The 271,586-nt window shown below is 43.9% G+C and overlaps 30 protein-coding genes and 3 long non-coding RNA genes across 67 annotated transcripts in view; 19 read left to right on the top strand and 14 right to left on the bottom strand.

Moving 5' to 3' along the window:
• Positions 1-784, bottom strand: part of LOC125988533 (Krueppel-like factor 7) — a 23,494-nt gene extending 22,710 nt beyond the window's left edge. The window contains exon 1 of the mRNA XM_049753840.1: positions 438-784. Coding sequence (XP_049609797.1) covers positions 438-539 — 102 coding nt within the window. The 5' untranslated portion in view covers positions 540-784. The remainder of the gene's footprint in view (positions 1-437) is intronic.
• Positions 785-12,269: 11,485 nt separating this feature from the next.
• On the bottom strand, positions 12,270-24,144 carry LOC125988861 (uncharacterized). Its single transcript, XR_007488516.2, has 4 exons — positions 23,847-24,144; positions 15,283-15,400; positions 12,934-13,143; positions 12,270-12,395 (listed from the first exon to the last, which is right to left on the bottom strand). It is a non-coding gene; the product is annotated as an uncharacterized lncRNA (long non-coding RNA).
• A 13,607-nt stretch (positions 24,145-37,751) lies between these two features.
• Positions 37,752-41,932, top strand: LOC125989280 (cyclic AMP-responsive element-binding protein 1). Its single transcript, XM_049755468.2, has 8 exons — positions 37,752-37,918; positions 39,038-39,126; positions 39,206-39,352; positions 39,429-39,529; positions 39,707-39,846; positions 39,922-40,104; positions 40,179-40,332; positions 40,414-41,932. Exons 2-8 carry the CDS (start codon positions 39,046-39,048, stop codon positions 40,556-40,558), a joined length of 951 nt encoding a protein of 316 aa, XP_049611425.1. The 5' UTR covers positions 37,752-37,918; positions 39,038-39,045; the 3' UTR covers positions 40,559-41,932.
• A 2-nt stretch (positions 41,933-41,934) lies between these two features.
• Positions 41,935-43,127, bottom strand: mettl21a (methyltransferase 21A, HSPA lysine). Its single transcript, XM_049755472.2, has 3 exons — positions 42,626-43,127; positions 42,433-42,544; positions 41,935-42,372 (listed from the first exon to the last, which is right to left on the bottom strand). The coding sequence occupies exons 1-3, from the start codon at positions 42,770-42,772 to the stop codon at positions 41,975-41,977; spliced, it is 657 nt and encodes a 218-aa protein (XP_049611429.1). The 5' UTR covers positions 42,773-43,127; the 3' UTR covers positions 41,935-41,974.
• Positions 43,128-43,206: 79 nt separating this feature from the next.
• Positions 43,207-46,887, top strand: LOC125989279 (cyclin-Y-like protein 1). 2 transcript variants are annotated; one of them, XM_049755466.2, is made up of 10 exons: positions 43,208-44,013; positions 44,080-44,154; positions 44,230-44,264; positions 44,332-44,432; positions 44,650-44,685; positions 44,899-44,950; positions 45,010-45,129; positions 45,994-46,160; positions 46,224-46,386; positions 46,456-46,887. In XM_049755466.2, exons 1-10 carry the CDS (start codon positions 43,857-43,859, stop codon positions 46,570-46,572), a joined length of 1,023 nt encoding a protein of 340 aa, XP_049611423.1. In that variant the 5' UTR covers positions 43,208-43,856; the 3' UTR covers positions 46,573-46,887. The 2 variants fall into 2 exon arrangements, with proteins under 2 accessions (XP_068506074.1, XP_049611423.1); XM_068649973.1 differs by having other exon boundaries at positions 43,207-44,154.
• A 323-nt stretch (positions 46,888-47,210) lies between these two features.
• Positions 47,211-91,247, top strand: tns1a (tensin 1a). Of its 6 annotated transcripts, XM_049755452.1 has the most exons (38): positions 47,211-47,373; positions 47,505-47,630; positions 52,938-53,042; positions 54,606-54,764; positions 62,333-62,447; positions 63,723-63,760; positions 68,968-69,006; positions 70,001-70,042; positions 71,357-71,406; positions 71,476-71,647; positions 71,719-71,769; positions 71,834-71,956; positions 72,016-72,080; positions 72,317-72,400; positions 73,966-74,078; positions 74,162-74,222; positions 74,307-74,382; positions 74,463-74,592; positions 75,167-75,232; positions 75,304-75,429; positions 80,137-81,798; positions 82,371-82,451; positions 82,597-82,751; positions 82,864-82,948; positions 84,427-84,483; positions 84,671-84,697; positions 85,875-85,956; positions 86,236-86,762; positions 86,832-86,918; positions 86,996-87,124; positions 87,377-87,472; positions 87,539-87,616; positions 87,687-87,758; positions 87,857-87,883; positions 87,975-88,143; positions 88,208-88,276; positions 88,778-88,807; positions 88,885-91,247. In XM_049755452.1, exons 4-38 carry the CDS (start codon positions 54,669-54,671, stop codon positions 89,012-89,014), a joined length of 5,010 nt encoding a protein of 1,669 aa, XP_049611409.1. In that variant the 5' UTR covers positions 47,211-47,373; positions 47,505-47,630; positions 52,938-53,042; positions 54,606-54,668; the 3' UTR covers positions 89,015-91,247. The 6 variants fall into 6 exon arrangements, with proteins under 6 accessions (XP_049611409.1, XP_049611412.1, XP_049611410.1 ...); XM_049755455.1 differs by lacking the exon at positions 82,371-82,451; XM_049755453.2 differs by lacking the exons at positions 47,211-47,373; positions 47,505-47,630; positions 52,938-53,042 and adding an exon at positions 54,083-54,198.
• Positions 68,025-70,112, bottom strand: LOC137840093 (uncharacterized). The gene is made up of 2 exons (XR_011086536.1): positions 69,973-70,112; positions 68,025-68,247 (listed from the first exon to the last, which is right to left on the bottom strand). It is a non-coding gene; the product is annotated as an uncharacterized lncRNA (long non-coding RNA).
• LOC125989281 (lymphocyte antigen 75-like) lies at positions 83,307-84,248 on the bottom strand. The gene has a single exon (XM_049755469.1). The coding sequence runs from the start codon at positions 84,245-84,247 to the stop codon at positions 83,435-83,437; it is 813 nt and encodes a 270-aa protein (XP_049611426.1). The 5' UTR covers position 84,248; the 3' UTR covers positions 83,307-83,434.
• A 675-nt stretch (positions 91,248-91,922) lies between the features above and the next one.
• LOC125989276 (homeodomain-interacting protein kinase 2-like) lies at positions 91,923-95,889 on the bottom strand. 2 transcript variants are annotated; one of them, XM_049755463.2, is made up of 11 exons: positions 95,458-95,886; positions 95,070-95,336; positions 94,826-95,011; positions 94,013-94,194; positions 93,824-93,947; positions 93,649-93,756; positions 93,512-93,580; positions 93,254-93,447; positions 92,970-93,185; positions 92,800-92,909; positions 91,923-92,726 (listed from the first exon to the last, which is right to left on the bottom strand). In XM_049755463.2, exons 2-11 carry the CDS (start codon positions 95,259-95,261, stop codon positions 92,623-92,625), a joined length of 1,485 nt encoding a protein of 494 aa, XP_049611420.1. In that variant the 5' UTR covers positions 95,262-95,336; positions 95,458-95,886; the 3' UTR covers positions 91,923-92,622. The 2 variants fall into 2 exon arrangements, with proteins under 2 accessions (XP_049611420.1, XP_049611419.1); XM_049755462.2 differs by having other exon boundaries at positions 95,070-95,889.
• A 6,376-nt stretch (positions 95,890-102,265) lies between these two features.
• LOC125989282 (insulin-like growth factor-binding protein 5) lies at positions 102,266-107,537 on the top strand. The gene is made up of 4 exons (XM_049755470.2): positions 102,266-103,148; positions 105,460-105,632; positions 105,952-106,071; positions 106,160-107,537. Exons 1-4 carry the CDS (start codon positions 102,821-102,823, stop codon positions 106,295-106,297), a joined length of 759 nt encoding a protein of 252 aa, XP_049611427.1. The 5' UTR covers positions 102,266-102,820; the 3' UTR covers positions 106,298-107,537.
• Positions 107,538-107,866: 329 nt separating this feature from the next.
• igfbp2a (insulin-like growth factor binding protein 2a) lies at positions 107,867-112,227 on the bottom strand. The gene is made up of 4 exons (XM_049755465.2): positions 111,780-112,227; positions 108,885-109,045; positions 108,604-108,744; positions 107,867-108,355 (listed from the first exon to the last, which is right to left on the bottom strand). Exons 1-4 carry the CDS (start codon positions 112,159-112,161, stop codon positions 108,194-108,196), a joined length of 846 nt encoding a protein of 281 aa, XP_049611422.1. The 5' UTR covers positions 112,162-112,227; the 3' UTR covers positions 107,867-108,193.
• Positions 112,228-113,122: 895 nt separating this feature from the next.
• Positions 113,123-121,986, top strand: stk11ip (serine/threonine kinase 11 interacting protein). 3 transcript variants are annotated; one of them, XM_049755461.2, is made up of 25 exons: positions 113,123-113,558; positions 113,978-114,180; positions 114,257-114,331; positions 114,453-114,548; positions 114,626-114,733; positions 114,814-114,885; positions 114,950-115,079; positions 115,143-115,246; positions 115,328-115,417; positions 115,490-115,531; positions 115,605-115,766; positions 115,856-115,925; positions 116,441-116,863; positions 116,934-117,145; positions 117,216-117,326; positions 117,402-117,609; positions 118,024-118,145; positions 118,218-118,455; positions 118,578-118,678; positions 118,746-118,843; positions 118,933-119,123; positions 120,325-120,409; positions 120,816-120,898; positions 121,286-121,515; positions 121,578-121,986. In XM_049755461.2, exons 1-25 carry the CDS (start codon positions 113,486-113,488, stop codon positions 121,716-121,718), a joined length of 3,468 nt encoding a protein of 1,155 aa, XP_049611418.1. In that variant the 5' UTR covers positions 113,123-113,485; the 3' UTR covers positions 121,719-121,986. The 3 variants fall into 3 exon arrangements, with proteins under 3 accessions (XP_049611418.1, XP_049611416.1, XP_049611417.1); XM_049755459.2 differs by having other exon boundaries at positions 118,527-118,678; XM_049755460.2 differs by having other exon boundaries at positions 118,218-118,458; positions 118,572-118,678.
• Positions 121,987-123,273: 1,287 nt separating this feature from the next.
• Positions 123,274-128,861, top strand: LOC125989277 (gap junction gamma-1 protein). The gene is made up of 5 exons (XM_049755464.1): positions 123,274-123,617; positions 125,288-125,557; positions 125,627-125,846; positions 126,735-127,391; positions 127,864-128,861. The coding sequence occupies exons 2-5, from the start codon at positions 125,318-125,320 to the stop codon at positions 127,875-127,877; spliced, it is 1,131 nt and encodes a 376-aa protein (XP_049611421.1). The 5' UTR covers positions 123,274-123,617; positions 125,288-125,317; the 3' UTR covers positions 127,878-128,861.
• Positions 128,862-130,219: 1,358 nt separating this feature from the next.
• Positions 130,220-131,726, bottom strand: LOC125989283 (rhamnose-binding lectin-like). Its single transcript, XM_049755471.2, has 8 exons — positions 131,648-131,726; positions 131,540-131,575; positions 131,426-131,476; positions 131,216-131,354; positions 131,031-131,146; positions 130,825-130,875; positions 130,616-130,739; positions 130,220-130,538 (listed from the first exon to the last, which is right to left on the bottom strand). The coding sequence occupies exons 1-8, from the start codon at positions 131,676-131,678 to the stop codon at positions 130,409-130,411; spliced, it is 678 nt and encodes a 225-aa protein (XP_049611428.1). The 5' UTR covers positions 131,679-131,726; the 3' UTR covers positions 130,220-130,408.
• Positions 131,727-132,848: 1,122 nt separating this feature from the next.
• On the top strand, positions 132,849-138,081 carry abcb6a (ATP binding cassette subfamily B member 6 (LAN blood group) a). The gene is made up of 19 exons (XM_049753953.2): positions 132,849-133,133; positions 133,228-133,742; positions 134,233-134,373; positions 134,441-134,630; positions 134,709-134,801; positions 134,879-135,071; positions 135,147-135,268; positions 135,367-135,542; positions 135,651-135,776; positions 135,865-135,941; positions 136,065-136,128; positions 136,204-136,289; positions 136,372-136,429; positions 136,502-136,606; positions 136,671-136,845; positions 136,923-137,035; positions 137,110-137,204; positions 137,268-137,336; positions 137,416-138,081. Exons 2-19 carry the CDS (start codon positions 133,233-133,235, stop codon positions 137,576-137,578), a joined length of 2,556 nt encoding a protein of 851 aa, XP_049609910.1. The 5' UTR covers positions 132,849-133,133; positions 133,228-133,232; the 3' UTR covers positions 137,579-138,081.
• Positions 138,082-138,225: 144 nt separating this feature from the next.
• Positions 138,226-141,561, top strand: cnppd1 (cyclin Pas1/PHO80 domain containing 1). The gene is made up of 8 exons (XM_049753963.2): positions 138,226-138,411; positions 138,781-138,886; positions 138,994-139,075; positions 139,165-139,285; positions 139,557-139,685; positions 139,762-139,823; positions 139,887-140,004; positions 140,099-141,561. Exons 1-8 carry the CDS (start codon positions 138,349-138,351, stop codon positions 140,678-140,680), a joined length of 1,263 nt encoding a protein of 420 aa, XP_049609920.1. The 5' UTR covers positions 138,226-138,348; the 3' UTR covers positions 140,681-141,561.
• A 142-nt stretch (positions 141,562-141,703) lies between these two features.
• Positions 141,704-145,230, top strand: prkag3a (protein kinase, AMP-activated, gamma 3a non-catalytic subunit). Of its 4 annotated transcripts, XM_049753961.1 has the most exons (13): positions 141,704-142,159; positions 142,221-142,257; positions 142,328-142,428; positions 142,501-142,582; positions 142,650-142,708; positions 142,906-142,951; positions 143,067-143,121; positions 143,195-143,321; positions 143,387-143,552; positions 143,636-143,673; positions 144,147-144,293; positions 144,353-144,511; positions 144,612-145,230. In XM_049753961.1, exons 1-12 carry the CDS (start codon positions 141,869-141,871, stop codon positions 144,467-144,469), a joined length of 1,266 nt encoding a protein of 421 aa, XP_049609918.1. In that variant the 5' UTR covers positions 141,704-141,868; the 3' UTR covers positions 144,470-144,511; positions 144,612-145,230. The 4 variants fall into 4 exon arrangements, 3 of the variants coding, with proteins under 3 accessions (XP_049609918.1, XP_049609919.1, XP_049609917.1); XM_049753962.1 differs by having other exon boundaries at positions 142,912-142,951; positions 144,353-145,230; XM_049753960.1 differs by having other exon boundaries at positions 144,353-145,230.
• A 184-nt stretch (positions 145,231-145,414) lies between these two features.
• retreg2 (reticulophagy regulator family member 2) lies at positions 145,415-150,414 on the top strand. Its single transcript, XM_049753956.1, has 9 exons — positions 145,415-145,736; positions 146,079-146,182; positions 146,765-146,795; positions 146,928-147,057; positions 147,140-147,224; positions 147,312-147,449; positions 147,524-147,612; positions 147,847-147,982; positions 148,493-150,414. Exons 1-9 carry the CDS (start codon positions 145,483-145,485, stop codon positions 149,233-149,235), a joined length of 1,710 nt encoding a protein of 569 aa, XP_049609913.1. The 5' UTR covers positions 145,415-145,482; the 3' UTR covers positions 149,236-150,414.
• On the bottom strand, positions 150,330-153,690 carry mdh1b (malate dehydrogenase 1B, NAD (soluble)). Of its 2 annotated transcripts, XM_049753958.2 has the most exons (10): positions 153,530-153,690; positions 153,033-153,145; positions 152,828-152,962; positions 152,612-152,754; positions 152,360-152,528; positions 151,951-152,290; positions 151,735-151,876; positions 150,772-150,947; positions 150,571-150,706; positions 150,330-150,482 (listed from the first exon to the last, which is right to left on the bottom strand). In XM_049753958.2, exons 1-10 carry the CDS (start codon positions 153,549-153,551, stop codon positions 150,449-150,451), a joined length of 1,410 nt encoding a protein of 469 aa, XP_049609915.1. In that variant the 5' UTR covers positions 153,552-153,690; the 3' UTR covers positions 150,330-150,448. The 2 variants fall into 2 exon arrangements, with proteins under 2 accessions (XP_049609915.1, XP_049609914.1); XM_049753957.2 differs by having other exon boundaries at positions 151,951-152,528.
• Positions 153,691-153,883: 193 nt separating this feature from the next.
• Positions 153,884-157,534, top strand: fastkd2 (FAST kinase domains 2). 3 transcript variants are annotated; one of them, XR_007488412.2, is made up of 12 exons: positions 153,885-154,796; positions 154,867-154,970; positions 155,038-155,146; positions 155,318-155,441; positions 155,513-155,652; positions 155,715-155,887; positions 155,951-156,117; positions 156,182-156,418; positions 156,551-156,611; positions 156,757-156,871; positions 156,962-157,102; positions 157,442-157,534. XR_007488412.2 is itself a non-coding variant. In XM_049753955.2 (11 exons), exons 1-11 carry the CDS (start codon positions 154,176-154,178, stop codon positions 157,046-157,048), a joined length of 1,935 nt encoding a protein of 644 aa, XP_049609912.1. In that variant the 5' UTR covers positions 153,884-154,175; the 3' UTR covers positions 157,049-157,171. The 3 variants fall into 3 exon arrangements, 2 of the variants coding, with proteins under 2 accessions (XP_049609912.1, XP_049609911.1); XM_049753955.2 differs by lacking the exon at positions 157,442-157,534 and having other exon boundaries at positions 153,884-154,796; positions 156,185-156,418; positions 156,962-157,171; XM_049753954.2 differs by lacking the exon at positions 157,442-157,534 and having other exon boundaries at positions 156,962-157,171.
• Positions 157,535-158,425: 891 nt separating this feature from the next.
• Positions 158,426-182,358, top strand: raph1b (Ras association (RalGDS/AF-6) and pleckstrin homology domains 1b). Of its 7 annotated transcripts, XM_049753947.2 has the most exons (19): positions 158,429-158,870; positions 162,301-162,454; positions 166,016-166,100; positions 171,162-171,281; positions 171,468-171,573; positions 171,653-171,835; positions 171,968-172,404; positions 172,730-172,816; positions 173,851-173,925; positions 175,243-175,320; positions 176,037-176,196; positions 176,462-176,583; positions 177,062-177,127; positions 177,202-177,345; positions 177,436-177,546; positions 177,616-177,714; positions 177,801-177,921; positions 178,006-178,133; positions 178,212-182,358. In XM_049753947.2, the coding sequence occupies exons 4-19, from the start codon at positions 171,162-171,164 to the stop codon at positions 180,708-180,710; spliced, it is 4,536 nt and encodes a 1,511-aa protein (XP_049609904.1). In that variant the 5' UTR covers positions 158,429-158,870; positions 162,301-162,454; positions 166,016-166,100; the 3' UTR covers positions 180,711-182,358. The 7 variants fall into 7 exon arrangements, with proteins under 7 accessions (XP_049609906.1, XP_049609905.1, XP_049609904.1 ...); XM_049753946.2 differs by lacking the exon at positions 162,301-162,454 and having other exon boundaries at positions 158,429-158,853; XM_049753945.2 differs by lacking the exon at positions 162,301-162,454.
• A 471-nt stretch (positions 182,359-182,829) lies between these two features.
• alg11 (ALG11 alpha-1,2-mannosyltransferase) lies at positions 182,830-185,479 on the bottom strand. Its single transcript, XM_049753935.2, has 5 exons — positions 185,385-185,479; positions 184,701-184,922; positions 184,259-184,630; positions 183,627-184,192; positions 182,830-183,555 (listed from the first exon to the last, which is right to left on the bottom strand). The coding sequence occupies exons 1-5, from the start codon at positions 185,417-185,419 to the stop codon at positions 183,272-183,274; spliced, it is 1,479 nt and encodes a 492-aa protein (XP_049609892.1). The 5' UTR covers positions 185,420-185,479; the 3' UTR covers positions 182,830-183,271.
• Positions 185,480-185,728: 249 nt separating this feature from the next.
• LOC125988585 (carboxypeptidase B2) lies at positions 185,729-188,692 on the top strand. The gene is made up of 11 exons (XM_049753936.2): positions 185,729-185,898; positions 185,985-186,060; positions 186,140-186,264; positions 186,495-186,603; positions 186,686-186,787; positions 186,869-186,970; positions 187,045-187,155; positions 187,227-187,317; positions 187,878-188,080; positions 188,204-188,288; positions 188,364-188,692. The coding sequence occupies exons 1-11, from the start codon at positions 185,828-185,830 to the stop codon at positions 188,552-188,554; spliced, it is 1,266 nt and encodes a 421-aa protein (XP_049609893.1). The 5' UTR covers positions 185,729-185,827; the 3' UTR covers positions 188,555-188,692.
• A 261-nt stretch (positions 188,693-188,953) lies between these two features.
• zc3h13 (zinc finger CCCH-type containing 13) lies at positions 188,954-198,213 on the top strand. 4 transcript variants are annotated; one of them, XM_049753931.2, is made up of 20 exons: positions 188,954-189,116; positions 189,948-190,121; positions 190,202-190,305; positions 190,398-190,512; positions 190,585-190,693; positions 190,804-190,970; positions 191,149-191,291; positions 191,455-191,655; positions 191,735-191,887; positions 191,955-192,295; positions 192,428-192,877; positions 192,947-193,156; positions 193,434-193,890; positions 194,063-194,175; positions 194,371-195,582; positions 195,650-196,255; positions 196,489-196,632; positions 196,701-196,901; positions 196,976-197,139; positions 197,282-198,213. In XM_049753931.2, exons 2-20 carry the CDS (start codon positions 189,957-189,959, stop codon positions 197,483-197,485), a joined length of 5,259 nt encoding a protein of 1,752 aa, XP_049609888.1. In that variant the 5' UTR covers positions 188,954-189,116; positions 189,948-189,956; the 3' UTR covers positions 197,486-198,213. The 4 variants fall into 4 exon arrangements, with proteins under 4 accessions (XP_049609888.1, XP_049609886.1, XP_049609887.1 ...); XM_049753929.2 differs by having other exon boundaries at positions 194,063-194,259; XM_049753930.2 differs by having other exon boundaries at positions 194,045-194,175.
• A 1,108-nt stretch (positions 198,214-199,321) lies between these two features.
• rpl31 (ribosomal protein L31) lies at positions 199,322-200,807 on the top strand. Its single transcript, XM_049753944.2, has 5 exons — positions 199,322-199,453; positions 199,750-199,853; positions 199,945-200,070; positions 200,543-200,655; positions 200,733-200,807. Exons 2-5 carry the CDS (start codon positions 199,750-199,752, stop codon positions 200,762-200,764), a joined length of 375 nt encoding a protein of 124 aa, XP_049609901.1. The 5' UTR covers positions 199,322-199,453; the 3' UTR covers positions 200,765-200,807.
• Positions 200,808-201,076: 269 nt separating this feature from the next.
• On the bottom strand, positions 201,077-205,883 carry LOC125988587 (carbohydrate sulfotransferase 10). 5 transcript variants are annotated; one of them, XM_049753939.2, is made up of 8 exons: positions 205,758-205,883; positions 205,493-205,549; positions 205,326-205,404; positions 204,675-204,789; positions 204,555-204,592; positions 203,187-203,394; positions 202,522-202,621; positions 201,077-202,109 (listed from the first exon to the last, which is right to left on the bottom strand). In XM_049753939.2, exons 4-8 carry the CDS (start codon positions 204,766-204,768, stop codon positions 201,566-201,568), a joined length of 984 nt encoding a protein of 327 aa, XP_049609896.1. In that variant the 5' UTR covers positions 204,769-204,789; positions 205,326-205,404; positions 205,493-205,549; positions 205,758-205,883; the 3' UTR covers positions 201,077-201,565. The 5 variants fall into 5 exon arrangements, with proteins under 5 accessions (XP_049609896.1, XP_049609898.1, XP_049609895.1 ...); XM_049753941.2 differs by lacking the exons at positions 205,326-205,404; positions 205,493-205,549 and having other exon boundaries at positions 205,758-205,868; XM_049753938.2 differs by lacking the exon at positions 205,758-205,883 and having other exon boundaries at positions 205,326-205,665.
• Positions 205,884-206,473: 590 nt separating this feature from the next.
• chst10 (carbohydrate sulfotransferase 10) lies at positions 206,474-208,710 on the bottom strand. Its single transcript, XM_049753937.2, has 5 exons — positions 208,094-208,710; positions 207,921-208,024; positions 207,609-207,846; positions 207,431-207,536; positions 206,474-207,257 (listed from the first exon to the last, which is right to left on the bottom strand). Exons 1-5 carry the CDS (start codon positions 208,185-208,187, stop codon positions 206,705-206,707), a joined length of 1,095 nt encoding a protein of 364 aa, XP_049609894.1. The 5' UTR covers positions 208,188-208,710; the 3' UTR covers positions 206,474-206,704.
• A 1,479-nt stretch (positions 208,711-210,189) lies between these two features.
• Positions 210,190-223,844, top strand: LOC125988583 (mitogen-activated protein kinase kinase kinase kinase 4). 2 transcript variants are annotated; one of them, XM_049753932.1, is made up of 31 exons: positions 210,190-210,474; positions 210,815-210,880; positions 213,168-213,224; positions 213,906-214,031; positions 214,163-214,273; positions 214,636-214,726; positions 214,812-214,942; positions 215,004-215,058; positions 215,128-215,206; positions 215,345-215,520; positions 215,598-215,670; positions 215,748-215,958; positions 216,042-216,203; positions 216,536-216,622; positions 216,849-217,001; positions 217,279-217,530; positions 217,709-217,800; positions 217,933-218,060; positions 218,162-218,256; positions 218,502-218,680; positions 218,779-218,887; positions 219,109-219,378; positions 220,538-220,655; positions 220,723-220,893; positions 220,967-221,110; positions 221,178-221,312; positions 221,388-221,488; positions 221,564-221,713; positions 221,788-221,947; positions 222,032-222,171; positions 222,244-223,844. In XM_049753932.1, the coding sequence occupies exons 1-31, from the start codon at positions 210,418-210,420 to the stop codon at positions 222,325-222,327; spliced, it is 3,963 nt and encodes a 1,320-aa protein (XP_049609889.1). In that variant the 5' UTR covers positions 210,190-210,417; the 3' UTR covers positions 222,328-223,844. The 2 variants fall into 2 exon arrangements, with proteins under 2 accessions (XP_049609889.1, XP_049609891.1); XM_049753934.2 differs by lacking the exon at positions 219,109-219,378 and having other exon boundaries at positions 210,191-210,474.
• Positions 222,833-224,478, bottom strand: LOC125988589 (uncharacterized). The gene is made up of 2 exons (XR_007488411.2): positions 224,236-224,478; positions 222,833-224,164 (listed from the first exon to the last, which is right to left on the bottom strand). It is a non-coding gene; the product is annotated as an uncharacterized lncRNA (long non-coding RNA).
• Positions 224,479-224,740: 262 nt separating this feature from the next.
• LOC125988580 (probable ribonuclease ZC3H12C) lies at positions 224,741-232,997 on the top strand. Of its 3 annotated transcripts, none has more exons than XM_068649443.1 (8): positions 224,741-224,920; positions 225,167-225,253; positions 227,910-228,002; positions 228,929-229,719; positions 229,804-229,943; positions 230,013-230,247; positions 230,460-230,566; positions 230,636-232,997. In XM_068649443.1, the coding sequence occupies exons 4-8, from the start codon at positions 228,989-228,991 to the stop codon at positions 232,051-232,053; spliced, it is 2,631 nt and encodes an 876-aa protein (XP_068505544.1). In that variant the 5' UTR covers positions 224,741-224,920; positions 225,167-225,253; positions 227,910-228,002; positions 228,929-228,988; the 3' UTR covers positions 232,054-232,997. The 3 variants fall into 3 exon arrangements, with proteins under 3 accessions (XP_068505544.1, XP_049609882.1, XP_049609883.1); XM_049753925.2 differs by having other exon boundaries at positions 224,741-225,086; XM_049753926.2 differs by lacking the exons at positions 224,741-224,920; positions 225,167-225,253 and adding an exon at positions 226,282-226,806.
• Positions 232,998-233,192: 195 nt separating this feature from the next.
• Positions 233,193-236,970, top strand: LOC125988581 (NXPE family member 3). The gene is made up of 5 exons (XM_049753927.1): positions 233,193-233,472; positions 234,416-235,197; positions 235,744-235,814; positions 235,894-236,088; positions 236,184-236,970. Exons 1-5 carry the CDS (start codon positions 233,386-233,388, stop codon positions 236,744-236,746), a joined length of 1,698 nt encoding a protein of 565 aa, XP_049609884.1. The 5' UTR covers positions 233,193-233,385; the 3' UTR covers positions 236,747-236,970.
• Positions 236,971-240,252: 3,282 nt separating this feature from the next.
• Positions 240,253-247,500, bottom strand: LOC125988576 (radixin). The gene is made up of 15 exons (XM_049753917.1): positions 247,300-247,500; positions 246,235-246,325; positions 244,940-245,023; positions 244,766-244,861; positions 244,570-244,692; positions 244,313-244,464; positions 243,782-243,865; positions 243,532-243,678; positions 243,362-243,458; positions 243,114-243,277; positions 242,919-243,049; positions 242,577-242,737; positions 242,103-242,195; positions 241,782-242,018; positions 240,253-241,708 (listed from the first exon to the last, which is right to left on the bottom strand). The coding sequence occupies exons 2-15, from the start codon at positions 246,244-246,246 to the stop codon at positions 241,544-241,546; spliced, it is 1,746 nt and encodes a 581-aa protein (XP_049609874.1). The 5' UTR covers positions 246,247-246,325; positions 247,300-247,500; the 3' UTR covers positions 240,253-241,543.
• A 17,605-nt stretch (positions 247,501-265,105) lies between these two features.
• sox1b (SRY-box transcription factor 1b) lies at positions 265,106-271,010 on the top strand. Of its 4 annotated transcripts, XM_068649979.1 has the most exons (4): positions 265,106-265,469; positions 266,655-266,730; positions 267,595-268,127; positions 268,317-271,010. In XM_068649979.1, the coding sequence occupies exon 4, from the start codon at positions 268,398-268,400 to the stop codon at positions 269,313-269,315; it is 918 nt and encodes a 305-aa protein (XP_068506080.1). In that variant the 5' UTR covers positions 265,106-265,469; positions 266,655-266,730; positions 267,595-268,127; positions 268,317-268,397; the 3' UTR covers positions 269,316-271,010. The 4 variants fall into 4 exon arrangements, with proteins under 4 accessions (XP_068506080.1, XP_049609880.1, XP_068506078.1 ...); XM_049753923.1 differs by lacking the exon at positions 266,655-266,730 and having other exon boundaries at positions 267,999-268,127; XM_068649977.1 differs by having other exon boundaries at positions 267,595-271,010.
• The last annotated feature ends 576 nt before the right edge of the window (positions 271,011-271,586 follow it).

The following is a 271,586-nucleotide window of genomic DNA, read 5'->3' as shown; positions in this document are numbered from 1 at the left end:
AGTGAGATACAAGAAGGAATATGCCTTTCTGGAATATTTATGTCAACATTCTATCTAAAAGATGCAAAGACAGACATGTCAGCGTATCTATTATGGATAAGGGAGGGGGGGGGGGAGAAAATGCGAGGCGGGGGCGGTGCGCGCATCTCTTCGTGTGGGGGCTCCACAACTCGGTAATGCGGATGTATAATTCACGACCAATTCTGTCTCGGTGATGGCCTGCGCATCTTCATCTTCGCAAATCGTACTTGACAGCTTTATTACGCGCCGACGTGCGTCCGCATGAAATCCAGCTCCGGGAAAAAGTGTCAAATCGACTGTACGAGTGAGTCACAAAAAAAAAGACGCTTTATCGGATTCATCCCAAACTACTTAATTGGCTAAAAAGTTGGCGTCCCTTTTTCCCGATCGCACAAGTGCGTCGTTGAATCACTTACCTGCTGCCAGTTCTCTTCCAGCGAAGGCATGGCGGAGAAATAGCCGGTGTCGTGCACCAGCTGAAGTTCCTGAAATATACTGTGGTTCGCCAGGACGTCCATGCTGACACTCGCTCGCGGAAAGGATAGACTGATCCACGTCGGGGGAAATGTGCCTCCTCTTTTTGCCGTGTCACGCCTCTACGCGCGCACGTTTGTCATATTAGTCCACGAGAGGATCGATCGATTGCTCAGAAGGTGACGATCGGGACCTGCGCGCATTACCGGACTCGGTGCGTAAAAGCGAGTGGAGGCTGTGATGGAGGCTCCATGTGTATCCGTATTGCCAAAATAGACACTGATGGGAAGCCAGGGGAAGGGGAGGGGCGAGGCTAAACGAAGAGGCGTGTCTTTATGTGTCAATCAACTCCCCTGTTTATCCATTTAAGGTAAATGGGCGGTTGAGGGGCCATTAAAGCGGCAGTGGAGCGTGGAGGGGCGGGGCTTAGCAGATTGGGCGAGCCCGATTGGCTCCGGGGTATTGTCACTCTTGTCCAATGTGGGTAGGATAGGCGCGCTATTTATGGATGGCTATATTAGATTTGGAAGAAGGACTGAGAAGCTAGTCTGCAAGCAGAAGTCGTGCGGTAAACATGTTCAGGCCGGACTGGTCCTGGCCGGTATTGTTTCACTGAGTAAATATTTAATTAGTGTGAGATGCAGGATGTGAGGCTTTGCATTACACCTGCTTTTATAGCGGATGTAGCACTTAAAAGTACATGCAATTTGTCCAATGAGGTTCCTAACATGGTTGCATAATAACTCTTACCTGAAGCAATTTGATCTTTTGGTTTTCGGTGACTCCAATTTTTATTGTGCTGTGTTGTGAGCCATTTTCAGAAATGCTTTTTTTTTTAGCTTCTGGCTAAAAATGCCTTAAGAGTTATAGCGCCATCTGCGCTTTTGATATGCCGACATCCTGCAAATGCCTTTTTATAAGGGCAAAAGATTTTTTTTTTTTCTAAAAGGCCATAGGTGTGGATGCTGATACTTTCTGAGACCGTAGTGGTGAAAAAAAATAAAAATAAATGGAGGCTTTGTATTGTAAAGTCAAAGCGATATATTATGGTGACCCACCGGCATGTTACTCATGCGCTGTAAGTTGTTCGCCGGATGTGCTCGGAATGACAAAGACGCGTCTGAGTTATAAGTGATTCCGATGATTCGCTCTGTCCGTGGATGAGCGCATCAGAATTCTTGAGGTCTGTGTAATCTCATTACTGTGTATGGGGGGGGGGGGGCATGTGATTTGTGCATGGCATTTTGGGAAGGAGCGTTTGGTTCAGATGGACGACAAAGCTCCGTCTGACATTTATCCATCTGACACAACTCACTTGGTCTCTCCTTCTTCTTGCTCTCGCTGCTCTGGCCGATATGCTGCTTTTATCCCTCCCTGTTGCTCTTTAAATCTGCTTTTATTTCTCATCCGTCTCTTACTGCCACCACCATCCCAAAGCTCATCTAGCAACCACCTTCACCAACAATCCTACATCAACGTATGCGTTCAATAGGACGAGAAGAACGATGGCGTAAAAGTGGACAATTTGTACCTGTGTCGTCTCCTTGTGTGTTTTTGTGCAAGGAAAAATAAATAGCATGGATTTTCATGGCGAGAGATGGATCTCATCAATTGGTGGACAAATCTACACTTACACATGGCCTGACCAACATTGATTGCTGCAGACATCCATCTGCAACAATTGAGATATGCATGTGGAATTTTTTTTTATTTTTGTGTGGTCCAACAGTATTATTGATCGAATTGGCCTTGATGAAAATCATGGCATTGTCATGGTAACGTTTTGCTGCAAATGAGACTTGAGAAGGTGGCAGCTGAGATTTTGGCCCACACTGCTTCTCCAGAGACCTTCGTCAAATTTCGAGTTGTGCTCTTCAGAATTGTTTGACGTTTTGTTCTCAGCCATTCTTCGATAGGCGAGTATACCGATACCAGGTAGTACCGGTCAAGGTATCGTATGCGTGACAGGAGCCGATACCGGTAACGTGTTCCGTCTTGTGACAATTTTACGATCAGGAAATAGAAATTAGAATAATAAAATTTACTCATTAATATAATGTCATTTTAAGGACAATTTAATTAGATTTATTTTAAATTTATTTAATTTATTTAAATGTATTACATTTATTTTATTTCTATATCAAGGTCTTTCTTTAAAATGAGTATTTGCGAGTGACTATTCAAGAATTGAGAACCGGTACTGGTTTTGGTCTGATAAGATAAAAAAAAAAAAGTAGAGCATCAACCATTCCTAGTTTTGACTCATCATCTTGTTGGACGACCTGCACGCTCCAAAACGATGCTATCAAGATTGTAGCTTGAGAAGCAAGCCGGCAACGTAACCGAGTTTCTTACAGTTGACTTGTCTTTCCTTGAACCCAATACAATAAATCACTGTCATTTTCTTTCTTTCCATTTGTCCTTCCCTCGCTTCCGTATTCCAGCCGACAGCGTAGAGAAGGTTGCAAAAAGATAGAAAGAAGAAATAAGTGAGGGCTATTATCCACAGGGCATGCGGCATTATATTGTCAATGCTGACATTGCTCTTACCTGGCAGGCCCTGCTTTTACTATATTAATAATGGAGCAGGCGCCATCCGTCACGAGGCTACCATGCTGCTAATCACGTCAGCCTTGTGCATATTCACCCGGCCGTCTCTCGGGTGGACAGCGAGAAAAAAAAAAAAAAAAGAGCGATAAACAGTGACAGTGCGATGGAGGATGGCGAGCGGCACAGAAACGGGGGAGGACGATATCAATGTGCTGAAACACATGACAGATGCCCTTGGCCTTTTGCTGAATGGCTTCCCTGTTGGCAGGAGTTAACCAGTGTATTTAAACAGGACAAGACGAATGAGACCTCCACTCCCCCCCCCCCCCCCCACTCCCCCCCCTGCTCACTGAACCAGCCCATTTCTATTCCGACTCACAGTCGTTCCCCAAGCGGGAATGCTAATGCTAGCTGACATCGTTGGGCTTCACCGGAGTCACGGCGAACTTTTTCATCTCCGAGATGATTTGTCAAAAGTGGAAAAAGGCCGTCTTATCAAAACGCGTTCCGACTCAGACCTTGCGTCATTCCCGCCCGTTTCAAACTGCCTTTGCCGTGACCTTTTTCGAGAATACACTCCGTCCGCCGTGGGCGCGGGAAAGGACATTCGGTCAAGATGAGGAAGGCCCGGTGAAATAAAGATAAAGTGGAGCAAGTCGTATGTCAGAATGGCTTCTGGCTGGGAGCCTGCTTACAGACTAACTCCTGACATCTTCTTCACGTTCGTGGAAGAGCTGTGGGAGAAGGTGAACGTGGGGGCGGACGACGAGCGAGTTAAGGAGGAGGAGTGAATTCCAGAGCGACGGGCTGACTCTGGAAAGTGATAATGAGCGCTCGGGGCTGTCTGGGGGTGCAAACTCCGAGGAGCGCAAAAAGTGGGGGAGGAAGTGATGGGAGCAGAGGGTGCAAGGCAAGGTGCACCCTCAGCTGGTTTGAGTCGGAGCGTTGCTGTTTTCCTACACGAGGAGCAAGCATCAAGGCGGCCATTAGAGGCGGCCGTTAAGTGCCAATTAGGCTAAGAGTGGGAGACGGAAAACACCCATTTGCACTTTTGCAAGCAAGCGAGCAGGAAGTGAGGCAAAAAGGGGCTTCAACCCTCTCAGGTTTCACAATCACTCTCCCTCCAGCTTGCATCTTCTCATCTCTGTAAATGTTGTCACTTGATGAAAAAGGCTGACATTGAAAAATTCATGCACGCTATTGATAAGGTGGAGATAGAAAATTAAGCATATTCGTCGGAATATCTCAATTTATTTGCGTGATCAAATCTTTTTTTTTTTCTAATGACTGCACCAGGGGAGGTGAATGGGAAGCCAAAAAATAAATAACGGCAGCCACAAGGTCAGGAATGACACGGGTCTTTTGAAGCTATAGCAACCGTTGCCGTACAAAAGCAGCCGACCTTGCGCGTTTATGTCATGCTAATCCTAGCACCTGCGCACAATGAGACGGAGATTTTCTTTCAAATCATGCAAGAATCCAAATTGCCTTGATAAGTTGAAATAGAACGTCGTCAGGGGAGCTAGCGGCGAGCGTTTGACATCCAGGCTCTTTCGCTCGCGGCCTGGCTAATTTCCCGAGGCTGCCGCCCGCCCGCCCGCCGTCTTGTATATTCATGTGTGTACCTTCCTATCTTAATCCTAGCTATTACACGCATGGCCGGCCATGTCAAGGGGAGATTTGCTCACTCACGGTGAATGGGCCAATATTGACAGCACGCCCACCGCATCGGCGATCGGTGTAAGGGCTTAGCGCGAGCGCTGAATGCGATCGAGAGGCGAGACATCCTCGCGGGGAATCCAATGCCAGTGTCAGTCATGATGGAGCAAAGGTGCTGATGCTGAGGAGCACAACGCATGTCGTTTGGGTCCAGGGGAAAAGTCCAATGGGTTTAATGTGAGCCAATTCGGCTCAATGTAGGCCTGTGGCGCCGGAGACTGCAAAGGTGTCGAGCGTGGGTGTCAAACTCAAGGCTCGGGGGCCCGATACGGCCCACCATATCATTTTAATGCGGCCCGCAAAGACAAATTGTTCATCATGTGTCAATACTAAAATTACAAATTGTCTTCACTTTTAAAAAAAATGTAAAAATTGCGAGCAATTTTTATTAGCATTCATCTATTTAAAATATTTGTATAATTATATAAATAATAATTCATTAAATTTGTATAGCGCTTTTCAAAAACCCAAAGAGGTTTATTTATTATTATAATAATTAATAATAATAAATATAATAAAATATATATAAAATATAATATATATTATAAATAAAAAAATAATAAAAAAATATAAATAATTATAATATAAATATAAACATTTATATATTTTACTGGTGTCTGATTTCAAAACTAGTTATTCATCAGTTTGTTGTGTAGCCTAGACTGGCCCTTTAAGGGAAACTATGACTACCATGCGGCCCGCGACAAAAATTCGTTTGACATCCCTGTTGTCGAGTAAATTGCATTCCGTCTATTTTGACCCATAGTGATCTTTGATTTTCCTCACAGACAAAAGAAGAGAAGACAGATCAACGTGTTAGGTAAGGAAGCATTCATTGCAATTAGGCAATTTGTCAAATATTAAATTAGCGCCTCCTCACTTGATGCCACTGGAGACAGCTGCTAGCCATTAACCGCTTTGAGGTCACGTCAACTCTGTCGCGGGTCAAGCGTTTGTTTACCTTATTCCGGAGATTGGTTTCAAATTTGGTTATCCGTTCAGACCAGCTCGCAAGTTCTAGTCCACCAATTTCACAACACAGATTTTTTTTTTTTTAATTTGGGGCTATATTGAGCATTTCCAAGACCAAGCTGTGATTCCATCTTCATTAAAAAGCGTGTTTGGGATCTACCGCCTCCATCAAATGAGATTTTGCGGTGATGCTCCGAGGCAGTAAGACTGACATCATCCCCGGTGACATAAGCAACTCAAGAAGCCAAACAGGGTTTACAGTGTACTTTCCAAACTTCAAGACATCATGCATAATTAAATCCGATTTGCGATGCTGCGAATCAATACGTCATAAAAATACCACGTAGAAAGACGCCGTGACTTGGGTGAAAACCATTCGGCGTGCGCAAATTCACCCCGGGCCGGTCCAGCCGGCGTGTCCGAGTCGGATGATGAAGCTCTTTCAATAGCCGCATTCAAGATGTAATTGGATTTGATGCAGAACAACAACATGAGACGGGGCGAAGCCATGTGCCGCTCATATGACGCTGACCTCCGATTGTGCCATGGCCGACGTTAGATAGTGGATCTTTTGTACGCGGCGGAGGCTGTTTACAGCGCAAGCTAACCGGTTGCGCCCTAAATGTGCAGCGAGTGATGAGGGGGAGCGTGACATGCGGCGTCATGGCGGGCAAACACAAACAAACTCCTTGTTCGCTGTTTGTTTTGCAGAAAAGCACTCGCCGTTAACAAGTAAATTACCCGGTCCGTAACATTAACACGCTCGTCCGTCGCCATTTGTCATTACCGGCCATCGCCAAATCTCCCTTTCCCCCCCCTCCCCTCCCCACACTTCAAACTGCTCCGAAATGAGCTCGCTCTGCCAGGCCGGCATCTCGCCAGGCCAATCATCCATCTGCAATAATAGAAATCGTCTGGCTGATGACAGACTGAGGCAATCACCGGACAGGCTGAGTGGGCTCTTCAGCGCGCCCTCTGCACCCCCGCTGCCGGTTGATAGCGGGGGACGGCCGGGGGAGGCTGGCACGGTTATCTCGTCGGTAGGCCGAGCGGATTTGGCAGCCCTGCGTTGAATACACACGGAGAGGAGGAGTAGCAGGAATAAACACAAATTATATTCGCGGTTTACGCATTTCTCATATTGAGCCTGGACTTTCTCTCGGGCGCAAAAACTTGCCGTGATTTATTCCACCCTTTTCTAAAAAGTCCTTCTGGCCACTTGCATCCATCCCTTGCCCCTCTCCATGGCGTTTCATCTGCATGAAGAGCGGCTCGGCTCCGCCCGGGCTAATTAGCTCTAATAGGAGTCATTCAGCAGGGATTAATCAAGGATGACTTCGCAACATTACGGCCGCTGCGCTGGGTGAAACGGAGGGGGGAGGGGCTGCAAGGGAGAGCTGAAGTGTCAAAACACACGCACGTATTCCTTCTCATCCTGAGGCGGCTTTTAAATTGTTGTTCAAACAACATAAGCCCACGTAAAGCCCTTACAGGACATTTCCAACACCTACAACAACAATTATAGTATCAGACAAGCAGATGTACTGTACATTCATAAAAAAAAAATAATCATAAAATTCTTGGGCAATCGTTAAATCTGTTGCTTTCCCAACGCAATTTATAGAAAAATTTATTTACTTGTATCATCAAAGACACAACAAAAATGCAGATTTATATTTTCCATGTATTAAATGTTCAACAGTGTTTTGGGGAGAATTAATTATTATTTTTTTCCCCCAATGCATTTAAATGGGTGTCACTTATAGCGCCAATTTTTTTTTTTTTTTGTGGGCTATCAATCCTCAATTAGTGGGTGTCAACAATACACTACTAAATTAACCAAATGTTTAAAAACGATCTATCTTCTGACCGGATCAGTGATCAATAGTGGTGTGTTATGTGTGCTACAAATACAGTTAGCATTAGCAAAAAGACACACATTGCGAATAACTGCAATTAGCGAGCAGACGGTTCCTTTTATTAGATGATCTGATTCAGCTAATTTGCGTGAATTGATGACTTCATGTAAGTTTAATTTACAAACTGGAGATCCTTGACATCATTAACCTAATGACCACCACCTTGCACACCTGCTGCTAATTAGCCGCGCCATCCCTCGCGTCATACTAAAGCAGATGCGTTAGGGGCATCACCCTCATATCTCGCGCCTGATTACTTCATTTAAAGCCTCCAATATTTGTCATAAAAGTCGCCGGTGCTTTGCAAGACAAGGCAAGGCAAGGATTTGTAAAGTCTCGAGTGCTTTAAAGTGGCAAAACAAATAATGATGGAAAATAAGAAAAGATGAAACTCAAGATAAAAAGCCATTGCAAATAAAAACACCAAATTAAACAATGAAACAAGGAGTTGGCGTTTTAGTTCAGTGCCCGAATACTAAGGCAATGTCTCTTATTCTAGTGCTAGTATTTAAGTGTATAAATGATGTAATATAATAAGTAAATAAATAAATAAATAAATAAATAAATAAATAAATAGAGATAGATAGATAGATAGATAGATAGATAGATAGATAGATAGATAGATAGATAGATAGATAGATAGATAGATAGATAGATAGATAGATAGATAGATAGATAGATAGATAGATAGATAGAAAAATAAAAATAAATAAATAAATAAATAAATGATAAGAATAGATAGATAGATAGAGATAGATAGATAGATAGATAGATAGATAGATAGATAGATAGATAGATAGATAGATAGATAGATAGATAGATAGATAGATAGATAGATAGATAGATAGATAGATAGATAGACAAATAAAAAATAAATAAATAAATGATAAGAATAGATAGATAGATAGATAGATAGATAGATAGATAGATAGATAGATAGATAGATAGATAGATAGATAGATAGATAGATAGATAGATAGATAGATAGATAAAAAATACATAAATAAATAAATAAATAAATCTAAATAAATCCCCTTGTGATACTGACATGCATCCTTATGCTACTCTTGGTAGCATGTGCACAACACAATATTGTAGACGTCTTTATGGCCTTCTATGGCCTTCTTTTGGAGACCTGCTTCTCCTCCGCACACGCACGCACACACACATATGCTCACACAGAAGCCATTACCAGTAAGGCTTGGACCATTACTCTCTGTCCAGTGTGTGTGTGTGTGTGTTTGTGCGCACATGAAGTCATCTGAGCATGCTCCTACCAACACTATTTGATGTGACTAGTCCATTAGACTTTCAATGGGCTCCTACGATATAATCCTGAATACACTGAGTTTTTTTTTTTTTTCCCGTCTCTCCTCCGCCGGGCTCCTCTTCGGAACAGCGCTACAGATTGCTCCTGTCACCATTGAAGCAGACAAATTTGCCCCTCATATACGCCGCATATGGGACGGTATTGTCTCGTTATGGCCCCGTTACGTCCCCCCCGTGGCAACATTAGCCAGTAGCTGTAAAAAGACCATTAGGATTCAAATCATTGCCAAGGTGGAGCGGCGACGAGCCGATGGTGACGACTGATGGCAAATTGAAGATGTACAAAGCGTTACCAAAGGATTATGTGGAGTGATCATGCACGCAGAGAAGATACTTTGTCTATACGTAGACATCAAAACGTTTATTTACCAGCCCCGAGGGTTAATGTGTTCATTGCGTCGATAGTAGCGCTATACATGAATTCCGATTTTTTTTTTATAGGGGTGACGCATGGAGCAATGACGAACCATGAAATTTTTTTGCGGATCGGGATACAGATGCTGAGCCATGAGTGTTCACGCAGTTGCCCACTTTAACTCGAAAGTCTAAATTGGCCATAGGCAAGAATGTGAACGTGGTTTATTTGTCTATTATGGCCCGCACTTGACCGGTCAGTCGAGTGTGTGATGGACGCTGCCTCTCGGCCGGTGTCAGCTGGGATTGGTTCCAGCTCACCTGCGAACCTAACACCTACTTAAAAAAAATGTATTTCTCACTTTTGTCGTAGTCATAGTTTCCTTCTGAGGGCCATCATGTCTGTCAACGCCTTATATTATATCCAGAATAGGCTACGCAACAAACTGATAACTAGTTTTGAAATGACAGACTAGTAAAAAATTTTCAAATATTTTAAAAAGATGGTCATAAAAATTTCCAGCAATTTCTCTATTTTACAAAATTTAATCATTTTTAATTAGTTTAATTTTAACTAGTTTCGAAATGACAGACGAGTAAAGTTTTTTCAAATATTTTTTAAAAATGGTCATAAAAATTGCTAGCAATATTTTACAAAATTTAATCATTTTTAATTATTTATTTTATATTTTGTAATTTTAGTATTGATACATGAACTTCATGCACAATTTGTCTTGTTGGGCCACATAAAAATGTAACTAGTTTCGAAATGACAGACGAGTAAAAATTTTTCAAATATTTAAAAAAAATGGTCATAAAAATTGCTAGCAATTTCTCTACTTTACAAAATTTAATCATTTTTAATTATTTATTTTACATTTTGTAATTTTAGTATTGATACATGAACTTCATGCAAAATTTGTCTTGTTGGGCCACATAAAATGATGTGACGGGCCGCATCTGGCCCCGGGGCCTTGAGTTTGACACCTATGCTCAAGACGATATAAAATGGAGCCAATTAAACACACAATTATTTTCAGGATTCATCTGACTATATAAATCCCACTTTCTAATTTGGGTTTTGATCATGCAGATGACATTCAGTTATCAGCACGACCAACATTAAAATAAAAGACCTGCAAATAATAATTGTGGTTTTATTAGGTGGAAAATGAGAACTATCCAATTGCACAAACATCCAACTATTTAAAAGCCATGAAGAAGACAGAAACCACCATGAATGGAACAAACAACAAGTTGTTTCAAAAGCTATCATAAAAACTTCCCGCACCACAAAGAAGTTCTTTAAGAGAACCGAGTGGAAGATGTTTTCTTGATAATCTGACAAACAGAACACTGAAGGAACTCATTCAAACTTCTTATTTCATTATATTAGAGAAGGAAAAAGCCACTCTCACTTTTCTAAGAAGAGGAATAAAAAAAAACTTGCTCATTTAATTTATTGACACCGTCCCTCCCTCTTCATCTCTAAGTGTTTCATGAGCTGAAAATTGGAAATGCCCCACAAATGTGTCCGGGAAGCATCCAAAACCAAATTGAGGTGCCATTACCTTGACGGGCAAATCACAGCGGCGGCTTGAAAAATCTGGGCCGTTCTCCCTAGTGCTCAATGATTGTCTCATCAGCGGGAGTAATTTGGGTTCCTGGTTATCGCGTCATTTCTGATGCAGACGAAGGGGAGGAAAATGGGGAGAGAAGTAATTACTTCTGTTGGCAGCCGGAGAACAGATGAGGTATCGTGGAGTAATTAATAACCGGCCACTGAAGTAGATGGTCCCGCCTCGGAGAGACTCCCCGTGTTGGACCGGCAACAGGCGCCTTCCGAGACGCCGCAGAAAGAAATTAGGAAGCCGAGGAGGCGGAGGTGGAAGATGGAGCAGTGATAAAGGAGAGGGAGAAGATAGCAGATGAAGTGGATGGATTGCAAGGGGGGACACATCGGCCTCACTTTTAATACACGTAAGAGGCAGGGGAGAAGAGATTGGAGAGGATGTAGGGGGAAAAGATCCCACGTTAGTCGAGAAACCGAGGCATTAACCCCCCCCCCCCAAAAAAAAGGCACGATAAGAGGCGATCAAATCGGGTACTTCTCTGGATGAAATATTGCAAAAGCTCATCTTTTACTTTTCATTTCCTCAGATGTGTTTACAGAGTAGCGTTCGGATTGCCCGGCGATTGCTCGTATCTGCTCTGTCCAATCTGTTTTGTCGAATCTGCTCTGTCGAGTCATCGTAGTCTTGACGCCACCGGATAACATACCTTGGATCGGGATACGTTTGGATTGCCCAGCTATTGTTCGTATCTGCTACGCCGAATCGGCTCCGCCGAATCGACTCTGCTGAATCTGCTCCGCCGAGTCACCGCAGAACAACATAGTACCATATTTACCGCGCTATAAGGCGCACCTAAAAAAAACTCCAAATTTCTCTAAAGCCGACAGTGCGCCTTATAATCAGGTGCGCCTTATATAAGGACCAATATTGAGCCACTACAGCAGGCGTATCCAAAGTCCGGCCCGCGGGCCAAATGTATATATCTTTTGAAATACAAAGTTTTAAAATGGGCCATTAATTGAAGGTGCACCTTATAATCCGGTGCGCCTTATATATGGACAAAGTTTTAAAATGGGCCATTCATTGAAGGTGCGCCTTATAATCCAGTGCGCCTTATAGTGCGGAAAATACAGTACCTTCGTGTGACTTCCACAAAAGCAACCAGCAACTATCGTACAACCAAGCTCAGTCGCGGGATCATTTCAGCTCTCGACACAAAACACTTTGCCACAATATGTTGCGGTCATAAAGTGTGACAAAAAAAAAAGCGACAAACAGCTGTTAGCTTGGCAGAGCGCTTTGGTAGTAAAAGTGTGAGAGTACAGTAGAGCATCAAACCTCATTTCAGAACAATTGGTCCATCTCAGAGACTTTATTAGGAAGAACATGATGTATATTCATGGTCATACACACCAAAAACGATGTGGTTGACGTGATCAGTCCAGGCTGTACCCATCAGATATCACCTTCTCCGTCTTGTGATCTGCACAGGATAAGTGAGATAGAAAATGGTTCTGTCACAGTGAAGAAGGTGCCGAGCCAAAAGGCAAAGCTCTTGATTTAGCTGTCAATCAACAGTCATTCCTTCCCAAAATCCACAGCTCAAGATTCTGAATCCAAGCGGACGAGTCATATGATTCATTGAGGCCTTCATTAAGCTACATTTACACGATTGATTCAATTACGAGTCAGACCATACTGCAACATCGCGTCGAAACAAAACACGACGCAACTCAAAAGTTCCACGAACTGCAAGTTTCGATCTACCATTTGGCATGACGTCAGGATTACTTGCGTTCACCACGACTAAACTTCTCGTCTCCTCTGTGACAGTTCCAAAATCTGATCGTCTCAAAAAGCGACTCCATTTTGTCCGTGCTGGCTTAAACATGGGAACAAAGTGCAAACGTGGCCTTAACCAAAACTTTTAACTTCCCGTTGGTTTCCTCCATCTCATATCCTACTCGCCGCGACCTTGCATATTACAACGCATCATTTATAGTTCTGGTATTAAAACTTACCCTTGTCTCGTCCGTCTATCTTCCCATTCCTATTCCGCACCATCCCTCTCTCGCCGTGCTTAATAAGATCTCCAAGGTGGGCGAGCCGGCGCTGAGCGCTGTCTGCTAGAGGGATGATCGGCGCTGGTCAAAATACAATCTTGAGTCTCGGGTGAAGTCAACAAGATGTTATCTTGACAGCTAAGATGAAGGGAGGTGATGTCTTCCTGTCTGTTTAGGGTGCGACGCACACAAAAACACCCGACGCGGCGTGATCGTTATCTACCGGGAACCGTTCGTCGCTCGCTAGCTCAAATCACACGCGAGAACGTCGGCACGTGCGTATCCATTCATCACTTGACACGAGAAGAGAGATGCTATCTTTCACGCTAGTGCACAAAAACAAGACGATAGCCCAGGCAGGTAGAAGGGCCATCGCACCCATCTTTGTGAGTTATGGTGCAGAATGTCGGACGAGGGCTGCACTCTAATATGCAAAGACAATAAAGGCAGATAAAGGCGCAGACGGAGAGGAACCGAAAAGTAAATGAGTGCACCGAGGAGACGCATATTGTTACAAGCCAGTGCGAATCAATCACGCTCATCTCGCCCAGTTTATTAACAATTCAGGAAGCTGCCAGGGCTGCTTTGAGATTAATTGATTCCCGCTCAATTGGACCAAGACTATGCACCTTGGTAAAGTCATTTTTTTTGCTTCATCTTGTCATCAGGTGAAGGAACAAAATGTGTAAAATAGTCAGCGCTTCACTTCACAAAAGTCCTTTTTTTTTTTTTTTTTTACTGTGGTTATGATATCAGTTCAAGGAGCAAATCACTCCCGGCACGGTTTTCGTAAGACCGCAAATGATCCCGCAGGTCGCAGAGATGATGCCAGCTGGAAGCTCGGCAACCTGAACGGGCAGAGGCGAGCGAGAATTGCTGCTGAGAACAATACAAGGGCTGCTGAATCCATCAGGTAGAACGTGTTTGTCTATCGGCTGCCAACACCTGCGGAGGGCAGCTGGCTTGGCTTGCAGGGTGCTTCACATCCTACATGTGCAGGTGGTGGGGGGGGGGGGCCCGCTGGGGGTTACCGTGATGTTTCACATGGTGACAACATCCACACAACCTACTGATGCAACTGGGACATGGAACGTAACACACACACACAAAGCGGTGTTTTTTTTCCTCATGTCAATTTTAAGCCTGAATGAAAAATTCCAATTTCAAGAACAGGCTACAGGATTGAGTTTGAGTTCAGTGATTGGTTGTTTGCATGAGTTTAGTAAAAGTCGTTACTGAAGCTCGTAAAATATGCAGATATGAAAATTACCGTAATTTCCGGACTATAAGACGCGTCTGAATATAAACCGCACCAGCTAAAATTAAGGGAAAATGTAATATAAAATAATATAATTAATATAAGCTGTGTTTTTTAAATAAAATGTCATCATTTACTAAAACAAATCCTTTTATGATATAAAAATCATGAAAAATCTATAGATAAGTCGCACTGGACTACAAGGCGCAGGGTTCAAAGCTTCTGGAAAAGGTAGCGACTTATAGTCCGGAAATGACGGTAAATTTACTGCAGTCAAGGTTAGACATTTGTATTTTTCATCTGAGTCTAAAAATGAAATCTGAAAACTGTTTTTGATTCAAAACAATTAAACCGTCACCATGGTAACAAATGCTTGCCTTGCCATTGACCAAAGTAGTCCATGAAGTGTTTATAGTCCACTAAACTTTGGACAGACACGCTCGGAAATATTTTTCAACCCTAAACGTAAACGCGCAATACATCATCTTTAAAATAATACCTTATTCTGTGTATCGTAAAAACAATCAATAAGATTTCATTTGACTATTTGATGTGTTAGCGTTATTAAATTGCCATTGATTTCAGGGCGGCTAGCTCTTACCGCTGGCTGAGCGGGTCTCCGAGGCGGGTAAATCAAAGGTTGCAGCTTGTTATCAGCTTTCATATGCAGCTAGAGGATCATGGCTATGTAATGCAATAAAAATGGAGCTCGGAGGGAGAGCCAGGATGGTATTACTATTGGTGCGCTGGGTAAGCCCGGCAGCCTCAGGAACATAACTTATTCACGTACTCGTGTATACATGTCAGAAAATAAGACGTGGAAGGCCAACGGTAAACATATGCGTGTAAATGCCCGGCACGATAACCGTCAAACGTCGCATGTATTTTTAAACTTTTAATCCCGGTGATTTATAAAACTCCAAAAAGTTTTTTTTTTTTTATTCCGTGCAATGCGGTGATGGATGGAATGTAAGCAGCACTAACGTGTTTCATCAAACACTCTCCGCTTGTCATGTCTGGAGAACAAAGACTTCCGCGTGGCATCTCACCTTTGGGACGGTGGCGTCTTCAATAATTCAGTGGCTCCGGTCCTGCCGAGAGTGCTTGGCAGTGACCGATGAGAATGGAGAGTAGGCTCGGGAAGTCACAGCCCAGCCCCCCCCCTCTCTTGTTTGTCCAAAAAGAAAGTAGGAAGGGTAAAGAAAAAAAAAAGACCATTGAAGGGCTTTATATCAAAAAATAGATCAAATATAATAATGAAATAATAAATAAAGATATTCAAAACCTTATACATCCTTTTGATAGTGTCTCAAAATTTTTTAATCTTAACTCTGGTAACGATTGAGGATCCAAAAAGCACATTATCGATTAATCGGTCAATGTCTTTAGCTTTACAATCTTGAAGATGTTCACTCAGATGGTCAACTCCAGACTCAAAGTTGCATCATTTTCAAAAGGTACACATCAAAATTTCTCCTTAGATTTCTCACTTTTGAAATTCCCATTTCACCGATCATCCAACCATACGACGTACGCTGGCCAAATTATGGCACCTGTCACTCCCCAGAAGCTGTGCACCAAATTTCTTGAGGGACGAGTAAAATTGATGAGAAAAAAATGGTGGAGGGATGAGTAGAATTGATGAGACAAAAACAGGACGCCATTTTTCTCTTTCAACAATATAGTGAGAAAATCCAATTTGCCAAACATCTTTTCCCGAGAGATGTTTTTTTTCCCGCACATTGAGTCGGCTCTACGTGAGACATTCAAGTCATGCTGTTGAAACTGTGTAATAACTTTTTGAAAAGTCGCAGTACACCCCGAGCGGTAGCTTTTGTCATTTTCTTTGGGGTTCAATGACAAGTTGAAGCCCAGGTCACGTTAGAAGGAATCAAGAGCGGAAGGTGAATTCCCCCCAGGTGGTGTGTTCTGCCGTGAACTAAAGTTCAACCCTTGACTGCTGCTCGACAAGCGATGGCGGTCGGGACGACAGACGCAGCAGGAAGGGCTTAACCGAGGTTGGCCATTTAATGGCCACTGGTGAGGATCAAATCCACACACAAAATGGCCGCCGGGGCCATCGACCAATCAAAGCACAGCTTGAGACATTTAAAAAAAAAAAAATGGCCGCCGGGGAAATGCACGGTTTGAGTCATTTAAAAAAAAAAAATGTTTTCCTTTGACCACGTGTAAGAGCCTCCAATGAAATGTATTCTATGTATTTATTCAGACTCCCATTTTGTCGCCTACGGCCCAACATAAGTTTCACCTCTGCCACATTTATTCGTTTTAAAAAAGCCGGGAAGTCAGGAAAGTGGCGGCGGTCCTGCGCGACATGTCAACCGCGTCGCTTCAGGCATCGTTAGCCAATTCCGGGCGGAGGAAAGGAGATGGGAAACAACAAAAAAATAGGAGCGCATAAAGGAGGCAAGGGAGGAGGAGGAAGGCAAGAGGAGGACGGCCGTAATTTGCAGGGTAATAACAAAGCGCTGATGGGAGCCGCGGCAAACAGTGTGATTAAAACGACATTATCGCCGCTCGGCTTCAAAATACGGCTTTCGGATTTGAGAAAGGTAAAACTCAATTTGCACTCAAGGTTATTTTGAAAAGTTCCTGGCAGACAAGCATGACCTGTTCAAATTGATCCCTTGAAAGTTTTAAGATCATTTGACGCAAGAGTCGCTCGCTCGCTCGGTCGGTCGGTCGGTGTTCTTGCCCAGAGCTTTCGTTTGCAGCAGAAAATGGAGATTATGACTCATGTCAGCACTTTTGGAGAGACTCCGCCATATTGTGCATATTGTGATGACCCTTTTGGCGACGTGTGTGCCCTTCGTCTCTCGGTCCAGATCTGCATGAGACATAAAACAGATAAAACAAGCAGAGGAGCTATTTTCTCCTGTGCTGTTGTCTCAGCAGAGAGCAAAGGAAGCAGCGTGTTCTAAATAGCTCATTAACTTTTGATGACCGGCTCCTTTGGCTGTAGATCTTGAAAGCAAACAGGAGCCAGAATCCTTATGGCTATTGATTCAGCAAGCACCCCACCCCCGCCCCCACCGCAACTCCCCCCACACCCCCACCCCTCCCTCGCGCATCCCGACAAGGGCTACTTGACAACTTCAAATTATTCATGCGGAGCAAACTAAGCATTGGTGAAAGACCCGATGTGTTCGATTGGGTTTGGGTTTTTCCGAGTTGAACTCGAGGTAGTAAGAATTAGTGAATCACAGCAGAGACGTCGGTGTATGCAAATTGGGATTATCATCATTATTATTATTACTATTGATTGTACTATGTTCATTTTGTTTTCACTTGTCAATTATTTAACTGGTTCTTTTAACACAAACAAGATATTTAGGACCATAACTTCCTCAGAATAGTTGAAGTTGAAGCGTAGCGATGAAGGCGGAAGTACAAGCCGAAACATGTCAGGTAATTCAGCCTAAATATCTTGTTTGTGGTAAAAGAAACAGTTAAATATTATTATTATTATTATTATTATTATCATTATTATTATCTATAATGCGCATTGTTGCCATTATTTTTATTATTTTTATTTATTACCTACAATCATGATCGTGTTTGTTCGTGATTGTGTTAGCGATGCAGATAAGCTAGCTAAATCTGTGACCACCACCGGAGGCTACACACTAGCCTAATTTAGTATTTTACCAAGGCCTCAATGATCACATATCACTATTATCACAAGAACCGCAATAAATAGCAAAATAATTCATCCAGTGTTAGATTTGTTTGTATTTGCGTCTGTTTGTTAGCTAGCCGGCTACTTCCTGGTTCATTAAGGATGATGGAGGATGGTGGAGCCATGATGAAAAAAGATCAAATCTCAAGCTCCATCTTTCGTACTCACGTTCTGCTTTAGCTCCGTTTTGAAAGAATTCATTTATTTTCCATTTTCTTTGGCTGTTAGCAAGGAAGCGCATTGTCTATGACGCCATATGTGCGCCTGAGGGGAAAACACCAATCTCCACTTTTAAAGTCGCACCTTGAACAGCTCAAAGGCCAGCCGGCGTCATGTCTGAGTCTGATAGTGCCGCTCACTGACTCAACCTATATTTGACGCGGCGTTTTTAGCGTAGCGTTCCGCGCGCTGCCAGGAGAGAAAGGCGGCTACGGCAAGGAGAGCGCTGATAAGGTACGGCTGCTTATGTCCGGGCTCGGTGCGGCTGAGATAGGGCGACGGGAAGTCAAGTGTGACCATTTTCTTCCTCCATCTTGGTGCCACAGGCCTTCAGGTCTGTGGTCAGCCTTAGCACACTTGCGTTATCTGCTACAATCCTGCTTGTGTCTTGCTCATGTTCAGATTTACGTATGAATGCCACCTTTGCCGTCAGCGTTCAATAAATGCTACAGTAAAAAAAAGGAAAAGACGTTAAAGCTCTGATTTACTTGTCATCTACAGTGCCTTAAATATAAATGGATTTTTTTTTCCCCATCTCCTAAAGTTCTGTCTTGGCTATCACACTGAGAATCTCCCTCATCTTGCCTTTCTGGCAAGATGTCTCATTGCCGAAAAGTCATTTTGATGCTCAAGAGGAGAATGTGATCTTTTGGGTTCTCTCATCTTTCCAATCCAGCAGAGGAGGAGGCCACTTCCACTACATCTCACTCATCTCCAGTGGCAGCTTTGATTCTCCAACCCCTTCACTGCTGATTTTGCATAATCACGGCGTAATGAAGTTGGCGGCGGCCCCGGCGCGCCGCATGCTAGCTTACGCTAATATGCCCTAAATGGCTGAGAGGAGGTTCCACTAGAGAGGCGGTAGAAGGACTGCGAGTCGGAAAGGTGTTAAGTCGCCGACATGGCAGCCACATTTATTAGAAACACAATTACACAGGTGCACAGGGGCATACCGGACTCCACAATGATTTCTCCATTCTCCAGTCGGTGGAGCGACTAATTTCCTCAGCAGCTTAGTACTTATAGACTGTTCTGTCGGTGGCCTCGTGTGAGCGAGGGCAATGTATCGCATGCTTGTTTCTGTATCATGCAGTGCAGTCAGGAAAAGCATTCAGACTCCCTTTCACTTTTGTTATGCTACAGCCTTGAGCTATAAAGTTTTCTTTCATTTTTTTTTTCCCACCCTGCATCAAGATACATCCAATAGACATTGACAAAGCAAACACACTGAAATGTGCTGAATTCTGCCTAAATTTATCAACAATGTCTGTCGGAGCTCAAATTGATATACCGTAATTTCCGGACTATAAGCCGCACCGGACTATAAGCCGCACCAGCTAAAATTCAGTTTTTTTAGTTTTTTTCTTACATAAGCCGCACCGGACTATAAGCCGCACGTGCACATGAGTTTTTTACAAAGACAGTACACAGAAAGCCGTAAAAATCCATAAATACGCCGCGCCGCCATTTAAGCCTCAGGGTTCAAAGTAACCTTCTGAATAAAATGCATTAAAAGTTCACATTCATTACAACTTGTTTTTGGTGAGCAAAATGTCAGAAGAATTTAATTTAAATGCTGATTGATTGGGTTTTAATATAATGCAGATGGTCCAGACAGCGCCAGTGTTTTGTGTAATCTCTGAGTCACATGGCAGAGTAAGAGAAAGGGTTTAGAGCCGTTTGACGCAGGTCACCTAGCGTGCATTCCTACTAAAGCTCATAATAGTCACAAGCAACACAGCCAGAATAAGCAGCAGCCATAGTAGTGTTTCAAAATAGTATTTTTGTTGTTGTTTTTTTCTTCAAGATACCGCACAACAGTGATCCACAGCCTTTTCACGAGTGTATAAAAGTGATCAAGTCATCACAAAAATCACGAAAAATAATCTTATATAAGCCGCACCTGACTATAAGCCGCACCTGACTATAAACCGCAGGGTTAAAAATTTTGGAAAAAAGTCGTGGCTTATAGTCCGGAAATTACGGTAATTTATGACATCTCACTTAAGATCAAGCGGAGATTTTTTTCATGCTTTAGCTAAACCTGTTTTTCTATTAAGCTATTGAGCTACAAAAAAAAATAAAAATTGGTTTAATTACACCAAAATGACAATTTCCACACAGAGTGAAGACCTGCAAGATCTTACGGCTTTTCATCACGCACACACTTGACACAAGGACAGGATTCGACTCGAGCCAATTGGCTCAACATGACTCCGCCCCCTGCCCTTCGACCGGCTCCTCCCATCAATGGCGATGCACGACGCATACAGATCCGACCAAACCGATTCGTATTGTTGATGCACCTAGCTAGCTTGTACGCTTGCCAAGTGCTTAGCGCGGGGTTGCAAATATCCATCTTCTTCTCGTTTGGCTGTCAACACGTACTCCGTCTCGTCATCGTACGGCCTCGCATCTCTCACATCACACGGGAAGGAAAACGCTCCCCGAAGAGTGTTTTATTTTTTAATCGCTGGGTGATGCCTGCAGTCATCCAACAAACTGTTTGGTCTCCAGCAGCTAGCGGCTCACCATTTTTTTTTTTTTTTGTTCACCTCCCCCCTGCCCATCCTTATCAACCTTTGGGTCTGTGTGCGCCCTTAATGAAAGCATCATGCCCGAAGGTCTGTCTCAGTGCCGTAATGTATGGTTGAGTGTTGAGGCCTATTTGCCGTTATAACACTCAAGTCTAATCAGAGGATGGGCCACTTTGAGAGTGTTTGGAGAAACCACTTGTGCCCACAGGCAATCAACACCTCATCACTCTTATGTGCAGAGAAGAGGGCAGGAGGCGCCGAGCAGTGAAGAGTGCAATTTCACCTCCTCGTCTTCCCCTTTGTTCTTTGGTTGGACCCCCTCCCGGTTCTTTCCTATCACACATTTTCTCCAGCTAATTTTGTTAAGTTCAATAAAGCGACGTTTCCACCCGAGAGCGGAAATCCCGTTGAGTTCGTCGGAGTACAGTTTAGTGCAAAACGCGGGCCAACGTGACCCGATGACGAGAAATAAGAAACAGTAAACTAATAAAAAAAAAGTGGTGACTTGGTTATAAAGTGTCGCCTCTACGAAGAGAAATACAATCAAAAGTTTGGGGTCACCCAGGCAAGATGGTATTTTCCATGAAAAGTAACATAATTGCACAAGGGTTTTCAAGGGTTTTCCAATCATCCAATTAGTCTTATAACGCAATTAGCAAACAAAATGGACTATTAGAACACTTTGTGGATGGTTGCTGGAAATGAGAATTTAACCATCAATGTAGATATTAAAAATTAAAAAACTAGCTAGAATAGTCATTTATTGCATTAAGATTGATTAGTTTAATCCTCATTGAAAAAAATAGCAATTTAATGAAAAAATACGGGCATTTCTAAGTGACCCTAAACTTTTGAACGGTAATGTTTCAGGGAGCTTCAGATCAGGGGATGCTCTGAGAATAATTGTCAATTTGTTTTTTTATATGAGACTGCTTGTGATGTAGGGCTATATAAATAAACTTAACAAAATAAAAAAATAATGTACAACCGTTGCAGTTCTGATTTATCCGAGCTAGCACGATTTACTCACTTACTCGATGTGTAGGAGTCCGACTGACTTCACCTACAAAAGTTTCCACTAACATGAAAAAAAAGCTACGCTAGATTTTTGGAACCGCCATTTTTAAGTGCGACGTCGACACATTTGTTGGACCGAGGCTTCCATTCCGTCTCCAGGACGCCAATCCTCCTGTCAAGACAGGCAGAGCGAAAGAAACCGTGGGAGGGAGTTGAAAAGAGACGCAGGCGGAGATGCACTAACGAGCCTCGGGAGGTAGACGTTTACCTGCCTGCCTCCGCCATGCGCGGACTAGCACGTCACGCTAGCAGACAGCCGCTCCGTCACTGCCAAGTGGCAAATTCAGAGGAAACGATGCCACAAAACTCCAAAATCCCTTTTTTTTGAGGCAAACACTCGGGGAAAGTCTTTCGTTTTGACGACAAGCAGAATCAACAGACTCGTTTCATCCGAGTGAGATGAAGGAAGAACAACAAAGCGCTTTCTCTTCTCCATCTCGTCGCCGCAAAGAGAAACCGGAATGTGGCGGATCAATCAAGGTGGAAAGCGATTTGAGCGTCCTGGTTTCAAGTCAACACGTAACAGATGAAGACGTTTTGTCTGGGCTCGCTCCGCCGAGCAGAACTTTCCACCTACTCGGCCTCACTTTGGTGATTCACGACCCCCTCCACCCCTTCTCTTGACTGGCACATTAATCAAATGCGTGCTCGGCCGTTATGGTCAAGTGCCTCTTTGTGTCAAAAGCATCGATTTTATAGTTTAGTAGTTGTTGGGCAAACAACAAGTCAGACGGCACACGATTACTGCTGAATACGATCGGCAGATTCCATGATTCCTTTCTGTGTCTTCCTGTCGATACGACCTCGTCGTCGCCGTATTTTGTTTTTACTCGACTATTGCATTATTCAAACCGCACCACGTGAAGAATTGTTATTCTTTACAGTTTTATGCGCTGCACAAAAAAGGCTCCGCCCCCTCCTCTAATTAGAAAGCCAGTTCCACTCTTCCGTCATGATCTGCACATATCATTTTTTTTTTTTTTACGATCTCCATTGGGTGCCCTTTCTCGTACACGCGATTGAAAATGTTCTCGCATCCTTTTAGTTGTAATTAGTGGAACGTTGGCCTGAAAGTGTGCCGAGTGCGTGGTGAGGGGGGAAAGCCGTTTTTTGTGTTCTTGGATTGCCTTCATTCCTTTCTGTGTGTTTCGAGAGATTGCTTTTGCTTTTTGATGCTTGGTAGAAGGTGTGGGATGGTGAGAGTTGCATCACCTTTCATCCAGCGGATGCTTTGATAAAGGGATGAGCTTCCATGAACATCATCAACAGATGCATTTTTAACACGGAGCGAGTAAAATCTTAAAAGCTGCCTCTTCATTTTTAAATTGAAGCCAAACTGTGTAATAGAAAAAAACTACACTGGCAAGATTCTGAGACGCCAACAAGTTAGAGGCAGAAGCCTGCTATGCATTTTTTCTTTCAAATGGATGGCCATTATTAATAATTAGCATTTTGCAAATGAGCCAAATATGCAAAAGTGATCTTTAAAGCACTGTGACCTTTGCACGCGTGTAGCATGCATGTGCATGGTAGGGGGTGAGCACGAAGGCGTCATGTTGAACGTGTCCTTGCATGGAGATCTGTCAGACTCAATGTTTGGCCACTGAGATTCAAGGTTGTTCCTCAACTTGCCGAATTCTGAATAATCACTTCATTTTTCGTTAGTTAGTAGTATTATATTTTTAATTTTTTGTATTTTATTTTAATTTTATATGTATTTTATTTTTTTGTATTTTATTTATTTATTTATTTTATTTTTTTTATTTATTCCACCTCCCCCAAATAAGGCAAACTACTAGAATAAATTAAAACACTAAATTAACCCAGTAAAAAAAAATATATATATCAATGGCGGGTCAATGTCACCAAGAAATATAAAGAAACACAAAAACTCCCAACATGGTGTAAACAAAACTAAATAGCAGCAAACTAACAAGATAAGCAGAACAGGCAAGCAGGACATAAAGAAGAAAAGAAAACAAGACATGAAGAAAAAAAAGAAAATATAACAACTACAAACATTGTGTCCATTTTATGAAGCGACTATAAAAAAAAAAAAGAGAGCGAGGAAAACACTTACCTTCATGCAGCTTTTATTTCCCCTGCCTGAAGCCACCAACTGGCTAATTTAACTCATGCTTGGTTAATTTCACACTTGGTGGGTGGCCACACAACTAACAATCGATATAGAAACAATCAAAAATACATTTTGTGTCCCCCAAATTTTTCCTCGTGTCACTTCAGGTGACATTTTCGTCCTCCAATGTGTACAACAGTAGAAAATGGCGATGTCATAAATTCAAGTACGGTGGCCTTGATGTCTCAAAAAGCAGCCGTCTCTCATCATTGCTTACAAAGTTGTCACACACTTCAACACTTTCTCCTGACTTGCTTGGTGACATTGGCGGAGATACAGACTGAATATTACAAGGAGGGAGGGGAAGGGGGGTAATAAAACACTCAAATGTCACTAAACGTCCTTGCCGCCGCATCCTCCAAGACAAGCCTCGCTACTAAATATTGGACTGTTGGGAATTTGTGAATCACAGAAAAACATTTGGAAACAAGATGGAGCGGTGTTCAGGTGCGCCGGGATTGTCCCTTTATAGCTTTTTTTTTTTTTTTTTTCTGCATACGATGATCACAGCAAGCTGTGCGCTCTGACATGAAATTTATGGAACTCTATTAAGTGGGGAAGGAAAACTATAAAAATTAAAGTTATAACAGCAATATCATCTTTTTTTTTTTAAATCTCAGCTCACGATATCCCAGCGCGGCTCGTTTTTATGTTTACAAGGACGTATACGGCAATTGTGACTTACAACCAACAATTGCCTCGCGATTTGTTAGCCGAAAGGCTTTTCGTTCCAGCTCGCGTCGAGATAAATATCGATTGGATCGAGCCTGCGAGGAAACAATCGTGGGGTGACCACGCCCCAAAGTTGCGCACCTGATCTGAGTCGCATGGAGAGGAAAAGAGCTTAAGGGGGTCTATCAGCGTTGTACATGATATTGTCTTCTTTTCAAGACTCTTGTGCGCCTCTGTCAACATGATGGATCATGTTTGAGGCTTGGTTCTCTCGGGAGTCATCTACTGTCTGCGCTGTCAACTGCGGAATGAGCGAGAGACAAGCGGACGGACGTGGGGCGGACGCGTTTCTCATTACAGCCCAATCCTGCAGGGGGGGGAGGAGAGAGGGACACGGGGGGTGCTGAGCGAGAACAATTTGGAGTTCTTGCTTGAAAGACTCATCTGGCACTACTATTCCGGGAAAAGCCACATTCAGTCAAGGCTTCTCTCGCCTCTGGGAACTCATTATCTCCCCAGACGTGCTCGCTCTCGCAACACTGAGTCACTTTTGTGACATTGGCTGCAGAAATGTGTCCCGTGGTCGACATACTTTGGGATTAGAGCAGGCTTGAAGTTATACTTGGGTTAGATATCATCATTGAAATGTTCTACACTTCAGGAAAAAAAAAAGAAACAAGAATATTTGAACGGCAACAGGTGCGGAGATGGAGATGTCACGCGAGGGTTTCCGTAGCTCCATGGGCAAGTGTTACCTGATGTAAAAAAATATGGAGAAGAAAAAGTGATTTGTTCTAATAAAGTGTTCCTAATGCTGTGACCTTCAGTAGAGGTCATAGGTCTGCATCACAAGCTTGAGAAAAGCTTGATAGCAAACTAAATCCAATAGGAATATTGCTTTTCATTGATTTTTTTCCCCCTAGCATTCAGTAATACGTACACACATTTCAGGCGTGTGTGTGTGTGTGTGCGTGTGCGTGTGTGTGTGTATATGTCGATCATAAGTTTCAAAGTCAAGGCCCGGGGGCCAGATACGGCCCACCACATCATTTTTTTTTGTGTCCCGTTGCATCGACTTCATTAAAATGACAAATTGTCTTCACTTTTCAAAAATAAAAATATTGCTAGCAATTTTTACTACCATTCATCTTTTTAAAATTTTTGAACAGTTTTTACTAGTCTCTGATTTCAAAACTAGTTATTCATCAGTTTGTTGTGTCACCTATACTACCGTATTTTCCACACTATAAGGCGTACCTAAAAATCCGGTGCGCCTTATAGTGCGGAAAATACGGTATATAAAATATGAGGCGTTGACAGTTATCATGGAAAACTATGACTACAATGCGGCCCGCGACAAAAACGATGCATGAACACATGATGGATAAAAGAAACAATGATTGGTTGTTGACATTTGCTTTTATTGTGAATCCAAATCAAAGCGTTTCAAGATATGTAGGCGACATAGGACAATAACACACACACACACACACTCGGCACTCCACCAGTCACCACAAAGAGAGGCCAAAACCAGTTATTTGTTAAATGCCACCGCTACTACTTCAGTGTGCCTAATTGGATTTCCGTTCCCGCTAAAAAGCGTCAACCGTTAAAGGGAATGACCTCATAGTGGGTCACATTTACGTGCAATGTTACTTGGTCTCGAGGGCCATCGATTAAATGTGAATGAGCAGGTGGTTGCATTTCAAAATGGATGACATAAAAAAAGTAAATCCCGATTATATGTCAGATTTGATTCCCAGATTACATTTTGATCTGATGCACAATTTATAAGGAAAAACATTTTTAGGTGAGTCAAATTGACATCAATTTGATAAATAGCCTTTTTGTTTTTTTCCATCTTATTTACGACGTGGGTTCACGTGACTTGTTTTTACTTGCTATGTGCTACAAGCCAAGTCATTAACTCAAAGACTCTGCACAATTGGAACGTGTTTCAACAAAAACCTGCTTAGATTCTTGCTGTTATGGCGGCACGCAAAGGCAAGAAAAAAAAAATCACAATCCCCCCCAGTTGGTGTCACCTTATGAGTCGACTCAGGACCTCTGGATTCCGAATCATAATCTGAAACTGTCGAGATAAGAAGGGATTTAATGATTCGTCAGATTTGAACGGCTTGCTTTGATTCAGCATTAACATAATATGATACACTTCAGTGCGCAGGATATTTTTAATTGTAATTGTCATGGACATGAAATGCAAAGGAATTATTTTCATTGTCTGTCATAATTGTTCATTAAAATTCAAATGTGTCTATAAAAATGCAATCTAAAGGTGGATTGGCAGATTTGCTAAGTTATCATTTCAATGCCATTTAAAATGGTGATTTATCAATGAAAGGAAATGTGACACTTAAGTTTTCTTTAACGTAATGGATGTCATATTTAATATTTTCAACTCCTGAGAAGGTTTTTTTGGGACCAGATGACGAGCAGGCTGTCAGGGCTCACCTGGCAACCCGGTCACCTTCCCACCACCTGCAAGTCTTCTTCGAAAGCAACCGAGTCATCATTGCACCTTGATCTCACCGCTATTGAGGATTATGGCCTTCACCCCTCAGGCCTCCGCCGCCACCAACTTCCCGATCAGACAACAGTTTTACGGCTTGTGGTTTTATGAGCCACTCGGTGAGCGGTCACCTTATCGTGCTGGAAGGGGTTTGTGTGACCTGATGATCCTAGGAGCTGAGTTGTTTGGGGCCCGTGGCAAGGTCATAAGGTCATCCATGACAAACAGGTTCTAGGTGGGGGACCAGATAAAGCTCAAGAACCAAAGCTGATGGATGGATGGATGGATGGATGGATGGATGGATGGATGGATGGATGGATGGATGGATGGATGGATGGATGGATGGATGGATGGATGGATGGATGGATGGATGGATGGACGGATGGACGGATGGATGGATGGATTGATTACCTTCAGCCACTTTTTTCTGTCGACAGCCCTCAGCTCATTTCCATCGTACACCCTGCGGCCAATCTCGACTTTTGTCTTCCTCCCACTGCCGCCCGCCCAACTTGCACGAAGCCAAAGCCTTAGTGATTTGTCATCCGGAATCCCCGAGGGGCGTAAGAACCCATCCTTGAAATCTATTCTTTTGAGACGTCCATGCTTTCTTTGTTTGTCATTGTGGTTCTATGATGTCATCACGTGTGCATCCTTATGCTCCCCACCCCCTCGCCATTTCGTGTCCATTGTCATTCAAACGTGACCCCGCCTTTACCCGACCCCTCCCTCCCTCCTCCTCCTTGACTCGCCATCAACATGCGAGCGCTTGAAAAGCCGTCTCTTGTGACCTGCTCTTATCTTCCGCCGTTTCCTGCTTTCTTACCCACCCTGGGTACACAGCCATTACCGCCACGCCGCTCCCCCGTCCGTCCTCCTGCGCTCGGCTCTGCTCCGACGGCTGTCAACAATAGGGACTCGAGAACCACAATGGCAGCCCGGGTCTGGCTCGGCCCCAGGGGGGGACCGTGGCATATCGTCCCGGCCAATCTTAATGCACGTTTTCCGCAACAAATTGGCCGGTTTACTTAAGAAGCGGCTGCGCTCCATGAATATTTGATGGGGTGAAGGCGATACAATGACAGGGGCTTATCTTATTAAGGCAGACAGACAGGGGGGTCGGTACCTGACCCGGTCCAGAACACTCCTCTGAGATCTGGCGTCTGACTTTTTTTCCCCATATAGCAAAGACTTTTAAATTTGGGGTGCAGGATAAAGTCCAGAATCTGTTGGGTCTTTAAACAGCCAGTCATACTTAAAACCAAATCGGAAATCACAATACCGAGCGGAAACGCCAAGAGCGGTCGGTGTCCTGCTCCGCGCACGTTATTTTCTCTTTGTGACAAAATCGAGCGCGTGATCCAATGATGGCAGAAGAGGAAACAACACAGGGATACTTTTCCCAACTATCCCTCCCTTCTCCTTTCTCTCCGTTCTGTCCCTCTGGGCTTGTGTGATTTACAAAAAAAGACCTTCTCATATTGCCTTGGCGGTGCTGGCGAGTAATACAGCAGCCTCCAAATCAATGGAGCCTGTCCTAGATTTCGCCGCGGTCTCAACTCTCTCTATAAAGGGATCTGGAGGGCACTCTATATTTTTATTAGCTGCAGAGAAATGGAGAGGCAGGGACCTGGATCTCATTACACACACACACACACATGCACAATAAGTGGACGTATGAACACAGAAGTTGCCTACACATAAAAAGACGTGAAATCAACGCACTTCACCCGAGTCCTGCTTGGGGGGGCTGCTGTTCATCAGGGACACACACACACGTGGACAGAAACAAATGTCACAGTGGGTTACACTGCATTGCTGACTTTGCACTTGCGAGTCTGTAGCGGCAAAGGATGCATGCGGCATGCAAAAGGACAGAAAGCAGAAATGAGACATGTTCCACTTGACATTTTCACTTCCTCAGCGGAGGAACGTTTGAGGACAATGAAAGCGTTTATCCGTCTTGCTATTTCCAAGAAGCCTTTTTTTTTTTTTTTGTTCAGAGATTCGAACGCAGGAAAGACACAGGACAGATCACGAGTTCATCACAGGACTGACATAACGCTGAGATGTTTTCGGATTGTTGTGTCGGAGGAACGTGGAGCAAAGCGATAGCTGAAATGTAGATTCTTTATTTTAATATCGCCCATTCTGACCATTGTTCTCTGGTGACACATTAGACTTGTCGTCATGGCGATGAGAAATCATTTGTTTATTCAAGGTTTGAATCAGAGTGCATTATTTGCACTACTGATGACATCCGGTGTGACTTTTTCAGTTTATTAGAATCACATCGGAAAATAAAAAAGGTAGGGTTGTCAAACAAAAACATAAAAGACAATCATCAAAACAAACAATCCGCAGAGTTAAATATATATTTAAAAAAACAAGGTTAGAATAAGGTTAAAATAATATTTTGCTGTTGTGATAATGTGTGACTTTGAATTGCAAAGCTGTTGAAATAAAGCTGAGCAAAGCAATAAATGACTCCCAAGGGGCAAAGACGGCCAGCAGAGGGCAGGTGAGAGCGAGGGTGACGTTTCGTCATCGTTACGTCAGAAGCGGCTAAAATCATTCTTACCCATAAATGCCTCACATTTGTCACATAAAACGTTGAAAAAAAAATCGAGACACAAATCTGATAAAATGGAGATTGCGACCCTCTTGTTTGTGTCGGTTGATGTCAGATTTAATTGGCCACTCGGAAGCAGCGCTTGCAAAGTGCTTTCTCCGCCACCCGGTTGACACAAACGGGTCAGAGGCGACGCAGCCTTGCGAACATCCCTCGCACCGGCCATCCGCCCGGCTGCCAGACGGACGGGCTTCGTCAGCAGCTAATTAAATCTGCCGCTATTCATTTGCCCTTAATGTGCTTTTAATTGGATTACAGGCCTGGTGCCAGAGGAAGGGGGGGTTCCACTTTCCGAGAAGGGGCGATGGGGAAGCCAGAGGTGAAGCGACAGGGGACGATCGCAGTCTGAGTGGTGTGACCTTCCATTCGGACCAAAGAGGAGGAGAAAAATCAAGAAGCAAGCTTTCACGTTGATGCATTTCTTTTTTTTTACAGTCAGCAAATTCCAAGAGAAATATCCACCACTATAATTTATATCTTTGAGCTGGGGTGTCGTAAGGTAGAGAAAAGTGACTATTGTAGTGGGCGCATGACTGACAGCGGCCCGAGAAAAAAGTATTTTCAATTTGCGGCATTAAAGTGGTGGAAACTCGAGTGATTTTTCTTCTCTCCTTGTAGAAACAAATCTCTGTCGGCACCACTCTGTGCGCGTGCGCGTGCGTGGAAGAAACTATTTGCAAAAAGCTAGATATTATTTTCATTTAAAACTAAATTAAAAAAAAATCTGAAACCTTTTTGACTTACATGCATGTTTGATATTCAAATGATTACAGTGAGATTAGAAGAGTTGGAGGTCAGTGTTTAATTTTTACACGAATCGACAAATTACGATGTTCTTTTAATGTGTCTCTCTTGAAAAGCGACCAAATCCGACTCCTCTCTCGTTGCCTGATTATGATTGCAAGTTGTTTTCCCCGCACATTCGTAGCAGGACGATCCTGTGTCTCCACGACTTTAATTACATTAAACGAGTGAAATTAACGACGTTCCGTATCTAACCATTTTCACACTCAACGGCATATTTTAATGCAATTCATTTAGTGGCTCGTTCAAAATGGCGGCTCGGGATGCAAATGCAATGAAGTCAACGTCATGTAAATCAATGCTGCCATGATGTATAGATATTTAATTGAGCGTAGATAATTTTTTACTTAGTATTCAAGATCTATTAAGTCACATCCACTGTGCCGTTTGGAGGCATTTTGCCAACTGATTCATTGCTCCTCCACCTCAACGCGCATTGAGTCATCAATACAAAAACTTAAGGATGCCCATTGATTTGCTCACTTCCATTTCCGGTTGAATGGAGTCACTTTCAATCCAAATGAAACGACTGTGACATTAGCGAGTAGCGCGGCCCTGTTTGGCCAAATTAAAAGGGTCATCATCTATCAAGCGATGAATTGCACAAGAGCAGCGAGACGCACGAACTGGGAGCAGCCCGAGCTCAAGTCTTACACATGCTTTAATGTGAATGTCATCAGTTTACATCAGAATTGTCTTCTGCCATTCAGGGGGAGCTTTATTGAGGTCTGCTGCTGCAAAAAAAGAAAAAAAACGATGACAGCATGTTCCGCGGATTACCCACAGTAACAGGAAGGCCCTTGTTGGAATTAGATAACATAGCAAAAGGTTCCAGCTCAAAGCGCTGAGCAGCTGGAAATGAATTCGGTTCAACTCCACTGTGTCAAGGTAATGTCGGTAAATTGTTGTGGTGAAATGAAAACAAGTCACAAAAGGACTGCTATATGGAGACAGGCTTGGCTGACAACAGAAAATACATTTAGAATATAAACATTTGTATTTGGGAACATTTAAAGGAAAAAATGATTATATTAGTGTTATATTTTGTAAACATTTGAATTTGAGAGCTCATGTTACCGTATTTACCGGACTATAAGGCGCACCTAACAACCTAAAATTTTCTCAAAAGCCGACAGTGCGCCTTATAGTCCAGTGCGCCTTATATATGGACTAAATTCCTAAATTTAAACTGGCCCAAAGCATTATGTCATGAAATCAATCATAAGTGGTCCGCTGAAGACTATGAATCATGAATCAAAAAGACTATGGATCATTATATTGTGATTATAAAGTAATTTGTTGCCTCTGAAGTTGAAATAAAAAAGATAAAATGGAGAATGATTTGATTTGGATTAAAAATCTGACATGATGCGCCTTATAGTCCAGTGCGCCTTATATAAGGACAACGTTTAAAATTGGCCATTCATTGAAGGTGCGCCTTATAGTCCGGTGCACCTTATAGTCCGGAAAATACAGTAGTTTGAAAGTTAAGGAAAGCCAAACGGGAGAAAACGAAAGTTATGTTGGAAACTGGCCATGTTGAGCTTCCCTAAAGCAGCTGTTTTAAAAGTAACAAGGGGGAAGTTTGGAATGTATTCAAAGGAGAACTAATGAAATTTAAATAATATTTACGAAGAAAAATGAGCTGTTAAAGTCTTCTGAACTGCTCTACAGGAAGATAGCCGCGAGCTAGCTTGCTAGTTTAGCTAGCCGTTAGCACATCTGGCTCATTGTTCTCGGGCTTCCGCCCACGTTCCAAAATATGAATATTAAAACATCATTAGATTTCATTTACTCGACAGAATAGATCAAAATTAAATCTACGTATTTTATAAACATTTATTTTCCTTTCCATTGGGTATTGGAATAACCCAAAAGTAAAAGACATTAACATTATGGTACTTGGATAACATTACCGAAATTTTTTAACAGGTAAATCGTAATTGCACCGTCGTAAATGTCATTCTGAGAGAAAACCGTGAGTCTCTCGACTTCAAATTGGCTTTAATTTTTAACCGTCTCGTTTTTTGGGGATGGGAAAAACCTGACACGATATTACTTCCTTGACCTCAGTGGCCCTTCGGGTCTGCTTCCACACACAAAGTGACACTTTGGTGGCTCTGGTTTAAGAGGCAGCCGCTAAAGCACATCCCAAGCGAATGATGTCAAAATCAATATGGCAATGTCACCAGGCCCGCCGCGGGAGTAACGACAGGACCCGAGCGTGCTCCCGAGTCACGCGCAGGCACGCACTTAAACACACCCACTTCATCATATCATCAAGCCCATCAGCGGATTTAACGGGGGGAGCGCTTGATACATCGCAGGGGTCGAGGCGAGCCGGGCCCGTGACGCTCCTGCTAATGGCTGCCGTGAGCCCGAGCGCCTTCACCTGTCGCCCGCCGTCTTTTGGCTGCCCGTCGTGCTTATCGCAGCGTGCCTTGTCTAAAGCACCGACCGGGGGGATGATAACAGGCCAGAGGTCAATCCCTCCTGACGTTATGAAGTCATTAAGTGAGCAACTTCTGAAATCCAGATGAGATCTTTTCACAGGATCATGTTCAGCCATCCTTTTCCTCCTGCAGTCTGTTTATCATGCCAGGAAGAGAGTGGCAAAAACAAATTAGTCCACAGGAGAGGAAAATAGCCAGGGATATTGATTTCGCCTTTTCATGCCAGAGTGGAGCACAGAAAATATTGGGCTATAAAAGGGAAACAAGGATATAAAGCCATTACAGTGCACACTTAATTGATCCCTCTTCCCATAACAAATTAATTGAGCGGAAAATGGCAGATGGCTTTGATGAATGTCATAAAAAGGCTTGTCAGCAAGGCAACCCCTCGCCCATGTGCAGAAGAACCAGGAGGGGCTTCTCCTTCGCTTCACGTGTTTCAATCCGAGCCATAGCGATGTTAATCATATTGACTTTTTGACATAATTGCTAATTGTCCGCTCTTTCATTTCGCCTCCTCGGCCTAGCGCTTGCTCAACACGCCGACGCTTGGCTGCCTGCAGTGTGTATGTTTGTTTCAGGTTATGCTTACTGACAGGTCGCTGCCCTCGTAGCAGAACAAATGCTAATTTAATCAATTGGCTATAAATCCTACCGGTCGCTGACTCATGCGTCTTCTGCCCAGGGGACTCTGACAAAAAAAAAAAAAAAAAATCCCTGCCAGTGCAGTTTGTGCAGCACTCTTGCCCATCCACACACACACACATGCTTCATCCTGCTCCTCTTCCATCATGCAACATCAATATCTCCAGAATTATGGCGGAGTAACCAGAGTGAGCGCATATGTTGACATAGTGGGATATTTTTTTTCCCACCCGCACATCCACTAAATTCTCGCATCTGTGCAGACAGCTTGGAAGCTGCGGTGGGTAAACACACTCGGGTAGGCATCCATCTCCCTTCTTAACCACGGAATTATTTATTGAGCGCATATTCCCGCACGCAAGCGTAGCTTCTTAACATCCCAAATATCCAAATTGGCTAATGCTGCTGACGCTGACTTAAGGGGGCTTAGAAGCTGTTTAGGGGGCACGGGGAGGTGATGGAGTGACACAGAGGCAGGAAAAAGTAGAAAGTGTCATGCCACAGAGGAAGAGAAGTGCCAGCGTGAGCAACAGCCTGATAAGGAAACAGTGAAAAAAAAAAAAAAAAAAAGGTGGCAAGGGAGGTGCGGAGGAGCGGCTGTCTGCTGGCTACAATCGGGCTGTGTTCAGAATTCTGCCGGGCCCTCTGCGGCCCCCGTGTTCCCCATCAATCTCCGGCTCCTATGGCAGCCGCCAGCAGCTGCATCTTAATCTGCCGGGGCCGGACGTGAGGACGGACAGGTCGCCAGGGCCGAGCTGTAAATAAGCCATTTCCAGCCATGTCGACATTCCAACACGTATCTCCTGCACACGTTGATAAGATTTTTTTTGTCTTTTTTTCTTGGGATCTACAAGAAGCCCCACCTTACCTTATTTGGTATGTTTTCAATTCCACCCCCTCATCACTATTAATGAAATCAGTGCGCGGTGACATCATTGTGCGGCAAGCCAGCGAAGATTAGCCTCCACGCTCACGATAGCGTGTAGCATCTGGCGAGCGATGCTCACCTAAACACATGGATTAGCGAAAGAAAGTCTTCCAACTCGCTGAAGCGTGTCAGTCTGTTAGTTTGCAAGATATTCGAAGCAATTTACATCATAGCGACTAACAAATAAAAATCTCCATCTTGGATGTCGGAAGGCCGCGTTGCTGTTGTTTTAAAAGTATCCAAGACCTTGACCAGTCAAAGGTCAGCATATTCTCCACACCTGCCAAGCTGCTTTCTCCTATAGCCTCAGGGTTTGTGTTCCGCTGGGATGCTGGTAACCATGGCAACCTTTGAGGAGGCGTGGGATGAGTGAGGGGTGGATGGGAAGGGAACGTTACAATGGCTACGCCGGTCACACTACAAGAAAAAGCGACATTGTACACAACGGGATTGACTGAGTCGGCTTCAGAATCTTTTATGATTCTCAAAAGTTTGGACGACAGCTCTTACACAATGTTTCGGGCCACCGTGGACAAAACGGGGGGGAACATGACAGGTAGCGACTGCCGAGCTAGACTTAAAATGTCAAAAAAAATCCACGCGGGATGTTTCACTTGAACCCGCCAAGCCAAGTCAGATGGTAAGGGTAAAAAAAAAAAAAAAAAATGTTGGATTTTCTCATTGTTATTTTGTGAAGTTGTTGCACAAAATAAATGGATAAATAAATGGATAAATAAATGGATAAATAAATAAATGGATAAATAAATAAATGGATAAATAAATACATTAATTAATTAATAAATATACAATTGAATGAATGGATAAATAAATAAATTTAATAAATTTAATACATTTAATTAATAAATCTCAGATTTTCAGATTTGAGAACCTTTTTTATATATGCTCTGTGCGTGAGCATGTGTGAACGCTTAAGTGTCTGTGGGGCCTTGTAGCCATGGCAACCTCCACCAGGTGTTCTGCAAGCCTGATAATTCAACGTGATAAAAAAAAAAAAAAAAAAAAATGCATAAGGTCAGTGGTATTCAAATGAGTCAAGTAATTCCCCCTTTAGCCACACTCCAGACTTTGCCATGTATCTCAATACCACGATTGAGTGGCAGACATATTTCCCAAGATACGAGATGTTTAAAATGCTGACATCATGTTTCAGTCATGTTATTCAAAATGGTGGCTCCAGCTACAGCCCACAAAGTGAATGGAGCGTCACTACTCCAATTTCAAAACACAAATAAAGAAGCAAAAATGGCTGAAAGTGCAAGCAGGTTGAAAGGATCCAAATTGTCAAGGGGCAGGCTGTCGATGGGCTTTCGTGAGCTTGAGGTTTGACAGCTGGATTTAAGGAGAGGGGAAAGGGCTATAGATTGAAGTCAGGTCGCTTCATGCTTAAGATGAAACTCCCATCCTCCTCCTACGCCATTTTTGGGGGCGTCTTTGACATGATTGGCTGAGCTGTTTGGGCCCTGATTTACAGCCTGGCTGCAGCCTTGAAAATCAGATTTTCTCTTGCAGCATCAGCAAGCGCAAATCTAATTGAATCACACTGACCAGGGCGATACATAGAAAATGTGATGAAGAGGTTAATAATTGATGGCCATTTTGATTTAGTCAAAGTCTTTGCCGATCTTTGTGTTTGCACCGGCAATTTAAGGAAGGCTATAGCTAACCGGGGATGTCGCGGCGAACGTAGCCGCTGGTCTTGATTAAGGGAAATCAATGTCTAATCAAGTCAGCCGCATACGAGATCAGATGCAAAGGCAGCTTTGGGACAAACATTTATCACGCGTGCCTCACTTTGAATGGAAAAGTAGAAAAGTTTACATCCTTGCCGATGCCGCATGCTGCCTTTCACGTTTTATTGCAAAGGACGGCGTTTAGGTCACAAGTGTTTGCACCGCTGGGATATTCAATCACTCGCTAGGTATGTTTCACATCTGCACGTACGGCTTGAAAAGCTGCCGCGTTGACCTCGCACATAGAGATGATGGTCATAAATTGGTGTGAAGTCTCATTTTCCCCGCAGGATTTTGACCAGCTGCCACAGCTTAGAACCCACTTTGCTGCGGCGGCCCCCACACGCCGAATGACAGAGATAATGAGAACATTTTATGGCCTGGCTTGATGACCAGGGAGAGGCGGCAAGTGTATTGCGAATGCAAGAGCTGTAAATAGTACATAATAAGCACCACATGCTTGAAATCTGTTGGCCTTCCATTAAAAAGAAAAGAAGATAGGAGCTAATTTCACCTTTTTCACCCACAGTCTGGCTTGGGTGGGTGAAACATGATGTGCAACGACAAAAGGCAGGCCAACTTGCTGACTAGGATGGAGAATGAAAGTGGAAGAATTCCAATGCCATCATGTGGACGGTAAGACGCATTGCCGCGAGCGAGCGAGCGCTCAAACGTGCATGATTAAACTGGATGAAAATGAGAACTTTGCAAAAACTCGAACAACGGGTTTCTGTTCTGTGTCAATATCATTAAATCGTTAAAATTCCAAAAAGTCTGCCTGTCGCTATTCTCCTATAATCAAGACTTTTAAGGAAATAACTTGAACTTTTATGTGCACAAACGTTGCTACCGCAAAGTAAATATTAACATCAAAATCAAATAAAAACAACAAATCTTTACCACAAAAGTAAAACTAAGTACAAACTTAAATAAAAAAATTTAAAAAATAAAATATGGAAATAAATATGGAAATAAAAAACGTAAATAAATATATGCATGAATACAATATCCCTGTATTTATATTTAAAATTATTTAATTATTTATTGTAGATTTGGTTTTATTTTCACTTGTATTTGTTATTTTGACCGTTTCTGTCGGGTGCTAAAGTACATAATTATTATTATAATTATATTATGCTTAAGCTCATTCTAGTAGTATGCGAAATAATCGCTGTCAACACAGCTCAGCTAAAAATGCTACTGTACAGTCCAAAACAATTCCATGCTATGTATTTATTTTCAAACTTGTGTGGCATTTACATTTTACTTTTGAGAGCGATACATTTTGAGTAAGTACCGTCTCGGAGCCGTTAGGTGGCGCTAACGCAACCACAACCTCGTACGCCAACCTCTTACAAGAAAAGAGGAAGAAACTTTCGGCCATAGTCGTGAGTTCTCGGCTCCTCGGCCTTTTTCGGCTCTTTCCGGACATCCGCCCGTTCCAGGCCGATTCTCGCTGTCGTCGTAGCCTTCGTCCTCCTCTCGGTGTTGTTGTTCTCGGTGACGCGACGGAGGTGTAGCCTGACGCGGTCTCTTACGTGTCGGTCTGAATAAAAGTGGAGCTCCGTAGACCCGGGAGTGACGAAGCGAGTCTGTGTTGGTAAGAGGATACGCATCCGATCTTTGCTAGACAGTGAGATGGCTGCCCGCAACGTTTATTTGCGGCTTGTATCTGCACAACGCCAACAAAGAAATCATGGCGGCGGCGTTGCAGAGGCTCACTAAAATGAGTCAGTCGTTGCAATGTTCGAAAAAAAAAAAAAAGTCAGATTTAGATGGAGACTAGGTTGCATTGAATAAAATTAAAGAAAAGGGAGAGAGAAAATGAATGACACCTTTGGACTAAGTCACAGAAGCAGTTTGTGTGATACATTTGAGTAAATAAATTGTTTGAAATAAACTTGAAGCATATAAACTGTGTGGTACACAGTTATAGAATTTTCCCTCGCAAACCTTCAATGCATGCAACTTTGCACTTTTAAATCACATTAACGCATGTTTAATTTATCAGCGAAAGCGCAATTTATACTGAGCATTGACGACCCACAGCGGGAATGGGAAGGAAACCAAACGGTCTTATTTAAAGCGGAATTAAAATTGAAACCGTATTAGCTTGTTAGCATGCTAGCTAAGCAATGTTGGCCGCGATGGCGAGCGGCAACATGCAGTATTTCTGTACACAACCAAGACCGACAACAATTTACATCGCTTAGACTCCGATTGCCATTCATCGTGATTGTAACTTTTTTGCAATGTTTTTTACTGCGTTTAAATGAAATACGTGCTCGCGTGTGTAGAAAGCCACACCCTCCTTTAGGGATGCAGGAGTTTTCAAACTGAGAGCGACTTTTTGATGACGAATTAATGCGAAGAACTACCAGTTTGATGCGCACTTATAAAATTTACTCAAATTATCTTGAATAATGTTATTTTTATTGGTTACTATTGAAAATTAAGGCAACCCCATAGTAATTAAATAAAATTTAATAGACAACGCTATACCGCTATAAATCGCTGCTAGTGTTTACATTTTCAACAGTTCATATTTACAAAATTCCTAGAAATTTACAATGTCCCGTTACTGGTACGCCATGTTTAGAACAGGCCTGCAGGCTATTCTCGGGGTCCCCCCTGCCTTAGAAGTTGTTGAGGTAAAGCTGATGAACACGATTTAATGGCCATGCCGACATTCATTCGACACGTTTCTGTCATTGTGCAGATTTTTAAATGACAATGGAAGCTTGTGCCGATACACAACCAAGTGGTGAAACGGGTGTGAAACAGGAGTCTGAGAGTGGCCTGGCCCAGGTAACCACATCGCACCAATAGTTGAGGATGTCTCATTTCACTGCAGAGTTTACATCCGGATGGGTTGTCCTGCTTGTAGGCTTCCATTGCATCAAGCCAGGCGACGTCCAGCAGTCCTACCGTAACCTTGGTGCAGCTGCCCAACGGCCAAACCGTCCAAGTGCACGGGGTGATCCAAGCGGCTCAGCCTTCGGTTATTCAGTCCCCTCAGGTCCAAGCAGTTCAGGTGTGCGTCGGTTAACTGATGTCACCAAAAAAAAAAAAAAAAAAAAGCTGATGTGTTTGTTGTCTCCCCTGCAAAGATTTCAACGGTTGCTGAAAGCGAAGACTCTCAGGAGTCTGTAGACAGCGTCACAGATTCTCAGAAGAGGAGAGAGATCCTGTCCAGACGACCTTCGTACAGGTTTGTTGTTTTGTAGTTCTTTTCCCAGAACATTGTTGCAATTTTTTTTTTGAATGTATCACGTTGTAGTGGTAAGGTTGAAAGATTAATTGACTTGTGTTTATCGGATCATTGCTTTTTTTTTTGCAATGTTCAGCCCGACTTGATAATCACGCCCGTCTGCTTTTTCTTCGTCAGGAAAATCCTAAACGACTTATCATCAGACGCTCCGGCCGTTCCGTGCATCGAGGAAGAAAAGTCAGAAGACGACTCGGGTCCGGCCATCACCACCGTCACCATGCCCACGCCCATCTACCAAACCAGCAGCGGCCAGTACAGTATGTTGCTTGCCCACTGCCAGCTTGTCACGTGGCCTTGAAAAAGAAATCTGACGTTTCTCACTTATCTCGCAGTCGCCATCACTCAAGGAGGGGCCATCCAGTTGGCCAATAACGGGACCGACGGCGTTCAGGGTCTGCAAGCTCTCACCATGGCCAATGCTACCACGGGCCAACCCGGAACCACCATCCTGCAATACGCCCAGACCAGTGATGGCCAGCAGATTCTGTTGCCTAGCAACCAGGTGGTTGTACAAGGTAAAGAAAAGATGGCGAGCAGAGTTTCTTTGGATTTGATCTTAGTTACTTACCATCGACCTCCTGTCCTTCAGCCGCCTCCGGAGACGTTCAGGCCTATCAGATCCGCACAGCGCCAACCAGCGCCCTCGCCCCCGGGGTTGTCATGGCGACCTCGCCCGCATTGGGCACGGGGACGGGAACAGAGGAAGTCACGCGTAAACGAGAGGTGCGCCTGATGAAAAACAGGTAGGTTGCTGATCATCCGCCACGATGACAGTCTCGCGATTAAAAGCAGATTTTGAGAATTTTCTTCGTCTTCTCGTCCAGGGAGGCCGCCCGCGAGTGTCGCAGGAAGAAGAAGGAGTACGTCAAGTGTTTGGAGAATCGCGTGGCCGTGCTGGAGAACCAGAACAAAACCCTCATCGAGGAACTCAAAGCCCTCAAAGACTTGTACTGCCACAAATCCGAGTAGGCCGCGGCGTCAAACGCCCGCCGACTGTACAGAGACTCAGTCAAGAGCCATGCGTACGGATGCCACGCTAACTTTTCTAATTGTTTCGCTTTGTAAAAAAAAAAAATTGGACAAAAAAAACTGCAAGACATGTATGTGGCCCAGTAGGCAAAGTTAACTGCCAAGTGCTAAGTTAGCGTTGCGTTCCCTCGACGTCGTAATGAGTGGATTTGTCCTCAAAGGAGCGCCCTGAAATCAAATTGGCCAAAGAAAGGGATGCTGAGGCTTGACGAGGAGGCGGAGCTACAAGATGTCATCGGCGCTAGTGATCCAACAGTTGCCCCCCCTCCCTACCAGGGCTCACTTGAAGACGGAACAAGTGATTTGACGCCGTCGCTGAATTTGCAGCCTGGGTTCCATCTTTGTTTCTGCTCTCCTCCTTGGCTCACTTTGCCTTGCTACGCAAACATTAACGCTTACCGATCAGGTAGATTTTTTTTTTTTTTTTCTTAATTGGCGTTTGGTCTCTAACATAACTGCAGGGTCATTATTTTTTGTTTGTTTTTTACCATTTTTTTTTAAGATAAACTAGAGCTCCACCAATGTGTTTGCAATAAACAAGGGCCTTTTTTTTAGACCTGGAGTGAGGAAGGAAGGAGAAAAGGGGAGAAAGATCAATTGACACAAAGCGTATATGTGATCCTCGTATTATGAACTGCTTTTTGTATTGTGGCTTTTAATCTAACCATTTCTGATGTCATTATTTTCTTAAAATAAAAACCAAAAATAATGAGCCCTGCTTACAACTTATGCAATAGATACTTGGTCACAGATGGCCTGTGATGTATTTGAACTTGTCAAGCTTAAAGGGAAATTGAAGAAGTTTCATTTAGTAAAATGAGGTTGTATACAGTATGCACTTTTCCTTGCTGAAACAATCCAAGATATACAAGTTGTGACAAAAATGATATTGCAAATCCAAACAATTTTTTCCCCAGCTTTGACTTCCCATTTACCTGCTAGTACATAGTTTGGATTTGAAATATAGATTTTTCACACCATGTATTTGACATTCAAACATGAAGCACCAGGACAACTTAAAGCGGTAATTGATCATGAAATGTTTTGTTTTTTTAAGGAAGGGGGTGTAATTTTAATATTCAGATCACACCATAAGGTGTGTTGCACATGGAAATTGACTGTTGTTGGTCAAACATTCTGCTAGTGCACCCAGCCCGAGAAGGCTATTTTCTTTTTAGCTATGATGTATAATGAGACTTTGTTATATTTCATGTGGCTTTTCATTTATTTTCTTAATGTCTGCACCAACTTGTATGATACATTATGTTAGAGCTGTTACATTTCGGCAGCTGTTAATAAAAGTGTTTCTGATAAGCTTGGATTTCAAAATAATACATTTATTTCAATTGAAAGAAATCATAAATCACTCCTGGGTAGATGCTTCTGAGCTTTGTATATATGAATGTCCTTGTCGTTGTCATAGTGAACCTCCTCGACGGTGAACTTCTCCTTCAGCATATTTAAAAACTTGCTATCTCGTTCATAGCGGATCCTGCAAGCCAGCAGCACCACGGTGGAATCCGCACATAAGTGCTCAAGTGTCTCTATCAGCGGCACGAATGTGTCCTCCAGGTAAACAATGTCAGCTCCCAAGACTAGATCGAAGCCCCCAGCTGGGAAGCGGGCCAACCCCTCGCCCCAAGAAAGTTCAGACACCGCCACAGATTCCCGGAGGTCAGGTGGCAGGTTGGATTTGACATTGGTAGAAAGGAAGTCCAGAGCACACTTTCTGTCAGTGACGGTCACTTTAGCACCTGGGAAGTCAACAAAGTCAATTTGTGCAAACTGTAATTGTTAATTGTTAGGTAATTTACCTAACAGGGCTGCAACGATGCCCACTAGTCCGGTGCCTGCCCCTAGCTCAATGGACACTTTTCCCTTGAGATCCACATGGCCCAGCTCCATGTACATACACAACACAACGGCCTGCAAAAAAAAATAAAAAAATGCATGAGCATAAATTTAAGCAACATGATGAATTCAAGCTCTGCTGTTAAGGTCACTGACCGCGTCCCACACAACTGCTGCTACTCCAAGTTTCCTCCAATCCTGGGCTATGTTGATCTCATGGCTGGCGAAATGAAAACGCGATGATGAATTTTGGAGTTTGGAAAGCGCTGGCACCACATTCTCTACATACGGAACCAGAGCCATGACTCTAGTAGAAACATTAAATGTTCAACTGTAATAATAAACAAATCATTTCCGCTCATTTTCCACTTCCGGTGAAGCTAAACAAGGTGTACTCTTGCAATGCTGCCCTCTATTGACGAATATTGTCACTACAATCACAATGCAGTACTGTACGTACAGTTTCCTTTTCACTATCAAGTTTGTAAAAGTATATGATCACTTTTATTTATAAACATCACGCCCATTGTCGACTCTCGTCAATTTGGAAATCGCTACTGTCTGACTTAAAAACATTTTTATCTCAAAATCTCATTCTAAATTACATTATAATATTTGCCATTTTTGATTATGTTAATCTCTTCTGAAACATATTTCTGTCATACAAAGTAAATATGTTTTTATTAATATTTTCACGCAAACCTGGAGGGATTTTCTTATTTTGAAAAGCAATTACCCGGATATGGCGTAACATACGCGCTTACGAACGATAGGTCTGCAAGTATGTGAAGAAATGCGAGCTAACGTGGGACAACGCTTGAAAAAAAATATTTTATTTCTTTATTCAATCTAAATTGAGAGTCGTTGTTTTTCGTTGTTCATTTATTTTTCAATGCATCTTCACTCCACCATGGCTTTTGATTGAGGCGGAGTTTTCCCGATCCAGTGAATTTATAGTGACGTCGTAGATTGGATTGGGATGCGGAAGCTAGCCGGACAGCTACCCATCGGTCAAGAGAAAGCCGTGACTTTGTGTTTTTAATCTCTGCTAAGTAAGATGACCAGACATATTTTATACTATTAAACTTTACCCACCCATACTCCAAGCCATCTAAAAATGCAACCGTGCTTCCATTGCGACGCACACGCCCCGGACATGTCAGCTGTTCAAGACATGTCTGGTTTGTTTGCATATTTGTTAAACACAGTACTACACCCTTCTTCTCTGGCGCCAAGACACCGAAACCTTGCACGCCGACTTTACATCCTTACACCCAGTCTAACTTAAAAAGATACTAATTGTAGATCCCGCTTGAGTTAAGAAACCGACTACACAAGGTGCACCCTGCAGCTCCAAGTTATTGTAAAGTGCATGGGAAGATAAGCTATGGGTGGGTCGGTGTCCTGCTGCATCTCTCCAAGAGAGAGTCCGAAGAACCACAGGATAGAGCTGGAGCTGGAGGAATGTCCTTTCACTGCAGAGGATGTGAGTGAAGATACTGGAACCTACCTGCAACACATCAGTGACAGAGAGCTTCCTGACGGTGAGAAAAATGCACCATCCTCGGAACTATACAGAATTTATTTGGATAAACTTGACTCACTTTCAGAACTGGCCCATGAGGCAAACCCGTCGGACCACCCGAAAGGCACCACCCTGTTCCTGAACAAGTCTCAGACGGATGGTGAGCCTTTCTCTGTCACTATTATTATTCACCTGGAAGTCACCTTAATGTTCTGGTTTTCATTTTTTAATTTAGTGCGAGAGAAAAGGAAAAGCAACTACATGAACAATGTGAGTTTGGAAAAGATCTACTCACAAGTGATCACGAGGTTCCTCACGCTTAACACTAAACCTTCAGGTGTCTCCTGGCCTTGTGATGAGGAAGTACAGCTCCTGCTCCACAATCTTCCTCGATGACAGCACAGTCAGCCAGCCAAACCTCAAGAACACCATCAAATGGTACACATGGCAAATACAAGAGATGTTCGTAGCTCTCAGATTTCGAAAGTTGAGCAGCAGAGCAAATTATTCAACCCTGCTGCCTCGTCACTAACTGTAGACGTGGCTCCAAAAAATCCAAACCAGAAAAAAAATATATAGAATTTAAATACTTTAAAACATCTCCTTCCATCTGTGACGCACATCTCAAACTGATCTTCTTCTCTTTTTGTTCCAGTGTGGCGTTGGCTATTTACTATCACATCAAAAACAGGTCAGAGTGCTTTTCTTATTTACCTAATAAAGTGTCATTTATCTTTTCATTGATATAATTAGTGAGTCAGCAAGACAGCAAATGTTGGTTTTAGCTAATAAGGTAGACTCTAATTAGCACACTGGAAAATTCACTAACTAGTTACTGCTGTTTTTTTTGTGGCTGTGAGAAAAATAAAAAATCACTTTAATTGTTCGTTCTCTCCCACTGCAGGGATTCCAGCCGCACACTGGACATATTTGATGAGCAGAAACACCCGCTGTCGGTGAGAAGATTGGATTTTTTCTGGTTTTGGCTTCTAACTGACTTTCTCTGTCTCCCTAGCGGCAAAAAGTTGCAGACGACTATTTTGCAGTGAACCCCGAGCACAAGCTCATCTACCGCTTCATCCGCACGCTCTTCAGCTCTGCCCAGCTGACCGCCGAATGCGCCATTGTGACACTGGTGAGTTCATGAAATGAAATTCCAAAGGTTAAATAGACATTTTCATCCAAATGTATTTGTAATCAAATACCGTATTGGCCCGAATATAAGACGACCCTGATTATAAGACCACCCCCTCTTTTTCAAGACTCAACTTTGAAAAAAGACTTTATGAACACCAAATTAAATTTTTATACAGAAAATAATTATAGTACATCTGAAACAAATGATTATAACAATATATTCGAGAGAAAAAGCATGTTATTTTGCCTCATTCAAATCATCATCTATCACATCTTAATATCTGAACATTTAAATATGTAAACTAAAGTGCAATCACATTTGTAAATCAATGGCTTCTGTTTTTTCCATTTTCTCTTATCTCTTCTCTTATTTTCTTCTCTTTTCTTTCTTACCGCTATTTTTTATTCTTCTTCTTCGTGCTACCGCTATTTTTATTCTTCGCTTCGGCCTGGGAAGTTAAGTTCAGCATTCGCTTTAAAGATATCTGGCGCCATCTAGCGTTTTAAATGGGTAAAATGTCTAGATCAGGAATGTAAGACCACCCCCACTTTTTCAGTCTTATTTCAATGCAAAAAACACTGTCTTATACTCGGGCCAATACGGTAAATAGTTTTGCTTGTGTGTTTTCTTCCATGCACAAGATACAGTTTTGATCAGCCATTAACAGCATTTAAAAAAAAATAAAAAACAGGAAATGATATTTACAATATTGCCATCCATTGCTGATGTTGCTCATATTCATTTTTATGTTCATATTAAACAGAACATGACTACGTACAGTACCTTGTGGAACACCAGTTCATACATTTTTATTACTTGAGCAAAGACAGATAAGGATGATATCTTCTGATTCTCTCACAGGTGTACTTGGAGCGGCTGCTAACTTACGCAGAACTGGACATCTGTCCGTGCAACTGGAAGCGGATTGTTTTAGGTGCCATCTTGCTGGCCTCGAAGGTCTGGGACGACCAGGCGGTTTGGAATGTGGACTACTGCCAGATCCTCAAAGACATCGCTGTGGAGGACATGTGAGTGTTGTGAGCAAAAATTAAAAATTAGAGTCCATAATCTGGACTCATTTTTTTTTTCAGGAATGAGATGGAGCGTCACTTCCTTGAGTTGCTCCAGTTCAACATCAACGTTCCGGCCAGTGTCTACGCTAAATACTACTTCGACTTGCGCTCGCTCGCCGATGACAACAACTTCGGCTTCCTCTTGGAGCCGCTCAGCAACAAGCGGGCTCAAAAGTTAGAGGTCAGTCACTTTGTCCAGGTCTCTCTATTCCGCCATGTGTTCCTCACAAGCTTGCGACGTTGTCTTCAGGCCATCTCAAGGCTATGTGAGGACCGCTACAAGAACCTGAGCAAAACCTGTTTGCGGAAGTCCGTCAGTGCAGACAACTTGGGTGCTGTGAAGAACACAAAGGCGATATTGTCTTAATTTGGACCATCCGAGACATGTAAAGTGGAACTCTTAAGTTTGAAATGAAAATACTTTGCAGACGGACATTTCAAAGTGTCTCCACAAACTTTTGGATGCGACCCTGTGGTGTCGTTCCTCGCACGGAGACCAAATTAGATTTTGCTTTGCTTACTATGTAGGCTGTTTCTGCTGAAATGTAAGAGACTTTATTCAACTAAAATAAAATCAAGTACTCTAGTCGTTGTTATTTGGTGTGGCTAAATGATACAATTAGACACGGGTGTGTCTAAAATTGTTCACTGGAAAGTCCCCAGAAATAAAATTTCTACCTGAGTCGTTTCATCCAGCAAAGCTTCCTTTTATGTGTCACCTGTTTCAAAATTGCACGACATGTTTACCTCCACAGGGGGGCAGTGTTGCACTGCTGACATTTCAACTCGGCAAATGAAAAAAGGGAGTCTTGCCAACAAGTTTATTTCACAAAAAGTTTTAAAAATATATCTATATAAGCATCATGTATTAATTTGGGGGAAATATCCTCTATTTTTTGGAATGTGTCATTTTTGGTGGTCATTTTTAATGTGCTGTTTTCTGGAATAATCTAAAGTGCAACTCGATTTATTATTAAAACTTCTCGAAGCACTTCCGGTTCTGACGGCGCTTGATGACCAGAAACAAAACACTTGCAGGAACATTCAGAATCTACAATGCTTTTTTGTTCTGAACAAGATGTCTTCAAGAGCTACCAAAGAATCCTATGATACGTATAAATAATAGAAATTAACTTTTGCTTGGAAAAAGAAAAGTTTAGCAGATCAGGTACGAACCAAATGTTCTATATAAATTGTCTTTGACGCAAAATAACAAACATGGCCGTCCGTTCATTTCATTCCCAAACTAAATGCAATGTAAAATCTTAATTTTGTACGTGTGTTGTGTTTTTCTTGTAGGCCTCACAGTTCTAGTGTGGCTCCATTAATCTCTCAGCATCATGAGATTTGACCGAACTCATCAAGCTAGCTCCCCGGGGGAGTCTCACCATTTACCCTCTGCTCAGGTCAATCTTTACAGAGAAGGTGAGAGAATTGTCATTCATCAAAACCATGCAGATTACCTCACAAATAGTTCGCCGGTTCAGATTTAGAATGTGTAGATTCTTTAGATTTTTACGTCATGAAGTCAAAACTGCGAATTTGAAACTATTTTTAAAAAAGCAATTTGAAACTACATCACATCGGATTATTTTACAAAATTTATGTGCTGTATTTTAAAATAAACCTGCTCAGTACCCATTTTTCACGTATCAAATAATCTCGGGGTTCATTGCGCTAACTTTTGAGTTCCATCAGCAAACGTCCTAAGAACTGCAGTGTTCTGATCCACCAGATGGCGCTGTTCTCGCGTTAGTGTGTGCCGCATCCCAGCAGCTTGTTGCTGAGTGACAGTCGCCCACACCACACTTGCATCAGGAAGCAGTCAAATCTGTTTTGGGTCAATCCATTTGCACTTTAAGGCTTCTAAATTCCATAATACTTTTTAAAGATGAGCTTAATGTGTGGAATGTTTGATTGAGTTGTCATGGAGTAGGCTAATTTAGGCTAGCCTGCTAATTAGCGACCGTTACATTTATACGTAATGGTTAGCTTACTTTCGACATTTTGTTTTGTATACTGTTGCAGTCCATACAAAAGTATGACGCATCCGCCTCGGTGTCATCCGCAGGAGTAAAGCGACGATCTTAACGGCGCGTGTCGGATCCACGCTTTCACATTATAGCATCCATCTTGGCTTTGCCGCCCCGCCGCTCTTCCTGCTGAGCTGGCACAAAAATGGCTGCTGACTGCCGCTGGTTCTGTTTGTCTCCTAATGAGCTCAGGATCCAAATTTTGCCACGCAGCTCTGGCAACGCTGCAAAGTATTTCACAGAACCAGATGTTGGGCATACACCAACAACATGCTTAGCGAAAGAGCGCCTGTATGCCCTTTGACCTTAGCAGGGAGGTTGCTTTGGCAATAAAACAGCAGGCATGCGAGTTGGCTTGGCACTCATCATCACAACACCAATTTACATATCTGCGTGTGACTGTTTACAGTAGAGAGCTAAATTGGGTCATGAAATGCTTACCTTTTCCTCTGGTGGCAATTAAAAGCAAAACAATGCGGTGAACCCGATGATGATGATGTCGTTAATGTTGCTATGTGCGCTGCGATTAGCGCTAGCAACACAGCGATGATGAGTCCAACTAAAATGTCTTTCTCTGCATTAAGACCGCGGTTCTTTTGTTTGTCTCGGAAGGGACACAAAATGTCCGTACGGCATCTCATGTTGACCTTCACATCAAACCCTGCACAATAAGTGCCGTCAGCCGAGAGAGTGTAATAAAGCTAATGGAGCACGAGGAGGTTGAGAGAATGGGGGGAGGACACCGCACGGTCGTCCACACGTGTCTCTGCTTTTATCGAACTCGAATCTGTCTCCACTCTGGAAGCGTATCTGCTTCAAAGTAGTAGCAAGCTTATTTGTCGAGAAACGTTGAGGTTGTGCTAGCTTAGCAAGGCTAGCTTAGCATGCCGCAAATTAGATCAACGTGAAACTGTCTGGTTTCACCACAATCAAAGCTTCAAATCACCTTATCGCACACCCCGAGACAATTTCGCCCTCGGTTAAATCGCCAAGAATGGACTTTTTTTTTTTTTTTTGGACTGCCTGCCTGCTCTTCGGCACCCGCGGTGACAGTTAACGGGATTAGGCATGGCTTACATAAGCGTCTCCCATGGCAACGGCGCAATGGCAGCAAAGAAAAGCCAGGGAGACCATGTGTACCTGCAAAGTAAAGTTGTTACTTCTGATGATGTCACCATCACAAACGTTGCCGACACTAGTGGGCGCTATACCGGGGCTGGGGGAGGCTATAGCCCCGTCAAAAATCCATCTAGCCCCTCTTGCCTTTTATTTGATGTTCTCAACTATATTGATGAATTATTTTCTCAGTTCCCCTAGTTATCGGTCTAGCCCCCCCTTTAATCTAAAAATAATCCTAGCGCCGCCCCTGGCTCAGCCGTACTGTAAATTATTCTTCACAAAATGTGTATTTCTCGTTCCCCGCCACAGTTATGCTTATCGACGCCTCAAGTTGTGTCCCGTTGGATACGCACGGCCTTTGGAATGCTTCATTTCCCATCATTCCCTCAAGGGCAGAGACATGCATGCTTTCTGCCTCCAATTTTTTTATTAGCAATATAATAGTCGTTGAATTGGTTTAAGTGAAACATTACAGTTGACATTTCGTCCCGCAACGAACAGTAAACACGACCTTCCATCACCTGAGCATTTTTGATTTCTTCGGCTAATTTCCAAAACATGACATACAGTCAAGAATTCAGTATTCTATGATTTGATGCTTACCGTCAGCTGCGCCCTTCCCTTCTCTTCTCCCTTCCTGATCGTAGATTGGCCCGGTCCCAGAAACCGGTCCTGACTGAGCTTTCGGACCTACGAGACCGACAGACTCATTGTCACTTTTGCCTCGTAGCGCAGCATCAACTTGGCATCCAAGTTCAAAGCTGTGATTGGTGATAAATGCGTATAATTAGAAGGGGTGGGTTCCTTCCGTGGATTCCTTGGCCCATTTAGGGAATGAGGGCTCTGCAGATTTCTGAGTACACCAGACAGAATGAGGTGATTAATTCACAAATAGAGATATAACTCTATCCGAGCCTCTGTTGTTTCTCTCCCTCGATTGTTTGCGACTGCCTGATCCGCTTTAACCTTGAAACGTTTTCCCCCCGGCGCTGGTGTGTTTGTCGACCACGAGGGGGTCTTTAACCTACATAGGTAGCAACATTAGCGGAGCTAAAAGCGTGCCACAAACTCTACTGGAGGACAGCCAAGTCAGCAGCGGGATGCAAGCTAGCAGTCTCGTTCGGACGCAGCGCGGGGAGAAAGGACCTTTGGGCTCGGGTTCTTTCTAGACTCAAACATATTTCCCCTGCCTTGAAGGACTTCCCAAAATATGGTTTGACATTGAAATTGACCTTGACAGTCATTGCTTCACATAGCATTTATTTACTGCTAAGTAGCCATCGCTGCGCCACGGCGAAAGGTGGCACGAGGAAGATTTAAAGGCGCCCGAGTTAAGTTGAGGGTCGATTTTAATTTGGCCGAGCGCCGCGGCTGATAATGACGATAACTGTTGAGGCGCATCACGTTGCTGTTGTCGGTTGAGGCTTATCAGAGGGCATGCGCATCGCTGATTAGCTCGCAGCTTTCGGCGGATGCGCCGAGATCAGCCATCTTTGTCTGGCTCGTTGAAGCGAGACGCCGCAGCGAAGGTGACAAAAGGACATATAAGGGATTATGATCACGGGGGCTTTTGGGAGCATGGCAATCTGGTCACGATATAAATTTATCATTTGGGTGAAAAATATGGTCATCTCAATGATTTTCCACTGCACAGTTTGTTATACCGTATTTTCCGGACTATAAGTCGCTCCGGAGTATAAGTCGCACCAGCCATAAAATGCCCCAAAAAGTGAAAAAAAACATATATAAGTCGCTCCGGAGTATAAGTCGCATTTTGGGGGCAATTTATTCGACAAAATCCCACACCAAAAACAGTCATGAACGAGCAACAACAGGCTAAACGATAGCAACAACAGGCTAAACGATAGGTATGCTAACGTGACAAACACAAACAAAGAGCTGAGAACGGGCCTGACGTAACATATAGAGTGATTAAGGACAACTATTACATGAAGGACAACAAACAATGAATAAATAAGAGTGTTGAATAAATGATAAATAAACAAATAATAATAAATAATAATAATAAATATAAGAGGACCAAAAATGGAGCAAGTGTACATACAGCAGACAGTGGAATTGGATATTGTGCTTTAAAGTGTTAATTGGTTTATTTGATGTTTTCTCTATTTTTTATGTTTTGAATATGTTCAAGATAAAGATATAAAAGCATGTGAAGTGATCAACTATACTAAAAATAACATGGGAAGTGGTCAACTATACTTATAAGTGATGTCTTAATGATCAAGTAAAAATTTGTGAAAAAAAACATATATAAGTCGCTCCTGAGTATAAGTCGCCCCCCCACCCAAACTATGAAAAAAACCGCGACTTATAGTCCGGAAATTACGGTAAATATATTTTGTGTGCTTTAATCTTCTGCGTTTACTCCTGTGAGTTTATTTCTGCTTCGGCAATGTCAAAGTCTGCGTGCGCCTCTCCTGGAGACGTTTCTGTTAGCCGGGTAATGAGACGAATGTGTTCACCCCCACAACGGCGCAAACCTCCCTTCTCCACTATGAAGTCTTGTATTCCACAAGGTTTTTTTTTTTTCTTAGTGTCACATTTAGATTCCATTAACAAATGGGAGAAAAAAAAAAGGGAGGGGGAGGGGGTTACGTGTGGTATATCCCATAATGTTCCACGCTCCCTTGGGTGTCCACTAAACGATAGGATGTCACCGAAGTGGGCGAGTCGGGGAGGCCCGGCTGGATAAGTGAGTTTACCTTGGCAGCCGGCCCTGGATGTGTCACTACTCATGGTCCTCCGCTTTAAGTGCGTCTCCGTCCCTTCACATAATTTGGCCCCGCTAAAGACAACGGCGTCACCTGGAGCTTCAGAGACCAGCCACGGGCCACCCCGGGCGGGCAGGTCCTTCATGCTGACCTTAAATAAAACGCTCGTGGATCACTCGCTTCTAATGATCCCGTTTGATCGAGTTAGCGCATCAAAGCACATTGATCGGGGTCACCTCTGCTGCTTTCACTTGGGTCAGACGTGACGCTTTTGACATAAAAAGGGTGTCATCGTTGCTGCTGCGGAATTTCTCGCCGCCGAGGCGGGGGGAGAAGCAGAGAGAGAAAGAGAAGGGCATCAACAGAAGACAAAAGGTTGGGGATGAAATTTAAAAAGGAGGCAACGAGAGGATGAGCGGGCGGGAGAGAAGTGGAAGACGGATGAGTCAGCACATTAGGGAATGATGAGGTGTGTGATGGGACCTAATCTGGTGTCTGCTCCATACAGTACACACTGTGTGCCTGCATGCCCTGAATGTGAATGGCGGGCTGGTGCAGGAACAGTGCCGTGAGGGCGGGGAGAAAATGCTCTGCCTGTCACTCACAGCTGTGAGATACTTTTTTTTTTATTTATTTTTTTATTTATTTTATTTATTTTTTTATTTATGTATTTTTTTTTTTCTAAATAAATTTCCTGAATTTTTATTTATTTTTTAATTTAACACTGTATTAAGAAAAGTCCAAGACAAACTTAATTCAGTCTTTATTTGAATCATAATCAAGATAAATCTGTACAATTTTGTTTTGGCAGCCCTCACCTTTATATTTTTATTTTTTTTTCGCAGGCTTCCCACGCTCATGGCCGGGCAGCGTGACAGGCCGGTCAATCGAAGTCAGCAGTGATTATGCAAGTTGCTTATGCTTAATGAGGATGATCAGCGCATTGCCAAGTGAGAATACCTTGATGATTTTTTTTTTTTTTTATCGCTGTAAATGTCCAGCAGAAGCCTCAAACACAGACATTTTTTTTTTAATCCAGTTCTGAATGTGAAGATCTTCTTATCTTGGTAAGATGAAGAACGAGTTTATCCATTTTAATGAATTTAATGGAGGTTCTTAAGACTCATAAGTGTGTTGAAAATCGGAATATACATGACTGTCTTTCCCAAAAGCATCTTTTTTATTGCCACATATTGTTTCCATATGGGCCACCATTTTGCCCCAGCCTCCTACGCATTTGGCTACTCCCCGCAGGCTGGACGTGGTCCTCCATGCACTTGCGCTCACCGCTTTGATGTGTTGTGATTGCGTCGGTGTGGTGGCGGCGGCGGCGGCGCCGGCGGTGGTGCACTGGGCTCGGGCTGGGAAAAAGGGGGGGAGAGCAAAGAAGAGAAGCGCGTTCTGCAGTGAAAATCTGCTCGCTCCTACTGAAGCGTAGAGAGACTGCAGCACCAGTGAACGAGCCTGTGCACCACCTGCAGTCCTCGGCGCACACGTGTGTGTGTGTGTGTGTGACTTAAAGTGTCCGAGAGAGCGAACGATTCAATATCTCTCTCTTTCGTTCCATTCAGTTCCGCTCACACACCGAAATCATCTCGGCCGTCTTTTTTTTTCTGTGCACAATTGCGCATACTGGTGCACGTGTACGTTTTCATCGGCGCTCTCCAAGCACTCTCTCCCTTCCTGCATCTTTGTTTTGTCATTCCTCTCCCTTCCTGATGTCTCCCATCCACCCATCTTGACTCCCCCCCCCCCTTCTCACTCTTTCCTTGTCACTATTCGCCTTTGTGCACGTCATCTTGCCATGTCGGCTTACACACACACACACGTGTGTTTACTCCCATCTTCTCTTCTGCTTCCCCCCTTTCTACCAATCCTTCAGTTCCCAATACATACACACTTTTTTTTTTTTGCTCCCATCCGCCCCCTCCCCTTACTGGCTGAGTAAGTGCTGCAGCATCACTGCGTGTGTGTGTGTTTGAGAAAAGAGAGAGAGCAGCAGTAGCAGCGGCGTGTGTGTAAGTGTGAGAGCGCAAAGCACCGGGAATCCTGAGCCTAGAGGGGAGCCGTGCGTGCCATGAGAGGGGGGCTCTTCAGCCTGTGGATGTATGTGCCAGGACAGCCTTTTTTTTTTTCTGTTATATATTTTTTTTGCCTGAGGCGAGTGCTGTGTGTGTGTGTCGGGGGGGTATGTATGTGTGCAACAGTGCCGTTGATTAGCGGCGGACTATTGGCATGATGCAGCCGCCGATGCTCATGACACTTAAACTGATCTAGACCAGCTCGGAAGACAGTTGGATGGCTAAACCATAGAGGTCTAATTTGGGGGGTGGGTGGGGGGGGGATTTCTAGCTTTGCACCCTCTTAGTCACATCATCACAAATTGGAATTTGCAGACAGGTGGTTCCAATTTGCCAAAATGGGAAAGCGCAGAAGATAGTATCGGGTCTTTTTTTTTCGTTGTCCGTTTTGACGTTGTTCTTTTTCGGCTCTGGTGCGGGGGGGCGTTGCAGGATCCTACCCGGGGGCCGAGCAGGAAATAAGGGGCTCGCGGACAAGAGGAAAGAAACGCAGGCATGGCCCGCCTCAACTGGTGCCTAGCTGCCGTCATCAGCTGGGGCAAGTTCCTCTTCGCCTGCTTCTTCCCACTGCGGGGGTCCAAGCGAGACAAGGTAAGACTCCTCCGAGGTTGAAACGGGGATTTGAGGGGACTCCAATTTTGAGGGAGTCGGAAGAGAGAACATTGGGAATGACCCAAGCAAGCATTGCATGCGTAGCAAACCATGTGGATGGTGTGAACGCTTTTGGGACCTGGGTGCTTCTTCTAAGTGCTGATTCAAGGTCAGTGTTACATCTGAACATGGTCTCCAGGCAGCTGCTCCATATATAGCCGGACTCACATTTGGGGTTAACCACTCGGGCTCTGTACTCAGCGCCATCATCTGGACAAGGGGATGTTCTGGATGAACAGGGTCACCTTTCCATCTGCGTTGACAAGGGGAGGGGGGGGGGGGGGACTTTTAGTCCTTTGCCATGTTTTGCCACACAAGTTCTGGCCGTTTTTAGGAAATTACGTCTTGGTTAACCATCTCGCGGGGAAAGCGTCCGTAAAATGGCCGGGAGCTAAAGAAAACTGAAGAATGTCTCCTCTTGTGAGAAGACACCATCTTCAGTCCTTTGACATCATCTTGAAGCTTTCCAACTTCAATGATGTGCAAGAAAATGGAATTTGGAGGGATCCTGTGCTGCAGCCGCCCATCACCCCCCCCCACCACCTCCTACTAGCACCAAAATCCAACCTTCCCCAATCTCCCCCCCCCACCCCCCCTCACCCGCCACACTCAATTGCCGCAGCTCCTTATCTCTACTCCCGCGCTCAATCCCCGCGCGCCTGTGTGTGTGTGTGTGTGTGTGTGTGTTTGTGTGTGTCAACGTTTTGCATGAACACTTCACTGGCTCGCTGAGCGGCTCCTGCGTTGGTTCAAATTGGCATGGAGGTGTTTGATTTCATCAAACCTAAACGCTCCCGTGCATTTTGGGAGTGCAATAATAAAAAATAATAAAAAAACGGGTGCAATGATGTAACACGCTTAGCCCCCTCCCTCTAGTCTGCTTTGATGGCTGCAGTGCCAGAGCTCATCATGTGACTGACTGGGAGGTGAAAGTGGAGAGGTAAAAGGCTTGGCGTCTTCCCCTCCGAGGGCTGCTGTGAGCTGTTCAGTTTCCATGGCAACCAAGCTCACACGGTCCCAGGCCTGGGTTATGGCAGGAGATGGCGTAACACGAGGGGGGGGGGGGGGGTGATGATGTGCAGAGGTTTTTCCGTTGCTATGGCGACGCCATGGCAGCGCATACATGTGGATCCTTTTCTTTCTATTCATTTTCCCCCTCATCTGCTCGTGTTGGTTTCTCCAGACCTTCCGCCTCTCTTCTCTCTCTCATGTTTTTTTTTTTCTGTCACCTTTGAATCATTTCCACCTGCCTTAATTCTGCTTTCGGTTTCATCCTCTGATCTCATTTCATTCTATTAAAGTCCTTCCGAGGCCATCCGTGTATCCCCCCCCCCCCCCTCCATAATACGTCCTCGCCTGTATTCCTAACTTGGTGCCCAGCGCAATGACTAATGTCCCCTTGCGGTATTCTGGGCCGGCCCTCCTTATGATAGATGCGTTGTTATTCTTCCATTAAAGCTTTCATGGAATGGATTCCTCAGCCAGCGATAAGGAAGGGCAACTTTGCTCCTCTTGTTTTATTGTTTCAAATGTTTGCACATGGGATCTTGGGCGTGCCTAATATTTGGCATGCGACTTGTGGTCTGACCTCACCATACAACTGTTTGACTCTCGCATAGTAGTGAGCCACTGGAGCTCAATGCTAAAATCAAATTAGAGGAAAACTGCTGCATTTCAATGTATTAAAATGAAGTTGACCAATCTGTGGTGATCATCTTAACGTTTATTGGGGTCTACTAGAGGTGGCGAGCTTGCCTGAATAGAATCTTTAACTGCTGAAAAATACAGTGGAATCTCTTGAGTCCCAAATCATCTGTCTGTCCATCCATCCATCCATCCATCCATCCATCCATCCATCCATCCATCCATCCATCCATCCATCCATCCATCCATCCATCCATCCATCCATCCATCCATCCATCCATCCATCCATCCATCCATCCATCCATCCATCCTTTCATCTGTCCTCCATCCATCCATCCATCCATCCATCCATCCATCCATTCATCTGTCCTCCATCCATCCATCCATTGATCTGTCATCCATCCATCCGTCCATCCATTCATCTGTCCTCCATCCATCATCCATCCATTCATCTGTCGTCCATCCATCCGGCTTCCATCCATCCAGTCATCCGTCCTCCATCCATCCATCCATCCATCCATCCATCCATCCATCCATCCATTCATCTGTCCTCCATCCATCCATCCATTGATCTGTCATCCATCCATCCATCCATCCGTCCATCCATTCATCTGTCCTCCATCCATCATCCATCCATTCATCTGTCATCCATCCATCCGGCTTCCATCCATCCAGTCATCCATCCATCCATCCATCCATCCATCCATCCATCCATCCATCCATCCATCCATCCATCCATCCATCCATCCATCCATCCAAATCATTAGCTTTGTCAATTTTTTTTTCTAGTTGCCATCTTGTACTCTCGGCAGATCCCATGTCAGGTTAACCTGTGAACCGACGTCGGCGTTCCAGCGCAAGTGATGAAGTGCAGCAGGGATCAATAGCGGGTGTTTTCTGGAAATGAATCGGCTCTTAGCCCTTTATGGATCTAACGGTGATGTAATGCGCCCGCTGATACAATGTTGATTCATGACTTGGATTTTCATTGACGTTCACGAGGAAGAGGCTGGCTCGCTCACGCAAAGTTTGCACACACACGCACACACACACACACACCGCATGGAATGGCACAAGGTTGAAAGATTTGCTCACTTTGCCAACAGTGTCTGGAGAAAATTTGGTTGTACCTCCATCGCAGCTAGGATGGGGGCGGGGTTTCATATGAGCTTGTAAATGAAACATCTGTCTGCCACAGTCATTTGTACCATTTTGGAGGGAACCAGTTGAGGTGATGAGGGGAGTAGAGGAGGAGGAGGAGGCAGTGGAGAAACACACCATCTCCTGGGCCACCTTCCCCCACCCCCGTTTTTCCCCCTTCATAGAATGAAGTCGCACGAGTTGACAGGAACGGCCAGCAGAAGTGGCCGAGACGCGGAGAGCGCCAGAAGAACGGAGCTCCTGTGCGCTTAAGCTAACTGATCCTTCCAGCATCGATGCTCCTCACAATTACCATCGGAGCCTTCATGGGAATATTTGGGAATATTACGGATTTATCTCGTGATCTGGAACGCCCTCTTTTCTCGGGTCGGGATGCCTTCTGTGTCTCTCTCTCTGGCCGGGCGAGCTCGGACATGGGTCTGCCTCTCCTGCATGTTTTGGGTGAGACATTTCTTTCTTCTATTGCTTGATGGAGGAGGAATCTTCTCAAAGCGTGGGGAGTTATGGGATTTGGATTGCAGTTTACAAGGCAACTTGGATATTAGTTGTAATTTTTTGTAACCCTTGTGTTTATTCTCCATCTTACTAATTCGGTCGTTGCCTCTCACCGGTGTGTCCAGGCGGCCGCTGCACCGAAGCTATTTCTGTTCACTCCTGTATAATTTAATCTGCTTGCTTTTCCCCTCCTATGTGGGACTGAGCGAGCATGTCGGCAAGCGGGACACGCGATGAGTGTCCATGTTGGACAAGAACATGCGGAACACCAAGACCCCACCCGCTTTTTGATCCACTTTGTGATCAACTTCTAACATGGATTAGTGACGATGTACGTGTCACCATCCAGCGAGGCTTCTGCCCTACTTTTGAGTCTTGACAAATGGAGCTTCCCATGCAGTGAGACTTTTAAAGGCGACATCATCAGCGGCAGAAGAAGAAAAAACCTCAAAGGCCGCGAGGTGTAACACGCACGGGTGACGTGCGAGAGGCTGGTTCGAAGAAAGCTCCCCAAATACACGCTATTAATCATTTATCAGGCCCGTGCACAGGGAGTGAATATTGGATGTGACGCGCTGACACGGGCAGTGCTCCCACAGTAGCATGAATGTGCTCATTGCTAGCAAGCAAATGATTTTTTTTTTTTTTCTCCACATAGACAAAAAAAAAAAATCATCTTTGCTGCATTTAGTGGAAACATGCATGTATGCCACATCTGTCATGTTGTCTAACAGAGTCCCCTTATTGACTTAAACAAATCCCAGCAGAGCCGTGGAAATCAATCCGCCTTTGATTGGACTTTAACAGCCGTGCCACACCTCCGACGATGTGATTTTTTTTTTTTTTTCCTTCGTGTGCAATTAATGTGCTGCTCATTCAGCCTGTCTATTGGTCCATTTCTGATTTGATAATATATCCCATAGCAAATTCTAAAAATAGAAATGTATACGAGGCAGCGCGTTAACTTGACGAGTGGATGTGCGGATTGAATCGTCCTCCTTAAATTAAATCGTATCGAGCGCGGCAAAGTTAATTCTTTGACGCCCATTAAACGGAGCTCCCGGGAGATATGCTGAGTGTGTGGGATCAATATATTGTGACTCTATGCGTGGAGCTTGGAACGCTCTAGTTTGGACTTTGGAGACTTTTTTTCTTTTTTTCATTTCAGTAATCTAACAAGAAACAATTGCAGTGAGCCCAAAAATAAATTTAGACTGTTTTTTTTTTTTTCTCCCCACTGATGCTGTGCTACTTTGGATGGTCCAGATGGCTGGAGTTTTGAAGGTTTGATGTTAGCGGGAAGGTGGCAGACTTTACAGACTCCGAAAGTATTAAATTAAGGCGATACTGGCAGATCCATAAATATTGGGACACGATTCTCATTTTTTTGGCATTTTTTCATCCCTCCACAAATTCACTGCAGACTTTTAGCTTTAATTCAAGAGCATTTACTTCCTAGTCAGGTGAACAGTGTTGGAAGAGTTTTAAGATGCTTGCTCAGTCAGATTCAGATCTGAGAAAAAAAAAAAATCCCGAAAAACGCTTGTCAACCCTTTTAAGAAACCTCAAAGCATCTTTGAAGTGACATGAAAAACTGTTTTCATTTGACATATTCGCTAATCATGTCTGGCTCCGGGTCACATGACCTAAAATCGCACGGCTCACGAACACACCTGTTGCGCATGCGTGGCGCCGTCACTCCATTAGTGATGGCGGCGCATTGATCCGTACCTGATATCGATCATGTGACACCCTCGTTCCAATTTCTCATGCTAATACGAGCAGCCCAAAGCTGTCACCGCGCAGCCTTTCTTCCTCTGCGCCAATCTGGCCACGTGCCCGGAGAGTTGCTCCACTGGGATCGACTGGATTCGTTGTCATTAATAAAACATCAGCAACTCATATCTACGTTCTCCTACACTGATCCATCGTTGCAGGAAAAAAGGGGAGAAACATATTGGCAAAGTGTGATTGCGCAACAATCAAGCAATTAAACATCTGGCAACGCAGTTTTTTCTTTCTTCTCCGTGCAGGCCTTTTGGTGAATATTTGCTTTCTTTTCATGGAGCATCTTGATTTGTAGGAAGATCATCAAATGTGCTGAGTTGGAATTGGAGGGAATTACAAGTTTTTTTTTGTAACAGTGAACGCATCGCATCTGGTAGGGTTTGCCCTCCTCGTTGGCCCGGCCCGGCCCACAAAGGCACTCTTTGTTCCGGGCAGAATTTCAAGATGGTGGAAATGGAAAGCAGGTGTGACTGCTTTCTTTCTTAATCCTGAGGGGCGTACGGGACTTCTCCTGCTTCGGGCCGTGTTTGTTTCTGTGGAGCTCGCTGCTCCTCACGCTCGCTCGCTTGGTTGGTTGGTTGGTTGGTTGGTTGGTTGGTTGGTTGGTTGGTTGGTTGGTTGGTTGGTTGGTTGGTTGGTTGGTTGGATGGATGGATGGATGGATGGATGGATGGATGGATGGATGGATGGATGGATGGATGGATGGATGGATGGATGGATGGATGGATGGATGGATGGATGGATGGATGGATGGATGGATGGATGGATGGATGGATGGATGGATGGATGGATGGATGGATGGATGGATGGATGGATGGATGGATGGATGGATGGATGGATGGATGGATGGATGGATGGATGGATGGAGTCATGTGCCGGACGAGTTCCATTTCGATTCTCTACCTGGACTCGGTCATCATTCCTGCGGGATTTTACATTTCAATAATTATTTGATCGTTAGCGCCACAGATGCCGTTAGTATTCATTCTGTGTAGATAAAATATTTCATATTTGCTTCATCTACAGATTAGGAAAAAAGAGTTACAAAAATAAAAGAAAAATGCAGCTCTAAGCTGTGTATTTTTTATATTTTATTAAAAAAAATGATTGATTTTTGTTTTCCTAAGGAAATTTCAACTTTTTTTTATTATTAAAGAGTTAATGGACTGCAGGAAAATGACATCAGCATTTTTATTGCAACACAAGACAAAGTCAATCTGGCAATCTTTCATACTATTCATACACGGCAATAATAATTTGCATTCATGGGGTGCCGAAGGACACGTTGGTGTCTTTGGGTGTGTCGCCCCGCCCCGCCTCGCCCCGCCTCTGTCTCGCCTTCCTCGTGGTAGCGCGTCTCCACTCCAAGTGAAGCCGAGGTATTGTTCTGCTGCTTTTCATTAGCTAAGTGCACCTCCGGGAGAGGAGCACCAGTACTTGATTTACTATCCTAGCTGTCCATAATCCTCAGAGGAACACCTCCTCGCCTTGTTGTACGTCTTCGGATCTTGGACCGTCCACTCTTTTTTTTTTTGGCTTTCATCTTCATCCATTTTCTGTCCCTCAAGATAAATCTTAATTCTCTCTCTTGGACTTCTTCAAGTACTATCATTTTGAGGGTTGTTTACAAATTTTGGAAAATATTCAAGTTTGAAGTGTATCTACTGACACGTTGCCGTGGCAGCCAATCGGAAAACGCGTGTAAAAAGTTGCCTTTCTTATTCGGCCTGCACAAATACGCAAAGGAAATGACATTGATGCTATGACTCACGAAAGGTCACCAGGGAGCGAGGATGATGAGAATATGACAGGAGGGTTCTTGCTCGGCTTCTTTCTAATTGGAAAGATGACGGAATTGTTCGAGGGAAACACCCTGAACACACACACGTGGACACACACGCTTTTGTGTTTTGTTTCTCCTTCTATTTTGACTTTTTGGTATGTTTTGCTTCTTGGTGCAGCTGGATGACCTTTGACCTTGGGCATCATATTTCACTGCAGAGAACTTTGACTTTCTTTGACAATTCATTGACACAAATCAGCATTTAGAACTTAACGTAGCTTTCAGAGTAGGTCCATTTTTTGGTATGCTTCGTTTGTGTGTCTGCAAACAGAGCTGTACAGGCCGGATTGTTCATATTTTTAAGTCTTTTGAAATTAATTAAATTAATTAAAGTGTAATTCTTTTAATTTAAAAAATATACGTTAGTTAATTCCACATTTTTGCATATTTTTTTATTTGTATCACTTTTGTCAGTTTCAAGGCTTTTCTTTAAAGGACTGGTACCAACTTTATGACATTATTTTTCTCTGCGAGACTTTTTCTCTTCTTTTAGCCAGCTAGGCAAGATGCTAAGATGACAAACGTCGAGGTGCTCGCTTTGCGCGACGCCAATTTCCTCTTTTCCGCTTCTCCTCAGCCCGACGAACTGGAGGGGGTCCACACGCACACCTTCAAACTGAAGCCATTCAAGAAGGCCAAGAGCTGTGATATATGCAAGCAGGCCATCACAAAGGAGGGTCTCATCTGCAAAGGTGAGCGACCAATCCTGCTTTTATTTTCCCCCACTCTCCCGGATAATCAATTGTAGGTGTTTCTTTCCCTTCGCCGCACTGGGAAAGGCTGCGGCTGCTGACGACCTACTTTGTCCGTTTAGTTCAGCAAATTGCCATCACGCCTGCCAGAAACATTACCACGCCTCAGCGAGCCGAGGCCGATGATGTTCAGGAAATCCTTGTCCTCCGTCGCTGCGTTGTTGACTTGTGATCCAGTTCCCTTCACGTGGCGCTTTTTTTTTTTTTCTCTTCGGTCTCGTTTTTGGTGCAAACATACGTGGTTATTCTTTTGTGGCTGCGGTGCCAATGGCTGCGCTAACTGCAGGCAAAGCCGAGCTGAAAAGCTTCAGCGGCAGTAGGAGATCAAGCCGGTTTGGGGCTTTGGCGAAGGATTTGCTGTTAAAATTAGCACGGCTGCTGCAGCTGCTGCTGAATTAGCCTAGATAAGACGCAAAGTGGGGTGGTAGACAGAGGCAGAATGGGGAAATGGGGAAATGGGGAGGGGAGGGCATGAGATTTGTCTTCAGCTCTCTTTTGTTCCTCTCTGCAAATTTCCAATCACGTCCAAACGACTCCAAACCTCAACATTACAATATCGGCGTTTGCAATTAATATTTCTTAAATAATTGGAATAAAATACATCCAGCAGAGATGATTTCATAAGATCATTTTTTGCCTTTTTTTGTCTTTTTTCTTATTTTTGTCTTTTTAAAACAGCTGTGCCACTCATAGATGCACCTCTAAAACATTTGCCCCTAAAACCCATCTTTTATTTATTTTTTATTTTTTTCCGCCTCTGTGCTTTTATGCCTTTATTCTGTTTTTTTGTGTGTTTTTATTGCTAGTCTTATTTTTGTAGCACTTTGAGATTCTTTTAAGAAAAGCGAAATAAAATGTATTATTATCATTAAAATATTATTTAAAGACTTTAATCATTTAAAAAACGCTTTATTTGTCCCAGAGGCTCAATGTATAATGATATCAGGAAATGCCAACTTAAAAGTTTGGACACCCCTGAAATAAAAGAATTCCCTTGTCATGCGCTATGGTGGCTGTTTGCAGTTTAGCCACTAGGGGGCAGCCCCACACTTAATCATGCAGCAGCAGCAGGCTGACCTTGGTGCAGTTTTCCAACTCAGCGACTGGGCAGTGAGCGTGACAGAAAGCATCACAGTGTGTGCAACTCTGCATGTGTTTTGTTTCGCCGACGTCCACCTTTGCGCAACAAGTAACACGTGTCTTTCTTCTTTGCAGCTTGTCAACTGTCCTGCCATAAGAAATGTGAAGTGAAGGTAAGACATTTTACTTCCCTGGTTGTTCGATGAACTATTTCACTGTGCCATCTGGGAGTCGAGGGTTAGGGTTGTCAAAAATTCTAATATTAATTATATGTTCCCTACATGGCCCATAAAATGTGGGAAATGGCCAAATCAATTATCTGGTATGGCACTGGGACATTCAAGGATTTTTTTTTTTGGAGGGGGGCAGTGCCCTCGCACCCCCCCTCAAACTCCGCCAGTGAAAATAATCAAATATACAACAAACAAAATGTCTGACCTCTGGAGTAACCTCCTAACTTATAAATTCCGCCCCCAGAGTTGTTTTCATGTGACACTTTGTTGTCTGCGTGCAGGATGAAACGAATGATGTGAAGCCATGTGTTCGTTGCCCTTAATTGGCGGCACGTTTCCTCCAGCGGGCCCGCTGGGGTCCGTCCGTCTGTCGCCGTCCGTTCCCCCACTTCGGCCTTTTTAATGTCACCGCATGATCCCGGTGTGCAATGGAATACAGAACCGAGGACACAACGATGATTAGAGCCCAACGAGGCTGTTCTTAGCGGGTTTGTGTTGTTTGAAGCCATGTTGTAAAAGTCATCACCCCCCCAGTCTCAATTAAGACGTTGCTTGCTCAATTGTGTCAACCGGCGTGTTAAAACAATAAAATAAAACACACCTCAAACTGGAAAAATAAAATTATAAATCTTTTGAAGGAGAACAAGATTGAAATCCTCAAATGTATCGAAACTACGATCTTATCTCCAGCCGCTGACCTTGTAACAGTAAACATGTCAGTAGTCTCAATGATTTTATTCTTTATGCTAATTTTAATGTCACATTGTTGACATCATTAAGGGTGCACGCAAATGCTTTTATACACTTTATGGCGCTTTAATGGGGCCTATCATGATTTGAACGGGGGTGTCAAGAAGGTTTGCCAACATGTGGCATGGCATAATGTGCAACGTATCTAAATGAACAATTATCTTTTTATCACTCTTGTCGTACTCCTTGTACTTGTGTTGTTGTTATTTTTCCATCCATCCATCCATCCATCCATCCATCCAGGTTGCTTTTACTCCCCCTTCCCCCCCACGTTGTTGATGCAATGATAGTTATTCTCTTTCAACAGCCGCTTTGAGCAAAGTGCAGACAGAAGGAGTGCGGACAGGGGAATTGGACAGAGTGGGAGGGAGGGCTGCAGTTGTACTGTCTCGCTTCGGGCACCGAGAAGCCCCAAGCTGCTTTCTTGGCCTTATATAGAGCGTTGCAAGATGACTTGGCAGCAAAGGGACGAGTCTGAGCCAGCAGCACCAAAAGTGCATCCTGGTTCAGTCCCCCGGCTGAACATAGTCGACTTCAGTAGCTCTCTTGGCACGCGTCCGGGATTACCGACGGTGTTTTGAGTGAGGGTGGAGGGCTTGTCGGAGGAGGTAGTCAAAAAGTGTCTGTATTTGGTTCTGCTCCTCTCGGGAGGGGGCGAGGCTGGCTTTGTGGAAATGCAACGTTAGAAAGCGAGCAGAGAAGGAGAGAGGAGAGAGCGCTCCAGCGGACAGGTAAGAAGCCTAGAAATATTTTTCCTGGTATGCAGGATTTTTTTTTTTTTTTTTTTTTCTTCGTGTTACGTCATGTGAGAGGCATTTGAGGCTTGGCAAGTTGGCCGCTTCCTTCAAAGTGCAGGAGATGAAGTCAAGCTGAAAAGTTTGCGCACTTTTGCCGACGTTGATGTCGTTCTCCTCTCTGACCTTCAGCGAGACGAGCGGTCAGGAGGTCACGTGTCCTCTAACGCTGAGACAAAACACAGCAATTGACTTTTTTATTGTAGCGCCCTTGGGTACGGCACAGCCTGCCAATGTTCTTAATTTGCTTCTGAACCTCCAGAGAAAACATTCCACCGTTTTTCCCTCACCTTGCCCGTAACAAGAGCGTGTCCCTCGAGCGCGATGAGGTGAAGACCGATGTTAATAGAACAGCTGTTTGTCTCTTCTTATAGAAGCGGGTTCCCCTCGGGGAAGGTGACATGTCGGAGAGGAACCCCGAGGGAAATGTCGTGTACCCACATACTCGGTCCTCCCTAATGTTAAACAAGCGTGAGTCATGAAATCGAGCGGCTGCGTCGGGAGACGGCTCCGCTCTTGCGTGAAATTTGTTTACAGAAGTTTTTTTTTTTTTGTCCAAAGTGAGCTGCCATTGCACATCTGATCTTCATCAGCTGCTCATTAAATGTCGATTTTGTAGCAGTCGTCGTGATTGGCCCCTTGCCGCTCACTGCGGCCTGATGGTGGTCCAAAAGCTACTTTCCCCTCTCATCCAGTCTTCTAAGCATCTTCCACTGAAGTTCCTTTTTGGACCGCAAAGCCGTCACGTAATTGCGGCGGGGTGGGAGGAGAGCTCGTCCTATAGATCATCACGCTGTGGTCTGGGCAGCCGACATTTTATGTCTTGTTGAAAACCACGGTTGTAAAAAAGAACATTTTATATCAACGTTTGGGAGCAGGGGAGGAAATAATGCAATGACATCATTCGAGTGAGCGGATTTCGGGCCAGGAAGTTTTTTTTTCGTTTTTTTTCCACGCTGTTGCCACCTAAAATTTATTACCTGTGTTTTTGGGTGTCAAACTCTGGCCCGCGGGCCGAATTTGGCCCGCAGTGTAATTATATTTGGCCCCTAAAATTGCAAATTGTCTTCACTTTTAAAAAATAGAGGCTAATTTATCTTTTATTATTCATATTTTTTTTAAATTTAAAGTATTTTACTCGTCTCTGATTTCAAAAGTAGTTATTCATCAATTTGTTGCGTAGCCTATACTGTATATATATACCGTATTTTCCGGACTATAAGTCGCTCCGGAGTATAAGTCGCACCAGCCATAAAATGCCCCAAAAAGTGAAAAAGCCATATATAAGTCGCTCCGGAGTATAAGTCGCATTTTGGGGGGCAATTTATAGGACAAAATCCCACACCAAAAACAGTCATGAAATAGCAACAACAGGCTAAACAATAGCAACAACAGGCTAAACGATAGGTATGCTAATGTGACAAATACAAACAAAGAGCTGAGAACGGGCCTGACGTAACATATAGAGTGATTAAGCACAACTATTACATGAATAACATGTTTATAAAACCATCGGTGTCACTCCAATTCATTAAATAGCAACAAAAGGCTAAACAATAGGTATGCTAACGTGACAAACACAAACAAAGAGCTGAGAACGGGCCAAATAATAATAAATAATAATAATAAATATAAGAGGAGCAAAAATAGAGCAAGTGTACATGCAGCAGACAGTGGACTTGGATATGGTGCTTTAAAGTGTTAATTGCTTTATTTGATGTTTTCTCTATTTTTTATGTTTTGAATATGTTCAAGATAAAGATATAAAAGCATGTGAAGTGATCAACTATACTAAAAATAACATGGGAAGTGGTCAACTATACTTGTAAGTAAGTGATGTCTTAATGATCAAGTAAAAATTTGTGAAAAAAAACATATATAAGTCGCTCCTGAGTATAAGTCGCCCCCCCACCCAAACTATGAAAAAAAGCGCGACTTATAGTCCGGAAATTACGGTAATACGAGATTTATTTGGGTTGGCCTTCCGAAGATGACACCCCTGTTTTAGAGGACTTTGAAACCAACCGCCATCTTGTCTTGTGTTTATGCTCACAAATGACCCTCAGGCGCCCCATCCGGGAAAATATTAGTTGCCCCCGTGTTGGTCATTCATTTCAGTCTTTCCTTGATTTGTCACCTTTCTGAATGTACACCATCACCACCTCCTCATGTCAAATCAATGATGAACACACATTATGGCGCTCTGTGGATTTCCACCCTCTCGGAGGAAATCAGAGAGCCAGCATGTTTAAATCCATCCCAAGAGTTTTTTTTTTTTTTTTTTTTGGAGCTTCGGTCCTTATTTGGCCGTAGCTTGGTGAGCATGGAATTCAGTTTCTCAGGCAAGCAGCCATTGTCGAGCTCAGTAGGATTGCGGAGGCAATTGTGAGTTTGGAAGCAATGCACTTCTGTGAAATAGAATCGGGCCTGCCTGATAGGAAAAAAAAAATTGTGATAATTGATTAATTGGCAGATTCATTCCAAAAAAAAAAAAATCTTCCAATGATAGAACACCACCTGGGGGTAAAAGTCGGTACTCTGAACTGCATAAGCACAAAAATTATTTTGGAATTATTTGAATTGTTCTTCATCATTGGCTTTTCTTTGAAGGAGCAAAAAAAGTCTTGAAAGAATTTTTAACCATAACTCAGATGCATGCCTTTTTTTTTTTTTTTTTTAAACTTCGATTTAATTCTGGCACATGGCAAAGCCTTCAAGTTATTCCTGTACTTTTATGTGCGCAAACCACTTGAAGATTGCATTTGCTTCCCACCTCGGCCGCCTTATAAGGATGGAGTAGTTGCACTTGGGAATGTTAACAGTGAAGCTCTGTCGTCAAGCTTCTCTCGAGTCCCATTCCGCTCATCGCCGACGCCTTTTGACCTTTGGATCGAGAAACATGCCGTGAATGCCTGTCTTGTTAATAATTCATATGCATTGTTTTTTTTCGAGGGGGGTCATTCTTGTAACTCATTAACATTTTGCCGTTGTGATATTCACTCATTGGCTCTTTTTCTTCAGTTGCCCGTGGGAAAATCGTCCTGACGTAACCCCAAGTTGTAAATGAAGTGACCGCACTGTAACGATTCAACCGCCGCGCGCCAAGACGGTTACGCTAATGTCGGTCCAGACGGCGGGAAGCCAAGCAAAGTGCAAAACTTTCATCGATGATGTTTGCCAGCGTTGCCACCGCGTGGCATGTCAACAAAAGCGCTCCAGATCCCGTCTCCCGATATGCTCCATGACAGCCTTGCAAATGCCAGCCAGGCTTTTGTTCTCACTGTGCAAACTCATTATGGTGGCTTCCTTCCCGGCGGAGCCTGCCGGCCGCTGATAGCCCCCGCGTCCGTCTCGCTGCCAGCAAACATGCGGCGAGACTGCGAGATGCTCACACAGACTATCAGGAGCCGCTCTCGGAGCACTTGATACTTGGAACACGCGCTGGTGGCCTTCCTACTATTTAAAGACATCAGAAAATGTAACGAAAGCCGATCTCGTCGTGAAGCAATCGGAGGATCGGCGTATCCTCGCTTGTTATTATTTCGTCAGGGCTGAAGTGAAAAGAGAATCGCAGTTCTTCTCATACTGTTTCTCCTCTTGCAGGTCACCGCGACGTGTCAAACGGGAACCAACTATGAGCTGGTGAGTAGCACTCGTCGCGCATGAGAAACCTTTATTGACCCTGCTCAAATCCCCTTTTCAATATATTGATCCTTCCTGGAATTGTGGGCAAAGCTGCGAGATGCTGATCGAGGTCAAAGGTCAGGCTCTAAAGCAGGGATGTCAAACTCGTAGTAATTGGTTGTAGTTAGGGTTTCCATATAGTAATTGTAGTAAGCTATTTTTGATTTCTCCCTTTTAATTATTTTTTTAAAAAAATCATATTTTTTTACTTATTTTTTTTAGTATTTGATTTGTAATTATTTTGTTTTAAATTCTTCTAATTTTTTTACTTTAAATTCTGAAAAGCGCCTAGCCTTATATATTATATATGACATTTTTTTACTTTTTATTTGATTTTTTTTTAATTTTGCTATTTGGAATTATTTTACTTTAAATTGTAAAAAGCCTTATATAAATAAAGTTTCCTTGCCTTGCCAACGGTGTGCCAATGAGATATGCATAAAAGGATTTTAAATTAAAAGTCAAGAAAAGACAGGTTGTTCGACTATGAATTATTTAAATATATTTTGAAAAGGCCTTTGAGGACAAAAAAAAAAAAAAAAAGCTTCAAATTCTCAAAGGCCACATAAAATGACGCGTTGATCCCTATCTGGCTTTCGGGCCTTGCCTTTGACCATTTTACTGCTTTCTAAATTCTTTCTCATATTTGAAGAGCTGAACAAATTAGGAGCATTCCAATCAGTCACTTCTTGACTTTGGTCGGGGCCCTTTAAGATGACCAATGCAGTTTATAAACAGTCTGGAGTTTTGTTTACAGAGCTCAACTAAGCACACCACTCAACTATTTTTCCTGGATGAAGATGATTGGCTTCATGTTTATATTTTGTCTGTACAGTTCCTTTGTCACGTACTTGTAATTCGGATTTTAGCCCCGTCTAAATCATGCTCTTCAAAAGATAAGTATGCAAACATTTTGCGACTCACCACTCGGCTGTCTGGTTTCTCTCCACAGCCTCCAACTCCTCAGCTGCCATTAAAGCACGTAGATACTCCGGTAAGCACACAGTCCGGTCTTGATATCAGCTGACAAATTTTTAAAAACCACTTTCTGACTCTGAAGACAATGACTAACTCGTCGTAAATATCTGGACAACAGGGCTGAGAACATTTTTAGTTTCATTTCAGCCCACAGCTGGAGCAGAATCAACCGAGATAACGCTAGCTAGCTAGCTAGCTAGCCGCGGGGCCGAAACTATTTTGAGCTCAGGAACTTCATTCTGAAGGGTAATTACAGTAAGCGGCGCATTTTTGCAGCGCAAAGGAAGCGCTCATCAACACAGGGAGAAATTGTAGCGGGGGAGTTGAGATCATGAGATGGACGGATGGAGGGAGGAGCAGCTGCAAAGGAGGGGAAAACATCAGTTGGCATCCAGCATCTTTTGGCATCATGGGAACCCGCGCCGAGTGGAATGCAGCCTCGCCGACTTTCTTTTCGCACTTATTTTGATATTCTGGAGAGAAACGAGCCGTCAGCTTGCTCAGCCATGCCTCTCGGCGGCTCTTTGAAGAGATGTTTTCCCTTCTTGAGCTTAACTTGGAGGTGGAGCACAGGTTACCTGGGCTGCAAGGTAGGCCACGCCCACATTTCAATCCTTTTTAAAAAGAAGACTACGTCAAATTGTATTTGAAACCAGATGGTTTTATTTTGTTCAACCACTTTGGTGAAATAAAATTGGGTAAATTCAACAAAAAAAAAAAATTCGGAGGGAAATGGATAAAGTGCGATGGAGCTGACTTTAGCTAACCAGCTAGCCATTAAGATTTGCTAGCTTTCTCAAAACAACAACTCAGCCATGTCTTCACAAGTGCAAATAATGGCGCTTTGGTTTCCAGACAGTCAGTCCCTTTTGAAGTGGCTACTCAGCGTCTGGAAAGTCTTGGGAGCTGAAGGATTTGTGACATCCTTCTTATCCGGAGGTTCCTCACATTAGTTTTTCTCAAGGCAATGAAAAAACACCCCAAATTTTTATCATGTAGCTGTACAGCGTCAACTTTTTTGTCATTTTCAGTTCCAGTAAACAAATTTGATTGGTCGATTCATTTTGAGCCGAGCCGCAATAGCTGGTAAAAACAACATTGGATCTAGCTTGCCTCCTCCTGAAGTTTTAACAGCTTCCCCGCATGTTGCTACAAGACCGCAAACTGTTGTGATGTCACACACGTTTCGCAGTGTCTACATCAGGCCTGTCTCACATCTGGTGCACCAAAAACATCTCCATTTTGACTCTGGGCGCCGCACTTTTTTTTATTCATTTACATCTAGTGATTGATTAACATGCTTCTGATTGATCACTTGACTTCCCTTCAGGGCTCAGCCAGGTCCTGCAAGAGTGCAGAAATAAAGCGCAAGCAGTCACGGTAAGATTCAACCAAAATTGGACCAAAAATTCCAATCTGGTCAAACGGTGACTTACTTGCCCTCACCAGGAGTCAGAGTATGGTCCAAGACATGGAGGAGAGCTACGAAGTAGACCTGGTCTACATCACGGAGAGGATCATCTCCTTCTCTTTCCCCGCCACTGCCGAGGAGCGCAGCTACATCGCACACCTCAAGGAGGTGGCGGACATGTTGCGTTCCAAACACGGCGAAAACTACCTGGTGAGGAACATGCCACGAATGAAGTCACCCGCTGGTGGCTTCTGCTTCATTCCTCTTCTTCTGAATTTCAGGTGCTCAACCTGAGTGAGTTGAGGAACGACCTCGCAACATTAAACCCTAAGGTAAAAAAAAAAAAAAAGATATTTGAGAAGGTTGAGAAGGTTCACGCTCGCTGGTCCGATGCAGGTGCTGGAGTTCGGCTGGCCAGACCACCACGCGCCGCCGCTGGACAAGATCTGCAGCATGTGCAAGGCCATCGACACCTGGCTCAACGGCGACCCGCACAACGTCGTGGTGCTTCACAACAAAGTAAACTCCACCATCTCATGAACGTGGAGAACTTGTGGGTCACCATATGACTTTTGCAGGGAAACCGAGGTCGGACCGGGGTGGTGGTGGCAGCCTACATGCACTACAGCAACATTTCAGCAAGGTAGATACAAACATCTTGGTGTGTGTGTGTGAGTGTGTGTGTGTGCATGATTCATGTAGCAAAACAAGCTGCTTTATAGTTGTGCTTCTCTGAGAACAAGCAGCTCGGGAGAGTCATCGTTCTTTAATGCCGCCAGATGTTGTTCAAACTTTGGAGATACTTTTGAAAAGCCCGCAGGATAAATCTTCCAAAGCTTCCCGTTAATGTCAACAATTGATGTCGGTCTACATTTGCAGCGCTGACCAGGCCCTGGACCGCTTCGCCATGAGGCGTTTTTACGAGGACAAGGCGCTTCCCATGGGCCAGCCCTCGCAGAGAAGGTCAGTCGTTACCTCGCTCCCTGTTTGGAAACGTTCTGCTAGCTTATCGCGCACTACAAACTATGCGCAGCGTGTTTCCAAACCACCCAAATTTCCAACGAGCGGTCCAAATGCGGTTCCTTCCCGTACACAGGAAGAACGTTTTGCAATTTAGCTGGAATTGGGATAATTGTGTGAAAATGTCACGGCGTCCACTCTGCTTGTTTAAGAGATTCCACTCGTGCCAAGAGAGCTCCCGAGAGAGCGTCTGTTTTCCACCAGAGTTGATGATGTCATCAAGCATGTTGTGGAATCGCTGAACTTCAGAGGAGGGAGATAAGATGAAGGTGGCAGAGAATCAACAAAGAAATCGGGGGACTGACTCATCCTCAGCCAAGTTGCTATTTCCCGTTTGATTATCTCCGCCCTCAGCCGTCTGTTATTATGGTGGTGAATGTGAGCCATTCAAACTGGACTGACCTCACTTGTGGATGGAGAAGTGCTTGGACAAGTTGATCAAATCCGAGCAATAATTTGCTTTTTTTTTCTCTCCCAAAAAAAATATGATCCAAAATCCAAAGAAACTTTCAACACGTAAAAATAAGACATGACAAATTTATTTCTCAACTTTGCATCACTTTCATTCCTTCCTTCCTACTTTCCTTCTTTCTTTCTTTCTTTCTTTCTTTCTTTCTTTCCTTCCTTCCTTCCTCGCTTCTTTCTTTCCTTCCTTTCTTCCTTCCTTCCTCCCTTCTTTCCTTCCTTTCTTCTTTCCTTCTTGCCTTCTTACCTTCCTTCCTTTCTTCTTTCCTTCTTTCCTTCTTTCCTTCTTACCTTCCTTCCTTTCTTCTTTCCTTCCTTTCTTCTTTCCTTCTTTCCTTCTTGCCTTCTTACCTTCCTTCCTTTCTTCTTTCCTTCTTTCCTTCTTTCCTTCTTACCTTCCTTCCTTTCTTCTTTCCTTCTTTTCTTCTTACCTTCCTTCCTTCCTTCTTTCCTTCTTTCCTTCTTACCTTCCTTCCTTCCTTCCTTCTTACCTTCCTTCCTTCTTTCCTTCCTTCCTTCCATCCTTCCTTCTTACCTTCCTTCCTTCCTCACTTGCTTGCACCTCATGTGAGATCCCTGCTAACTCAACCATCTGGCCTCCATCAGCAGAGCACGGCATTCGGCCTCGTCATGGTCAAGGTCATGTCAGGTAGCCTCCTCACAATGATGTTTAACAACCAGGCCGCACTAACTCACCAGAAACCCGATTGTCCTCTGAACACAACAACTCACTGTTGCACTTTCCATCGTGGAAATAATCTCAGGAAGCAGGAGCAGCAGGGGAGAAACATGCTCGCATTTGATTATTTTGATTTTATACGATTATTTGTTTTGCTAACTTGGAGGGAAGTAGCATCAGGAAGCAGTGTTAGCACGTTAGCACGTCTGCCTCACGTTTCCATGTTTGCCCCGTACTTGCGTGGGGTTTTCCTGCCACATAAAAAAAAAAATAAGTTAATCGATACCTGTCAGTGGCCCATGAGGAAAAGCGGAATACAAAATGGATAAGTGGGCTCACCTCGGTTGTTCTCTTTGCTCTTCAGGTATGTGCGCTACTTCAACGGCCTGTTGTCGGGCCACATCAAAATCAACAACAAGCCCCTGTTCCTGCACCACGTCATCATGCACGGAATTCCCAACTTTGAGTCCAAAGGAGGTGAGGATGCGCCTTGCCAATATTTGGAACCGTGAGAAGTAATACGAAGCTAAAAGATCCTCTGGCTTTTTTGCCCTGCCCAGGCTGTCGTCCATTTCTGAAGATTTACCAAGCGATGCAGCCCGTCTACACGTCGGGAATATAGTACGCAATTAGTAGTACCTCGTCGGTGCGGCGCATCCTTGAACCCCTTTGTTCTTACGAGATGATGTCGTTGTTGTTCCACAGCAACGTGCAGGGAGACAGCAACACCAGCATCTGCATCACCATCGAACCGGGCCTCCTGCTAAAGGGCGACATCCTGGTGAGCCTTTCCTCCTGGTTTAACCTTGTTCCTGTTTGATCTTTGTGTTGCCTCACTTTCTCCGCTCACCTGCCACACAGCTCAAGTGTTACCACAAGCGCTACCGAAACCCCACCAGGGACGTTATGTTCAGGGTGCAGTTCCACACGTGCGCCATCCACGATCTGGGAGTGGTGTTTGGGAAGAGCGAATTAGATGAGACATTCAAAGGTAACACCGCCTCGGAGTTGTGTCTTGTGTGTCACCATCTGGTGGTCAATAATAGAATTACAGCCAAAATAGATTTGGAAATGTACTCATCTTTATTTATATAACAGCATAAGACTTATTAACTGTATTAAAACTAAAAAGGGTCCAAGAACTTTGGAGTTGTGTGTTGTGTGCCACCATCTGGTGGTCAATAATAGAATTACAGCCAAAATAGATTTGGAAATTTATTCATCTTTACTTATATAACAGCACAAGACTTATTGACTGTATTAAAACAAAAAAAGGGTCCAAGATTTTGGAGCCCATCAGGCACTGAGAAACTCATCTTTTTGTGCTGACCAAAACCATGTCTAATGTAAAACTATTTGGCGCCATCTGGTGGCATCAAGCATCTAAGGTCCACCGAAGGGCATAAGCTTCAATAGTCAATTTAAATAAAAGCGTTTTGCTCCCACCTAGTGGCACCTAGCGGTAATTACAACTATTTGTGAGTTCATGTATGCATGGGGGTATAGTTTTACTTGGGGGGCAAGCTGGATGTTCCGTCTTTTAAAGTACTTTTTTCTTTGTACAGATGATAGATTTCCCGAGTATGGCAAGGTGGAGTTTGTCTTTTCCTACGCTCCACAAAAAATCAAAGGTAGCATGTTTTTTTTTTTCTAACCGCCAATAATTACCGTTCCTAAATATTTGACGACATGCGTTCCTCAGGTCTGGGCCATCTGGAGAATGGGCCTAGCGTCTGCGTGGACTACAACACTCAAGATCCTCTGATCCGTTGGGACTCGTACGAGAACTTCAGTCCTCGTTCTGAGGGAGCCGAGGATGACCAGCACGGTACGCGCACAACACGTCGTGTCCGTCGTCATCTCATCCACCTTACTACGTCGCAACGACCCGTCTTATTTTTATGAACGTCCTCGGAGAGACGTCGTGGTAATTGCAGCGTTTCAAGAAGGTCAGCGGGAATCGCCCGAATTGCAAATTGCATCCCACTCGACAGGAAACCTCTCGTCCTGTAATTTAAGCCTCTCGGCTATCCAGTGAAGTGAAAGACTTTGTTTTTTTACCTGCTCTAAAAATATTTTGACTCCGAGGATACTATCTGAGAACTTTATGATGATGTTGGGATTCCCTGACAATGGCAGAGAATAGATTCAAACATCACTCATCAAGGGGTCGATGAGCGAATCCACGTCGCTTAGGCCTCCTGGCGTCGTGTTTAACACCGACCTTGTCTACGGACTTGAAAGAGCCCGGTACGGAAAAAAAATGGTGTATTTTGGAATCCTTGTCGCGTTCAATTGAAGTCAGCAGCCCCGGGCAACATGTTTCGTATATTGTCAGCGCGCCTCGTTAGCGTTCACCTGCGCGTATCGCACGCGAGTTCATTTACACGTTGAGTGCATTGCAGTTTTTACGCACGCGTGTGTGTCAGTGTGACTTTGCTCCGCTAATAACCCCGCCCCCCCCCTCGGCAGCTGTCGACCTCGCTGCCACGGTGAGTCAGAAGGCCCTGCCGAACGGGCAAAAGAGTTACTTTCAAATTGTCATGTGCTCTTTTTGTAAACAGAAACTCGATGCAAACATCTGATTGTTCAACACGAGAATAAATCGTTGGAAGCAAACGTGAATACGAACGAGCACCTCTTTGGTGACGTTACGATGAAGCAGTGGAATTTGTTCAGAAGGCTTGAAGGCCGACTCCCTTGTTTACAACCCCTCCCCTATTTGGCCGGGCCGAGTCGTGAAACATGTCTAGAATAGCTGGACAGTGACAGAAAGGGACACGGGCGGGGGGGGCGGGGGTGTTGAGGCAGACACCGCCACCGGTTTTATGCGCAGAGCCTCACAAGTCACTTGGACTTTTGCGAGGACTGATTGAAGGAAAAGTTGTGCGTTTGGAATCAGGTGAGAGTTGAGTCTTTGTTGATGTGAACGCTCGCATTTCATTACATGCATTATCTTTGTTGACGTGTAGCTGATAATAACACTGGTCAACAGCAAATTTGAATCAGTACGTAAATGTGACACAGGTTGCAAAAAGTGCAGGTTATTGAGGTGTTTTAATTTTTTATTTTTTTATTTTTTCATTTTTAAGTTTGACTTTATCATTATTATCATTATTATTATTATTTGACTTTATTATTTTTATTATTATTATTTTTTATTATTGTTATTTGACTTTATTATTAATATTATTATTATTATTATTATTATTATTATTATTATTATTATTATTATAACTTGATGTGCAAGAGAAAAATAAATAAAATATAGTGCCATTTTGGAATCAGTGCAAAAAATATCCAGGCGTCCTGATCCGATATTGCGATCGGATATCGGTCCGAAATCAGCCAGGGAAAACCAGTTTCGGTTTATATCGGTCTCCATTCCATACAGCGCAGTCCATTCCAGACTCTTGCTATTCTTTGGAATAGTATCTTCTAACATACGAAACGTAGCCGATATCTACCTGTACTTGAGCGACTAAAGAAACTAAATATACCGAAGTCAACTAAGTCTGCAGAAATGGAGAGCGGTGAACTATTCGAAATGCGCGCTTGGACGTGTCACACGAGAACAAAATGCTTTGAGCCCCCGGACGTGCCGCTGACAGCGCGGTGAGCCGCGGCAGCAGGTTGCCGTCGCAGCGGTCCTGGGAACCCCGCTGTGATGCTCTTCTGCTCTTGAAGCCATCTTTCTCCTCTCAATGGCTATTTTAGAGTCCACCTAACTGTCCCGGCATGGAGAGAAACGGGAAGTGGGATGCCGTGTCTTTCACATGACATCACCCCGACTGTCGTTTCGGTCTACGTGACACCGCCGACGCTCACATCTCGTTACCTCTCAGGAGCGAGTGACGGATGGGACGCCTGGCAGACGTGGCTCATGTAAAAGCAGACGCTGTCAGTCATATGTCACGCCGCAAACGTCTTCAAATCAAAAAAAGATTTGTGACGTATTATGAGTTGAAGATTTTCCCGTCACCTATCTGTCTGTCAAACTCGGCCGGCATGCAGACGGGTTGTCGTCACGGCGATATCAAAGCCCAATGTGACATCCAGTCGTGAGATGACATCATTGCTTGTCCTCACATTCCTGCCTGAGCCGGTCATTGTGCCGTTTAAAATATGTTGAAAAAAAATGGTGACTTTAACCGGGACAGTAGCTACCTTTGTGTTTTTGACGGAAGCTTTTTTTTATAATTTTATTTGTAAGCCCATTGAGATCTTGAGAAGAAGCGAGAAAATTTTTAATGTTGAATAGTGATCATGGCTGCCTGACTTGAATACTAGCAGTGATTTGAAATTTGAATTATAGTTAAATATTTATTACAATTATTATTATTAATTTAAAATTAATGATTACATTTAATTGTTTGTGATAAAAGAACCAGTAAAATAATAAGAGAATTCCGAGTTACTGCGAAAATCAATTCAAGACTTTATGATAGCAAACAATAGCTACTGATATATTTTTCATTTTCCGATTTATGGTGGTGTTGTGTAAAGGCAAAATTCACCAAAAAGTGACTTTCCAAATATTTCCGGACCAAAGTGCACGCATGACTTTCTATGTAGTCCACTTCCCAGCTGGGCTATTGACACAGCAATGGGCGCCCAACTGCTTCTATTTATAACAAACCATTAGCCACATTTGCGAAAAGGGCTTTTTAAAGGCTGCCAAGTCCGTGACGTGCCGATGAGACACCCAAGCTAGCGTTTGGGAAGTGAAGTGTGCTGGCATTAAAACAAACGTCAAGGCCAACCAACGAGCCCGGGTGACTCACCTGATCTAATTTGAGGTCTGCTGCCGCTATTTAATGGCGCCCAGGGAAGGTTTTGTGTGTTCCATTTGGGTTGGAAAATCCCGGTGGCCATAGTTAATACCCGGCTAGAGTGCCGCCGCAGAGATTTGAGGCACTTTGACATTAATGTGAGTGATAACTGCATGTTAGGTGCCTGGCAGCGCCATTCGATCTTTTTGCGGTCACAGTCGGACGCAGGGCATGTGTTCGTGTTTCAAAAGCGCATTGTTTCTGTTTTACTTTAAGCCGCGTGACTGGCATTACTCCGGCATCCATCCATCCATTTTCTACAACCGCGTCTTCTGTTCAGGGTCACGGGGAAGCTGGAGTTGATTCCAGTTGATTTAGGGGAGAGAGGTGGCAGACATCTTGGATATTCACCGCACTTATAAATTGCAAAAGGAATTTTAAATGGAACCACTGAATTTGTTTATAGCTCATATTGATAACATTCAATGACTTGTTGATTGTGAGCCATCGCTTGGATGATTTTTTTATATTTTTTATTTGCAAGCAAAAATCCAAGATAAGAGCCCAAGATAATTCCAGCAAATTTTGACATCTTGTGTATTTAAAACAATCCAAATTTGCGATGGTGTTCAAAGTTAAGATACTATTTGAACACAAACGGTGATGCAGCACATATAGGGTGAAATTGTAACAATATTTTTGGAATAATATTTTTATCATTACATTTTAGCAGGTTTGAATAATTAATTAATTAGCTTAATTCAATGCAATGTTGGGCCTGGAGCAGATTAATGTTATTTCAATTAATTTCAGTGGAGAGAGAGAGAGAGAGAGAGAGTTTTTCCTGTTCCTGGAGTTGTTTGGCGCATTGAGTTTGTTTGTTTTTCTGATTCTACAATGAACTGCACCAACCTAAAGTTGATTAGAAATGAAGACTATGGACATTCAAGGTGGCTTTGAAGGAAGGGCTCCATCCGCCACCATCTGGGAGTTCTATCCAAAGTGTAGCCACTCCCCTGCTGCTGGGAAGAATCAAATGTTGGTGTAGCCCCGCCTCACTGGCGTCAAACACATTTCTAGTGATGGGAGGACACAGAGAGGGGAGCAACAGGAGAAGGTTCTCGCGTCAATTATGTGCAAGTAAAAGATTATTTGGACAGGTTTTTAGGAGAACCAAGGAAAATTACATCTGCAGGTGAGGAGGATTTTTTTTGGTGGTTCCATTTCTTAATTTATGAAGCGAGTTGTATTTCTTGCTTCCTGTTTTGAAAGAACCCCATCCAGCATATCGTGGTCAGCTGTTGTCGGCGTACTTGTCGTGGCTTTGTGGAGACTACTTGGGAATGTGGATGAGGTTTAAGTGTGAGAGTTTGGATTTGAACAGCGCTTTGAGGTCAGCTGTTCTTTCCATGTGTACCACCACCACATTGACTTTGCGGTGCGTCTTTGGCCCATACCAGAAGTTCTACTGACAAACTTCACGGCCAAGCCGAAGGATAGTTGGAGACAGCATTTTGTCGACGTTGTGTTTGTTGGTCAATGTCCACCCTGCTTTCCTCAGTGACGCAATGCTAGCCCCGCCTTTAGCCTTGTAAAGTGTCTATTAATAGCGCGTGGGGCCGGTGTTGCTGGTTGCTGGGCTAAGCTTTTAAAAAAAGCCTTCCCGAGTTTCCCTGTGCTTGTACGGAGGGTTATTGACTCCTTCGCAAGTTGAGCGGTGGTGCACTAGTTTTAGGTTTGATCCCTCTTTTTCTTTCTTTCAGATGTTGTTCACAGTCAAGGTCCACTTGACGGAAGCCTGTATGCGCAGATCCGAAAGAAAAACTCCCTGGAGGGAGGAGTGGTCACCATCAACGGTCTCCCAGTCCACGGAGACCCCTTGAGCGCCCCGGAGAACGCTTCGCAACACCCAAACCATCCCCTTCAACCGTCGGAGCAAACTCTTCCTGTAATAGGCCACGCCTCTCTCCCCGCCGTCGACCACACTCTATCTGTGAGCAGCGACTCGGGAAACTCCACCGCCTCCGTCAAGACAGACCGCACCGAGGAACACAGTCAGTCCCTGCAGGTGGGATCCAGCCAGGGCAACCCGGCGCTCGGCCGCCCGTCCCTCAGCCCCCAGGAGAAACGAGAACTCGATCAGCTTCTGAGCGGACTTGAGGCGCCTGTTCATCAGCGGCAAGCTTATTTGTCCACTTCGACCAGTCCGGGAGGCGGCGTCCGCCACCTGGTCCCTGCGCAGGTGCATGTCAACGGGGGTCACCCCAGACTAATTGCCGCCCCTTCGGCAGAAGAGCGCGAGACCGATATTCTTGATGACGAGCTTCCTAATAGCCAAGAGGGCAACAGCGTGGACAGTTTGGGCACACTCTCGTCCTTAGAGGGTCAAGCCACCCCAGGTGACCTCTACTACCAGTCGCAAGCCCCCGTCAGAAGTCAAACCGACGGCCCCTACCTCGAACGAGCTGATAAGTTGACCGAGATGCCGGTGCACGGAATACAAACGGCCGTTACCATGCAGGAGCGCAGCGCCTCCGCTTCGCCGTCGGGGGGCTATAACAATTTCCAGAACGAAAGCGGAATGTATCGCTCGCAGTCCTTCGGGAACCAGCCGACGAGCAGTCCCGAGTCCAACCCCAAACGAATGCCCAGGGCCCCCGAGAGGAGCACCAGTAGCCGGGACGCTGTTCAAAGGGGACTGAGCGCTTGGCACCAGTACAGCCTCCCCGACGATCCTTTCGGCCCGCCCCTCCAGTCCACACATAGCTTGCCGCATTTTCCCTCCTCGGCGTCTCAACGGGACATCGAGCAATCCATCGAAGCGCTCAACATGCTCATGCTCGACCTGGACCCCATTAACTCGCACATGTCCAAGTCAAACAGCGCCCCCCCTGGGGAACACACCCTCAGTTCATCCCCCGTGCCCTTCTCCCAGACACTCACCAGGCCATCGTACCAAGCCGACTCGGCCATCCACGGCTACAGCTCCTCGGGGTCATTCAACAATACGTTCCATCAGCCGCTACGCGCGACCGGGAGAACTTTTGCTAACCAGAGCCCCCTTTTGGAGTCTCCGGTACACTCCCCTCAAAGGCCCATCCCCGCTTTGCAAAATCAGAACAACACCCCGACACACACGCCCGAGCCCTACGCGCACACACGTCCAGCACAGCACCAGTTCCCCCCGGATCCAAACGTCCACCCGCCGTTCAAACCCGTCAACACGTACATGGCGGGAACGACGGTGTGTCACTCTCCGGACCTACAGGGGTCGTCTCCCTTTCCGGGCTGCAGCGAGTCGTCCTCCCCGCTTCCCGCTCTCACCCCTCAACCTAAGGACACCTCCTCTTCCTCTCTGGCTCGAGAGCAGGATGCCGAGGAGGGGGCGTTGAACCTGGAGGGCCTGGTAGCTCACCGCATTGCCGGTAAGGCCAAACTGTAACGTAATCACGTCACCGATACGAAGCTCTGTGTTTTAAATGTCTCACTGGAGTCAGAGTTTAATCTGTAAAGTTCCACCTCAAGTTCCCCATGTGGGACTACGAGCAGCACGTGGTGGAGCAGATTATAGCAGATCCGGTTACACCGGAGGAATGAGACGTAGACGTATAATTAGCTCCGAAGCTAAAATGAAAATAAAAAAAAATCAAGCCTGCGAGTGTGAGGTAATAATAGCGGAGCGGTTTTGGAGGTCCCAGTTTTCACGAGTTCATGTTAAGGTAATGTGAATGGAAGCTCAACGCTGCCTCCTGGTGGATTCAAGTTGCACATACACCTTTTAAATCTTGTTTCGCTCATTTCTGTTGAACATTTCCTTTTCAGTCAGTTACTTTTTTTATTTTATTCTGTTTCTGTTGAATGGCACGCTGGTCGGACAACCCCTTTCCCACCATTGCTTCTTCCTCTGCACGTCTTCTCACCTTGTTCCTCCTCTACCTTCCTTCCTTCCTTCCTGTCCACTATCCACCACCCCGACTTCCCGCCCCCCCGGCATCAGAGTACAACGCTCGTATCCAAGGCATCAGTGAAAGCATAACACCGCAACAATCTGACCGCCATCGCTCCTATTCCTTCTCTGGTTTGTCCACCGCCACTCACTTTGAGTTGCTTCCATTTTTCTTTTTTCCTCACACCTCATTTGATGAACATTGCTTCCAAATTGTTTTTATAATCAGCGGTTCTGGTTGCGCACGTTATTTAATATTGTGTGCGGGGGGTTTCAGGGGTGCGCTCCAGGGGAATGACCCCGGAAGTGAGCCAAGGTACGGGTCGGCGTCGGACCACCAGCGAGGGTCAGTACCATAGTGGCCATGACAACAGGCCAGCAACAGATTTCAGCAACACTCTGCCCCACAATGCGGGAGAAAGACCCAGAGAGGTACATTGATCAATTTCAAAGCTTAGCAGACAAAAATCATTCATGATTATTCAGTATGCATTTTTTTTTTTTTTTTTCAAATTTTAATTGCTTGACTCTTTTTTTCTGTCAGGGCACCGTGCACAGCTACCGGGAAGCATTTGAGGACAACGATATTGATAGGCTTGTCGGCAACGCTCCTGCTTTGGGAGGCTATGGTGAGAATTACCTTCAGACATTTTCCCTCCTGGGGATCAAAAGAGTATCTATCTATCTATCTATCTATCTATCTATCTATCTATCTATCTATCTATCTATCTATCTATCTATCTATCTATCTATCTATCTATCTATCTATAGCTATCTATAGCTATCTAGCTATCTAGCTACCTAGTTAGCTCTCATTCTTTCTCTCTCTCTCTTTTTCTCTCTCTCTCTCTCTCTCTCTCTCTCTCTATATATATATATATATGTCTGTCGAGCTGTCTGTCTGTCTCTGTCTGTCTAGCTAGCTATCTTTCGTTCTTTTTTCTCTCTTATTGCAAAAAAAAATAATACTGAGAAAAAGACAAGTAGCAAAGACAGCAGCACTTTTATTAAAAGCCAATTTGACATATTTCAAACGTAAACACACAATAACAGTCAAACAGGTCAAACGTACATAACGTATAATTAGCCTCGAGCTACTTACTTAGTCAGCAATTTTAGTAGCAAACAAAATAAAGCTTCTGCTCACAGTCGTGAGCCTCCCACACGGATCCTTCCCCCAAATCACTTTCCCCCAAGCTAACCCCAACTAGCGTGTTATTGGTTCCCAAAATTCCACCTTCGCTTGGCCTCCATCCCGTCACCTTGAAGCTTCCACACTTCTGTCTTGCTGCTGGACATGAAGGTCTGCCGTGCTCATTCCAGGCCTCGTATGTCAAGCGCTCCTTGTCCACCCAGCGCCAGCCCCCTGGGAAGAAACGCAGACCCAGCCAGACATGCTCGGTCGAGAGATTCTTCTCCAGCTGTTTCTGGATCAAAAGCATCTCTGTATGTGATGTCACGCTGGCCAAGTCGCTATGTCGCTCCCGGCAGTGCCCCAAAGCTTCCTCCCAGCACGCTTCCTCCCTTACGACAATGGCATCGAAGCAAAAAAAGGGATTCTGTGCGTCTCGCTTTGCGTCGTGAATCCAATAGTTGATCATCAAGCCGGCGTCTTCTATTTGAAGACCATTCGGCTGCCCGGTTCCCCAGAGAATTTCCCATGCCGCGCCGCCCCCTGACCACATCCATTCATCTCCATCATTCCTCACCAGTCCCGTCCAGAAACTAAACACGTCGCCGCTGATTTCACGCAGTTTCCTGATTTCCTCGCGGTTCACAACCGGAGCCAGATCTGTGTGAAACTCACGGCAGTAACTCTGAGCGTCGTCCCATGTCATGCGCTCGTTCACGTAGACGTATTTGCCCAGAGTGGTGCACCACGCCTGGAGGAGCAAGATGGAGACACGTACTTGCACCGTCGCAGTCATCTTCTCAGTCCTACTTGGAGATGAGCTTTCGAGATGCTGAACAGTTTTGGTTACCTTCACGGGATTTGCATACATTTGGGATTATGTAAAAGGAACACGCAAATGTACAAAGCACCTACTTGAGTAAAAGTGTTTTGACAGAAGATACCTGTAACTTTGCTCTTTGTGTCTCTCTGCAGCTCGTTCGCCAGCAGGCTGGATGCCAGCAGCAGGAATAAATCAAAAATGTGCAGCAGGTAAGGCAAAGTTGGCTTTGGTAAAAGTTTCAGAGCATTTCGCAAGTATTCTGCATCTCTGCTGCCCTCTGGTGTTTAAAATAGTTACTGCTTCTCCTCAGCTAATGGGCTTTTTTTATTATTCCTTGCTTTTGTGCATCGACTTGTGTTTTCTAAATGGTTCCTTGTGTTACTTTCCCCTAATCAGACTCTGCTTCCAGTCATGGAGAACAAGGTAAAGTTATTTTGTTTTCCCCCAGTTTTTCTTCTTAGAATGTGATTTGTGTCTTGTGCAAAACTATTACCGTATTTGCCGGTGTATTGGTCGACCTTTTTCGATCCAAAATCGACCGAAAAAAATCGACCTCGACTTATACACCGAGTCATAAAATTTAACTTCGTATTCATCGCTTCAAATGTGATGGTAACCAAGGCCGTTTCTCATGCATCTCATTGTGCGTTGCACTTAGAAAATTTGAACCGTGCGGTGTGCGCGAGTGCGCGGCCCGCTGGAAGTCCAATGAGGCGCCGCGATCTCCTGCGCGGTGCTTATAAAGTGCCGATCCGCTCGGCTTGGAGCTATTTCCGACCTCCCGTTGGTGCCGGGCGGCGTGCGCGAGCTCGCCGGCCGCGATCTCCTGCGCGGTGCTTATAAAGTGCCGATCCGCTCGGCTTGGAGCTATTTCCGACCTCCCGTTGGTGCCGGGCGGCGTGCGCGAGCTCGCCGGCCGCGATCTCCTGCGCGGTGCTTATAAAGTGCCGATCCGCTCGGCTTGGAGCTATTTCCGACCTCCCGTTGGTGCCGGGCGGCGTGCGCGAGCTCGCCGGTCGCGATCTCCTGCGCGGTGCTTATAAAGTGCCGATCCGCTCGGCTTGGAGCTATTTCCGACCTCCCGTTGGTGCCGGGCGGCGTGCGCGAGCTCGCCGGCCGCGATCTCCTCCGCGGTGCTTATAAAGTGCCGATCCGCTCGGCTTGGAGCTATTTCCGACCTCCCGTTGGTGCCGGGCGGCGTGCGCGAGCTCGCCGGCCGCGATCTCCTCCGCGGTGCTTATAAAGTGCCGATCCGCTCGGCTTGGAGCTATTTCCGACCTCCCGTTGGTGCCGGGCGGCGTGCGCGAGCTCGCCGGCCGCGATCTCCTGCGCGGTGCTTATAAACAGCCGCATGCGCACGGCCTCCCGGAATTTGAACACATTTCGTCAATAAATTTCGCATATTGAATTTTGAAGTTTAATATAATGCAACAATTGAGCTCGACTTATACAAAGGATATATCATAAAATCGTAAATTTCCGTCGAATTTTAGGGGGTCGACTTATACACCGAGTCGACCTGTACACCGGCAAATACGGTAATCACATTGTTCATTTTTTTTTTTTGTACACGAATTAATACATTTTTCATCCAATGCAGAGAATCGTGGTTTTGTGGAATTTAGAGCACAACAATTCAGCGCTCCACTGATCTCCGGAAGTCCTGTCCACAGCCCCGACGGGTGCGTATCGACGTAAAACTCACATGCAGAAAGTAGCAGAAATGTCCAAGCCTCTGATTTGAAAACAGATACAAGAACATCATAAAATCTTCCTGAACTATGAATGATTCAAATCTGGCCACAAATACACATTCATTCTTCAATTCATATATTTAATCAATATAAATAATAGGCTGAGGGATGGATGGGGATGACTTGTGGTGTTTATTTTTTATGTTGATATATTTGTATTCATCTGTGTAGCCATCCAATCTTCTTGTTGTTTTTCTCCATCAAAAGGAGATACGGCTCACCGGACCACAGCACAGCAGCATTTTACCCGCACACGCACGCCTCCCCTGATGGCTCCCAGGTCAACATCATGGGCGTCCACACCGTCCCCGGCAGCCCCAACACCCTCCACCGCACAGTGGCCACCAACACCCCCCCGAGCCCCGCCCTCCAAAGACGCCTCGGCCAAGCCAGTCCTGCGACGGTCAGACGCACCCCTCCAGCCGGCGGCAGCATCCCATCCAGTCCGTTAATCGGGCGAAACCCCAAAACAAGCGGTTCGAGCGTGCCGCCCGCCAGCCCCCTGATAGGCCGGCGAACGGCGGCGGGGGGCCACGGTACCCCAGATGAATTGGGGGCCACGTCTCGTCAAGCTCAGCCTCCGTCCACGCCCGCCTTCCCCGTCTCCCCTCAGCTGCCGGTGAAGAGGCACGCAAGCAGCGGGGACGCAGACAGGACGGACGGCAAGAACCTAGCGGCCGAGGCTGGGTCCAACTTGGCCGGGACTTACCCAGACACGTCCAAGTCCATCTATGGTGAGACACAGTGTTTTTTTTTTTCTTTGTCCCTGACAATGATCATAATTTCACTTTTGTCAACAACAGATGGTTATCCGGACATCAAGATGAACGTTAAGTTTGTCCAAGACACATCCAAGTTCTGGTACAAACCCGACATCTCCCGAGATCAAGGTGACACCGGGAGTTCTGCGCGCATTCCCGTCAGTGCCGTGTCACAGACTTGACTCTCGTTTTTTTTTTCCTTTCAGCCATTAACGTGCTGAAGGACCGCGAGCCCGGCGCCTTCGTCATCAGGGACAGCCACTCCTTCCGTGGGGCTTACGGTCTTGCCTTGAAGGTGGCCTGCCCACCACCGACGGTACAACAAAGCAAAAAAGGTACAATCTGGCTTCCTGAATGAACGAACGAACGAACGAACGAACGATTAAATGAATAAATAAATACAAATTTATATAATTAATTTAAATAAGATAAATGAATGAATTACATAATTTCAAATAAATAACTTAATTAACATACAAATAAATAAATAAATATAAATACAGGTAAATAAATAAATAAAATAATAAATAAATAAATCCCGGTACAAACATAGCGCAGAGCTTTAACATGCTGTCTTGTACATCTAGCTGCTGATCTGACCACCGAGCTGGTGAGACATTTCCTGATTGAGACGAGCCCCAAAGGTGTCCGTCTGAAGGGTTGTCCCAATGAGCCTTACTTTGGTGAGTTCCCCCGTAGCGACTTTAGCGTCTCGCCACGGACCCGACTCACACGCGCTTCCACCCCAGGTTGTCTCTCTGCGCTGGTTTACCAACACTCCATGACCCCTTTGGCGCTGCCCTGCAAGCTCATGATCCCCACCAAAGGTAAAATTGCAGACATAAATAATCTTTCCTCAGCTGCATGAGATGCTTCAAGTGTGCTCGCCTTGTCCAGACCCGAACGAAGAAGCGCTGGAGCTGGCCACGCCTACCGACCCCGTCGTGGAGCTTTTGAAACAAGGAACAGGTAACCTCCTCCTTTCGGGTATAAACAGAATGAGGGAAGGTGGAGCTCCATCGATATGGTCATCCACCTTGTCTCACAGTGTCACCTCTACTTTACAGTTCAGAAGGTTCCGGAGGAGGCTCACGGTAATTACCGCACCGCTTCCATTTTTGGCGCTAGCGCCTGTTGGCTTGCAGCAGATAAGCTGACGGTGAGCTCCGCTTTTTTGGCTTCCAGCGTCCAACGTGCTCTACATCAACTCTGTGGACATGGAGTCCTTGACCGGCCCTCAAGCCATCGCCAAGGCCATCAGTCAGACGCTGGCGACCAATCCTCTGCCCGCCGCTACCGTCGTCCACTGTAAAGTGTCCTCGCAGGGGATCATGCTCACAGACAGTCACAGGAAGTAAGTGTAGGAAGTCTGCAAATATTTGCAAAAATAGAAAAGCCAACGTTTTTCCTTTCTGCAGGATTTTCTTCAGGCGGCATTATCCACTAAGCACCATAACCTACTGTGACGTCGACCCACAGGACAGAAGGTATGACCTCATAGCAACGTCAATCAAATTGACGTGCCGTCACAATAGTAAAATGTCTACATTTGTAGATTGCAATTCAGAAAATCTTATTTAGTACCACGGGAAAAATTACGCTACTAATAAATGAAGTAAAATAAATAATATAAATATAAATATAAATAAATAAATATAAATTAATTTATATATATATATATATATAATCATCAAAAATCATCATAAATCATATATGTAATGATAATAACAAATCTAAAAAATAATCTAAAGGTCAATAATAATATTGGTTTATATTTTTTGAAACTAAAAAGAACATTTTTACATTTTTGAGTGTTAGCCAGTAGCTACAGCGCGAGCCGTAATCAATTGTAATCAAGCCAGGCTAATTTGCTAACTCGCTATTTCCCAATTACATACAGAGGCGCAATTTTTTATTATTTTTTTTAAATGGAAAATGTTGCAAAAGAATTTGGCTTGGGAGAGTAATTCAGTCATTTATTTGCACAGGTGGGGCCAAGAGAGTGGCTGCTCACTAAAGTAAGTATTCTCAGCGTTCTCGTGACTGGCGTCCATTTTGTGCACAAGCAAAAATGTAGACGTGTGTTTTCTCTCAGGCTTTTTGGCTTCGTGGCGAGGAAACAAGGAAGCACAACAGACAATGTCAGCCACCTGTTTGCCGAGCTGGACCCTGATCAGCCGGCCTCGGCTATCGTCAGCTTTGTCTCCAAAATGATGAGGCGGTGAAACACACGCCCGGATGGCGGCCATTTTGAAAATCCATCATTTTGGTGTCTTTTTGTCTCTGGGATTCGACGATCTCCTCTTCTTTTTTTTAATTTAATTAATTTATATATCTGTACTTTCTGCCTTTCCGGTTTGGTGTGTTGGAAGCGTCTTTTTTTCTTTTTTTTTTTTTTTTTTTTGCGAGAGGTTTTATGAACTTGTGCGAGGATGTGCCAATGTGAGCGTGCAAATGTGACAAACGCGGAGGCCGCTTGACTGAAACGCGGACACGAGAGCGAATGAAACCAGGGAAGTTGGGTGTGAAGATACGCGAGGCTCGGATGTTTCAGGGTGTTTTCACGTTTTTCTCGATTGATTTACCAAAGGTAGACGCAATACAAGCGCGAGAATGATGTAGCGATGAAGCCATTCTTATTCTTTCCGTCTTTAAAAGATGTACCGATGGACACACAAAAAAAAAAAGAAAAGAAGTCGTTTCTTCTTGACATTGTCTTCAGGAAAAAAGAAAAAAAAAATGTTGGCCTTGATGGCTTTTGGCAAAATATTGTCTGAAGACCTTATGCATGTTAGCTTGACCTTTAAGCTCGGTTCTTCTACCTTCCACGCGGCTTTGTGGACTTCTTAGCGTGAACTTTTCTGGTTCTGCTGTGTGTTTGAAAGGGCTCTTCGGTGAACGGCGACTGATCTAAACTGCACATTGCAGACCAGAACCCCCCCCCCCCCTCCAAAAAAAAGAAAAACGGCACACACATCAAGTTCCGTGCATTTTCACCGACCACACCCTCAACTCCCCACCCCTCCCTTTTTCGTGCAAGACGCTTGACTGGTGACTTTGACAGATTGTCCACAGGGTAGGACGCTCGTCACGGAATGATTCCGGAAAGCCCCTCCAGGACGCCGAACCCGGACCTATGCACTGTTCCTCCTGCATGCTCTTTCTCCTTCGAGGCGACGAAAAAATTCGAAGACCTCGTAGACATCGAGGCCATCTGACTCGTGGAAAAACCGCATGAAGTAGAATTTTTTTGCTCATGCCCTCAACGAAATATAGACAACCCATTTTTGAAGTAGTCAAACGATGGTGATACGCTATATTTTTATTTTTAATTGTTGGCCCGATGGACTTGTCTCCCTTTCGTTCCCCACTGTGCTGTCACGAAACACGTTTGGATATTTTTAGCGGAGAAAAAAAACACAACGGGAGTATTCACACTGTGCGCAGTTGCACAAGCGCGAGAGGATAGCTTACATATGTACATAGATGAACTACTTTGAAAGGTGACTTAGCGAAAAGTATTTATTTTTGTTGCTTTGGTCCCTCATGAGTACTCATTATGCATATATTGTACAGTCTAGATAAAGAAATGGGTTCAGGAAAAAAAAATCTACTTATTTTGGCTAATGATTTCAAAGTCTGCGGATTTTGACATGTTTGAATATATGGTGTACATTTCTTTGTATTTGTTTCGGCTCGTCTCGTTTGTCATCTTGGCAAAAAAAAAAAAAAAAAAAAAAAAAGCCGTGTAGCGGACTTGCATGGACCGAACGAGTTTGCTGATGGGAAAATAATTTAGAACAGATTGTAGTTGATAGAACATTACAGATTTAAAAAAAAAAAAAAGATGTGCAAGGGAAAAAGAGGCCAAGCTCAAATGCAATACAAAAACTGTGTGCCCATGACAGTTATGATTTTTGCCAAAGAGTCACACGAGCTGCTTTTTTTTCGTCTTGCTTCCATTTTACATGCAAAATATTACACAGGGAGCTTTACGTTTATGCACTGAGACATTTTTTGACGTCTTCTTTTAAACATATGCCCGGAGGGGAAAGAAAAAAAAAAAAAAAAAGATGCCTGCTGCGTACATGAAGCACTTAACTTGACAGAGCAGCAGAGAAGCAACATGCAAAATGCTCTTCCAAGGCTTCATCATCAGACCTCCCGGACGCCACTCATTTATTTTTCTTATTTTTATTTGTTTCCCCCCAGACAGACATCTTGTTCCATTGTGTTCTAAGGAAACAGAGCCGTGCAGTTGGCTCCTATCCAACAAATCATTTTTATAAAAGTCCTAGAAAGCGTCCATAAAGTCATTTCAGCTGTATTAATGTGAAAAAAGACACTCGGATTGTGTTTGCGCTTATCATCTTCATTTTTATCATTACGGCTTACCTAAAGGAGGATAAAAAAAAAACAAACAAAAAAAACACATTAAAGCAATACAAGTCTGTTACATGTCTGTATATGCATGTGTGTCGTTATTTGTTTTGGTCTCCAATTGGGGGCGCCGTCTAGTCGGCGCTTTTGGCTTGATGGAGGACACCTGCTGCAAATAAATTACTCAGCAGCACTGGAAAGACTTGCAGCTGATGTGTTGCTACTTTCCATACACGCAAAAATCAACTTCACACTGACAGTCTTGCACAATACAATTTTCTGGTCAAATTTAACCAGTTCTTACATTTCTAAGGAATTTAAAAAAAAAAGTCAAAATACAATGGATGTTTATTCTGTGCTTGTAAAAAAAAACATCTCAAATCATATTGAGTTAAATATAAAAAGATGTAATGTATGGATGAACATCATCGCGTAAATTGTAATTATAATGCATTTGCATGAGCAGCACCCTGGACAGCGCTTCTTTCCTGCCCCTCCCCTTTAAGTGACCCACGTTGCCGACCGAGCCTGTTTACCTGTTGCTCGACTCGCGTGTGACTTCCGGCTTTGAGATTTGGCTACACCTGACCAGCACCTGCTCGTGTTTGCTTCGTTCTCTGTCCAGGTAGGACCTTCTCTGCCTATCGCCCTAGCACGTCACAGTAATGAAACAAATTCTCAAATTTCCAGAAGTCCCTGAATCCCCCCCCCCGCCATTTTTAATTTATTTGTAGTTCATTAACGACTAAGAGATTGTGTGTGATATACTGTAATTTTATTGAGTAAGCAATTCACAAGCGTAATCCAAATGATCCAATGATCAATTTTTTTTTTGTCTCCCTTCTGTTTGCCTTCACAAGCTTCCAGGATGACATGAAAAAGGTTCATTAAAAAATACACCTCTTTATATTGGATAATAGATCTATTTTAACAGCTATACATTTTTTTAAGCATTCCAAACAATTTGAAAGCGTAGCTCGATAGAAAAATATAAACATTTAAAATTCCTGTACAAGACCAAAATGAACACTGTAGAATTGAGATACAAAAATAAATGAATAAAATTGATACTGGAAACATGAGCCTCAATCTAAGCAGATATTTCTAGGATCTGATAAATAAAAAAAACATTTGAAAATGGAAAGTGAGAGACCGACCATCATAAAATACACTTCACGGCAAAAGTGATGGGGGAAAAAAATAAATTAAAAATATAATATCTCAATTAAAAAAAAAAATAAATACGTAAAATATACTAAACTTAACAGCAAACATGATGAGGGGGAAATACTAAATAAAAAAATATCCAAATAAGAAAAAAATACATAAAATATACTTCACTTCACAGCAATCAATAAGAAAAAAATACATAAAATATACTTCACTTCACAGCAAACATGATTGGGAAAAAAATAAATAAAAAAAATCACAATTTAAAAAAAATGAATAATAATTACAATTCACAGATCGTCCCCTCGGGTTCTTTTGCAGCCTGCGTGGACGCCCTGTTGTTCTTCCACTGAATTGTGGCATCGCCGCATTCCAAGTGGAGAAATCCTGAGAAAGAGGAAAAGTTTGATTGGTTATCCAAAAAGTTTCCCGCTCTGGCGTCAGACCAAAACAAGCTTACGTTTATGCGCCGGGTGTTTCATTTCCCCTCCGCCCTTCCTGGAGCTGTCAATTGAGGACATGTAGAAGACTTCTGCCTCCCTGCTGCTTCTCTTACTTGCAGATGACGCACTGTAAGCATCCAAATGTTTTTATCTCAAAGATGACTTTTTTGCCAACGTGACCACCTACTAGCTGACGGTTTCGTCATCATCCTCATCTCGTTTCCTTTTCCCGAACCCAACATTGGTTTTCGGTAAGGAACCGAGGCTGCTGATGGTGATGACCGACTGGTCCAACATCCTGGGCCCGGTAGCGTGATCCCCACAGGTGAAGCTCGACGTGCTCCAAAGGTCTTTATTCTGACACGTTCGACCCATCTCCATGCAGTCACGCCAGAGTTTGACGCTGGAGGAGAAGCAAGCGGGAAGTCGGACATTGTCGCGGAGAAACACGAGAAACACGGTTGCTCTTACTAAGCACTGTTTGGGAATTTTCCATCAAAGTGGCTCATGGTCACAAAGGGGTGCTCCAGAATTTGGCACGGCCTAGACCTTTTGCTCGGGTCCATCTGAAGCATTGTGGCGACAACGTTCACGAAGCTCTCCAGGTCGCACTGCATGGCCCGCCAGTCCTCGTCGCTGCAGTTGATAGGTCGCACGAAATGAACCTAAGAAGGAAAAACGTTACTCTCAACCTGAAGCTGTAAAAACGCACGGTGGGGATGAACGAACCTCCAGCAGATCTGACAGTTTGTTCAAAGATTGAGTTCCGTCGTACGTTGTGACCATTTCCGCTCTGTTCTGAACCCGGGAAACACTCGTGTCAAAATCGGAGCACCAAAGTTGAGCAAGAACATCATAGGAGCTACCTTCAACCTCCATTTCTTGGCTTTCTTGCGGAAGAAGCAGGAAGTGAATATTCCGGCGTCAAGGAGGCTGGCCGGTAGTTTTCCGAGTGTGGTGCTGATCTGCGACAGCTGTGGAAGTGACGTCGATGGTTATATTGGTGATCCGAAGCTCTTCGTGAAGCCGTGTCACGCTTACCATGCTGTACTCATCCGAGCCGGCAAACAGAGCTCGACCGAGCAGAAGCTCCACGGCGACGCAGCCTAGAGACCAAACGTCGATGGCTTCCGTGCACTCGTGTCCGAGCAGCACCTCGGGGCATCTTGGAAAAAGAGATGTCACACTTTAGTGTGTTGAAGCAGAACTCCCGGATCCAAAAGGACTCACCGGTACCACATGCTCTGCACTGTCATTCCACGCGATAACTCCGAAGCGTGCAGAGCCAAACCAAAGTCGATCACCTTCACCTTCAGCGGCAATTGCAAGTGGTCCACCACCATGATGTTGTCTGGCTTCAGATCGCAATGGACGATGCCCACACTCTTCAGGAACTGCAGCGCCGTTGTCAACTAGAACATCAGATGATATTAGATCACACGTAAGTGGAAAATTTAGATTGGTTCTCCAAAAGGTGATGCTCAATGCTGCCACATAGTGGATGGGAGGTCAAACTGGATCAAACGTCATGCCTGGTTTTCAGTGAAGCTAACACTGGCTGTGGCAGGAACCAGGCCAGAACTTCTTGCTGTGAGTGAAGGCTTGAGGAAGCACCCATCAAATTTGGTGTGGGTCCAAATCAATAGAATCTACTACTACTTCCACACTGCATTTGTTTGGACCAGCGTTCACCGCGGCCAATAAGTCATGTGTCGCTGGTTGCTAAGTAACCAAACAGGAAGTAGCCTGGTACATTCTGCCATTTAGTTGGAGGTGAAGAAGACAGCCGGGAAAGATCTACTTGTTGCATCTGTGGACTGGGACGCCATCACTGGAAGCAACATCTGACATCTCAGTGGGGCTATGTCAAGAAGACCGTGGCCGAACCCCGCCTCCTGCGCCGCCACGCCAACCCGTTGGTAGAACATACCCCGTGAATAGTTTCAACGACGTCACACTTTGCTTTTATATTGCTTCTTCAAAGATTAGCGACATCACTGCCTGCATCAGAACAGAATTTGTTTATATCTGTAAGTGTCAAACCTGCTGCAGAACGGGCCGGATCTCCATCAGCGACAACGGGAGGCGCCACTTGAGAAGTTGATGCAAACTCATGTCGAGCTTCTCAAACTCCAAGCAAAACTGCCCCTGGAAGGTGAAGGAGTCATTCCAGCAGACGATGTTGAACCGGTCCGAGCCGTGTTCCTTCAGCTCGATCAGAACCCGCTCCTGGAATGCAAATTTCAAGTCACATGCAGTCAAGTCAGGCTAACCTTGTGACACCCACCTCATCCTTGGCGTCCTCCATCTTGCTACTGTCCTTGATCACCTTCAAAGCCACCGTCTCGCCCGATGACATCTTCCTGCACTGGACCACCTCGCCAAACGACCCGGCCCCTAAAAGTTCCTCCATCATGTAGCTGCAGGTGGGAGAGGAGATCTGGCACTCCACGGTCACCGGGAAGTTGGAACACTCCATCCTCGGGTTCCTCACACTGAGAGGAGCTCGGAACGTGCTCGATCCATGGCTCTGACCGTTGGTGCACCGTCGAACCTGGAGCATAGTTGTCAAATTTGCTTGGAAACTTTCAACACGGTTCTGATGACTTGCTAAAAGGTCAGTGGAAGTTCCAACAAAGGCGTTAACAATATTTCTATTTAACAAACACGCTTACCTGTCAAGTCACTTGAACATTTGCTCAAGTGAGATGTTTTAAAAGTCAAATAGACATATATTAAAGACATTTAACAATTCAAACCTAAAACGGATCAAAATAATACGAGAAATAGTCATCTAAGGCAAAAACCAGAAGTAAAGAAGAATCTTTGTGACATCATAGTTATGTGACCTGCGCCTTTGCGACAACCACAAAGAATAAAGACGTGTCAATTAGCCCTGCTGACAATTGTATCCATGGCGACCAAATCCCAAACAGAATAATCAGAACTTGATAAAGGCAGTCTCACTTTTGGACTCCTCCCCATAAATCTTTGTAGGACTTGCATAATCGATAACAAGTCGAAGCATAACATGGCCTTTTTTTTTATTTTTATTTTTGGGAGGTGACTAAAGCCCCCTTGCTTCAAACTGACACCAAACTATTTCTTTTGCATTCAATCAAAATAAAATTACATCCCATAAAACTAGTTATATTAACTCAGTCACTGCCAACCCAGTTAATTTTTTTTTTATGTTGATTTATTTTTGAACATGAGATCAACCAAACACAATCATTTTTTTTCACATTTTCACATAATTTCATGTTATGCCAAGAAGATAAATAAATCATCATGTTCATCCAAAGATATCTTTGACGTCTATAACCGTCAATGGCATTGAATGAGTTAATAAACTGCCGAATCTTTGACGTCTATAACCGTCAATGGCACCGAATGAGTTAATAAACTGCCATCTTGGATTTGATGCGATATGCACAAGGTGGAAACATGACCTTCCCATATGTTGGAAAAAGCTGAGAGGAGCAATTGAACATTGTGCCGGACTGTAAATACTCAAACAAAGGGGCAAGTTCCCATTTTGTGCTTATCAAATGGAAAAATCAACCCGTTTGTTTTGCTTTGCACTCCAGTTTCTCCGGCCATTTTTTTCGGAGCTTAAATCGCCCGCAGGTGCATGAAGTGAGACCAAAAAAAAATTCTTCTAAATATCAGTGAAATATTGACGCTCTCAAATGGCCGATGGCAGAGAGACAATAGCAAAATTGATTTCTAAGTAGTGGAAAAACGTATCTGCCATTTGAGCACCTGGAGTTTTCTTTGTGATAGCAGTCGGGGCTAATTGGGAAATGGAAAGTCTAGACTTGGCTTTTCCTCACGTCCACATGTTGGCCGGGAAGAAGCAGACAGACGGACAGACAGACAGACATCCGCAAGCTTCATGAATGCTCCAGCTGTTCTCCCATCAAAAGAAGGCCAACAGCCATCTTCTTCCCGTTTCATGTCCACGTCAACTCGCAACCAAAGTCTGTCTCACAAATGTTTTTATTTTTTTTATTTACTGTATATTATATTATTACATTCTTTATTGATTTATTTACTTATGTATTATTATTATTAATTAATTTATTTATTTATGTTTGTTGGTTTATTTTTTGTTTGTTTGTTTTATGGACTTATGTGTTATTTTTTAATTTTTTTAATTTTTTGTTTTGGATGTTCGAAATAAAGAAATAATCAATCAATCAATATTAATACTGTCGGCCCGAATTATTGCACCACCATGCAAAGAAAAATCCCCCAGCATGAATCTTTATGTTGCTACAATTTATTTTCTTTCCGTCAACTGTTAAAGTATGTCCCGATACCTTACACTATCGTTCAAAAGTTTGGGGTCACCCAGACAATTTAGTGTATTCCATGAAAACTAACATAATTGCACAAGGGTTTTCAAGGATTTTCAAGGGTTTTCAAACCAACCATTAGCCTTCTAAACAGAATTAGAAAACATAATGAACCAGTGTATTCAATGAAAACTAACATAATTGCACAAGGATTTTCAAGGATTTTCAAGGGTTTTCAAATCAACCTTTAGCAAACACAATGGACCATTACAACACTGGAATGACCTTGATACACTGATGTAGATATTAAAAATTCAAAACCAGCTAAAATAGTCATTTACCGCATTAACAATGTCGAGAGTATTCCTAATTAGTTTAATGTCATCCAAATTGAAAAAACAGCCATTTTATTTATTTATTATTTATATACTTATTTATTTTATTTTAAAAATAAGGACATTTCTAAATGAGCCCAAACTTTTGAACGGTGTGCACTTGATCCAATGTTGAGTGTTGAACTGTTACTGAGCTAGCATTAGCATTAGCCAAAGTATTAACGCCACCACTGGTCACCGGATTGACTATTAATGATCAAACAATTTTTTTACCATCTGCCTCCCAACCATGTGTACTTGCAAAAAAAAAGCTAGTAAAAAACGTAGGACTACCCGATGTTTTGAACTGGTGCTAACCTAGCATGATACTGCTAAATCTATTAAATATCTTTTTTTTTAAATGTACCCGTTAATTGATACTGCACCTATTAATGAATACGGTGCATTTAATGATCCGTAAAATACAAAACAAGTCACATTTACAAAGTAGACAATGTAGAGATAGATGCGTGTGAGCTTTGAGTCATACGAGCACAGACTTGGTCTTAGCCTGCAGCATACATGCCAGTGCTGAGGAGCACAAGAATGTAAAGACCGGCTGCGGTGGTGGCACCCGTTGGCGAATGACAAATGGTGAATCAGTCTCGAAAGAAGACAAATGGCCCGTGTGCTTTGACGCTTTATGACACAGGTGTCAAACTTAAGGCCCGGGGGCCAGATGCGGCCCGCCATATCATTTTATGCGGCCCGCGTAGACAAATTGTGCATCAAATTCGTGTGTCATTACTAGAATTGCAAATTGTTTTCACTTTTAATATCTTTTTTAATATTTGACCAGTTTTTATTCGTCTGATTTGAGTTACAGCATGATAGTTGAAGTGAAGCAGGACTTCTTTAGCATGATCTGACACGCACAAGGATTCTTGGAATAAATTCCATCAATCAGCCTATAATCTGAAAGTTTTATTTGGAGGTGATTTTAGATCGACAGCATTTTATCATCTCAATTCCATCGATGCATGTTTAGGAACTCGCCGCCTCCCACACGACCATCTGCTCTACACGTTGCAAGTTTGTCCGCAAAGTTCTCACCCGCTAGCTAGTGGTATGCTAAAGCGCTAACATGAGTTTTTTTGTTCAGGAAGTGATGACGTCACTTTCAGTCGGATTGAATTTTTGACCGCAAGTGAGTCAGGCAACCTTTAACGTGGCCGTGACAGTTTAGACAAAGCTTTGATTTACTTTTGGGGTGAGCGAGGCGAGGAGGGGACCACGTCATGTAATTGAGATTTTGGGGGAAATTTCTTGAGCTGTGGGGACTTGCAGCTCCAGGCACCAGTAGCTCCAAGTCCAATGACAACCAGACCCCTTCTCCGTTACTCTTGTCCCTTTATCTTGTCTTCCTTTAATTGTCTGGAGCAGCCTCTGACTCACCCCTGGCCCGGCAATACGCTCTCATTGCAGTATCTCGTGTCTCGGGGAAGACACGCAGTTCTGGCGGCGGTTCCCAGAGAACAAAGTCTGGGAACGAGCCGTTCCATCCAGCTGACTCGGATCTGAAATGTGACAAATGGAGGGGTGGGGAAAGGCGGTGGCTCCGTGCCGAGAACGAAAAACAGCCCCCGTTCATCGTGCGTATAATGACGATTCTCATGTGGAGTAATCTCGGCATCGCCGCTCCCAAGAATCTGGAACGGACGAGCTCAGCACATCTGATAAAGATCTGCAGAGCTCGTGGAAAATAACCAAGTCATGTCCCCAAGCCGGTTTCTTTGGCCGCTTGTTTTGCGTTGATATGCGAGAGCCCCAAGGACACAGAGGACAAAAAAAAAACTCTGAGGTGACTTACACCCATTTTTTTTTTCTTCTGAAAGCTAACAATTATGTTCTCACAAGGTGTAAACAAAGATAGACACACACATTTCAAGTATTGTAAAGACAATTATTTGTAATATTGCCATCTTTTAATTTCAGGCAGGTTTTTTCCTGCTGAGTTGTCAAGTTGCCAGCCGACGAAATAAGCTCTTGCGCTTTTTACGAGCATCACGCTTGACACATTTACTATATGATTGGAGGCTTGCAGCAGCAAAAAATCCGTCGCCAGCAAAACCATTCCGGTTCACTCCACGGTGACTCGTCTAATTTAGACGCAGTTGCGATGTCGTTTAACGCCTCTTTGTCGTGTGAGAGCGGATAGCGTTGGAGACGCGCTGACCCTTACGAGGTTGCAGGTGGAATGCGAATGTGGGAAACCGCAGTCGTCACTCAGCGCGCTATTTTGCTCAGAAGCAACTGCTCAGGCAAGCCGGCCGGCCGGGGAGGTCACAGCGGGATGTTGGAATGACTCCTCTGAGACCGACTGCGGGCCAAACAGAAACCAAATGATATTTAGAACCTGTGAAATTGGAGAATTTATTTTATGAGTGTCCGAAGCTTTGGTAAGGTTACACCAGCACCCTGGAGGATACATAAGATGTTTGTGATAAGACACACACAATGCGTGGATGTTGGTGGAATGCTGGGACAAAATCTTGCACATTTGTGTTAATCCAGTGGCTATAATGATTCGTATTCAGTACATGATAAAAATTATTATTATTATTATTTTGATAACGCCTTGATGTGCTCTACTTTAGCAAACATGAGAGGGATGATTTCTATGATTTCTTTATTTTGGGCTTTTATTGTATTATTTGTGGTATTTTTGTGTGTATGTATATATATATATATATATATATATATATATATATATATATATATACACATAAAAATACACATATATATATATATACATAAAAATACATACATATATATACATAAAAATACATAGTATATATATATACATAAAAATACATATATATATATATATACATAAAAATACATATATATATATATATATATATATATATACATTAAAAAGTATATATATATATATACATTAAAAAAATATATATGCACACACACACACACACACACAAGCCCCATTGGTATGTAACAGAAAAAAATCTGTATGCAAATTTCCCCCCCAGCTTTGTTGTCTTGGATATTCAGATCCCTCAAAGTCCATTAGAATCATTCTTTGGTTTCCTTGAATAGCAGTGTATAACATCGAACATCTGGACCCGCAGATGTTCCGAAAGGATTTGCAACAATCTGTCATCTTATGTACTTCTGGGAACGTGTCATATTTTCAAGACTTAGTTGCAGGTGGCTTTGCTTATACATTACCATCAGTTGTCCCTCATTAGAACCAAGCAAACCAGCAACTGGAAACACGAAGCTTTCATTTCATTTTCATAGACAGCGTCTGTGCAAAAAATAAATAAATAAATCTCCGCTTAATCCAGCATTAGTCATGCGAAACAGGTGCAACACATTGGTTTCCCGTTGAATTTCATGCTAACATACATGGTGGGAAGCAAACGCGCCGGCACCATCTGTACTTCACACTCAACTTGGATTTCACATTGATTCGGCGCTCATTAAACACGCGGCGAGGACGCTGCATCATCGGCCGTAAGCCGGGCCATGTGGCATCGACGTGAATCGGGAGTGCTGAGAGATGCAAAAGGCCACATGGGCTAATGCATTTTATTTCACCATCTCAAAGATCAAGATTCGAATCTCAAACTTGATCTCAAACGAATCCAGGTTAAATCTTTTGAGTCCTTTTTTTGAAGCTGACTCCAGGAGCTCTTCCACAAGGCAGCTGCAAGCGTCCTTTTAGCACATCGTAAAGTAGGTCAGGACGTGAAAGCCGAGCCTCGGATAGACACGGCCAAACAATAGGAGAGAAAACCTTGATGAGAGCACAATGAATAAATCGCTTCTGACTCATTTGACAAAAAAAAGAATCCTCTTTTTGTTCCACGGTCATCTTCGTTTTTATCAACGAATTTGCAAGGAATACTGTCATGGCGGCATGATGTCACACATCGAGTTAGAGTTCAGCTGAGTGAGCATTAGCGAGAAAAGTCATGCTACCATACATGGGTGCAAGTTGTGGCAAAGAGTTGAGATGAAGGATAAACCAGTTGAACGACACGGGAAACGAGGCATGAATCTTTGAGTCACCAATTGTAAAGCGTTTATATGAACGAATTGGCATCCAAATAAAGATGAACTTCCTCTTCTACTTGCTAAAAAGGACATGTGACGAGAGACTGCTGGCAATGTGAAACCTGACCTATGCTGCGAGGAAGAAAAGCTTTGAAAGGTCAGTTTCTGTTCCGGGGGCCTCACGATGAGCAGGATGTTGGTCAGAGGAGGCACCCTGGAAATAAATGCATCTGGGAGGAGTACAAGGAAGCGAGGGAAGCATATAATGTAAATCAAAAAAATCTGTGAAATTAATATGCTGTAAAATTGTGCCATAAAAATTGTAACAAGAAAAAAAAGTGATTATGTATTGTATATTGAATTTTTAAAAAATTAACAAAAAATGTACAAATGTAATTTTAAAAAAAATTAACAAAAAAATGTATTCACCCCCCCCCCCTTTTTTTTTAAAAATCACACTGACTTTTCTTCATATTCTCTGGATTGCCTGGAAGCGAGGGAAGCATATAATAAAAATCATTAGGATCAAATTAGATTCACAGATCGTACTAGACACACTGTAAAAAAAATCTGTGAAATTAACATTAATATGATGTAAAATCGTCCCATAAAAAAATGCAACAAGATAAAGTAATTATTTTTATTATATATTGAATTTAAAAATAAAATGTGCAAATGTAATTAAAAAAATTACAAAAATTTTAATTCCACCCCCACTTTAAAAAAAAAAAAATCACACTGACTTTACTTCATATTCTCTGGATTCCCTGTTCAACTTGAGTGCAATGGGTGGGGGGTGGTGAGTGGTCGGTCCTCAGTCACATCAGCCACCGTCTCCTATCTGAAGGCATGCCAGTACCCGCCCTGCAGAATCAGCATCACAGCCTGCACGCTTGACAAGTGCGCCTCCCCCCTCCGTGCCTTGTTTGACATCCCCATCGTCATAGGCTTCGCCTCTGGCTTTTTTTTCTTCTTTTTTTTTAAGGCCACAGCTCAACGCCAGCCACAGATTACACATTCTGCTCACACGCAGGCACGGAAGCAGAAAGGAGAGACGCAGGGGGAAACAGACGCGCACACGAAAGATTTTGCGCGCAATCGGCGCCAGGCAGAAGACGAGGAGACTGCTGGATCTATTCGTGCTCATTGAAGCATTTTTTTTTTTTCTTCTCCACTGCAAAGTTGAAGACTCCCTTGGTTATCAGTCGCGTCACTGGTCGTCTGCGGTGATAACTTTGCGCACCTGTGGAAGCCGCAAACCCCTGCTTGATGCTCGGACTCCAGTCGTTGATACATCGCCGCTTCTTCAGTTGATATCCAGTCATCCATCCCACGTCTGCACCATGCTACCGAGTGTAGCTCTCCTGGTGCTTCTCTTCGTCCCAAGCTGCGTTGCGTCGTACGTGCCGTGCGAGCCGTGCGACCAGAAGGCCCGTTCCATGTGCCCGCCGGTGCCGGTGGGCTGTCAACCCGTGAAGGAGCCCGGCTGCGGATGCTGCCTGACGTGCGCGCTCGAGGACGGCCAGTCTTGCGGCGTGTACACGGGGCCGTGTACTCGCGGGCTGCGATGCCTTCCCAAAAACGGCGAGGAGAAGCCTCTGCACGCCCTCCTGCACGGCCGCGGCGTTTGCAGAAACGAGAAGTTGTACAAACTGCTGCAGCCTTCCAAAGGTAGGCCAGTGGCGTCACGGTGGTGTTTTTCAAAATAGATCAACTCTTAATTGGCAAGAATTGAAGTCTACTGGCAGGAACCCATATTGCTATTCTAATGGAAAAGCATTCAAAGAGATGAGCAAAATAAATAGCCTATTTGTTAATAATAAATAAGAATTGTAAGGCAATTGAAGTGAGACTGAATGATTTCTCATGCCACTCTCGCGTGTCTTGGGTGAATCACTGAAGCTCTGAGTTCAACGGGTTTATTTTGGCACAATGTGAATTTGCTCTCACAGTCCGCATGTGTAATATACGCTGATGATAAGATGGCTCTTCCGAAATTCCACCAGTGACTTGAGGTGTTGACCTCTTGGAACCAGCGAGACTTTGTCTCCAATCACCTTTTAAAGCATAGGTGTCAAACTCAAGGCCCGGGGGGCAGATGTGGCCCGCCACATTATTTTAAGTGGCCTGCAAAGACAAATTGTGAATAGATTTCATTTGTCAAAACTAAAATTACAGATTGTCTTCACTTTTGAAAAATAGGTATTTCTAGCAATGTTTATTACCTTCATCTTTTTAAAATATTTGAACAGTTTTTACTAGTCTGTGATTTCAAAACTAGTTATCATTTGTTGACAGTCATAATGGCCCTCAGAAGGAAACTATGACGACGATGCGGCTCGCGTCAAAAAAACTTTAAAGATAGCCTAACATATGATTCAAAATCCCCCCCAAATATCCCATTGCCCGATTCCCCCCCGACACCACATCCAATGCCCGATTTCCCAGTGAACCCAACAATGGGCGCCAATCAACCTGCCATCTTAACCCCGAAAGGCATAAATCAGTCGGCTTTGTGTGAGTGGGGTGGGGGCGGGGGTGCGGATCAGGTGCTGACCCACATGAAACAAGAAAATTACAGGTGGGACCTGGTTACGCCTGTGTCTGTATTTTTTTCATTGCCTGGCATAAATGAACTCGCCTTATTTGTGAAGTGACATCGCCCGAGGCCAAGACATACGAGAAACGATTTTATTCAGCAAGATTCGATTCCAGGTGTTTAAAGTAACATAGATGACGTTACATGTGAAGATATTCAGTCCACCCCCCCAAGCAGAAGAATTTCCCGCCTCCTTTTGTTTGTTTCTTGCTGTTTCGTGCAACTTGCAATTCGCTCAATCAACAGCCAATCAGAAGCTGCGCATTTTGCTAGCTTGTTCAAACGAGATGATGTCATATTTCAGATCTTCGCGCATTGTCTGCATGTCATCTTTGGATCGAGTTCACCTGATGTCATGAGATGTTACACGGTGACGATTTAAAGAAGACGATCATCGTGCAAAAGTTTGCAACATGATTCGTCAGCACAGGCCAGATTGGGTGAGGATTAGCAAGCAAAGACTTGATGGACATATAATGCGGATCCTGCTTCTGGTTTTTTTCCTCCAAAGGAGGGGGGGGGGGGGGAGAAAATAACTGTGTCAGCAGGAAACCGTTTCCAAGAAGTCATTATGTATGACATCACGGTGATCTACAGCATCGTCATCGCGAGAGCTTTGGTGGTGGGGGGGTGACCTTGTTTCATTACGTTAGCTTAATAGCTTAGCGAGCAGCCACATAGATTCATGTACCAATAAAATGGAGGAAAGGCTACATATCAATGGAAATGAGCCAGCAGTGGCTTAAAGGAACAAAACACGTTTTAGTCAGGTTTGATGACTTCATAGAAAAGCATAGTTTTATTTATTATTTAGATTTAGAAGCAATCAAGCAAGAGCACAAGCTCTATTTGTAAAAATGAGGGCAACCTAATCAACTTGCATGGACGCAATGAGTGGCGTTCCACAAGGGTCGATGGTAGGGCCCAAGTTATTTATCATATATCGTATGTACGATTTATTTTTACTTTTTTTGAAGATAGGATCATGCACACCTGTTCTAGTGGGGAGAAAATAGAGATTCCATGGATGGTTATTGGTTACATATGCTTTCAGATCCTTCCAACTGAGCTTTTAGCTATGATATTTGATTACCTTTCACACAATGGAAACCTGGCCTGATGTGGTTACTTTGTGGAATGTTCTTCACCATGCTCGCATGTTTTCCCTGTGTACACTGGCTTGTGTCCACATTCAAATTCACACAGTAATTTGTCTGTGGGTGCAGGAGAGGACAGAGTCATTTTGCAGAAATGAATCTCCCATATCTGCCTTCTTATGCAGATCCTAAAATTCTGTTGTCACATACAAATCACTTTGACCAGAAGCAAAGACTCATCTGGACACGTGACCATCTCACAATGATGTCTTGTTATCTCTCCCAGATTCCATGATGCCCCAAACCAAGGTGCCCATTTATGGACGAGATCACATCAGCAGTCGGAAGGCCCAGGCGATGAAGCAGGCTAAGGATCGCAAAAAGCAGCTAGCCAGGGTGGGACCCAATAGCAACTTGGACTTCCCTCTGCACGGCCTGGAGAAATTGGAGCCTCAGTTTGTACGTAATCGGCACTCACTCACTGCGACAGGCTTTTAATTGCAATCTTTTCACTTCACCTTTAGTTTTTTTTTCAATATTATTTTGCTATTCTAAATGCACGTTGGAAAAAAAAATCCAGAAAAAAAGTTTGCATTCCAGGAAAAAAAATCTCATTTATTTCCGTACAGTGTGCAAACCTGAACTGCTTTACTAATTCACATACTGACAAAAAAAAAAAAAGGCAAACCGCAGCTTTCATCATATCGCAATCGGTAGCATAATCGTAAACTGTTGATTGTAAATAAAAATACGAGCAACCGTGTCGCTTCCTACGTAGGGGCCCTGCAGGAGACGTCTGGATCACCTCGTTCAAAGCATGAAGGACACCTCTCGGGTCTTGGCTCTATCTTTGTACATCCCCAACTGCGACAAAAAAGGTTTCTTCAAGCGCAAACAGGTAGACTGGAATCCTTCCACCTCGGTGTTTACTTATCACGATTCGGCAGAGAACGCAACGTGTTAAGCCGTCACGTCTCAACCCGCAGTGCAAACCATCCCGCGGCCGCAGGAGGGGGATATGTTGGTGCGTGGATCGCTTCGGTGCCAAGATCCCAGGCATAAACTACGCCGGCGGTGACTTGCAGTGCAAAGACTTGGACAGCAGCAGCAACAGGAACGAGTGAGGTGGAAGTTTCGCCGTCACACGTGATGAGTGCCAACTCGCAGTCTGATTTGTCACTGTGTGGTGGTGATGGACTGTTCTGGTTTTTAAAGGGAAACAAACTGCTTGTACATACCGTAACTGTGGTTTTAAACGGACTGTGTGTGTGCGTGTGTGTGTGTGTGCGTGATAACTCCTTGATGTGCTCACCATTAGCAAACATAAGAGGGATGATTTCCATGATTTCTTTATTTTTGGGTTTTTAATGTTTTTTTTTTGTTGTACTTGCTTACAGGACTGTCTCAGAAAATTAGAATATTGTGATAAAGTTCTTTATTTTCTGTAATGCAATTAAAAAACAAAAATTTAATTTTTTTTTAATTGCATTACAGAAAATAAAAAACTTTATCGCAATATTCTAATTTTCGGAGACAATCCTGCATATGCACCAACCACCCTTACTACGATCAATCAAAATTATACGTTGCTATTTCCAAGCAAAAATACCAAAAATATAATCACGAATTATAAAGATAGATTAATATGTTACAGTAAAATGTGGTGGCAGAAAGGAAAGTGGACCTTAGACCAGCTAAAAGCAGGTCCAATTTGCGGCGCAGGTGGTGTATTTTGTGTGTCTGTGCCGTGCCCTTCAAAAAAAAGATTATCTTTTGGGACCTGCATGCAAATGATATGTAAAGGCCTGGTGTGCTATGTATGCATTCGTTTCGGAGCGTCAGAGTTGAAGCAAATCCACCTGGCTGCATGTGTACGGACGGTCACTGAGTTCGTATGGAAATCTAAGTGCCTTTGGCCACATGGCAATTTGCATGGCGCTTGGGGTAGGTGGAGATTGATAGATGGTGAACGATTTGATCAGAGATGGCGCTACACCATCACAAAGCCTGCCAAGCAGTTTATCTGATTCATGTATTGATACATTATTTTCTCATATCGGGGAGAGAAATAATCCTGGAGTTGCTGATCCTGGGTTTGATTTGATGTTTTTTTTTTTTTGTTCCATCACCTTCTTTGTGTTTATTTTATGATAATGCATCATGCCTTGCAAAAGTCAATTGATGGGTTTATAATTTGAAGCCTGTCCCGCTCCCGTCCATCGATTCAGGCGTGCGTACAATGTGGCAAATAAAAGAAATTGACTATGATGTGGACATAGTAAAAATATTTATCACTTGTGTCGTTCATGTACTCGGTTTTTGTAAGACAAATCACTATTTAATTAAAGAACGTGTACTCTGGAAGAGCAAGCTTGGACCTTTTGATTGCAAATTTTAAATGTGTTATTTTTAAAATGATTTTAAAGCCATATTACCCTTCACCAAGAATGTTAGATTTTAATTTCCTGTTTTATTTTTTATTAACCCAGATTCAAATTTTCAAAATAGTAGCCTACGTTTTGCTTTGAGATACGAGTCAGCAGTTTTTCGACATTTTTGTTTTTTTTTGTTTTTGTTGGTTTAGCTTCATGCTAACGAACAATGCAAAACGCCATAGAGAGGCTCCATGTATATTCAATGTCTGTATTACACTGCCCCCAAGTGGCCAAAGTGTACATAGGAGTAACAAGTCGTCCATTTAATTATTTTTATTCTGTATAATTATTCCATAACAGTACGTTTTCATGAAGTACATTATTAGAGTGTTTTATTTATTTCAATGGGTTAAGATGATATCAAGTGTTTTGAGTTACATGTAGTCACAAAACACAATAAACTAGTATCTCAATGCACCATTACAGACATAAAATAAACCAAAGCACCCTTTGCATCTATAAATCTTTTTTTTTTTAACATGTTAAGTTTAACAATATGCGCTTTCTGAAGCTTGCAAGTTGCACCTCACTTATTCATTGTTGTTTGTTCCCAGATGCTTCACAGTAGCTTTTTTGTTTGTTTTATTATTGTATCTGCTCCATGTTGGCCATCTCCAGCTCCAGCTCTGGAAGGTACTGGCTGCAGTTGGGGTTGCCCCGCACAGTGGGGGCTGCTAGGATGGGTCGCCCCGTGTGGGGGCTTACACACCAGCACTCACCCCTCTGACCATAAAGAGACATCTTGCACTGAAACGACATTCATTACAGGGGAGTCAGTAACAATCGAATTTCTTAAAATATTAGAGATATTAGAAATTAAATTTGATATATATATTTATTTATTTTTCTATTTATTTGATATATTTAGTATATATATTTTATATATATTTATATGTATTTTTATTTTATATATTTAGTATATATATTTTCTTTTTATTTTATTTATTTATTTATATATATATATATAATTCTGCATTATTATGCTTATTATTCACCTGTTTGAGGTTATACTGCCCTCTCTTGTCACAGTTCGGGATGTGCAGGGCATAGAGGTCCTCCAGTGGACCTCGATTATCTCTGAAGGGCATCTTGGAGATCCTCTCCAGAACCTGGTCCAACTCCTGCTGACATGGCGTCTGAAAACCCGAAGCGAGGCACAGAGTCATTGCGGGTGAAGTGGAAAGTTTTAACTTGATGTAACTTCAAAATGTTTTGAAATTTTTTCCAAGCAGTACATGATTTACTGACTTATTTTCCTCCTCCCTCCAACGCTCACCTGTCTGGGTCGTGTAGGTTTAAGCTCTTCCACCTTGTTGGTCTTCATCTTGGTCAGGATCTCTTGACGATGTTGTCGTATCGCCGTCTCCTTGGGTCCCATCCAAGTGGTGTCCTTACTTAAGGTCAGGCTGGACTCGGACAACAATTCAAAGGTCTCACCTGGAAGGGGAGGAGCGATGATGCACAGTCAGAAAGTTGATCGGGTATACATTTATGGTGTCGTATATTTATTGATTGTTAGGTACATGTATGAGAAAGAGCAAAGCTAGCTAAAATGTACACAAGCAATAATCCTCATTTTTTTTGCACATTTTTTTCTCTCCCCTAAAAAGATACACCAGGGTTATAATTGTTTGCATTTTTTTTTAATATAATTTAATTCATTTTGACTTTTTTAAATTTGTTTTTTCCAGTATGCTTTGTTTCACTTGTTTTTTTCTTTTCACTAGTTTTTTTTATTAGTTGTACTTTTTTTCCATATATAGAGTGTTTGTTTAGTGCAAGATCAAAAAAAGTTCACTAACTATTTCGTAACAGTAAACAAGAATTATTTGATGATTGACAAAGATGAAAACAAAGTATATACTACTTTTAGTTCATTTAATGAACGTAAAACGTAGTTTCAGTTACTTTTCATTCTTGTCAAAGCATTTTAGATTTGATTTCCTTAACAGCAAGGTTGTTCTTTATTATTAGTTTATATATTATCATAATCACTTTGAGATACACATGGCCACTCTTTTGACATTTTATCATTTATAAATAAATATATAAAATAATTTTTATTATCATTTGTATTATTTTTAGCTCCAAAATATATATTTTTTCCCAGCTAGAAACTGTTTTGTTCAAATGTGCCCTTACGTAACAACTGTCTCTGACAAAACCTTCCATACTGTATGGAGGTCCAAAGTCTCTGCAGCCCCACACATGAACGCACCATTTGTAAAGGGTCAAAGGGCACAATCGCTTTCACTGTATGTACATGCAGCCAAGCACAGAGGACCACACCACCGGAGCCCTCCTTCCCTTTATGAGGGAGTCAGGCCTCGGTGGGCCGGTCGGGATCAGCAGTCTAAACAGAGGAGCAGGCCAACTGTCCAGTCTACTGCTTTAATTAATCCCCAGACAATGAGTTCCTTTCTAAAAGTGATCCATGACAGATTCCCAGAATGCACACAAGCCAGAGGTGCAGCGTCAAGATTCGGATCAGCCAAGCGTGGACTGGCTCATTCACTTCAGTGTATATCCAAATATTGTTTTCAAAAACGGGCTCCGAGTATAAATCAGGATTTTTAAAAAATTTAAAAATGATATTTGTCTGTCCATCAACCTTAAAGTGCTGGAACTGGTTTTGTAGAATCTGCAGAAGGCAGATGTGTTTACCTTTTTATCTCAGAGCGCCTTTTTGACACGTTCTGACATGCTTACACACACACACACACACACACACACACATGCCTGCTTCTATAATTCATCTCACTTGCCAGCAAATGATTGCAAACTCGAGGTGCGACGATTAATCAAGAGTAATCGATCATTATTTTTGACAATCGATTTTAAAGTGTCCAAATGCTTAAAATCAAAGGCAATAATATCCCATTTACACAAAATAAAATAAAATTTGGAAAACAGTGATAAATAATTTCCACTACCGACTACCTTCTTCGTTTTTAAGCTCGGGGGAGTTCGATTCTCGGTATCGGCTGCAGCTCACCTGAGACGGACAAGCGTATAGGAAACGGAGGACCGGTTAAAATGATTTGTTATGTTTCAATTGTCTTAAAATAAGTCTTCTAAAAAGATATTCTACTTCTTGGAACAAGCGCGAGAAGATTCTGGGCACAGCGACTAAACGTGCGGTTGCCGTCTTGATTGGCAGAAGTTGGAACGACGAGGTTTTTTGAAGAAAGTCTGCATTGGTGGGTGGTGGATTTTTTTGAGGAGGATTATCTCTGGGCTATTTCAGTCTGTCAGGCTTCAACTGGACAGGAATGCTTGCTCTTGTTAGCCAAGCGTGTTATTTCAGATGGTACTGCTGTTTCTTCCCGCTCTGCCTCTCACTTCCAGGAGCACCTACAAAAATGTACTTGACATTGTTACTTCCTCCACATTCCTCCACGATTCATCCTAATATTGTTCTTGTATAACAACCAGCAGTAGTGATGATGTAAGGCCTTACTGCTCCGTGGCCTTTGACCCAGCAACACCGTGTGAGGTTCTGATTAACGAAACGGAGAAAATGACGATCTCGCCGCCGGCTCCGAAATGAACGTTTCTTCGGGGCAAAGCGTTCACGAACAGTGAACCAGTGAACTGGTTCGCTGTTCGTGAACTGGTCAGTGAACTGGACCATTGCAGTGAAGCTGCAATGGTCCAGCTTCACTGAGGGCCTCGGAATCATCCAAATAATGAGGCTGTTTACTTTTCTTCTTCGCAGTGACCCGTCCTTGTACAAACACAAAGCACATGAGCCTCACTGGACTCCTCCTGCACACACAGTCGGCCCGTTTTCTAGGTAAACCCCAGTGTATGCTTACTGCAGGTCAAAGCCTAAAGTCCAGCTTTTCCAAACAATGCAACATTCCTCCCGCTGTCTCCCAGCTCTCTCCAATCCCTCAAAGAATCATCAACATCAACATTGGGAGTCTTTTTTTTTTTTTTTAACGCCATCCAAGGAGTGCCGTTTTTGACAATTCTGGTCACTACCTTAGTTTGAAGGCAGCTTTGGGTGGAAGAGTGGAGGATTGTTATTTTGGACATTTGTGGTCAAACAAAATGTAAATTAACAACAAGCATGAGTGCCTCAATTATCCTTTTATGCGATTTTTTGAAATATATCACATGAGTGTTCTAATATTTCCCGTTATTTGATTCCGATAATTGAACTGACCGCTGGTCTGCTCCCGGTGCTCCAGGCTGGCGGTGTCGGTGTCGACCGTGTGCCGGCACAGACCCATACCCTGCATCAGTTGCTCCAGGGGAAGCTCCGAATCGGGCGTCGGGTAGCATCGCAAGCCAGCGGCACACCTCGGGGTGTACACGCCGCACGTCTCGCCCTCCTGCCGGGCGCACACCGGGCAGCAGCCGCAGCCTGGCTCGCGCACGATTTCTGCGCAAGGCTCGTTGAACTGCGGACAGAGAGCCAAGCGCTCCGCGGTGCACGCCGGACAGCGGAAGACCATCTCGGCCAGAGAGCCGCCGGTGACGGCCGCGGTGATGACCAGCAAGCTGTAGAGCTTGAGCATTGTGATTTGTCTTGGCTTTTGTGGCATTATTGTGGGCTGGTGGAAGGAATTACCAAGTTTGGGGGAGAGAGAGAGAGAGAGAGAGAGAGAGAGAGAGAGAGAGAGAGAGAGAGAGAGAGAGGGAAGGAGGAAGAGCGAGGGGGGGCGCTGCTCGTGCGCACGCGAACAGGTGAAGCAAGGGGGTGCGTGCGGTGGTCTGCTGGGTCCTACAATTCTCATCGTTGAGAACTGGACCTGACTTTTGCAGGGGAGACATTTCTCCTCTTAATGTCAAGGCTACAGAATTTAAAATGGCAGGCATTGCGGTATTTTAGAGGAAAAATAGTCATGTCCCGATAAGAAATCTGTGTTGTCGATTATCAAAAACCAAAGCAGAATTTTATTCCCAATTTAAATAACATTGGCAGACATTGTGCATTTGAATGATTGAATTACTGTTTCAAAACAGTCATTCATACGAATGTGCTGCACTGTATTTTAATGTCAATTAGAAGTTTTTTTTTTAATATTCTGCACATTTAAAGAAAAAAAATACTGGATTGAATTAAAGTGTGACAGAGTTGAAAGAAGTACCATACAGTATCTAATATAAAAGCTTTATAATGACAATATCCTGCCTTATTGGGTAATAGTTTAGTAGTTTTTGTGTACATTTTAACTGGTCTTGAGAGGAGTTTTGAGGCGTTAGTAATATTTCTGTGACACTACTTAACTAAAAAGTGTAGATGCGTGCACTTCAACTCTTCCGGAAAATGCAAATACAATAATAAACGAAATTAAATCAATACATCAATGCCACAGTATCAACAAAAAACAATGAGAATTTCAATTATGCACATAAATAACAAAAAAAGTACAGAAATAGCGTTGATTCAAATTTTAACTCAAGTTAAATTTTCACACATTTTATGTTGCTCAATGTCATGTTACAGAATTTAAATACGTAATATAAAACCCATTAGTGACATTTAAATTTGGTGCGTCACGGCCACCGTAGCCGCTTCCTTGTCACGTGACACAAAGTTGTCAACACCATGAAAAACATCACTTTCGAGTACTGTACCGTGCAGCGCAGGAAAATTCTGCATTTGTGACAAGTTACTACACGTTACGGTTACGTTACTAGTTGGGCTTTAATTGCGTGAATATCTCCTGTCAGCATGACACGTTTTAGCTTGTGACCAGGAAGTGTTTTAGCTAGGTTAGCCGGCTAGCTAGCTGAGTTCGGAATGTCAGCTGACAGGTGGTCGTTGACACATGGCTGTTTGTTTGTTAAGATTGTAATGGTGTATTTAAAACCCAGAGGCTTGTCACTTTAGACAGCAGCTAGGTGCTACAACGCCGGCTAAGCATGTCTCGTTCTTACGGTGGGACTGGCCAGTCGTCTCTTGTCACTAGCTTGGCAACACTTCTCCGAAATAATGGTGAGTCTTCAACCCTAAACAGGATTCATGTTAGTGCTGCTTGATTCTCATCTCCTCTTTCAGTCTAGTCTGAAATATTATAAACAGGGGCATTAAATGTGAATTTTGTAGTTCAATTATTCCTCTAATTCAATTAAAAACTCGATATGGGGTTAATTTAGTCAGAATGTTAAGGCATAAATGCCAACCACTCATTTAGCATACCGCCCTTACAGGATTAAAAGAACAAAACAGAATAAGAAATCCAAAAATAGAGCAAAATCATGACAACCAAAATAAATGAACTCTAACCAAAACAATTACAGAGAATCTTAATTTTAATTGATCGACTGAAACAAAAATGAAGTTTTCCTCAAATTTCAGATTGATAAAGATGTGCATGTATACAATATTGGCATCTCACCCGCCTCCATATGCAGGTGAGTTAGTGCTGGGAGGCAGCAGCACGCTGACCCTGCCAGCGACGAGCTTGCAGCAACTCACCCGACTCTTTGAGCAACACTTGCTGTCCAGGAACCAGCAGCATGGCTTCCTGGCCCTGCCATCCCATCCAGCTGACACTGCATCCTTGCTGCAGCTGCAGTTCCTCTTCGACATCCTGCAGAAGACCATTTCCCTAAAGGTGATTTTCAGTTGTCAACTAATAAATAACTAATGGAATATTCGTTATTTGAAAACTATGTGCGTGCATTATGCAGCTCATCAACCCATCAAGTTCAAGACTGGAGTCTGGGGTGAAGGTTTTCCCTTTCAAGTCTCTAAAGTGTTTGGAGGTACTAAATATAAACAAAAATTATTATTACATTTATTTACCACAATTCAATGTTGAATGCTATGCTGAGTAGATTAAGATGGGGATAAAAAAAAAGCATCCTTTGGTATTTCTCTTGCCAGCTGAAGAACATCCCCCCGCATTGTCTTGAGGGTCTCCGAGGCGTTTACTCCCAGTTGGAGGTCTTCATCTGCTCAAAGAGCCTGAGCTCCCTGGAGGTGCTCTCAAAATGGCCGTTCCTGCATCTGACACTTGTAGCTTCGGTGACACCGCTTTTGCGACCCTGTTCCTGCAGGAGTTGCTCTCCCTGTGCGGCGGTGACCTCAGCTCTGCACTGCCATGGTTGGAGCTCCACACCCTCAACTTCAGCTACAACTTCATTGTCTGCCTTGACCAGTCTTTAGTGAGTCTAATGACCCGAGGAATCATTTAGCATTCTACCTTATCAATCTTTCCCCCCCTGACACTACACTCTTATCTTAGAGTCTCTTGAACGTCCTGAAGTCTTTGGATCTAAGCCACAACAAGATTCAGGAGTGTGCAGAATTTCTAAAGGTCAGACACGTTTGCCTCCTGGTTTTTGAACCGTAATGATTATGCTGCTTCTCTGTCCTTTCAGCCTTTGAGTGAGCTGGAACATTTGAACCTCGGCTACAACTGCCTGCAGAGGGCGCCAACACTTAGCATAAGCGCCAGGGTCAAACTTGTCACGCTCATCCTCAGGAACAATGAATTGGAGACTATCAATGGTACACAGCACACATCGACTCGCACATGATACGTTTCTCTTAATGCATTTGGCTCTCAAACAGGTGTGGAGCAGTTGGCATCACTCCAACACTTGGACCTGGCCTATAATCTCCTGGTGGAGCATTCCCAACTGGCTCCTCTCTCCTTGCTCCACTGCCTAAACACGGTGAGGAGGCACACGTGAATCTATCCACGCAAGTCATGCTGCAGAGCGTTATTTTAACATGCCCATGTCCCCTTCATGAAGTTGAACCTGGAGGGCAACCCGCTGTACTTCCAGAAGACTCATCGCACGTATACCGTCCGACACCTCTCGCCTAAAGCCGTCAGCCTCAGAGTGGGTAAAAAAAATGCTGGTGACTTAAACGTGAGATTTTAAATCCCATTCACGCATGTCGGTTTCTTCCAGCTTAAACTCGACGGCGTCCCGCTCTCTTCTTCCGAGTTATCTGTAAGTGTTCTTCAGTTTGAGATGCTCGCGAAGATCTGCAGCAGTCTAAAGAGGAAAATATTCTTTTCACCAGGCTCTGCCGAAAGTCGAGCAACTGATTGTCCGGGTCCAGTCGTCCCCTCCGGCAGAGTTAGAGCAAAGTCACGCAGACGTGTCGAGTGGAGCCGGGGAGCTCAGCGATAGTCTCTCAGTGGGGGAGGTGCGAGGCTCACGCGGACGCAAAAAGAAGTCCCGGGTACGATGGAAGATGCTCATTCAATCCTTATGAGTTGGCTGCTGGGGTAGTTTGTATATATTTGAAATAATTCTGTTTTGCACGCCAAGGTTAAAGTGCGCCGAGCAAGTATCTCAGAGCCAAGTGATACCGACTACCGGGTTGTGTCCTCCTCACAAGGTGGGTTCTTGATACCTTTTGTTTGTGCTTCTTTCAAAATCAGATCAGTGACGTGCCCTGAGGTTCATGACTGGTGACACGCCGAATACTCTGGAGTCGCATATGAACCCAAAATAGAAGTGTATTTTAATTTTGATCCTATTTGAAACATCTTTCAGTTAAAGTTCAAATAGAATTTTGCGTTATTTTTTTTCCCAAAAGAAAATCAATTTAAAGCACGGACATAACTAAAATAGAAACTAATTTAATGTAGGCTTATTTATTTATTTATTTATTTATTTATTTATTTATTTATTTATTTATTTCCATCCATCCATAAAATAGAAACTAATTTAATGTAAGCATCATTATTAGTAGTATTAGTATTGTTGTTGTTTTATCTATTTATGTATTCATTTTATTTAATTTTATTGTTATTATTTTGTCATTTTCTTTCGGCCCTGAATCTGATCCTGTGTATTTTTCAATTTGTTAAGCTATGGTGCCCATCTAAGCACTGTGTGCTTCCTCTCTAGACATTGTTCTTCCACACCAAGAGGAGATTGAGCGCATGTCCAGTTTCAGAGAGCAGCTGGGTGAAGACTGGTTGCGGTACCAACACCACTTAGACGTAGATGCAGCTCCGCCTCCTTCCAAAACTCTTCACGGCTTAGAAACGCTCTCCAACAGCCTGGAGGCCCCTCTGCATCCACCTCTGGAGGTTCTTCCTCCGCCACGTCTCACATCTGAGCCCAGGGTGCCGGAGGCAGAGGTGGAGGCAGAGCAAGAGACAGAAACAGAGTCCACATTACAGTGGCCCAGTCAAAACACTCAGCATTCTGAGTCTACTTTGGAAGAAACTCAGGTCCCTTCCACCAGACACAGTTTGGACTCCCTCAAGTCAGCGAGGCAGGAGAGCGGCCATTCCAAGGAAGGAGAACGCGAGGGAAACCTGGGAGGTAGTTATAACCAAAGCAAAAAAACACGTTTGGTATATGTTATCAAGCGGAACTTTATTTTGGAGTGCAGTGGACCAGTGTCTGCCGCTCCTGGTGGGTGTCTTACCTGACAAAGAAGAGGAAGATGACCAGAGTCAGGATGAGGGGAGGAAGGAGGTGTTTCTGCGTGTCAAACAGAGCCATTTGCTCGAGGTCGACATGCAGTCCGGCCAGGAAAGGTGCTGTCTGGAACTGGACTGCCTGGCCAAGGTGGAGGCCACGCAGGCAGCTTGGACCCGCAAGGTGAAGATGTAGTTCTGTATGAACTTTTTTTTTTGCTTGAATTAACTGGAAAATATTTTTTTTCTTTCAGGAGAGCAAAGTAATGTTACCTGCTGTGGAGATCCAGTTTGACTACATCATGAAGGAAAAGAGGCGGAGATGTTACGTTCTTCTAGATGATGACCCGCAGCAGGCCCTTAAGGTTGCGTCACAAACACAGTTCTGGTCGGGACCAACGACACGACCCCGAAGTCTTACCGTAACCCTTCTCGAGCAGGATCTCGTCGACGTGCTGTCACCCGTGGCAGCGGCCAACCGCCGTCGTGACGTTAGGCTCCTTCCAGGCCGTCTTCATTTGCAGTGCCTTCGCTGCGGGTCAGAGTTCACGGAGGCCGGAGGTCGAGCGAGGAGTACAAGGGGCGTGATGATGCCGGAGGGCGCGGATGAGCACGACGGAACGATGGAATGCGATGGCGGCGACAAAGGTGAGCAAGCTAGGTCATGCAGAGGCAGTGAGTCATTTTGTCAAAACAACTTTTCTTCCTAAATGAATGGAGGCGTGTTTGAGGACAAATCATCCAATCGCTTATCTTCCCCTTAATCTTTTTTTTGGATTTCATAATCAACAGCTGACAGATAAGATTTAGACAGACCGACATGATTTGACCACTGTTGATATCGTAAAACCTGCACCGGCACGCAATCTCCACTTTGCCCTAGAAGATGTTTTGATGATTCCTCAGCACCGGCTGAGACTAGTTTGCTCACGAAATTGCCTCAAGATTGTTTGCTTATACTTCATCTGCCCTGCAATTGACTCGTAACATATCCCAGGGCGTGACAGTTGATGATGGGTTTTAATTTTTTCAAAATCTTTTTTTTTTTTTTTTTTTTTTCAGGACATTGTGAGAACTGTCCTGAATGTGGAAGTGACCACTTGATCCAGCTAGCTGGCCAGTCGTTCCCTTACAGCAGTACACCAATCCAACGTCCATCAAGGACCATCAATGAAGACATCAAGGTGTCGTTCATCGTCACTGGAAATGTTTCTCCCCGTACTTTGAAAAGCAGTCAACGTCGCACTCTGCCACAGTTGAACCGTAGCAGTGATTCGGAGGAAACTGCCACAGCCGCCACGGAGGACCTCGATTTTTCCACCGCGCAAGGGGGTTCCTTCACCATCGGGGACGGCGGGCTCGACTCTTTCTCGCTGTCCTACAATGCTGAATGCCAAAGCGAGGAGGATCTGGCTGGCAGCTACAGCTACAGCTACAACGCCGTCAGTTCCACGCCGCCAGCTATGCAGTCTTCAGGAATGGCCAACTCCACTGGTGTGTGTGCTCGCAATAGCAAATTGAAAATGTGGCGTGTTTCTTATTTTCTGATGAAATGTCATCTTCAGCAAGCAAAAATCCCGACTTAAATCTGAGCGGCTTTCCCTCGGGTGACTTAGACCTGCTGAACGAGGCTTTTGAGGCGGTCGACCATCGGTTGAAGCTTTTCTTGGATGTAGATGTCTTTGTGGAGGAAGAGGAGCTCCGTTGTTTCCTGAAGGTGAGTCACCGTCGCCGCTCGCATTCCACTTCCATTTCTACCGGCTGAATGTCCATTTCGCTTTCAGACGTCACTTGTGAGATTTGGGGAGCCGGAAGAGTTTCCGTCTCTGGTGGTGGTGTCCGACAAGAGGATTTATGTGCTTGAAGTCACATTGGGAGCCAGGTGAGTGGCTGAGCAACTTTGATTTCTTAAATTCTGTGTTTTGGACGAAAAATGTCGTTTACTGTTTACTAAGTGCATTCCCTCCCCAGCAAAAAGCAGCTCTCCGATTGGCTCCAAAAGCGTGACTGCCACCCAATCCTGGAGCTCAGCTATTTGGAGGTGGGGCTTGGCTCTCAGAGCATCCACATGGCATTTGAAGATGGGGAACTAAGGGGCGGGGCCTACACCCTCCTGGTGCGGGACACTTCACGCTGCAAAAGCTTCTTTGGCCTGTTGACAGGTAAGAAGGAGCTCGGTCCAAACGCGAGCAGAAACCCACTTCCCGTCCAACATGTGGAAAACACATAAAAGGACAACTCGTGTTGCGTGAGAAAGAAACTCACCGACCCTGTCCTGCTCCGCTTGTTGTTTCGCCTGCTTTTAACTCAACAAAATCTCAACGTCGACGCCGTAGCGGGTATCAAGCTAAAACGAGGCAAAGATCTGTTCCAGCCCAACTCGTCTGCTTGTCAGACCAGCACCCGGAAGGAAAACCCTTGATTAGGCCACTGGAGGCCACAGGAATGATGGAACAGGATAATTCACAGTCTCTCAAACAAACGTTTTGATGGGCGTGCATAAACGCCACCTAAGACTGCTTCGGTTGACCGTGTTCAGGTGGAAAAGATGCAAGACGCCGCGGCGTCATTTACGAGGGGAAAGTTGCGTGAACCAGTCGGAACTTGGATTCAAATAATTGTTCACGCAGACAGTCGTCAATTTACGAACGTTTGACTTGCAAACATTTGTAGGTACAAATTAAGCAGTGGCGGAGCTAGAAGGGGGGCCGCAAGGGCACTTTCCCCACCCACACCAAAATATATTTGAACCCTCCTGGTGCCAGACTTTGTGGCGTTTTCAGATTTTCCCCCAAATTTAGCATTTTCTGAATAATTTAAAATATAAATTATAAAATTATCATTCAACTTTACCTTTTTAATTTATTTTTTTGTTAAGGCTTCATCATTTAATTTATTTCATATATTTAAAATTTTGAATTGATTTTGTAATTTAATCCAATTGAATTGTAAAACTAAATTTAACATGTTTTGACTTATAAACTTAGTCTCTGGGAACTTAAGTTGAGGATTTTGTTCAAAATTGAGCATAAAGCTGTGCTCTTGAAATCTATCCTGCCCCTCCTAGCTATTGCTATGCCACCATTCTTAAAAGCTGCATTGTGCCGCGGACATTTTGTCACCCATCGCCTCTTTGTTGTTGCAATCGGACACCCCAAAGCACAGGACGCACTGTTGCAACATAGTCTGGGATTAACTTCCTAAATTTTCCATGAAGCTTTGGGTGTGACCTTTTTTATTGTCTCTAAATCGGGACGCCGTTCGCTTTCATTGTGTTTGCAGAGATTTTTCGCACCAATACGTTTTCAGGTGTTTGTACGCGGACATTGGCTTCAAATATTTTTTCATGTCATCTTTGTGTAGGCATCGTACGTGAGATGGCACACCGCTCCGACAGCAAACTGAGGTCAATCTCAACCGCCAGACTCAACCCTCAACACCATCTTTGGTATTTCAACACAAGCAGCGAGAAAAGAATCGTACCGATGAATTCATTTTGATCCGGACGCACATCTTCTCTCCATTACAATCAAGATTTTTTTTTTTTTCCTTCATCTTGTAGCATTGCTGTGTTAAATTAGCTGGTAAACCGCACCTTGATTAGGACCATGTGTTCCGCGGCGAGACTTGCGTTATGTTGTTGTTCGCCACCTTTTATTTGTATGTTTTCGTCCTCTGAAGCGGAAAAGCACCGCTAACGTAACCGTTTGATTTCAAATAAGAAACCCGCACGAAACGCGGTCTGGGCAATAAAGTCGGAGCAAGATATGCTAAAATGCTACATTGCCGATTCTTTTCCTCCGAGTACTGCGTGTTCTTTTTGTGTTCATGTTTTGTTTTTTGTTTTACGCCAGGCCTCTTGTGTGTGAAGACATCCAGGCAGATGTGGAGGATGGCCAGCTGCAGTTTTGCTACATTTTAGCCTTTTTGCTACAAGGTTAGCCATGACTTCTCGTCTCTCTCGGCTAGCATCTCGATGGAGTCACAGGTTACGTTCATTCGTGCCGCTCTGTCAAATTTTTTCCTCGGGCGATTTTGAGATTATACGCAACAGCTGCACATATCAGCGGAATTGCTCTGGCATTTGAGCGTGTCTCGATCTGCCTCGGGCGGGCGGCACGGAGGCGGACTGGCACGTCGCCTCACGATTCAGAGATTTTATTGTAAGTGGAGTTTGCATGTTCTCCCTGTGGCTGCTTTCCTCCCACATTCCAAAAACACGTTGGTAGGTCAACTAAGGACAAACTATCCTGTGAGTGGCTGGCAACTGGTTCAGGGAGAAGATTTTTGAGGAGGTCAAAGGTTGTCTCCTGTGTCTTCCCAGACAACACGTGGGCCCCGACGACGGTGCTGGCGACCCGAGAGACTCTGTACCTGCTGAACGAGGACCACCAGTGGGCGAAGAGCACAAAGCAATCGGCGGCGGTCGACGGCACCCAGGAGCCGAGCAGCGGGAGCTTCGCAGTCCTGGAGACGCTTCCCATCAGTTGCGTGAGCTCCGTTCACCTGTGGCCCGACGAGCAGCGACGGATGGACATCAAGCTCTACGACGAGGTGAGCTGATAAATCGGCGCCTCGTGGTTTTGATTGAAGCCCTCGTCATTTTTGTCTTCCAGACACAGCAAGAGGAAAAGACCTGGCACGTGCGCTCGGAGAGTTCTGAGCTCCTCCAGACTCTGCTGGCGTGGGTTCGAACACAGTGGGAAGCCATGTTTGGCGTTAAGCTACACACGACAAAGTACGACACAGAAACGTAACAATGGTAATTTTTTTTGGTACGTGCCCCTTCAATGCAGAAGATGGGCCGGGGAGAATTGGGAATTTTTTTTTTTTTTCTTCTGAGCAATGGCATGACCTCTTGCACATGTGAAGCTGTCATCACGCACATATTTGAGTTCCTCCCAACATCCTGCAGCTGTGAGCGTTCATGTAATAATTTATTTCTTTACTAATGTCTTTTTATTTTATGTTTTCTACGACAGCAAATTTGTTTGCAAACTGTGTGTATAAATACGTTCAAACAAATGCACTTTATCGGTTATATTTCTGACGACAATCCAATTTTGGGTTGGTGAGCTTTCCCACGACAATCAATCAGAAGAGTTGGACCGAGTGGCCACGGAAGGGGACCTCTGGGCTTCCCTGCTTAAGCTTCAAATCCCACAACGGAAGCAGAAGGAAATGGATAGATGGGTGCCAGCTGCTCTTCTGAATTGATCCTCCCGTACTGAGCATTTCAACATTCCCAACCAGAACATCATGCAGGTCTGATGCGTAACTTCCTGAAGGATGAGTGATTGGTGGAAAACAAGGAAGTGAGAAAGACGATCCATTTTTTTTCTTGCTTTGCCACAAATGGCCCCCGGGCTGTAGGTTGGACACCCAAGTTTTGGCTTCTCCCAGGCTGTTTGACCGCAAGCTCAGCCCGCCCCGCTCCAGCCAAATTCCGTATCCCGTCAGAGTCGTGTGAAGCCTTTGCTAACAAAACGCCATTGGGTAAATATTTCTTCTTGCCACCAGTACGCCACATGTGTTGTGCACATGACGGTGAAAGTCACGGATCACCTTCCGCTGAACCCGACAGAAAACGGGGCTTTGAGAAGCCATCGTTTGCGTTGTTTGACAATTGCCTGTTTGTGGTGGAGCTAGGGGTGAAAGGTCATTGTCATGTGCAAAGGATGTGCAAATTAGTATCGGTGGAAATTGTGGATTCTTCAATGTTGGCGCATCTGGTGGCAGAAAGGAATTGTGAGCTCCAACCCCCCCTTGTGCCTCTCATCCAAATTATTTGACCCTTGAGTCTCCCGAAGAATGTGTTCTTTTACAAATAATGGCACAATATAAAATTGTGGCGAGGGAAACATTTTGTGACAAAAACAGCACACCACAACTGGATGAGTTGTTGGATTGTGGTTTTGGTGAATATTTCTTGGCATTTGAAGATGTATGGCTGACTTTTTACCTTCTTTTCATCTGCTGGGGGGAAATTGATTTTAAAAGATGTTTTATTTTCATTTTTTTAAACACCACGTTATCTACTTTTGTTCATTTAAAATTTTAAAAATCCGATTTTATGCTCATTTTATATTCTGGTAAAAAAATGAGCATCTTTTATACTTTTTAGCGCGTGCAAATTGAATCTGAAAGGCTACGTGGGCAATGTGCAACAATATGTCGGACACTTGCACAACATCATCGTTTTAAAAAACAACTTTTGTGTTCAGGGACAAAAAAAAAAAAAATAGTCGGTGGTAGTGTTCTCGGGTTTCATGCGGGGCGGGGGGGTTGCTTAATGCTGGGGCCACTTACGCGGTACGTCGGAGACGACAAAGAGGAGGAGGAAGAAGAGTTAGGAGCCCACGGAAGCCAACACTTTACTTTGGAGCACCCCGGCGCGCGGGGGTCACGGTGGGCTGAATGGACACACACTGACGGCAGCCACGCACGCTAATTGGGAAAACCTGCTGACGCAATTAAGCGCGCAAGGTTTCCTTTTTTTTGTCTCTGGAATCACTTTGTTGGAGCGCGCTCGGCTGCTTTTCTTTTTCGGTGGCCGGCCAACTGTGGAGCTTAAGTTGGCCATGCTGAAAGTTTGCTTTTAAACGTCAGATCGTCTGTCGAGTACGGTTCGTTCCGACGTTTGGTTGCTGGAGTCGGTAAGTGGGCACCCCACTGAATGAAATAATGTCCAGACTATTTGTAAAAACCCACGCACTCAGACATTACCTCGGTGACGCGCGTCATAGCCATATTTAGATTACCACCAAAACCAGTTAGAGCGCAGTAAACCAAATCATTGGTTCGATGTATTCCACCGCATTTTGACGTCTTATTTTAGCTAGGTGCAAAGTTTGATGGCGTCTGTGTCGACTCCGCGTGTTTGCGTTCGTGCGTCGTGCGAAGCGTGGCCTCCGCGTCAGTTCTCCTGGAACCCCTAAAATCCAGCTTTCTGCTTTGGGTTAGCCAGGAATGTTAAAACGCCTCCGCTTTGTCCGGATTCTTTGCACACACTTTCCAGACCAGTCAACCCCCCCTCCTACCCCAAATTCTGCAGCAGTGGAGGTTAAAACGGGCCTTTTTTTTTTTGGGTCAGCTGGCGGCACGTTTGTCAAACCTGTAAAGAGGCATTTGACCTTTGGCGTCCACGTCGAGGAGTAAGCCCAAGTGTTGTTTATACTACATAAGTGCAGAGTACTTTTCATCTTTAGATGTATAAAAAATATATATAAAAATTCCCCAAAATTAAAAAGCTTGTCCCAGAGTCCTTGAAAGCTCCTCAAAGTTGAGAGACCTTCAAAAAGGACCCAATATTGATCTTTTTAAAAGTGTATTTTGCCTTTTAAACTTTTTTTTAATCTGCTCTGCAAGGTTTTTTTAAACTTCACTTTTAAACATTGTTTAATAATATCCGTAGCGCTATTTTTTTCCCCCTTGTTGTTTTTCCCTTGTCTTTGTTTCTTTGATTTCTCACTTGTCGCACTTATTGGTTTTCTTTTGTGAGAGGCAGCCTTTTCTATCTATCTATCTATCTATCTATCTATCTATCTATCTATCTATCTATCTATCTATCTATCTATCTTGGTCTCGGACATCTTCCCATGGCGTCGTTTTTTTATCGCACAAATATGGTACAAGTATATCGTGACATACTGTATTTAAATTTTGCTGCCACGTCTTGAGTTGCACTGAGACGTCGGACGTGAAATCAAAGTATTTTCGAGAGCATTAGTGGACAAACTAAGACCGAATTGAGCGGCCTTTAATTTGCCCGAGTTTCTGCCACGGCTGCAAATCCCATCAGTCACAGTGAAGTGGTACTTAAAGGGACAGTCACCTCTCTGCACCCCCCCCATCCCCAACTCTCCGCTTTCACACTGCAGCTCTAAAACTGCTCCCCCAACTTGTCTTGGAGTCTGAAGGTGGTGTTTGGTAATTGTAGGGTGAAAACAGATGTCACCCTGCAGCAGTAGCTTATTTGCTTTTTGCTGCCGTCGCTTGGTCTTGCCACATCCTGATCCTTCTTTCGGAAAATGGCTCCCGCTCTACTTGCGTGAATCCCCGTTTGATCAGCAAATTTTTAAAACACAGTTCGGGTTTTCTCAGTTCTCCAAATAACGCAATGTGCCTACTTATTACTTCCAGTTCAAGTTCACTTTAAAGCGGACTGACGCGAAACAAAACCAACCCAATATATGCAAACATCAAAAAAATTCCACCAGCCTAATGCTTAGTATAATTTACCCCATATAAAATGCCACTAAAAAAAAAAACCTCGTCTATAGCATTGTGAAATTATCTCATTGTCATTTTCTATGCTTCCCTAAAGCTCATTTAGCTCCTTGCTCACCTCGGCACAATGAGTTGGAGTTTCCTGACTCGTCTGCTAGACGAGATTTCCAACCACTCCACCTTCGTGGGGAAGATCTGGCTGACGGTGCTCATCATCTTCCGCATCGTCCTGACGGCGGTCGGCGGGGAGACCATCTACTACGATGAGCAGAGCAAATTTGTCTGCAACACGCAGCAGCCGGGTTGTGAGAACGTGTGCTACGACGCCTTTGCGCCGCTCTCGCACGTGCGATTCTGGATCTTTCAGGTAAGTTTTACATGACGTGATTTGGCTCGCATCAAATGTGTGACTGAAGTGAAATCATATCTGCTGCAGGTAATTATGATCACCACTCCCACCATTATGTACCTGGGATTCGCCATGCATAAGATCGCCCGCATGGAGGACACGGACTACCGTCCGCGACGAAAGAAGAGGATGCCCATCGTGAACCGGGGTGCCGTTCGCGACTATGAGGAGGCCGAGGACAACGGGGAAGAAGACCCCATGGTCGCCGAGGAGATTGAACCGGAGAAGCCAGACAAGGCGGACAAAAGTAAGATGTCGGCGCTAGCTTTTAACGGGAGGTCACAGCTCAATAAAGCCACACCAAACATAAGAATCAAACTTTCTTTCTCACTGTTAAAGAGGAAGTGAACCCAAAAAAGCTAATATCCACTGTCTCGGGGGCGGCCATTTTGCTACTTAGTCAACTGAAAATGACATTTTTTCAGCCAATCACAACTCAGCTTCAAACAACTGGTGAGCTGTGATTGGTTGTGACCCGGCAACTGTGATGTCACAGCAATTGGCAAAATGGCCGCCCCCTAAGATGGATCTTAACATGAATTTTGTTGCCTTTAATATACCACAAACACAGTTTTAAGCAGAATGTTGATTTTGATTAGTGGGGGCGCATACAAGATATGATTGTAAAGGAAAGAAAGAGTCATAGTTTCCGTATTGTTTATTAGCGGCATCTCGTCATTTTACTACAAACCAATGTGCAAAATTTTACAGCTCGCCTCTTTTGAAGGTTCTCAGGAGCTGCTTGGAATTCTTCAATGTTTGAAGTTCATTGTTAGCTCTTCAAGGTTTGAAAAAACATTCCTGAGCTGTGGATGAAATGCAGGGCAGTTTTCCCACTGGCGCTTGTTCGCTGAGGTCACAAAAAGCGCACGTACTTGACTTAAGTAGATGTTTGTGTCAAAGGACTAGCTCAAAGAAAGCAAACTAAAAAATCAATGTGAATTATGTATAATCTGCATTTGGAAGACATGGTACTCAAGAATGCTTTTTTTAAAAAAAAAAAAAAAAAAAAGCTGTTGTGGCCTCAGGCTTTGATGTTCTCCAAGCAAAAACTTCCCATAGCTTTGCTAACGTTGTCTTAGTAATCAGGCTCTTTGAGGTCCAACCATTGTTGCTTTTTTTGTCATCACTCAAGGCTCACAAGAGAAGAAGCACGATGGACGACGAAGGATCCTGCGAGACGGTCTGATGAAAGTTTACATCTGCCAGCTCCTGTGGCGCTCGGCCTTCGAAGTGGGCTTCCTTTGCGGCCAGTTCATTCTGTACGGCTTCGAGGTTATGCCCTTCTACACGTGCACTCGCTCTCCGTGCCCGCACACGGTGGACTGCTTCGTGTCTCGGCCCACCGAAAAGACCATCTTCCTGCTCATCATGTACGTGGTGTCTTTCCTCTGCCTGATCCTCACCATGTTCGAAATCCTCCACTTGGGCATCGGCGGTATCCGTGACAGCTTCCGCAAGCGGGCCACCCTGCGATCACGAGGGCCCTCGTCCCTTCACGCCATAGCCTCGGCGCCGCCGGGGTATCACGCCGCTGTGAAAAAAGGAGCCAAAGAAGAGCTCAGGATCTCGCCGACTGGCCTGGACGGTTTTGGCAACTCGGCCCGCGACGTGGAGCGGTTGCGCAGGCACTTGAAGCTGGCACAGCAGCACTTGGACCTGGCCTACCACACAGAGGAGGGAAGTCCTTCACGCAGCAGCAGCCCCGAAGTCCACGGCGTGGCGCAAACGCCGGCCGAGCAGAACCGGCTCAATTTTGCTCAAGAGAAGCAGGCGGATGTGAGCCAAAAAGGTATTTGGGAATCACGTTGACATTATTTATCATATTATTATATTCACCAAATCAAACTTTTTTGTTTTCAATACACCCAATCTGAATGAATATTGGAGAAAAAGCCGCTTAAGATGAGGGAGATGATGCAATGTCAACACAGGAAGATCGGCGCTAATTAGCTCTTGCGCTAGCTGTATGCTAGCAACTTCCACGGTTTTGTTGAAAGCCCCACAAGAAACTGCTGGGATATATTACAACCCCCTAAAGGCTTTAAACATATTTTTGCTCCTGAAACATTTAGGAATGTGTGTGATGAAGTGGAATTATTACCCCCCCACCACCCTTTTAAGTCATTTAGATTTGGCAGGGTTGTTACTTTACAAGGACTTTAAAATAAACATTTTTTTTTAACAGAATTTTCCTGCGGTTTGACGAATCTAAAGTGAATTTCTGAAGATTTAAGTGTTTTTCTTTTTGTCTCCCTTTGTAGGAATACATGCCTGAACCTGCTTTCTGGCTGTTTTCTGTCTTGTCATTCCTACCAGCCTTATCTGGAAAAGCAGTTGGACCACTGAGAGAGGATGTGTATGTTTAATGTGTGTCTTTGTGTGAAAAGAAAAAAAAGAATGCAGTATTATGAACATCATCGATTCATTTTGAAGCAAGTGTCCAGGGCAGCCACGCCACTCTTGCAAGCTGACTTAATTGGCCTTAAAGTTCCTCCTGTCCATTTCTGTTACCCCAGTTTTTTTTTTTTTTTTGTCCTTCTCACAAAATATTTTTTTTGTGTGGGTGTGTAATGTTCATTGATGCTAGATGATTCCAAAGCAGGGCTCAGTGGTGTTGTTTATCTAAAGCTTATATATATATCATTTGTTGGCCCAAAATGCTGGACTGGAAAATGCTTGAATTCTTTATGCGCCAAAAACATTCCTAAGGATTGCCAAAAACTGACTCACTACATTTCATTCAGATCTTTGTCGACCGTAAAACTCAGAAGAACAGGGCTCAGATAAGATAGGTAATTGAGTTTTTTTGTTTGTTTTATTCTTGATGAAATGATTCACCTTTGTCACTGCGGAAGGTTTGGCAAATGATGACTTTTTTTTTCCTTTTGGGCTAAAGCTCATTGAGCTGTGTGGTAAGCAGTGATGCCAACTCCATCCTGCTGAAATGCATTCCTCTTAGGTGAGACATACTTTTCCATCGCTGACACGCATGGCCCATGTTCATACTTCCGGATGTTTACCGGCCGGCCCAACCTCACATTGGTGTCAGCAGTGTGGAGGGTCAACACAATCTCAGACTGCCATCGCATTTTTTTTTTTTTTGGTCTGACTTGAAAAGATGACGCCCAGAAAATGTTACATTGCATTGTTTCTCATTTCAAGTGCTTTGTCTTTAAGATTTACGGTATATTCCAAATGATGCAATTGATTTTCTAGTTGTTGATATTGTTTTTCTAGAGAGTAAATATATTTGAACAGAGTTGTACTGGTTTTATTGGAGGCTTACAAAAAGGAAAAAAAAATGTTTTACTGTCATCTAGTGTTGACAAATGGAATTGGAGAAAAGATTTCCCACGTGGCTCATCAAACAGCTAAATAGCACTTAAGAAAACCAAACTGTTGTATTAAATCAAACAAAAGCTGAAGCAATAATTGGGCAAATCGGAATAATCAGAAAAGACCGTGCCACAATTAAATTAAAAACTTACAGGACCATGAATTAAAAAAAACGATATAAGTGTTCAAATTTTTTACACAGGTCCTGATACCTTTGAAAAATATTATTTGTTATCAAAAACATCATACATCACTCATTAGCTGCTCGATTTATTTATTTTCATTCAACATCTACTTTCTAGTTAGCAGAGAGCCAGTGATCGGAGGTTGCTCAACACTGACCTCTGGTGGCTGCTTTTATCACCTATCAAAGAAAAATGTCAAATTAGAGACACCAAGCAGCTCACACAGGTAGATTTGGATTTATAAAGCCACTTACGATCGAAGAGTAGGTAGGTAAATCGACTTGACGTTGCAAATAGCTTGTTTTGAGACTCACAGACATTTCAAGCTTGACTTGTGACAGGCTTTCTTCTTGAGGGGGATAGTGGAATAGTGTTTTTTTTTTTTTTTTTTAAAAGATTGTGTTTATCAGAGAGATGAATAGATGTGCCTGTGGGTGCTTTGGATTTACATCGTCATTATGTGCATTATGGAGATTGGTGTGTCAACATTGACTTATTCCAAGAGACACATGTAAACACCCAAAAGATAAACAAGAAGAAAAACATGGCGTCAAATTAAAAGTGATGTCAACTTTTTACACAGGTAGCGTAAGCGAGTGTGGCCGTTTAAAGCACCTCCTTTTGGGATAGACGGCGAAGGTGGCACCACATACGTGGACTTCAGAGGAAATGTAAGTTTAAATGAAGCCATTTTTATTATTATTGCTACCCATGATTTAGAGGCTGGTTGATTCCCGTTATTTTGATATTTCAAGCGACGTCTGTACAATGATTTTAATGGGGAAATTGTGATCGATTCCTTTCATGATGTCATCATTTGTTGGATGAAATAGAATTTGCGAACTTTTTTCATTTTCCTAATTAAAAAAATACATAAACTATCGATCGATTCCTTCCGTGACGTCATCAACCAGACATGGCGGGAAGGGGCGTGGCCTCATTAAAAGTGGGCGTTATTAAAGGCATTTGTTGGATAAAATAGAATAATTCTTTTCATTTTCTTAATCAAAGAATACATAAATTAGGCTAATTATGGGAAAAAATGGTCACTTTTGTGTCCCTTTAACATTGATTCAATTAAAACCAAACTAAAATGTGAATGCAAGTTCTAATTTAATAACAGTTGAATAGACATTGATTCTTAACATTGATTCGCTGTAAAATCAACTGAAGCATGCATCTTCGCATTTCCATGATGCTTGAAAGAACATCATTTCAACTTTAGGTCTTGATGTAGATTCAATGCTTCAGCCGAACCACATTTCAATGTTGATATCTTGCCGTATTACATATCGGCACAGTAATAATCCAGAGTGAGATACTTTGGAAGGTCATCGCATGGAGAGGGAACTCCCAGAGTGTCGTCGTTTGGTGTCACGGTGCACGAATCGGTACGAACTCCATCTCCGTTGCACCTACGAAGACATTGAAATGACAGTTCAAATAAAAGAAACACCAACATTGAACAGAATTTCTTTTGGATGATACGTACAGAGAGTAAATTCTAAGCGGAGTATTGGGACTGTTGCAGAAAGTCATCACTGAGGGCTCATCAGTGCAGATGTTCTCATCCAGCCGGCCGTACTTGGCATTCAGGACGCTCAGTTTTCCACTATCTGATGATGACGTGGAAAGCGTGAGCGGTTTCAAAAACATGTTTGTGTTTTCAAATGAAAGGGAAAAAAAATGTTGTTTACTCACCACATGAGATAGTTTCAGTTTCTCCTTCACACACATACTTTCTTATTGAGCCTAGGGAAGCATTTGCAAGTTTTAATAGAAGTGTTTTTATGCACAGAAAATTTCACGGTCAGCTTTATTTCAACCAGCACAAGATTTTAAAAAAAAGTCTGGAAGTGTCAAAATGAATCGATTGTGTGACCAGTGGAAGCTCCAAAAAGTCGTACCTTCGCATTCTTCCTCACAACCGTAGGTGATTTGGATGAAGTTGTCAGGTGACCAGTTTTCTGTGAAAACAGCTGGGTCAGGCTTTGGCAGGCGGCACCGCGGCTCTCCATCACAGCTGTAGGATTAAGAAGTCCTTATGATTCCAACCATCTTGCTTTAATATATTCCCAGTAACATGCCTTACATGGTTTTCATCCAAGTGAAGTATTGTGGGTGAATGCCGTCTTCCGTGGAGACTTGAGCAGGCTGCTGGCGATTGGAGCAGTCAGCGTTCTCCTGCAAACCGTAGTCTACACCCGTGATGCGGATTCTGTGTCCGGTGGCTGAAAAATCGCAACGCACACGTGAAGACTCAAACAAATGCCGCAAGTGCTTGAACGTCGGCCGTACGTACGACACTGCAGCACCGAGTTAACTCCCGGGCAGGCCACGTCGAAGAAAGGCTCTGGAGGGACATTTGAGTTAAACCCTTGACCTTTACATCCTTACTGAGGTTTTCCATACAAACCTGCATCAGATGTTTGATAGCATGCTGCGAGCAGAACTGCAAGATAGAAAAAAATACACGTGTTGACATTGGAAGGACATTCCCTCCGACTTGCCTGAGTATACTCACGAGACACGGCGGTCAACTTGGCGATGAACATCTTGCCGGTTGAAGTGAGAGATGGCGAGACAGTGGCGAATCGTGTTTATATGTAAGCATGATCAAAGGCATACAAGATGGAAGACAAATATTGCATAAGGACAAATATTGGTTGAGGTAAATTGATGTTTCAATGCTTGTTTTGAGCAAATAGACTTTGGGTTCCTTATGATCACATCCCAGGAGAAAATTACTGTACAAAAGCAAAATAAAATGGTTTGTATTGAATAGTGAACAATATTTGAACAACGATTGAAGCTGGCCTCGGTACTGTTATAGTATTTTTTTTAAAGATTAATGTTATCAGAGAGCTAATTAGATGTGCCCGTGGGTGGTTTGGTCATTATATTGCGATGTGTTAAGGAGATTCGTGTGTGAAAATTGACTTATTCCAATGGCCCATATGTAAACATACAATTTGCAAAGTTAACAAGAGTAAAAACAGCATAAAATTAAGATTTTCATACAGGGCCTGGTAGCTTTGAAAAATATTTAGTATATGCACATACATTATTCTGGCACGCATGTTCGCCTCACAGTTCAGAGGGTGCAGGTTTAATTCCACAGTTTGCATGTTCTCCCCGTGCCTGCGTGGTTTTTCTCACATATGTCATGTGTCCTAAAAAAAGTCTTTTCATGCCTGCTTTGACGTCACCATGCCAGTCTTGCCCCCCACGTTCCCCCACTGGAAGTCATCGTGTCTGCCTCCACTTTGGGGTTGACACCTTTCTGATATCAAAGTCAAAGTCTGCTTTATTGTCAATTTCTCCGCATGTCAAGACACACAAAGAGATCAAAATTGCGTTTCCTACTATCCCACGGTGACAAAACATATTACATATTAAATATATATATATATATATATATATATATTTGGGTATTTTTTTGTTTTTGTTTTTTTTATTTAATTTTATTTTTTTATATTATATTGGTCCACGGACAAACAAAACATTCAAGTAAACAATACAAAAAGCAAAAACAAGAAGGCACATACAATGAATAAATAAATAAATAAATAAATAAATAAATAAATAAATAAATAAATAAATACAAATTGTGACTACTGTACTACTTTTTTTTACCTTCACGTTCTCGTTCCACTCCAGTCCCATTGGTGGCGGTAATGCCTAATATGCACCAACTAACACATTAGAAGACGTTATCTCCATGTCCTCTGGGGGGCGCCAAACGCTAAACTACATCCGTACTGTCGTTTGTGTAACCGACGTCTTTTGGCAAGGTTAGTCGGTTGTCTAACATGCGCGACGTCACCGAGCAGCCCCAAAAACAAGCACGGACGGAGCTGATGACGCACGAAACGAAACACGCTCTAATGTTGGTCACTTTTCTTCAAGCCCGAGGTGTTGTTGTGGAACGAACAAGGCTAGCACACCTGCTAGCTTCTTTATAATAACCAGTTCGAGCGTGTGCATCGTCAAAGTTAAGCTGAAACAAGGTAAGTTGGTTGTACGATTAACATTTATGTGACTTTTGTAAAGTTAGAAAAGTACGTGCTGAAGTTGACTCGTTTGATTTTTTTTCCCTGGCAGGAGTCATGCTGCACACCTATTGTGAATCCGGATTTCCCATTTCCCATACGTGGGTGGATGAAGGAATCGCTCCCTGCTTTTACTTCACTGTGGTCCCTGCTGTCCTCCTCACCATTTCTTTCTTCCTCGGCACCATCCACTTCATCTTCTACCAGAAGTATGGCACAGCAATGGAGCCAAAGTTCATTCCCCGCTCTCGTCTCTACACACTCCAACTGGCCATTTCCAGCATTGTCTTGGTTCAGTTTCTGGGTGGGATGGTGTGGCGAGCCACCCTAGGAGACCAGCTCCCAGGCTATGTGGTGCTCTATGGCTGCTTCTCCATCCTAGCCTGGGTTTGGGGGCTTTCCTTGCTTATTGTGGAGAGACGTAGGGCTCTGGTCATGGATCGAACACGGGGCCACAGCACGGCTCTCCTACTGTTCTGGGCGACGGCGTTCGCAGGGGAGAACCTGGCGTTCGTCTCCTGGTTCAGTCCTCACTGGTGGTGGGGTCTGGAAGACAATCGGCAACAGGTACTGAAATATTGGGCACAATAGCAGGTACACCAGAAAAACACTATTTTTGCAGGAGTGTAAAATTGCTCTGCAGCATAGAGAGCTATAATATTATAATTATTATAATATATATATTTTTTTCTTGTAGTCTCCCCAGTTGTCCGTTTATTTCCGATTGTTGTGGGTCAAACTATGATACATGAATTAACGTCGAGTTAATATTTAATACTGTGGACTTGCTGTACAATTGAGTGGTTTAGAAGCTAATTATTTACTAAAGGTGTGTCATTCCTTCAAACTGCACGTTGTCAAGTCTTGTTTCCAGTAATACTAGATTGTCTCGGAATGTACTTAAGACGGCGAGATGCACCTTTCTTTTTGCTGAGTCACTGTGTCAGCTCCGAAAAACTGTCAGCAAGAGGCCGCCGCGTCTTGCCCCTCCCACGCAACTTAAAGTGACATGCATCAACTTATCTGGCACATGTTGACTGTTCTTGAAATCTTTTAGGTGCAGTTTGGCTTATGGCTGATGCGCTATGTGGGCACGGGACTGCTCTTCTTTCTTGGTCTTAAGGCCCCAGGGTTGCCAAAGAAACCATACATAGTGCTTATAAATGAAGACGAGCGAGATGTCGAGCAAAGCAGACAGGTAATAATGAACGAAACCGAAAACTTTCTCGCTACCATTTGGTAACTTTGACTACCGTCTATCTCAGAGTCTTTTGGGTGCACCAAATGAGAACCAGTCGACCTGGCAGGGCTTCGCCAAGAAGGCCAGGTTGCTGCTACCTTCCTTGTGGCCTCGGGGCAATATCTGGCTCCAGCTGCTTGTCCTTTTCTGTCTGGGGCTGCTGGGAACAGAGAGGGCAATTAATGTCTTTGTTCCCATTTACTACAAAAATATAGGTGAGTATAAGCAACCGGTTCATCTCACCTGATGCTTCATGTTTTTAATCATGGATTTTTGTCTTCTTCTTTATTCAGTCAATGAACTGACTGATGGCAGCAGCTGGAACACTCTGACCACCACTGTGTGTATTTATGTCCTGCTCAAGTTCTTGCAGGGCGGGGGAGCAGGTAGGACAATCGGATTATTTTATGAATGGATCCAAAGTGGAAGCTTGGCAAGTGACCGTGTGTAAACTGTCTCGCAGGAGCTACAGGTTTTGTCAGCAACTTGCGGGCTTTCCTGTGGATCCGAGTGCAGCAGTTCACCAACCGGATGGTGCAAGTGCGCCTGTTTGGTCACCTGCACGCCCTCTCGCTGCGCTGGCACCTGGGTCGCAAAACCGGCGACGTGCTGAGAAGCATCGATCGTGGCACCTCATCCGTCAACAACTTGCTCAGGTGAATCAATTTGGTCAATTTTTTTTTTTTATGCCAGAGCGGGAGAATTAAAAGATTTTATTTTTCCCTCCACAGCTACATTGTGTTCAGCATCGTCCCAACGATCGTTGACATCGTCATCGCCATCATTTACTTTATCACCTATTTCAACGCGTGGTTTGGCCTTATTGTCTTTGTGTGCATGACCCTCTACCTCAGTGAGTAAGATCGCTTGGTGCTTCAAAGATCCTCAGCTGTCACTCCTAGTAGAAAAAAAAATATATATATATATATATTCTGTCTCTTTGCCCACCAGCTTTGACCATCATTATCACCGAGTGGAGGACAAAATATAGACGGGCCATGAATCTGCAGGACAACGCTGCTAAGACGAAGGCCGTCGACTCCTTGCTGAACTTTGAGACGGTGAAATACTACAACGCAGAGAACTATGAAGTCAGACGCTTTGAGGACGCCATCTTGAAATACCAGGTGTGTAACCGTATATTAATGAAACAAATCCAGGTTTCTTTTAAAGAACTATTTCAGTGAATAATGAAGTGTTTGAGTGTCTAACAATTAGTGTATCTACCACTGCAGTCGTCAGAATGGAAGGCACAGGCCTCCTTGGCGTTCCTCAACCAAACCCAGAACCTGATCATCGGAGCAGGTCTCCTGGCCGGCTCTCTGCTCTGTGCCTATTTTGTGACCGAAGGAAAATTCAAGGTGCTGGCATTCACGTGGGATTTAAAGTTTTCTGACTTGATGTCTCAACAATACATGCTTGAATTGTTTTACGTGTTATCTATCCCAGGTTGGTGATTTTGTCCTGTTTGGAACGTACATCATCCAACTGTATACCCCTCTCAACTGGTTTGGTACCTACTACAGGTAAAGAACAAGGCAGCATATTTATTGATTGGTGCCCTGGGATTGGCCGGTGACCGGTTCAGGGACAAGCAGTATAGAAAATGGATGGACGGGTTTATTTATTTGTTTCTATGATTGTTTCAGAATGATCCAAAATTCATTCATTGACATGGAAAGCATGATCGAGCTGTTTGAGGAGGAGGAGGAGGTACGTTTGAGTCGAACAGGTTCTCCGATGTCATATCACGTCCACGTTCCTAAAACAATTCTTTATTCTGCGCAGGTGAAAGATGCTTTGAATGCCGCCAGTTTTCACTACAAGCTGGGAAAAGTTGAGTTTCAAAATGTTCACTTCAGTTACACCGACGGGTGGGTTCCCTTTTGCTTGGTCGTGGAAACATCTAGCATGGATGACAAGCAGTTGCACTCAGTATTCGTTCCTGTTTTGCAGCAAGGAGGTTCTCAAGGATGTCTCCTTTACAGTATTACCTGGACAGACTCTGGCCCTGGTATGTCAAAACCTGCGGAAAAGTCATCTCTATGAAAAAAAAGAATGGATATTTTTGTAGAACCTTCCATAGGTAGGGCCGTCAGGGTCCGGGAAGAGCACCATCATTCGACTCCTCTTCCGCTTCTACGATATTCGAGGGGGTTGTATTTACATTGACGATCAGGACATATCCAAAGTAAGAGTTTGTTTAAGGGTGTGCGTTTCTGTCGAGAGGGAAAGCTCATTTTCTTCGCGTCCAGGTGACGCAGACATCGCTGCGAGCGCACATCGGAGTGGTCCCGCAGGACACGGTGCTCTTCAACGACACCATACTGGAGAACATCCGCTACGGTCGCGTCTCCGCAAGCGACCAGGAGGTTAAAGAGGCCGCCATCGCCGGCGATATCCATGACAGAATCATGGAGTTCCCAGAAGGTGATTGAGAGGAATCGTCCGTTCTGATCGTCCTTTTTGGGTCGACAAACGGACACTGTCATGTTTGTCTCTGGTAGGTTATGACACTCAAGTAGGGGAACGAGGCCTGAAGCTGAGTGGAGGAGAGAAGCAGAGGGTGGCCATAGCGAGGACCATCCTCAAGTCACCACAGATTATCCTGCTGGATGAGGTGATCATTGTGATCACTCAGCTCATCCAACTCCTCAATCTGCAGTATTTGACCTCACGTGGTTGTCTCCGCAGGCCACGTCAGCACTCGATACCCAAACGGAACGCAACATTCAGGCTTCACTCGCCAAAGTCTGCGCTAATCATACGACAGTTGTCGTAGCGCACAGGTAAACGTTACCTTCACAGGTATCCCGTTGACTTTTATTGTCGCTAATAAGATGTCTTCGTAGGTTGTCCACAATCATCGGAGCCGACCAGATTCTTGTCGTCAACGAGGGTCGGATTGCTGAGCGAGGACGGTACGCCCTGTTTTTCCAGTGATGGGAAAGTTCAGATTTGTTGACGTAGTAATAATAAGTGCCTATTTTTGTATTTAAGACACGAGGAGCTACTGCAAAAGCAAGGCCTGTATGCAGACATGTGGGCGAATCAACAGCAGGCTCAGGATTCTGATTCTTCATCAGACACCGAAGCTAAAGACCGCACGTCTGAGAAACTGCAGCCGCCTTCCACCGACTCAGGCCACCATCATGGACATTGAATAGCTTGGTTGGAGTTTACATTATATTTGAATTTGGTAGAATGTATCATGCTTATTTATTTTTTTAAATTTAAAATTGTGTTTGCGTTTCTGAATGTAATGGGTTGTTGTTTTTTTTAACTGGTGCCATGTAACAAGCACTAGTTTGTCCATCTATGTCAGGGTTCAGTTCTCAGAATTGTATCAAGATTACGACTCACTACATTTTAATTCTAGAGCTTACTAAATACAGTAGACCCTCGCCATCTCGCTATTCGCACAGCATAGGGACCAGAGCTGCTTGCGGATCGCAGAAATCCACATAAAATTCATGCCCATTATAATTGCACTTTTGATCCCCTGCCCCATTTTTTGGTTTAAGTATTGGGAAGGGATTCCAGACCGTATGGATGCAGGGGTTCACTGTTACTATCCATGTGATAGGTGTAAGGGAAATAATAATGATGTGAACGTTTTTCATATTTATATGTAGGTAATAATAAATCCATACATTATGCCACTGAGTTTGAGGCTTTGTGATCATGTGCATGGCTTGGAGTTGCCGTAAAAACACATTTCAGGTATTGTATTCCGGTCATTGGAGACAGCGCGCCCCCTGCTGGACAGTCATTGAGAGAACAGCTGCAAGAATGTATATGACGTCACAGCGCAAAGCAAGGGCGTGTTTCCTATTTCTGGCGGAGCGAGGCGAGTCACCAGGCCAAGCTAGTTAGTAACTTATCCTACTAACTTCAGCCTGGGTAAATGCTGATCGTTCACTAAACGGAGCTATGGACTTCGACTTTTTATTTAACGATACAGCGATCCAATTTTCGGACTTTCGCGAGTTCACGGTAGGTTTGCCTTTAAACTATCAAAGCTAAGCTAACTCGAGGCGCTAACGTTAGCTTGCTACTTCAGAGTCCGTGAATGTTTTTAATGGTTTGTCACTTCGTTCTGTTTTTTAAATGGGTAAAAAGAAAACAAGGTTACCTTACTCGCAAAATTACTGATTAAATAAACACATTGTATCAAGTTTTATCTGGAACCTGACCACGTTTAGTTTGTATTTTGGCGGACTCGAGTCTTCACGTAGTACAAATGCGCACAAGGTAATAGCGGCTTCCAAAAATATTGTAATGCAACGATTAGAAACTTTTAATGATAGCGTTCTGCTCCAAGGGTCAAAGGTGAAGCCTGTTAAGTGCATTTTGTGTTTGCAGTTTCTTCCAGGACACCAAAGGTTGTCTGAACGAGTGAGAAAGCGACTGTATTATGGATTGGATCGAGATGTGACGTCACTTGAAGTACTCTCTTCCCCTGTGACAGGTGATGGTCTTTCCTTCACATGAACCACAGCAATGTTGGCCTGTGGGGTGAAATTTGAGGACGAACTTAAAATGTACGCTTTAAATCTTCACTGTCATCTTCTTCAGACATCGCCGTTGAACTCTTCCAGAAATCTGCACCAAGCCCAATAAGGAAACTCCACAAGAACTATGCCGTTCATGTGTCCAGGTGTGCAACACAATTGTGGTGCATTTTCACAGAATTTAAAAAATGAGAAAAGTTCATATTCACAGGATTTTTTTTTGTTTTTGATCCAGGGAAGCTTGTATTTCACCATGTGCAATGATGCTGGCGCTGGTCTACATTGAAAGGCTTCGAAATAGAAACCCTGAATACTTACAAAAGATTTCCTCCTCTGACCTCTTTCTGATCTCCATGGTATGTGTCTGGGGGTCAAGGGTCATTTGATCATATTCATGAATTTGTCCCGAATCGTTTGGAAGTTCAGAGTGCACCAAAAACGGAGAGCTAGTGCTTGCTCAACATGCTGACTGGACTGGAATTCAGCAGATTTTTTATGTCCAAAACTGAAATCGATTGATCATTTAGAATAGATAAATGATTGCATGTCTTTGTGATACGCGTATTGGATAGGCCGCTATCGTGATATCAACTTTATGTCTTGATTGCCCGTATCTGCTCCTCTTAGATGGTTGCCAGCAAGTACTTGTACGACGAAGGAGAAGAAGAGGAGGTCTTCAATGATGAGTGGGGAGCAGCTGGAAAGCTGGATGTTGAGACAGTGAATAAACTGGAAATGAATTTCCTGAAGGCTATTGTAAGTTTGTGAGTGGTCGCCCGCATGTAGCCTGTGCCCGCTTGTTCTTTGTCCCAATATTTGTTCATTCTTGCAGGATTGGAGTCTCTTCACTGGGTCCAAAGAATTCTTGGATGCACTGAGCCAACTAGAAAGCAGGTATGGCAAATGAGAAGTTTTCTGTGATTTATTTATTTTTTCACGTGATTTTTGTGTTCTCAGAATTGCTGTGCATCAGGGGATGATGCGAGGCTGGTTTTCCTACACTGACCTCTGCGTGCTGCTGGAGCAATCGGCGTGGAGCCAAACACTTGCAGCTATCTACCAGCACTTTATCAAGGTGAGCAGGGAGGCTCATCGGGAGCATTGAAGTGCTTTTACTGTTTGACATAACAATTGGAATTATTTTTGTTTTCTTTTTCTTCCCCACCTAGGTTTCCTGCATGCTCGGATTTTTGTATCTGACGAGCGTGGCGGGTCTCATTGCGACAAGCACTGTGCTCCACCAGCTGAGTCTGTGTCCAAGTGGCCGGACGCCGTCAACGTTACCAAGCCAAGTCGCCCCGGCGCTATCCAGCCCCGACTCCCCTGCTCAATCCCAGCGACTCCCTTGTTGCACTCTGTCTAACGAGAGTCTGAACAGTCACACCCGTTCGCTCGGAGCGGCTTCACTTCACGCCACCCCGCAGCCATCAATATTGTGTCTCTGGGGCTCATTGCTTTCCTCCGTGGGCTCCATACAGCTTCAAACACAATTGGAGTCTCCCGAAACCCGGCACACTTCCATCTTTTGTCCGGGCTATCGTAGCACCTTCTCTCTATCTGATTGCACGCTGAGCAACACCTCAACGGTATTCACCAGTCAGGCGTCGTGGTTGGCCTCCGTCTTGACCGGAGGAGCTGAAGCAAATCAAATCTCTCACCTCAAAGCGTTTCCGCTCGGGCAGTCGGCCGCTTGTCATCCAAAGTTTATGTTACCTGTAGACAAGACGCAAGCGCTCCTCATGGCCGGCTAGCACGTCGCAGACTCCGCTTCTGATCGTCATGTACTCTGGAAGGAAAGAAAAAATAAAACAGCACTGCTTTTAATCACCGACACACAAGCGAAATAGTACACAAGTACATCTCAAACATGAGATGCTCAGTATAGTCACTTTATTTGACCACAGAAATCGACTTATTTTGAGAGAATTTTGAGGATTTCTGTAGTTTTGCAGGCTATTTTATTATTATTATATATTTTTTTGCTACAACCAGTTATTTGTTTGGAGGTGGATGGTCTTGATCCGTATGTTCGGAGTGATAGCTGGGAAAGTTTGAAGTATGTTGAGATTAAACGATGGTGCTTGGCGAGACGTAAGAAACATAAGCGCTTTCCGATTATGTTGATGCTTTAACAAACAGGTCATGTTCGTACGCTGCGACTCTTGAATTGTAAAAAAAAAAAAAAAAAAAGCTCCTTCTGAGGCTATGACCACCTTTCTACAACAGGGTAATATGATACATTACTATTTAGTAGTTTCTTATTTTCTGGGGGTTGTGTTTTCGTACATAAGGCTACCAAATTTAGCATGCTAACACACAAGCTGCTATTTCCCCTTTGCTGATGTGCTATTGAAGTTCCACATTCACTACCATTTTTTTTGTAATAACGCGCATCACTCCAGATGTACCGGGTACTGCAAAATGTCTCTTTTTGGACAGTTGAAGTTAGACTTTTTTGTGTTTCTGACAAAGCCAAAGTGGTCCCCCAGGAATTTAAAATTGGATATTTTATTTTGACATACTTGGAAGCACAATGTCCTTAATTTTCTATATGCATGTAAAATGCAAATATTGTAAAGCAAGTCAGCTAGATTAATAAAGAATGACTTTTTGGGTGAAGTTTTAACTTTCATCAGCATCAATTTTTGAATAATAATTCTGTCCTCAAGCTTTTATTTTTCAGACAAGCTAGCCATCCATCCACTCTACTGCATATCCTCAGCACGGATAATTATAATATATATAATATAATTAAACTATTTTATCACCTACACCCAAACAGATTTAGACTTCTATCTGCGGGATCAATCTTTTCAGTTGTTCTATTCCAACATCAGAAATTTGGGCAAATTGGATACGTGACCACGCAATTTTTAATTATTGTAGTTACTCGCGAAAGTTGACCCGAGCGAGGTTCTTTTTTACGATAACATCCAGATATGTTTCCTGACAATTTGATAAACCGCTGTTGTACCGCTCAAAGAAATGTAATTTATATTTGGAATGTATATGCCACAGTATCGTACGGGGGAATGATTTTCCTGGAGTGGAGGCCTCCCTTCCCTCCCCCCTTGTGCTTGACATCTAGCCAAAGCACAAGTCCTAAAATAGTTCCAACCTCTTCCTGCGAAAGAGCGAACGAGCGAGGACTTCGGAGCGTCGTGCATTTGTTGGCTTTGAAGAACTTCTTTCTCAATGGACGCGACGGAATTATGGAGGCTTCGTCGCAGGTAGACAACATGTTTTGTGCGTTGGAACTTTCTTTCCATTTTTACAATATCTGTGTTTTAGGGTTCGGTCCAAACAAAGGGGCTGATACCAAAGCATGGTAAGTATTTGACTCGGGGACAGATTTGTTCGAACGCAAGCGAGAAGAATAAGCAAGATGTGTCTACCAGAGGCTAATTCCACAGTCTACTTGGATTTCATGAAGAGTCACTGCTGCTACGATGCCATTCCAATTAGTTGTAAATTGATCATTTTTGATACCAAGCTACAAGTGAGTACTTGTTCATTTATTTAATTGCAAGCACCAGAAAATGTCAGTATACTGCATTTATTTGTCTTCAAGGTGCAAAAGGCCTTTTTTGCACTGGTGGCAAACAACTTGAGGGCGGCTCCTTTATGGGACAGCAAGTTGAAAAGATTTGTGGGTAAGGTGGTTAAAACAATTTTTAAAAATCTATATACATTGAATTAACTTGTTTTCTTCGCTCACAGGTATGCTGACTATTACAGATTTCATCAACATCATTCATTGCTACTACAAATCCCCTTTGGTGAGATTTGAAATCATTTTAATTAGTACTGAATAGTTCCTTCATTTTTGACTGAAAACATTTTAATTTGTTAAAAATGGAGAATATAATCAGATAAATAGCTTTTATTTCCAGGAATTAGCCTCATTTTTGGAAATTCCTTTTTTTTATATGGTAATAATGACATCATTTACACGATTAAATAACCACTTTCCAAGGTGCAGATGTATGAGCTGGAAAATCACAAGATTGAGACCTGGAGAGGTGAGTCATTGCAACACAAGCGGAAACAACATATCGCACCGGAGACCCATAAAAGTTTCTATTCATGATTTTATGTGTCCATTTGTTAAGATTGCTTTTGCTTCCTCTTGTTTAGATGTCTATTTAAAGTGCTCCTATCCATTTATGATTAGTGTTTCGCCAGATGCCAGGTGAGAAGATTGCTTAATGTTGAGATTCATCTCACTTTGCACCATGCCCGATAACGCTTTTCTCTTCTCCAAGTCTCTTCGATGCCATCTATTCCTTACTCAAACACAAGATCCACAGGCTGCCTGTCATCGAGCCAATATCCGGCAATGTTCTGCACATTCTTACGCACAAGAGGATACTAAAATTCCTCCATATATTTGTGAGCATCAGTGAATATTTCATCTTTAATATTTACCTCGTGATTTAATTGAGCTATGTTTCCAGGGAGATAAGGTTCCAAAGCCTGCGTTCGTTCAGAAGCAGGTTCAGGAGATTGGAATCGGAACGTTCCGGAATATTGCCACCGTTCAGCAAACAGCAACACTTTACGACGCTCTCGACATATTTGTGGACAGGAGGGTGTCGGCTCTTCCGGTGGTAGATGAAAACGGTATGTTTTTTGGTCTACTGTATATTTCAAATGATATGATGAAATATGCCAGGGAGTATTTATTTTTATTTTTTTTTAACCAGGCAAAGTGGTGGCACTCTACTCCCGATTTGATGTTATTGTAAGTACCGTATTTTCCGCACTATAAGGCGCACCGGATTATAAGGCGCACCTTCAATGAACGGCCCATTTTAAAACTTTGTCCGGATTATAAAGCGCATAGAATAAATAACTCAACCTTGCTCAAACGTTAATGCAATCACAATATAGTAACACTCGAAATAGTGAAAACAATAACAATAACGTTGCTCAAATGTTAATATCACACAACACACAAAAAATAAACACGTAAAGCTTACTTTAATAAATTAGTCCTCATCCACGAATCCATATTGGTCCATAGATAAGGCGCACCGGATTATAAGGCGCACTGTCGGCTTTTGAGAAAATTGGAGGTTTTTAGGTGCGCCTTATAGTGCGGAAAATACGGTACATCCAAGACGTTTCATCCCTGAAAAAGCAAAAGTCCTCTGCTACTTTCTGTTACACTCTGATTGTGCGTGCACTCCATGTTGCCGCACCGTCGGGCGGAAGAACCTGGCAGCCCAGAAGACGTACAACAATCTGGACGTGACCATGCTGGAAGCTGTCAATAGGCGCACGTGTTTCGTGGAGGGTGTTATCAAGTGCTATCCAGATGAAACCTTGGAGACCATCATAGACCGTATTGTCACAGCTGAGGTGGGTGTGTCCTTCCACTGCATGACGACTAGAAAACCATCTTTTTCTGCACGTGGCAGGTCCACCGCCTGGTGCTCGTGGACAGAGCTGATGTGGTGAGGGGCATCATCTCACTATCCGACCTCCTTCAGGCTATGGTCTTAACACCAGCGGGTATCGAGACCCTTTTATCCTAGCAGCATATTGTTTGTGGAGGATGCCACCTTCTTCCCAGGCAGGTAGGCCCATCCTCCCATCGTAAACTAGTGACTATCGAGTTGAAGCCTCAGGCATACACAAAGTGTCTGGATTTTCTTCTGAACATTTGATGTCTTTCAGAAATCAGTGTGAATGAGATGATGAATGCAGCTGCTGTGCAGTTGTTTCAAAACAACGTGTCTTCTTTTGACGACATCTAATCAATTTGATCAGTATGTGTTGCTCATGTTTTTTTTTTTTTATGTAAAAATGTACAGAATGAGTTCTTGCACTATGTTGGCTTCTTGTTCAACAGTTTTGTGCTGTCCTTTTATTTGAATGCAAAAAGGATAGCAGATCTTTTATATGTTCATTGAAAAATGAAAAAAAAAGAGGAAATACATAAATAACATTTTGTTACATCTAGTTCGGGAGTGTATGTCACCAATATCAAATCAGTTAATTCATGCCGAAATATATTTGTCCATAGGGTGGTAGACTTGGTTTTATCCAGATAGTAAACAAGGAATCACGTGACTTTTTACTCTAAATTACGCGTGCGCATGACGAGTCCTGTCTGCCAGGATTTTACCGGAAGTTTTTTTTATTTGAGATGGCTGTAATGTTTTTTCTTACACGATTTAATGAAGTTCTTTGATTGTCTCGACTTTGTTATTGCTGAGGGCTGATTCGCTCTCCTTTTATTGTTCTGATTAAAATGGACCTGTTTGGAAAATCTATAAAATAATCAATTTCATTATTTGTTGGCCTACGTTTTTCATTTTCTTTTTTTTTTTCAAAACTGCATTGTATTGATGTGATTTTTTTACGTTTGAAAATTAGAGCGGGTTATATTGCTGTTAAAAAACGAACATACAAAAGGGGGTTAAATTTCATTTTATTTTGAAGGTGCACTGAGAGGTTGTGTTTGTTTGCAATGTTTTACTTGACCCTGCTCTCGCCATACACCCCGTGATCTCCAAAACAACACAACAAAGTGGCGCAAAGAAACATGGCGAGCGCCGAGGAGTCACGAAGAAGCCCCTCCGTCACACCTTCTTCGGTAGGCCTGGAGTCCCTGTTTCCCAGCGGCACATCGGAGCACCCTTGCGGCGAAGGGAACCCGGAGCTCGAGCAACTGCGGGAGCTCCTTCAAGACTGGCTTTTGCCGTACGAGCCTGTGCTGCTGTGGCTTCAGCGGCTGCTGGTGTGGGAGAGGCCGCTGTACAGCATCTCGGTCGCGCTCACGCTAAACACGTTATTCTGGTAAGGCCTCATCGAGACTATCCAAGCCGAGACGACTGTCAACCTTGCTGGCTCCTTCATGTTGCAGAAATGTACGATTTTACCGTCAATGTATGAATATTAGGATAAGACGGCTAATCCGATCTTTAGCCGAATGCTAGCAGCACGCTTGTTTCAAGTGGCGACTCCACATCGATTCGTGAACTGCTTCGACATGAATCAAATCATCTGTCCCGATGCTCCATTTTATTGCTCTGTACGGGGTTTCAACTCGAAAATTGGGCCTTGTGTCACTGCGATGATGCTCAGGATACCTCTGTAAATAATCTCATGGAAGTTGTGTTGATTGTATGCCCTTCCCAGGCTCCTATCGTACACTTCCCTGCGCCCGCTCTTCCTATTGAGTGTCTCCCTCCTCGGGCTGATGCTGCTGGAGAGATGGAAGCCCAAATTCCTCAATGTCCCTAGTAAGAAAAAGTCTTCCTTTTGATTGAGTTCCAGCCTCAAAATGTCATGAACGTGGAAAACAACATTTAAATGCCAACCATATTTGTCCAGTAGGTGTAAAGTCACAGCAAAATAAGACTTGTATTTGCGTACGACATCTTGATCATTATTTAACTATAAATCAGTTTGTATCACAATTTGGCAGTAACGGATTACATTCAAGAATTATATTACCGTATTTTCCGCACTATAAGGCGCACCGGATTATAAAGCGCAGATTAATGGCAAATGCAATCACACTGTATTAATAAAATGCAACCAACATATCTCTTCAGGGTGTGTTAACAGTATCTTTACATGATACTTTTTCGATTTTGAATGAATGAATCTTTATTTTCATCAAATGTTACTTAACAGGTTTCAGTAGATAGCAAGTATCAAAATGGCCGCCCCTGAGATAGATAAATTAATTCCTATTCCACAAACCAAACATGAATCCCAACATATTATTACAAAGAAACTATTTTAATACTGTATTATTTTCAGTTGATATTATTTTATTGCAATTTAAACATCAACTTGTATTTTTCTTGTTATTCTAGTTCCACGGGTTGAGGTTTCTCCCGTTCAAAGGTATGCATATTATGCAGTTGGAAAGATTGTCATTGAATACCCTTATGTGTGTTTTCATGGAATAACAAAAAGCATTTAAAGCACCACCTGGAGAGAAAACAAATATTATTTTTGGTGTGTGTGTGCGCACAGCGAATCGATGAGCACAAAGCAGCGTTTGCTCAGCGTTCCTGAGCTCAGTCACCACCTAGCGGAAAGTTACCTGACGTGCTGCCTGTTCCTGCACGAGACTCTACAGTACAAACGACAGAATCACGGAAAGGTAAAAAACACTTTTCAGTTTCATTTGATTTTCTCAGAGACAGTCAGTCGCGTTATCTCTTCCATGCAATTTTATTTCTTAGTTCTGCGCCATGATGTGCAGCAGCTGTTTTGTACTGGCAGTTGTCGGACATTACGTGCCAGGAATCATGATCTTTTATATTTTAGGTGAGTCGACTTTTGTCTTTTGTGATGCCGTTGGATTTTCTAAGCCGGTCGCAGTTCTCATTTCCCCTCCATTTTGAATTCCTTCAGGTCTTAGTGTGATTTTGTGGCCACTTGTGGTGTACCACGAACTGATCCAACGGATGTACACCGGCCTGGAGCCCATTCTGATGAAACTGGACTACAGCATGAAGGGACAGACCGAGCACCGCAAGCACGACAAGAGGAGTGAGCGCCATTCTATTTTTGCCTGGTTGTGGCTTTTGTGTGTCTTAAAAATGACCTTTGGAAACGCTCCCCAGAGGTGAAGAAAGAGGCGGAGGAGGGTGACGAGCCACGAGCCGAAACGGAGAGCGAAAGTGAGGAGGAGCTCTCCTGTTTTGCCCCAACGGTATGGGCCTCCCTCCATCGGCTCCATAGTGTCAATCAAACGGCGGTGACTATTTTTCCAAAAAGCAACTAGCAACAAATCGAGAACAATTTTATTGTAGACTTACAACCAATCACAGCATTGGCATAAAATTCAAAATATCTGCCGATCCATCCTTATCACTGAGATGTTCCGTAACGTATCCCGCGGGAGATACGGTATGTATCAATTTATCACTGTGGTCGTCTTGCTCAGGTGGATGTCAAGACGACGGCCCTGGCGATGGCCATCACTGACTCGGAGTTGTCTGACGAGGAGGCTTCTATATTGGAGAGCGGCGGGTTCTCCGTGTCCAGAGCCACGACCCCCCAACTGACGGATGTCTCTGAAGGTAAACATTACTTGCGTCAAAGAGAATCTTGGAATTCCACCAGTGTAGAAATAGCTGGCCGGGTTCAAATCGGTCAATAGCGGTCTAATGACTTCTCTCGCATACGTTTGTTGGTAGACTCGAGGTGCGTTCAGTGACCGCTCACAAAATTGGACATCTCGTAATTACATGGAATAAAGCTCATTTAATGCAGCAAACAGGAATGACTCGTACGTTGAAGAGGTCACACGGAAACATTGAATCGTTTCTTTGATGCAACAAAATCAGAACAGTCGCAGGGACAGCTGCTCTGAGAAACTGGACATGTGAGGAACGTTTTCTTGGATCAGGTGGGGCTTAGCGGAGGAGAAATGAACAGGAATGATGGGAGAATGGGGAATGTGGCTCTTATGCGTGGCTTGTCAATTTGAAGGTTCTTGATATGGAGACAAAAACTAGGTTGGTTGCGGTGTGATCTTCTGGAAACACAGCAATGCCCTTAAATGATCATGACTTGTCACCTCTGTTCAGACCTGGATCAGCAGAGTTTACACAGTGACCCAGAAGAGTCCTATCTTCGAGATCTGCCCGAGTTTCCCTCTGTCGAAGAGTTTCCGTCCTTGGAGCACAACCTCCTCCGCTTTCCGTTACAAGGCTCGGGCCAAGGTGAAAGGTCGCAGGCGAGCGCCCCCGCCGAGGCTGAAGCCTTGAGCCCCGCCAGCCTCCTCATCCAGCACCTGGCATCCCCGCTGCACTTTGTGAACACTCACTTCAACGGCCACGGGAGACCACCTGGAGGTGACGTGGCCACAGGGGAAGGAGCGTCGGGTCAGGGAGGAGAGGAGAAGGGCGCTGCCGTTAACCAGGGTGCACATCGCTCACTCGAGGCCCTAAGTGAGCAAATTGTGAGCACAGCCATCTCCACTGTGGTGCAGAACACTTTGTCAGCGCTGCTACGCTCCAGTGAGGCCAGCGAGGAGCCCCTCCTGGCTGAGTTCCTCCCTCATGAATCCCCCCCAGGCATTATGGAGACCTTCGCCCAACCCACTGACGCCACTACCCCCGCGACGGTACCCGACGAGGACTTGGAGACGATAACCACAGAGAGCGCCACCGGTGATGACGTACGCGACGATACACTGGTTGCTACCGAGGAAGAGGATTTTGAGCTTCTGGACCAAAGTGAACTCGAGCAAGCGGATGAGGAGCTGGACTTTAGCCCTGAAAGACTGTTGGTAGGGGAAGCCTCAGGACCTCCGCAGCATCAGTCATAGCTTCCTGTTTGGCCCCTCCCCCCCCCCCCCCCCTGTCTAATCCAATGTGTTTTGCTTTTAATGTGTCCATGACAATAACATCATACACACCAGCACATCCAAAAAGGTTCATCAATTTGTCCGTGCCTGACGGCAGCATGAGCTGTCAGCATTTCCCATCTGGCATCTCCGCGGTGAAATTGCTTTGTAAGCAAATGCCCCCCTTCCCCCCCCCCCCTCGTTGAGTAAACCTGCTGTCAGAAGCAGATGTCTGTCCAGATGTTCTTACAGAGATTAGGACTACAATGCAGTGAGTATGCCCTGGAAATTATTTCAATTAACTATTAGATTGGGAATTCAGATTTTGACTGGTGACAAAGTTTTCATTGGGCACATTGAGTGGCTTTCACTTGTTGCCTGGAAACAGAAACTTTGTGTTGGAAAAAATTTCTACCCGCACAAGTAAGTGAATTTAAGTAGCTTTGCTCGGCAGGTCAAATCTCAGTTGATGAAAATTCTCATTACTACAAGTTCTAGTCATTCATATTCACCAACTCACCACGACGAGTACATTGCATGCCACGCATTACACATGTACTAACCATGTTCCATTGTCAGGTTCAAAGGTCAAAAGGTTTTTGCATTTAACCACTCAGCATCCAAATCTCAAATTTGCTCTCAGCGTTGTGTTCATTTTCCAGACTTGTCCTTGTGAACTGTATTTGTACTAACTTCCCAGTCTACCAGCCTCCCTGTGTATATTGTAGAAATGATATATATATTAAAAAAAAAAAAAAAAAAACGGAATTTGTATACAGTATTCCGCAATATTCTGCATGTAAAACAACACTGCTGCACAATCTTGTGGTGGGGGGGGGGGGGGGGGAAATACATGTGAATGTTTCAGGTAAAAGTCCATTTCTTTAAATTGATCGAATGAGAGGAATACATTTTCAATACAAGCCAACTGTCAACGAAAAAAAAATGGTAACATATTAGCAGACTAATTTGTGTTTGGTGGTAGTGTGCTTACAAGATTGCTAAAAAAAGAAATCTATTTTCTAAGCTCTGGTTTTTCCATAAACTAATCAGTTTGGTCTTTTACATCTTGAGACTATCAAAAGCAAAATATACGTTTGGCCAGGCAAGGATTTTTATTGTATTGTCACGTGAGAGAATAAAAGAACAAACTGAAAAGCATGATGCTCTAAAATGTATTTGTTGAGCAAGCATTTCATTCACCTGTTGTGGCATCGGACATCTTTTCCCTGTGAAGGAAATTTATTTTACATTATTAGGAATGTTGATGTTAGGGGGGGTGCTGTTTTTTAAGAAGCACAAAAAAAAATTCCTTGCCTGAGTTTACTTGCAGAAAGATCAAGTCTCTGCTTCAGATCATCTCCAACAGACACGTCGGACGCTACTGACCAGTGGCCATCTTTGAAGGTCACTGGCACTGATAGGACCACGTCGCCGGGGATGTCGGAATGGTCTGCAAGTTGCCCCAAAAGTTAATGAAGTGAGCAAACTATAGCCCCCTACTTTTTTAAGTTTCACCTGTGCACAAGACCCCCACAGAGAACACCTGACTGGGAGTAGAGGTCCTGTTCCATGCCTTTAGGACAGTGAGGATCCCGTTGGCAGTTGACATGTCTGCTCCGTGGCAGGTCTTTGAGACGACAGCTGCCTGCTGACCACGCACAATGTCTTGGAAATCGTTGTCAAGCCATTCCCTAGAAAAAGAAAATGTAAATAGTATAGAAAGTGCGTTATGTAATTTGTTGATCATTGTTGCCCACCCTGGCCAATGGGAAAGAGCAGTTTAATGCCACTGCAAATGACAAGTGCATCAATAAAAAAAAAAGTTATTTCATGACTGGAGTTTGTTTTGGGTTCATCTGAAGAGATTTCAAATAATCTGTCAATACAGAAAAAAATTGTGTTAATGCAAACACAAATTTATTCTGTCAAATGGCACCGAGTTCACTTTTGTCTTTTTTTCTCTCCGATGACATCTTAATTAAATGTACGATTGAATAAGTTCTATTTCAATTTTTAGGGGGTAAGTTTTTGTTGATATCTTCATTGTAAATGTTAAAAAAAAAAAATCACATTTTTAAGTGTAACTCCACTTTGAAGTTAAACATAACAGCCCTGTTACGAAAACTTTTCTAGCCATCTCGAGCAGGGTTCTCAAACCTGCAGTCTGGGGGCCATTTCTTACCATTAAAATTTCATGTTATGTTCTTTGCTCTCTCAATCAGTGTGAGTCTCTGCGTTTAATCACTTATGGGCTACCTTAACTCATGGCAAAATGTAATTCTCAAAAAAAAAAAAAAAAACATACCCCAGTCTAGTCATATTCTTGTCAAAACCTGCCGCAAAATAAATACAAAAAAGATTTACAATATAAAGTAAATCCAGAAATAAATTAAAAAAAAAACATACAAACACAATTAACTATTAATTTAACGTTTGGATTTTTTTTTTTTTATGTATGTATGTTTTGTGCTTACTGACCTGTCGTAGATAATCTCCAGCACTGGGTGAAAAAAGAAAGGGGGCCCTTTGATTGGTCCGTCATAATTAAAAACCTTTGCCCTCTGGAGATCTACGTAGAAGATGTCTCCAACATCTCCCCAAACAATGATGTCTGTCACCTCTAAGCGCAGAACACGGCAAAGTTGCTAGCAATATTGATGAGTGAGCACATTAAAACGAAAATACTTTAATTACCTGAAGTCCTCACTTTGAGCTTTTTAGCGATGGCAGCTCTAGCTTCATTCTCCAACTGAGTTGCAACAGCGACGAAGCGACGGCTGTCAATTGAGCAGGCTTTCAGTAGAAAGGAACATCTGAGGTTCAGAAGCTTGCGGCCCGACACGATCACCTTCACGTCCTTTTTGGCCCTTGTGTCAATCAATCGTCCATATTCAGTGTACAGGTCTGCCACTGCTTTTATTTTCTGTCCTTGCTGCACATCTTCTGTATCATTGTCTTCAGACAAGCAGTCATCCAGCAGGAGGATGATCTCCGCTTTGTGGAAAGCTTCTTCCAGATCAGTGTGAATGGTCACCTGAAGCCAGATAGCTGCTTTTATTGGTGAGGTCACAAAAAATGAATTAATTATATTCAAATGATCTGCCTGATGAAGCAAAGGCATCGCCAGATCTTCTGTCTCCATCTTCAGCGATTGTAGTTCTTCTTCATTGCCTTTCAGATCCAAAAGATGGAGGCTGATGGCAGAGGCTTGGGACAAGCCCTCAGCAGAGAGCAGACTGGGGATCAGCATATTGCACGTTGGGTTCAGAGCGCTGGCAAAGCACAAAGCAGGTCGAGTCATCGTAAGTTAGACGCACCAAATTATTTCTTGTGGAAACTTTTTGAGTTTCTTCACCTGCTGATCCATATGTGGAGGGGTTGGATGAGACTGGCATGATACTGCGCCTCCTTAATGAGACTGATCTTGGTTTCAAGGTTTTCTTGAGCAATACTTTCCATCAATTCTTCAGCCATGTCTGATGTGATGTTGTAGTAGTTCTGATATGAAGGTACATGGCCACGTATATTACAAACATGCTCTACGACGTGACAAGTTAAATAGAAGGCCAACCTGACAGTGCTCCAGAAAGTCATTGAAGCCACCTAAGAACATCCCTTTGCCTCCTTGATGCACCAATTCTCTCCACACCAGCGGGGACTCTTCGTGTTTCCAGTCATTTCTTTTGCATGTGTCTTGTAGCCAGTCCTGGAGACCAGCGAGTTATTAACGAGATGCCCAAAACTCAATATTCAATATGAATAGTGACCAAGGTTACCGTCCATTCATCTGGAAGGATTGAGATCTTGTGAATTTGGAAATTTGGCAAAGAACGCTGCAATCTGTCAGCCAAAAGTTCCGCTTTGGCATAATATGGACAGTCCGTTTGGCCTGTTGGAAAACATCAAATTTGATCTACGTGTTCATGAGATTACATCGGATTTTATAAAAAAAATATTAGAGGGGAATTAATACACTTCTGCACACTATGATTCTGCTGTGGTTCACCCTGACTTTGAAAAATAACTAACAATTTGAAGATCATGGTGCTCCTATAACATTATTATTATTATTATTATTATTATTATTATTATTATTATTATTATTATTATTATTATTATTATTTAAAAGTTGGACTTGCACATGAAGAGCTCAATTATATATTAACTATTTTATTTGAAGTTTTGAGGTTGCTGACCCCTAGTGGACATGAAATGTCAGTAAAATATATGAACGTCAGCGGTTGAAACTTGCAAGCTACATTCGTAAACTTACCAGCCAGTACAAACTTTGCCATTTTATGAGAAGACTCTGGTTGCAGGGTCTTAACGACGAAATGGCGGAGCAACGTTGAGCATAACGGAATGATTTCCAAAGCTCTTTGTTTTCGATTGTGCTCCGAGTTGCTAGGTAACACAACGTTCAACAGCGTAAGAGTCCGACCGAAACGACACAGAAAAAAAGAAAAATATACATTTACGTTAAGACAGAGAAAGTGGATTTATAGTGAATTTAAAATTTTATAATTAATTAATTATATGTTATTTGCAATGAAAATGTTTTTTTAGGTTGCTACAAATATATATATTTTTTTGTTACGTTTGGGCAGCAACTTATCATGTTTCTAGAGGGGCTGCTTAAAGTGGTGCACACACCTCGATGCGCCATATGCGAATGCAAGTTGTAAAAATAACAAGTAAAACAACATTAAGGGCATTGACAGTTTTCTCGCTTAAATAATTATTTATTTAATTTATATTAATATAACTTTGAGCGTAATGCAGTTTGATGGTGGACTGAGCGTGTTGGTTCGTTTTTGACCTTGCGTTAATTTTAAGACCTTCCGACATTAATTAGCCCGACAAAATATGTAATCATTAGTTAAAGAGTCTTCATTTATTTGAACGCATCTTGGTGAAGAATGTCACTGTGGTTTACACAAGTCGTCGTGAGATGTTCTCTGCGCTCCTGCATCTATTCGGTCAAATACTGCAGCTCCACAGTAGCAGGCAAGAACTCATGTTCTTCCAAACAACAATTATCACATATTTATGGCACGAGACAAATCCATTCGTGGCGGGCTACTAGTTTCAAGAATCCCGTGAGGTTCTATTCGCTGGATGCCAGTTTGGAACCAGAGAAGGTTGTCTCTCCCTCTGTGGAGGGGTCTTTGGTTCTGGATGAGATCCAGCATCCCACCGACCAGAGACAGGGAAGGTCCATTTTCTTTAAACTCCTACAGCAATGCAGCTCCCCATCAGATGTGCTTGACCTCAGCCAAAAATATGCGGCCACCCCTCGTCAAATCAGCAACTGCTTGACATATATGTGGTCCAGCATCAAGAAGATGTCAGATGAGCAGCGGCGTTGTGAGGTGCAGCTGATGTTTGAGCATTCTGCATTTGAACAACTGCTGGGAAACGCCATGACCAATGTGGGCTCCATGCAAAATGAAGACTTGGCTTACTCTCTTCTGGCTATGGTGAATTTAGGTGTGCCCCAAAGGAGCCGTGTGGTCCAGCTGTATCTCCGTGCTTGCCAGGTAAATACACCTGATGCAAATGATTGATTTTTTTTTTTTCTATTTAATATTTTTTTTTTCTCACTGACAGGAGAAGTTGAATGGCTTTGATGAGAAGAGTTTGTCCATTTTAGCCTCCTGTCTGGAAAATATGGAGAGCACCCCCAATGCTGTTGCACTGAAACAGGGTTTGAGGTAAAAAAAAAAAAGTTTTCCCAATCATGCCGCATAGTAAATTATTTTTTGTTGTTTGCTGTTCCAGGTCGGCAGTTGAAGCGCTCCTTCCCAGGATAAAGAATATCGTGGCGCTCCAAACTGTGATGCGTCTCTTGGGTAAAGATATGCCGCTAGACCTCAAACGGAAACTTGAGGTACGTTCCCCTGTTCTAAGATCCAAAACTAAACTAGAAAAAAAAAAGATGTATTGAAGTGATTTCTTGATCGAACAGGTCTGGCTGTACTCATGCGATCGACTAAAAGGAATTCCTAATTTCTGCTTCATTCATTCATTCTTCATTGACCCGAATCATTTCAACTTTCAGCGAAAGGCTTTCTCAATGACAGAGCAGTTCACCGTTCCCAATACACATCACATGATCTCCACCATGGCCAAAATGGGCTTCTATTCCAAACCACTGCTGGATTTCTGCAGTCAGAGAATTACAGGTATGATGACAATAATCGATCAAACTTCTGGCTTTGGATCAACTCGCTATCGTTGCTCTGGATCTGCGCAGAAAATCTCCACGGAGTCCCGTTTAACCGACTGTTAAAAGTGCTGCTTTCGTGCCGGGAGCTTCGCTACAGAGATTTGACCCTGCTCACCGGCATCTCCGACTACATTGCCTCCACGATAGACATATGGAGCCAAAAGGAGGTAAAGCCCTTCTAGATGATTCATGGCATTATTATCAGTCTAACTTTCTCACTTCACTCCAGGTTGTCCTCTTCCTGTCGATGTTTGAGAACCTCGCCTTTTGTCCCGCCTCGTTGATGGCAGCATTTGCCCAAAGAGTCATCGCCAACCCAGACACTCTGACGCTTAAAGACCTTCTGTGTGTCCTCAAGGTGTACTCGTCCCTCAACTATTGCTTGCAGCTGGACAGAGAGCAGTATGTTCTTTTGGATTTCTCAGCCAATTGGTGCAACCAGCTGATGTTCTGGTGTTGCTCTAGGTTTCTGCAGAGCCTCAGCAAGACTCTGGACTTTTACCTGCACAGCATGTCAAGTTCCCAACTGTTAAAGGCTTGTTATTGTCTCTGCCTTCTTGGCCACTTCCCATTCGCACCTCTGGAGAAACTCCTACAGGGTGCCACCAACTTGGAGGTGCTGAGGAGAGAAGGTCTGGACCGCACTTGTTAAATAAGAATATTACCCTTTCTTATTCATCTGAATTGTCTTCACAGCAGCGACGTACGTCAAGAAACAGGAGCAAATGTTTCAGACGCTCCACCTGTGCCTCCATCTTGACCAGCCTGTCCTCCCGAAGCCACTAAGTGTTCCTGCAACCATGCTGGGAGAAGGAACATCCATCGTTTCGTCGGTCAATCCGAGTCTCTCGCAGCTCCTGCGAAATTTCTTGGCTGACCAAGCTGATGTAGTGCTTCAAGAAATGGTGACGGTGGAGAACGTCTACTTCATAGGTAATAAAAGATGCGCTATTATGATCGATATTTTCTCTTATGATAAATCGTATAACCACTGAAAGAAAGTACCTGCTTTAAATATTCTTCAGTTTCAAATAACAGTTTTTTTTTTATTTATTTGATTTTTAGATGCCGTGATAAGCAAAGCCGTGGCAAAGCAAACCTTAAGTGAAGAAACGCAACTCCAAAGGTAAGATCTGTCAATGGAGTTCCCCACACCGTCCGTAATTTTTAGGAACGCCAGGTGGATCTCAATTTCGTAATGTTCTGGTGACTCCCCTTCTTGAAAAAAAAAACAACCCTTAAGCTACAGAAGCTTCTTGTCACTGTTGCAGAATGGCAGTTCTTTGTCCGGCTCCTTCAGCTTTCTGCTTCGGTACGTCTCAACCCCGAGGTCCGCTGGCCGTCAAGCTTCGCCATCTTAAGCTTTTAGGCTATATTCCAATTACGGTAAGAGTTTTTTCTGTTTCCGAATCACAATCAGATCCTTCACTCAAATATGCGATTCTACTTAATGATCCCATTGTCTTCACTCGCCAGATAACGGAACAAGTGCTGAAGTCTGAAGAGAAGGCAACACAACTCCTAACACAAGAAATCTTTCCGGAAAGGACAATCAGCACCTAATGATCCGTCCCGTCATCACAGAGGTTGAATGTTTGAAACCACAAACCAGAAGACCTGCATGAGCGCATTTGTACAAAGCCCAATATCGGTGAGGAATGGAGAAAATACACATGAAATGACCAAGCTGTTCCCAAATGCTTATTGAGTATCGTTAAAAAGAAAGGTGATGTAACACAGTGACTCCTGCCCCAGCTTTTTGTTTTGTTTTGGGAAAGTCACTTGCTAAGGAAAAGGTTGTCAGGATTCTGACTTTTGCAACTTCACACATTACATGAGATAGGTGAATAAGTAAAAGTTCACATTTCACTTTAGTACTGGTAGCCGAAACACGCAAAGGCTTTTTGATTTGGTGTCTTCTCTCGATTGAGAAGCCTCAAATTAATCATATTTTACGTGTACCATTTTATATTCACCAATATAAATTTGGAAAGGTAAAACTTTGTGTCTTTCCAAAATAACTAATATATAAAAAGATGGCTACATGAACTTTGCTAACTTGTTGTACTTCGATGAGCCACTAGGTGGCAACACAGCCTTGTGTTCTGAGAGACCTGTTGACATTCATTGCAACAAACCAGGAAAAAGGGAAATTTTGTTAAAATTAATGCCATCCATTCATTTCCTATACCATTGTTTAAGTTGCATTTCATTTAGAAGGAGGAGTGGATAGTATTAAGTTTGCAATATTAATGGGATCGACGCGGTTAATAAACAATCAAGCTGACTTTGACTTTGATACGCGTCACTATTGATCAAATCATATTGCGAGGCATTCAATCCTGAAAATGCACGATCCAGGGGAAGTTTATGAAATGTATTATGAATTATGGTTAAATTGTTGAATTATTAGTTTTGTTAAAAAAAAACATAATTTGAAGAACAGTGTCGGGCAGTTAATAAAAAGGAAAAAAAATGCAACATTAATTTACATTCACAACACTGACTCTGATTTGACACGTTCACGTTGATTGACTATAGATTTCAAAGATCTTCGATTAAAAAATAAAGTAATGCAAAACGTTGTACTGTACGTAGGTTGCCTGGATTGCAATGACCCAACAGGTGACCTACTGAACAATAGAATAACTCGGTGCCAATACAAAATCAATACAGTTTTGCTTGATGAGGCCTCATCTACCCATCACGGTCTAGAGATGGTAGAATGAATAATATTATAGAATTTTAAAAAAAATTGTCATTACTTGCTGAAATGGTCGAGGGTAGCCCAAGTGGATAACAATCTAGTATTTCTAATTTATTGCCCTATTTATTGTCTTGAAGTGACAGCTTTAACAGGATCGAGCACAAGCAGTGTTCCATTGTGGGGTTCAACGTAGCTAGTTAAATGCGTACACATCGCGATTTTTTTTAAAGGTTTGTAGGTTTTTTGTTCACATAACACGATGCGTTCATTTAATCGACTTTCGAACAGAACCAACTGCGAAACTGCTAATTATGTATTCCGACGCGACGATACATTAGCGACAATTGGATACGACACTTATATGTCCGACTCTGCGTAGGACGTGAAGGCAACGTTTGGTCTGGGTTGGACAGGAAACGACAGACGCGCAGCGCGCAGCGTGTCCCCTACGCGGTCGGGGAGAAGAATGGCTCATGGTCTGGAATTCATGTAGATGAGACTGAGCGTGAAAACATGACGATGACGGATACTTTAAAGTAGTTTTGATCTATTTTCCAAAACGGCTCACCACCCGAGACCCAAGAAGCGTGACGCATCGTTCCCACACGACTGTTATATTCCCCCGCTGGAAAGGAGACAACCAGAGGACAGGACCCTCTTTGTGAGTCCAATTTCACTGTAAGCCTTATTTTTCTTATTATTATTACCTGCCTGATCGTGTATGCGTTCTATTCTCCTTTTTAACTTTCCCTGTGGTGTTCGGGAACGCCCTTGATGGGTAAGACCGTTGTTTAATTCATCCATATATTTGGTCGCTGAGCCGCACGCCGTTGACAGTGGAAAGAAAAGCACCAGTCTGCCGCATTTCCTCAAACTCTATTTTAATTTCTAAAGGGAGCATCCGTAAATCCTCCGGCCCTAAGAAAAGGATGTGTGGACGGGATGTGGGAGCCCCCCCACCCCCCTCTTCTAATGCGGCCATTGAATGACTCCTTTCTTGGGGACAAGGGGTGTACGTGGTGTTTGGGCCGCCAGGAAAATGGCTGATTTCTCTTATTTCTTTATATCTTATTTATTCAAGCGTTTAATGGACTTGTGGAAGCGTAGCTGTCTCCACCCTGGCGAGCGAGGGGAGGCCGGCCAGCAGCTTCTGCTCATGGCCGATGGTGTTGTCTCGCGTACGGCCTCATGAAAATGCCAATTTTATGACTGAGGGCTCTGTTGAAACAAATTGAATCTCTTTTTGTAGTTCATCACTATAAAATACTAACACCGCTGTAATCTCCATTGTTTGTTGACGTCACCGCCCGGGATTGGGTATCGGCTATGTTCACATGAGTTAGCATCCATTCAAAGGTAACTAACTGTTGTCTAGTGTCGTTTCAGCTAATTGTAAAATCTTTGAACACATTTGCTAAAACTGTCTAAAATGACCCCCAACCTCAACCAAACACACACCATGTAGGGTTCAAAGGTTTTTCATGTCATGCCAGCGTCTGGCCGGCTCCCAAGACTGCAAATGTGTGTCATTTGTACTGCAAAAGTTATCCAAGATAAGGTCTCTTTCAAAAATATGCTGCATGGGAGTTAATATGACAGGAGAGCCCTTTTTGGCCCAGACCTTTATTCCCCAGACAGGACCGTTTATGTCCTAAAGCATTCATGATTTGCATTCTTCACAGTGTGGTGGCAACGTTTGCTTCCAGCGGAGTTGGTCGTGTTCTGGTTGATCCCTGTAGTGAGATGCCTTTCAGCTTTTTTCTAATTATTTTTGCAGGATTCACATTTCACACGACATGAGAAGAATCTGGACAACTTATTTTTACTGTCGAGTTTTTATCCCTCTGGGCATTTGGCTTTGCATTATACGCTGAAATATTTGTGCTGCTTAATGGTGTTGACAAATTTGTCATCTAATGTTTGGATTCGTTGACCCAGTTGCAATCAGTCAATCTAAACTATACACACGTGTGATATGTAACAGGATTGGGCAAACATTTTGTCGGCAGACTTAACTGCCCCAGGGCGCAATGTTTGGGCTCTTGCTGTACAGCTCAGCCATAAAAAAAAAAAAAAAAAAAAAACGCAGACACGGATTAGATTTCCAGGCACAGAGGTAAAATATGTTGGAAGGGAGTTAGTCATTTCACGGCTTCTGTTTAAAAGCACATGAATGCTTTGTCATCATTTTTCCTCTCCACATAGTTGGAAAGAAGAGCTAGTAACATGTTTTTCACATTTCTAGTAAAGCTTTTCCAACTGTTTTTGGGAGACCTTGCGGGCACATAGTTGATTGAATCGAAATAACGTGAAATTCGTGAGCCATGTAATACTCATTTTGTAACCGCTTCAAGTGTGTCGCGTGACGGGCCGTGCGTGACTACCCAAGCAAGCATTCGAGCAAACGGCAAGCCACCCGTGTCCTTGGGCATAAAATTCCCCGTACAAAAGACAAGGCGGCGGGGTGGCAGCAGTGTACATTTCCTCAGGTTTTGTTGTAACCGGCAGATGCAGCTTCAAACGTCCACTTGGGTGCACTCTGATGGTGCACCAGAGGCCAAAGTGTAACCTGATCCTGCCCCATAGACACAAGGAAAGTATCATCAGCTGCAAATTTGTGTGTTGCCTAGGTGTGTCCCCCCGCACACGGTCACTCGCTTGTACATGAAAAGGTCTGTTAACATTTTGCTGACCTTTGACAGCAGCTGCCCCGTAGCATTTGGAAACAAAGGCCGTAGTCAGTTGACGTGAGCGGAGCCTCAAATCTCTCTTGCTTCACAAACTTGTTGGTCTTCCTGTTGGCCTTTTCATCCACAGATATATCAGCACATTCAGTGGCGCTTAGATAAACCTTGACAAAGAAAGCTTGACCTATTTGGTCGCACCTCTTAGGTGGGGTCCTCAAGATAATCAGGCGATTTTTGAGCATTTTTCTCCCATGATTCATACTACTGGTCCAGTTCTGGTTCGAATGGAGTTGCCGTAACACCTCAAATTTAATATAAAACCTGGTGTTTTATTTAAAAATATAACATATGGCGTTAACGTTACCAGATAAGCTAACAGTTAGCCTAGCTTTAGTTCAGATCTTTCCAAACTGCTACATGTGAACTCCGTAGAACTTAATGCAGACCTCGACAGTGAGCTAAGAAAAAGACCTCAGAAATGTTCTTCTGAATGAATGGACAAACATAGTTAGATACTCCAAAGTCTTCCAAAATGCTGCAGAGGGAGAATAACTGCCAATGAACCCATCACCAGCGACTTTGTTGATGGGAGCAGGCACAAGGAGGGCACACTACCCGCGGATCTCCACTCATTCGTGTTCCGTGATAAGGGGGCAGAGTCTGGCCAAGGGTTGCCATTGACCTACAATTGGCTTCGTGCTACTTTACCAGGAAAAAAGTTACCCATTTATACACACACAAAAAAAAAGGGTTGTACAGGGTCCGGCAAAATGATCTGACACATTTGAAGGTTTAATATAATGCAAATAAATTAAAGATTTTTTTAAATTTTCGAAAATGACGTTTTGTTTCGTTTTCGAATTATATTATTTTGGTCTTGCCACATTTTCTGCAGTTCGTACGGGATCACGTCTACCAAGTCTGAACGCTGGTTGTGTTGCAGTTACAGATTTCGTTCTTAATAAACGTTTCCACAACGAAAGCGCGATCCAATTCATGTTAGCAACTGAAACATTTGAAAATGAAATGAAACTAAACAAAATGTACTTTTCGAAATTAAAATAAACAACTTTTTTATTTCTTCAATTTATTTGCATTTTATTAAAACTACAAATATGTCAGATCATTTTGCCGGACCCCTGTAAAATTCCCCGAATTTTTTTTTTCCTCCACGGACCCAAAACACACTTTACACAATAAACCACAAAACTATCCATCCATTTTCTGCAGGACTCGTCTCTCTGTTAGCGTAACGGAAGTCTGTAGGGCGGATCTATTTGATTGTCTCCTGTGTGAGCATCATCTTTTAGCACTCTATTAAAGTAGCTTCATGGGTTACTATTTTTTTCTTACTGCAGGGCTGCAGCTCATTCCAACCACCCCCTCCCTCCCTCCCCCTCCCCTCTCCAATAATATCTTAGGTCAGTCATTCAACCCAATGATGCATGTGACAGGAAATGCTGCTCTGGTCGTTGAACTGTCACACAGCTGAGAGATGTTTGTGGCTGCCATTAAGTCAAGAAACCAGAGGGATCTTGACATCCTAGTTCATCGGGGGAGAACATTCTATCAGAGGTGATTCATTTGAGTTTTTTCCAAAAATGTCCTCACATGGTCTCGCCGGAATCCTTTTACGTGTCTGGCTTTAGGCTTATTATGTGTCACATGTCGATATGGGAGAAGGATTTATTCCTCATCATCCCATTGCCGTAATTAAAACATCGCCAGGTCAACCAGGTCTTGTGCTGGTCAACGTTGTTTACTTTCCCTCAAGTGCTTTTTGGATTTGATTTGAAAAATGCTGCAGATACTTTCTGTGGCTTGTTTTTCCATGAAACATGCCCCCCCCCCCTCCATCAGATCTCTTGCAATCAGTCTAATATTTGCGAGAGAACGTGGTGGTGATGCTGAGTGCCAAGTTTGTGGGGAAACCAGAGGATGTGCACGCATGGCAGCCTGCCCTCAAAGCATCTGGAAGCAACGGGGTGAAAAGTGGAAATGGGTTCAGGACGTTTAGGTCACTGGTGGTTTTGCTTGGCAGCTCGTAGAAGTCGTTCACGTCGTTGACTTTATGGAGGCAAGCAAGACCCGCTGATCTTCTTTTTTGACATGAGGTTTCATTTAGGACTCTTTGTAATAGCCGTGACCTAGAATGTAAGAAAATAAGCAGATGCAGCAGATTGACGCATTTTTGGTGCAAAACGAAAAGTCGCTTGACAGTCACTCAAACGTGTAGGCGTAATCCGTCTGTAAGGATGTTGTCCACGAATAGTCTGGATTGACTGAGTAGCTTTCTAATCCCGTTTTGTTCTGCTCTTCTCTCGGGCTGTTTGTGAACCTGCCGAGATGATACGTGGTCCGATACTATACGCACTTCGATAAGATTCGATAAAATTTTTACTCAATATGGCTTTACTGCTCCTTTGTTTATTTTGAACACGTCCGTATACTTAGCAAAGTAGAAATGTACATACATAATAGTGATGGCAAAATGAAGCTTCATGAACCAGTTGTTGTATTCTTTGGCTCCTCTAGATGGCAATGTTGGTTTAACATGAGGGTTTTAAGAAACGGCAAGTCAGCTCTTTGGTGAACAGACAGTGCCATCTAGAGGTCTAAGTAAACACAACAACGGGTTCATGAATCATCTTGAAGCTTCATTTGCCCATCATTAGTATATCGAGAATTAATTTGTTGAAAACTTCCCTCGTTCAGGGGCTTGCTTCTCATGTTAGTAGCTGGCACTACTGCGCCCCCTAGCGTCATTGAGGAGTATTGATACTCTGAACTAATATCAATACAGTATGATTTTTATTCATATCTCTAGGCTTCTATTTATCGATATTTTGATTCGACCCCTACTGTTCTTGCACGTGACAGACGTGCAGTTTCGTCTCTGCCATTCCACGCAAAGATGATTCAAACGAGATCGATGTTTGGGACCTACCAACGAGTCATAATTCGGTCCACAGCAAGAGGCCGTGTATGACAGAACTTTGTAATGTGTGTGTTCTCTTCTCTCCAAACCCTACTGGCAGCTAGCCAGCCAATGGGACGCTCCATCAGACCCCACGGGCCACCGTGAGAACATTCCTGACGCAGCATTATTCCATAATTCTCACCATGTGTGTTCTCGCCCTCGCAGAGCATTCTCTGCACGAAGCGTGGAGAATCCCGCTGAGGAAGGGAGATCAGCCCCTCTCGTAATGGCAACCAGACGTGACCTCCTTTACAATTCAAGCTAGCCTTGTGATGTGCGCTACAGGCACTTTGTCTCCGTGCTGTTGGGCGTAATAAGATATTATTTGCACTCAAACTGGTTTCTGCGTGTTGGGCGGACCAAGAGAAAGCCTCGACTTGTTTCGATTGTCATCTGTACTAAAAGCAACGCGCTGATCAATACTAATGCATCTTCTCGACCATCCATCAGCCGACCGACAAGAATGGCCACTGGTTTGTGCTCGTTTCTCCTCAAGAGGAAGTCCATCTCTGTGTTTGCATTCAAGCCAGTGCGGTCATTGACTGTCCTTTCCGACAACAGTCCCGTCTTTCTCTTTTCCGATCCGATGACATCATCGTGGCTGTCGTCCGTCCCCCTTTTGGACTTCCTGGCCCAACAGGAAATGAGGAGTGCGGCTAATGGTTGTGAAGCGTGGGCGAACAAGGACACACCTGTTCTCACATCTACAGTTGTTCTGTTGTTCAAGTGGCGTCTTAACGGCCGCATGTTGTTGTTACCCCCCCCCCCCCCCCCCCCCCAAAACAAGGCGTCCTCTCTTTTTGAAAAGTCTCGACTGTGCATTTATGTCGCTTCTGGCTTTCATGCATTTAGGATTGTACTTGAATGATTCTAAATGTTTATTTGATTTGATTTAACCATTATTTTTTGTTTGTTTCGAACATTAAAAGAAATACAAGAAAAAAGTAAAAAAATACAGAAAATCATAACTCCATAGTATACTAGAACATAAAAAAAAGAAAAAATGATATTGCATTATAATTTTCCCTTTATAGTAAATTCATATTTGTTCAAAAGGAAGTAGAAGGAAGCCTAAGCTTATCTGACTCTACCCCTTGTTATATACATACACAATCAAAAATAAAGAACGACAACCAAGAACAATAAAACGATACAATATAACAACATATTTAAATTAACAGCTGCAAGAGTCGGTTAAAACTTGCGTAATATTCCAATCATAAGCTGCAGAGAAATGGAAGGAGTTTCGAAACAAAAACTGTACGTACTTTGGGTATGGTGAATTTAATAAAATTACTGGACCTTAGGAGCGAGGAGAGATTGGGAGGTGACATCCCGAGTATTGATTTTTAAATGAGGTGAAACCAAACGGTGAAGTCGTCGGGTGTTGCGTGATGTCCGATCAATTAATTTATACAAATCACAGTGGTACTTTAAAAGTCTTTCCAAAAAAAAAAATCGATATATATGTCTGCTTCTCAGTTCCTTTTCACGCCACGCTTTCTTTGTCTTGTGCCCGAGAGCAGCTGCCAGTTGACCCCTGTTGTGGCTTCAGCAACTGCACTGCTCCATGTGTCATTGCCCCACCTGCTCCCACGCTCGCTGATGGAGTGTTATTACACATTGCACACTTTGTATCAGGCAGCTGGAAGGAGGCGGGGCATCGGGTGACGTGTGTGTGCTAACAACACACGCAAACTCGGCGCCTGCCGTGTGTTTGCTATGGAAATATGCAGTCACACTGTTTCTTTCTGTGCAAGGAGGCTGTGGTGTGAATAGCAGTTGTTGAAAAAAAAAAAAAAAAATCAAGGAACAGCTGAGGCTAATGCGAAGTGCTTTCTGAAACTTCTCAGCAGCTGATTTCTCTCTCTTCACTTTTCCCTCTACTTAAATTGCATTTGCGGCTGGATTGAAAGGCTTGGAGACAATCATGGTCGTAAATTAACATGGTCACATGGTGTGAGAGAGAAGCATCGGAGTCAATTTAATGCTTCCAAGCTCAAGTAGCAACTCTCTGGAGTTAATCTGTTGCGTTCTCGAAGGATCAGTCTGCTCTCCTCCAGCTGCCAGCTTGTTCCGTTCCTCTGCCGCGATCTTTGAGTTCGGGGGAATTTCCGTGACTGATGTCTTTGCTTGTCCTTTTGTCTCGTTCTCAGCGGATTAAAGGCCCCCGTCAGAGTGGAGCGGTGGTTTCGACTGACCTCCAACCTCGAGTAGGAAGAGGGCCAAGCCACTTCAGAAGTAAGAGTTCCTGTAAACTGGGGGTGACTAATGGATGGTGGCGATAAATTCAAAAGTGCCTGTCAGTCAGCAAATTTAAAAACAAATGGACGAGTTACTGTGATGAAGTTACAGCCACGGAAATTTCACATATTATTGCTTATTTCAAAGCGTCCTCGAAATAAAGAGGAGCCAAGCCTCAGGAGATAATTCCATTTTTAAGTGAAACCATGTGAGCACCAACCGTGACAGACTTTGACACAAGAGGCCGAACGGGTTATTTTGTGCTGACCTCAGCAGCGTATTCATGTTTTCAGATGCAGAAATGTATTTCGAGAGATTCCGATTATTTTGCTGAGGTTAAGGAGGGGTGTGTTGTTTATGCAGCAACATTTTTATCAAATAGGTAGCAGACATTCAGCCCCTTCTCAAAGCATTATGAAACCTTATAGCGTCTGGGACTGAAGCCATTTTTTTTTTCCTGTCGTGCAAATAATAGCAGAGAATTGGCTTAGTGCTTGTCTAGATTTAGTTAGTATGGAGTGGAATCACTTTGCATTGACAGTTAGAATTCGATTCAGGTTTTATTTGACAAAAGTGCTGAGAATGTCGGCGTCATTGTGTTGTTTGAACCTATCCTAATATACAAGCAGGACTTCAACATATAACCAACGGTACAAAATAAACAATCAAAAAACTTCAGGATTATTTTCCAACCGAGGATGAAAATATTTTATTTTGAAAAGTGACCGCTTTTCTCCATTTCATTCGTCTGACTCTTAACGCGAGTCACCTTGACACTAATATTAAATCCTCAAGCATCATGACTAAATAGTTGAAACATTTCTTTGAAAGGGGAAAAGCTTCACTTGAGCCCAATAAGAAAAATAAGGTGCATTTCACAGACAATACCTAAGACCCACTTGAAATATAGATTTATGGGGACAAATGATTTATCATGCACAAAGTCCATTATGCAGCGAGCGGCTCTTCAATAAAGCCTATTTGTCAACAAACCTTGAGAGCATCATACTCGGTGGCTAACCGCATTACTAAGGCAAAAAAAAAAAATCACTACTAATGAAGCTGGCTGTTTATGTGTAAATGTTTAATTATTATTAATTATTCTATGAATCAAACTCACAAACCTTTACCTTGGTCACAAATGAAAATCCAGGATAAATTTAATCACACCGATATTTACTGCAAGCCATTTATCATTTTAATTAAATTGCATTTTTTTTCTTCTGTCGGACTATGATGACTATGTGTGTGATGAGGGAGGTGCAGTAAAAATATCATGACTCCATGACAGAATTGCGGTTTGGTTTGGCCGACAATGGCGGATGGGTGCCCGGGCCGCTCGACATCATTAAGAAAATTGCCCACCACTCTTTTGCTGATATGACCAAGCGAATGAATCATGCGATGTCGCCGCCGCAGTGGTGACTGGCAATACTCGCAGTGCTCTGTGTTACGTGTCTGCAGAGTGAGAGCGGTCACCATGGAAACAAACGTTCTCCGGTTGATCTCGGGGAGCTGTTGTTCATTGCATCTGCTGACCAATCTCATTTCGCTGTCCATCTGTCGGCCTCGTCTCCACCTTCCTCCCCTCTTTCCCTCTCGGTGACCATTTCCGTGCCCCTCCTTGGTAATTGGGTGTGTAAGCCCGAGCGGTTGACTGTGTCATGCTACGCTTGGGTGGGCTAATTTAACAAAGTGTGGCTGGGTACTAAATGTGCGTCTTCTGCTTTGCTTGCACATTGTCAGTCACAGTTGACTAATGACATTGGACTCGGTTGCCCCCGTTGCACTCTCCTCTCTATTCAGATGGAGGCGACTCCCTCGTTCCCTCCCTTCCGTCCTCCATCTCATCTGCCATCAGTTGCGACCTTCCGTCGTCGTCGCTCCTTATTTATGGCATGTGTCACATTGTGTCAATTGAGAATTCTTTTCGAGATAGCTTCTCCTCATTTTTCATTTTGCTTGTGTGCGGGGTCCATTTACAATCAAATTCGAAAATCTCGATTTAATTGAACCACCACAAATTTGGGAGATTCCAAACAATTTAACCTTGTCTCATCCTGACTAGCTTGTCTTGACCATTGATGAAAATGTGTTTTTTTTTTTTGCAGGCATAATGGCAGTAATTCAACACGTTGACGGCCAGAGGATGAGTCATAGTTGCATTCCTCTTGTTTTGCATGAAAGGAATGATTGGACAATTGGTCAGGCATTAGCCATGTCTGCAGTCTGCCTAGGAGAAACAAGCTCAGTCTGGCTCTCTTCTGCATGTGGAAGGATGTAATCAGGTCCAGGGCTTGTCTCAAACTTAGTCATCATAGGGGTATTTCACTACAATAGTGTTTTTCATTCTCTTGCCAACCACCCTGTTTCCTGAGTGACTAAGCCAGGAAAGGATTCATTGGTAAGTTTGAAAGTCACAGTCCTAAGACTGATCGGTGAGAGTCAGCATGGTGACAAGGCATCAAGACCACAGATGTTAGCATAGGTGGTGACGTCAATAAGCTAGTAGGGGCAAAGGCCTTTTCATATGGCAAGTAAATCAAAAACAAAGGATGCCGGCACATTGTGCAGCATATGGTTAAGTAATACACAATATTTTTTTATGCCAACGTTGTCCCTTCCAACATGGCCGCCACATGTGCACGTTGATTAGCCGGGCTGCTACGACATGCTAGCGTAAGTCATATTTCTGGAGTAGTAGTAGAAGAATAGGAAAGACTAAGCTAACGGTTATCTACATTGTGGTGGTATATTCATTTTTATTTTTGTGATGGACATGTTTAGGATTGTCTGCACAGAAGTCAGCTTTGAGAGACTTTCGATGTTCGTGAGCCGCAAAGTAACCTGGTAGATACGAATATGAAAAAAAATTTCAGTGCTCTGTTTTTTTTTTCCCCCCTCCTTCAAAGGGAGTACCACTCATTTTTTATTTCACATTTCAATTTTAATGTTCAATTCCATCATAAACATCTATCACGGGCCATTGGCCGACACAAAACTGAATGCTTTAAGACCCATGGAAAATAAAGCTTACTTGCCGTTGGAAGCATCCACATTCTGTTTGGTGCCAAAGTCGTCTTCAGGCAGCATCACTTATTCCATGTCATGTGCCTGAAAATGAGCCGAGTCAGCAAGTTTCTTTTTTCAACTCTCATTGACCCTAGGTATGAACATTTGAGATGTATTAGGAACATGTAAGTCGTTGAAGGTTTCCTATTGTGAGTGTTGGCATACTTAAAACTTCTTGCAAAGACTGAGGGAAAAACGACACACCCCGCTCTTATTTTCAGATGTCCCAACACTCTGATGAGTGTCTAAAGATAGAAATAGTCTCCTGCTTTTCATCATGTGCTCGTGTCTTCACGTTCTTGAGGGCTGTCTAAAAAGAGCATTGCGACATTTTGTCATCTCTGCTCAGCCTTCAGCAGCAAAGGGACTGGCGATCTCTGAACCCCCCACCATCACAACCTCCTGACCCCTTCGCCACCCTTAGTCACAGGAGACAGATTAGTATGGGTCACGCTCAGACCAAAGAGCAGGACCTCTGCAGTATCGGCAGATGAAAGGCCAATGCTGTCTGGTTGAAAATGATTCCTTAGGACATATGCGTGCTTTCCAAGCGTCCCTGAACCTCCCTCGGGTCATAGTCTCTAATCTTAAAAGCACTGGCTCAGATGGTAATTCACTTAAAACTACACCGAGGATGCAATTCCATTAGAACGACAGCAACCCGCTTTCTGTTTTTGTCGTTTGCTCCCTTCCATTCTGTCAGTCTTAATTTTTTTTTTTCAGTTGGAAAGTATTAGCATATTCATCGATGTTAGTCTATGTGTGTCTACTGGCAAATGAGTCTGGAAGAACTGCAGGTTGATTGCTCTCCAAACACAGTTGTAAGAAGGAAGTGTTTGCACAGAGTTGGATTCAAGCCATTCTGCTCTCCTGGTTCTCCTACACCCAAGGCCAACGTGTAAGCAGTCTAATTTTGCACAAATACACACAATCGATTGTCACGTCTGACGTGTTTGATGTGCGCCTTAGTTCTTCTGCGGTTGACTCCGTTGGTTTGTTGATCAAGGTGGCGGAGGCGCTTATTTGCACACATTGGATGTGCTGACTCATTTGCAGAAATGGTGGCGTCACTCCAGTCTAGACAATCCAAATTAACCTCTATGCAGATCAAAAGACCATGTGGTGTGTGTATATAATCCTAAGTAGTCCCCCGCTAGTTGAGCAGGGCTGGAGGGGGTCGTTTGGGTACTGGATCAAGACAACTGGTAACGTTTTGCTGACTGTGTGTTGGTAGTGAAGGATTTTACAATCGGCGTGATTCAATCATGTCACTACGTCGATCTCTTGTGACTTAGTAGTTTAAAGCACATTGTTCGGTACAACCTGGCATGGCGGTTCATTCCACATAGTACTCTTTAAATAAATAAGGATGAAGGTGATGAGCAATGTCAGCACACCATCTTGCACAAGCGCTTATTAAGGTGTGTCCATTATTGTTGATGAAAGCTATTAGCATGATCAGTGTGTAGCCCATTTTTTTATTTTACAAGTGTTTACTAAACTGGCAGCCCTTTGTATTTATCAGTCCTCGTGTTTTTGTTACATTTGTAACATATTTATTCATTCTTAAGAAATAATCGGTGGATCAATCTCTTCTGTTGAATAAATATAAAGTAGACTTCAAAATGCAAATCAGCTCATTTAAAAAAACAAGCTTAATGAGTCAACGTTTCGAATATATGGGTGAAATGGCACACAGCTGCAGTTTCACTATTTCCCTATGAGCCCGTAAGAGGGCGCTGTGTCATTATTTTTTGATAGCGCACAGCAGTGGTTTCACTTTGCGTGTGCCAGACTGCTTTGCATGACATTGTCTCCATGGTAACGCAGCATCATGTGATTCTTGTGGTTTGTAGTAGGTGCCTACTCAAAGTTTCACCAAAACCTGCCCAGACTTTAAACCTCAGCTGAAATTCACATTTCAGTGTGCAGAAAAAAAAAACATTTGCATGCTCAACTAACTTGCCTTTTGGATGTGTCTGCTAGATGGAGCAGGTATCAGATGACGAGTTGGATCATGGAGCCGAGGAGGACAGTGACAAGGAGGACCAAGACCTGGACAAAATGTTTGGAGCCTGGCTGGGGGAATTGGACAAGCTCACACAGGTTAACACACAAATATACTTGAGGCTGCAACTATAGCAACTTGCCACACTCTGTGTCCTAGCAACTCGCCTTTTTATTTTACCACCTCCATTTTGTTAAGTGTACGAGCAATCTTGTGCGGGATTACAAAGCAAATGAATGCCACTTGTTTTGGTTTTACCGGAATTGTTTCTATCCTCTTGATAGAGCATGGATGATGGCAGGCCCCAGAAGGCACTGCAGAAGCCTCCGCTCAGGCAAGAGACAAACATTGCCAACTTCTCCTACCGGTTCTCAATGTATAACATAAATGGTGAGAGCCTTCATTGCGTTAATGGGAGAATTTGCTTTATCAAAAAAAAACTAATGCCGCCTTTCTGTTCTTCATGCAGAGGCACTGAATCAGGGCGACACGGTGGACTTGGATGCTCTGATGGCTGACTTGTGTACCATAGAACAGGAGCTCAGTACGATTTCCAAGCCAAACTCTCGGAATCAGAGCAAGCGTGCTCCAGGGGGACGCGGTGCCAGCACCAAGCAGCCGGGCACCAGTGGAGGTGGAAGCAGCAGTGGAGGTCAGTCCCCTTGACTTGCAGGGTTGGGGTGGATTTAAGTTCAAGTACAAACTGAGCCCTGTTTTTAAATTGACATTTTAGCATGGCGTGCTTCACACCGTTTGTAAAGAAATGCGTTCCAAAAAAAAACAGGAAGTGCCAGTAGCAGCACTCGGGCATCTCCAGCCAACACGGTGCGAGGCGGCAGCGGTGTCACCACCCGCCCTGTGGCTTCCAACATTTCCCTGGATGACATCACCTCTCAGCTGGAGAAGGCCTCGCTCAGCATGGACGAAGCGGCGCGTCAGACGTCCTCGTCGTCCTCCTCGTCCTCGTCTTCCTTCTCCTCCACCACCATGAGACGTCCCTCGTCCGGCTCATCCGGCGGCGGGCAGCACCATCGGCGGACGGGTTCAGTGGGTGCGGTCAGCGAACAGGAGGCTCCGTCCCAGCGCTCCAGCGTCAACTCGGCGTGCGCTTCCGCCTCCAGTATGGACTCCCTGGACATTGATAAAGGCGTGACCACGGGCGGGGAAGCGGATGGAAGGAGCAGCCCCACCCTCCAGAGACAAAACCAAACCAGCACAGAGGTACGGCATGAACATTTGGCTCTTGTGCTTCTGTGTGCATTTATAATAACACTCGGATTGGAAAACCACAATCTGCTTGTTATTGTGTACGTTCAACCACAAAGCATGTGAGATGCCGCATGGTGTGGTTTGCTAATGAGTGCCTTGTAATCTTCTAAGCGTGACTGCTCCTGAATGAATTATTGAAGGCAAGGTTCATAAGGAAATACGTTTCCATTCATTCCGTGACCTTTGGCATGCGCTGTGACCTCCCAGACCACCTTGCATGTGTTCATATTTTGCATCATTTCTTCTATCTTCATCAACAACACATGCACATTTGCAGCATGTCACACCGCGGTGGGCCGACGGTAAAACGGCTAGGCGGCGCCTTGACTTCACCTCACAGGAGGATGAAGTGGATCGGGCCACTGTAAGTGCATGTGTGTGTGTGTGTCTTTGTGTGTTTCTCTGTGCGTGTTAACTTTGATATTTTTTTCTATAACACTGCCTAATATTGTTAGCATGAAGCTACATGCGCCAGCTACAATATTAGGAACACCTACAGACATTTTTTTAAAGCCAGCTGCCAGTATGATGTAGCGTCATTTCAAACTACAACATGGACGCATTTAATGGGATTAAAAGTCTGATCGGAATCGAAATGCTTCACGCCCGATTCGGAATATTTTTAATCGGATCAAGCCCATTCCGATCAAGATTTGATTCCGAATGAGAGGGGTGGTTTATGTTCATTGATAATCTGATCGGCACGCTTGATAACACTTATTCAGATTTAGTATTATTGATGTCAATACCACACAAATCAACACCAACAAAGTGCAGTCTGAAAGTCGGATCAATATTTTGAGTGTCCATGAAAACAGCCGTTATAATTTTAATCTAAACTCTGATTGGATGGAAGAAATTTTGTCCATGTAAACGCAGACGTACAGTATTGATCAATTCAAGTATGTCCGACAGTGATGTTCATAAACATTCTTTGTAAAAACAGGAGATTAATATAATATCAATAATATCAAGACCACACCACATATTGATTATCACAATATTGTGAATCTAACTTCCACGCTTCATAGCCAAGTATCAACCACTCACGGAAAGCTAAGGACAGTCGGCTTTGGGGTCAAATTTCAGAATGGAGTACCGTATGACCTTAACTTGACCTTTGTTAAACTTTTGAATGTCCAACCTTTCATGAAGCAATTGTTAGAGAAGAGCAAAAACTATGGAAACACTGAACAGTTTGAAATTGAAAAGTTCTGAAAATCTCAACTGAAGCTCACTGGAATGCTTTGAGTGCCTTTGAGGCTCGCGCTGAAATTTCACCCAAAGCCGAATGTCCCTAACTTTTTTTCGTGTTCAATAATTATTAATGACCCAAACATTGACGTCTTTATTTTTCCTTTCCTCTTGGTTGCTATGTTTTGTTCTTCTCACCCCAAGCACTCGTATCTGGACCAAGAAACCTCGCTTATTCTGAAAAGCATAGCTGGAAAGCCTTCTCACCTCCTGACTAAGGTGATTTTTTTTTTTGGTCTATATTGAGTTAATGCTTCACCCTCTCTGCTTTTCTGCACGTCACCAATTTCACAATGATGCCTACCTCCATCACAATCACTTTTCTCTTGCATTGGCGGACTGTCTGACCTTGAATTTAACACAGGCTCAATGCCTTTCTCAAGGGTTCTCGTTTTAGAATGAACTAACCAGAAGAAGTAAAAAGTCAGGAGAAGATTTTCATTGTGTAGTTTGTGTTGCCGCTTGCATTCAGCTCCATTTTTGGATATGAATGAGATGAAGTGTGTCCGTGTGCATGTGTGAGAAGCAGCAAAGACAAAGATGTGAAAGAGGATTAAAGCTACAGTGAGACTGTGGAACCTTCTTGACCTTGTTTCACACACCAAAGGACGACTAAAAGCTTGCCGCTGCTCAGTCCGTGTCAGCCAAACACCGCTTGAGTCAGTCATGTGTAAACAGTAGTCTGGGTCAAGGAGGTAAGAGGATTGAGGCGCGCTCCTCGATACCCCCACCACGCACACCACTTGAAATATTCAACATTCTACCCAAATTCTCCATCCTTGTCTTGGTGCGTTAGTGCTGAGGTCAGTCGTGGTCACGGTAGCCCACCCCCGTAACCTGATTGGTTCAAAAAGAGACAGTCGTGGAAAATGGAGCTCACCGGATTGGCAGAACTGCTATTTTGTGGGTGTCCCTCGTTTGGGCACACACTTAAACCAGAGAGAGAGACTCGAGTCTTCTTTACTCATGTTAGCGGTCTAATTGTCTTCATTTGGCACGTCTGCTTCTTAACTGGAGATATTTTGAATTTTATGGTGTTACATTTGTAAGTTAGATGTTTCGGTCCTATCCTTGGCTTTGTGAAGTGATCCCACGCTCATCAGAATCCCGTAACGCTCTCCCCGGGATCCCCTCGTATTGTCTCGTTTTTCCTTCATACAAGGGATCAAAGGGAACTGCTGCTGCTGCTGCTCCGAAAGAATCGAGAAGCGCCATATTTGATGGAACCGATAGATACCGGAAGGAAATCGGCTTTTCCAGCGAACCGATGTTGATGAGATTTGTCTTTACGGCGTTTGTTTTCGGATCCATTATTCACTCGGGGAACACAAGGAGGTGTTTTGTTTGCGACCCGCAGAATGGAGGTGATGGCAGCTTGTTGGAGGGGGCAGGTGAGTTAAGTAAAATCGTTTTGGTGGCGCCATTATGTTGTTGCATTGAAGGTGGAAGTGAAGGGACTTCACGGGGATGGCGAGGAGGTTTACAAATAGTCCAACGCGTGCGTGGATTAACCGCGCTGCTATTTCGACCATTCAGGAGGAGCACGCCGCCAAGATAAAGGCAGAGAAGATCCGAGTGGCCCTGGAGAAAATCAAAGAGGCGCAGGTCAAAAAGGTAAAGCGCTCCTTCCTTTTGTGTGTCATCAGAAGCTTCTCCGACTCGTGTTGATACGGCTGTCTTGTCACATTGGCTGCATCCTGCATTCCTTTGTGAACTTCATTCACAGCCCCGAAAGTAGGTCATTGCAGCATTTGATTGTGAGCGTGCATCTGCAAGGGGTTGCAAAAGAGATATAGGGTGCATACATTTGAAGCTTCCCCGGGTTCTTCAAGAAACCAGGAGCGATATCATTTAAAAGTAAAAAGCTTAGGAAGAGAAATGAATAATGCTCCATTGTTTTGCAAATGTTTCATAATTTTGCGCGTCCGTTCGTCATCGAAGCTTTCAAAGTAAAGGGTCATTTCTGTTTTTAAGTGGCTTGGCCAGACGTGCTAAACTCCCCATGTATGTCTGCGGCTTTCTCAGCGTTGTCATTCGTCCAAATTTCTCCTCAACCCACACATTGATTGAACGCTGGGATCAGCTCGAGGAAATGTCAAGCGTTTTACTCAAGCCGCTCACGTGCTCGTCACGTTCAAGTCGAGTTTAATCTTCTTTGACTTTTGCTGTGATTTAGATGCAAAACCAGATTACTGGAAGTTGGTCTTTCATGGTCACACTGTGACCCGTTAATACCTCAGCGTTTGCTTGCAACACGCCGGATTCAAAAAGTAGGTCGCGTAAAATATATATCGAGGTACAGATGCTCAAACCATCTTTGACCTCCCCAGCTGGTGATCAGGGTGCACATGTCGGACGAGAGTTCCAAGACCATGATGGTGGACGAGAGGCAGACGGTCAGGCAGGTGTTGGACAGTCTGCTGGACAAGTCGCACTGTGGCTACAGCCCAGATTGGTCGCTGGTGGAAACCATTACTGAGCTGCAGATGGGTAAGAAGATCCTTCAAGTCGGTCCTTCTCAAATCGGAAGGGGGAGGAAATGTTCTTCCAAGGGAGGAGCTGAAAGAAAGTCATTGAGAAGGACTGCCTTCAGTGAATCAAATCCAAATTGTTAAAAATAAATAAATAAATAAATAAATAAAAGCGACATTTTTCAAAATGTCCTTTATTTATCTGTACCCCCATTAAAATGCATAATCTTGACCGGGAAAACAAAAACCTGCTAAAAACATCTTGTCTTCTCTCTTTTTGTCAGAACGTATTTTCGAGGATCACGAGAACTTGGTGGAAAATCTATTGAACTGGACGCGGGACAGTCACAACAAGCTCATGTTCATCGAGCGCATCGAGAAATACGCGCTCTTCAAGAACCCACAGGTATCTTGACCTCCATGCAAGCAGGAAGGAGATTGCTCGGATGCTAAATACTCTTGTCAGGCTACACAAAGTTCATACATACGTAAAGAGCAAACAAGAGCGTGTGTTTGTGCTGGAGAATTAGAAGTAGGTCAAATCTCGAAAGTAAATGGAAATAAATGATTTATTGCAACATGTGAGCTACCTAGCTTAAAAGGGAAGTCGAGCCCAAAATTGTCTTTTCAATAATTTGTTGTGGTTCCCTCCACTAGTCGAATCACATTCTGATGAATATGACTTAAGCAGAAAAATATTTATCCATTTCGGTTGAGCCGTAATTAGTCGTGACCGGAGACAAAATGGCTGCCCCGAAATGGATAAAACCAAGTTGATTTTGCGTGTTTAATTCATATTTCACAAACGAAGCATTCATCAGAACATATTATTTATCACAAAGAACATTTTGAGATTTACTTCCTCCCCCCCCTTCTCCATCCAGAACTATTTGTTGGGCCGTAAGGAGACTTCCGAAATGGCTGACAGAAACAAGGAAGCTTTATTAGAGGTGAGATGAACAACCACATCATGATGTTTTCCTTCGAGGGGAATAAACGAGACTTTTTCAACATCCATTTTCAGGAGTGCTTCTGTGGTGGTTCCGTGTCAGTGCCTGAGATTGAAGGTGTGCTGTGGCTGAAGGACGATGGGAAGAAGTCATGGAAGAAGCGCTACTTTCTCCTCAGGGCTTCTGGAATCTACTATGTCCCCAAAGGCAAAGCTAAGGTGGGACCTCATTGCAATTTCTGTGGAGATTGATTTCAGTTTCCGCACCTTCAAGGTTGATCTTATGCACATCATCTCTTTTTCCTGAAGGCGTCCAGAGATCTCGTGTGCTTCCTGCAATTGGACCACGTTAATGTCTATTATGGTCAAGACTATCGCAGCAAATATAAAGCACCGACTGACTACTGCCTGGCTTTGAAGGTAAACTCAAAAATTGTACTTCACAATGTGTCTTTTCATCCTTCTTCAAAATGTGTTGTTGTCCCACAGCATCCACAGATCCAAAAAAAATCACAGTATATTAAGTATTTGTGCTGCGATGATGTCAGGACCTTGCACCAGTGGGTGAATGGAATTAGAATTGCAAAGGTAAACCCCCGAAACATCGGATTTCTGTCCAAAACAAATTATTTTTTGGTGTCAAAACCTCTCTGGGATTGTTTTTCCGCGTCTAGTATGGGAAACAGCTCTACATGAACTATCAGGAGGCCATGAAAAGAACAGAGGCAGCCTATGATTGGTCCTCTCTATCTACCTCGAGCATCCGATCAGGATCCAGTTCTGCAAGCATACCCGGTACGCTATTTTAAATAGGAATCATTCGGATGTTATCCACTTCAAGTTCAGAATCTATTTCCCCATTCTTATTTGTTTCTCCAGAATCACAATCGAATCATTCAGACAGTGGCGTGGACACGGGGTCTGCTCATGGTCGCTCCCAGAGTGTTGTGAGTTCCATCTTCTCAGAGGCATGGAAGAGAGGCACTCAATTAGAGGAAAATACCAAGGTATTTTTATTTATTTTTTAAGGAGAAATTCCATTTCGGTAGTCGACACATGATAACCGCATGTTCTGCTCGAAACAGATGCGAATGGAGGCTTCCAGAGGCGCCACGTTGCCACACGCCTCCCACAGTCACCGCCACCACAGCCAACATTCAGTCGATCACTCCACAACGGCTCCTCCATCTCAACCTCTTCAGCCTCCGGCTCATCCCCAGCAACAACTTCAGCCACGGACAGTTGAGCAGCACCTGCCTCCTAAGCTACAGTCTCCTCAACAAGTCTCGCAGCCACAGTCACCTCAGCGCTTGCAGCAGCAGCAGCAAACACAGGAGCCCCTCACCATGAGCAGCTCCAGCCAACAACCGCCACACCCTGTGAACAGCTACAGCCAAATGCCTCCACCACCATCACTACAACAGCAGCAGACGCACGCAAACTACAATCAGCCGCTACAAAAAGTAAACAACTACAATGTTGCGCCGTCCCAACAGCCACCACAAAGCCACGAGTGTCCCCCACAGCAACAGACAGCACCTCCACCACCACCACCACCACCTCCTCCTCCACCTCCTCCACCACCTCCAGTCCAACCCATGTCACACTACTCTCCAGCACTCAACATGTACAAGTTCAGTACAATAACCAGGCTGCAGAACCAGAACCAGGCTGGCAGTCACCACAGGATGCAACCTCCGCCATCGCAGACAGCGCCCACCGCAAAGGTGCACATCAAACCAAATGTCAATCACATTGCAGCAAGGACTAACGTCCCGCCCCCTCCTCCTCCTCCACCGCCGCCGTCGATGCCAACCCCCGGCTCCGCCATGGCTGCACTGAAGTTCGGCCCTCCGAGTCCAAACGCCCTGGCTGCCTTCATGGGTCCGCAGAGCAATGGAGTAGCATTCCCACCCCCTCCTCCCCCACCCCCATCAACGGCAGCCCCCATCAGCCAGTCAACGTATCCGATCACACTCAAGCATACACTGAAAGAAAGGTTTCCCAGCCCACCACGAGATCTCCTGTCTGCAAATGGAGAAGTTGAAGACTCCCCGCTTCCTGCTCCTAATCCATCACCGCCGCCTCCACCACCACCACCTCCTCCACCGCCACCACCACCTCCTCCCCAGCAGCTTCCGGCGGCGGCGCAGTTCCCACCGCCTCCACCGGCGGCAGCACCCAAATCCTTCAGCCCAGGATTTGTTCCTCATACTGCCCCCAAACCCGTGTCACCTGTCTCACCATTCCCACCAGCCCCGCCACCATCCACCATGGGTGGGCTACCACCCCCGCCGCCCCCTCCTCCACCCGCACCCCTCAAGAAGCAGTTTAGTCTCCAGACAAGCTACACCTCCAACCAACCTCCGCCGACTCTTCCCAAGCAGCACAGTCTGTCAAAGCCTCCTCCTGTTTCCACGGGAACCCCCCCTGTCTCGTCTTTGGTGAAACATCTGGCGAGTCAGTTTCCAGGGGCTTCCACCCAAGTCGCCAATCACTCGGAGAACACCAAAGTTCCCGTCTCCCCACCTGCGGTCAAGTCCAAACCAAGATGGCAGCCTGTTGGCAGTCAGCAGCTGCAGTCGTCAGAGTTCCCACCCCCTCCGGACATTGCCAACAGTAGTGGTTTTCCAGCTCCGCCATTAGCACCACCCTTGGCCCCTGCCTCTTGTCCAGCGCCACCACCCCCGCCGCTTCCTTCTGGGAACATGGGATCACCTGCGAGGACGTCACCCTCCTTTCTAGGAGGTAAACAACCTCCTCCCACCCCCCAGAGAAACTCCAGCATCAAATCTAACTCGTCTGCGTCCTATGAAGAATCCAGGAGGAACCTCCTCAGTAAGTTTGCCCCGCAGAGCAACACGACGTCATCCTCCCTACCTTCCGCAACTGGGTCTCCGTCAAAGGATCCCTCAGGGGGACCCCGTGCACCACCAAAACCCGGCAAGCTAAACCTGGCCAACCTGCCCTTGGCTCTTCAGGCCAAAGTCAGCCAGGCGAAGGATGACTTCCCCTCTCCGCCATCCGAGTGTGTGAACTTCCCTCCTCCACCGCCACCATCTGAGCTATTCCCACCTCCTCCTGGGAATGATTCTAGTAGTGGACCTCCAAAAGTAGCTGTGGTGAACCCCCAGCCTCAAGCCCCTCCTCCTCCCCCTCCCCCACCAGTTTCTAATATAAACAACTCCACTTGGGGTAAGAGCTCCCTGAAAAAGACTCCTCCGCCAACATTTGTGCGCCGTAGCAACACCACACCAGAACCCCCACCGCTGTCACCACCGCCCCAGCTACCTCCACCCACCTCACCTAAGGGCACCTCAGGCCAGCCCAACTTCCTCGCCGATCTAAACCGGACCCTCAAGCGAAAATCTGTGGGCAGGCAAGGCAAAACGGACCCTGCTGGGACGATGGATGACATGGCGCTGCCGCCGCCTCCCCCCGAGCTGCTCCTCGAACAGGAAAAGCAAAGCAACGGAGGAAACGACGGCTACATGTCCGGGAACATCTCAGGCTATGCAACGCTCCGACGAGGACCCCCACCCGCACCGCCGAAACGGGGTGATGCCACCAAGCTTACTGGGTAGTGATGGAAAAAAGTTTTGGCCTCTACGTTTGGGATCACAAATTGCTATCGTACTGTATATACCAAAAGTATTTCTGAATTTGGTTTTTCAAATGCTCAGGATTTTACTTCTCAACGTTTGGACTCAACATGTACTTTTGAATTTACCTTACCCTTTTTTTCTGCTTACGCCTGTCTGATTTATGTGCTCACAGACCCTGCAGATATGATTATATCATAAAATTTGGGGCATTATTCGAATATCTCGGAACTCCGTATCGAGTTTGCCACCATGTGCTATTTTTTACAGGGTATTACATGACCAGGCAATCATGTAAATACACTGTGCAAAAAATGAGTTTCTGGACATTTGAATAATGTAAATAGTTAATAAAAAGAGTTCCTGGAAATTTGATTAATGCCCAACATTTTAAGATAAAATCCTATCTGCAGACTCAAACAGGCGCAAGCACAAAAAGCCGGAAAACCAAAATCTTGTACATTGAGCATTTGAACTAAATTACAAATGAATTTGGTGAATAGGATTACAGGTTGGACCCAAACCAAATCTTCTGTTGCTGCGTATTGCAAAAGGCAAAAAAAAAAAAAAGACCTTGTTCTTGTAAATGCCAGCGCATTTGTGTGATTGAGTGTCATACAAACATGCATTGAGCAATGAGTTACATGCATGAGTAAGATACGCCCATGTGGATTAGGGCTTGTTTGCTTTTTGTGACAAATTATTTAAATGATCAATTGAAGTATTTTTTAGTTTGGATCAACGGAGGTCTGGTCAAGATGGTGATTACGGAATGTATATCAGAAGTTACAAACGACATCCACAACATACAGTCGAGCTTCAAATCAGCTAAAATATTCTAAATGTGGTGTCTTATTATCCCGTGACAAAAGCAAAGAAGGAGGCCTTATTCTTTAAGTCTTGCACAGTGTGTGTGTGTGTGTTGGGGGGGGTCTGAATGCTCAACAGACTTTCCATGGACTTGTCAAGAAAATTGGAGGGCAATTGTTACGGAGTGCCCCCACCACCCCCATATTTCTTAAATCCGTTTGTATAGTTGCTGCAGCAGCTGCTTCCATGCTGCCCCCCCACCCCCCCTCATCATAACAATCCAGGAAGCAGGCTGGATTCATCCAGGCGAAGGAAGCTTCACCAGGATACTTACTGTACAGTACATCAAATCATGTGACGAGGACAAGAGACTTGAACGTTGCTCTCGTATCGTTGGGTATTTTGCAGCTGCGTTGTTTGTGTTGCCAAGTTTTCAACCTAACTGCTTGCAGCAGTGCCTTCATTTTCATCCAGATTGCTTGCCCCCCCCCCCTCATATTTTCATCACTAGTAAAGATGAAATATTGGAATTTGTTGAAGGGATTCTAAAGACTAATTCATCTGGTTGGGCTAGTTGAAAACCCACAACAACCTTCTTCGTGACTGACTCCATACGTGCTACACCTTTATTCTAACCAACATGGTTGTGGTATATTTCTTTTTAAAAAAAAAAAAAAAATCTCGGTCCCTATCAGGACATTTGCTACAGTTCTGTGTGTAAGTTATTGACGTACTGATGTGAGGCCTAAATGGTTGCAAATTGATTAAATGTGTCTTTGCTTATAAATGGAAATTCACAATATAAATATTCAAACCAGAATTTGTCCCGAATTTGTTCAACCTGAACAATCTGATGATTATTCCCGGTGTTCGGCAATAACTTCATCCAGGCCATGGTTCAATTCAACTTGCCAAAGCCAAAATATTTCTCTCAGCTATTGCATTTGTGTGTTTTTGAGTATGATTAAGCTCTTTGCAACTCCTCTGGCAACTCTTGCAACTCTTCAACCTTTGTTCCAGTATTATTGATTGTGCCAATTCAACTAAGCATGCAGAACATTTTGTTTCCATAGGTGAACCTCACTTCATTTGGACAAAGTTTATTCAACAACCTGATTCATATTTTTTTGACTACCAAAGTCACCAATTTGCAACACCATCAGTCTGAATTTTCTTTAAACACGAATGTTTGTGTGCAATTCCAGTCGAAACGAATCATTATTGATCACTTGATCTGAAAAGGACTGCATAAATCATGTGTCCTTGGCAAAGTATTCAGTCCAACAGTGTATTCGTTTACAAAATATGAGTCCCCCTTTGGTTTATTCCGCATTTAAGTTACAAACAGGCCCTGCAGTTTACAATTGGCCACCTTGATTTAAGATGGTCATTTTCAGGTTCCGAATGAAGTGCAATAGTTTGCAAATGAATACCAACACATGGTCACAAGACACTCATAACAGTTTTTCCTTATTTTTTTACATAATATTCATGTACAATGTCTTTTTTTATGTAAATAGTTCATTTAAGTGTGACTTTATGCATTGGCAATGTTTAGTGATAGCCAATGGTACATTCCAACTAACCCAATGGGTTACATCGCCAGAGAAACACTCATAAAAAGATGTTTTAAGAAGTGTTGGAATTTACTGTGAATGTCTCCCAAGTGCAAAATTTAAGGGTCCAGTCACAGATGGCATATATAATGTGCACATATAAACACGCAGTCCTTCTCATCGTTCAAGTGTCCCCATAAGAGGTTCTAAAACCCCCAGGAGAGACACTTCAAACTCCTGATCTGAGAAGCGAGCAACTGACTGCCGGGCGTTGCGTCGTATCTGCAGGCGGTTCGCGGGTGCCATGTTTAAGATCTCCTCCATGGCCTTAGCGTAGCTGTCCTCGTCGTCGGCGAGGAAGCCCGTCTGGCCTCCCTCGAAAGGCACCACGATGTCCAGCTTGGGACCGCCCGACTTGTGGGCGAGGATCACTTTGCCTGCTGCCATGCACTCCACAACACCTGGAGAAGGGATGACAGAGAAGTCAACACACCTAACCAACAAGCAAGCAGGTCAGTGATGCACAATTTACCGATCCCAAAGTGCTCGTTCCACATGGTGTGCAGTCCAATAGTGGCGCTGCCCAACTCTTGTTTTAACTCTCCAAAGGGGATGTTCAGTTTAAACTCCACCCTGTCGGCCACGTCGAGCTCTTGGCACAGTCCCCTCAGCATCAGTACCCTATCCTCGTCCTCCTGATTCCGGCATCCTCCGATCAGGATCAGCTTCAGAGTCTCCCTGCCTTCGCCGGCCTCCCTCCGCCGATCCAGCACCTTCTTGAACGCTTTGATCTGCAATCGGTGATCCTTCTCAGGGCGGAACTGCCCGATGGAGACGATGGAGTGGCATTTTTTCTCTTCGTCCTCTTCAAGCGGGACATCCAGGAATGCGCTGACGTCGCAGGGTGGGTAGACCACGCTGGTACGGTTGGAAGCGTGCCACAGTGACAAGATGTGCTCGAGCGTCCAGGAGGAGTTGACCATGACGAGGTCACCGCAGGAGCCGGCCATGCCATAGAGCACAGCAAACAGGCAGTAGTAAAGCACCTTGAACATGCTCAGGAACATACTGTCAGAAATGTAATCAGGGTTGTTGAACCTAAGACGAGAAGAGTTCATAATTAGGGTCACGGCGTCATCGGTATTACGCTCGCAAAAAACATACCTGGGGTTCCTTTCTCTTACCACCGACAGCATGTCAGTGCTGATGGTGGGGTAGTGCACGTAAGCACATACACTGCATCCTCCCAGGTAGCGGAAAAGCGGCAGGGTGAAAGCGTATCCCATTGAGTCGATGTACAGGTCAGGGACAAATTCGGTAAGCGCCTCCCATCCCAAAAAGATGGAGCCCATGCTTTGCCCGAGCAGGGTGAAGTGAGGAAACAGACTGGGCTCCACGAGAAGTCTCAGCCTCAGGAAGACAAAGTGAACGGGCCGTGGAAGCACGATGTTGAATCGGCGCCGTGCTCTATCCACGATCTCGTTGGCCGAAACGTCCAGGTCGCCGGTGTAGACCACAACGTCGATGTCCGGGTAACTGTATAGGCACGTGGACGTGTTGTTAAGTTGAGTCTCGAAACAAATTCGGCGTAATCCGTCGAGCGCACCTTCGTTGCAGAGCCCTGATTGCACACCAGAGCACCCTCTCTCCCCCACCGCCAGCGTTGCAATAGGGGTGGAAGAACGCCACCGCGGGACGTCCGGTCCTGGCACGTCGAGCGCTCCTTTTGCCTTTCAGCCACAGACGTACTGCCAGCATCAGCAGGACCAGCACGGCAAGTAGGAGCAAACACACAAAAAGCAAGTGGAACAGCACCTGCCACAGGAAACTTACACACAACAGTCCATCATAAACACATTGTGGTGGAGACATTGGATCACACTGAGGTCTGTATTTAAAATGTTGCCTCTGTCATGTACAAAGTGTAAACAATATTGGAAACGGCTCTCAGTGTGATGCAGGATTGTTCTGCAGAACTGAAAACCACTGATTAGTTTGGTTATTTTGTGTAATTTGTGAGTATATGTGCAGACAAATCAAAAACCAAGTATTGGAATAATCTTTGAAAAAAAACCTCTCAGCGGAAACCTATGTCAATACAATAAATATTATTACTATTGCGTTACGTTGTCATCATATGTACGCAACTCCAATTACCGACAAACTCTGTGTACACTGATTAGCTTGCCTTTTATTTATAAAATAAAATAAACGATAGTCCGAAATGACAACGGTTTCCAAAGTCTATTACGATTTTTACATGGAAAGACGTTTATAGAGTGACTGGTACCTTAGACATAGTACGAGCTCGTCGTGTGCCGACATGTTGCCAACTGCAAACACTAAACTGAAGGCGTTACCTTTCAACCCTGCCACTTTTTAAGTGAGGCTTCATTTTGATAGCGCCCTCCTTAGGTGAGGGTGTATAACTACATCGCAATATAATGGAGGCCAGGAGTCACCGTTTAAAAAATAGATAATCTTAGTTATGTACTTTTATACTGTATTTGTCTAAATGTTTGACTTGTACATTTGATTAAATACCTTTTTCTAGAGCAGGATTTTACCTTCTGTTTTCCCGTAACTTTACAGACTGATCTATGCCCCCCGGCTCTCTGGAGCAAAAAAAAAAAAAAAAAGCCAAAGTTTAACTTCTAAATAAACACTTAAATCAATAACATCTCCCTAACCTCACAGTCTGAGCGAACGTCTGTCATTTTCACCCTTTCCATCATGAAGACACTTGTATTTTGGATTATTTTAATGGGCCAACTTCCCAAGATGGGATACTGCACTGAAACACAGTAAGTTAATTTTTTTTGTGTCTGATTAAGGCCCTGAGGAAAAATAATGTCAATCCAATTATTTGCATTACTCTTTTTTTTGGTAGCGACCAAATTCTGTCAATGACACCAACAACACCAGAACAAGTGGGCATTGTGAAGAATATCTCCAGTCAATATGAGGTCAAATAGAATGGCAGGCAGATATTTTGCTTTGTTTTTCTTTCTGCTCTTACATTGTGTCCATGCAACATTTCCACAGACGACATTGTGGCAGCCGGTCCATCCTCAGTATATCAAAGAAGAAACTCAAGTTCACCTCTTTGTACCTGCAAACAGCTCAGCCACGGTCAAGGACTTGCTGGAGCGATATGATATAACACATGAGTATGTTACTTGTCTTCACACATACATACAATTTTTTAAAAATCATTTTTATGTAGTAGTTGCATCTATTTGAATTAACTGTTAATTCTGTGCGCAGAATTACGAAATTATATATATATATACATATATATTTATTTTTTTATAACAAGTGGTCCAATGACCAAGTTGCATATGTATGTTGGGGTATTTTAACGTTTATAAAGCTTCTTTTTTTTTTTTTTTTTTTTCAGAGTGTTACTGGACAACACCAATGATCTGATTGAAATGCAGACGAGGAACGATTCGGCCGACCCAAGAAGCAGCACAAGTTTCTATGAACAATATCATAGCCTGGAGGATGTATATGCCTTCCATCATACGCTGGATTCTGTCATTATTCAGAGATGACCTGCTACTTTTTTTCTTATGGTCTCCTCTTCAGATCTATTATTGGATCAACAAGACTGCTCAGAACAACCCAAACACCGTCGAAACCATTCTTCTGGGTTCTTCATTTGAGAAGCGACCGCTCTATGCTCTGAAGGTCTGCACGTTCATCCATCTCCGACAAAAAAAAAAAAAAAATCACAAACTGTCTCAGGAATATTTGGGGAACTGCTCACAGGTGTCGTTTAACAGAGAAAATAAGAAAGCCTTGTGGATTGACTGTGGGATCCACGCCAGAGAATGGATCTCTCCTGCTTTCTGCTTGTGGTTTGTACAATATGTGAGTAGATCCGCTTTGTATGTTTTGTGGGTTTGTACACAAATGGTTTGGCTAAAATATTTTCCTCTCCGCAGTCTTTAGTGTTTTACAAGCAAAACCAAGACATAACTGACATTTTTGACAACATGGACGTGTACGTCCTACCCGTGATGAATCCTGATGGGTACCAATACACATGGACGACGGTAAAAAATGAAGTGCACATTCATTTATAGAGGATGTTTGATTTAATTGTGTATATATTTATGTGTCTCAGGACCGGATGTGGAGGAAGAGCCGGTCAGTCACCACAAGCAGCTACTGTGCTGGTGTTGATCTAAACAGGAACTTTGACGCAAACTGGTGCAGTAAGTCTCCCTCATACGTACACTGTACACATGTGGACAAAATTGTGTGTACACTTCCCATAAAAAGAGAAAAAAACATCATCTGTGCAATAATAATAATAATGATAATGATAGTAATGATACTACGACTACTACTAATAATAATAATGATAATAATAGTTATAATAATAATGATAATAATAATAATGATAATAATAATATAATAATAATGATGATGATAATAATAATGAGAATATAATAATAAAAATGATGATAATAATGATGATAATAATAATAATAATAATAATAATAATAATAATAATAATAATAATAATAATAATAATAATAGCCTAGACTGGACAAAAATGGATGTTAGCCTCAGCTAATATTTTGTTGTACAACCACTTCAAGCCAGCATTTTCGTTACTTTCACAGAGACTTGAGGCAAGTCTTCATTTTTCTTCATTTTTAAGACAGGCCTGTATATTTTGTATTTATTGAATGGAAGGGTAGCAAAAATGTGTACAGTATTTTGAAATGCTTTGAATTCGCTGCTATTTGAAATCTGTGTTGACCACCAGCGGAGGGAGCCTCCAAAGATCCCTGCAGTGAGATCTACTGTGGCACCTTTCCTGAATCAGAACCCGAATCGGAGGCCGTAGCCAACTTCCTACGCAGTAAGAAGGAGACCATCCAGCTTTACCTCACCATCCATGCCTACTCTCAGATGCTGCTCTTCCCATACTCCTACACCTTGGATGAGGCACAGAACCACAATGAGCTGGTAAGAACTTCCTCCCAGCCCGAGAAAGTGGTGCTGTTTTATCAAAAGATGCTTTTATAATGAAAACACACAAACATCTTTTTTCCCCCTATTGTGGAAGTCAAATTTTCTCTCTTATTTAAGCTTCAGATGGTCCAAGAAGCTTCACAAAATATCAGACGATATTACAGAAACACCTACAAATATGGTGCAGGAGCACAGACCATATGTGAGTGAGTTATTTGACCTTCAAGTTGATTTGATCCATTCACAGTTCTGATGCGTAGCTCCAACTGATCCACAGACCTGGCTCCGGGTGGCTCTGATGACTGGGCATACAATCTTGGCATAAAGTACTCATTCACATTTGAGCTCCAGGACCGTGGACGTTATGGTTTTCTTCTACCACCGTCTCACATTTCCCAGGCGTGCAATGAAGGCCTCCTTGCCCTGAAGACCATTGCTCTAAGGGTCATAGAAAAAACACAAGCTTGAAGAAATTCTTCTTCAAAGGTTTGAGTGTAAGTACCAAAAGAATTTGGTTGAAACCTGGAAATGTTGCTGAATGTCATCAAGGCCGACCATAAATTCAAACGCAATAAAAGAAAACAATAATTTTTACTGTAAACACAATCTGCTTTGTTATGTTTTGTTTTAAGTGCAACAGCAAATGTACATTCATGTATTCAATAAAATGAAAAAAGAAATATCAAACAAATAAATAAAAGTGTTAACAGAAATACCCGAAACAGGGTAGAAGATGTTATTTAAATAAAGTACAATAATTTAGTGAGAAATTGTCATTATATTACATTTTAGTGTTATGTTCAAAATGCGCAGTGTATAATAGCGCCACTAGATGGCGCTGTTATAACACATGGGTCTCACGTTGCTTTTCATTCCTACCAAAGAAGACCTCAGGCTATGACACTAGTCCTCCGTCAAAATGCGGGCTCCCCGGGAAGTATTAGTATTTGCTTTTAAAGAATAAATGTAATTTATTCCGTTGGTAAATCTTTTTAGTAACATTAGATGCGACACCGATTCAGAATCCTGGGTAAGTCGTCTTGTTGTCCGTTCATCGTGCAGCACAAAGCCTTAGAACCACAAAGGCCTCGCGCTCAATGAAAACACTGTCTTACAGTTAGCTTAGCCTCTTTCGTTTATTTGCCTCAAACGCTGAGCATGCCGAAGTTTTGCTAATGGCTCAATTCAATTTTCCCGTCATAATATCACTTTATGTTGTCAGGATTAAAATCGACCTTAGCCTTTTCGCCGCGCAATTTAGGTCACGAACTACGTAGGTAAGGAGGCTCGCACACTGGCGTGCCTTTTATGTTTTTTGTTTTGACCAGCAAAGCACTGTTTTGCTCATAATAATATATATTATAATTATAATTCACGAGTATTCATTGTGTAGCCCACAGTAATCGTCCTTGTGTAGTTCACACGCAGTCAAAAGTCAAGTTTAACTCTGCTCTTCGTATTTAATTTTATTTATATGAGCACAGTATTATGTTTGTTTTTTTCTAAGAGCGGGTGATATCAGTCTAATTTTAATTTATCAGTACTCGTGACGGCGGTTAATACCAGTATTAGCCAACTTCTTGTTGCCAGTTCACAATCAGGAACTAAAATTGAGAAGAATTGCCATTAATTTCATGTAATTTTAAGGTAATTCTTATACTGTATTGGGCTATATAGGTCTTACTTATAATTATTTTCTATGGAAATTTTGTGCTGTTGCAGTAGCTGAGTGTTCTTGAATGAAGTTCAAAGTCTGCTTTATTGTCAATTTCTTAAATGTAACAGAGCTCACACTGACTGGGTTACATTGTTGCATTTTTCCAATCGTGTAAAAAAGAGATTTTTTTCTTGTTTTTGTCAGTCCTGCAGAATGTCCAAGATCAGGCGGAAGGTTACAGTGGAGAATTCAAAAACAATATCTGATAGCAGCAGCAACACCGCATCCAGCAGCGCCAGCAACCCTGCCGCCCCCTCGCGGCGGCCCAGCGTGTTTGAAAGACTCGGCCCGAGCACCGGGGGTAGTAATGCTGCTGATGTATGTACCACACAGATTGAACATTATCTCTGTCATCATCCACTGATGAGTTAATTTTTTATAATCATTGTGCCTTTCAGAGTCACTGTAGAAATTGGCTGAAGACGGGAAACTGCAGTTACGGAAACACTTGTCGCTACACACATGGAACTCAACCAAGAGGCAAAGGATTTAATTTCAGCCGGTATGATTGCTACTGTAGAAAACAATCTAATTTTTTTTTTTCCCCCTGCTTAATGTTGTGATTGCAATTTAATATGTGAATCTCTGGAGCAGGTCAGCAGAGAGACCCACCGGCGACTTGCGGGAGAGGATGAAGAATAAGAGACAGGACAATGACCCAGACAGTGTAAAGCGTGATTTGGATGAGCCAGTATCTCCCACAGGAAGAGTGAGTGCTATATTAAAGTTTTTTTGGAATAGGTCGATATGAAGTTGTGTGCGTCTGTGTCTCAAATCACAGCAGAGAGACTCCTCCAGGGGTCGACATAGAGAGAAAGATATCAAAATTACCAAGGAGCGTACTCCTGCTAGCGAAGAAGAGCCTGCAGAGTGGGAAACAAATCGTGAAGGTTTGGCAGCTTATTTTTTTCTTCTCATTATTGAGGCCTGTTTTTTGTATCACATTTTATTTTTTGAAGGCTTTCAGTTTTTTTTCAGTCTATTCTTGGTGGATTCACAGACTCTGATATTGGTGAGTACGACTACGAGTTGTCACTCGAGATGAAACGGCAGAAGATTCAGCGGGAGCTGATGAAGCTGGAGCAGGAGAATTTAGAGAAGAGAGAGGAAATTGTTATCAAGAAAGATGAGACACCCACCAAACCAAGATCCACAGCCATACAAAAAGTAAGAAGAAGCAAGGGTAGCTCCCTCCTCAGCTTATCTGTCTTCGGACAGATTGCATTTTGATTGAAACAATGTCTTGATATATATATTTTTGCAATTTGATTCAGTGCAAGAGTAACAGCAAATTCCTCGAGTGCTTTAACATGACTTTTCCAATAATGGTGATTTTGATTCTCAGGCCTCCGCAGAGCCGTTACGATCCCGAGACTCCCCTCCACCCAGGAAGTCCAGTGGCTCCCCAAAACAAAAAAGTGGACTTAAAGGGTCAGGAAAGAAAGAGAAGAAGGCATCTGGAGCTTCACCTGTCGCAGAAACTGCCAAGTAGGGTTCTTTAGACCTCTTAACACCATGTAGTACTGTGAAAGTCAATGAAACACAGATTTTGCGGAATGCAGTGAAAGTGTCAACAGGATGTAAAAAAATAAAATAAACATATGAGGACATAATGACAATTTTGCTCTTTTTATTCTTGCCTTTGCACCAGAGCGTCGAAAGGATCCCACAGCAAAAAGAAAGGCCCTCGTACCCCCAGTCCACCACCTCCGGTGCCCCTGGAAATCCCTGTCGCTGTGAAGAAGCACAAAGGCAAGCATAAGAACAAAGACAAGTGTGAAGAGAAGCAAAAAGAAGGCAAAGACCGGGGGCGTGATGCAGAAAAGCACAAGGAGAAGAAAGAGAAACGCAGGTAAATACTGCATTTGGCACTCTACCACAATAACATTTATTTTTCCGCCCCACGCTCATAGTGTCGATTGATTCCATAGGGACCGATCTGACAGTTCTCATAAGGCAAAGCGCTCGGTGACCTCAGAGGACCGTTCTGGTAGTGTGTCACCTTCACCCTCAGTGAGGAAGAAGTCCTCGTCTCCCAAAGCTTCTTCACATAAGGCCGCTCTACTACCATCTCCTCCACGCAGGTCAGCACACTGCAATCGGATGGCTCAGGACCAAGGCTGCACACTTAACCTCGCTCGCTGTCCGTAGGTCTCCAACACCTCCACGGCACCAGCGCACGCCCACACCGCCCCACAGGCGAGGCTCTCCTTCCTCCCGCTCCGACTCCTCCCCCCAGCGGCATTCGCCTTCACCTCGCCGCCGCCGCTCATCCTCTCCCACCTACCACCGCAGCTCCACAGTCGCGGCCTCTTCTCTGCAGAGGTCCCAGCGCTCTCGCTCTCCTGCCACCTCTCAAGACGCCTCCTCCCCTCACCGTCGATCGGCCAAATCGAGCCCCGCTCTGCACCACTCGCGAGGGCGCGAGAGAAGCCGTGGTGATAGAGAGAGGAGTCCGCACACTCTGGAGCGCAGACAAGAGCGCAGAGATGGTACAAATATTTTGGGTTCCTCCTCATTGTAATTCACTCAGAAATAGAGATGACAATCTTGGGGTTATTTCGTGCATGTTTCAAGTTAAAGCTGTATTTACTGTAGATGACCTTTGACTTTCTTTCAAACAGAAAGCCGCAAGAAGGGGGATAAGGACAATAACCGCGACGACTGGGATTTTGAGTCGGAGCAGGTCTTGTCGAGGGACAGCCGCGACGACAGAGAGGCCAGGGATGTCCGAGAGCGGCGGGATGGCCGAGATAGAGGACGCGAAATGACCAGAGAGCCTCGTGACCGCAGAGATGTGAAGGAAACCAGAGAAAGCCGGACAGAAACCCGCTCCAATCGAGAGTCATTGGAACGACGAGATCGCGAGCGTGAGAAAGAGAGGGAACGGGAGAGAGAGCGGGAAAAGGAGAAAGAAAGGGACAGGATGGACACCCTCAGAAAGGAGGAAACGGCCTCGGAGGACAGGAGTTATGGAAGAGCTCACGGGCGTGAAGAAGGAGCAAGGGAAGGACGGACGGAGACCAGAACAGATCGAAACAGCCGTGGGAGGGGACGTGATTTCTCTGACAAAGGTAAGCTACGACGATCTCGGTGGATAAAACAAGGGCTTCTGCAGTGTTAAAAACGTGTTCCTCCATCAGGCTCAAACAGGAACTCAAGAGGGTGCCAGCTGGACAGCAGTCACGATAACTGGGAGTCGCGAAGCAGCGCTGCACGCGAGCGGAGCACAGAACGCAATGCCACGGAAAGGATTTCCGATCGAGACAGAAGAGGAGACCAGGTCCGAGACTCTTCCTACGACAGGAGAGGCGGCCACGGTGAAAGAGACCGCAGGGATAATCGCGAGAGAGGTGGGAGTTTGAAAATGGCATGGTATTGTTTTGCAACAATTAAAAAAAACTATTCAGCACATTTCATACACAAGACCAGTGTGCATGAATATAATTTAAAAAAAAAAAAAAAAAAAAAAACACGAATGATGATTTTAAAAAATGTACGGAAATAACAGCTTACTTAAAAGTATTAAAATAAAGTAAAACCCTAAAGTGAAACCTTTGGTTCTAAAACGAGATTTAAAAAAAAAAATACATTTGATGGACTCAACAATTGTAACTTTTGTTTCCCCAGCTTCTCCAAACAGACATCAGAGAAGATCGGAGGAGTCGGAGAGAGACGAACGAAGGGATGAGCGCAGAACAGACCGAGGGGAAGAAAGACGCGAGGACCGTACCAGAGACCGGGAGCGAGAGAGGGAGCGGGAGAGGGAACGGGAGAAAGATAGAGAGCGGGAGCGGGAGAGAGAAAAAGAGCGAGAAAAGGAGAGGGAAGCCGAGAGGGAGCGCACCCGGGAGCGAGAGCGGGAACGAGAGAGGGAGCGAGAACGGGAGCGGGAAAGAGAGCGCGAAGAGCGGGAAAGGGAGAGGAAGGAGCGCGAACGGGAACGAGAGCAGCGGGAGCAACGGGAGCGAGAGAGGCAGCGGGAATGGGAAGAACGAGAGCGCGGAAGGGAGGAAAGGCGGGAGAGGAGAGAAGATGCCCGAGATGACCGTACCGTTCGAGAGACAAGGGACGACCGCAAAACAAGGCATGTACTGCATGCGGCCTTTGTATACGTTTTTGTTGCCTTTTTTTAAATTTGGTAGATGCGATTTCTATTCAGGTGTGCTCAAAAGTCTGGAAATGATGGTCATTTGTTAGTTTTTGTTTTGAATCTATTTTTTTCTTTCTTTCATAACTAGTTCCCTCTTGCCTTCCAGCCGCAAGCGACCCAGGTTGGAGACCAGCCCCAGCCCCCGACCTTCGCCCAAGCGCGGGACGCGTGACCACAGTCCGGCAGACAGCGACGGCTACAACAGTACAGATGAGAAAAGTGAGCGTCCAATTGGCCGAGGACTGGCCAAGCTCCACCCACAGCCCCTCCTCCCCAGCCCTGTGTGTCCACCTCCAAGTGACAGTAGGAAATTCTTTTAGAGAGGACACATCATTTATGGGAATGAGGATTTCATATTCTTCAAATATGTGGCTGCTTTAATAAGTCTGACTTGTCTTGTCACATATTGTGCAGGTACAGATAAGCATCGTGTGCTCAGCCAGGTGGTACGTCCCTTGGAGCCCCTGTTGCGTTCACCCTCAAGGCCTGCCATATCTGATGACAAGCCGAGCCACTGGAAGGATGAGGAGCGTAGAGGAGCTGCGGATAAGAGGGAAGCGCGCAGTCGCCATGAAGACCAGGAGCCCCGGAACGAACGCAGCAGGGGAGGTGACCGGCGAGCCGATCAGCTGGCAGATCCTCACCCCGACTCTCGCGCTCGAGGCAGAGACCTGCGAGACGCCACACCGCCTCCCGTTTCCGTCGTTACCGGTGCTGACAACGAGGTCAAAGATGTCGCTGTGTCACAGCCCCAAGAAGAAGGCAAAAAGAAAACCAAAGCACTGAGAAAGGTCATAAAGAAAGGCCGTAAAGACGACGACGCCACCGCCGCCGCCGCATCTGCTGCTGGCAAAGGTCTAACCGGAGAGCGTTTCATCCCCGAGCCCCCGCCTGCTACTTTGACAGAAGGTCCTCCATCTTTGCTTTCACCAAGGAAGGGGGCAAAGAGGAAAGTGCTTGAGCGCAAGAGGAAACGCGGAGGAGATTCTGAGGCATCTGAGGAGGATTCTTCAGTGCCTCAGCCCCACAACAAGAGGAAGCGAGGTCCTCGGACGCCGCCTCCCTCCATGAGGCCAGGTCATCGTGGCTCCGGAGGCAATGGCGAATCTGCCCAACTGTCGAAAATGGACAACTTCAGCGACTGGTCCGATGAGGAGGTCTCGGATAGAGGAGGACAAATGGATTCGGCTGAGCGCGCGCCACCCGGGCCTCTCCGAAGAGGCGGTGGCCCCAGGTTGGGTCGAGACCGCTGCAACCCGCCTCCGATCGCCCCTCTGCTTCTGCAGGATCCTCCGATGCTGCTGCAGACTTTGACTCCACAGCCCCTGATGTCCCAGCCCCTTCTCCGCAAGCCTCCCCCAGAGCAGACGCGCAGCAGCAGCATGGGAAGCAATCAAAGTCGCACTTCGTCCAGGCGCCCACGCTCGCCCTCCAACGAGTCGGCCCACCGAGATGACCTGCCGGGCACGCGTGCCCGCAGGGGCCGGCTTCAGGCCACCGGCACACATGAACGGGAAAGGGAGAGAGAACGAGAGAGGCTCGCAATGAGTGACCCGCCAGGGACAGAGAGGAAATCACGAATAGACCAGTTGAGGAGAGGCGAGCCGAGTCGCAGTACCTCTTCAGGTGAGTTGTTTCCATCAAGTCTGAAAAGGAAGACAGAATGTTCAACCGGATCTTGCTTACTTTGTAGACCGCCAGGATTCCCGCAGCCACAGCTCCAGGCGTAGCTCTCCCGATTCCGAGAGGCAGGGCCGGTCGCAATCTCGCGCCGGCTCCTACGACAGTCGCGAGCGGGAGCGTGACCGGGAGCAATTTGATCGGGAGCGTGAGCGAAAGGACATCCGGCAACAGCAGCCGGGCCTGCTTCTCCAGCAACCTCTTCAACAACCGAGAGACTGGGATCCCGAATCCAGGGACTGGCCCGGCAGGGGACGGGAGCCTCCGCCCATCCGTCCCGGTCGTGAGCCCCTTCTGAGGGAGAGGGACGCCCGGGACAGAGACCGCTTATTGCCCGAGGGAATCATTCAGCAGCACGAGCGAGAGCGCGACAAAGAACGGGACAGAGACGCCAAGGGTGAACGAGGCGGTGATCGGGAGCGATTGATGATGCTGGACCTGCCCCCCCACTGTGACTCCAGACCCGCAGTCCGAGGTGATCCGTTGCGGCAAGACAGAGGTGACTATGAGCCCCTCCTGCCAAGAGAAGCTTTCAGCCCGGCCGAAGCGGACAAACCGAGCAACAGCCACCACGCTGTGGCTGAGCAGTCTGAGACGGAGAGGATGGACAGCATTGATGGTAAAAAGATCTCCAGGAAAACACAATTCAATATTGATATATATTTCCACTCATCATATATCTAATCTAGTGGACAAATCGATACAATCCAATTCAAGGACGAAATGTATTAGGATGTAATGATTCGGTTCGGATTGGTTGAATCAAAACGGATTGTTCTAATCAAGTGTGTTTTTGTTAGTGTTTGTATTGAAAAAAAAGAAATTAAAAAATTGCTGTTGCTGTGTTTTCAGGAGAGGATGAGGCCAAAGAAGATGACAGCCAGTCAGTGGCATCTGTCGGAGAGGAGTATGAACCAATCAGTGACGATGAGCTTGATGAAATCCTGGCTGACAGTCAGAAAAAAGAGGACCAGCAGGATGAGGAGAAAATTACAGGTACCAGTACACACTCTACCTTTTCTATGTCCGGACGTCCGAGCATCTTTGCTTCCATGTGTCTTCAGGCCCTCTGGATGTCATTGATGTGGACTGGTCCAGTCTGATGCCCAAACAGAAGCCAGAGCCCCGAGCGGCCGGTGCGGCTCTCCTGCGTTTCACCCCAGGGGCTGTTCTCCTCAGGGCGGGCGTCTCGAAGCGACTTGCTGGGACTGAACTCCTGGAGAAGGTCAGAGAAGTGTGCAAGGCAGAGCTGGACGACCCCAAAGGTGAGACTTTGCATCTGAGCATTCCTGTTTTTGCAAGGCCGTCGGTGGAAGTTCATGTTTTGCACCCTTTCCAGATGCGGACAAGCTGTTCGATCATGACCTCGGGGCCTTGAACATGGCAGCCCTGAACAGACGAGTGGAGAGATCAAGCTTACTCAGCAACCTGGGACCCTGCTGCAAGGCTCTTTGTGCCCGCAGGGACCTGAGCATCCGCAGGCAGCTTTTGAAAAATGATAAGGTAAATTTAGGGCAGTCATTTCAAGGGCCATTCATAGGCAACTTAAATGCTGAATTGTTTTAAGACTTTTCATTTTTTTTATCCCAGCAATATTATTAGTAGTTTTGGGCTATCATCTGGTGATATTCCTTCTCTCCTTTAGGGCCTCACCAAACAGTATCCCATGAATCCTGTGGTGGACAGCGACCTGCTGCAAATGAGCATGCGGCTTTTTAGGAGAACTGTGACTGGTCAGACTTCTGTCCAAGAAAGAACCAACGGTGGTTCCGAGCCAACTCCTGAAGATGCCCCGGCAGGCGGTATCAGCAAGCTCCCTGTGGGACAGCCGGAGGTTTGCGTGTCATGAGATGCACGAGGTGGCTTTTAGTCAGGAAGCATATGAACAGAATGACTTCTCCTTATTCCATTTCATTGCAGACGTACATTTTGGTAGGAAATAAAGCGATGTTGGGAATCACTATTTACGTTGAAAATATTTTGCATCGCCTGCATGTTCTGTGCCATTGAATATGTACTTGTACTCAAAAGTTACAACAAATATTTGGGGGGAAAACACTGTTCTGATTTTTGTCTGTGTCACAATTTTAAAAAAGTTTTCCTTATTTACAAATTGTGCAGGTAATTGAGCATTTTTGCTGAAGAAAAAACATCTTATAAACTAACACTGGTAATTGCAACCTTGGAGTTTACACCGGAAGTCACCAACCTTGATGGACCTGATGGATGTCTCTTGGGTACTGACTAATGTGAAGAGCTACCACTCTTACACCTCTGAAAAACTTTATTTATGTGTAAATCACCTCACTTGGTCGTTTGGTTATGCTCTTCAACTCTAACCTTTAAACTATACAGTGGTACCCATTGTTGTCACACGGTTTACATTCCAATTTGGAATTTCCCTTGGAACTTCCAAATATTGCAGCAATAAGTGAAATCCGCAAAGTGGAGGTTGATTTTTATTTTTTCCCCTCCAATCATGTTTTTTTGTTTGGTTTGTTAGCTTATGATAAATGCCTTTATGATTAAATTGTTATTTTCAGTTATATTTTTTAATTATAAAACATTTTTTTAATTTACAATACTGTATTCTTTTTAATGTTTTTTTAAATATATTTTTGCATTTTATTGTAAATGATTTAAGGTTGCATTTGGATTACACACCAAAAAATAGAATAAGCAAAATCTGATCATTCCACACAACTCCAAAAATACTCTACCCCAAATTATTGGCCCCCATAACTTAATATTTGGTAGCATTCGCCTTCCCCTCTCTCTCCTGGAATTTGACCCAGTATTCTTTTGCCAGATGCTCCAGACCTCAGATTCTTTGCGTGCTTCTTTTCAATTGCTGTTTTGAACTTCTCCAGTTGTTTTCTAAGCCATTTTCGGTGCGTTTTGAAGTCTGCTTTGAGCCATTGCCCTGCTGTATGACCCATGACCTCTGATAAAAACGACACAATCCGACACTGGTACCCCAAATTCTTTCGTTAGTCTCAAAAATTCCTGGCGCCAATCACACAATCACGACATCCGGTATGCAAGTTCTGAACCTAAGTGAACCTCCCTCCACCATGTTTCATCACACGGACAGCGGTCCTGTCTTTGAGGCCTCGTTGAATTTTTGATAAACTGTACCGTGATTTCAAGTGCTGCAAAGGTTCTTTTAAAATGTTCTGTAAATCAAGCTCAGTATCTGAAACATGGAGGCAGCAGTGCTTTTGCCCATGACTGTACTAACGTTGGAAATATCAGTCTTGGATTCCACGTGGAAGTTGAACATCTCTGCAGTTCAAAAAGCATCAGACTGTCTTCACTTTCCGTGAAGAACCTGAAGAGGGAGCTGCTGACCACCCGGCAAACTGCTGCCCTCTGGCCGTAGCTAAAGAGTACTACGGCAGGACATTCGCATGTAAATCACTATTATAGAAGCTTTATCAATCAATTTTAAGATTTTCACAAATGTATATGCCTTTCCAAAACTGAACATACAATACATAAGCATGGCAAAGATTCAAAAATTTCCTCCCGTGTAACTTATAACATTGACAGGAACATTTTGGTCCGACCTTAATCATTTTTCAAATTTGGATGCAGCTGTTCTTTTTATTGTACCAAATTGCGTTATCTTGATCAAAGTAATTCAAATGTTCACGAAAAAAGGCACACAAGTTGTTTTGCAGTATTTTTTTAAAGCGGTCATTTTCTCCTCTGCTTGTTTCCGTACAACATCTTATGAAGACGGACCCATTTCCTTTACCCACAATACACCCCTCTTATTCCGTCCTTCCGACTTCCGCCTCAGCAACTTACCGCTGTGAGTGTGATTTTCTGCAAAATACATTTCAGTAATCTGCTTCCATCCTGCGTTTAAAACACAAGAACGTACATACGTAGATTGTAGCTGTGTATATAAGTATCGTATTACTTTGCGGAGATGAATTTGATTGCGCTGAATTGATGTTAAAAGAACTTTTAAAGCGATGATTTGTAGCTGTTGCTTGACCGAGCGCTTTGGCGCTATGTGTTCACTGTGGTGGTGTATGTTGCTTCCAGAACTGACACGCTAAGCAAATATCATGGTGATTTAATTTCAACTTAATTCATTAACAGATGGCCCCAACCAAGAAAGGTGAAAAAAAGAAAGGACGTTCTGCCATCAACGAGGTGGTTACCAGAGAGTACACCATCAATGTCCACAAGCGTATCCATGGCGTGTGAGTGCAACGTGAAAATGCATGTTTTAAAAACTATATAGAATAAATATGTTGGTGGTTATTTATTGTCTTTTTTCCCCCCTTTATCCAGGGGTTTCAAGAAGAGGGCTCCCCGTGCCATCAAAGAAATCCGCAGGTTTGCAATGAAGGAGATGGGAACCCCTGATGTCCGTATTGACACTCGCCTTAACAAGGCAGTGTGGAGCAAGGGGGTCAGGTGAGAAATCTTCTATTGTGTTCTTTATCTGAATGTTGTTTTCATCAGGTAGAATTAAGTCAAATTTATCTATATAGCCCTTAATCTCAAAAACATCTTCAAGGGTTTCACAAGGCCACAGTTGACAAATATTCTTGGTATACAGTAGTCCCTCGTTTATCGCCGATAATTGGTTCCAAAAACCACCCGTGATAAGTGAAATCCGCAAAGTACGGTCACCAACAAGAAGTAATGGGCAGGCTAACAAGTTAGCGGAAAGATGCTAATTCACGAACGAACATTTGGAGCAATACTACATTGTCCTGAAGGTTAGACACGTTTCCTCAATTTAGGTTTTATTTTGACTTTTAAATGTAGTGAAGCCGCGACAAACGAAACGCGAAGTGGCGAGGGATTGCTGTATGTCCAGAACAACATTTTGGAAAGAAGGCTGAGTAGTTGCATGTTTTTCTTTTTTTTTTTTTTTGTGCAGGAACGTTCCATACAGGATACGCGTTCGACTGTCCAGGAAACGTAACGAGGATGAGGATTCCCCCAACAAACTGTACACCCTGGTTACATACGTTCCAGTCACGACATGCAAAGGTGAGCAAGCCTTTTTGTTCATCTACCCATCGTTGGAGCTGACAGTTTAATCGCTGCGCTTGTCATCTCTCCTACAGGTTTGCAGACAGTCAATGTTGATGAAAACTAAAGAGTGGAATCAACCTCAATAAAAGGTGTTCTTGTTTGGGCTACATGACATTTATTTTCTTCTGCACCCAAGTCCTGAATATGGTCACTGTTTTGAAATTTAAAATATTCCTTGAGAATAGGTGTCATTTCCTAATAAATGCATAGGAATGTTCTTACTCTGCACATGAATTATAATACACAAAATTATTGTTAAGAGTCAGGAAATGACTTTTTGTCGTCCAGACAGTTACGCATGTCATTCCAATTCAGGAAGAAAAACATTAGGCCAACTCACATATTGTACAAGCGCAAGTGAGCTCCACCTCGTGAATAGTTGATTACAGTAGCTTTATTTTTCCTTTTTAATATCATTTTTGTTAATTTTGCACAAGATCCAGCTTTCAACAACAATTGAATAATAAAAAAAAAACGTCGTTTTGGTCGTCCAGAGAGTCCTGCATGTCATTCCAATTCAGGAAGAAAAATATTAGGCCAACTCGCATAATATATTATACAAGACGTGGTGCGACTGAGCGATGTATGCCACCTCGTGGTGAATAGTAATATTACAACTTAAAATGATACAATGGACCCATCGCTTGATAGGGACAACCGCTTATATTAACTTACATTTTATTTTCTATGAAAAAAGATTTTCGACTAAAACAAAAATGAAAATCATTGATACCCCCCTCACAAAAATAAAATAAATTAAAAAAAAATGAAAACGAAGAAAATGTCTCCCAAAATTATTTTAATATTAACTAAGGGAGTTGGTATGTTGGTGCTTGGCTGGTACTTTAAATATTTAAATTACAAATTATTCAGCATGTCCGTTTAATAGAAGCTCAGGTGTTCGATATCCAAATAAGTGAAAGTCCCCCTGGTAGCGTTTATATAAGCGTCTGAGGTCGCGCTTGCTGATACCCGACAAATAGCGCTCCACTACGCTCTTGTTGTAGTGTGCAATACCAGGAAAGATGAGCTGCTCAATGCCCGCATCCCTCAAAATGAGGTCGGCATCTTGCTTCAATGTTTCCAGGTGCCCTATGACGTCATATCGGATATCACACGGGGCGCATAGTTCCACGTAGGACGCCCAGTGGGCGACATGGTGGCCAAACCTCCAGTCCAGGGACTTCCGGCCAACCTCATCCACCAGGTATTGAACAAACTCATCAAAGTGTAAACCATATTCATTGCGATAAGGAAAGTATTTGCGATATTTGCGGACGATGGCAGGTCCGATGGTGTACTTGAACCAAGGCTCAGAAGGTTTGGTAAACAGGAACTTGTCCTCAAATGTGGAAATGAGACGCTCAAATGGATCCCTCACGATGAAAAACTTGAAGTCATTTTTTAATCTGTTGAACACAGCACATGTTTATGAATGATATTTCAAAGTTCTCCACGTGTAGCCATCTTGAGCAAGTTTTGAATGACGGGCAAGTTTTAGCATTTGCTGCTCTTACATTTTCTTGACGTCCAAAATCTACACTGACAATTGTAAGGAGAAGAAAAAAAGAACAATTTGGCTAACTGTTAGCTTATCTGGCAGCAGTGTTGTGGTTTTTTATTTTTCTAACACTCAACTCGTTGACTATTTGGTGTTAGTGTCAGCTCAAGGGAGCATCTTAATTGACTCATGTCATTTCATATGATAAACACTGAAGATGAAATTTATTTACGATATTTTTTCTGATATTTTGTAATCCACCATTTGTAGACGTCTGGGTCAAACTGTCTTGGTTATCTGGAACAAATACGTTGACTCACCTGTGTGTGATTTCCTCTGACGTCAGTGAAGAGAGGCGGGGCAGGCTGGTCTCATTATGGACAACGTCCTCTGGGACCTCCTCCATACTGGAATAGGCTCCTGCCAACGACAGCACATTCTGGAGGCCTCTCATTGAAAAAAGATTGTGCTTTAAATAGCTGTCACTGTAACAATTGATAATCATTGGAGAAGAGCTGGTGCAGTAATTTGGTGTTTGCTGTGTCTCGAGATCTGGGAGCCATCAGAGATGACATCCACTTCTCCCTTGCTTAACATGAAATTTAACTCAAGGTGGTCTTGGTGGAGCTGAAGCTCACAAATGAGATTAAACTTCCAAGTCATGAGGTTTTTTATATTCTGCTCCTGGCCTCCTTTTCCTTCTTCAAATGAGCAATTTCTTTCTCAACATTGGCCCAACATCTTGTCGAGTTGCGGTTCACTTTTCTTCTAACCCAGAAGCAGAAATCTCCATCTTGACTTCCTAGTAGGCTGCTATGACAGGACTTCCAAAAATGGGCACACTTGGCAAAAAAAGAAAAACTAATCGGAACTGGCACTTTTTACCGTGAAAGTTACCCACATAATAATTGGTGTTAATGCTCAATATAATCTCCCACAATTAACTGTTAGACTGACCACAATGATGTCACGCAGTACTGCTTACCACTTAGAACAAGGAGAAATTTCTTCCATTCATCGTTGGCCCCATCAGGTGTCTGACAAAACAATATGCTGTGTCGCTCCAACACAAAGATGTTGTCTAAGGCCATGTTGGAGACGTGGGTGTCATTCCAAAGTTTCTTGCTCTTACACATGTCGGAGAGCCACTGAGTCCTCTGGTCAACAACCATCTTCCAATCTGCTCCTGCGGACTCAAACATAACAAAGAATGGCAATTGCCTTTCATTTCAGTATTTGTGTGCCATTATTGTCACTGTCACTAGAGTGGACCTAAGAAGGCGAACTTGACAAAATATACTTCATTTACATTCATTGTGTTCTGTTTGCCTGTACACTAAGACATAAAACTAAAGAATAAATAAAAGTACCGTATTTTCTGGACTACAAAGTGCTCCTGAGTATTAGTTGTACAAGCCATAATAAAATGCATAATAAAGAAGAAAAAAAACATACAAGTCGCACCGGAGTATAAGTCGCATTTTTAGGGGAAATTTATTTGATAAAACCCAACACCAAAAACAGACATGTCATCTTGAAAGGCAATTTAAAATAAAAATAGAATAGGCAACAACTGGCAACAGCTATGCTAACGTTACATAAACACAAACAAGGAACTGAGAACGTGCCTGACGTAACATATTAAGAGTTATTCAAATAACTATACCATAAACAACACCCTAACAAGTTTATTAAGCCATTTGCGTCATTCCAAATCATTAAATCCAATGAAATCTTCATCCTCTGTGTCAATTATAAACAACTCCGCTAACCCCAGAAGTAGAAAATGCAGTGCTTCCTCTTCTATGTGGCTTACGTCAGACTCATCGTCAGTTGCAGTTCCAATTGTTCCACAGGCCTAGAGCGCCCTCATGTGGTTTAGTGTGAAAATAACATGTGAAGTGATATAATGTGTTAATAATTTCACACGTGAGTCGCTCCTGAGTATAAGTCGCACCCCCGGCCAAACTATAAAAAAAAAAAAAATGCCACTTGTAGTCCAGAAAATACGGTACTCTTTTTTTTAGGAGTTGTATGTTCACTTTCTAAATGCAATGCTCAAACCATCCATGCTTTTCTTAAGGAGTGCCGCGGGTGGATCCTATACCGTCTGGCTTCAGGCAGTAGGCGGGGACACCCTTAACCGGTTGCCAGCTAATCGCAAGACACATATAGACGAACAACAAATCGCGCTCACCCTCGGGCAATTTCGGAGTAGTCAATCGGCCTACCAAGCAAGTTTTGGGGTCGCGGGAGGGAACCAGAGGAAACCCATGCAGGTACAAGGACAACATGTAAACTCCTTGAACCAACAAGTGCGGACATGCCAATCAGTCAAATTAGTCAAATCTACCTGGTCAAATGAATGGTCTTGGATGATGATCTCAATTTCTAAGGAAAAACACAAAGAAAGGAGGGCAGACAGTTGGCAATTGTGGATTGGAATTCCTTTTCAAATGAAAAGGTCACTCACCTTTTGCATCTCTGAGGCGAATGAGCTTATCAAGCACTGTGAGGAGGATCAGCACCCAGACACAAGCCAACAAGATTCGCCAGCGGAACTGCATTGTTGAATTTTCTGGAATAAGCTTAATAGTGCGGAGAACAAAATTGTTGTCATAAAGCCTCTGGATTTTTTTGAAATAACAGTCAACACGTGGATTGGGACCCAAAAAGACTCTTTTAGTGTGGGTTGCAAAAAGGTAGTTAAAAAAAACGACTTGTTTGTAGTCTGGTTGTTTTCATAACAGTCCTGAAGTTCCAACATAAAACATACAATAAGATTGGGTAAGTGTTCCTCTTATGCTCCTTTGTAATTTGTTGCAACTTTAGATTCATAAAATGTCCATATTTTATGTAAAAAAAAAAAATTCACCATATAAACATTACTACAGTAAAAAACGTCAATTTTTTTTACTAACTTTTTTACTTAACTTGAGCAAATAAAAAAAAAAAAAAAAGCATGGACTTAATGTCACGATCCGGTTTTGAGTTGCTTTAGAATTTTGTTTGTTTTACTTGAGGCCTCAGGGATAATATCTGTCTCGTCAAGTGAAAGTCAGAGTTGAAAACTAAATGTAAGAACTTTACGCAGAAGACATGGAAAAAAATGAATATATTTTACCTGGAAAAAAGCTTTACCGTCGACTTGTCAGAGTAAACTGAGCATCACAGGCTGATATAACAGAATAATGGTGGCAGGCCTATATGATAGAATAAAGGTGACGAATAAAAGAAAAAAGCATAACAGGCCAGCGACTGGATAAGCGACCAGTCACAACATAGTGTTACCCAATCAGCTCCCTCCAATTCTCTCTTGTCCAGGTCCTCCTTGTCTCAATAGTTTGTCTGGAACAGAGTCATTTGTGTGTGTCGTGTTGTGTTGAGATTGTCGAGCGCCGTCACACACAGATCAAAGTCGTTGATGCATGAATTCCCCCCCCCCCCCGCCCTTTTTTTTTTAATCTGCGCGGGCCTGTAAAATGAACGTCGACCACCATGATGGACAAGGCCAAATAACGAGATGCAACAAAAGGACAGCATATTAGCATTTTACCTTCAGTTGTCTTGAGTTATTTCTCCCAGCGTAGAGTGAGACGGACGAAAGCAACGCCGCATGTCGTTAATGAGAAAGATCAGGGAAAACTTGTTCAACAGGATGACTCAAGTGATAGGACAGACGGCGCTCCTGAAAATATCAGCAGCACTTTTCATCGGCATAAAACTTGCAACTAAAGAGGGTGTTATGCAGGAGACATTTTGTTGCTGTGTTGTGATTAGCATCAGTTATATAATTTACATTTCCCAGCACACAGATTTTATAAAGTAGCTAATGTTGAAGCCAATTTTCTTTTTAGCAATTATGATTCAATTCCCCTTCTACTAACATTTATTTTTCTATACAGGTTCAAGGCTCAGCGTTTGAATCTTGGCTCAGACCTCCAGCAATTGGCTGGAACCGATCTCAGGATGTTCCTCACTTTTTTGCCAAAGTTCAGCCATGATTCTAATGAGGACAAGCACTATACGCGTTAGTTGTGTTTTTATTCTTCTGGCACAGAGAAAAACAAAAGCACACCAGTAGAGCGGCTCACCACCTGTATTGAATCCTTCATTTTTACACGCCACCTCTAATCATCCCAAAAACCTTGGCCAGGTCCTTGTAACTAGCAGCTGAAAGTAAATGAAGGAAGCTTTTGCAACCAGAAGAGTGACACCATCATAGAGCAGGAAAGTTTTACACGCATCAGTATTTCAATAATGATCTGTCTCTTTGCTTCTTCACTTTATTACCATTCAATCACAATCCTTCAAGTGTACAAAAAACTGTATAAAAGTTAATTTTGATAGCTATGCACAGACCTTCCCATCCATACAGTGTCGAGAAACTATCTTCTCAGTGCTACAAAACGACAATCGGTTGCATTTGTTGTAATCGATAAGTGACACGTACTTCATTTGTTAGCGACAAATGTCGTTATAGCGACGTCAACCGTGTGAGAGTCAGTTGAGTAAAAAGTCAGGTTTTGAGTATCCGAATAAGTGAAAGTCCCCCTGGAAGCGTGCGTACAGGTGCTTGATGTCTCGTTTGCTTATTCCTGAGAAGTAGCGCGTAATTTTTGTCTTGTTATAACGTGTGATGCCAGGAGGGATGGCCGGGTAGGACACCAAGTGCTCGATGCCCGCTCGACTCAGGATGTAGGCGGCGTCCCGCTCCAGTGTCTCGTGATGGCCTATGACGTCGTAGTGGATGTCGCACGGTGCGCACAAATCCGTATAGGTCATCCAGTGAATGATGTGATCGCCAAACTGATGATCCAAGCGGCGCCGGCCTTCCACGTCCCCCAGGTAACGTACAAAATCCTCAAAGTGCAAGCCGGACACCGTTTGGTCACTGTCCCGGTGGCTTCTGCGGTACTTGCGAATGATGACGGGAGCGATGTCGTGACGATACCAAGGCTCAAAACGGGGGTTCTTTATAAATTTGTCATTGAAGGCAGAGATGAGGCGCTCAAATGGATCTCTCACGATGAAAAACTTGAAATAAGTCTTGAACCTGCAAATCACAAGTTATCGAGTGAATATTCTCCAGGATGCAAAACGTGTATTAAGAAGTGAACCCCACGAGAAAATTCCCATGGTGGTAGCAAATCTTGGATCATAATGTTCCTCCATTTTGGGGTAAAATATGTTTTTGATATGTATCAAACAAATGTCATTGTGACTGACCTGTGTGTAATTTCCTGCGGCGTCAGCGATGAGAGGCGAGGCAGCCCGTTCTTCTCATGGTCATGGACGAGGTTCTCTGGAATCTCTTCCACGCCCGAAAAAGCTCCTACCAATGACAACGATAACACAAAAAGTCAGATGACGAGTTGACGCGTAATTCAAAGCATACCCGACATACCGTTGAGGGTGATTAAGACCTTCTTCCACTGTGTGTTTCCTACTTTAGGTGTCTGGCAGAACAAGATCTTGTGCTTGTCACAGACGAAGATGCGGTCCAGGACAAACTTGCTGATGGGGATGTGAGTCAAATTCTCGAGGCTTCTGTTTTTACATCCAACGGAGAGCAGTTGTAGCCGCTTCTCAACAATGGAGTCCCACTCGTGCATCTTGGAAGCGGCTGAGGACTGAGCCCACATCTGAAAACGCACGCACAAAGTAAGTCATAATAAACAAGACATTAGTCATGGGCTCGCCTTGTTTTGCTGACTACCTGATCTGGATCCTGCAAAACCGGGTTTTCTGCAGGGGACAGGGTAACCTTTCCTGTTTGTCCCGACACAGTCAAGTTTTGACTACCAACTCGCTCCTCATATTCTGTAACATATCAATGAGGGTGCTTTTACGCACACACATGATACACACATTATGCCTGGAAGAACCCACCTTCGACACTTCTGTGGCCAATCAACTTGGTCGCAAACATAAGGATGAGCAGCACCCAGCCGCAAGCCCCGAGGAACATCCAGCGGTGCCGCATCGCTGCATCAGCCCGCGGCCAAAGAAGCTCTCTGGGCGTCGCTGCCTTTTGACAGCTAATTCGGGCTATAGCTGTTCTGCGCAAATAAACATTGTGGACGAACCGACGAGGCCCGCTCGGTTTAATGCCGAAACGTCTCCATTCACGATCCAATTGGCGTTCTTGTCAGTGCCCAGAGAATGACAACACTAGCCTAGCTGTTAGCTCCCCCTAAAAAAAAAAAATTAGCCGTGGAGCCAGGAGCAGTACAGTAGCTCCAGGTCTGCGCCCCGAAAGTTTGCCACACACGGCTGTTGGAACAGCATCTTTTGTTTATGGAAGGCGTGATGGTGTCAATAGCCAACCAACTGGTAAAACAGCACGGACTGGCCGGAATAATTGCTTCTCATTAGTACTGAATACATCTCGAAGTCAGTCAGCATACCACGTTACATGGAAATCGGTGCAGTAGTTTATCGTAAAAAAGGCTTAGTTTCATCTTTTCTGCTGGTTACGTCAAGTGTTCCGATATTGGCCGGATGTTTGATATTCGCTCATAGCCTCTGTGTTAGGGACCAGCCACAAATTTCTTATTCCAGGGTGATCTATGTGGGATAAATTGACATCAATTATGATTTTGCTCGTATTTTTTTAAGTGCTTCTACTTCCATATTTTCCCATCGTTTCTCATTGCACAAACTTTAACGTATTTCAAAACACAGCTGCAACTTTTAGTTCACATATGTGAAGTGACTGAGAAACGATGTCAATTGAAGATGTCCTACTTTATGAGCGGTTATTGAACGCAACTCAAGTCGACCTCGAGTACAGCAGGGGCGGGGTTTTTTGGTGAACCGGCCAGGCAAGCGTAATTTTTGTGTTTTCTGTTTTGCAGCGTTTGGCTATGTGCAGAATTTTATACATCCAACTTTTTTTGTTATGCGTTTTTTTTTTTTTTTTTAGTTTGTGTGTGCTTGTCTTTTTTGTTTGCATCATTCCTGAATTTGCAGCGTTCGGTCGTTTGCAGCGCGTATTAGTAATATTCCCGTCTCCCCAGTTCCAATCTGAGTGGTCTTGAGTTTGACACTTTTTATTGATTGCTTTGACCTGTTTGAAGAAACTGGGAACCTCTCAGTATTTATCATCACCATCTCAGCAGAGCAGCAGTCACGTCATGCAAATATGTTAACCCATTCTCATTCTTATTATTTAAATAAGAACAATGTAAATGTGAAACGTTGAATATGCAATTAGAAATAAATGGTGAATTTTGGGTTGAAAATTTGTCAATTTAGGGAAACCTGTAAATATTTGGGATGGGGGGAAAAAATGGAAGCACCCCAAGCGTGAATTTTATGGAATACGTACGTTGAAGTTCGTAACAGATAGAACCCCCAAAACGTCCGAGGAATACCAATGATCAAGTTAAAAGTGTGAAGGCCATCAGCCTTCACACAATAAAGCTATGTCCCATGCGGGCCTTAGAGAACGACTGCATACAATGAGCATCACTTCTGAGGTGGCTCGCTTGCCACACCCTTGTCGACCAATATTGACAATGAAGTCTTTGTGCGCGTGACCACAAGCGTGCGGATGGACTGCGCTGCGTGTAGTGGCTGGCAGCTCCGGTGTTATGTGGGCTAAAAAATATTGGTAATAATCTACTTGTTTATGCTTTATAGAGAGAGAGAGAGAGGCCCAGTTGTCCACTGAGTATTCGGAGTGGATCTGCTCTGCCGCTAGTGCGGCTCTCTTAAAATTGCGGCAAGCTAACCGGCAAAAACAAAAAATAAATAAATAAAATCAACGGAAATTGGCCGCACATACTTTCAGTGTAGAATATTTTGAAAAGTGGCCAACATTGAGACTTATAAAACGAACAAGAAACGTCACTCTAAGGTTAAATATTTGACTGAGATGGATTATTTGTATTCACAAAAAAAGATACCGATCGTACTCAATACAAAACGTCCTGTCCAAAAGAACGTCTTTTATTTTGAAATAACGTTGGCGGAAGTCACTAAGCCTGCTTCAGGGCAGTGGCTAGGGCGGCTAGAGTGCTAACAGGGAGTCCGCCGCTGCCACCTCAACATGGAGTAGGAAGAGCCCAGCGTCCACCCCTGAAAAGCGGACCCTACAAAGACAAATAGGACACATCCATTAATTCAATATACCCGCAGAGGTCCTCGCAAATGAGCCATTCGTTGACAAGTTAGCAGCTGTAAAGGGAAACACGGCGTTTATATGAAAGATGGCGAACGACTCCCCAGCTAAAAGTCTAGTAGACATAGACTTGGCTTCACTGCGGGTGAGTTCTTCCGACACGAGACCGCGTGTTTACAAATGATTTCTTTTGCGTGGATTTAACGCAACTCGACAAACCGCACGTCATAGCGCGTGGCTAACGTGAGTGGCCTTCAGTCGAGGCACAGATGTGGCTCCTTGTCTCGGTGGAAGCAGTGAAAAGGAGCGCTGAGCCTCCGCCGCCGCCGCGAGGTGTTGCCGCTGTCTGCTTTTCCTTTGTTCCACATCTATTTGGCACATGAGGCTTAAACAGGGCGCAACAGCTGGCTCATAGCGCATAATGCTCCCAACATCAGACGAGATTTCTTCTTTTCTTAACATCCACTCCATCTTTTCTCTTCTAGGACCCAGCCGGCATATTTGAATTGGTCGAGGTGGTTGGAAATGGCACCTACGGGCAAGTATACAAGGTTGGTTGGAGGGGGGCAGGTCGTCTTCTGTCCTACAGGAGACAGATGATCACCACAAGATCGTTGTTGTTGGGGTATTTTTTTCTTTCTTATCTATTTCTCTTGATTCTCCCCCCCCGCGAAAACTAAACCACCTCGTTTGCAAATGGGAATTTTGCAGATGTGCTCATATGTGCTGCAGAAACATGACATCACTTTTGTCTCGCCTGAGTTGTCTCACTCTGATTTGGAGCTGGTTGCTGATTGTTCATGTTACTAAACGTAATCTTAAAGTTCAAGAATGAATCAGTGTGATTCATCCACTGTCATACCTTACTGATATGAAGATGAGGAAGTGCGACCTGATTTAATATTATTCCATGCCTTCCATTCCTTCGAAGTCGGAGCAATTTTAATGTCTGCTCAGAACTAAGTCCAGTTCAGTTCATGGGAATCCTTCTCACGGATTGTTCAGCTGCTGGTGTCTTACTTCTCTTCTAAAAATGAACTTTGCTGGCTGTTATGAGAAGGGAGATTTATGTTTGAATCAAGAGTGGTTGTTACATCAAAATTGACATTTTGCACTGTAGGTCCAATTTCTGCCTAATTCCAAATTAATTCAGATGTTTTTGATAGTTTACAATCAGATCCGGACAGTGTAAATTTTGCCGGTCAATCAATTATCACCAAATTTAACATGTACCCAAAGAGATGACATAATGAAAGAATTACAATGAAATTTAATGTAAGATTTACATTTTTTTTCATGCTGAAAAAGAAGCAAGCTCAATGTATCCCTCACTATTTAATTGGAATTTACCTTGATAATGTTCAACTATTGCATTACATTGAACTTTGTGTCTAACGCGTCAAGTTCAGATAAAAAAATGTTTTGTTTCAACCAATTTTTTGTGCTCAACTTTTTTTCCCCAGCCCAACTATTTTGTCTGTAATGACAATGTTTGCTATCCATCACTTAAGCTCACCAGGGTGCAATAAAGTTGTGTGTTAATTGTAGTCTGCGCATTACTGGAGATCATGAGCTGGCCATGATTAAATTAAATTTAAATAATTTGATTAAAGCGTGGGGAAATCTGAAAATGTAATCAGGTTTCTGTGATTCATAAAATGCAACAATCCCAGACATTTCTAGTCTACAGTATATTAGCACCTTCTTTTGGTGCAAACTTGACACTGCACTGATTTTCTCCATAGAAGCATGACGTACGTGTCAGGTGTTGCAACGATAAATATTTTTCCCGACTTTTCCCACTCATCGTAACACAGGCAGTGGATTGCAATTAGGCTTGCCCCTATCATTCAATATGCTAATTAGCACATTTCAGAAAACCAGCGCTCGGTTTTTATTACTGATAAATAGGGTTGTTTAAAAAAAAAAAAAAAAAAAAAGGATAAATTGATTATCCTTTTCATGGTGGTTGACTCATTAGCATCTCAGAGGTTTTGGGTTCGATTCCGGCTCCAGTTTGCATGTTCTCCCCGTGCGATGGTTGTCTGGCCAGGAAAGTCAGCTTTAATTATATAACGCAAAAAGGCAACACAATATGCTTCACACAAGCAAGGAAGCAACTCCTCCAAACATTTACAAACACAGTCGGTTTCTCTTGGTCTGCTTGGAGCTTTCATCTGGATATGTCAATGTGGTGTTCACTATTTGTGCCAAAACGTTGGCGAACGCTAGATGCTGTTGCTATCCTGGTTCGCCGTCGGTTTAAACAAGTAAGATGGTAGACGCCAGCTACCTGATGGCATTTGCTTTTGCAGTTCTTCATTACATTCAGCGGAATGCAAGAATGTGACACACACACACTGACACACTCGCTCCTCAGCCTCTCAAGATGACAACTCTTTTGTTGCCCCCCCCCCATGATGACCCTTAGTCTAATCACAAGTCACAAGACTTGCAGTGTTCGCTGAACGGCTGATCCTTTTCAACAAAACTTTGGGTGTTCTTCCCAAAGTGCATATCCTCCGACAGTCCATTATCAAAACGTGTTGCAGTTGAAACACAGGATTGATTCATGTATGTGCAAACTATCACAAATTATAATCCCTAAACTAACATTTCAAATAATTACAAACCTCTTCAAATGTTGCTGTACAATCGTTACAGCATCAACAATTCTAATGATGAATTAATATGGCAGTTGTTGTCAACCTTGATTTACCTTCGAGAAAATAAAGAATGTGTGAATGTGTTTTATAGTTGAAAGTCTTTGTCGAATTTGAGATTTAATGTAAGCAATGTTTGTATAATTTAGTAAGATTTTCCAACCATTTCTCTCAGGGACGTCATGTCAAGACCGGACAGCTGGCTGCCATCAAGGTCATGGATGTCACAGAGGTTTGAAGCATGATTCTTTCTTTCTTATGAGGAAAAAAATGTCCGTTTCAACCAAAATCCTAGAGCTTGCCAGCCTCTTTTAGCTCATAATGACATACGATTATTGACATGAGTAAATAAAAGAAGAAATTGTCAACTTTATGCTTATACCCTTATGTTAGGGATTGTCCACGCGACTACGACAGCGGCAAGGTAATTACTAATGAGCGATATATTTCTTTTTTTTCTTGTTATATTTTGGGATAATTACAAACTCTCTTGTTCAGTGCCTTTTATAGAATGCAATTTTGGAACACTTGGTATTTAGACTTGACCCGATCTAATCATGACATAGGAAAAGGCTGATTATTATTTTCGGTTGATTGGTATCGGCTGAAAAATATCAGATATTTATTTATTTTTTATTTTTTTATCCAACTCGAACATTGACGCTGGGTTTCAGAGCTACCAGCTGGGGCATTTATTTTTTTGGAAGAGAAAAGATGCTTGTCACGAGCCAGTTCCCACAATGGGAACGTTTTACTCCGTCACGAGATTAGGGCGACTAATGACTGATCGGGAACCATGCGGGAGATAGTTTTGGAATTTGTGCGTCTCTTGGGAATGTTAGTAAGTATGCCAGACGGTGTCCCGGTAGTAGCTTGAATCATTGAACTTAATCACTCATTTGTTTGTGTGCAGGATGAAGAGGAGGAAATTAAATTGGAGATTAATATGCTTAAGAAGTATTCCCACCACAGAAACATTGCCACCTACTATGGCGCTTTTATTAAAAAGAGTCCACCCGGACATGACGACCAGCTGTGGGTAAGTCTTCAAATTCATACAAAAATTCTTATATTTGGGTGATTGTTGAAAATTTTACAACCACCATATATATTTTTCACATTTCATAAAATGTTTCTCTTCCCTTTTTTTCTCTATTTTTGGATGTTCAGTTGGTGATGGAGTTCTGCGGAGCTGGTTCCATCACAGACCTAGTGAAGAACACCAAGGGAAACCAGCTAAAGGAAGATTGGATTGCCTACATCTCCAGAGAAATACTCCGAGTAAGTGCTCCTCTTCCATTCCCTTTTCATCTTTTATTGAAACTGATTAAAAAAAAAAAAAAGTTTCATTTAAGTGGGACCCCGTTAAGTGAAATCACAGATTGGTTTCTATGAGAGGTGCAGTGATTAATCAATTAAGCAGCAACTAATCAATCATCAAATGATATTCGGAAATGACGCTATTGTGTCGGTGTCAGCTAAAATTCATGGTTCCTCTTTAGTGGTCAATTTCCACTTTCACGATTGACCGCTTTTCGGACATTGGCTTTGTTGCCCTTGGGCTGAGCTGTCGGATGCTTTTACCGGTGATCGTTTTTGAAATATCTCAGCGTGACCATGTGCTCTTTGTCTACCTTTGATAGGGTCTGGCTCACCTCCACGCCCACCACGTCATCCACCGTGACATCAAGGGCCAGAATGTCCTATTGACAGAGAATGCTGAAGTCAAATTAGGCAAGTAGTAGTTGTCAAAAAAAAAAAAAAATGATGTGCAGCTGTAATTTTACAATAATCATTGAAACTTTCTTCCAACCCTCAGTGGACTTTGGTGTAAGTGCCCAGCTTGATCGAACCGTGGGCAGGAGAAATACTTTCATCGGTACCCCCTATTGGATGGCCCCTGAAGTCATCGCCTGCGACGAGAACCCCGACGCGACATACGACTACCGGGTAAGACCCTCTTTTGAATTGTGCGTTTTCGTGTGTGCTTGACACTGTTGATTTCTTGCAGAGTGATCTGTGGTCTTGTGGAATCACAGCAATTGAGATGGCTGAAGGAGCTCCACGTAAGTTTCTCGCCGTTTGAAAGCACTTTTGGGGTTCTTTGTGATCTACTATGACGCATGCACTTGCAGCGCTTTGTGACATGCATCCCATGCGAGCACTCTTCCTGATTCCAAGAAACCCGCCTCCAAGACTCAAATCCAAAAAATGGTGAGTTGAGTAGGTATCATTCAATATGATCTGCCCGATGACAAGCGGTATAGAAAATAGGATGGATGGAAAACTTACATTGTAACTGAATTGAATTAATTTGGCACTTTTGCTTGCTTTTATTTATGGACTGTGCAGGTCCAAAAAGTTTTTCAGTTTCATCGAAGGTTGCCTCGTGAAGAACTACACGCAGAGGCCGCCAACCGAGCAGTTGCTCAAACACCCCTTCATTCGTGACCAGCCCAACGAGAGGCAGGTCCGGATTCAGCTGAAAGACCACATCGATCGCACCAAGAAGAAGAGGGGCGAAAAAGGTGCGTTTGTCTCCTCGATTCTGAGGAACACACCTTTATGTCACATTTGCATCACTTGGAATATCTTCTGCACGCAGATGAGACTGAGTATGAGTACAGTGGCAGTGAAGAAGAGGAAGAAGATCCAGCAGAGCAGGAGGGAGAGCCAAGGTTTGGTTGCGGCTCGCCTCACTACTTACTCCTCACTGCATGTGCACAGTTTAACGTGTCTAATTGTCATCTCCTAGCTCCATTGTTAATGTGCCGGGTGAGTCGACGCTCCGTCGAGACTTCATTCGCCTGCAGCAGGAGAACAAGGAGAGGTCGGAAGCTCTTCGCCGTCAGCAACTGTTGCAGGAGCAGCAACTTCGCGAACAGGAGGAATACAAGCGCCAACTACTGGCCGAGAGGCAGAAGCGTATTGAGCAGCAGAAGGAGCAGCGGCGGCGCCTAGAAGAGGTTGGCTGACCATCTCATCTGATTTGTTCCAGAGCTGCCAACTGATCAAGTCAACGAATACATATTTGTGTTCAAAATTGCAGCAACAAAGACGTGAACGCGAAATGAGACGGCAACAGGAGCGCGATCAGCGTCGGCGGGAGCAAGAGGAGAAGAGACGCGTCGAGGAGATGGATCGCAGGCGAAAAGAGGAGGAGGAGCGCCGACGTGCTGAGGATGAAAAAAGGAGGAACGATCGTGAGCAGGTCTGTTCTTTTTAAACAGTTCATAATGCTGTATTCAGGTCAGACCAATAAAAACAGACCTTTCAAAAAATCATAATCATAAATTTCCACTGGCCTGGTTGTGGAAATGCGTGTAGCCCAAGTGGGGCCACATTTTCCTTCTATCTTTGTATTTCATCAATTTTTTTTTTTTTTAGTCCCAGGCTCCGGTACAATAAAACGATAGTTTAGATTTATTTTTGCCAACTAAATATAGTAAGACACCATTACGGGTACTTAAAGCAACAATAACATGTACAATACGAAACATTGATACTACTGTTCTAACTCTGAATATCTTTTTGGCTCGACAGGAGTACATCCGGCGGAAACTTGAGGAGGAGCAGAGACATTTGGAGATGCTCCAGGAGCAGTTGCTGCGTGAACAGGCCATGTTACTGGTCAGTCACACAATCACGTTGACCTTCATTAAATGTATATTCCTTAGTCTGTCACAGCACTTCATTTATACCGACTAACTAAGGTGTGCATCTTTTTTAAACATTTAAGAGGACGGAAGAAAGGTTGAGGTCTCCCAAGAAAAAAGAAATAGACAAATGCTTACTAGTTTTTTTTTTTTTGGGGATTCCTGTTCCCCCACACTTACCTTGTTTCTCCTCACCCCAGGCTGACGAGCGATACCGTAAGAATATTCAGGGCTCTCCTCAGGCTGCCCCTCTTCCCAAGCAGCCTCCTCTTCCCCCTCGCTCTGCTGAAGCCTTCTCAAACGGGAGCAGCACATCCGAGGCCTCTGCCATGCACCGGCCCATGGAGCCTCAGGTAACTGCTCCTCTACGAACCAATTTAAATTGATTCTGGACTGACCGGTTTAGCGGTAAACAAACAGCCAACTCGGATTTCGGGTGCGAGTCCGAGCTCTTGGAGCCACTACGTGTATATGTCCTGACAGTGATTGCTATCTTTATTTTGTATCGTCCCTTGTTTGCATGTTTGTTATTGACTGCGTGCATGCACACCACACATCTTCCCTTGTGTTTTGCTGTTTTTTCACACCCTCCCTTCCTTCCTTCCTCCCTTCCTCCCTCCCTCCCTGAAGGTCCAGTGGTCCCACATTGCTGCTCTCAAGAGCAGCAACAGCGCTGCCCCCTCTCCTCCTCCTCCTCCTCCTTCTCTGCCTGCGGTCGCTCGCTCGCAGTCCTTTAGCGAGCCCGGTGGTGTCACGACTAATTTTGCACAACTGCACATGCGCGCCCAGGACGCCCATCATCATCACCCATCGCCTGTACGCACTGACCCCCAGCCCCAACCTCCCCTTCACCACCAGCCTGGTGAGGAAGTGCCTCCCAAGGTAAAGAGTTGCCCTCTTCCCCTTGTACCTTCAGTGTTCCCCCATTCACTTCCTGTCTTTGTCTGTCATTGATTTGATGTTTTGAGATGAATGTTTTGCTGAAATAGATGTTTGCTTGTCAAGTAGAGGGGTGAGAGTTTAACCGCTCTCAAGCAAACATTGTGTACGTCATGTTCAGGTACCCGTGAGAACAACGTCCCGTTCACCGGTGCTGTCACGCCGGGAGTCTCCACTGCCATTGCAGCCTGGTGCCCAGAGGAATGCGTCTGGGTAAGTCCAGAAGATCTAGCCAAATTGATCCACTTGATCCTCACCCAGTGTTCGATATGGGCTCCATAGGGTGTAGATAAAAGCGTGCAGTTCATTCAAAATGTTTTATTGAAGATTTCTTCTGTCGGGCAGTAATGTGGAGCAGCGCCCCCTGTGGGACCGCGTCGAGAAGCTGCAGCCTCGGCCGGGAAGTGGGAGTTCATCCGGCTCGTCCAACTCAAGCGCCCAAGCCAGTCCCGGAGACCGCTTCAGACCACGCTGTGAGTCATCAGCCAATTTCTGTCTGCCTGTCTGCCAACTTTGCCAAAATGAAATCAAAGCCAACATCTTCTAACCCACTTTCCTCTTTTGACCCTCAAAGCATCCTCCAAATCTGAAGGGTCCCCTCTCCAGCGTCCTGAGAATGTTCCTAAAAAAGCGGATGAAAAGAATTTTGCCAGGCCTACTCGACCTGCTGTAAGTGTTTCCTATTCACGAGATAGTCCTTCAACCTTCACTTGGAATGCTTGGAGGGCATCATCTCACCACTCGTCATTGCTGTGTACAAAAATATCAAAACTTAGACCCTTTGATTTCTTTGGCTGATGATGTCATTTTTTTTGTTCCTCTTGCGTTGTGACATTGTGTTCCTGCATATCCTTCCTCACTCTGCGGTGAAGACCACTGCCACCAGATTTCATGTTCCCTGCTTTTTGGTTTAGGACCTGACAGCCCTCGCTAAGGAGCTTCGTGCAGTGGACGATGTGCGGCCTCCCCACAAGGTGACCGACTACTCTTCCTCAAGTGAAGATTCCGGCACAACTGACGAGGAGGATGATGAGGAAGTCGACCAGGAGGCGGGAGACGAGTCCACCTCGGGAGCAGAGGACTCCCGTTCTGGGTCAGTGATTGTTGTACGATTGTTTCCTGTCCCATCTCTTTTTTTTAAAAGATATTCTTGAAATGGTTCTAATTCTGCACATGGAATCTTCTCCGCAGGAGGCTGAGCAACGGGGAGACCGGATCTGCCAAAACCATGTTGGTTGACGATTCTGAAAGCAACCAGTCCACCACACCGTCAAAGGATGGCACACTGGTCATCAGACAGGTAGGGAGAGGAAACGGGAACCTCATCTTTTGGCAAAACGAAAGAACACAGGGTTCAGGGTTTCCATCCAATCGCCATGGCCCTCAATTTTTTTTTTTGTATGAAGTAAATATTAGCCGAATATGTTGTTTGTTGGAAGAAGAGGATCTTGAAAACCACACGAGCGCGTCATCTTTTCTCCTGTTCACTAGAGCCAAAAGTGTGCCTGTTCTTGCTTGCAGAACACCGCTGACATTAAGCGGTTGGTCAATCTCTCCTCCTCTTCCCCGGCCGGTGCCTCTCGCGGCCAGCCCCAAACCCTCAGCCAGAGCCTACAAGAGAAAAATGGCTTCACTGGCTGCATTCACCACCTACCAGACCTTATCCAACAAAGCCATCACTCCCCTTCCTCTTCCACATCCATGCTTTCCTCCTCCTTCTCATCACCATCTAGCCATGTCAGTCTGGCCATGTCCCCACTGAATCCCCTGGACAAGCTTGTTGCCATCGAGGTACGTTGCCCTCACTCGGGCTGAGGCCAGCACCTGCAAGAATGGACTCCAGGGAGTTCAGGCTCGGACACAGGCGACCTATCTGGGTCAACTGACAGTTGAATCTGTTGATTATTTTTTATTTATTTATTTTTTTCCCCCCACACGTTTTCCGAGCCTTTTAAACTGATCGTTTTTGCTCCCGGTTAAACTGATCTACAGTGGAACCTTTAACTCTTTGACTTCCAACTGAAGTGGAAGATTTTAAAAGCCTTTTTTTAATTTTATTCCCACTCACAAATTTTTTGACTTTAGAGGTTCCACTGTATTTGCTAATTTTATTTAATGCCCCCCCACCCCCCGCACACACAAAGAAAAAAGAAATCAAATCTCTGAGCCTGTACAAAACCTCTAGTACCATTCTGGTTGTTGGGTCTGGCAGATCTGCATTCTCTGGCTCCATCCTCCTGACCTTTCCTCTGGCTCTCTTCCTTCTTATGGCCTGGCTGACACCTCCCGGTAGCAGAACATGGTCATAGCATGAAGTGAACCCCACTGGAGCTTCTCGGGGTGAACTAACAAGCCGATATCTCTGCTTTGCGTTGTGCTTATAAGTGCTTGATGGTTTTTTTTTTTTTTTGGTCAATACTACTACTTCTTCAAACCAGGTGCATCAAGGTGGTGAATTTAGGATCCTCTTTTGCCTGCATTGTACCGCAGCATTGCTGCCACTTCTACCTTTCCACTCCCCTTTCTTTTTTCTGTTGAAACTAACTCCAGCTTTGTCTGTTATGAACCTTAACAAAAATGTTTTTTAGTATACAGTATATACTTATGTACACAGTTTTTTTTTTTTTTTAATCCTTTTTCTATGGGATCTAATCATAAAGGAAGTGAAAAAAGGCTAATGGCTCATGAGTATGATCCATTCCATTATCCTCCCCCCCCAGGCACCAACAAAGTAAATTTTTGGAAAACTTTAAAGCGCTTTCAAAGTTTTGAAAAAAATATTTACTGACCATCATTTTGCAATCTTCTGAGCATATCTCCTCACAGTTGGGCGTTTTTAGGCAACGAAAAAACATACTCTGATGTTTTCTCCCAATTGATCAGTTTCAATCTGTCTTCCACTGATGCTGTTGTCACTCTGTTAACTCCTACTTTTTGTTTTCTCGGATAGAGCCAATCTGAGAGTAATTCCATGTCCAAACACAAGTCGTCGTCGTCCTTCACTCCCTTCATCGACCCTCGCCTACTCCAGATTTCCCCATCCAGTGGAAGCTCACTCAACAACATGGGTAGGTGAAAGCACGGCTTCTGTTTGAATAGTTCAAATGTCAAATGTCTTCTACCCTCTTCCTGCAGCAGCGTTTGGGCAAGACGTTCGTCTCGCCGACCCGCTGAGGTCCGACCCGTCCCGCAAAGGCTCGGTGGTCAACGTCAACCCCGTCAACACGCGTCCGCCGAGTGACACGCCGGAGATTCGCAAATACAAAAAGCGGTTCAACTCGGAGATTCTTTGCGCCGCCCTTTGGGGTAAGACTTTCTAATACCGTACTGTGATGTCATCGCTAAGGCGAGAATTGCTAAGGCACGTTTGCGAATGCAGGGGTCAACCTGCTGGTGGGGACCGAGAGCGGTCTGATGCTGCTGGACCGCAGCGGTCAGGGCAAGGTCTACCCGCTGATCAACAGGCGGCGTATCCAGCAGATGGATGTCCTTGAGGGTCTCAACGTTCTGGTGACCATTTCAGGTAAACCATTGCATTGAACCACTGCATGTCAATAACGAAGCATTAACTCGAGGAATGTTACTCTCAGGCAAGAAGAACAAGCTGCGAGTGTATTACCTGTCGTGGCTGCGGAACAAGATTTTGCATAATGACCCAGAGGTGGAAAAAAAGCAGGGTTGGGTTAATGTGGGCGACCTGGAAGGCTGCGTCCACTACAAAGTCGGTGCGTGGGCCCAGTCGGCAACAAGCCACACAGAAAAGAAATGTTCTCATCGTAATTAATCAATGTGCGTTCCAGTCAAATACGAGAGGATCAAATTTTTGGTGTTGGCCTTGAAGAACTCGGTGGAGGTTTATGCTTGGGCGCCCAAACCGTACCACAAGTTCATGGCCTTCAAGGTGGAGCCAGTTAGATGTTTTGTTTCTTGCTGTGTTTGACGCCAGCGTAATAATTTGACCCTCGCTCGCTTTCAGTCATTTGGCGACTTGGTGCACAAACCTCTGCTGGTGGACCTGACCGTAGAGGAAGGTCAGAGGTTAAAGGTCATCTATGGCTCCTGCTCAGGCTTCCATGCTGTGGATGTGGACTCGTGCGCAGTCTACGATATCTATCTACCCACTCACGTAAATGCCCGGCTCAACTTCCCTTCTGCTTTGTTTGACTCGCACTCCTCAAATGGTCCCTCAATCGTCTTCAGATCCAGACCAGCATTCAGTGCCACGCTATTATCATCCTGCCCAACACGGACGGAATAGAGCTGCTCGTCTGCTACGAGGACGAGGGTGTCTACGTGAACACGTACGGGCGCATCACCAAGGACGTGGTGCTACAATGGGGGGAAATGCCAACTTCAGTGGGTAAGTGACTTAAGATGGAAATATGCATCTAATCAAAATGGACGCAAGAATCGTGAGTTAACACTTGTGTCTCTCTGTGTGCAGCCTACATTAGGTCGAACCAAATCATGGGCTGGGGTGAGAAGGCCATAGAGATCCGCTCAGTGGAGACCGGCCACCTGGACGGCGTCTTTATGCACAAACGAGCCCAGAGACTCAAGTTCCTGTGCGAGCGGAATGACAAGGTGCGTTGCGCTCCCCATGCAATTTCGTCATGACTTAACCGAGAAGTTCATATTGTGGTCTTCGTCCCGCAGGTCTTCTTTGCCTCTGTCCGGGCTGGAGGTGCCAGCCAGGTGTACTTCATGACCCTGGGTCGTACTTCTCTCATGAGCTGGTAGTCGAGATCCCATTACACGGTGATCTACTGTGATGATGAAGTTGTTTAGGCTCTCCTCCACACTTGTCGTCATGAATTGCCAGTGATGGGGTGGGTGGGGTGTTGCATTTTTGGGGGGTGGGGCATGTGTGTGTGTGTGTGTTAGTTAAACTGTATTCTGACCGAAAATCCCGCGAGTGTCCAACCTTTTGAGGCAACCTCTTCAGCAACCTCACATCTTGTGCGTGTAAGGTCCATGCAGGACGCACTGAGCATGTGCACGACCATATGCGTAGGTACACATATGCCACTAGTTGATAAGTCAGTTTATTGCTCTTTTTAGTTCAGGTGACACAAGCCCCTCCTCCTCCCACTTAGTGGCCCAGTAAACACTTGTATGCCTTCTTTAAAAACACTTTGAAGGATCTTGGTGATAACAACAGGGTGTACGATTATCCGAGTTTCCAAGCATAACATCACGCAAGTTGCTCCATCAGCCCAATAGCTCCGACTTCTCATACACTGTATATTTTTTATTTAATTGCTACACGTAAATCGAGGGAGAATCCACCGTCATCGTGAAGGGGGGGACGCAAATTTGTGTTAACCAATTGGTGGGCTGTTAGGAACAAGTGGTAAACTGTGAATTTGATTGACAGGTCAGCAGTCGATTTACAAGTGCCCGCAAAAAAAAAAGAACAAAACTTGTGTGCATGAGAGCTGACAGGATGCGAGCGCCATAGTGCCACTGTCGCTCATATGAGTTCCGCTTGCCTTAAATAACGTCTCTACTCCAATACAACTGCTGAAAGTTCTTTGCCGGTTCTATGAAGCAAAAAAGTGGAAGGAAGGCTTAAAGCTTAGAATCAGTGACCGAGACATAATGGACCTTGTTTTAACTTTTCTTTAAGCGAAAGTCTTTTTTGTCTTCCCCCCCCTCCCATCTTGTGCAGTATGACAAGGCTGCTGTCATTTATCACCTAACATCACAGTTGCGTGTACAAAAAAGCAAAACAGCAATTTCCACATCTCCCACTGAAAGTTCAGTCCATCTGTGAAAGAAATGAGGCCATAATTGCAGCAGTGTTGCAAAGGAATTCCACGGTGATGGCCAAAAAGTGTCATATATTTTTACCCTGGGCTTGGTTTGATCATGAAATCCTTTCAGTTACTATGCGACTGCTGTTTTTTTTTTAAATGGTAATGCACACATGTTGAAAATGTTTACAGAAGTCATTGTTTTGTCAAACCAATGTGCGTCAATATGAATATTTATGGATAATTTGAGGGCAGTTTGACGGTTTTTGTATTTTGTATTCCTTTTTGTACTATCATTTAGTATTTCATGTACAGGATAAATGAAAATGCTCACACCATTGAATGACAAATCCAGACAACTGACTCTTCTGCATCCTGCTCAGTGTGGATTCATTGTTTTCCTACACTTCATTCATTTGCCTCTATAATTTATGTCCATTGTGTGTACTTCTCTTAGTTCTTGAAAGGCCCTCTCCATTGAATAAACTGAAATTTACATTGTGGAGTTCTCTTTTGTCATATTGAATTTTGATCCAAACACTACAGAGACCTGGGTTGTGTGCACATGTCTTTGTCAGAGCAAACATTGGCACTTTATTAAATATGATGTCAGCACTGTAGCGTTACCGAAGTACCAGGCAAGTGTCGTAACCGGCTCTTTACTGCACAAAACAAGAATTCAAGACAAGTGTGTGGAGCCTCAGTCTTCCAATGCGCCCCGGCTCTCTCAGCCGTCTATCTCCTCCCGTCTGCTGCCTTCACGGCCTCCCTAGGCAATTGGAAACGACAGAACTCCAACTATATACAAAGTTGCTACAGTACTGCAAAAAAAAAAAAAAAAAACTCAGAAGAGATTAAACGGTATTTTGGAACGGAAGGGCGGTCCACTTACTGATGCCCACTTTTTGGGTGAAGTCTGCTTGATTTGACACATCAGCCTGAGGCCGTATTCGGGCTTCAATTTTAGACCGATCACTTTAAAGTCAGAATTATGCAAATAAAATAGGATTCTGAGTTTAAAATGAAAATTCTGAAAATTAATCAGTCAGAATTTTGAGATAAAAGTGACAATCTTGTCAAGCTATTTTTTTCTTCATCACTAGCCCTAAACCTCTTCCGTACATACATACGCCTCCTGTCGATGCATAAGACCAATCGGGTTTCAAAGCTCACTCTTCATGAATGCGTCGTTTCCGGTTTGGGAAAAATAAATGCATACAATTTTGTTAACGTTTACAAAAGGATACCGCTCTCTAATATTAAGTACATAATAAGAGCACTAAAAGACTCGGTAGATATTTGTTGAGTATTAACGGTAAGAATCCCTCTAACACAGTCCGTAGTTTAACAAAAGCAATCGGAAATGTGCTTTATTTTGAAATACAGCTTGAATTCGAGTGTTGTTACTACTGTGAACTTGAATCACTTAGGCTGGGTCACGTTCCGAGGCAAGCCGGATGGTCTGGACTGCTCTTGTCTGTGCGTCGCCACAATGTGACAATAACGTCTGTCGATTTGATATGGAGGGAGGCGCTTGACGACCAAACGAAAACCATGACTGCTGCACACTGAGCGAGGCAAATTGGAGCCTTAGCATAGCATGCTAAGCGGTGTCGTGTGGGGAAACCTGCAAGGAGGTCGTGACGGACGCTTTGCTTTGCAGTGCGCGTGCACGCAAACAATCAGCAGCACCTTTGCTCCTCAACAGGCTCGTTTTTCTAAAGCATTTGAAATATGTTTCAGGTTAGTTTGTTTGTTTTGAAGGTGCCCCAGCTTTTATTTGTTGTTTTTTTGGTGATTGTGTGCTGTTTAATGCTTTGCAGCATCTCAGTGCCTACTGGTGTCCTGGTGGATCGGATCAATTTGGGAGTAGAGAGGGAGCGTTTCCAGCTGACTCGCCAACCCCCGTGGTGTGTATTTCATACTTGTCATTAAATGATCAAAATTTAACTATGAAGCTGCACTGGGATGTGTGGGCAACTCAAGTAGCTGTCAATAAGTTTTTGTGTTCCATATTTTTTTCCCACCATCTCATTCGATGAAGCATTTTCCATATTCTGAATTTGGCTCTCTTAGATATGTTTGCTTGCTTTTTTTCCTCATTTCCCATCTCTCCAAAATTGAACAGTTCCTATATGTCTCAATAAAAGGCATTTGGTACTCCTGTCAAAAAGCAGAATAAAGAAGGAATTACAGGAATTATCGGCAGTTCTCGTTGGTTTTCTGGCTGTGGAACGGATTAAACGAATGGAAATATTTGATCCAACATTTCAATACACGAAGCAGGGTTAAATTTGAAATTTGTAGAGGTTTGACTGTACACTCAATTTTAATTGATAATACGTTGGTTGAAATATTTCCGAGTCTGTTGTGTCTCATGCAAATGGAGAGCACAGCTTCCATTACCATGACGTCTGGGACATGCAACAAAACTATGGTGTTCAAACATTGTTGCTATATTTAGTCGACTTAACAGCAGACCCCTTAATTGAAGCACTAGTCAACCCCAAAAAAATTCTTTATAATAATATGTTGTATGTGCCCCCACTAGTCTTAACAGTTTGTCAAACACTTATCTTTTTTTTGTCAATGGTGGATTTTGAAGCCATTGTTCTATAAATTTGTGGTTGAGGTGTCAGAATTCAGCCAAATTCTGAACAAAAGACATATTTCAAAGATGCTAAAATAAACAATTTACTTGTTAAGTTCCCATTTGATGATTGGTAAGGCATTCTACACATCCAACTATTTGTATACAAGCAGTTAAAAAGTCATTTCCTTAAGAGATGTCCCCTTTAAATCCTGTTAATCAATCAAAAAAAAATAACAATGTCTCCTTCCGAGTCATCTGACGTGTGCCACCGCGATAAAATTTATTGATATCCGTAGACCCTCCCCCCTCCACACGCCCGCCTTTTCTCCTTACCACCACACTCCTCTTGGGTACGCTTTCTTTAAGGTCTCCTCTGTTTCTGCTTGACCCCGAGCCCGCCCCCACCCCGAAACAAAGAGGAGAGAGACAGGTGTTCACCATTGCCGCCCTGAGCCGTAATGGCACCATCCCTCACCCTCCAGCTGCCCTGGCCGGCCTCCCATTGTGTGCTTCTATTGTGCAAGCACACAGGGGACACTCATTCAGATGTTTGTGTGTGTGTGCGCGCTTTGACTACGCGTGCCTTGGGGAAACGGGTTGTCGCAGGCGTCCGACTCCTCCCGCCGTTGTCTCGGCGCCTCCCTGCGATTGGTGGAAACGCAGCCGCTCACGGTTAACATTGTTCCTCCATCTGTTCTGCTTCTCACTGTCCAACGTGCTTCTGTAGGGGAACACGGATTTATCCGAGAGTTCTTCTTTACTTTCACCTGCAGGCTTCTGTTTAACATGTGGAAACTGGGTTGGTGGTTTTTTTTTTGTTTTTTTTTGTGGGTTTTTTTCATCACTGTTGGCTGAGTCACTGATGATTCTGTGAGTATGTGCAAGTAATGAGATGATCAAGGTGATTTGAATGTGCAAACGTGAGGCTTCATGATTGACGGAGTGCTAGTGGAGTTGATGTGAGATGTGAAGTAATACAGCATGAATCGAACAAAGACACAAAGCTGGATTTACACTGCAGGTCAATTTCAATTTAATTTTATGTTGGATTTTATTTTTTTTTCCAAGTGATTCATTATCCGGTGACTGGCTTTACATTACTGGAACGCAAGAAATAAATGAATTGTGCAGAAATAACACAAATATTAAAAATGCATAGCAGTGTTTAGTTAGCTTCACTGACTCAAATGCGGTTAGCTATAGTGGACACCTCTTCACTCCTCATTTAATTGATGGACATATCTCAAATGCTTAAGATAGTATATATAAATATTTGCTTTGTGTTATTTCGGCAGATGCCGACATTTCCGTACATCGCTAATCTTTACACTCCAATCACATCAAGCTAGCATGGTTGAGGTAGTCCAGATTTGTCCGTTGCAGATATCCAATACTAGTTAGACCTTTCTCCACATTTGGAAGAGGCCTCCTACAAATCCATGTTTTGTTTTTGTCTCTACGTTGCCATGACACATAATCAAATTGAGCAAAAAATATGAATTGGTGTAAATACAGCTTGAATGACAACTTAATATCTTGCGGGTATGCATTTGCCCAAACTGAGCGTCACTTGGAAGGGTGTGTGTGTGTGTGTGTGTGTGTTTGTGTGTGTGTGTGCACTCATCCAATCGGCTGTGGAGAATAAGTGACAGTTGGGAATTTCCAGCGTCCTCTAGTAGCGCCAGTCTCTCCCCCGGCCGGCCGAGCGGGATGTTCCATGCTGTATTATTTGCGCCATATGGGAGGGGGGGGCCCGCTCAAGTTTGAAAGATGCAAGCACATTGGTAGTCAGTGTTGTTCTGTTCAGACAAATTCATTCTTGGAGTGGAATTTTCCAATGCTGATACAGCAGGACTAATTTACTTCCAATTTTACATACGTGAAATGTAAATCAAGAGAAAACGGAGCCCATTTATTGCAATTATCAGTAGTAGTCGATGAATTTGTCTTTGTCTGGTCCCTCCCTCACCTAGGACCTGTTTGCCATGGGTGTCCCTGCCAGGGGCATAAAGCTCCAGACAACTTAGCCGCTCGGGTCATCGGGACCCGCAAACCCCTCCGCCACGGTAAGTGATGTCTCACGGAGTTTCAAAAACTTAAATAAATGAAAATGTGAATTTACACGTTCTTCCCAATACATCCACAGTAATATTGTTGACCTCATTGAAAAGTCAGAATTGCTCTTTTTATTTTTGCTCCCATCAATTTGTGCTGGTGGAAGAAATGAATTGTTACTGTCTGGCGTTTTGAGAGCCCCTCCCTCCCTCCTTCCCTTCACCCCCACGCACTGTCTGAACAAATGCTCCTGTCTGGGTGGTTTGAGCGGCTTTGTGTGGTACTTTGTGTGTGTGTGTGTGGGGGGGGGGGGGGGGGGGTGTTGAACTGCTCCAGCTTAGCAACCGTGGCTTAGTCATGTAACTCCCTTTTTTATTAAATGCTTTATGGCACCTCCTCTGATCCTTTCCCGGTTTGTTGTTCTGTTTTATCCACATGATTTTTTTCAGGGGTATGCTTTCTCTTTTGTTTTTTCTCTTTTGCCTATAGTGTGCATGAATGTCATCTTTTTTTTTCTTCCATCCTTAGCATGTCTTTTGCATCCTTCACCTTACGATGTGTTTTGTTTCGACCAGTGAGTCGATCGCAAATGCAAGAAGCATTTAAGTTTTCAAATGTTGAATGTGCAAGCACAGAGATGAATTATTTCAGTCTGCCCCAACATTAAGCTCAAAATATATATTTAAAGCACCGGGCTTATTTAATTTTCTTTCATTCTATTCGGCATGGTGTATGATTATTATGAGTGCAAATATCAATGGCATTCAGTTTATGTATTTTTTTTTAAGCAGGAAAATAAAAAAAGTGATCCTTTTCTATTTTATCCCTTCATTTTGACAAATAATCAATTAACTAATGCCTTCAGAAAGGCCCACTTTCATTGCGAGAGTGCAGCTGCCCTGTTTTTTTACTTCTTTGTGTTCTTCTTCTTCTCCAGGCATTGATGACTCCCGGATTGTGAGGTGGCTGCAATCGACCGGATGTCAGAGAGCGCTCCATGGGACAGAAGAATCATGCGGAGGCAGGAGCTGGCCGCATCCTCCACTTGGAACTTGAGTACCTCCACGTAGCAGGGGCCGACCGGCAGGCTGGCGTTGCCGACGAGCCTTTCGCCATGGACGAGCAGAGGGAGAGTGACACCGGCGCTACCGACGCCCCTCTTGTTGCTGTGGCAGAGGACGGCGCCAAAGAAGTCGAGCCGCCGGCATCTCCCACTGCCGCACTTACCGCCGACCTCAACCCAAACAGAGGACAGAGCGGCTCCACTCCCAGCAAGAGCGGCCACCAGCCGCTCTGTCGAACCCAGTGCGTGGACTTGGGGACAGAAGGACCGCCCGAGTCGCCGGTCGAACCTTCATCGGAGTGCCGACCCGTGTCTCAGGAAAACCCCAAATCTGAGCCGGCACCCGTCGACGAGCAATATCAGGCCAAACTGGGTTTTGCGCTCAAACTGGGTTATTCTGAGGAGACGGTACGGCTGGTCCTCTCCAAGTTGGGACCACGCACCTTGATCAACGACATATTGGGAGAGTTGGTCAAACGGGGCTGTTCAGATGGCGAGCAACCAGTGGCGTCATCTTCCTCAACGTCATCGTCCTCTTGCTCCTCTTACGGTTCCTCTGATTTGCCGGCAGCTTCAGGAATGGACTCACCGTGCCCGTCGGACCAGACGTGTGACCAGGGAAACCTGCGCCCTGTCGTAGTGGATGGCAGTAATGTCGCCATGAGGTGAGCAGGCTTTGTGGTGATTGCAAATATGTCGTTAGCATTTTTTGTAAGGGGAGACTGGTTGTATTCTTGTGACGCCTGTAGCCACGGCAACAAGGAGGTGTTCTCCTGCCAGGGCATTCAGCTGGCTGTCGAGTGGTTCTTAGAACGCGGCCACCAGGATGTGACAGTTTTCGTCCCTGCGTGGAGGAAGGAGCAGTCTCGGCCCGACGCCCCAATAACAGGTCAGCTCCAAAGTCCAGACAGGAGATGAAATGGCGCTGGCTGTATCTCGCCATTGTCCTCCTCCGCAGACCAAGAAATCCTGCGGCGTCTGGAGAAGGAGAAGATCCTCGTGTTCACGCCCTCACGCCGCGTGCAAGGTCGCCGCGTGGTCTGTTACGACGACCGCTTTATTGTCAAGCTGGCTTACGAGTCGGACGGCATCATCGTGTCCAACGACAACTACAGAGACCTCGCGAATGAGAAACCCGAGTGGAAGAAGTTCATCGACGAGCGACTACTCATGTACTCCTTTGTCAATGACAAGTAGGTCTTATCGGTCCCAATCACCCGACGATAACATTTTAAGATTGGGAGACGAGGGATATTCAACTTGATGTACTTTTGTGTGCCAATTTATTTATTTTGTGGTATGGCCACCATTTTGGATCTTCGTAAATCAGACACTTTGTTCTCATCGCGTCACATAATCAACTCAGAAATATTCTTTCCGGTAATCTTCCCTCCCCGTCTGTCAGATTCATGCCACCAGATGACCCACTCGGCCGACACGGTCCCAGCTTAGACAACTTCTTAAGGAAAAGACCGATGATGCCTGAGCAGAAAAAACAGCCTTGTCCTTACGGTGAGAACCGAGTCGGGTCGTCATCATTCATTTGTTGTTGACTCCACATCCGTATATCTCCATTTTCAGGGAAGAAGTGCACTTACGGCCACAAATGTAAGTACTACCACCCGGAGCGAGGCGCTCAGCCGCAACGTGCTGTGGCCGATGAGCTCCGGGCCAGTGCCAAGACCTGTATCACCACCAAGAACCAGGGCGACGCCGGACTGGTGAAGAGCCACAGCGTGCCGGCCGGAAGGATGGAGGCGAAGAAAGGGGTGGCAAAACGCCAGTCCGACCCGGGCGTTCGAGCTCTTTCGTACGGCGACGCCGAGGAGAAACTGGCGGCAAAAGAGAGGACGGAAAGCCAGAGGGCCGCCGACGTATCCGCTGCTAATTGCAGCGGGATCGCAGCAGCTCCAGGAGGCCACGGCCAGCTGACCCCTCAGGGTGTCCCTCCGGCCCCCTGTCATGACCGCTACCCGCACTGCGAGTCCCCAGACGTGAGCTACTACTCCGTGGCGCACGCCTACAGCGGTCTTCGCATCTCATCCAGGCAGAGCCCGGATAGTCGCTTCCCGCACGACGCCGACCTACGGCTGGGCTCCACCGGATCGGCCGGCTCCGAATGCGGCAGCGAAAGCAGCGCCAGTTGCGGCAGCAGCTGCGACTCGTACGGCGATCGGCCGTGTCACGCTTGCCAGGACGCTTCGGTGGACGACGCCAGCCAATACGGCAACCCGCACGGTCGCCCGCAGTTCCGGCAAGCAGCGGGAAGCCACGAACGCTGCAGCTTTCACGATTACGCCAGTAAAATCACCAACCCGGGAGCGCACGGGTACGACACATGCGCAGGACCGGGGCAAAGTTGGGATCACAATCAGGCTGGCAACACGGGTCCAAAAGCGCTTCTCTACCCATTACCCTTTCATTTCCAGCACCAACCGCTCGCAACACGTTCCAGCTGCCCGGCCGACTACCACACGGCGAACACCCCCGCTTCTCCGACCGGCCGGCGTGTAGCTCCGACCAGAGCCGAGAGCGCATCCGATTGTCATCTTTACGAGCATCAGTGCGTATCCCAACATCACCACCGCATGAAAGCTTTGCCCACCTGGGATAGTGGCCACTACAGGGAACCGCCAGCTCTTCCTCTGTACGGGCCCGGCGCCTATCAAAGTCCGGCATCGTGGCACTCGCCTCAGTGGGCGCAAGATGGCTACACGCCACGCCACTTGCCTCATCCCACTCTCCACTCATCACACTATTTAAATCACCCGCTGCCCCAATCTCCTCTCCCACCTCACCTGGCCCCTTCCTCACACATGTTCCCCGAGTCTCCCGAACACGGCCGCTTTGGGGACGCCAGGGAGAAAGCGTATACCAACCTGTGCAACATTTTTCCACCTGAGCTGGTGAGTCGGGTGATGGCCAGGAGCCCCCATGTTACGGACCCCCAGCAACTGGCAGCTGCCATTTTGGTGGAGAAAGCTCAGATGGGCTACTGAAGCATTGCTCATCAACATTGCCGATCAAAATGAATCTGTGTGTGTGTCGATGGGCCCTTTTGTGCGCTGATGACAGCTCGTCATCTTGTTCGAGATGACACAAGTGAAGATGATCCTGTGGTGTGTACCTTAGTTTTAGTAAGGGAACTCTCTCGCTCATACATCTAGTACACCGCACAAACATTTCTCTAGTGTGGCCCTTTTTCTTGGGTTGACTGGAATCGGCTACAGACCAAATATCGAGCGTGTAAATATATTTAAGGTGTCATCTGTAGCAGATTTCCAGCGTAATCCCCAATGAGCCATGTTTGATACAAATTGTATCAGGTCGCTGCAGTATGATAACATGTCACACTCTTGATGTAGTAAATATGTTCCAGCTATCGTGGAAAAAATCCTGTGGCAGTTTGGGGCCTACTTTGTTTAGGTTTGTGAGCTGCTTTGGGGAGGTTTGGTTCAGGACTGCTTTTTTTTTTTTTTTGCAGCATCTCTGTGTCAAAATGAAATGAGGAAATCCAGATTTGCGGAGTGAGCACGGTCTTTCTTGACCAATGAGGAGGGTTGAGATTTTTTTTTTTTTTGCAGCCGGTTGACCTGACCCGGGATGCTGTTGAATAGAAGCAAATCCAAAAATGTGTGTAACAATGAAGCGCCTTCACTCGGGCCTGCTGGCACCGTGTGTCAGTGTGGCACCTGAGGGTGGGCCAAAAGTAATGCCTCTTGGTGGCATCGTGCTTACGACACATCCGATACTCTGAACTATGTTCAGCTAACTGTTGTTGTTGTTTTTTTCCCGCGCCTTTTTGATTTATCCATGTGTTTTTGTGCCGACTTGATTCAGCAACATTTAAAGTTACTCCAACGACTCTGTAAGGATTTTACGATTGTAGCTGTGATTGATCGTCTAAGAGTACCACCATAAAATAAAACGGTCAGTATTCTTAGTATGTAGCAATTTATTTATTTAGAAATACTTTCAGATTAAAGTCTTTTATTTTTCAGTTTCACATCTTTTTTTTTTTTTTTTCACTTTCATGTCGTTCGACCACATTTCAAATCTGTTTTTCAAGTTTCACCCAATGTCACCTGGGGCGGAGAGAAGCGCGGCGGTGGAATCATGAGTGACAGATGAACAGTTTCTGGGAACGTATAGGAACTTATACGACACATAGAGACCATATTTAGAATATCCAAAGCCTTAGACTAGATGGCTGTGACAAGGTTGCATTTAAAACTTCCTGGGTGGGGCCAGTGAAAATGCGTCATTGAAATAAAGACGCCATGATGATCTACAGCAGTGACAGGTAAACCTGTCAGCAACTCAGAGTTAACATGTCCCTAAATAACTGGAAGTGGATCCTCATCGTTCTAACCCTGTTTGGACTCATTGTTCTGCTGCGGAACATCATCACTCAGGAGGTGAGAGAAGTTTTTTTTATGATCATTATCAAATCGTGAACCTTTCTTTTTTTTGTGAAGTGTACGTTTGTTGCAGGAAGTTATAAAAGGGAAGCTAAAGTCGTTTTGTCAAAATGAAGCAATTTTCACCAAGAATTCTAAGCATGTATGTTTACATATTTAATTTTGCCACTTGATGTGTACAGAAGGCATAAGCATGCAACAAACGCTGCAACAATACAGAGATTTGTTCAAATTTTATATAGTGCAAGATTAATTTGATTATTATTTATTTTGATTTTACCTGGAATTTTTTTTCATTTTATGTGCATAACAGGACAAAAGGCAAAATGAATAAGTGTTCTTGAACTGTTGTGTGAGTATGAGTGTGTGTTGGTTAAGCACCCAGGCAACTAGTTTCACAAAACTCGGATGTTGCATTTCAAACTACAATTTTTTTGCATTTTAGATTAGATTAAATCACCAAATGATTCCCGGACGTGGCACCGCTGCTGCTCACTGCTCCCTTCCGGGATGGGTTAAATGCAAAGACAAATTTCACCACACCCAGATGTGTGTGTGTGTGACCATCATTGGGTCTTTACCTTTTTTTTTTTTTTTTTTTTATAGAACTTTATTCATCCCACAGTAGGGAAATTTTCTTACAAGAGTGCAATAATTTCCTCTTTCCATTTGATCACATTCTACTGCTCGCTGGCATTCCATGTCTGGCGGGCCAATGCGGGAATGGAAGCACATTCGAAGTGGCATGAAGAGCAGTGGTCAAACCTGTGAGACTGGATGAGTCTTCTTTGTCTGTTTTTTGGATACTGTACTCCTAAACACAAATGTTCAGGGAAAAGACATTCTATTTTCAAGGAAACGAAAATGAAGCTTCCTTGTTCCGTACGATAAGCCATAGTTAAATGGTGACCACATACGTAAGCATATTATGTCTTTTCAGAACTGGAAGTACTCCGTGGTGTCGGCATTGGACAAGGTCCAGTATCGGAACCGGTCATCAAATCTCACGAGAAGCCTCCCAGCGTTTTATCCCAATCACAGCTACTGTCCACGTGAGGGTCTGCCGATGTCACTTGAGGAACAGCTGGAGGAACGTAACCTGTTGGACTCCATCATCTGGCCGTATCCACCCTCTGGCTCTGAACTACTCAACCTGTCCCAGACCAGTGACCCGGCCCACAGCCTGTTCACGATCGTCCGTTCCCAAAAAGACCAGCAATGGTACGTGGGCGACCAGCTGGAAGTGCAGGTCCACCTGCACGACTATGAAGGCCGACCCAAGCGTTACGGTGGCGATTTTCTCTTGGCTCGGTTGCAGTCCCCACACTGCAAAGCGGGTGTGGTCGGCCAGGTGCTGGACCACAAGAACGGAGTTTATTCTGCTCGATTCCCGCTGCTGTGGGAGGGCTCGACTCGAGTCGAGGTCATGATGGTCCACTCGAGCGAGGCTATCGCCGTACTGTGGCGACTGAGGGAGAAACGGCCCGATCGGGTGTATTTCACCGCCGACTTTCGCCGAGGCCGTCTTTCCGAGACCACGGTTTGCAACATGTGCTTGCTACAAGACAAGGGACCGCGGTGCAACTTCACAGACCTTCACACCGGAGAGCCGTGGTACTGCTACATGCCCAAAAAGCTCAGCTGCGAAGATAGAATCAGCCATGCCAAGGGAGGCTACCTCAAAGGCATCATCACCAGCAAGGAAGCTTTGCTCTTGCAGAGGTTTGAATGCTCAGTGATAAGTTTGGATGGATGGATGGATGGATGGATGGATGGATGGATGGATGGATGGATGGATGGATGGATGGATGGATGGATGGATGGATGGATGGATGGATGGATGGATGGATGGATGGATGGATGGATGGATGGATGGATGGATGGATGGATGGATGGATGGATGGATGGATGGATGGATGGATGGATGGATGGATGGATGGATGGATGGATGGATGGATGGATGGATGGATGGATGGATGGATGGATGGATGGATGGATGGATGGATGGATGGATGGATGGATGGATGGATGGATGGATGGATGGATGGATGGATGGATGGATGGATGGATGGATGGATGGATGGATGGATGGAATTCAAACTACTTTACTGTCTGTCACATTTTAGATGTGGTGTCAGAAGGATGGCAGTTAGCTTTAAAGAATGTTTCTGATATGGTTGGTTGGTCACCTACAAAATTGTCTGGGTAGAACTAATTTGATCTCTGTACGAATGAAATGTATGCTATGCAACCACTTTTGGACCTCAGCGGTGTCAACATCAAAGTTCGCATCAACCCATCCACAACAGACACCATCAACGTGCTGCCTTCCAAGACAAGTACTGCCGACCGACTCAGTCTAAAGATTGACTCTTTTAGGCACTGCGATATATTCACGTCATTGCATCTGTCATTCAGGTATAGAACGAAAAGAAGATCCCGTGACGTCTGGGTACTACTACCAAGGTTTGTGGAGACCTTTTAGCGACGTCCCCATGCGCCCGTTCAATCAGGCGTCTGCCATCACTCAGTGTTTGACCAACAAGCTGGTCTACTTGTACGGGGACTCCACCATGCGCCAGTGGTACGACTACCTCATCTCCGTGCTTCCAGGTGATCGTTTGATTTGAATGATGGAGAGAAAGAGGTGCAAAAGTAATCACTGTCAAAATAGATGACACTTTCTGCTATTGTATTCTACCTCGCAGAATTGAAAGAATTTGACATGTACAAACCAAAAAGCGTGGGGCCCTTAATGGCGGTGGACAGCACCCACAACATTCTGGTCCACTACCGCTGCCACGGCCCACCCATCCGCTTCGCCACTCTCATGACCAGCGAGTTGCGCTACATCGCCAACGAGCTGGACGGCCTGACCGGCGGTCCGGACACGGTGGTAGCCATCAGCATCTGGTCCCACTTCAGCACCTTTCCCGCGGAGGTTTACATACGACGCCTGAGGCAAATCCGCAAGGCAGTGGTGCGGCTCCTGAACCGGTCGCCGGGAACGGCGGTGATTGTCCGCACGGGCAACCCTCAGATTCAGAGAAATGATATCAGCCTGTACAACAGCGACTGGTTTTCCCTGCAGCTGGACACCCCGCTGCGCTCCATGTTCAAGGGTCTGGATGTTTTGCTGGTCGATGCCTGGCAGATGTGCGTGGCACACCACGAGCCTCACAACCTTCACCCTCCTCGGCCGATTATCAAGAACATGGTCGACCTGATGTTGTCCTACGTTTGTCGTAATGGGACCACAAAAACTGCGTGATCTTTGCAGATGAAAACCAGGTTGAGAAAGTTGTCATTGAAGCATCAGGGTAACCCAACACGTGGTCATACATGCGGGCGTGCGTGCGTCACTGTGTTTTTATCAGACCACCAAATACAGTTACCTTACAAAAGTAAGGAAAAAAAGTGTGGAAAAACACATTTAAGCTTGGAAATAAATTTGCTTCACTTTGGTCATTATTTTGAATAAGCTAATTTTACTTACCAGAAGTCACTTTTTATAAGAGTTCACGAGCACGCTTCACCACCGAGGTATAGTGTTGGCTCGTGAGTGAACAATTCGTAAAAAGGAACGAATCTTTTCAGTGAACGAGAGTCCGTTCCGTTCATATGACTTCAACCAGTAGGTGTCGGTAATGCGCATTTGAAGCTGGTGCCACCTCGCCGAAAAACAAAACGAAGAAGAAAATGATGTAACTTCCGGTTCGCGGACGAGTCGTGAATTGCAATTCCCGTTCTCCAACTGAACGCGTCAGTGAGTGAGTGATTTGCATTTCCAGTTTATCGCGAGAACGGATCAGTGAGGGAACGAATCCTGACTTTCCCGTTCGCGAACGAGTCAATGGGTGTCTTCCTTTCCGTGCAGTGAATGTGTTGCGTCTCCTTCCTGGCGTGAACTATGGAAGCCAGAATGTCGGTTTACGATTTTCCAAGGAAAGAAAGAAGCACCACTGCTTTTATGCACGTTTTCTCCAAGCTAACGACTAACTTTATTGCATGACGGGATGCCCCGTTATGCAACAACGGGGAGATTATGCTTCTCTTTGGGTAATCTTGATTTTATAACACTTGTAGTAGTTTTTAAATAACGTGTATGCATATACACGCCTAAATATTGTTATCCAATATATCTACTGCAATTTCACATTAGATTGCTGGTTTGAAATGTATTTTTATTATTATTATTTTAATAAACATTTATGTTAAAACTTGTCTGGTGTTTTATTCCTTGTTTTTATATTCTTCAATTAAAACATAAAAATCAGACATTTGGTTGACTGCTTTATATAACAATATATATGAGTTGGTGTCCCCCAAAATAACAAATGTCGGCATAATAGATTTTTTTTCAACCTTTTATTCAAACACAAACACATTTTGTATAGTAACACTATCAACTACAATCCAACAAATGAAAAATTAAAACATCAATGTCGGCATAACGTGTGTCGGTTGGCATAGCAGCAACGCTGTCTGTCACTCACTCATGAATCTTCGCGAACGATCCTGAAAATGGCGGTGTACCTAATAGAGTGCCCGAATGACGTCACAAATTAAACAGTCAATCAGAAAGTGGGGGTGAGGGCGGGTGTGGCACCATCTAGTGTCCAAGTGACACCTGTAAATGGCGGTGTACCTAATGGAGTGTCCGGGTGATTCCCTCGTTAAGTGCAGGTGCGTGAAAACTTTTAGCTCCTTTTGAACGTGAAAGAAGCTAAAACTTTTCACGCACCTGCGCTTAACGAGTATCACTTGGAAAACAAGTTGGAACGCGGCCCCGAGGACTAGAGCTTGACACCTGTGACCTTTGACCATAATATTTCCCTAATAAAGTGGCCTGTTATTAGGTACACTTGAAAATGGCGGTGTACCTAATGGAGTGTCCGGGTGATTCCCTCGTTAAGTGCAGGTGCGTGAAAACTTTTAGCTCCTTTTGAACGTGAAAGAAGCTAAAAGTTTTCACGCACCTGCGCTTAACGAGGGTCACTTGGAAAACATGTTGGAACGCGGCCCCGAGGACTAGAGCTTGACACCTGCGACCTTTGACCATAATATTTCCCTAATAAAGTGGCCTGTTATTAGGTACACTTGAAAATGGCGGTGTACCTAATGGAGTGTCCGGGTGATTCCCTCGTTAAGTGCAGGTGCGTGAAAACTTTTAGCTCCTTTTGAACGTGAAAGAAGCTAAAACTTTTCACGCACCTGCGCTTAACGAGGGTCACTTGGAAAACGTGTTGGAACGCGGCCCCGAGGACTAGAGCTTGACACCTGTGACCTTTGACCATAATATTTCCCTAATAAAGTGGCCTGTTATTAGGTACACTTGAAAATGGCGGTGTACCTAATGGAGTGTCCGTGTGGTTCCCTCGTTAAGTGCAGGTGCGTGAAAACTTTTAGCTCCTTTTGAACGTGAAAGTGGCTAAAAGTTTTCACGCACCTGCGCTTAACGAGGGTCACTTGGAAAACATGTTGGAACGCGGCCCCGAGAACTAGAGCTTGACACCTGTGACCTTTGACCATAATATTTCCCTAATAAAGTGGCCTGTTATTAGGTACACTTGAAAATGGCGGTGTACCTAATGGAGTGTCCGTGTGGTTCCCTCGTTAAGTGCAGGTGCGTGAAAACTTTTAGCTCCTTTTGAACGTGAAAGTGGCTAAAAGTTTTCACGCACCTGCGCTTAACGAGGGTCACTTGGAAAACATGTTGGAACGCGGCCCCGAGGACTAGAGCTTGACACCTGTGACCTTTGACCATAATATTTCCCTAATAAAGTGGCCTGTTATTAGGTACACTTGAAAATGGCGGTGTACCTAATGGAGTATCCAAGTGAAGGTCACAGATCCAACAGCCAATAATAAAGTGGGGGTGAGGGCGGGTGTGGCACCATCTAGTGCCCAAGTGACATAGGTACACATGTGGCGGTGTACCTAATGGAGTGGCCGTGTGATTCCCTCGTTAAGCGCACCTGCGTGAAAACCTTTAGCTCCTTTTGAACGTGAAAGAAGCTAAAACTTTTCACGCAGGTGCGCTTAACGAGGGTCACTTGGAAAACATGTTGGAACGTGGCCCTGTGGACTCGAGCTTGACACCTGACCTTTGACCATGATGTTTCCCTTATAAAGTGGCCTGTTATTAGGTACACTTGAAAATGGCGGTGTACCTAATGGAGTGTCCAAGTGACGTCACAGATCAAACAACCAATCAGAAAGTGGGGGTGAGGGCGGGTGTGGCACTTTTCAGTTTCATTTAAGCTTTGACCATGATTTTTCCCTAATGAAGTGACCTGTTATTAGGAACACCTGAAAATGGCGGTGTACCTTATCGAGTGTCTAAGTGACGTCACAGATCAAACAGCCAATCAGAAAGTAGGGCTGAGGGCGGGTGTGTTGTTGAACGATTCGTTTGAACGAATCTTTTGCGAGAACTGATTCTAAAGATTCAGTTCACTTGAAAGAACTGTAATGCACATTACTAGTCATACGTTCAATGGCGAGCGACGTTTTGGAATTTTGAGGATGATTTTAACGCACAAAAGCCGACAGAGGAGGGCGTTGTTAAGCCTTACATGTTTGAGCCAGGACGTCAGTGTAGGAAAAAAAAAATTCAAATTAAAATCAAGTCACACGGAGAAACCATTTGTACTGTACAGACATGTATGTTTGTGCACTCCTTTAAATTCTCAACCACATTTAAATCCGGATTTTGACTTCCAGATTTGTGGTGACTATTGTTAAAAACTGAGGATGAATTGCAACAAAAGGGCACAAATTTAAAATATTTTATTGGTTATCCAACACAAACTTTTGCATACCATAATCAAATAATCCTAACAGACTGGCTGTGAAATGAATAACAAAAAGAACAGCTGGTGCCGGTACATCATCCACAAGCTGGGCTTAGTTGGACAGGCCAATAACATGAAAGTAACTCAAGTCAACTTTGAAAAGTGCCACCGCTCCCATGAAAACGCCTGGCAGGTTTAGGCTTTGTGAATGCAACTCAAAATAAATGGTCCTGGAAGCACATGCTATTTTCTTCCTGCTATGGCAAACACTTTGAACAGAAAGGGCAGGTCAAGTGCTTTTAAAAACACCTCAACTTGAAGCAAACAAAAAAACAAAGAAAGAAAAAAAATTCAATATGCACCAGCTGTCAAGTATAGCGCAACAAACTAGTATTGTGTTGACCACAATGCAGAACTACAATGTCGCACTGTTAATAAAAAAAATACTTCATTTCGACAGCACAAAGGATAACAAAGCTTGAAAGAAATCATACAGAAAGTATCCGTTTAAAACTTCCTGAAGTAACAGGTACCCATTTTAGCATACATCAGGATGTACATCCAATCCTTTGCTAATGTTGCATATCACGGCTTGTCCACCTCCGTATTTGTGGGATGGGCTGTGGGAGGGCGCCGTCATCAAAGCGAGACTCCTCCAGGCCTCGCGTTCTGCATTTTCATTGACGACCGCTTGGGACACCTTTCGGAGCTGAGATGCAACGCGCAACTATCTGACCTTCAAGCTGAACGCTTGCCGTGCAACACTTTCCCTTTGACACCTTTGCTACATTCATCCATCCGACACTTGAAATTGACATAGTGTGGCTCTTTCCCGATGACGTGAAAATAAATCTATGCCACTCTAGAAATCCAGTTTGAAACGCAACAAACAAAATACCGCGGCACCATTTTAAATTAAATATGAACGACGATATGAACCTTGCGATATTTCTCCTCTGCGGCGCTGGACTATAAACAAGGCCTTTAGCAATGAAACGAAACAAAAGCAGCGCAAACAGAAGTCGCAGAATAACGAAGACATGGAATCAAAGACGAGACGTGTAGCATTTTCAGGAGTGGTGTGAAAAGAACCCATTATGTTCCACTTAGGTGTCTGCTCCCACACATGGTAAGCATCCCACAAGGAGCAACTTTGGCAGACTGACAAGATCAACGTTTGTTGAGGGGGGGAGGGTGGGGGGTTGTGCAGGAGGGACTGCATCGTATACGTCCACGAGAAAAGCGTGCGGCCATTTTGGGTCTTCTTCTCCTCACATGGACTCAAACTCATCGATGCGCTGTTTGGTGTTGCCCTGCCGGATCTGACGCAGCGTTTTGTACTTGTCCCGGCCCGCCTTGACATTTTCAGAGTGCAGGACGTCGTTCTGAGTCTTCTTGGTTTCGTCTCTGGCTTCGGCCAACTCGGAGCTTAAAGTCTGACGACACATGAGGAGCGGTACACGTCAATAAATTGAAGTCCTTACAAGAGAAAGGTACGCAAGAACACACCTGGAGTTGTTTCTTGACCCGTTCGTTCTTCTGAGCCTCGGTGACGCGAGCCTCCTCGCTGCGCAGATCCAGCTGGCAGACGCCATCGTTGGACAGCTCGGCGCTGGCCTCGGCGTGGTTCTCGTCCTGTTCGTCGTGCTCGCTTTCTGCGTGGCCGCCACTCACGGGGGGTGGCACCGTTATGGCTGCCTTCAGCTCCTCTTTGGTTTTATCTAGGTCCTCCTGAGCTGAAAGAGCCTGTGGAAAGAGAGCAGAGCGAATAAGGGTTCAGGGTGCGGAGTTGATGTCGGCATTGAAAAGTAGGGGTGAGCTGAGCCGCACCTTGTGTTGCCATTCGTTGGCCTCATCCTCTTTCTTCTTCTTGGCGTCTTCCAGAAGTGCGATCTTGGCTGTGAACTCAGCCAGCTCCGCAGCCTGAAATCAAACAAATGGATCATCTTTCCCATAACACGTGAAGGCAGCATAAGACCCTTTTCACTAATAATGGCTAAATGAAGCTTCAAGATAAAGTTGAGTCTAAGTCTAAGATGATTCATGAACCCGTTGTTGTGTTTACTTAGACCTCTAGATGGCACTGTCTGTTCACCGATAAAACCCTTACTTTAAACCAACATTGCCATCTAGAGGAGCCAAAGAATACAACAACTGGTTCACGAAGCTTCACTTTCCCATCACTACTTTTCACAATATTAGTCCACGTGTAGTTTCATTTTTTTTTCATTTTGATCATGAAAATCTTTTTGTTGACCATAATAATCTCAGTCACCAAAACATCTCAATCAGCAAGACACAAACCAGTTGCTCCTGGTTCTTCTGCTGGTCTGCAGCCTGTTTGGCCAGCTCGCCTTTGGCCTCCTCTGCCGCTCGTCTCTCCCTGTCCAACCTCTCGGCTTCCTCTCGCGCGTTAATTCGTTCCAGCTCCAGCTCCATTGCTCGCCGTGTCTGCTGCTCAAGCTCTAACAACGTAGAAAAATACACAAACCAGGTTTCTATTTGATTCCATGACATAACTCAACATCTGAGTAACATTGAGTCACTTGATAATCATTTTTTCATCATCGATTTGGCTTTTTTATTGTCATTTCACCCAGCGTGTCAATTTGGGAATGGAAAGCCAATTCCATACTCTGGTGGTACCTTTTTGAGCTCTTGTGGTCTGCTCCTCAATCTGTCGCAGCCTCTCCATGAGTTCGCCTTTCTCACGCAAGATCTTTTCCTTCTCCTTCTCCACAGCCTCTCGCTTCTTCTTCTCGTTCTCCAGCTGGGCTCTGACACATTTCATACACACAATTCAAGCACCTGGTGTTCGCTTGTGAAGCGTTTTCCACCTACCTCTCCATCTGCTTGTGATGCTTCTCCTCCCGAGCCTGAGCCTTCATCTGCTGCACCTCGATGGTGTCGGGCTTCCTCCTCCTCATGTACAGCTCATGGTTACCCATGCACAGCGCCAAGATGCGTTTGTTGATGCGCAGTCGCGGAGTGTAAAACACAAAGTCCTGCAGGTGACAGTCAAGTGCAGCACATTGAGACAAGAGCCGCTTCGGGTGTGTTTGAAAGTGGAATTGCGCTTTGACGCTCACAGGTGCTTTCTTGTCAATGGGTTTGATCACAAACTTCTTGTCGTTAAAGGAGATGTTTCGAATCTCGCTCCAGGGGAAGCCAATCTTTGGTGTCAACCTGAAAGGGCAACACATTTTAATTTTATTTTTTTTTATACACAATGATGATGCAATAAAGATTGGTCACGTACTTGTCTTCGTGCTCGTAGATGTTAAGGCCGAGCGCGTCTACACCCAGCCAGAGCTGTGTGCTCTTCTTGTTTCTGATTTCAAAGTAGTTGACGCCGTACATCTCCAGGTCCTGGGCTATTTTCAAATACTCCATCATTGAGTCCTCTCTGGTGAGGAGAAAACACCATGATATTTGTTTGACTGCACAACACACACTTATAGTACACGGAACAACAAAACCAAGGCACACTTGCCCTTTATGTCACAGACCTGAGCATTCCTTTGTGTTCCTCGTGCCAAGTCTGGATCCGGTCCTCCCACTGCTCTTTGGTAAGCTTGTGCTGCTCCAGCACTCTACATGCACAAAAAAAAATAAAAAAAATTACGGTGTGTACTGTCAGAATACTTTGTTGGAATAGGGCATACGGCCAATTTTTATAAATATTGAATAAAAATGAGATGGTTGGCTATGTCAATCCACTTAGAAAAGAAACAAATCTTTCTTCAAATTAGAAACAGTGAAAGCTTAATTGACACTGAAATTAAAAGAAAAAAAATAGATAATTTTTTTATTGATCTACTGCTGATCACTATTGTTATTTGAATCGTATTGCTGAACAAAATCTCTTCTGATATTTCATTCTAAAATATAAAAGCATGGCTAATTCCTTTTGATACGGTATTGAACGGGACTCGAGACTGTAATATCGTTGAAAAAGTTGCATCGGGACAGCCCTAATGGGAACCGCTTGAAACAAAGTACAGACAAATTGGAACAGTCGATATGTGATCATAATGAACCTCTGAGGCAGTAGTCTGTCGTGTGTGAGATATCCAGGCTTGTGGACATCTTTGGTGTAGTCTCCATATTTGGCCTGTACGGCATAAGAGCCGAGCAACACCGCAGTTTCCGGGGGACAATAGTTCTCATCGTTGAGGATGGCCTCTTTCACCTGACACAACGACAGCAAAAATCGACAAATATGTCTCGACACACCTTTCATTTCAGATTTGTCCAAATCAAAAGAGTCAGACTGTGATTGTCATATTGGTTTTACCTGAAGGAAGAAGAGCCTTTGGGTGATCTCCTGGATGAGCTCCTCCGAAACATCCTCAGGGAAGAATTTGGCTCGGAATTTAAACTGCAGCGGGTTCTCTTTCTTCACATCTTGCTGGGTCACCTGATCAACAACAAGTCAATACGAAGGCTCGGAAACAGAAAAAACCCTCAATATTCTGGGCGGTGGAACGGACCTTTTTGTTAAGTTTCAGCCATGTGAAGTAGCCCTTACTATCCACATACTGGAGGCCAAAAAACCAGACCTCCCGTAGCCCCACTGTCTTCACCACCTTCAGAACACAAGGAATGATAATCATAATAAATAAATCAACTCTTTCAATGATGTGAGGGAAAACATCTGTTCTGACCTGATCAAAAAGCTGTTTTCCAGTGGTGTTTGGCTGAATGGCAAACTCCAGCTCTGCATCCATGGTGGTCACACGAACGTTAATCTAAAAAGACATTTCACAACGTCAAAATGGTTACAGAGCCAAAGCTGCACATTTTCTACAAAGAACATATTACAAGGGAAATTCTGAGCTTGACTTCCCCTTCAAATATGATCCGATTAGTCGAGTAATTGCGACTCCTGTTAGCTAATGATGGGCAAATGAAGCTTCAAGATGATTCATGAACCCGTTGTTGTGTTTACTTCGACCTCTAGATGGCACTCTCTGTTCACCAAAGAGCTGATTTGCCATTTCTTAAAAAACTCTTAAACCAACATTGCCATCTAGAGGAGCCAAAGAATACAACAACTGGTTCATGAAGCTTCGTTCATTACTGTTGGCGATTTGTCAATTCACAAAATAATTATTTGTGACAGCCAGACTTGCAACCCGACTGCAGTGCTCGGAGGAGGCTTATGTTTGTGTCGGGTCCGTCAGCTATAGACTGCGATAAAAAACAAAGCCAAATGACAAAATTAAGCTTGGTTGAATCCTGTGTGGAGCAGACGGTCAGTTAATCCTCTCCTGCCTTGTACTTTGGGCTGGGGGTGGACAATAATCATAAGGGTCAGGAACACTTCAATGTCTGTATAAAACACTTTAGTCCTGTGTAATTTAAAACTCCACCATGCAAAGAAAAAGCCATTTATCAACAACACCAAGAAATGCTGGGTCGGTGCAAAGTGAAAAAACATGCTGTGGTCTGATGAGTCCACATTTCAAGTTGTTTTTGGAAATTGTGGTTTCTGGACCAAAGAGGGAGGGAACCATTCAAACTGTGATGGACCCTACAAAAACTGAATTCTTTTACTCAATTGAACGCTTTTGAAAAAGAAATGCAACAATACTATTAACTAGTTACATTTATGAAGAAGTAATTTAATGACTAACTCAATTACATTTTTTGGAGAGGTAACTAGTAACTAGCTACATTTTGGATGCACTGCTGTTTATATTCCAAACTTTACATTTTGTGATACTGGTTAGCATTCAGATCAATACATCGATACCACTTCTCCTCACGAGGATCGGAACTAATCCCAGCTGACTTTGGCTAGAAATGGGGGACACCATGGGCTGGTCTCTAGCCAATGACATGGCACTGGTTACGTAAAAATAAATATAACAAAGCCCTACCCTCGCATGCAGAGGTACTAGGAACATAACAGGAAAGGTGTCGACTTTTACTTGCTCACTTCCTTTCATCTTCTTACCGGTTTTGGCATTGTTGTGTCCTTTCTTCCTTGGGTCAACCAGATGAGAAGATACTGCTGTCAGAGGATGAGATTACCTCTCTCACAGAACCTGTAAAATGATTAAAGAAAGTCTTAATGCAGTATCAAACAACTGAAAAAAAGCCACCAAATGTAAATTACAGTTAAATTTAAATTTATTCATTTGATACGGCTGAGCTAAAATGCTGCACCTTTTTCTGTGTCAATATAAAATGATGAGACCATGAACAAATGTGATGACAATGCTGGAAAGTTGTCAGTGTCTCCAAAACATGATCGTATCATAAGCATTTATGTGATATTATGCTTGTGATTTTAGTATTGGGGTGCTGCTTTTATTTTCTATAATGTGTTGGATCAGTCTATTAAATAGCGAGCATTCACGCACACAACTATAAGGTCATGCAATGTGTGCGTTACAGAGGAAACCAGAAATTTGTCACATGTTCACCTACAACCCTTAAGAGTCAAATTTGAGGAACTACATTTCAAGACACTATCATTAGTGGTAGGAAGAAGAAAAAAAGATCACAGAACACACGTGTAATCGAGTCCACGTAGCATTAAATGACACACATTTACTGTCGCAGTAAACTCAATATGAAGTTTCAGCGTGGGGGATCAACATTGTGTGTTAACTTCTACAGACTTGCCAACTTGTTGCTCGTCAGCAATTGCTACATGTGGTTTTTCTTCTCGAGTTCCCCTTTCACAGAAAACACACCAAAGAAACGCTTGGAGAAAAAAAAGTATGCAACGCTACGAAATTGAAATTTTCACGTAAGCTTGATGTGAAGTTGTTGTATTTTTAACAGGCAACACATTTGCTAGCTAGTGGGTGCAGACTAAATAACGGGACAAGCCAAATGGTAGCCTAGGCTGCCACGCACGTTAAGTTTAGAAAGACGGAAAATCATGTCAGTACCTAAAAGTATATCTTATTTCCTTTTCATATATCGAACGTAACGTTGTACACACGCACAGAAAACATCGACCATAACGTTGCGTCAAAGTTGAGTATTTCGTCGTTGAGAAGCAACTCACCGGGGGGTAGAAGAGTGTTTCTTAAATGACACAAAAGTCTTGCGTCTTTTTTCGTGGAAAATTACAATCGATGACAATAATCCGCAACGTTTCCTTCTTTGCGCGTGTAGGTGTTGCGTTTCCACAAACAAATTCCCACCGACATAGAAAAACGGTTCATGTCTCAACAAGCCATAAGGCGATTTGAGAGTCTCGAGACTTCCGGAATACACATCACAGCTTCCGGTAGTAGTTGTGATAAATAGATAAATAAATAGATAAATATATATATATATATATACATCGTAATCAGCGGTATAAAATAAACTTTGTAGTCAATTCATCAATTATTAGGCTATTGGCTACGTTTTGAATTCGTGTTAAAAAAAAAAAGCTCCAGTGTACAGTTGAATAAATAAATAAATAAAATGAATAAATAATACTATTTTGATACAACCGTTTAAATGACTCAGTAACCGAATCCCTATGACACATTGTAACCATTCATCTGACAAACACTTGTTGATTCCAGTCCTCTTTCACACTTATACTTCTAACCACTAGGTGTCACTATTCCTCTTGAGTTGGTAGTTGACAACAGCGTCTATCCATCCATAGAGGGACTAATACTAGAGATGAACTGATCATGACACTTTTGATGCACTGCTGAAAGACTTTCAATCTCTCCTTTTTCATCTATAACAAACACCAAATGCATATGAAGGGATATTTCCAATGTTTTATATGATATGATATGATCTGAGGGGTATTCCAGAAAGCGGGTTATGTGAAACTCTGAGTAAGTTAACCCTGAAGTGAGGGAAATTCTGAGTTATCTGTTCCAGAAAGAGCGGTAACTTAAACCCTGGGTCAGTTACTGCGGTAACCTGACTGGCCGTGCCAGGACACCCGGCGAGGGGAATAAAAAAAATCACTGCCATTGATTGATATTCATTTGTTTGATCACATTTGCTGACTAAACTAGCTCACAATTGATTCACTTGACGTTGGCTTGGATAATTAAAGTCATAACAGTCCATTTTTAGAAGAGAAAAAGGCCAAAGGCAGCATAAACAGCCTTACTGAAGTAGTACAAAAAAAACAACAACAACCCTCACCCACACCACGACACTGAAATACTTTCTATAAATATAGCTAAAGACATAAGTGGCATGCAGGATTACAAATGCCAGGGCCGGTGGGGTATGAGAGAGAGCCTTCCTGCAGACTAAGCTGCGTCAAAGTGCCAGGTTGCTATCAAAGTGATGGATAGGATTCCCACATTCATCTGCTGGCCTGCAGCACTTAGCTGATGCTCTCAATTTGAAAGAATGGCACATGCAGCCTGAATTGGTGTGAAGAACATTTGCGTATGAATTTCCTTCGGATTCGTTCATTTCGATTTGTCCGTATGAACATGGTTGAACTGGTTGCACCCAACAAATTTAGTTACGGGAACCGGAAATGATTTTATTCACTTAATGCAGAAATAATGCACAGTATGATCTATGGACCTTTATGGATTTTTCTAAATTCTCAAAATTTTGGATTTTTTTTTTTGTACTCACAAAATAGATGATTTTGGGAATTTTGGATTATTCCACCTACTGCCAGCTATATATGACATATCACGGCCCCTCCCAGAGTACAACATGGTCACAGTTGGGGACCTAAGGATGATCTCTGCAGCTCTGCACTTGATGGACATAAACAAACTTGCCGAATGACGATTGGACCATGTGGCTAGCAGGGAGCCACAAACGCCACATATCATAGCTGTCTTGCAACAAGAATAGCCTGGAAATAAATTCTTAATCAATTAATTGACGTGGATCAGTCGGCAGTGCAGGGCTTTTTTTTGTGCATAATGTTTTTTTAGAAATGCACACTAATCATATAAAGTGATCCTTTGTACTCAGGTTGACAGCAGTGCTTTTAGACTTTCATGCACGCACACACACACACGTACGATGAATGAATGAACGCTCACTGTCAAATGTGGTGGCACGTTGCCATCAGGCCTTGACAGGAAAATAACACTCTTCAAGGAAAATAATACACTTATTCCGCTGTCGGCACTCACAGATATGGTTTGCAGACGTTGCACGTGTGTGTGTGTGTGTGTGTGTTCAGACAGACGCTATCCGCATCTCCATGCTGGCGTTTTTGTGCAAATGACCATATCATACTCTTGGAGCATGGTAACATCTAATTCAAAATCATTCTGAATATCTCCAAAATACATCCTGTCCATACTTTGTGTCTTCTAATGGACTTCCTCTAGATGGGTCAAATTCCACCAGGCAGCTTCTAAATCCGATTTTCGTCGCTTGATAAATTGATATTTTATTTCGGATGAGGAACTAAAACAAGCCCTTCGAAATCTTAATTTAATTCTCACACAGGGGCAGAGAAAACAAAAGCAAAGAAGAGAGAAGATGTCATTGGAGGTTTTGTTCCCTGTGGCACAACAATACCTTGTCAGGCGAGGGAGAGAGTGAGAACCCTCCCTTCACACACACCATGTGAGGAGAAAGCAGTTTAATTTAGATAATTATCTCACAAATTAACCACCAAACTCTTTTCCCTTTTAATTACCTGTCTTGGGTAGCATTGCAACAAAACAAAAAAAAGCAGAGCTAGGGAGGTCTTTGCTTTGTTCACACGCTCTTAAATTGGTTGTGGCCATGCTGAAAGGCCAGATAACCAACCCATTGAGGGAACAAGCACTAAAGCATTTGATAGGCTAATGGGGAATGCTGTTAGCACACTTGCTTGTAATTGGGTGTCATAAATCGGGAAGAGGTGACGGGAGGGGAACAAAAGAGAGCTTTGGTCTACGTATGGACGCCACTGGAGTAAATCCTCCTGCTTGTACGGGCCACGACAGGAGATGCATGAATGGAGGAGATCACAATCAGTGTTTGAAATTTGTTATCGTGGCTGAAGGTGATTCTGCCAGCAGCTATTAACCTTGCTGTTATAATGACAGCTTGTCTGATTAGCATCCACACCTTAATGTGATGATATTTTCAACTTCACTCAAGCCCCCCTCCAGGTCACAAGCGTTTGCATTATTATTATTTTTTTTTTGGGCTCTGTGGACAAATGGAGAAGCAAAGTAACTGACCTCATTGTCAGCTTGAATGGAGGAGCTGGGAAAAAAAAATCAGTAAATTGAAGTTTGACACTCCTCTGAGAGTCTCTTATCTGAGAACTTGTTGCAGCATTGTCTTGTTTGTGTAATCGTTCCTCCTCGATTCATCTCCAGCCTCAGCAGCTCTTCACAAGCATCTTCTTCTCACTCACCTCTCTTTTCTTTCTCCTCCTCTTAACCACTAATCTCTTTTCATATCCTCACTCGTACGCTCGCCTGGTCTTTCTTCTCGGCTTGCCGCTCACGCCAGGAGAAGAAAATCATTTGTCAAGACAGGTTGGAAGTGTCCAGACAGATGCTTTTGAAATAGGATGTCTTTCTTTTGTAGTTATTTTCCCACAACAAGTGCAGCAATGTTGATCTTGTCAGAGTGGCACAGAACAGGCTGCTTGATAGGATCCAGATGGACCTGTGATTAGCTGAGGGTGAGAAGATCACAACTACTATTATACGATGACACGGACGCATGCCTGAGGCAAAGCTGTCAGCAAATTAAATTCACATTTTGTATTTTGGAAAAAAATAATAATTTGAGGAAGACAAGAAATTGTAAAATGACCAAAGCATCCCAGTCAACAACAGCATTCTCCCAACTGTTCAATTGACATCATCATTTTCCAGATGGAATCTCCTCCTCGTTGGCTTCCTGGCTTTTCGACATCCTTCTGATCTCCTGCTGCCATTTGAGCATCAAAGGTGTTGAAGAGGTTAGTCATCTTGGGATCCTTCCTCACAATTCCCTTCATCTTCTTCAAAAGGACGATGGTGCAAAGGCCAACTCTGTGGCTTTCCAATATCTTCACGGAAATACTCTTTGCGCATGGAAATGCTGGAAACGTTTGGAGCCTTTTGTACAAAAGAAAAAAAAAATCCCCAAACTATTAACTCAACAATGGTTAATTTCTCTTAACCCTTGAAACAAAGCTACGCGATTGGTCAATTCTGCCACTCGAAATCGTTTTGTGGTTTCGGTCAACAGAGTTTTGAAATTTCCGTCGGATCCAGCCAATGTTTTCAGAACTCATTGTGCCTGCAATAAAATTGTGCGGAATGTAATCGATAGCCACAACCGCTTCAGAACCGTGGACAGTTCTCCATTAAGCGTGGACAGTTCTGACTCTTGGCTCCTGCCCCTCCCATCCTGTTACGCAAGACGTGAGCTGCACTTGAACAGTTGCACGCACGTTCTGAACTTCACCGATTCCTCAGCGCTTTTTAACAGACTGGATCGTGCGAGTTCTCCGAGGTGGGACGAGAAATATACTAGATGTGGTGATTCCCGAGGAAGACCTGGAGATGGAAGGCAAGAGAAAAACAGGGGCCGGACACTCATAAAACTGCAATGAAAAAAAATACGATAACACCAGCTCGGTCATAGGAAAAGGCTCCGACGGTGTCCCTGGGATGTGTGAATGAAGACGTTTATTACAACATACTTGGAGGATTAGCCGAGGGCTTAGGCCATTCTCATGGTAATGTTCACCAGGCTGCGAGTGCCCAGATAAACAAGAGCACTTACCTTATCGAAATACACACAACTTTGCTTTCGTTCATATTTTGGAATCATGTAGCAACGGCACGCCACTTGAAGGCAGTATCGGCATCTTGTTTTGTGGAACCTGTTCTGCTTGTGTTGCCCAGCGACAAAAGAAAATCATTGTCAGCTAAATCTTCCCTCCTGGCATCCACCCCGTGTTGCTTATTTCTAGAGAGGCGTTTTATGTTCCAGGCTGGGAATCCTGAGATGTGCCTTTGATATGGATTGTTTTGGTGCCGAGAAATTGTTGAGATGCTAGTCTGCTTGCGTTAACCAAAAAACCCTGTTCTCGTATTCTCTGCCAATAAAAGCAATTGAAAATAAAGATATGTTGAGAACTTCCTAACAAGTACAGCCCGATCTGGGTTAGCTGGAGTTGGCGACAGGAGGGTTCAGGTCAAAGCTAGGAGAGTCGAGCTTTGACTTGACAGCTGATATCAGGCTGTTGTCTCTCTCTCTCTCCTGCCCTGCCACCTCCGATTCGGGCTGCTGTGGGAGAGCCGCACCTGCACAGCTGATGGGAGACAATGGCAGCACTTCCTCTGCGAGATTGATTTTCTCCATTAAAACGCCATCTTTGTCTAACAACCTTTTGTTATGCTAAAGAGAAGATGGAAGATTTCCAATCCAATTTGGGCTGAGTCGCAGGCCGGTCAGCAATATGGGTCTCCATTGTCCTGGCTGAAGCCGTTGGGAATGTCGTGCGTTTCTCCGGAACGCCAATTAAGGTGGGCAGACGAGGATAATTGACAGGCAAGAGAAAGGCATCCGTCGTCCTCTCAGTCTCATCAGTGAAAAAGGAAATCAAAGTGATAGAGGATGAGCATGGAAATCGCCCTGTTGGCTTCAGAGCCTCCCTCCAGCAATCTTGTCTTTAACACTTAATGGTGTGACAATATTGTGTATTTTTTTTTTTATTCATTCGACAGTTGTCAAATTGTAAAATTGCAATCCCCTTAACACCTTCTCTAGTTCCATTTCTTTTTAAGGGCTGAATGACAGAAGATTAAAAAGGTCATATTTACCTGAAACAATATTACAAATGACGATCAAATCTGTGTATCAATGAATTAAATCATACAACGATCCACATACTATGTGCTAAGCACATTTGTCTACTTTCACGCGCCTTAAAAAAAAATGAAAAAAGTTTTTTTGTTCATTTATATGTTTTTCTTTATAACATATTTACTGTAGAGCTGAGTTAAAAAATTTATTCATCTAATGTCTCATGTCACCCGAGTTCATATATACATACATATCAAAACAACATGGCGGGGCACAGAAGCACTGTCTGTCTGTCTGTCTGTCTGTCTGTCTGTCTGTCTGTCTGTCTGTCTGTCTGTCTGTCTGTCTGTCTGTCTGTCTGTCTGTCGTCCATCCGTCCGTTTCCGCCCGACCGACTGCCCGCCCGTCTCCATCTATCCGACTGTCCATCTGTCCGTCCGTCCATCTGTCTGCCTATCTGTCTCTCTCTCCATCCGTCTGCCTGTCTGTCTGTCTGTCTGTCCGTCTATCTCTCTATCTGTTTCTGGCAGGTGCAGTTTGCGCTGAGTACCGCCACTTTCCAATTTCTTCCCTTGAAGCGTCATGTTATTTCTGGAGCTGGAATAACAGTATGTTATCGTGCAACACGTTTCTTGACAGGATACATGTTGACGTCAACGGACCTTTGACGGCCGCCTCGCAGTTGAAAGAAGGCATCGTCTTCCAGCTCGTTGGACACATGTCCACGTCTCATTTTTTTTTTAATCCTCACTTTCTAGCGCTGCGTTCTCCGCTGCCAATCATAACTCTACCTCCCTCCCTCCCTCTCTCTTTCGGCGTGGCTGCTGACAGACGGCTTAATAGAATTTAATAAGGCCCATTTGCATGTCAGCCTTTTAGAGGTTCTGCCAGAAAGAAAGGCAATGGGAGGGACCCGGTCGGAGAAATGGAGAAAGGGAGGAAACATGGAAGGAAAGAAAGATGGCGTAGGCATGAACACACTGATTCAAGGACCCTCTTTATTTTTCTTAAAATCATACTTAGAGGTTGCTTTAAAAGATGTGCATCTACACCGTAAACTTTATAACGTGTGCCTTATTGTTATGTTGCACAAATGTGAAGGACAAAATGGACGCACCTTAACTGTAATTTATTATTGACTTTGTTTTTGACACTTCCAATTTCATCACGTTAAACTTTCTCATACGCTCGCAGTAGCTTTCTGAATGTTTCATTGTAAAAAAAAAAAAAAAAAAAAAAAAAAGGAAATAGTTGTGTTCAACCAATAGTTGTGTTCAACAAAATGAACATATAATTTTTTTTTTGCATGGCAACATACTGACTGCGCTCAAATATCGATGTCCTGTGTACAACAACAACAAATCCGATTCCGATAATCGGTTCACATCGAGCCCTGGATATAAAACGCGCAGTAGACATCTTGAAACTTATTACTAGATGGAAAAGCTTGCAAGAATCTCCAAAGCGCTTTCTTGTGTAACAGGCTCAGGCAGACAACGATGTTAAAGACTAATTGACAAGCACTTTAAACAAGTCCTAATTAGTGCATGGCTAGTAATAATTGGCCAGGCAGTCTGAGCGCTAATTAGCATTAGAAGAAAAAGAAAAGAGCCCGCAGTGCGCCTTAGTGTGTGGATAGATGATCTCCACGGGGGGGCACTGATGAAGTCTACTTTCAAAAAACACACAAGGGTGGAGGGAGAATTGAGGCGAGCAATGGGGGGGGGGATCTTTTGTCATGGCGCATGGTCTGCGGGTGGCCCTCTGCAGGGGAGGGGGCACGGCAGGTGTGTGCGTGAGCTGAACTTATGCTTTACAGAACTAATTGATTCTGCAGCCTCTTTGTATCCTGCACCCCAAGCCAATTCATCTTGTTATTTTTTTTATTTCTTAAATTACAAACATTGCTAATAGCTTTTCCCACCTGCTGCAGGGGACGCTGACATGACAAATGACTTTTCGGGGCTCCTAAAAGTTCTCCACTCATATCATCTGTATTTCCAGGCACACTACAAACTAATGGTAGCAGTTCAAAAGTACATGTACGGATAAACTCCCCCCCTCCCTCCTGTGTGTTCAGTAATTGTCGGTTAATTAAATGAACTATTCAGTGAATTTGCTAAATTATGAGCAATTGTCCCCTAACGAGCCTTAACAAGGTCTTGATTAATCGCTCCAACCACACACTGGCAACAATGATTCTTCAATTAGTGCTGAAGAAGATCCCGACATTGGATGGCCAAAGTAAGGAAGGAATAGATTTCGGAAAAAAAACACCTCTCAAATAATCAGTGGTGTGACGAGTCACCCGAGAAAAATCGTATTTGTTCATCTGTTGGAAGATTCCCTTCCTTTACTGCTGTAGCATGGCAAGGTCCAGAAAGGCCAAAAGTTGGCTGTGGAAGAAGAAGAACGATTTCCAGCCTTGTCGGACAGATAACTGTAGCTCCGCCCCTTTGTGAACGCACGCATACACACACACACCGCTTGAACAGAGAGACCAAGGTGGCTGACATTTGTGCAGTGTCGAGCGTGGACATTTCTCGTGGCCAATCACCCAGAATGAAAGGGGGAGCAGGAGATAAGGTCTTTTGTCTGGCCTGACAATGTCCTAGTGATGCTGCCTGCCACGGGAGCCCATTCAGTGTGGCATTCACGTGTACGCAGATGTACGTATGTGTGTTGGGCCTATCCTGCTATCCTGGCCATCTATGAAACCCCTGGGCGAAATCGTGAAGATGGAGTCGTCACCTCACTACAGGCTACGTCTTTAAAAATTCAACATATATACCGTATTGGCCTGAATATAAGACGTTTTTTTTTTTTTTTTTTTTTTTTGCATTGAAATAAGACTGAAAAAGTCGTCTTACATTCTGGGTCTAGACATTATACCCATTCACAACGCTAGATGGCGCCAGATATCTTTAAAGCGAATGCTGAACTTAACTCGCTTAGGCCAAAGCGAACCCCTGTCATGAAGAAGAAAAATAGCGGTAGCACGAAGAAGAAAAATAAAATATAGTGTTAAGAAAGAAAAAAGAAGCAAATAAGAGAAGAGATAAGAGAAAATGGAAAAACCAGAAGCCATTCATATTTAAATGTTCAGATATTAAGATGTGATAGATGATGATTTGAATGAGGCAAAATAACATGCTTATTCTCTCAAATATATTGTCATAATCATTTGTTTCAGATGTACTGTAATTATTTTCCGTATCAAAATTAAATTTGGTGTTCAAAAAGTCTTTTTTCAAACTTGAGTCTTGAAAAACAGGGGGTCGTCTTATAATCAGTGTCATCTTATATTCGGGCTAATACGGTATATTTTGCCTGGCAGCAAGAATGGCCAAATCTGTCAAATGACAGTTGCACTTTGAGGCCTTCCGACGAGCAACTTGCGCAAGGAGCATAAAATGCGAGGCTATCTTGATAATAGCTTCAGCGCCACTTAAGCTAGCGCAGGAGTAATTGGTGCTCCAAAAAATCTTAATAGCATCATATAGCCGGAATTGAGCTTTTAAGAAGGCTCTCTTTCCTTCTCTCACTTTCTCTCCTGCACGCAATCACGCACACATATGAGAAATATCTTCTATGGCTTGGAGTCTTGTTGAAATCCCCAAGCGTATTGGGACAGCACATGCTTTAATGATCATCTATAAGTGCTGGACTGCTAACTTGCTGCAGACAGGGACTAATGCACTGGCAGATAATGGTGTTGGAGGGAGGTGAGGAGGATTGGGGGCAGATTATCCACCTATTACATGCAGACACCATGAGTGCGGGAGAAAGGGGAATGGGACGTCAAAGAAGAGGAAGATCAAAGTTGACGCTGTAGAAACTTCTTTCCATGGTGACACGTCCTGCTGATGTTCATCCACGAGAAAAGATGGAGTGACTAATATGCGAGTAATTCTAAAGGGAAATGTTTATGACGTTTTTTTTGGGGGAAATCTCTGCTGAGTAGCATTGTAACATCCACTGATTTGTTCCAGTCCCTGTTTAATGCTAATAAACTGTTTCCATTGCAATGTGGCAATATTTGTCTTATTGTGTTAGCGTAGACAAACAAGGCTTTTAATGCAAACTTGCTTTCTCCTTCGTTGCTTGCTATTATGCAGAACAAGGCTCCATTTGATGTCAGCACGCCTTTTATCTTCAAATGAGCCATTTAAATGTCATTAGCGCGCGTACGTGTGCATGTGTGTCTTTGTCTTCCCTATAAGAAATTAGCCATGTTCACATTAAACGCTAAAAATCGGTGGAACATTGGTTAGCACGTCCGCCTTACAGTTCGGAGGGTGCGGGTTGGATTCCACATCCCTGTGTGGAGTTTGCATGTTCTCCCTGTGCCTGCGTGGCACACACACACACGAACCTTTGCCACAATATTGTCTTCAAGTGCAGTGGCGTGACCTTGGCCATTCCAGTGTCCCTGCTGGAGTGTCAGGCGTGCTCCAGGGCGGCCTGTTACTCACTCGACTGTAATTCAGCAAATTCTTCTCGGCAGTAGCGAATGACAAGGCCACTCTCTTTTACTGTCGCATTGTAATTTGCTTGTTTTGCAATCCGTCATGGAGCTGACACATTGCCAGTCCCCCCCTTTCTCTGTCTCTCTCTGTCTCTCCCTCTCTGTCTCTCTTTGTCTCTCTCTCTCTGTCTCTCTCTCTCTCTGTCTCTCTCTCTCTCTGTCTCTCTCTCTCTCTCTCTCGCTCTCTCTCTCTGTCTCTCTCTGTCTCTCTCTCTCTGTCTCTCCCTGTCTCTGTCTCTCTCCGTCTCTCTCTGTCTCTCTCTTTCTCGCTCTCTCTGTCTCTCCCTGTCTCTGTCTCTCTCTCTCTCTCTCTGTCTCTCTCTCTGTCTCTCTCTGTCTCTGTCTCTCTCTCTCTGTCTCTGTCTCTCTCTGTCTCTGTCTCTCTTTCTCTCTCTGTCTCTCTCTTTCTCTCTCTGTCTCTCTCTTTCTCTCTCTGTCTCTCCCTGTCTGTCTCTCTCTGTCTCTCTCTTTCTCGCTCTCTGTCTCTCCCTGTCTCTGTCTCTCTCTCTCTCTCTGTCTCTCTCTCTGTCTCTCTCTGTCTCTCTCTGTCTCTGTCTCTCTGTCTCTCTCTCTCTGTCTCTCTTTCTCTGTCTCTCTTTCTCTCTCTTTCTCTCTCTCTCTCGCTCTCTCTCTCCATAATATATTTATACAAGGCTTCCATCGTTGTAGTTTTCCAGGCAAAATTAGAATTTTGCACCTCATCAAAACTTAGCACATCAATAGAAAAACTCTTTCTTGAAATGACCAAGTCACAAAAATATCATACCGGAAAGCAGTACGATGAGATGCCTCGCAGTTCTTAAGTTTAGGGTTTGAAAAAAAAAATAGATGGACGGGAAACCTTGCCATGATTATGGATGAAATGTAAATATGAATATCTTATGATGTGAAAAGGGTAGATGAATGCAGACACACTTGCGTATGCGTTGTATGAGTATGTGAAAAGAAGTTGGACAAGCCCCTGTTCGCCATGGCGACGCCTAACCTCTATGTTCTCCCGTCTCTACGGCAACCGGGGCCCTGAGTTCCCTCTGGCTGGCTGTGCCATTGAACTCCCCCCAGCGAGAGACAATAGACAAGGACCTGGTGCTGGTAATTTCTTATCACCAAATCCCATTAGGCTCCAGCTTTTTTCATTAACGCACACAAAAGTAAAGTGCCGCACATGAGCTTCGTCCTTACTGTGTGTGTGGCACGACTGCACATGAATGCTTTTTTTTTTCAACACTAAATTTCATTAAGAAATCATTTGAAAATCCCGGCCTCAATATTATCTATTCATTCACAATGTAAAAGTATTTCCTTTCTGACATTTTCACATCCAAATAGGCAAAGAATAGGAAATGGCAGAATGCATCCACTTCTTGAATCTTGCTTGAAATATTTTGCTTTTGAAAACTTTTTCATGCATCTAGGGCAGCATTTCTCAAAATCTAGACCAAGAGCCAATTTAATACATGCTGTATGTGCCCCACTAAATGAACCTACTCAATATTCTAACCAACATTGTATAGCATCATATTGTGTGTATAATGATATTCATCTCTTTCCTGTTTTTTTTTTTTTTATTGAGAAATCGTCAAGATGATCATTGTCTTCACACAAATGAATATCATTCATAAAATGATTAAAGGTCATTTCAGCAAAATGGTTATTCCAGAAGTAGCCCTTTGCATAATCATTGCGCAATAAGTAGGTCTCAGTACAAATTTTTTTTGGTGACTTCCACGCGAGAGAGTTTCCGCTGAAACATCACTAAATTCACCTGTGTTCATAAAATTTACAGTCCCCTCCCCAAAACTTTATGGCCAAAGTGTTACAAATTTGTGTCGCTCCATGTCAACATAACACAGCATGAGCAAGCACAACGAGCCAAGCAAAAAACGACGACCAATAAAAAAGCAGATGATTGCAAAATAGAAGCTTAAGTCTGTGCATGCAAGTGAACAGAACCATTTTGTACGAAATGAGCAGTTTGACAGTAGGTGGCTCTGACATGTAACCTACTTGTGTTTTTTTTTTTTGTGTGTACCGCTAAGTGTTTTAGTGTGTGTGCGTATTTGTACTTGCTTCTTGATTGACAGACAAAAGGCCTAATCGCTCCTCCATTCAGGCAGCCAAAGGAAGTATTGACCCAAAAGCACTGTACTCCTCCTCCAGCTAACATGGCAATTTCATGTAATACCTGCAATAACACACATTTGTCAAAGGCGCATCTGATTTTAAAAAAGCAAGCTTTCGGACTAAAAGGGATTTGTCATAATACTTCTGCACTTTTTTTTCTTATTGCTCAATACTTTTAAGAATCCCAAAAGTGACTTCATTCCGGGACTCGACTGTGTGCCTTGTGTTGTTTTCAAAAGAAGTGGTGCGCATGAAGGAGCAAGAGTTATTCCTTGTTTGTGTTGGGCTTCACACAGACGCCATGGTAGAGAAACAGCTTTTGGAAAATGTCACATCAAAACATACATTCGATGAGAGTATCGGTGAGTGTTTTCACCCGAAACGTCTAATTCCTTCTGCAGTGTGATGTTAGATTTTATAGAGCTGTGGTCCTCAACCACTGGGTCGCGGACCGGTACCGGTTCGTGAGTCATTTGGTACCGGGCTGCACAGAAAAAAAAAAAAAAAAGCGGGATTGTCTGCGGTTCCAGCGACCAAAACAAAGCTACGGAGCAGATAGTTTTATTTTTATTTAAAATACTTTGTATTTGTTTTTACGCCAGTCGTATCATTTTATTTCATCGTATTCATATATTGATAATAAATGTATTATTTATTTATATATTTATGCGCTTTGTATTTGTCTTTATGCCAGTCGTATCGTTTTATTTCATCGTATTGATATATTTATTATAAATTTACTATTTATTTATATATTTATGCGCTTTGTATTTGTCTTTACGCCATTTTATTTCATCGTATTGATATATTTATTATAAATGTATTATTTATTTATATATTTATGCGCTTTGTATTTGTCTTTACGCCAGTGGTATCATTTTATTTCATCGTATTTATATATTGATTAATAAATGTATTAATTTATTGATATATTTATATAAAGGCCGGTCCGTGAAAATATTGTAACCGGTCCGTGGCGCCAAAAAAGATTGGGGACCGCTGGTATACAATATATTGATATTGTTACAGCTCAGTTGGTTTGATTAGTATAATGTGTGTGTGTGTGTGTGTGTAGATGTGTGTGTGCGTGTGAGACACAACTCACATCAATCTGCATATCTGCATATTAGCACTGGACCATTCCTTTAATTTCCGATTGTGACCGATAAGCATCAACTCTTCTTGGCCCCTTTGTGGTTTTGTTTGTGTATGTGTGTGTGTGTGTGTGTGTGTGTGTGTCAACCTGGCGATGACAAACGCATGTGACATTTGGCCGATTGACAGCAAGGGGCTTCAGACCTCCGTAAAGCTCAGTCTTCACTTCGGCTGACACCCTAAGTGCAAATAAATGGCGGGTGTATTGATCACTCATGAGTATGAATACATCTCGAAGCTGATTGGCTCATCTTTCAAAGCTTGGCAACATTGCCTTTCTGTAGGAAGTTCAAGTTTTTGAAAGGTAACACATTTAATGAATGAGATGTTAACCGATAAAATAAATGAGGATGTAAGTTTGAATAAAAAAAGCTTTCGTGACCGTCGAGTTTTTATTCACTTTTTCTTACTTCGGTTCTAATTGTTCTTTGCTCTTTTCTTCACCTGCCAATTAAAATCCGGGAGAGGAAGGTCTTCCAGATTCCTTTGTATCTCAAAGAGTGAATTTTCTCAGTCATGAAAAAAATATTTGAAATAATGAAGGGAGCATGATTTAGTTTTAGTGAATTTTCTCTGGATAATAAATAATGAGAAAATATTTGAAATACTGATGGGAGTATGATCATGTTTAAATTAATTCATTTAAATTTTTTCTTTAACCCTAACTTTGATTACAGCTTCCTGTTGAAAAACAAACATTGATCAAAATTGTGAGATGATAAGTGAGAGTCATTTTATAATGTTTGTTGTGGAGCGTACAATTTATTTTAGTAAGTTGCAAAAACCAAAAGGCTAAAGTGTCGCCCATCCACGCCTCAGCTGCGTCTACAAATTGTGTCCAGAAAATCGATGAGCAAAATCATGTCCGAGTCAAGTGCTTGGCCAAAATCCCATGCACCTTCAAAGACCCTGCTGAGGATCTGAAGGGCCTGAAAAGCCTCCAGAAACCAAAAGATGAAGGCTCAGGGGAAGGTTAACCTCACATATGAAGAAAAAAAAAAAAAAAACCTTGCTCATCTCACCTACCGACAAATTGCTTCCATTCATCCATCCACTTCTTGTGTTCTTGGAGAACATCTACTAGAGGACATATGATTGCAGCTGTGGAAACACTGAATGCGATAATTAATTTTTGAGGTCTCAGTGAATGACCTTGATGCATCTGCTATGTTTGCAGGCCATTCATGATGAGATACGGCAAAAGTAAACCTCTGAGTTCCAACAAAGCCAGAAATATCACTGCGAGACATTCCTCTACATCCAGCATGAAAATTAATATCTAATCTGTATCAATGATGGCAGCCAGCGCAAAGCTGAAGAACCTCAAAACACAAGACTGGAAAGATGCCTTCAGGAACCATCACTTGCCAAACTTGCCCTGTGTCAATAGTTGAGACCTTCAAGTACATGGGAATTACAGTCTCTCAGGACCTCAAGTGGGAGGCTTACACACTCCATCCTCATAAAGAACCGGCAGAGGATCTCATTTCTGCTCTATGTTTTCCCAACAAAGCCTTATTTCGAAACTACTCTTGTAGTTTACCACCACCAGAGTGTGAATGGCCGTGTTAGCATTTTGAGTATAGAATTCGATCTATGTAAGTTAAATTTGGAGCCATGGTGGCATTCTTACCACCTTGCACTGTCTCCATGCCACCCACACTGGTGATCACGCCACGCCACACTACGCCACGCCATTGTGGCCGTGTCACTGCTTTTATCTCATCACCCAGAGCAACCTCTCTATCTTATTGTCCTGCCACCGCTATCTGTCTCTTTGTGGCTCTGATGAGGGTCACAAGGTCAGGCGGGGAGGGGGCTTGTCATTAGCCGGGGTTGTGTATGGATGTGTGCAGGTGAAGTGTGTACTTGTGTAGACCTACACGAGGTAACGAGAGTCTTTAATGATCCATGTGAGGAGATGGGAGCAAAAGAAGAGGAGCAGCTCTCTCTCTCTCTCTCTCTCTCTCTCTCTCTCTCTCTCTCTCTCTCTCTCTCTCTCTCTCTCTCTCTCTCTCTCTCTCTCTCTCTCTCTGTATGTATATATAATATATTTAAACAAGGCTTCCATCCATGTTATTATTTATTGTATCGGCTACACAACAAACTGATGACTTATTAGTTTTCAAAACCGAGACTAATACAAAGTGTTCAAATATTTAAAAAAATATATGAATGATAATAAAAATTGCTAGCAATATCTCTTTTTTTTTTAAAAAGTGAAAACAATGTTATTTTCGTATTGACATATGAATTCGATAAAATGATGTGGCGGGCCGTATCTGGCCCCCGCGCCTTGAGTTTGACACCTCTGCCTTAAGACAATAACGTATTTGATATAAAGTCTTTCCAGTACGGTGACGTGACATAACCAACAACCAATAGATGAGCGCTAACAAAAACGTTGACGTCAAGCACGACAGCGGACCAAGTGACCACCGACGATAACACGGAGCATCCAGACATTTCCAGTATTTTTTTTTTTTTTGCAGACTGCCTTCTGTTCCTTTCCATGCTGACTGGCGCTTCTCTCATGGGTGCTCATCAGCAGCACTCAAAAAATGCTGACTCTGCTCCACTTTGTAAACAAGCACGAGCTAGTCCGGCAGTTCAGAAAACTCTTGTGCTGTTCACAAAAATCCTACGTTCATTTCATTGATTCCTACAAAGATTTAGATTGGTGTCATATTTTTGAATGAAATACCATCAACTCCACCACGCACATCCACAGAGTGCCCAATTTGTCTCCATCAAATAATCCAAAGAGACCACCTACGCCGTGAAATAGGCCTCCTTTCACCTCGTCAGAAATTTTGTCTGCTTTTTGAGGACAGCGTGACTCAGTGAACGAGTCGTCGACTTCTAACCCGGTGGTTAGGGTTTCCATCCCCAACCATTGGAAGCGACCTTGAGCAAGACACTGAACCCTCAGTTGCTCCTCATGGCACACTACCGTTCAAAAGTTTAGGGTCACCCAGACAATTTATTATTTTCCATGAAAACTAACATGAGGCTTTGCTAATCATCCATTCGCCTTCTAACCCAATTAGCAAACAATGGACCATTAGAACACTGGAGAGATGGTTGCTGGAAATGTAGATATTGCATTAAAAACGAGACTTTTGCAGCTAGAACCACATTAACAAGGTACAGAGTATATTCTTGATTTTATTTGAAAAATAAGGATATATCTAAGTGACCCCAAACTTTTTTTAGTCACCAAAGTGCTGAGATGTGCAGGAGGCACGCTCAGTGACGCACAGCGCATCTACCAGTTTTACAAATATGTTTCTACACCAAGAGATCATCATAAGAAGATAAGCTAGGAGACACTAGGCTTGTGCTCGGCCTTTTTTTGTTTCCGTGTTGATGCCCTGAGCGTGTGTATTTACATCCATGTGTAGGCGTGTATCAATGACACTATTTGTTCAGCTTTGCCTGCTTTCTCAAGGTTGCCTCATCAAAATGAAAGAGTTTGCCAGAGGGAACAGAATCCCACATTTAAAAAAATACTCTCCCATCTTGAGTGGAATTGATGAACAGATTGATAGTTAGTACGTAATTCTGATCCTGTTTGAAATGAGTTGGATCAACCTCCTCGACTATTCCATTAGAAACAAATTCCTGTTGCATGTACCGTATTTTTCCGACTACAAGATTTGAATCCAGCGGTTTGTAGTCGGGTGCAGCGCTTATCTGGATTTTTCATGATATTTCAAATAATCAATAATCAAATCAACAATAAAATGAATGATCTAAAGTGCAAATCTAAATACTTTTGCTAGATTTTTTTTGTCAAATGCTGCTGCAGATCTTTCTTTTCCAATGTTGCTTTAATAACTGTTGCAGCTGAGATCTTCCCTTTTGCAGAATAGTTGAACAAAATAAAAAGCGCCAAACATTAAAGCAATAAAGTGGCGTTAAAGCTTTTCCCAAATCGATGCCACAAAAGCACAGAAATGCCAAATCAAGATTCATTCGTGATTATTCCGCTCAAGCAAGATTTACAAACATCTCAAAAGGGGGTGGTGCCACAAACTGTCGCACTTCTTCCATGCCTGCTTCTATCTGAATAGGAAAGGCATAAAGGTTTTTTTTTCTTTTTTTTCTCCACCCTGTCATACCAGGCAACTGCCAGTGGCCTCCATGTTGACACAGCTGCCACAATGGTAGCTAAAGGCCTCCCATTGTGACAGTAACCCCGTGCCCGGCCCAGACCCGGCAGGGTTATCCAGTGCACTGGCCAAAAAAGCCCCTTCAATATCAGCTTGCATGTATAAGACTAAGCTGCATTATTCAGCATCGACAAAGGGAAATCACACTTTGAAAGTCATTTTCAAAAAAAAGGGGGGAAGCCAATCCAAATGTATTGTTTCTCTTTGGCTGAGCGGCCTGCCCCTCCCAAAGCCTGTGTTTCATTCATAGCCATTATACGTACAGACAAATTAAATAAAAGCGAGTACGGGGTCGGAGGAGCGCTGACATTCGCCGGCGGGATTCGGCCTCGGGAGGATCTCTTCGGAGCACTCGTTGAAAGATGCAAATAACACGATATGGCAGTTTTGCACAACTTCAAACTACACATGTGAAGCAACAATTTTGTGGAGTTAGCGCTTAGCCCTTTTTCTTTTTTCCCCCGCAAATCTCGAGAAGATGACAACTGCCTGCTGAGAAGAATGAAGGTATGTTGCTACTCTTGACACATGTGTGTGACATGGCTGAACCTGTTCTATAATGATCTCAATTTAAATTTCGTCCGACTATTTGAGCAGCAACCGCCTCTTCAAGGACTGATTGATTACGCAATGATTGATCGTGTTTCATACGATTAACTTCTTCTTCACTAATTTGCCTAAAGACGACTTGTGCTCGGATTTAATTTTCACCCAAGTTTCTCGTCAAATACTGTAAGCAGTCCAGTGACATGTTCAAGAGGTGTGACAAAGCGAGAGTGAGCAAAAAGAAAGATTACTGATGAGATGGAGAAAAGGGCAGTTGGAGGGGTGCCACTCTTTGAAAGCAGGCTGAGACCCCATTTAGGATGAGTGAGAGAATTCTGGAGCAACTCAGCCAAGTGGCGACTGGGGGTGGGCACTCCTCAATCCTGCACTTAAAGGCCCTCTGCAGGAAGTCCTCATTCTTCCTCCTTTGCAGCAGCACCAGCGGTAGCAGCAAAATGCCTCATTTAGCACATGGGAGGAAGGGCAGGATCTATTGAGGGAGGGGGGGGGGACCCCATCCTCCTATAAAGTGGGTGGGGGGTGTAACATCAAAAGTGAGAGGTAAATGTCAGGAAGAACCCAAGCATTCAAGTTATTTCTTGTTTATTTATGTGTGCAAACTTTGTAATGCAATCACTGTGTGACATTTGACAAGGGAATCTTAGCGACTGTGTTTTTGCCACATCCTCTCAAATTACTGCCAAAACCTACGAAAGACCTATAAATGTGATTTTCTACAGGTATGGTTGATAAAGACACATCATAAAACTGTTAATATTAAATTTAAAAAAAATGAGAGAACCATATTGTATTATAAATCTAATAATCTATATATTGAACTGCTCGAGATGTTTGCTGGTCAGTCTGATGGGATTCTCCCAAAAGTAGTAATGATAACAAGAGCTCCACATGCATGCTGCCTCCATGCACACAAGCACCACGAGATTATTGAATACAATTCAAATTCCAAAGTACATGATGTGACTTGACACGAGGGCATGCTCCAATATGCTGCTGCCACTCAAATGACAAATGAGATAGCGGTGTAAAGAAATGCAGCTCTTTGAATTTCGAAAACACAAATCCGAGCTTTTTAATCTTTCATATTTAATCCACCTTGACCCTTCCCTTCATCTTCCCACTCAGGATACATGAAGGTTGCCGTGTCTATACTTCTGAACAACATGGGCTGTGTCAAAATAAGCGTATGAAGGACCAACAGGTCAGCGCTTGAACCTCGGTGTGTTCGTGCGTATGCTCTGTCAGTGCAGTTGAGCTGCAGAAGTTGACAATGACAAAAAAAAACAACTGGCTGCGTCGTCTAATGCACAGCAGATATTCCTTTGATTTAGCGGGGATTATTATTAACACCTGATCAATCCGTTTTTGCCTCGAGCACTCTCTCTGGTTGACCTGCCTTTTGCGGTTTTGGCAAGCAGTCCAGGATGTTCCCTGCCTAAAGTCAGCTCTGGAGAATTTGGGATATTTCCAGGGAAAGTCGGACAAATATGTGACACACAATGTCCATTGCTTGGGTAAACCGCAACAGTATGGTATTTTTTTTAATGTAACACTGATACACTATTAGCCAACTCGTAAATAGATTTATTTTTGTCAAAGGCCTGCAACATTTTGCATATGCCTAAATTCTTTTAATCTGATTTATATATATCTATATCTCTATCTATATCTCTATCTATCTATCTATCTATCTATCTATCTATCTATCTATCTATCTATCTATCTATCTATCTATCTATCTATCTATCTATCTATCTATCTATCTATCTATCTATCTATCTATCTATCTATCTATCTATCTATCTATCTATCTTTATATATATCACCGTTTTTTAAATTTAAAAAAATAAAATAAAATAAATAAATAATAATAATGATAATTTGCATGGTGATTATATTTTTGGAAAGATTAAAATGTTGTCAGATTGCCCCTAGAGCAATTTTGGTAGGATTTCCAATGTTTATAACAGATGCCATTTATTTGATGGTTATCTGTATGTGTGTGTGTGTTCTTGCCTGTTGGTGCTTGCGTGTGTTAAATATCTTTCTCTCTTGTTCACCCCAGAGCAGTGAAAGGAAACAAAAGAGGGCTATGAATGACTGGCGCGTGCTCTGCGCCGTCCATCACTCAAACGTTTCCTAGCAACACTTTTGCACCTGTGGCTCGGAATGGTCGAGCATAGCCTGATGCTGAAATTTCCAATATTCAATTTACAGCGGTTAGTTGTTGCTTAAGTCATAAAATTCCAAAACTGACCATTTTTAATATATATATTAATATTATGCAAAACTCCAGCTTTCACCAAAATGACAAAGTCCAACCTATCATGGTTTTAAACAGTGGAATGAGTGTTTAGTTGCACGCACGCACGCGCAGCCAGCCACTGTGACGTCATCAGACGCTCCGGCCCGCGCATGCAAATGAGGTTCCCGCTCCACCCTCTCCATTCGCCGCCTGTGCTCATTTAGTGGCAGTCAGCGCATGCGGCGGCCCGGGCACGCTCCACCAAGTTTTGCCAGCGCAGCTCGGAGCAAAGTAGCGCACGCATGCTGGGCTCCCAGGCTGACGGATGACAACAAAAAGTCCAACACGTGGAAGTAAGGAGCAAGTTTCCCTCTGAGACCGCGACTGCACTTTGTCAGTGTCCTCGGGGGTGGGGTGCGGTGGGGTGGGGGACACGATCGAGGTGAAGGGTGAATGTTTTTGCGTGTCTAAGTGATTCGGCCAAGACAAGGTGAATGTACAGCATCATGATGGAGACCGATTTGCACTCCCCCGTGGTGCAGCATACCAACCCGTCCAACCCCGGGGGGCATGGCGGCGGCGGCGGCGGAACCAAAGTCCCCCAGGAGCGAATCAAGAGACCCATGAACGCTTTCATGGTGTGGTCGCGTGGCCAGCGGCGCAAGATGGCCCAGGAGAACCCCAAGATGCACAACTCGGAGATCAGCAAGCGGCTGGGGGCCGAGTGGAAGGTGATGACCGAGGCCGAGAAGCGGCCCTTCATCGACGAGGCCAAGCGGCTGCGGGCCATGCACATGAAGGAGCACCCGGACTACAAGTACCGGCCGCGGAGGAAGACCAAGACGTTGCTCAAAAAGGACAAATACTCGCTCGCCGGTGGGCTCCTCGGCAATGCGGCGGGTATTGGCGGCGGACAGCGCCTGGAGAGCCCCGGCGGGGGGGCCCTGGGCTCCAGTGCCGGCATGTACACGGCGCACGTCAACGGTTGGCCGAACGGCACTTACTCTGGACAGGTGGCCGCCGCGGCTGCGGCTGCTCACGCCATGATGCAGGAGGCGCAGCTGGCTTACACGCAACACTCGGGCGTCGGGGCTCACCCGCACCACCACACGCACCAGCACTCGCATCCGCACCAGCACCCACACAACCCGCAAGCCGTGCACAGGTACGACATGAGCGCCTTATCTTACAGCCCCATCTCGAACTCGCAGAGTTACATGAGCGCCTCCCCGCCGGTCTACGGGGGCATCACGGGCTTCACGCACCAGCACCACAGCGCCGGCGTGTCACCAGTGTCGGGAGCGCTCGGGGGAACTCTTGGCCCCCTGGTGAAGTCGGAGCCGAGCGCGAGCCCGCCGGTCTCCACGGCGCGTCAGCCGTGCCCCTCGGGGGATCTTCGGGACATGATCAGCATGTACTTGCCCACCGGGGACGCGGCGAGTGACTCGTCCGTGCAGGGGCGCCTGCACGTGCTCCACACGCAGCACTACACGGGGAGCAGCGCCCACGTGAACGGGACGGTACCCCTGACGCACATTTAAATTGAGCGGTTTTAGAAGTACTAAACCTCAACCAAATAGTCCAAGGGGTAGTGGGCCGCTACCGCTCGCGTTTAAACGAAGGCGTTTATAGCCATGAAAATGCAATCACCTTGAACAAAGTTTTTTTTTTTTTTTTCCCAGCTCCCCAAATCTTTTCTTCTTTTGTCTGGCCAAGCGACAGAACGCTCACGCTAATTTATTTGTGCTCTCGGTAACAGTGGTTGCCAAGTTTTCGCACGGTTTAAATTATAATCCTCCAGGTCTGCTGCATTATAAGAGGTTTTTTTTTTTTTTGACGCTTTTGTGGAATTTCAGGCGCTGAATGTTTAGTAGCTAAACGAAAAGGCGTACAAATCGTGTTCTGAAAAAAAAAAAAAAAAAAGAAAAACTTTCCAGGAAGCAATATCAATTGATTTCAAGTTTTATTCCTTGTACTCGGTCGGTGCTGATTTGATTTTGTTGTTGTAATTGTGGTTTATAGTGAATAAATATGCCTATTAAAATCGCGTTATGCAACCGTATTGTCAGAAGGAGGGGAAACTCGATTTTCCCATATCAATTTCCAAAGTATTTTTCACACCACTGGGTTATTTATTTTTGCCACAAAATGGAAGTGGATTGCGCCAAATGAAAATGAAAGTGAAGCTATGCCACTTTTACAGAAAATGTCCCGCGATATATATATATATATATATATATATATATATATATATATATATATATATATATATATATATATATATATATATATATGACAAAAGTTAATTGGGTAATAACATTTTCTTATACACGTAAGATTATTTTGTATTTTACATTTGAACACATGCAGTTTTCATGTCATCATTATTATAATTCATGTCATGATTCTTATGGTTTCTATAACATTTACTGGCACTTATAATGTCACAGATTTGCCGTCTGATATTTTTTTCTTCATTCTTTTGTATGCACAATAAAAGACACGTGCAAGTTTACCGCATTCCCATAAAGCTTTGCTTTCTATTTACTTCAGCTAAGCCATTAATACAAATATATTCATTATTTCAATGATATATTTCAATACTAAATGTCGGAGCTTTCATAAGAGCATTGCAAGCATGGCCTTAGGCCAGCTCTTTAGTTCCGTTCGCATTTCTTAATGGTAAGATGAGTTGACCGCTGACGTCATAACCTCAGCAATCTGCAAAACTGTATTCACGGAAATCGGTGTCATCAAGGTCATCGCTAACTGGCCACTGAGCATGCGTGTTGCTTGGGAAATAAGTTAGTGGAGAAGTGTTTGATCGATCTGTATGCAAAAGAGGGTGAATGCTTTTTAGTGTGAGCGCCAAGCGGGGTCTTCGGGAATGATGTGGGGAGGGGGGGATCGAGATTGTTGGCAGGACGCCTGTTCTTTCTCCACTCCCCGCCACCACCTTCCCAAGATTTTCTGACAACAATATAGTGACCTACATTTCCTTGAGCAAAAACGAAATAGCGCTTCTTGGGCTCATTCTGCGACTGGCCTTTTTTTTTTTTTTTTTTTTCGGGGAAAAAAAAAATGGAAATAAACCCTTCTATAAATGTTTATTTATTTATCAGTTATCTGTTGTGGTTGCTATCAGATTTAATAACCGAATACATTTCTATTGCGTATCAATGCTGCATGGTTGATCTCTATTAATAAATGTGATTTTATTAATCATTTTCTCATTATTCAAGGAAAACATTCGCACTGCACACTTTCATTGCTATTTAAAGATTCATAGTAAATTTGACGATTTATTATTTGTACTCAATCAGTTGAAAAAATGGGTACTTATTTAATAATTCATTATTTAGAATTGTTTCATTAGAAATCAGCAAATAGCACAAGGCTGTACATAAAATAATTAGGGAGGCGTGATCATTTTAAAATGATTGGCTGGGTGTTTTCTTAAAGTGTGGCAGTGTTGCACCTTTATTAAAAAAAAAAAAAATTGAATAGCTACGTCACCAGATGAAAGTGAGGAAGTTTTACTGTCTGTGTCGAGATAACGCTATAGCAATTAATACTACACGTGGCACAAAACTTTCAGTTTCAGCACAGCAAATCCGGTTGCTCCCTGAAAATTGAAATGAGAAAATAAATGCAATAATTGAGAAAGAATTGCAAAATGTCATACTTTGTGTCTAAACGAAGGCTTTGAAAATGGCAGCTCAGTTCAAAACAGGCTAAAAGATTATTCTGATCAAAATGATGACACTTGATCTGGAACAAACCATTTGCCTTTTATCAATGTGTTTGGTGAT

Source organism: Syngnathus scovelli, chromosome 2 (assembly GCF_024217435.2).
Source record: "Syngnathus scovelli strain Florida chromosome 2, RoL_Ssco_1.2, whole genome shotgun sequence".
Taxonomy (NCBI): domain Eukaryota; kingdom Metazoa; phylum Chordata; class Actinopteri; order Syngnathiformes; family Syngnathidae; genus Syngnathus; species Syngnathus scovelli.
The sequence above is the reverse complement of the archived record's forward strand: the minus strand, read 5'-3'. Positions and strand labels throughout refer to the sequence as shown.

What these genes read in the sequence shown, in the direction of transcription:
- sox1b (XM_068649978.1), top strand. Translation starts at nt 268,269, where the DNA reads ATGTACAGCATCATGATGGAGACCGATTTGCACTCCCCCGTGGTGCAG.
- LOC125988587 (XM_049753939.2), bottom strand. Translation starts at nt 204,768, where the DNA reads ATGCAGTTCCGCTGGCGAATCTTGTTGGCTTGTGTCTGGGTGCTGATC. An exon ending in ATTTCTCCTTGTTCTAAGTG is followed by an intron (nt 202,622 to 203,186) that starts GTAAGCAGTACT and finishes TGTCGTTGGCAG; the next exon opens with GAGCCTATTCCAGTATGGAG. An exon ending in TCAGAGGAAATCACACACAG is followed by an intron (nt 202,110 to 202,521) that starts GTGAGTCAACGT and finishes TGTGTTCAACAG; the next exon opens with ATTAAAAAATGACTTCAAGT.
- rpl31 (XM_049753944.2), top strand. Translation starts at nt 199,750, where the DNA reads ATGGCCCCAACCAAGAAAGGTGAAAAAAAGAAAGGACGTTCTGCCATC. An exon ending in CACAAGCGTATCCATGGCGT is followed by an intron (nt 199,854 to 199,944) that starts GTGAGTGCAACG and finishes CCCTTTATCCAG; the next exon opens with GGGTTTCAAGAAGAGGGCTC. An exon ending in TCCAGTCACGACATGCAAAG is followed by an intron (nt 200,656 to 200,732) that starts GTGAGCAAGCCT and finishes TCTCTCCTACAG; the next exon opens with GTTTGCAGACAGTCAATGTT.
- alg11 (XM_049753935.2), bottom strand. Translation starts at nt 185,419, where the DNA reads ATGTCGGCACACGACGAGCTCGTACTATGTCTAAG. An exon ending in GAGCTCGTACTATGTCTAAG is followed by an intron (nt 184,923 to 185,384) that starts GTACCAGTCACT and finishes GTTGTGTGTAAG; the next exon opens with TTTCCTGTGGCAGGTGCTGT. An exon ending in GAACGAGCACTTTGGGATCG is followed by an intron (nt 183,556 to 183,626) that starts GTAAATTGTGCA and finishes TCCCTTCTCCAG; the next exon opens with GTGTTGTGGAGTGCATGGCA.
- LOC125989279 (XM_068649973.1), top strand. Translation starts at nt 43,857, where the DNA reads ATGGGTGGGTCGGTGTCCTGCTGCATCTCTCCAAGAGAGAGTCCGAAG. An exon ending in TACTATCACATCAAAAACAG is followed by an intron (nt 44,686 to 44,898) that starts GTCAGAGTGCTT and finishes CTCCCACTGCAG; the next exon opens with GGATTCCAGCCGCACACTGG. An exon ending in AGCAGAAACACCCGCTGTCG is followed by an intron (nt 44,951 to 45,009) that starts GTGAGAAGATTG and finishes CTGTCTCCCTAG; the next exon opens with CGGCAAAAAGTTGCAGACGA.
- tns1a (XM_049755452.1), top strand. Translation starts at nt 54,669, where the DNA reads ATGGCCCGCCTCAACTGGTGCCTAGCTGCCGTCATCAGCTGGGGCAAG. An exon ending in TAAAGCACGTAGATACTCCG is followed by an intron (nt 70,043 to 71,356) that starts GTAAGCACACAG and finishes ACTTCCCTTCAG; the next exon opens with GGCTCAGCCAGGTCCTGCAA. An exon ending in TGCTAAAGGGCGACATCCTG is followed by an intron (nt 74,383 to 74,462) that starts GTGAGCCTTTCC and finishes CCTGCCACACAG; the next exon opens with CTCAAGTGTTACCACAAGCG.
- LOC125988585 (XM_049753936.2), top strand. Translation starts at nt 185,828, where the DNA reads ATGAAGACACTTGTATTTTGGATTATTTTAATGGGCCAACTTCCCAAG. An exon ending in AATATCATAGCCTGGAGGAT is followed by an intron (nt 186,604 to 186,685) that starts GTATATGCCTTC and finishes TCTCCTCTTCAG; the next exon opens with ATCTATTATTGGATCAACAA. An exon ending in GACCGCTCTATGCTCTGAAG is followed by an intron (nt 186,788 to 186,868) that starts GTCTGCACGTTC and finishes AACTGCTCACAG; the next exon opens with GTGTCGTTTAACAGAGAAAA.
- mettl21a (XM_049755472.2), bottom strand. Translation starts at nt 42,772, where the DNA reads ATGGCTCTGGTTCCGTATGTAGAGAATGTGGTGCCAGCGCTTTCCAAA. An exon ending in CAGCAGTTGTGTGGGACGCG is followed by an intron (nt 42,545 to 42,625) that starts GTCAGTGACCTT and finishes TTTTTTTTGCAG; the next exon opens with GCCGTTGTGTTGTGTATGTA. An exon ending in CATCGTTGCAGCCCTGTTAG is followed by an intron (nt 42,373 to 42,432) that starts GTAAATTACCTA and finishes TTGACTTCCCAG; the next exon opens with GTGCTAAAGTGACCGTCACT.
- chst10 (XM_049753937.2), bottom strand. Translation starts at nt 208,187, where the DNA reads ATGCGGCACCGCTGGATGTTCCTCGGGGCTTGCGGCTGGGTGCTGCTC. An exon ending in TTTTGCAGGATCCAGATCAG is followed by an intron (nt 207,847 to 207,920) that starts GTAGTCAGCAAA and finishes GTGCGTTTTCAG; the next exon opens with ATGTGGGCTCAGTCCTCAGC. An exon ending in CCGCAGGAAATTACACACAG is followed by an intron (nt 207,258 to 207,430) that starts GTCAGTCACAAT and finishes TGTGATTTGCAG; the next exon opens with GTTCAAGACTTATTTCAAGT.
- zc3h13 (XM_049753928.2), top strand. Translation starts at nt 189,957, where the DNA reads ATGTCCAAGATCAGGCGGAAGGTTACAGTGGAGAATTCAAAAACAATA. An exon ending in CCTGTCGCAGAAACTGCCAA is followed by an intron (nt 191,292 to 191,454) that starts GTAGGGTTCTTT and finishes CCTTTGCACCAG; the next exon opens with AGCGTCGAAAGGATCCCACA. An exon ending in CTACCATCTCCTCCACGCAG is followed by an intron (nt 191,888 to 191,954) that starts GTCAGCACACTG and finishes CGCTGTCCGTAG; the next exon opens with GTCTCCAACACCTCCACGGC.
- LOC125988583 (XM_049753932.1), top strand. Translation starts at nt 210,418, where the DNA reads ATGGCGAACGACTCCCCAGCTAAAAGTCTAGTAGACATAGACTTGGCT. An exon ending in TCTCCAGAGAAATACTCCGA is followed by an intron (nt 214,274 to 214,635) that starts GTAAGTGCTCCT and finishes TACCTTTGATAG; the next exon opens with GGTCTGGCTCACCTCCACGC. An exon ending in ACAAGCTTGTTGCCATCGAG is followed by an intron (nt 219,379 to 220,537) that starts GTACGTTGCCCT and finishes TTTCTCGGATAG; the next exon opens with AGCCAATCTGAGAGTAATTC.
- LOC125989283 (XM_049755471.2), bottom strand. Translation starts at nt 131,678, where the DNA reads ATGTTCATCGCCAAGTTGACCGCCGTGTCTC. An exon ending in CAAGTTGACCGCCGTGTCTC is followed by an intron (nt 131,576 to 131,647) that starts GTGAGTATACTC and finishes TCTATCTTGCAG; the next exon opens with TTCTGCTCGCAGCATGCTAT. An exon ending in CCGCTTAGAATTTACTCTCT is followed by an intron (nt 130,539 to 130,615) that starts GTACGTATCATC and finishes ATGTCTTCGTAG; the next exon opens with GTGCAACGGAGATGGAGTTC.
- LOC125988580 (XM_068649443.1), top strand. Translation starts at nt 228,989, where the DNA reads ATGGGACAGAAGAATCATGCGGAGGCAGGAGCTGGCCGCATCCTCCAC. An exon ending in GGCAGTAATGTCGCCATGAG is followed by an intron (nt 229,720 to 229,803) that starts GTGAGCAGGCTT and finishes TGACGCCTGTAG; the next exon opens with CCACGGCAACAAGGAGGTGT. An exon ending in TACTCCTTTGTCAATGACAA is followed by an intron (nt 230,248 to 230,459) that starts GTAGGTCTTATC and finishes CCCGTCTGTCAG; the next exon opens with ATTCATGCCACCAGATGACC.
- retreg2 (XM_049753956.1), top strand. Translation starts at nt 145,483, where the DNA reads ATGGCGAGCGCCGAGGAGTCACGAAGAAGCCCCTCCGTCACACCTTCT. An exon ending in GAGGTTTCTCCCGTTCAAAG is followed by an intron (nt 146,796 to 146,927) that starts GTATGCATATTA and finishes GTGTGCGCACAG; the next exon opens with CGAATCGATGAGCACAAAGC. An exon ending in ACTGACGGATGTCTCTGAAG is followed by an intron (nt 147,983 to 148,492) that starts GTAAACATTACT and finishes ACCTCTGTTCAG; the next exon opens with ACCTGGATCAGCAGAGTTTA.
- LOC125989277 (XM_049755464.1), top strand. Translation starts at nt 125,318, where the DNA reads ATGAGTTGGAGTTTCCTGACTCGTCTGCTAGACGAGATTTCCAACCAC. An exon ending in TGCGATTCTGGATCTTTCAG is followed by an intron (nt 125,558 to 125,626) that starts GTAAGTTTTACA and finishes TATCTGCTGCAG; the next exon opens with GTAATTATGATCACCACTCC. An exon ending in GCCAGACAAGGCGGACAAAA is followed by an intron (nt 125,847 to 126,734) that starts GTAAGATGTCGG and finishes TCATCACTCAAG; the next exon opens with GCTCACAAGAGAAGAAGCAC.
- fastkd2 (XM_049753954.2), top strand. Translation starts at nt 154,176, where the DNA reads ATGTCACTGTGGTTTACACAAGTCGTCGTGAGATGTTCTCTGCGCTCC. An exon ending in ACCTCAAACGGAAACTTGAG is followed by an intron (nt 155,147 to 155,317) that starts GTACGTTCCCCT and finishes TTCAACTTTCAG; the next exon opens with CGAAAGGCTTTCTCAATGAC. An exon ending in GGAGGTGCTGAGGAGAGAAG is followed by an intron (nt 156,118 to 156,181) that starts GTCTGGACCGCA and finishes TTGTCTTCACAG; the next exon opens with CAGCGACGTACGTCAAGAAA.
- igfbp2a (XM_049755465.2), bottom strand. Translation starts at nt 112,161, where the DNA reads ATGCCACAAAAGCCAAGACAAATCACAATGCTCAAGCTCTACAGCTTG. An exon ending in GCACCGGGAGCAGACCAGCG is followed by an intron (nt 109,046 to 111,779) that starts GTCAGTTCAATT and finishes CTCCCCTTCCAG; the next exon opens with GTGAGACCTTTGAATTGTTG. An exon ending in GGCAGTATAACCTCAAACAG is followed by an intron (nt 108,356 to 108,603) that starts GTGAATAATAAG and finishes ATGTCGTTTCAG; the next exon opens with TGCAAGATGTCTCTTTATGG.
- LOC125989276 (XM_049755462.2), bottom strand. Translation starts at nt 95,345, where the DNA reads ATGCTCCAGGTTCGACGGTGCACCAACGGTCAGAGCCATGGATCGAGC. An exon ending in TCCGGCCCGTTCTGCAGCAG is followed by an intron (nt 94,195 to 94,825) that starts GTTTGACACTTA and finishes CTGATGTTCTAG; the next exon opens with TTGACAACGGCGCTGCAGTT. An exon ending in GTGCAGAGCATGTGGTACCG is followed by an intron (nt 93,948 to 94,012) that starts GTGAGTCCTTTT and finishes TCTTTTTCCAAG; the next exon opens with ATGCCCCGAGGTGCTGCTCG.
- abcb6a (XM_049753953.2), top strand. Translation starts at nt 133,233, where the DNA reads ATGCTGCACACCTATTGTGAATCCGGATTTCCCATTTCCCATACGTGG. An exon ending in TGGAAGACAATCGGCAACAG is followed by an intron (nt 133,743 to 134,232) that starts GTACTGAAATAT and finishes GAAATCTTTTAG; the next exon opens with GTGCAGTTTGGCTTATGGCT. An exon ending in ACAGTTGTCGTAGCGCACAG is followed by an intron (nt 137,205 to 137,267) that starts GTAAACGTTACC and finishes ATGTCTTCGTAG; the next exon opens with GTTGTCCACAATCATCGGAG.
- LOC125989281 (XM_049755469.1), bottom strand. Translation starts at nt 84,247, where the DNA reads ATGACTGCGACGGTGCAAGTACGTGTCTCCATCTTGCTCCTCCAGGCG.
- stk11ip (XM_049755459.2), top strand. Translation starts at nt 113,486, where the DNA reads ATGTCTCGTTCTTACGGTGGGACTGGCCAGTCGTCTCTTGTCACTAGC. An exon ending in TCTGCCTTGACCAGTCTTTA is followed by an intron (nt 114,734 to 114,813) that starts GTGAGTCTAATG and finishes CTCTTATCTTAG; the next exon opens with AGTCTCTTGAACGTCCTGAA. An exon ending in CCATCAATGAAGACATCAAG is followed by an intron (nt 118,146 to 118,217) that starts GTGTCGTTCATC and finishes ACTCTGCCACAG; the next exon opens with TTGAACCGTAGCAGTGATTC.
- LOC125989280 (XM_049755468.2), top strand. Translation starts at nt 39,046, where the DNA reads ATGACAATGGAAGCTTGTGCCGATACACAACCAAGTGGTGAAACGGGT. An exon ending in CAACCAGGTGGTTGTACAAG is followed by an intron (nt 40,105 to 40,178) that starts GTAAAGAAAAGA and finishes CCTGTCCTTCAG; the next exon opens with CCGCCTCCGGAGACGTTCAG. An exon ending in GTGCGCCTGATGAAAAACAG is followed by an intron (nt 40,333 to 40,413) that starts GTAGGTTGCTGA and finishes CTTCTCGTCCAG; the next exon opens with GGAGGCCGCCCGCGAGTGTC.
- raph1b (XM_049753949.2), top strand. Translation starts at nt 171,162, where the DNA reads ATGGAGCAGGTATCAGATGACGAGTTGGATCATGGAGCCGAGGAGGAC. An exon ending in AGGTGGAAGCAGCAGTGGAG is followed by an intron (nt 171,836 to 171,967) that starts GTCAGTCCCCTT and finishes AAAAAAAAACAG; the next exon opens with GAAGTGCCAGTAGCAGCACT. An exon ending in AAGAGGCGCAGGTCAAAAAG is followed by an intron (nt 175,321 to 176,036) that starts GTAAAGCGCTCC and finishes TGACCTCCCCAG; the next exon opens with CTGGTGATCAGGGTGCACAT.
- LOC125988581 (XM_049753927.1), top strand. Translation starts at nt 233,386, where the DNA reads ATGTCCCTAAATAACTGGAAGTGGATCCTCATCGTTCTAACCCTGTTT. An exon ending in GGAACATCATCACTCAGGAG is followed by an intron (nt 233,473 to 234,415) that starts GTGAGAGAAGTT and finishes ATGTCTTTTCAG; the next exon opens with AACTGGAAGTACTCCGTGGT. An exon ending in CCTCATCTCCGTGCTTCCAG is followed by an intron (nt 236,089 to 236,183) that starts GTGATCGTTTGA and finishes TCTACCTCGCAG; the next exon opens with AATTGAAAGAATTTGACATG.
- mdh1b (XM_049753957.2), bottom strand. Translation starts at nt 153,551, where the DNA reads ATGGCAAAGTTTGTACTGGCTG. An exon ending in GGCAAAGTTTGTACTGGCTG is followed by an intron (nt 153,146 to 153,529) that starts GTAAGTTTACGA and finishes GTTTTCCAACAG; the next exon opens with GCCAAACGGACTGTCCATAT. An exon ending in ACTTTCTGGAGCACTGTCAG is followed by an intron (nt 152,755 to 152,827) that starts GTTGGCCTTCTA and finishes CCTTCATATCAG; the next exon opens with AACTACTACAACATCACATC.
- cnppd1 (XM_049753963.2), top strand. Translation starts at nt 138,349, where the DNA reads ATGGACTTCGACTTTTTATTTAACGATACAGCGATCCAATTTTCGGAC. An exon ending in CTGAGCCAACTAGAAAGCAG is followed by an intron (nt 139,824 to 139,886) that starts GTATGGCAAATG and finishes TTGTGTTCTCAG; the next exon opens with AATTGCTGTGCATCAGGGGA. An exon ending in TCTACCAGCACTTTATCAAG is followed by an intron (nt 140,005 to 140,098) that starts GTGAGCAGGGAG and finishes TTCCCCACCTAG; the next exon opens with GTTTCCTGCATGCTCGGATT.
- LOC125989282 (XM_049755470.2), top strand. Translation starts at nt 102,821, where the DNA reads ATGCTACCGAGTGTAGCTCTCCTGGTGCTTCTCTTCGTCCCAAGCTGC. An exon ending in ACTGCTGCAGCCTTCCAAAG is followed by an intron (nt 103,149 to 105,459) that starts GTAGGCCAGTGG and finishes TATCTCTCCCAG; the next exon opens with ATTCCATGATGCCCCAAACC. An exon ending in GTTTCTTCAAGCGCAAACAG is followed by an intron (nt 106,072 to 106,159) that starts GTAGACTGGAAT and finishes CTCAACCCGCAG; the next exon opens with TGCAAACCATCCCGCGGCCG.
- prkag3a (XM_049753961.1), top strand. Translation starts at nt 141,869, where the DNA reads ATGTTTCCTGACAATTTGATAAACCGCTGTTGTACCGCTCAAAGAAAT. An exon ending in GGGGCTGATACCAAAGCATG is followed by an intron (nt 142,258 to 142,327) that starts GTAAGTATTTGA and finishes TGTGTCTACCAG; the next exon opens with AGGCTAATTCCACAGTCTAC. An exon ending in ACCGTATTGTCACAGCTGAG is followed by an intron (nt 144,294 to 144,352) that starts GTGGGTGTGTCC and finishes TGCACGTGGCAG; the next exon opens with GTCCACCGCCTGGTGCTCGT.
- LOC125988576 (XM_049753917.1), bottom strand. An exon ending in GAAAACAGCTTTTTGATCAG is followed by an intron (nt 244,862 to 244,939) that starts GTCAGAACAGAT and finishes TGTGTTCTGAAG; the next exon opens with GTGGTGAAGACAGTGGGGCT. An exon ending in AGAAGAACCAGGAGCAACTG is followed by an intron (nt 242,196 to 242,576) that starts GTTTGTGTCTTG and finishes GTTTGATTTCAG; the next exon opens with GCTGCGGAGCTGGCTGAGTT.